Genomic DNA, 277,779 nt, shown 5'->3' with positions numbered 1-277,779 from the left:
TCCAGTTGTGTTTTCAACCACAGTAATGAGATTTATATTGCAAAACTCTAGTGGTTCTTAACAGCACATTTGCCCACTTGTAAGATGGGAGGTTTTCATTATTGACTTTGTTTCCTAAACATTTGAAAGCCTTTGAAAAGCAGAGGGCTTGCTCAGCTGTGTCCATAAACATGCAAATTATGCTTGACTTGTTTTCTACCCTGTATTTATCCTCTGAGTATGCATGTTGCTGTTTAGCAAGTGCAGCAGTCCTGTGAGACCAACGATGGAAGGAGCCTCCTACCTGCAGCTCAGCCTGGGGAGCTAAACCTCCTGGCTGTCATGCCTAAATTTTTGATGAACCAAAGAGCGAGACTTTTAAATTCCTTCTTTAAACTCTGTTCCACCCCAAAAATGAGGACAGCAACCACCACAGAGCCAGGAAGGGCACCGCCAAGTAGCACCTTTGGTTGCACTAACTGCTGGAGAGCTGGGCAGCCCTCGTCCTGCGATTGCACCTCCCAGCCCATTTACCCGCACCAGGGTTTGGGCTGCAAGTGGGTGGCTGCAGGGGGAGCAGCCCTGTTCCCCCACTGGGCAGCTCGAGAGACCTTGGGAGATGGCACGGTTCAACAGGAGCGGTCTGTTTTACAGGCGTTAGGATTTTACCAGGAATTTTAAAAGACGGCTCTCTGCCTCGGGAGCAGGCGCCGCAGTAAGCACTGCTGCTGGTGCTCTCCCCTGCAAGGCACTGCACAGCTGCGGGAGGTATCTGTTTCACTGCTCCGGATCACAGCTGCCCATAGCATTTCAACTTTTTCTCTGACCAGTAATAGTTCCAACTCTTCCACTTCGTTTGGGACAAAAATGCAATAACAGACACTACAATTTGCATGAAATTTTTCAACAGCCCAGGCTAAAATCAGTCTTTATGTGCTTGGAATTTATTTAAAATAATTGCTATTTATGCTTTTTATTTTTGGCTTTTTACCAATCTAATTAGCATAATTTGACTGTGCTGGAACAAATCTACAAGGTTCCAGAACTGCTTTTGCAGATCATGCAGATTAAACATGAACTAATTAGTAAATTTCTAGTAAAAGCAGACAATGCCCACCAGTCTTCCCACAAGAAGAGAGACAAAACCCAGATGCACCAGTAAAATAGCTACAGATAGAGATATGTGTGAGAACTCTTTGCAAAAGAGAAAAAAACAACCAACAAAGACTTTGGGATATTAAGCAACAGCAGTTAATTTATTATTCTTTTCTTCTAAATATTTCAAGACCTTTTTCTGACTTCAGTTCACTCTTTTGTGGAAATTAAACATGATTCTGTAAGAACTAGTAGCCATAAGCCACTGTGGGGTAAAAAGGAAAACGCAGCAGAAGCTAGGAAGACAAATACTGAATTCACGCACGAGTTAGTCCGAGCACGTCCAAAAAACATGACGTCAGTAAAAAGGAAGAAACTCTGACTATCGCCCTGGGAGTGAAACCAAAAAATTGCTTCTCCAATATGCGAAGGCTTCTTGATTCTGAAAGTCGTCTAAAAGTTTCCTCGGGAAGCAACAATAACTCGATCAGAAATGTTCCAGCAGATGATGAAGAACAATAACAGCTGCTCCGAAACTCATGGCAAACAATGGAAAGTCCCCAGCTGATGTGCTCAGTCTTGAACAGCGTCCAAAATTCACAGAATTTCGGAGAAGAGGTAAAAGCAGCTGTCTGCCTGTAAGAGTGGTGTTCGCGCAAGGAGGGAACTGGAATGACCCCGTAGTTCAAGCCCCATCCAACAACTGCCACTGACAGGCAAAAGCCTAAAAGAATGCGCTGGAAAAGTGGGTTCAGCACTGGTCCCAGAGAAGGATGCTGCCTTCCCAGGCTTGGCGTTTGATGGGATAACATGGACAAACTTGGAAAAGTTTCTCTGGAATCAGACCCGTCATGCATGAGGTGACATTGTTAAATGCCAGGCACGTTAAAGTGTTGTTACGTTCCTGTTTGGTTAGTCACACACAGTCGGGGTGCCCTCCTGATCCCACCGGTACCAGTTTTGTGGGAGGTCTCTCGCTTCCATTCGCTGGCGCTGAACTTGCCAAGCTGCCAGTCGGGGCTGATTGGGCCGGACAGGCTCTGCTCTTTGATCTGATCTGATTAACGTCCCACAGCTTTTCCCGTGGGTGGTTACTCGGGGGATATCCGTACACGAGGCTGCTCTAATGAGTTCCCCTTACCGTCACCACCTAAGGCCCTCCTTGCCACACAAGGGCAGGCGGCTGCCACATCTCTGCCCGGAGCCCGGGTTCTCATACCCACTGCAATTAGAGTTAATGAGGAAATCTAAACCAACGGCATCAGAAACGCATTTGGTTCATTACCTTGGAAATACAGATAAAAGAGGCAAGATGGCTTCAAAACCATCTGAAGCATGTCGTGGTGCTGGAGTCTGAGTTTCACGGTGCGGTGCCGGTGCTGCCCCGGCTGCCCGGGATTTGCCCGCTGCCAGCACTCGGGGAATGCTGGGCAGAGCCCTGCGGCAGCACAGGCTGCAGGTGCTGGCACAGCCTTGCAAGGAATTGCGGCTTGTTTAAGAACTGATAGGGAGCTGTGCTGCCATGGGGGCAACAGTGCAAGCAGTGGGGTTTGCTGGTGGAAGGACAAATTCCTCTTTCACCTGCCCAGGATCTGGAGCAACGCTGTGCAGCGAAGCTGTGTGCCCTCCCCACAGTTCAGAGTGGAGCAGCTTTGCACTGCGGTACAGTAGCTGGGGAAAGTCAGCAGGAACAAACTGAAGCCTGGTAACATCACTTCACTTTCATAGCTCTTCCCCCACCACCCACCCCCAAAAAAAGAAGTATTTGGGGAGTCCAAGAGACTTTCCTCATGATACAGCTTCAAAAAAAGAAGATGTGGTTTTAAAAAACAGACCACACTTCTCTGTGAGTGAAGTTTCAACAGCAGAATTATTTCTTTAACAGGAAAATGAAGATAACATAAAAATTAACGCTTTTCCTGAGCCTTTCACTAAGTATGTGTTTATATTGTCATGTCTTACAAAACTACATAGTCATGTATTTGAAGAGAGCTTGTGTTGCTCATACCCTTTTGGTCAGGTACAATAAATACTCCTAAAATAATCTTAATAAACCTTGTGCAAACAAGCACATTATAAGCACGCTCCCTTCCCCAATTCCTGTCCCTGCCCCATGGAACTGAAATCAGGCTTTCTCCACAACACGGTTAAAGCCTGTGCACAGCCTGAGCAGAGGCTCTGGATCCTCATCCTTGTAGCTAAAATCCCTCTGGAATTTCTGTCAATTTATCCAAAGAGCCACTTGGAAATACTGCACAGGGCTTAAAACCCCCTCCCCCATGCTATTTTCAAGCGCAAGCTCTAGCAGTTCTGAAGCACTTATTCAAATTGCACCCACAACTTTTCATTTTGGACTCTTTTCAATGTGTCAGTTTAAATCTCTTCCCCTTCCTCAGGCAGCTCTCGGGCTGTGCGGTGGCGTTGGGGCTGGTGCCCGAGAGCAGGAACGGTGCAAGGTGCTCTCATGGCAGCGGCGCTGCGGGGATGACTTTCCCATCTCATGGCTTTGCACGTCTTGGTAGGCACGGGGTAGGTCGGTTTCTGCCCCAAAAGGCATGCTGGCACTTTGGCGTGTGTGAAGGCAATGCAGTCAGTAGCCTTTGCTTTATCTCTTTAATCACCTTTATAGCTTTACCTCCCTGTGTCATGTGCTACAAATTCAGACATTAGTTACGGATGGGAGTTTCTTGCATTAAAGGTTTTATTTGGGGATAGCGAAGTGGTTGTACCTTTACCACAAATAATTATGCTCCATCATCAGTATGCACTTGCAAAGCAAAAGCTGGGCAGCAGCAGAAAATTCCCCCCTGAGGTGGATGTCCCCCAGAGGCAACACTGCCATGAGCTGCAAAAGCAGGAGGAGGATGCACATGCTGTGCCTGTATGTCCCTGTCACCTCCTGGGACACGGCAGGGATCTGATGTTATCCTGCTGGAGGAACCATCTTCTCTCCCTGCCTGTCTCACCAAGAGCAAGCAGGGAGGAGGAAGCTTCAGAAATCAAGCCCCAGAGCTGGGAAGGCTTTTTCCATGTTCCTTGCTGAAATTGGTCTTTCCACTTCTCTGGCAGCCCTCCTCCTCCCAGTCGGACTGGTCACCGAGGAAATGTTAAACCCCAGGAACGCTGGTGCCAGTCTGGGGAGGGCGCGGGCAGGGAGGCTGCTCCCCTCTGCGGGATGAATCCCTCCAGCTGTGGCAACGGTTTCTTGCAAATTCAAAACCAAGACATCCAGGAAAATGTGATTACCTGTACGGGAAAGCTTCAGCTGATGGAGAGGCGCCAGTGTCCCTGCTTGCTGCTGCCAGACCCGTCTCTGCGTTTGACCTTGGGGGGTCACTCAGGTCCAGCACAGCACCGCCACGGGCAGGAGCTCTGCACTCTGTCAGCACGAGGCCAGATACTGCTGCTGGCCCTGCCCTTAGCATTCTGCTATCTGTTTATTATTTGTATTAAGCCTTCTAACACACTTGTTTATAACACTAGTTTCTAGTCTACAAAAGCAGCAAGGGCATGTGATCGATTATAGGCAAAAAGCAAAGTGAAGGGTGCTTTATAAAGTCAGCGTATTAGCGGTTTATTCAGTAAATTAATGTCTTTTAGAATGCTTATGTACAATGAAACAAAGATCTGTCATAAATTACGTAGTTCAGGCCTACAATTTATATTTCTGAAAGGCAGGGAATGATCCAATATCATTCAGCCATATCTCTGCACAAAATAAGCAGTCTATACTCTTCATCCAATATGAAAATAAAGTGATTGGAGGTCTCTGGAGCAGAGTTGCAATAGCCAAGCTCAGCTGTAACACACACTACCTGGAAGCCAGATGAGCTTGTGGTAGCACAGATTAAAAAGGGAGCGGTGTGATACAGCCTAGTGCATCCCCTGCCCCTCTCACCTCTCACCTGCATCCTGCTGGCCTGGGTTGCACAGAGGCAATGCTTCAATTTAGGAAAGAAAGTGGTGTTTCATTTTTCTCCGGATCTTCACAAGATATAGCCTGTTCTCAATGTAAATATCAAGAATCTCAAAAATTTCTCCATCACATCTCCATCACACAGTCTCTTCCTTACAAGCTGGCACTGTTTAAGAAGTCTTAAGGAGCTTCTCTTATTCATAAAAATGCTTTGTTTTTAAAAGCTTGCTGTTTCATATTTAAATAACAGCTTTAAATGTGTCTTTTGCATCTCTCCAAATTAGCAACATTTTTCCTCCCACTTTCCTCCAAAGTCCAGGATATGGAGCATACGTGATATGGTCTTGCAGCTACTTCTGCCTGAGGGAAGTCCAACAACTCACCAAATGGCAACTAGGAGGAAATACCAGGAGGGAAAGTTAATTTTAAGAAGAAGAAAGGAAAAGACCCAGAGACAAAAGTCAAAGCCAGCTTACACTACCAGTGCAATCCACTTGGTCCTGTGGGACCCCTGAAAATCATCCCCAGAGGACTCGACTCATACAAGCACCTTTGCTGGGCTTGCTCTCTAGCCACTTCTTTTAAGGTCCAGCCCAGCATCATGTAACATGGACATCTTGCTACACCTGCATGATGTCTGAATTCTGCCTGCCTGCAAAAAGTTGAAGAATTGGCATTATCTGTTAATTTTTTATCCAAGCAAGTATGATTCTTTTAATTACAGGGTTTAATGTGCTATAATGTGACTCTTGTGCCCTCAGGCACCCTGCTGTGTGCTTTTGCAGAGCGACGGTATGATCCTAGCAGTGATAAGATCTTTATAAACCCGTTGTCCTTGTTAAACAAAGAGGACTTTGATTCTATACTAACATTGCATTTGGTGAAAACTTCATTTGCACAGTCCTTTCCCTTCAGTCTACTAGAAAACTCTACCATTGACCTTCAAAGGCTTTTGAATTCATGGCTAGCAAAGGAATTGCAAGGTGAGCACCTGACTCCCAGCCTGTTTGCCAGACCTGCCATTGCTGGCCCCACCTCAGCACGTAACCTTCAGCTGCGGACTCTGAGCTTGCAGTCAGCGCTTTTACCACCTGAGCTCCTTGAAATGCCTTTCAACCCCATTGCAAATGGTGATACCGGTGATAGAGAGAGATTAAAGGCCAATGGGGATGTCACAGGAACTATGGTATCTCTCCAGTTCTCTGACAATATTTTCCAGGAGCCTATTTCCTCTTATATCAGGATATATTAAAAAGAAAAATCGATCTGCCTTATGCAAATACTTCTTATCAGCAGATAAATGTACCTGCATCACCAGGCATATGCAATTAAGGAGCCTGGGCTCGAGGTGACACAGTGGTAGCACATGGTACTGTGCAGAACAGCAGGTGGGTTCTTTCTGTCTAAGTTATTTGCACTAACTATAAGGAATGAACCATTAAACACAAAAGACCCATTTAGCAAAATGCTTTACAAAGCACCATTGAGTGGACCTTCCAATCTAGCCTATATGTGCCAGTGCAGGATTAGGCCGGGGGGGGGGGGGGGGGGAAGCAGGGAAATGTGGCTTTAATCCCTTAAACTCTTGAGAAAAGCAAAATAATACAAATGTGTATAATGCAAAACTGCATGTCTGTGATTCAAGGTGCTTCTGTGGCACCCAGGAGTTCACCAGCACCAGTTCACCAGCTCTTCCTTTCTTCTCAGGACAGGAATTTGGAGACCAGTTTCCAAGGCTGCCACGTATTAAGTGTTTTTCTCAATGAAACCATGCCCAGGATTTAGGGATCAGATCTAAACCCATGGACGTCATTGGAAACCCTTCCGCTGACTCCAGCAACCTTTGAATCAGCCCCTCATTTCTGCAGGTGCTGTGGGAACAGGGGTACACGCTGCTCTGCAGCAGTGTTTTTAAAAACGTATTGGGATCATCCCTCCCTCTGGCAACCTTTATTTTAGCAGCTTAATCATCAGACAGGAACATGAGTAGCTGAAAGATCTTCCACCTTCCTGCAATGTTAATTTTCTCCCCTGCTATATTAGCCATCATATATATATATATATATATTGTCATTTGTTTCTTTCCCTCCTCCAGATCAGAGTGCTGCTTAATCACTGCTTGCCAACTCCTGCCTTGCCATATTTCAGCCTGATCATTTAAAATGTTGTTATTCACTCCCTGAGCAGCCAGTAGTAAACTAGAGAAACAATCAATAAACGTCCTTAGCTGGAGCTCAGGCTGCAAGCGGAAACATTGTCTAAAACAACAGGGGGAGGATAAATCCTTGTTTCCTTCCCCCAGCACTGCCGATCGCACGTATGCGCTGATTCACTTGTCAGCTTGCCATTAGCAGGCACGCTCTCCCTCCCGAAGAAAGAGGCTGTGGAAGAAGAGAGGGGAAGGCCACACATGGCAGCAGCCATTGCCTGCTTGGGCAAGCTGAGTGTCCTGTCCAGGCTGGGTTCACACCTCCAGGACATCCCTCCCTGGGGAGGGTTTAGGTGCCCACAGCCTGTCCCCGTCTCCAGCACCTGGGAGGGTCTGGCACTGGCTGGCCCACCACAGTCCTGCAGGTGGGCCACCACACCAGGAGAGCCTATGGTAGAGCAGTGACACACCAGCATCCCTGCTAACGGCTGAGCCTTGCGATTGCCCTGCTCAGCATGGAGCTCACCACCATCGTTGCTGGCGCATCTCCCCCGCAGACGCCCAGAAGCTGCAGTGCAAGGCGACAGGGTCTTCCCAGCCAGAGCAGGTCCAGCAGGCAGAGGGGCTGGGCAGGGAACATCCTTTGGTGACGCAGCAGGGAAGAGGCACAAGTATCTAAGCAGGGACAAAGGGACAGGGACAAGGCAAGGCACTAACTGCTTTTGCCGCTCCACAAGCTAAGCCATCAGTGAACCAAACCCAGGGTGGTCACAGCCACAGCTGCCAGCCCCGTGGACAGGTGCTGGTGGGAGCTGCTGCCCCTTCAGAAGCAAGAAGGAGCTGGTCTCCTCTCCATCGTGACAGCCTGTGCCAGGTGCCACATCCCTCCCCACCTGTCGCCTGCTGCATAGCTCAACAGCGGGAGCCTGGGATTTCCTCCTGGCCTTCAGCAGTACCTCCGTACCCTAAAGCCTCCAGACCCATAACTCTTGTCAGACTTGCAAAGGCCACACAGATGCAAGTGACATTCTCCTCCTCTTGCTCTCCCAGTCCTCAGGAATCCTCCCAGTTATCAGGATTCTTTGGATGCAAACAAACGTAGTTACACTTCCAGAGCCATCCTTTTGGAAACTAGAGAGATTATTCTTCTTACCAGAACTTTACTCTTGGACAATACAACATTCCAAGAAAACAAAAGCAAAAATCCATCCCGTGTTGCCTGTTGCAGTTAAACTCAAAGGCATTGTCCAGACTGGGAAGGTGACTCCTGTTGTAACTTGTCGATTAAATTCAGGTACCAAATACCCCTTTAAATGGCAACCTAAATAAGGGTTGTTAATTGCACTGGTGGCACAACCAGTAACTGATGTGGAAAAGGGTGAAAAATGGTAGAAAAGAGTTTTATTTTGTTCTACCAGTGACAGAGCTCATGTTGGTGACTGTCCCCAGGTGCTCTCTCTCATGTCCAAAGCTCCCACCAGTCAGCACATGGGTCACCACACTCCCATCTGGCCTGAGCTCATGAGCAGATGTTTCAATGCCATTTAATGCCACTGTGATGCACATCATAAGGCATAAAACTGGCATTAGGTGAACAACAGGGACATGAGCTACCCATTCTGGGGCTGGTGAGGTGCCAGAGCAGCTCCCTGGGGCTGGTGGAGCTGTGTGCTCAGGGACATGCCGCAGGTGGCATTGGAAAGCAGTGGCACAGCCACTTTGTCCCTGGGTGCACAGACTTTAATGCAAAATCAGACTTATTTCCATGCTTGGCGACAAAAGAAGAGAAGCCCCATGCTCTGTGCAACACATGTCTCCAGGTTCATTACAAAGACAAAGAGTTCATCTGTGATCTGTTTGCTGCCAGGGCTCTGCTGCTCTCGCCAGCCTGGGGGCAGAAGTCTGGAGAAAGGAACCTTTGCTACAACACCGCAAGAGAAACAGAACTTGCTACCAGTCATTCATGAAACAAATGAAAAAAAAAATAATCTGCTTGATTGATATGACCGTTTCTTTACTCCCAAACCCCCCACTCTGCGTGTTTGTAGGCGTGAGCCTGCCAGCAGCACCCACAGCCGCGTGCCCTGGGACCAGGCACTGCTGCATATCCTTGGCCTGTTGAGCAAAACTGGCACAGAAAGGTGCTGCCCAACCTCAGCAAAGGGGTAAGAAACGCTGTGTCAGCCGCAAGTGGTTGTAGGCTTGAGTCCTGTGTTCAAGCAGCTCCAAATGCCTAATACCAACATCTTGTTAGAGACAGTAGAAAGGCATCAGCCATGTGGAACAGGCTTGCGTGACAACTCTTCTGCCCCAGAGGCATTTCAATGATCACTACATTAATTGCATCCCAGTTTGTACATTTTAGCCCAGCAAAACTAAAAACAGTATCTGTCTCCTGTGCATATATTTTAAGTCCACTTAAGCATACAAAGCCATGAGAGGTGATTTTCTTTCCTGCTGTCTCTGCGTGGGATTCTGTCTGTGTCTACAAGTGTTTCCATTTGTTCCCCTTATCATAACATTTTCTTGATACAGTAAAATAGTAGAGATACCCATTAGATTTAATGCCAGTCTGTAGGATGGATCTTCTCCAGTTTTAGCCTTATCTTTCTCTGTAAGCCCTCAAAAATGAGTGTTCAAAACTTATTAAGTGTTCCTGTGTTGAACTACAGATTAAAACTAGGCAAAAGAGGATCGTGGAATGATGTTTCCCTTATAGACACACCTTTTGGGAAAGATTCAAATTAGAAATCATCTATTAAACAAGCAGGATACTTCCCTGTGGGTAAATCAGGCCCTCCAAACAGGGAGTTCCAGAATTTAGGAACTGGAAAATACAGCTGATTTTCACACGTGGTCATAATGGAGGTGGTTTAGTGGTGGACTTGACAGTGTTGGGTTTACAGCTGGACTTGATGAGCTTAAAGGTCTTCTTTAACCGAAATAATTCTGTAATTCTATGATTGCACTTCATTGCAATAGCCTGAAATGGTTTGGTGGGATCTGCTTGTTTCAGTAGCCTAACGTGGTCTCTGTTGAACTCTATATGTGCAGATGCCATTATTTATAATTCATTACTTGTACTCTGATCATCACTGTTGACCCAAATCTAGCATGATAATTCTCCTAGAAAGCACAGAGACAGTTCAATGAGAAGTCTCTTCCAAAGGAACTTGACTGTCCCAAGTCAGCAGACGGGTTCCCCAGGGGTGCTAAAGCAGATCCAAAGTAGGCATGTGATACAGCAGCTGCAAGTAATGGAAGGAGGGAATACTGTAGGAAAAGAGTAAGGGAAACAGAAAGTTACACAGATTGCTTAAACTATCCCTTCATTCCTGCCAGATACTATTCAGTCTTGTCTCCAACCACAACACATCTTCCACTAAAGCAGCCCTAAGAAACACCGTTCTCAGTCCTCCTTCTCTAAATCTGCCTTGACACCAGAAGCTGGGAGCAGGGACCCATGCTGTTGCATTTGCAGCTGCCAAGGTGAAGAGAAAAATTCAAGCAATCCCAGCTGACCTGCTCATGTCTCAGTCATCAGCTGTCAGCAGTGAGACACTGGCTGTCCATGTTGTTCTGTCCCATACACACCCTGAAATCAGAGAGCTGCACACACAGATGGACATGGCCCACACTTGGAATGATTTTTTCCCTCTGCCTTCATCTTCTCTTGCAACAAACCAGCTCCCAGACAGCTCATGCTACAGAAATACTCCACGGCAACAGCTCTTTGATACAACTGAAGTTTGAGAGATGCTACCGTGGTGCTGGCTGGAAGACAACAGGTCTTGTCAACTCTGTTCTCAGGTGACAATGTGTCACATGAATCATCACCATCCCAGCCAGAGAGCACTATTAGTGGCAGGGAGAATAACAAAGAAGGTAAGGAGGGCAGAAGACCATGTGCAGCCCACTCTATACTCCCATCACTAACAAGTCAATTCATCAGTGTGCAAAACAGTGTAAAGCTGAAGAAAGCACCCCTTATTCCCTGACAGAGAGGGAGGAAGCCTGTATCAGCAAAACAAAGCTTCAAATGCAGTGTGAAAAGTTGAGTCTGAAGCTGTGCTGGCCACACTGTGCCCTTGGGTTACCTTGGATAAACCTCCTTTTTGCAAAATAGGGATGATGCCTCCTTTCCTGCAGCGTTGCCCACCTGTGTTTGGTGTGTTTTGAAGTTCTCCTGGTACGTGACCACCCTCGGCCCAGCACAGAGGAGCTCCAACCTCTAAGCAGGAATCCCCAAAGCCTAAATAACAATCTGCATAAACTATGCTCCCCTGCATTAAATGTAGAGGCACCGGGGCAAGAGGGTCTGCAGTGGGCTGAAGATTACTAGATGTACTGCCTGGGACCAGGACATCCCTGTGAGGAGATGGAAAGCATCCTGTTTAGTGCCCTTGCTCCAACACAATCACCATTACTGTTCAAGAATATTCCTCTTTCTATTCCTCCCTCCTGTCTCTACTTCAAAGGGGCTGTGACATGTTGCCAAACTGGCAGAGAACCACATTGTTCAAGCAGCTTTTCATGCAATGAGGGTCCTTCGCTCCTCATTCTGCCAGCCAGGGATACCTGCTGTCATCATCTGTTAACGCCCTCTGCTCCAGAGCAAAGGTATCAGCTCAGGTCCTGATTCAGGCCCTCCGCATCTGCAAAGGAACAACTATGTCACAACCTGATTCAGAGCCTCCTGATGCTCAGGAGAAGGGCTCGTTCCAGTCTTGATTCATGCTGTCGTGATCTGATTCAAAGCCTCCTGGCCCAGCAGGGAAGTGGGACCATGACTCAGACGTCTGGGTTGGGAGCAGGGTGACTCAGAACCCCCACAAACGACACCTGGGACAACTTCTCCAAAACCACATCTTCTCTTCTGCTACCTACTGGGGGACACTCTACTGCCTGGGCACTTAGGATGAGCTGCTCCAAGATGCACTTTGGACCCAATCAGTACGAAGAAGCTGCATGTTCGGAGAAGGTGGGCACCAGGATCCTCAGGCTGAAGTTGCCCCATGGGTACATAGATGCCAATCCTTCTCTGGTGATCACTGCACCTTCAACCTGTTGCAAGAACCTGCCTGACACCACCCCTCCTTCTGGCACAGTGCCAGGTCTTGTTCTCCAGATGCTGCTGGATTGATGCCCTTTGTATCCTACCTTGAAGAATTCAGTGCACTTTTTCAGCATCAGCAGCTCAGGGCTGCTGGGTTTTGTACTTTGTGCTTACACTTATGGGACCTGACAGTGGCTCTTTAATTCTTAATCCTTCTGAGAAGCAGACTGTGTGTTCCTTCCAACTCAGATCAGTCTGGACCTCATCAGCTCTTCTCACTTGCCTGTGCCTAGAGGAGGCAGCAGATCTGCAGACCCAGGCAAAGTTGCAGTCCTTTGCTATGGTGCTACTGCAATCAAAACCCGTGATTTTTACACTAAATTGGAACTGAACTCCTAGGTAAAGCCCCTGTGGCTTCCTCAGCATTTCTGATTTCCCTTGTGGAGGTTGGGGTGGGCCACAGGATGCAAACTGCTGATGCAGTCCCTCCAGGGGCCCTTACTCTCAGTAGTGGTGGGTTTGACCAGACCCACATCTTCAGGGACAGGTCTTTGGGTGTCCCAATACCCTCCCCCAGAACAGAGACACATTGCCTATTGGTATGTACTTAGATAGGGTTGGCTCACCTTTCCCTTGGTGTCTCAGATCTGCAAACCATGCTTAATTTCCCCAATTTCTGGATGGGGGATTAACCTGATGTCATCTTAGAATTTGAAAAGAGGAGAGAGGAGAGGAGCGGAGTGGAGAGGAGAGAGGAGAAAGGAGAGGAGAAAAGAAGAGAAGAGAGAACCTTCTCCTGCAGAAAGATTTGTAACTTATAGCTGCTTTGCAGAAAAAATTGTCTGGGATGGGGTAGGCTGTGAACTTCTGCAGCCGATTTGGGACAATTGGGACTACCCTGGCACCAAGCAGCACCATGGCTGCAGTTTGGGCTTGTGGAAGCTGTTAGCCAGACAGGTTCTCTAAGAGGACCAATACTGATCAAAACTATCCACACATAAAAATGTCACTAAACATAGCGGTGTTTGAACCCTCCCCACCAGCCTGGGAGTTAGGAACCGAAGGCAGAGAGCGGGGTGTCTCCAGCATCAACTGCCTCTGGCTGTTGGCAGAGGGCAAGAGCAAGGGACTCAGCTCTTCATCTTGAAGCCTTCACACCCCCCACAAGGAGAACTGGGGCTTCGGAAATCCAGTTCATAGCAGACCCCAAGATGTGGTGAGACCAGTAAGCACTTCTAACGTGGAATTTTATACCGAGAAATGCAGAGTTTCCTTCTGCTCTTTAAGTCTGCTTCTGTAGAGTAGTTTCTAGTTCAGAAAGGGAAAAAAATGCCTGGCACGCCTGAGCGCTGCCAGAGCACTCATCATGGAAAGAGGCAGAGCTTTTCCTGGGCACCGCAGCCCTGCCATTGTTTACCTTACTAAAAAAAGTGATCCTAACTTGGCTTAACCCTGAGATCCCCAGCGCGTTCCCCAGTGCATCAGGGCGTTTGCAGGGAGCCAAGGCTGAGGGCTAGGCGTGGTGATGGCCGGCCAAGCGCAAGCAGCGCGCTCGCTGTTACACAACGTGGATGGCAGTGTCCCCAGCTCAAGAAAAGTAAAATCCCAGCTCTATGGGCAACAGAAAACGAGCAGAGCCATTTGTCAAGGGGAAGCAGGATTTGGGGCAGGCTTTCCAAAGGGGCAGGCGTGGACCAGAGCCAGGCACCAGCATCACTTCTTAAAAAATCCACCTTTTAAGATCTGGGAAATGCTGCTTTTCTCTCAGCCCTGTTATGCTAAGCATGGCAGCGTCAGAAACTGGGGGGGGGGGGGGGGGGGGGGGGGGAAGAAGCCGTGTTGAGGAGTTAAGCATGCTTTCACACTGTATCTCAGGGAAACAGTATTTCCCTCATGTTGTCTATACTGTGGGATTTCAAAACACACCAGAGTCTGGGATACTTAACACCAGCCTCCAAACAGTTAATGCAAACCAAACTGTAGCATGGTTAAGTAATTTCTTTTTTACATGATGCAGCTGCATTTTGTCCTTCATTTTCATTAAAACCAAAGAGGCTGGAAGTAAATTGTTTTAGTGAAATTGGGACAGAGCTAAGTGACCAACAGTCCCACTGCTGTGTCAGCTCTGAATGTATTTTTTTCCCCCTCCAGAGACTGATGCAGGCTGAGATATTTGCATTTGCTCACTTGTTCTCACATGATCAACATTGTTCCGCTCACCCAATTTTCATCACGAGAGGTATATTAGCAGGTAACTCATCTATGCAGTTATATTACCATTTTCCTCCCTGAAGAGCAGCATGCACACTGCAACAAAGTACAGAAACCCACACCTCTGGGCTGCAGCGACAGCAGAGGTAACAGCCTGGCTTTGCAATATTGGCTCTCCTTCCAGTTATGTTCAGCACCCTTGGGCAACCTTGCTAACATTTCAAGTAACACACGCCATTTATCTGAGCAACGTGTAAGCCAAATGTAAGCCTGCATACAATAAACTGAGCCGCACACTGCCTGAGTGAGAGCTACGTATTTCCACGTTTCCCTTTTTCTAGTAAAATATTTCCTGGCACCTTTTCCAATAGGGGCAAAACTGGTAGATTGGGCAGGACCAATACAAGTACAGTCAATCTGAAAACAGTCAAACAAATGACTGGCCATGCAGTTTATGCTGAATTAATAACCTGGGCCTCAGCTGGTTTACGTGAGTGTAGCTCCACTGGTTTCACTGCCCTCTGCCTGTTTCTGTGAACTTTCATTCTGGTTCATGCGCTCCAGAGCAGTTTGTTGAAAGGCTGCAGCACAGCACCTCTCCATCACCACTGCACCTGTACCCTGCCCTGTTCCCAGCCTCATCTCGAGCACAAGCCTGCTGATGCCAAGGGTCTTTGCACACTGCAGAGGTCTGCTGGCATTGAAGTCACTCCCAAGATTATTTATTTTTTTTTTACAATCAAGAAAACAAAAGAAAGTACATTCATCAGAGAAAGTATGTTTTTATATTATCCACTGCCCATCTCTGGAAGATCAAGGTATAAGAAAAATGTTGTTTGTGAAAGAGACGTCACCATAGACTTTAGCTGAAAGACATTCAGACTCTTGTTCCTGAATCAGAGAAATCCCACCTTAGTTATTAAAGTCAGGATCATCTTCCTTTACTTCTGATTTTTTGGCCAAATATATGCACAAGTTTCCAGCCCCTGCTCTTGCCTGACCTTTACCAAATGACCCTTCTTAGACCTGGCTATGCGGTACCATGCTGTCAGGCATCTCTCCTTCACCAGCTGCATGGGAGCTGATTTACTTACCCTTTAAAAAAAAAAAAAAAATCATCTTCCCCCAGACATTCCTTCTTCTAATTACCCAAACCTTTGTTTCCTCTCCACTGCCTGGTAAGTGCTATTTATAACCACAGCTGCTGAAGTATCTTCTTCCCGATAGCAGGTGAAGAAGATTCCAATCACAGCACATGCTTTAAAAATCCTAATCTGTTTTCTGAAGTCATTTGATGCTACCTGTCTTTTGCCTTGTGGAAACTGCCTCTCTGTATTTTGGTAACATGCACAGAATGACAGGAATGTCCCTGGGGCAGAGAGTGGGGGAGCAATGACAATTAAAGGAAAGCACTGGGACAATACAGCTAAGCTGGTTGCAGAGCTGAAAAACATGGTCCTACCTCCCCTCCAATGAAGCACTGAGGCTTCTCCAGCTTTACTGGCACAAGAGGAAAAGTGGAAGCAGCAAGGGGAGAAGATGGTGGAAGAAACACCCCTGCCAGCAACAGCTATGCTTGGGTTTGGCGATCTCTGTCCTGGGGTAGTTAATTTGATGGAGTTATAAATCTGCCCCAAACTCAGAGGAGGCATGTGGAATGGTCATACAGGAGGTCAGTTGCCTCTGGCCTTGTAGCCTGTGCTGCAAACCTCATCCTACGCTGCAAACAAACTGCAGGCCATGCTGCAAACCTCACGTAGACCCATTCTACACAGCTACACCCAGGCAAACATTCCCAAGGTCAGCAACACCTGTGCTGCAAAGCCCAGGGTTAGATTTTCAGCTTCTTCTCTGCAGTATCAAGAGAAACAAACCTTTGTTGCACCTGGGGATTTTGAGTTCTGCCATGTGCTCATCCTACCACAGAGCAGAATTCACACCTGAACTCCTGTGGGCTTGGTTCCCTTTTGTGTAGGTCAGACTTCAAAACAAATGTAGTTAAAATTGAAACTTGTGTTAAAACTGATGTTCGTATTGGCAATTTCACTGCAGTTATGGAGAACCTTCTCCACTTAACCTGGCACAACAGAGCCTGCAGGCGTGACCAGTGATTAAAAATAATAATGCCATCCCAGACAAATGAAGAACACCACCATTGAACCGGCTGAGACAGGACCGTAAGCCCAGCTCTCTGTAGCTGAAGGGATGTTTTTTGCCACATGGAAATTTGCAGACAAAAGGGCAGAGGCTTTGGTAAGAGCGTTGAACTTACCCACTGCAGCTATATGTCAGGCAACACAACTGTTTTGGACTCAGTCCCATAGGTATCTCAGTGAGATGCATCCAAGAGAGCTGTCACAGGATTCAACCTTCAAAATCTCTGCAAACTGCATGAGTATATGGAAGAGTGAACTGATGTGCAGCAATCAGTCCTCGGTCATTAAAAGTTTGCTCCATCCGGAGAGAGGTCAGCAAGCTGCACCCCAGCAAACTGTCGATCTGATGATGATCTCTGCTGGCTTCAGCTTTATCAGGCTCCTTCCAGGCACCGATGTGCTACAGCAATTAGTTTTAATTCAAGTGCAGGCACCTTGTGCTCAAGTTCAATGTACTGGCATCTCATGTGAGACCGACAAGATGTATTGCTGCTCTGGGAGCTCTCTTTGTAACACTCCACTGCCAAGTATTTTAAAGGGGTGTTGATGCTAAGGAGATGCTCTGAGTTATTTGCACCAGAAGCAGCTGGCGGACCCACTATAACATACGTGGGGACAACCCACAAAATAACCATGAAAAGTACAGAAGATGCAATGATGTGTCACATGAAAACAAAAAGCAGACTCTGCTGTGATACCCAAGCTAAGGGCCATAAAAAGGAGCAACAACTCCCTATAAAAACGGTTACAAAGTTATCCACCGAGGGAAAAGGGGAAGAAGTCAAAACAAAACCATGACAAGAGAAGAATGTAAGAAATTAAGAAAAAGTCTTCACGGTGAGATGAGCCATGGGGAGCAGACCGACCTGTGGAAGGCAGCTGAAACAGCACAATGAGAGCATTGAATAGACCTCGATATGACCACGTGCATCTGGCTTCTGAGGGCAAAAGCTCTGCAAACACCTCTGCCATGACACATTTGTCATGGTTTTTACCTACCCTGCCAGGCCAGCACACCAGTCCCCGTGCATCACTGACTGACACCAGTTAGGCAGCCGCTGTAAATCATGGGCACATTGGTGACAAGGAAATACCTAGTGACATCTTACATGTTATGGGAACCTAATAACCTCTACTGACAAAAGTCACTCTGATTTTGGACCTCTCTGCCTTGGAAAACCAAGCCTAGCACACATGAAAATGTTCTGAGAAACTACCTGGTAAAAAAAACCCAGACCTTGCCGCAGCTTTTGCCGAGACCCACCAGCTGCATTCCCCAGTAAGCAGCACATGGGCCAGCAGGAGGGATGGCCTTTCCTCTGCAGAAAGGACACATCAGCAAAAGTCCCTCCGTGCCATGGGCTGACAAGGGCAAGGGTGAGCAAATGCCCTTTGCATTTGCTAGGATCTGTTGCCTCCCTGGGTGCAATGTCAGGGCCATTATTCACAAATATTTTATAAACAAAGGTGTTTGCTGCAGCATGTTCCCAGCTGGGCTGGTCCGAGCTGCCCTGGCCGGGAGCACTTGCCTTTTGTGTGCTGCAAGACGCGTGCTGGTGGCATGGTGCCAGCAGCAGCCACACTGCGGGGTTAGAGGCTCTTCGCGGTTCCTAGGAAGAGGCCTGCACTCCCCAGGTGGGGCTACAAGGGATCCCTGTCCGCCCCCACAGCGCCCGTGCACATCCACATTTATCTGTGGGTGCAGGGGAGCTCCCCCTGCAAGGTGCTCTGAGCTCCCGCGGGCCAGTGCTGGCCCCCAGCAACCGCGTGCCCCCCCTTCCTCCTCAAAGCATCCCTTCAATTTTCACCAAAGTGACCTGGCCTCAGTGGCAGTAGCCTCTCCACAGGTGGCACACACAGACACCTGTGGCTGTGCCCAAGAGCCTCTGACAGTGCCCAGCCAGCGAGGCTTCCCTCCACCCCTGCAACAGCCCAGCACTGGCTATAAGGGATCCCGTCTGCCCCGTCCCTTCCCAGGACAGATTTGCATATTGGGTCAGGCAAGTGTTTCCAGCTGCTTGATTTCCAGGGGGTAATATTATTCATGAAACTATTTGCAGTCCCCAAATTTTTAGTTGCTGTTTGTTTGTTGCTTCTTTCTCACTCCCTCTTCCCTGCTTTTTACTACCCCTTGGCTGTTTGTCTGTTAAAAAAAGAAAGTTTCCCTTGGCTGTACTTTCAGTAGGACATTTCAAAGTCAGGCTGAGATGGGTATTAAATGAGGATAGATGCCAGGCTCCTTTTTGCTACATCCAAACTACTAGAATAGCACTGAAAGCTATAAATTAGGTCAGCTTTCCACAAGAGCTTCCCGAGCCTTTGCTGGGAGCGATGCTGTGCAGCCTTCGGGTGAGTATCGCTTTAAACAGATCTGGTGCAGTTTGTCATGGGGGACTGGTGTGATGCAGTGAGACCTCTCGCAGGGCTGCCCCCTCCCCTATACAGACACAATTTGGGACCCAGACCTGCTTCTCTGGGGGCACACAGTCAGGGGAAGGCACAGGAGCCCCATGGCACCCCAAGACTGATGTCTGATAGACAATGGAGATAGTGAGCATGGATATGGGGCAGAGTCCCAGCCCACCGAGGAGAGAGGCTGCACATGGGCAAGATGGGCAGCAGGAGCAGCAGCTCTTGGATGAACAGCAACAGGCTGAGCAGCAACGATGACAACTGAGATTGCCTGGGGGAGCTTCCCATCAAGTCCCGTGTGGCTTCCAGCACCTCGGTGTAGAGGCTCAAAATGCCTTTTCAGGTACAACTGGTGAACCAGGGGGATTGTTGGTGCCCAGATGATGCATCCTGCACCTGTGAGCAGAAGGATGGGCAACCATCCAAGCATGCTTTCTTGCCAGTTAAGCCATTGCCACCTTAGTACACCATCCACAAGGTGAAGCCAGTTCCTTGCTCCCTGCGGTGGAAGATGAGCTCCCTGATTTTGGAAACCTGGAAGCAAGCAAGTGGGGATATGGCAAGGGATATTTTGAGGGAGATTCCTGTGGAAGGCAGTTCATACGACTTTCCTGACTTTGCAGAGCACTTGCTGGTACAGCATGGAGAAGAGCTAAAGAGTAAAAATATACGCTCCTTCCCCAGAACACTCACCAGCTACCTCTGACCCACAGCTCAGGGGTGTCCTCATTTAGGGCGGATGTCTGTGTGTTTATATTTGCCTTCAGCGAGTTTGCTTCTTGAACCTATGTAATTGTGGGCCAGTGTGTCCCACCCTTCACATTCGTGTTTGGGGAACACGCGTGCTGTCTCCTCGCTGCTCACTAGGATTTTGGAGTTCTGCCCCGTCCCATGCGGCACCCTCAGCACTTACTCTGCCTGGGGCAGGATCATCTCCTGGGCTGCGGACAGGTACGCCAAGAGGAGAGAAGGAAGGAGGAATGAGTCCAAGCCCTCAGCCATTAATGGAAATGCAGGAGCATGAGGAATGTAATTAGTGTCTTGGCATGGTGCTTGGGAAAGCCAGAGAGGCACGTCAGAGAGTGGAGGAGGAAGGGATCAGAGGATAAGCCAGAGAGCAGAGATCACAAAGACAGAAAGCAAAACACGGGGCCAACATTGTGAGGCTCCTAAAAGCTTCAGCAGCTCCACTGGTGGCTTCACGCACCCGTGGGGCCTCTGGGGATGCGGGAGACAAAGCCTATGGTGCAAAAGGCTTCTTCAAGGACCTGCAATCCTCTCTAAACCCTTTTTACCCTGAACACCACTTCTGCAGTTTCCATGGAGATGTCATCAATGGGATGGAGAGCAGGGGTCCACGAGTGAGTCCTGGGTGGGAAGGGAGGGACTGGCAAGAGCAGTCTCACTCTCTTGTGCCTATTACAAGTCTAAGCAAGTAAATAGATACAGATTAGCTAAGGAAATCTTCTCACTGCCCTGATGCTTGCAGGAAGCACAGAAGAGGTTCACACGTGGTGTCCCCTTGAGATCTCTGCATGCTGGAGGCAGGCAAGAGGGGATGGAAAGCTCCTCACCACCTCCAGCTGAGCTCCCCAGTGGCGACATGGTCCAAAACAATGAGACACTTTCTACCCTAAATGGCAACAGCAGACCTTCAGCAAAGCCTTGCATTTGCTGAAACAGCACCAGTGAGCTGCGGCTTGGCTCGCCAAGGCCACCTGTCCCCGCTCCCTCTCAAACGGCACAGACACCTTCCCTGCCGCATGGCCATGGCACTCCGGGATGGGGTGGTCGGTGAACAGGGAGGAGGGAAGGCTCGGACCTCGCCACGGAGTGTTTATTTGCAAGATGCTGCTGTGTTTGGATAGAGCTCCGGGCAGGATGTGCCTGCAGTAAACACAGGAAAAGGACTGACGCTGGAGCTGAGTGGAAGGGCTGGCGATAGTTTCAAGTTTTAATTAAAATGGCCTCTCTTGGGGTAGCATGTGATTCCTGAGATGATGACGGTTGTGAAGGCAGGCAGGTTGCTGAGGGCTCCCTCTTCAGGGTGCTGTGGAGGTGCCTCGGTCATTTGAGTTTCCTTTCTAGAAACAGCCCAAGGAGACACCAGGTACATCTGGGAAAACACAAACACGGATTTAGACACCGGAACATCACCTGATAGTTTTCTTTAACCTCCAAATCAAGCATGTGTCTGAGACAGAAGCAAACCCTACGTTGTGCAGTGTCAGTTGTGCACAAGCCCGCCTCGTTGCAAGTGCTGCCTCTCAGCCAGGGAATTAGAGGGACATTATAGAAACCCCAGGCTGCCATGTCAAGCCCTGTAATTTCACAATTCCCCTGCTCAAGACGCCTGCAGGCCTGTGGGCGGATTTTCCATGGAGCACTGCCCCCTGCTGCGAGCTCGCCATTCCCACACATCTCTCGCCTCACAGACCCTCCTGGTAGGAATAATCTGCAAAATAATGGTGGTCTCATGAAATTTTGGGCCATTTGCTGCCTCTGTGTCTTCTCGATGTCCTGCAGGTCTCTCACAAAGCAGAGGCTTCCTCAGAATGTGACGAGGAAGAAATACCAACGGAACAAAAGGGAGGAACGAGGGGCAAGGAATTCGGTCAACGTATCTCTTTACCTCAAGGAAATCCCTGGCTGAGACCTGAGATCTGGGGGCATCTGGGTCTGCAGCAGCTGCAGCCCAGGCCTTTGACACCAGGGCTTGCCTCGCTGTGAAGGCACGTTGTGTGACTAATGCAGCAGGTGGGGATGGATGGGACCAGTTTAGCACAGTTGCTGGTGCCACTGGGGCAAGCCCATATGTATGTGAAGGGCTCCAGCAATTTTACTGCTCTACAGCGATGGTGGGAATACACATCTCTAAAGCATCGCTTGTCTTCGTGCTAATAAGGTGCATTGGGTCGAACCCCCAGCCATGATGCTCGGGGAGTTACGGTTCTGCACCAGCAGTGGGAGAGGCACCCCAGGAAAGCACAGGCTGCTCACGGGGAGCAGCTTTGTAGGAGCCGTGTCCAACAAAATGCTGCTATCAGCACTCTAACAACATTTTCCCTACCAGTCAGGACACAAAAATGCACCCCGATGACATTATATTTGCAGCAGCCAAACCCTCCCATGAGGCTATCCCACTTGCTGGCGTTCCGCAAGTTTATTTGGCACAGTAACATGACTTTCACAATAGACTGTTTTTTCAGCATTGCCAGGGCTAATGTTTAAAATCTTCTCAACAATTTAGCCATGCTCAGGCTAAGTCTGGTAACTCAAAAGTCTGAGTTCTGGTAACTCAATCTGTTGTTGAGTGAGTGGTCTGCCTGCAGCTGTGCTGCTGCACGGCCCTATTTTTACGGTGGATAATGTATTTCAGAGGTGCCCTCACATCCCGTGGAGGTGATGCTGTTCTTCTCATTTCTGGTAAATGAACACGGTAGCTAAAGACCCAGCCTTTCACCTGCTGAAGTCCATCACAGCTTTGCCCTTGTCTTCAGAGAAGCTGGTAGCGACTTTCAGTTGAAGAAGGAAGAGAAAAGGCAGAAGAATGAAATAAAGTCCTGTTAGCGTCCAAGCTGCAGGAGGAAAAGCTGCAATTTTTGTAGACAGGGGACACAGAGAGGACAGGAAGTTTCGGAAACCTGCATGCATCCTAGATTAAACGAGCGTAGCGTGCTTTTACTCTCAATAAACCATGAAATGTCTTGGCAAAAGTCTACCCTACAGTAGATTGTAAAGTACTATAGTGTAGGTTATAAAATGACTAGTTGGAGAATACCTTGACTGGCAGATAAGAAGAGGTGGCTGCTCTAGTGCGATTCGCAAAACGAAGCCCCAGGGCACTGCTACCTACAGAGCAGCAAATTCACCCACACTGCCAAGACACGGCTGCAAGGGAAGGGAGAGGAGGGTTTCTCACACGATTGCAACAGGGACCCTGGGGAAGCAGGGGTGGAGATGGCTCTGGCACAGGGGGTTTTATCCAGGAAGAAGGCTTTTTTGGTTGACATTCATACTGGGAAAACCTGTTGGTGTTAGTGAATCGCCAAAGACTATGAGAACCATCGTGGCATTCCCTGTTGGTCTGGGAAACACTAGGTTTGATTCTGCAGCCTGGCTTATTATTCCCCACATCAGCAACTCCCACCAGAAGGTATAGAATTGACCTTTATAGTGATGTCTGTGGCTGAGCTAGGAACTGAAGTATCAGGTGCTGAGGAACATCTCTGCTGGCCTGGAAAAGTCACCATGGTGATGCAGTGTAAAGTATATTTCTGCATCCTCCAACCATTTTGCAAAAATCTCTTTGAGAAACTTGAAATAAAAAATTTGGGCCTTTTTTTTTTACCTCTTCTGCCATTTATTTTCTCGATGTGACTTACTGTTGCCATTAAATTAAATGTATCCAGGTTATAGGAGAGTGAATTTATGCAGGGATTAAAATAGGCTAACGTTAGGCCATTGAAAAATTACTTAGCTCGCTACTGAATGAAAGCTCAGTGCTGACCTGCACAAATATTTCTGCCCAGGAATGAAAACAGGTCTGAAAGACAGAAATGAGAAGACAGCTGGCAGGATGAGATGAAGAAAGAGAGAATGTCAGCTGCCTCTCTGGGGACCAGGTGTCTTTGAAATGAGCCCTGCCAGACAAAATAGAAGTTCTGTTGCTGGGCTCTAACAAAATATTAGCAAAGGCCAGATCCTGTATGCCTCAAGGCTGGCATGTATCAATATAAGGTAAAAGTGAAAAACAGGGGTGGAATGTGTGTGCTCCGGCTCAGCATTAATGTTCATGTCCCACCGGCCTCTGCTCCTCAGCACAGCCAAGAGAAAAGGAACAAGTTTGCCATGGCCCTAACACTGGCACCCACCGACGCTGAGGGCAATCCCTGGTGTCTCCCTCATGCTAACCCCCTGCGAAGGACCAGGGACAAGAAACTATGCCCAGTGCATCAGGAAGATGGACAGAGGGATCCAGTATGGGTCTTTTCCTCACACTGCCATGATGATCGGTCTCAGGTTTAAATAGGAGTTCCCACTGACAAGCCACGCTGTTAGCTGATGTAGGTGGACTTCACATGAGCTGAGGAGCTTATTGAAATGTCCCAAAATAAAAGGAAGGTTTTTCCTTTACCATACTTGTATGGTTGAAATCTCAAACGGTTTTGGACTGAAGAGGATCCTAACCCACCTCCAGCCATAATTACTTCAACACAGCTGCTCAGACAGGACGAGGACAGTCTTTGTCCTGCCATAATTATTCTTGGCAAGGTATGTTTTTTTACTGATATATCCAGGAAACAAACTGTTATAGGATGCTTCATACTGCCATACCGTGTCTGCTACATGGGATAGATTAATAACAGACCTGTACTTATTTCAGTACAAATAAGAATAAATATTCATCCTAGTAGCTGGTAAATCCCGTTTCAACCACTGTATATAGTCATATGTCTACCTGCCACTACAGTGCATAAATTGTACTGGTATAACTGGTATATATGTTTTAGATGGGGAGAGTTATTCCGTTACTGTACAGCATTAGGTATCCCGATACAGATGTATTTATACCAGCACATCTGTGCCCAGTCGAAAGGAGTTTTACCACATTAACTGTGTGCACAGCTCAGCATGAGGGCATCTTCCAGTCAGCAGAAGCTATCAAAAAGAATGCAGTCTACTGTAACACATGCTCTTCTGCAAGCCATGATGAGCACCCTTCCTCCAGCAACAAGCGGGTGACCAAGAAGTAGAGCCAGTGCTGAAAAAAAAAGTAAAACAAGCGATGTCTAACATCAGGAGAGCTTCTTCAAAGAAATCCTGTCTTTTCTCCCGTGGGGAAAGTAGAGTTGTTTACTCCTTTTTGGGTCCAACGGTAGTGGGTGTAATTAAAGGCAGACAAAAGCACGGTCCGATTTGTTTGACTCATTGACAGCCTGAATAGCTGCCTCATGTTCGGTTCAGCCACACCAGAAGCCAGCCTGTTTTGCAGGGTGACGCAAGGGCAGGTACAGTGGGTGAATAGCCCTCTTTCTAAGGAGCCCCTCTTTTCCCCCTGAACTACCAGCATCTTTTAGCATTCGACACTTCTGGAGATTTTTTCCCCCCGTGGGTTTTCCATATTGCTATTTTGGGGAGATTTCAGAAGTGCAGCACAACCTTCGCCTGTTCAGCTTCTCTCTGACTGTAAAAAAGCCTCCCTGCACCACTAACCATCTAAGCCTTTGGTATTAAATTATCCATCAGAGCTCCTTTGGTAGCAGAGGGAGCTGATTGCACTGTCTTTACGGAGGATAAAAATAGCAAACATCACAGGCGAGGGCAGCGGGGAGGGCTGAGGCAAGGCTAACGAAGGCAGCGGCGCTTCCAGCGTGGCTGAAGTTTGTATCTTCACCTGCAGAGAGTGGGGACTGGTAAAAAGGCATCTAGTTTCTGAAATCGATTAAAATGTAAACGGCAGTGTCTGGATTTGTGCTGATGACCTTCATCTGTTAGGCAGGGAACGAGACACTGGATACTGCACATTTCCCAACAGCAGCCTGAAAACTCCCAGTTACCAGCCTAAAACCTCCGCCTGCTTCTTCAACTGCCTCCAGACCACCCTGCTTCCCTTGCTTGCGCATCCCAGCATTTCAGCAGGCACGACAAGCTCCCTGGGCTCCAACAGCAGGAAAACCAGCTCCTTGCAATTTCCACAGCTGCTAAATACGTGGGGCACTCTCCTACCCTGTCCCACCAAACCCCTGGCCCCCGCCTGTCCCCCTCCAGCTGCTCTGCTCCTAATCCAGGCTCTGACATCCTCGCTCCACCAAGCCCACCGGCATCGTTGACACAGTGTGGCAGCTCTCCCTCCAGACCTCGCTGAGAACCCACAAACTCACTGTTGCTTGTAGCCCAGGAGCAGGGCTGACACGCAGAGCCGGGCATCATTTGCAGACAGCGTGTCCTGAAGCAGGGAGGAGGTGGGATTTGCCTCCTTGGCCCACGTACCGGCTAGCCTGAGGTCACCAGCATGACTCGTGCCACCTTCCCTGCTCCCTGCAATGGGCTGGCCCAGTGGAGCGCAGCCATCTGGCAGCTCCCTTGTGTGAATGACGCCGCTAACGAAATGAGGATTTCACATTCCTTTTTTTGCCGAAGTGCCAATCAAGCATGTGCTACTTGGGCTGGGAAGATAGTTTAAGAAGTTTGCCAGGATTAATAGAGCTTCATATCAGCTCAGTGGGGAAAAAAAATAATCAATAGGAGCACACTTCCCTGCAAGTCCAGGTACTTTTGGGCCCAGAATTCAGCTTTTCTGGGGCTAAAGCTCTTCATGGGTATAGAAAGGACCCAGTTATCAGCAGCATTTCAGGAGACAGCAGAATACAGTGCAGAAATTTTACTTGAGTACAGGTCAAAGTGCAGCTTTGGGTAGTGAGCTTATATTCTTTATCTAGAGACGGGGATGTGCTCTGGTAGCAGACCAGGATCAGATCTCCTTTTCACTGCTATGAGGGACTGGTGGCACAAATTTCAGGGATCTGAACCTACCTCCTGTGGTACAAGAGCTGAAAAAAATAGGTAGTGAATCCTTTAGTGTTCCCTGGCACCTTCTAGGGCACTGTCAGAAATCCCACACCCCCACGGACACACACCTGTTTAGCAAGGACACACCAGGGACATACCATTTATTTACCTGTGATCACTTTCTTGCAATATTAAGCTTTTATTAATCAATAATTGGGTAGCTGTACCTCAGAAATGTTGATGCTCCGCTCTTTCGGCACTGTATATATAACCAACGGCAATCTTTCCCCAGAAAGGAATGAACTCAGTCCACCCACAACTCACGTGCTTTCTAGGAGTACCTGTGCTCTCCTAGCTCAAGGAGTCTCTGAGAGCATGTTTCATGCTTTCATATGCAAAAAGCTGTGGATAACGTTAGAAATTAGATATAGTACTGAATTCCCAGGGACTTGCTTGGGAAGCACAGAGCCAAACCACCCCAGCAAAGTGTCAGTGCCACGGGCCAGCTCCTGAAGCTGTAACTCATGTGAAAAGAGTTCAGTGATCCTGCGTGGGTGCGAAGGAACAGGATTTGACACAGGCAGACATCTGCACTCTCAGATGGGACTCAAACACAAGATATACTGAGCCCCCCATCCTTCCAACAGCTCAAACATTTCCAGGGTAAGTGCTGAACACAGAAGACCATGGGGCAGGGGAGCGAGTGGCTGCACTTAGGCTGAATTTGGTGCACAGAAACTGTGAGAATCTGCCTTCTCGTTTGTATGACTAATCACAAGTTACGTATTTCAGCCCTAGCAAAATTTTTCAACTGATGGCGACACACTAAAGCACTGAGGAGAAACAGTTCAAGATGATCCTGCTTTGCTAGAAGTTACATCTGCAACTTATAAAGCAAATTGCCATGGTAAATAGCTATCAGTAAGGCTGAATCATCTCCCCATCCTCTGCACAATTTCACTTTGACATTTGCTGTCCTTCTTCTTCTGTTTAATGAGCGAGTGAAATATGTTTGAAACTTGTGTCGGTGCATACTAGCAGTTGAAAAACTATTTTAATGAAACAAATACATTTAAAACTGCTTAAAATTTCTCAGTGTAAAGAAAGTACATAGAATGATTCACCTGTGCTATTGTGCATTTTACTTTGGTCTGCAGCAAATCAGAAATAATAAATCTGAAGATCCAAAGCCATTAATACCTCATTTTCTCCCTGCCTTTCATTGGCATCAGCTCCACTAAGCATTGATACACTAAGCTTTACTTGGGTAAACTAAGCTTTGATACCTCAGCTTTACATATTTTGCATATGAGATATGCATTTATATATATATACACACACATACCCCAATATCTTGAGATATATATCTCAATCATGAGATAGATTATTTAGGAGAAAACTCAAGGTTAACGACACCTGTAAAAAAGCATTTCATACATCTGCATTTCATACAGATGAGTTTTGTGAAGACAGCGATGTGGTGGCTGGTCTCTGGGTTACGAACACTCCATTAGTCCTTTTTCCAGCCCATTACTAAATGAGGAAAAATGTGTCTTTCTGAATAACCTTCATTTGGCTGCAGTGTCACCGAGATCTTCACAAGACAAATATCAAATGCAAAGAGCTCCAGCCTCTTCATAAGGCAAACCAAGCCACTTGACGTTATAACTTTCCTGCAGACAACACTGCTTTCTTTTTCAAATGGGAATAAATTGTTGGAAATTCACGGACAAAGTTATTGCTAGTATAAACTAGCAACTCCTTGCTGACTTGAACAATATAGCAGGACCAAATCAGACCTAAAGCCAACCTGATGGCTTTAGGTGAAACTACAAATTAGGAAAAGCCCTAAATGGAAAAATCAAGCATGGCCAAAACTGATTCTAAAAACAATTTTAATAGAATGTGATAACACAACATAAATCAGCAGGAAAATCCAGTCAACATTTTTTTCTGCAAACAGACAGCCAAAGCAAAACAGTGAAACCTGCATGTTTACCAGTGCAGGAGCTGAACCCAGGAGCTCTGCGTGGAAAGCGTGGAGCAGCCCACACACAGCGTAACTGAAACTGCTGTGGGACCTTAGACGTGGTGATCAGGGGCGACTGGGAGCAATGACTTGTTTTGCAGAGAGGAGCTATGCCATGACGCATAGAGCTGTGGGCTCAGTTATTTATGAATCGTTGGGAGATCAGTGGGGATCCTTGTCAAAAGCCGAGAATGTGTTGGAAACATGAAAAAGGAGCTCATTACACGAATACAGAGCTCTGCTTGTTACCCAGTGACAGCAGGACCTCACCTAGGAAAACCACTAATATGCTTTTCCAGATTCCACAAGGTGATGATCAGAAATGTCATGGAGCATAGCACTGAGGCTGAATCAGGGGATTAATGCCACTTACGGAATTACCTATGCCAGCGGGTAATGCAAATGCATGGACTGAGCTCATAGATGTGCAGCCCCGGTGTGCCTGACCTGCAAGAGTTAGCGAGACATGGAGCCTGAGAGCACAACAGCGGGCAGAGACGCTTGTGGCAGAGAAATATGTTCCTTGTGAACACTGTCTGCCAGCAAGCAAGCCAGCTGGACAGTCGGGTATATCAGCTCAAGGGAAACAAAGGTGCACACAAGCAGGAGGAAAGGAGAGATAGGCAAGGCATGGTCTGAATCAGCTGTCCCTACTATTAAAGTGCAAATTTAAACAACAGGTGGATATTAATATTAATAGACAGAGTGCATAGCTGGTAATTGCTGAGATTTGGCTGGTAACTTTCTGTACAAAAAGCAGAAGATGAGCCCAGCCAGTTATAGCTTGAAGGGAGCCCTACAGATAAGACCTCTAAGTCATTCCCTAGTTAGCTCCAGATACAACCAGCATCCTGTTGCCTGAAATTCCAGAGGGACATCAAACTCCTGACGCATCCTCATCTTGCCCAAAGCTCCCGTGGTTGCCTGTCCCACAATCCCAGTGACACCTGAGGCCCTTCCCTTGCACAGAAACACCCGCTGCCCAGCAAGGCACAGGATTTGCCAACAGCAGTACTTGAAGCAACACATATTCCACGCACAATTTTTTTCCTTATACTCAGACTGCCCTTTTATTTACAAGGGGAAGAAGAAAAAGCATTTTCTCCCCAGCCCAGGGAAATGCTGTAATCAGGTCATACATCACTGAGTAGGAAAGTCTAATAATTATTCCCTTAACAGAGGTACGCCGCTCTTTGCAGATAACACTTAGTTATTTTCTCAGTGCCCCAGGCATCACACTTTTCCAGTGATATCAGCGCTGGCAACATATTTATCCTAGGGCTTGTAGGGCTCTGTGTTATTTTTCATAACTCACAGACATAAAATTTGTCCTTGTGACCTCGTGACATTTCATGCCAACACAAAATCAATAAAGCACACTGAATCACCAGACGGCTTAAAAAAAATAACCCAGCTGCAAGCATCGTTGTAACAGCGACAGAAGACCGCTACTATTAAACAGTCAGAAGTGTCATTTGTCCCCAACCTGGTCCATTGCTCAAGTCTTTGGGGTATTTCAGAGCGGTTCCTTTCCATCGTGTCACTTAAGCAGTAAAGGGGAATCTTTTATAAGCTGAGAAAGGGCCGCAGCAGCAGCTGACATGATTTATGTTTAATAAAGGCCCTTTAACGCCAGGAAAGAGGGGCCCTGCCAAATCTCAGGCGTCTCCCAAGCCGCTGCTATTGTCCCTGGGGCAGGAGCACTTTTTAGGTTCCCTCTCCATCTCTGTAAACAAAAGGACAGCTGTACGCTTGGCTGGCTCTGGACGGGGCTCTTTGTGCGCGATTAGTACCCCGCGCACATCATTCATCGCTCTTGAATAAAGATGACCTCTCGCAGGATGGGCTGGGGGAAAAAAAGCCTCTTTATTCAGCAGGGCTTGAATTAGCATAAAGGCAAGGAAACCGTTCCTTGGATGTCACAGGAAGAGCTAGATAAATAAATAAGCAAACTACAGGTTCCCTGCAAATACTCGGAGCTCAGGGGTTGGGCCTGAGAACTGTAAAATCCAAGGGAAGTTGTCCCCACTCACAGTCACCAACGCGTCACCTTGCTCTCCACTCTGAGCTCCATATGGCCCAGCCATACGTCTGCAGCTGGGAAAACACTTTGTCACAGAGGTTATAGCCCAAAAGGAGGAGAAATGAAGCATGCAACGTGGCCAGTGTGAACTAATTTCCAGCATCTGATCCCTCCACCTCTCTCAGCCAGGCAGGACGATGCCTCGGTCAATGGCTCTTGGAGTGGCAATAATATTTGCTTTTATTTTCCCAGTCCTGTGTGCAGACTGGCGGGTCAGGCAGCGAGCTGTGCAAACAGACAATGACATACTGAATTTTTTCACATGCTGGGTTTCCTGGCCGATGAAAGGCAATTCAGCAGCTTATCACCATGTATGCTGCTGCAATTAAGACCCTGGGAGCAGTGGCAAATGAAGCTCTCCTCCCCCAGCCCCCTCCACCTCCCATCCCTCCCCCATGCCCATAGGAACAGGCTGTCTCTCACCACCCACCACACCAGCACAATCACAACCCTTATTCTCGGTGCTGAGCTCCACCGAATTCACCCTGACCCAGCAGCCAGGGGCACGGCAATAAACACCAGGGTGTCCTCCGGACCCAACCTTCACATCAGATTAGTTTTCAGCTGAAGTCCTGCTGTGTCAACTGAAATGGTCCTTAGAAACATGGATTTCTCTTCTGGAAGGCTTAGCAACAGTAGAGTTAGCTTGGGTTTAAAATTAGCTAAAGGCAGACAAGAAATGAAACAGGGTTTAAAATTAAATTAAATTCCAGAACTGTTTTTAATGCAGCGTTGCTACCTTCTTTGGTTTTATCAGTGCTCACAGTAGTTACTGCGTTTGGTGCAGGTCTCACCTGCTGAAAATTATTCCATCCCTCTTTCTTCCTCTTTAACTGTACCCTTTTTGCTGAAAAAAAAACCCTGAAAATGTGTCCCTGGCTGTAGCCAGAGGCTCCAAATGGGGGAGGCAAACAAATGAAAAAATAGACATTATTATATGACTTGTGATTTTCAAGTCAGTCTCATTACTTCTAGCCCTCTGCAGCTGCCAGCACAATGAACAAGCCAGAGTTTTCACTGTCACTCTTGTGTTCTGTAAGAGTTTCATGAGTCTCCAAAGAAGCTGCAGCAGAAAAATGCATAAAAACACAAAACAAGGTTAATTGCTAAGCCAGCATCAGCCTCCTCCAGCGGTCTGGATTACTTTGGCGAGGAGATAAACACAGGGCAGCCCTAGCTGTAAGTAGTAACGTGATTTGCACAGGTGGGCATTATCCCCCTCATCCTCAAAAGCATGACAGGCCAAGCATCTTGGCCCAATGGTGTGGTTTGTTACTGGAAAACTGAGGAGTAGGACATTACACTGTTGTGTAAACTGTGCACCCACACAGAAGGACACAAAACATTGAAGTCTTCTGACAGTGTGTGGCCAAGGGATATTGCTGGAGTAAAGACATTTCCTGTTGTGCATTAGCCTTTGGCCTTCAAATGACAGAAAATGAGCCGTTTGAAAGTTACTTCCATGAAAACCATTTGCATGTTCCTCCCACTCTTGCCTTCTTCCTGCTCCCTGCCCTGCATCTCACATTTGTCTTTGTTTCTGTTCATCTCTAATGGGGAAAAAAAGAATATTCTGAGCTAATGAAAGGGGCTAAACTCAACATTTACAACAGGTATCTGTGATATATGTGATAACTACATGTCTGCACCATTAACAGCCCTGTTGGAGTTGCAGCAAGTCAATGAATGAGTCTGTAAGGGCTGGAATACAATAAAAGTCTGTGAATGGGGCTGTAAGACAGCTCAAGTGCATCAAAGGGGAAGCAGTAAAACTGAATGAAGGGACTTCTGAGAAGAGTAGCTAGTGAGAAAATATTATCAAAAGTGCATGTTATTTAAGAATGTTATTAATCCTGCCGGCCTTAGAGGTACTCTGCCTCTCTGCTTCATTATGGAAATGCTTCCCTCAGGCACCGTCTGTCTGGTTTTCTGCTGCAGATGAAGTTGACCCAAAGGGAATTCATTACGACACATCTCCTACGGCAAAGGAAGCTTTGCTGCAAATCAGGCAGCACAGCCTGATGAATGCTGCCTGAAGAGGCTCTGACAAACGCATGGCAGACGGGACTCCACCATCAAAAGGATTCTCATGTGACAGTTTCTGCTTCCTCCTCATGCAGCTGGACATCTTGGCAGCAGGCAGGGGGTTTGGGAGGGTGATATGACTCACGTAGGATTTTTGCTGGGAACATGCTCCAGCAGGACAGAAATAATAGCGTATGCTTGGCTCAGGTACTGTCCTGGATGCAGGCAGGACTGAAAGGTATATGCAAAGGAGATGGCTCTACTGGAGAAACCAGGCAAAATGCTGGAGGTCCCAATAAGGGGAGATAGATATAGATTTATCTCTCATCTTCCATCACTTTTCTATAAGCATTCACAGATAAACCACCCAATACAGCTGGGAGTACTAAGGCAGGCTTCACTAGTCAGTGTTAGCAGAAAAAACTGGGGCATGAAACACAAAGTACTTCATTAAAGGCCAACAAGAAGTCACAGACAGACCTCCTGCCTGTTTTCCAATATTCATGACAAAACCCAAACAAAGAGCCAAGTTAGGCTTTGCCAGCTTGAAAGAGAAAGACGAAATATGAAGGGACACACTCGGGAGTAAAAGAAAATCCCCATGTGAGGCAGAGGGGTGAGACCCTCAACTTATGAGTAAAGCCAGGGCACACCTGACCATCAGATTTCAAATACGTGGCACCTTTTAAATATATAAGTGAATTAGACAAAATGAATAATCTCATGGTTTGTATGTGTCATAAATCAGGGAGATGAGAGGTGGGTAGGAGCTTTATGTCAAGCTTTGACTTTAATGAGGAGGATTAGCACAGCACCCAGACTATCTGGCGAACCCCATGCCAGCTACAGTTGAGTTGGGTCAAGCAAGCCGTTGAAGTTGGTTTCCTGCCAAGTGGCTCAGTCACATAAAAACTGTCTGTAACGTTACACACCCATATGACTCAGGCTCCTAGCATCTTCAGCTTTATTCCACAATAAAAAGAAATACAAATGTGAGCCTCTACAACAAAGGCCCTCGCAGCCGTAGCCAACAGTATTTATGAAGGTCTATCACCCTGCAGGTTATAGTGCCAGACCAGATGTCTTTGCTCTGGTCCTCGGTTCTCCAGCTGGGATGGCTGGACCTACAAAAAGGAGATGTTCAATGTTTCTGGGAGACTTTGCTTTGCTAAGCTCTGTGGTTCCTCTGTTGCTGTTTTAAGAGGGCGAGGGCCTGGCAGAGGACACATGGCATGCGCCTGCAAGTTGCCAGGAGTATTCCCAGCAGAGGATGAGCTCAGCAACTTCTCCAGCACGATGTCAGGCAAACATCATCCTGGGAGTGGTTTGGAGAAGGCAATTCCCTCCTCTCTGAGGCATGCCTGCTCCGAGCTCTGGAGTGCCACATCCTGCAAGAGGTCACTCCAAGCAAAAGGGACCATTGCCTCCTCTCCACTCTGCGAACAGTTAGCAACGTGCAGTGGTCAGTTTTTTCACATACCCATGGAGCTGGCTTCCTGGTGTTCCATGTTTTTTCCATCTTTACTAAACCCCAGTGGTGGCTGAGGGATGCGGTCCTGCAGGACACGGATGGGAGCAGGGGGAGCAGGAAGGAGTGCAGCAGCATGGAGGGAGCAGGGCACATGGAAGATATTCTATGGCGCCAGCAGGAGACACAGCCTGGAAATAGGGGATTTCAAGGGTTGTTTTCTGCAGCTTGATTATAAACCTTGAGATTTATAATCTGTTGCAGTGGGAAAGCTGCGTCACTTTGCCCGTCTCCTGCCAGCTTCATGTTGACTTTCTCCATCTCCTTGAGTTTCTAACCTGCTTCTTGCTTAAGAGCCTTCAATTCAGTGTGGAGCCATGAACTCAGTCTGAGTCTGGTCTGTGGCACGAGCCACATGAAGAGCGATCGTAGAAACATATTTTCTAGTAAGATGGCATTTGTGTGTCACCAGGTGGAAAGAGAAGTCCAGGAGGCCATGCATCTCTTGTACTGCCCTTAGCTGTAGCACATCCAGCACGAAAATACAGGCAGACTCACACACCCAAATCATACTCCTTGGCGCATGAGCAGTCCTCAAAGACCTCAACAAAAAAGAGTTGCTTCAAGCCTCAACATAGGCTTTAAAGCAATGAATCCTAGTCTTTGCTGTAGCATGGCAAATTGATGCAGTGTTTACAAACATTTGCAAGCATAGCATGGTAAAACAAATGCCGCCAGTCCTCCAGCAAAATGAATGATTTATTTTCTATTTCACACACAAATATTTGTGCTCTTCTGTCTTGGAGAGCTGCTGAGCGAGGGCAGCGAAGCAGTCTCTCCAGCCGGCTCAGCCCGGGAGCGCTGGCTGTATGGCGCCTCAAGCTCCATGCGAGTGCAGAGATGATGCAAGTGGCCAAACTGGGACCTAGCCTGGCTCCTGCAGTGGCAAATCATCCTGTAAAACTTCATTTTTGTACAGGCTGTTATCTTTCTGAATAGGAGAAAGGTTATTTTTACACTAAATAAAATCCCTTTTTTTTTTTTTTGCTAAGAAGTATTAAGATAGACTTTATAGTTTATCTCTTTGCTGTGATGGACAGAACTTGTGACAAATATATGAGGGAAATTTAATGAAAACCTTGCATGCATCTGCTGTGAGAATATGAGAATACCCCAAAATGGTCCTGTCCCATCCCGTCCTTCTCCCACCTCCTCCCACCTCCGCTGCTGCCCTCAGCGTTGCTGAAGGGCTGTGTGGGCAGCGGGGCTGCGGAGGGGATGCCCAGTCCCTCTGCCCCGTGGCGTGCCAGCTTACAGCGGGGGGGGGACAACAGACGGACACACGACACGACACCAGCAAGGGAGCATTTTATTTCTTCTCCCACCCTCCCAGCACCAAAGCAGCTTATAGAGGATGCGGGGGGAAACAGCTCATGCAGACCATCAAACCACGAGCTGAAAAAAGTGCAGATAAATGCAAACATGGTTTCCTTCTTGTCCATGGAATTTGTAAAGGGTTTTCACCGCAAGCGGATGGGGTAGGAATATAAATACATTTACAGCTCGGGGGAATCTGCTGCATCACCTCCACTGCTGCAAGCCTTTCTGCAGGTTCCTGTTTCAGGGAGATCATTTCCCGTGAGCCCCAGGGAGGGCTGCTGCCCTTGCCAGGGTAGGCTTTATGTGAGGATGTGGCTGTGGAGAGAGTCAGTTTTGGGGAGGCTTGGCATTCTCATCCTCAAAAGGCAGCAGGGGAGACAGGGCAGCAGGATACCAGCACTAAACAGTGGAAGCGCGGCAGGGCTGATGCAGGTGCACATAGCATCTGCAGACACTGGGAGGGCTCAGCTCCCTCAGACTGGGGCAGGTCTCTGAGCTTCTTAGGTTTCGTGCATGTGACAGGGAATCGGCCTTTATTTCTCCCCTAAAGCATGTTTCCACTCAGCACTGCTTCTGTATCCATGCTCCATTTGTTTGGGCCAATGGCACGATCCCTGTCTGAGCTGCTCATCTTTACTGACCAGGGCAGGCTCAGCTGGGGAGGGGATGAGACCCTGCAGATCTCTTCTGCCCACCACACACTTCAGTTCAGCCCTCCCTTCCGCAGACAGATCCAGGCAGCTCATCCCTCCATCTGGGGACTATTGGAAGGATTAGTTAGCGTACATGACATGGTTACCTGAGATAGCCCAGGGCTGGATTCAGTGACTCAGGAGCTCCCTCTGTTTCTAATGTTTGCACAGACTTTCAAGACAGAAGCGCTAAGCACTACCCTTAGCATGTTTGCTGAGGGCCAGATGCTTACAGCAAACTGGGACATGGCTGGGGAACGCTGCCAATGGATATGATGAACAGTTGTGAGGAAGGGGTTGGAGCCTGGCCATTAGCAGGCACAACAGTGCACACATACCTTTCATGTATTTCCCCTTGCAGAAGGTGCCCATGGTGGAGTTTGCATCCCAGGGGCCCCCCACAGCTGTGGGTGCAGCACCCCGGGATGCTGGAGCTGAATGCACCAGGGATTTGACATGGTGTCCCCTCTCCAGGGACCTTCCGAGGCTACCCTCACGCTGCCACCCTCTCCTGCCCTGTGGACAACGAGACACGGACCCACTCCGAGGGCAGGCATGAGGAAAGGGGAGATGACAGCGACAGTGGCAAGAGAAAGGGGGTGCTGTGACAGCCCTGCACCCCAGCACCAACCCTGGACAGGCACTGCTTGCCATAAAAGTTGGGTCACATTTGTCAGACACAGGTGATTTTTATTTCTTTTCCTGCCTGAACTGTGTCTAACTGCCTGCCCATATGTTGGCTCGCTGGCGGCTCTGGGCGCCCGGGGTGCAGTCTGCCTGTGGTCAGATGGCGAGTGGCTTCACCCATGCAGGGAGCTGGCTCTGAGCTGCGTCCTCAGGTGGTGGCTCTGCTTTCCCATCTCCCATGTCACCAGCTTTCAGCACAAGCCAGCCCTAACTATGGCATTATGCCCTGTCACTGGGGGATCCTGCTACAGCTTACAGACCTGGCAGTATTCAAATATTGGCCTCTTTGGGATGCTTAAAATGAACGGAGCAGCCTGCCCCATTTTACAGGGTACTGCTGGCCTGAGTCTGTCCCACTCTTACACTTAACTGGGAGTTTGCCTGGTTTCTGTGATAACTTCATTGCTATTTCCGTGCTACGCTCCCAACCTCCCAACCCGAAGATGCAAATATCTGTAAAAAAGCAAACCCTGTGCAAGCATAATTTCCACAGTGTCTTATAACCCTGAATAATATTGAAATTGCCAAACCCAGGACTGCTTTGTGGCCATTATCCAGCTGTGACTTCAAGGGGGCTGAGAGAGATGCCGTGCTAAAAAGCCTTCCCCGCTTGCTTCTCGGGAAGAAAGGAAAGAGAACAACCAGCCCTGATTAAAAGCTTTTTTTATTTTATTTTTTTTTCTAAAGCGATCTTTGCATGCAAAGATTTGGTTCAAGGAGCATTAAAATCACTGCTGTCAGTTCAGAAAGAAGGGACTGAAGGAAATCTGGGCCATTGGCATTGTGCGAGGGTTGCTATGGCAATCCCCGCAGAAAGGCGGCTTAATAGGCTTTCTTCCCAGGAAACTCAAAACTGCAGCTCGCAGGCTGCGAAGCAGCGCGTGCAAAAATATTTTCATGAATAGCATCTCTGTGGAAAATTTTGTTGGCTGTTTACGGCCTCCCTTCAGAAGCAGGGTGGCAAGGAAGGTGTTTGAAGATCACCTAGCGGTGGCTGGTGACACAAAGGGGTACAGGAGATGTTGCAAAGGGACCCGCGGGCGGCAGCAGGGGTGCAAAGGGAATGGCAAATTTCTCTGCATGAAACAGGCGTTGTGAGCAACTTAAAAACACGTACTGTGATGATCTGGCTTTGCACTCCGAGAGATGCTTGAGTAAAGACAGGACCAATGAGCCGTTGGCCGTGAATTCTGTGACTCCGCACAATGCTATTCCTGAAAGCAGCAAAACGCAAAATTATGCTGTCTCTCAGCTCTTCCCTGTGATATTTATCACATTAAAAAAATAATGACATTGGCTAAAATATTCATGAATGCTCACACTCTGCTTTTCTCAGTGGAAGCTTCAGAGAATACCAGTGATTCAGGGCTTACCTGAAAAAAAACCCCACCCTTAAATATAGTGGATTAGGGAAACATATTTCATCTTAATGGAACGAAAGAAAGACTAGGGATTAAAACATGAGACTGCGAGAGAGGATATCTCTGGCGTCTGGCAGACCTTCATTTCATGACGTCTAGCAAGTCACATAAATCCCTCTGTGCTTCTGTTCCTCTGTATCACCTGTAAGCTGGTAATATTACAAGCCACGATTTACTTTCCCGGGTACTACAAAATTTAATTATTTTGGTGGTTTTGACTGCATGTTAGTAATATAATATATAATTTAACATGAAGAAATGATAGTCAAATATGTACATGTGCATCTTATTGGGAAAAATAAAATTCCTCCCCAGCCTGGCATATGACAAGGAAGATTTTCCTTTTTCTTCAGCAGTAAATACTTTGTGCTTTGGAGCAAAGAGATCTGAGTATCTCTCTGGTAAAGCCAGGAAATTCCACGTTATCGGAATGTGTAGCACAGAGCTAACCCACAAGTCTTAAAATGTCATGAGTTAGGTTTAACCTGCTGTACGTTTTGCTGTGGGTCTATTTTCCATTTCATCTGCAATTCTAGTGCTGCTCTCTCTTGAGGCAGTGATAATTAGTGCATTGGCTGAATAAAACCTGCACTTATTGCAAGACAGCTGTGTGGCCAGGAGAAAAAAATTAAACCAGAATCACACCATATTTAAAAATTAGAAAGAAACATAGAAAAAATGACTTGCAATGACTCAGGATGGGAAAACAATAGGTAAGGTCTGAATGCTTCGCTCTCCACCAAGTTTGCGGGCGTCTGGCAGAATCATGCCATTTCCCCATGTTATGTAAAGAGATTACTGACCTCACAACATTAAGAGGAGAGTCTGAGCTCCTAATTTCTAGATTCAACGTTGGGCTCACATTATGAAACTGGAATCAGAAAAGTGTGAAGATCTTGGCATCTGTGACGTTTCTTTTGTAGGTTCATCTCAGCTATGGGGAAGTTTTAAAGACTCATTACAAAAAAGGGAAAAAACGGTTTGCATGTCTTTTACTTCTCTGTTAACTGGGACAAGTCAGACATAGGAAATCCCAAACAAGCTATAGCAATCCTTCCTCTGTCACCCACGGGCAAGGATGTGACAACAGCATAATTTTTAATGGTTGGGAAAAATGATCCATGGAGGAGCAAAGCAAGTCTCCCAAGGTCCCACAGCAAATTACAAATAAAGCTTTGAAGATTTATTGAACTCCAACACTGAACTTCCTTCTCAAGTTGATTATATAATTGAATTAGATTATTTAACACTAAAAATTCAGAAGTTAGTCTGTTCTTTAACATACAAGTTAATGAAAAGATGGGATGGAAGCTGAGCTACAGCTGCTTCATTTCTACCCAGGTGTGCAGTTGGAAAACTACTGGCTGGTTAATTCTGTTCTTGGTAGTGAATGACTGCAGGACAGTGCCCTCTGTTCATCCTTCAAGCCCTTTCAGGTAGTTAATACACAAAAGGCATCGGTTGCTTGATCTTCAGGAGCCAGGCAGCACGCATCATTTTATCAAAGTTTTGTGCTTTGGAGCTGCAGCTGAAGGAGAGACTATAGACCTTTAGGGACCTCAAGCAGGTCTCTAAATTGAAAGCTATGTTGAATCCAATTTAAAAAATGCAATTTACATGTGATTATAGCTCATCTGCATAAAATGCAGTTGTTTCGCTGCTATTTTTGGCAAGCTTAAGCTTCAAGAAGTCCTTTTCTTCGCACTTTCAAAATTACTCATTTGCATTTCTCATTTTCTCACCTTTGTTTCCCTGAAGCCCTGATTGTCAGAGGATCAAAGGATTATCAGGGTTACCTGGCTGCACGGGTGCCTGAAGACTATGCTGGGACCTGCCTTCCCCGAGCCACTAAGAAGTCTTGTATTTGGAGCTGAAACACAACTGTGTTATCTGAATAACCAGGGCTTCCCTGCATTCAAAAAAACCTATTCTTACATCAGATACGAGGACTTAATCCACTCGGTTTTGTTCCCTGAAGATTCAACCAAAGTTTATCCAGCACTAGCTTGTCTGAAGGCATTCAGAAATTGTCACAAAACCTCCTTTGGAGCAGCAGCTAAAGGGGCCCGGTGATGACAATGGATGAGCTCATGCTTTTCCTTGCAACAAGCAGGGCTTTGTTCAGCTCTGGGGATGGGAGCCGTGAATGGCAGGGAATACACCAAGTGTCAGGGTCAGATGACGCAGGAGCAAGAACTTCAATTGTTTTCAGTGGTGGGTTAGTTAGAAAGGTTAAAAAATATGTTTTACAACGTGCTGGGGAGGAGGGGAGAGTTTTGTGCAAAAGCCATCCAGCCCCGCTTTCTTCTGCGGGTGAGGAGTGTTTGCCCATGCACCACAGAGCCTGGTCTCTCTCCCACTGACGCCTGTGACAAAATTCTGGCTTTAAGCAGCAGAACAGCGATTTGATAGTCTGCAGTGCTGTTCTGCGGCACTAACCATGACTCCTTTAATTTCACCCTTCAATTGCCATAACCACAATTTTTCCTATAGAAACAGTAATGTAGAACCAACACAGTAATAATATCCTACTGCTTGTGTATCAAAGTGGAAGACACTCTACTAAAAAAAAAAAATTAAAAAAAATCCAGGAACTAACCAGGAAGGCATTTTAAGTACCATGGTTTTATCTTTTGTGTATTATTTTTTGTGTAATCCCAAAATAAAAGCTCTCAAGTGAAATTCTTCCCAAGTGAAACCTCATGTAGAACAATAGCAGAGACTGCAAATACTGTTAAACGGCTGAAAAGGTTAAGAAGGGATTTACGTGAAAAACCCGGAGACCATTAATTCAGGTTCCTATTTTGAGATCGGCTTGATGATAAGCGATTAAGACAAAGACAGAAACAAACTCATAACAGATGCCAAGATATGCTGGTTTACTACCGAGAACAAATAGTGGAATTATCTGCTTCAGCAAAAAAACTGAGCCGCATAATAAATATTTAGATAAAGAAACATTAAGAAATCATGGAGTTGCTGTACTTCTTTTCCTTGGACTCCCGTGTTTTAAAACAATGCAATAAATATAGCTGGATGATTAATTTTGCAGAAATAAAGAAAGGGTGTTAACCTGAAATGAATCACAGCTCATGAAGTTTATGTCATATTACTGAATTGAAGGAATTTCCTCCAGCCCAGGAACATTTTGAGTGACATCGCCGCCGAACGGCATGCTCAGAGTGCCACCTGATGGCTGAGCCTTGCTTTCCTCTCACCCAGCTGCCTTCAAAATGTCATAGGGCCGTCCATGATCTCATCGCTGTTCTCTTAAGCTACAAGAAAAAGCTTCTGCTTAAATTAAAAATGCTCATTTGCTCAGGAAGGGGCATCTTTGGTGTTACGTTCCTACCCACTATTGTCAGTTTGATCAAGCAGACTGCTCTACTCCCGACCTTCATTGCAGCGGGTGTATCTGGGGGATGCCCTGTGGCGCTCGGGGGGGCTCAGTGGGTTGGGGATTGGCCTGAGATGGGGGAGCACCACACCACCTGGGGAGGAGAGGCCTGGGAGATCAGCCACAGCTCCAGGTCATTCCCAGACAGGAAGAGTCAGCTCCAACCTTCAGAGAATGAGAGGCCTATGGAATTTCAAAAGACACCTCAAGATTCACATTTTGTGCATTAAATAAAGCCACCCTCAGTTTCCACTCCATTCTGCCTTCTAAAATTCCCACAGATTTGGAAATGGGGATGACTCCTGCCGGGAGTACAGGCTGGATGAAGCAGGTAACACCCACCAAGCGGCAGCCTGGATCGCATTCCTCTGTATTGACACTGCAGAGAAAACACGAGTTTTTTGCCCGATCTCTGCCAAGACAGCAGAACAGCCTCTTCCTTCGGCACTCCGTGTCGGAGTCAGACAAGATCGCGTCCTTGAACGCCTCATCCAGGTGGTGGAAACAGGGCCGTGGTCCCACCTTCCCTTGCACTCATGGGCAGGCTCTGATAGAGGGGAAGGAGAGTGTTTGCTCTTCCCCACGGAGGACAGGCAGCAGGTGTGAACTTGCTTTCTGCGCAGGGGATGTCCAGGTCCCCTTCCAGACAGAGGCACTATTCCAATTGGCTGCTATAAGAAGAAGATCTCATTCTGTTTGATATCCAGTTTTCATGTAGATGGGCTCGGCGTTGCCACTTGCATTGGCCAGTACCTGCTAAGACACACTGCAGTCTGAGGTTTGGCTTTCTAGCTGGAAGAGGTGATCACAGAACAGCTGCAGAGGCTGTTCAAGCTGTCAGAATATAAAATAAGTATGATTGAAATATTGCTTTGTGTTCTTACGTATCTCTGGTTCTTAGGAGAAACTGCAGGCAATGCTTGCATACAGCAAGTTACAGTTTGATCTTTCCCAGAAGGGACCAAGAAAGCAGCTCATCATTATTTTTCAAATAACTATATTTAGTCTTTAAAACAGTGTCTCTCATTCCACTACTAGGGCATGAAGCTGATAAGAATTCAGAAAAGGTATTCATTATGGCACCGTTTGTAGGAAATGAACATCAAGGATGATCTCACTTCATTTAAGGATCCTTGGGGGGTAAAACACAAATCCCTCCAGAATCTCACACTCTCTGCAGAAAAACAGAAGAGGTAGCAGTCTTACAAGCCAGGTGTATAAGCAGAAGATAGATATCCGGGCTGATATATAACAGAACAGTATTTTCCTATGATGGCAATGAGACACTGGAGCAGAGGCCCAGCAACAGGTAGACTTTCCATCCCTGAAGATTCTGAAAACTCAACTGGAAAGTGTCTTGAGCAACTCCACCTAACTTCAGTCAGGCCTGTTTTGAGCAGGAGGCTGGACTAGATGACCTCCAGGGGTCCCTTCCAACCCAGATTATTCCCTGCCTTGGTGATACAGACAAGGGGAACATCCACCCTTCCGCTCAGACCAGCAGTCGATGAATTTAATGTTGCCTTTCTCTCCATGGGAAGGTTGCACCAACCCAGCCAGAGCTAAGAAGCTGCTGAATCACCCCACAGTCATGTCAGGCCAAGTCCTGCAGCATCACCCTTTAGGAAGCTCTTCTAGCTGAGGCTGACCAACACGAGTGTACGTCATCCCTCATTACAGTAAACTCCCAGAGGCCATTACCTTTAAGCAAACACAGTATTTCAAATCCAACTGACAAAGCAAAGTTTGGGGACCATCTAGCACACCCTTTCTTTTTGAAAATCCCCATTAAACACAGGCACATTTCTTACTCATCACACTAGCTTTCCTGCAAAACCTTCTTCCAACCTGTCCATCAGAGCTGAGCCCCTTTTCACCATCCAAAAGCAAAGCTTCTTCATTAATAGCAGCTGTCAGTTTGTCCAGCTGGGCCAAACTGCAGCTCTTGTTGAGCCTGTGTGGACCTTACAAAATGCCCAAACAGCATTTTGTTTCAGTTGCTTCCCTAAAGCCCATCTGAGTTGGACAACGTTGGAAGATGGACAACAAGGAGATGTCTTCCCTCCGTTCTCTTAGAGAAAACACTCCTCAGGTTTTCTTCAGGTCAAGGTTACATTTATTATCAAAGCTATTTCTGCTTTGTCATTGCATCCTGTGGATGCATGGTCCTATGAATACAATCACATTTCCACAGCGGATCTCTGCTGTGTTTTTTGACCAGTTTTGATTGGAAAATTCCTGACCTAACACCTTTTTCTGCTCAATTTTCACTTTATATTTGCCTGATTTTACAGAGTTAACTGCTACGCACTGTAGAACCCTTTGTGGTCTGAAAAGCTTGGAGATGGCCTGTGAAGGGGCACCAGGACATGCCTGAAAGGACACCCAGTGTCCCCTTGCAGACAATGGTTAACCCCACAAATTTCAACATGATGGTGCAAAGGGAGTGAGCAACCCCTCCACAGCACACAGCATGTGGCCAGGCACGAAGGCAGGGCAGGCTGGACCATCCCCTGACTCTGCTGCTGCTGGGGGTCCCCCTCAGTGAGGTCCCCAAGGACCAGAGTAGACCAGGGCTAACAGCATCTGCTGCCTACCCTCCTGACCCTGCTTCAATTACTCTCCTGCTGCCAGACGTGATTCGCAGACTGAAAACCAGAGGGACTGCTGCAGCGCTGTGGTGTGACTCCTGCACAGCACAAGCCAGAGTCTCTGCCGCTAACCCCTGCAGCAGAAGAGAATTATTTTTCCCTTGTTACATGAACATGTATCTTCTGGGACTCAAGCTCATGACATGCTGCATCATGTACTTACCAGCAAGGAAAATAAATGGGCTGTATGTCATTCTCAGAGATTAATTAAATGGCTATTGAGCAGCCCAGGTTCCTCAGCTAGGAAAAATCTTCAGGAGGTACTGGGACACATCAACCTCCAGTAATGTGTAATAGTATCACTCTTGTCACCATCCTCCCTCACCGAGGTCAACAAAACATTTTGCAATGCACTGGTGCTTTCATATCCCCTCTGGGAAGAGCGTGATCAGCTGAGCTACCAGCTGACACCTTGTTCTGCTTCAAAAATCTTGGGGTTTTAATAGGGCCCTGGAAGCAAAAGAAGGGAGGCAATGAGCCCATCACAGTGTGCCCTGCCATTTCTGGAGGCACGTTCACTCAGATGCAGACTCGCTGAAGGCTTGTGTTTGCTGCTCATCAAAGCAACACCAGAAACAAACCTGCCAACTGAAACGCTGTGTTCATGCAAGCCAAAGCAAGTACCAGCCACGCGAGGACTGACTTTGTAACTGACTTCACTTCTTTCCATTAGCTCACGCAAACAGCTGCAAGCCGTCTCTGAAAGTCACAGCCCTGGCTTCAGCAGAGGTGAAATAGAAATGGGGGGAAATGCACGCAGGAGCTGGTGGTGGCAGAGGTAGCCTGCAAATGCAGTCGCTGGCTGCAGGGGTGTTAATGTACCCGCAGAACAAGTTCATAAATTATTTCAGCAATCTTCGTGCTAAGTCTCAACTCTGAAAAACCTGTGAATGAGCTGATAACTTGTACAAAGTGTACAAGAGCAGGAGGCATGGACAGAGTTTGCTCCTTCTTCAAGCATCCCAAGGTCCCCATGGAGCCCCCCAGCCATCACACCAGCAGCGCAGGGCTGAGCTCGCCCGGTGCCTGGGGTGCAGCCCCTCCATTTGGGGCTGCCAGGGCACGTGCAACTCCCAGAGCAGCAATTCTTGTCCAGCCCCAGGCTGGCCAAAAAGCCTAGTAGGAAGAGGTAGAAATATTGCAGGGGACAAAGGCAGGTGGCTGAGGGGACTAGGGCTCCAGTGGTGGCTTGCTGGGGTGTGAGCCTTATGGACCTCAATACCTTGACCAGATGCTACTGAAAAGCATCCTTCATGTCTGCCACTGATTTTGCTGCTCCAGTCAAGACTCAGCAGTTCCAGGGAACTGTCTCAAAACCAGAGGGGATGTTACTTTGGTTGCATGCAGTACTGAGGAACTGCTGCGAACATTCATCTTAGGGGCTTAGAAGACAGAAAGCTCTTACAGTGGAAAACACAGAAGATAAAAGGTGGACTTAACCTGAAGGACATGTCTGGACTGCCCCACGCGAAGCACAGTGCAGAAAATGCCAGCAGCGGGATTCAGGGAAACATCAATATATTGGTGCAGCTCAAGGCATGGGGGTAAACTTATACTTTGTGCAGAGCTGGTGTTTCTGAGTTCCCTTTTCATTGCAGGGAACAGAAAAGGCTGTCTGGTGGGACCGCTTGTGTGGATAGTGCTATGGCTGTCATCACTGCTGTCCTTGGGAAGGGAGGCACGGCTGCGAGACATACCCTGCTGATTTGTTAGTTGAATTTGCAAAGAATAATTAAATACATATAAAGCAGAGGACAGGCACGAATTTCCTTTTGTTTATTCCTCAAAATAAGTACATTAAAAAAATGTAAATGCTTTCAGGTGTCAGCCATGGGGAAAAATCCAGGAAGTCTGTTTTTCCTTGCCAACCTCACCTGGCTGCGCACCAGAGGGAGAAGGCGAAGATGAGCCGCCCTCCCATGACATTTACGAGGTCTCATCTGCTTCATCACCATCCCAACCACACAAATGATGCTCTGTTCTCTCTCTGTTCACCCAGTCTCCCTTACCTGGCACTCAAAGGCACAAATACACAGCGTGGTTACAGCTGGAGCCACAGCTTGCACAATCAATACTCCCATCGCTCAGAGAAAGAAAAACCCAGAGCAGAAAGACTGTGACATTGCAGAGGGCATTCATGGAAACAAGTGAACCGGCAGTTATCTGCCAGACCATGACTGCCCACTTCCAGGCTGCTTTGGGCATCTAACACCAGAGCTCTGTGGCTAAGCAGGGAATTTGGATTTCCCTCTTGAGCCCTGAGCCACAAGCACACTGATGCCCGCAGCAGGAGTGTGACTGCCCCCATCTCTCTTTGCAGGTGGAGCAAATGCGCTAAAAGACCTTCTAGCATCTCATGTTGTTTTGCAGACAGAGGGCTGTCAGGCCTGGCTGTCACTTGTCCTCATCCCAGAGGCAGATCCGCGTTGGCAGAGAGGTGGAAAAACTGCTGCTTCCCCTCTTTGCTTTTATTCAGGGAGGCTCAAAAAAAAAAAAAAAAGAAAAAAAAAAGAAAAAAGAAAAAAGATGCTTACTGGCAAAATTTGTGGAGTTAGCTATAAGAGATCAATAGCTGCGGGATTTTCATACCATTTGAGACTGCTCAGCACAAGGATAACAGCTGCTTTTGGCTTCTGAGAAAGGTCTGGAAAGAAACTGTCACTCAGCTATTCAGCCAGATGCTGTTTATCAAACAAAAAGTTATTTGCTTCACAAATAAACGCTCCTGAATTTGATTTCACCTCATCAAGAGGGTACCAAGTACCTGCACTATATGCTGCAAAGAAGCTCAGAATTAAAATCCAGCCCTCACATGCGTTAAATAATGGTCTAGAGAGGGTGGGCACCGGTGGGGTAAAAAATGAGCAAGTGCAATATCAACAAGGGGGAATGAACATTAAACAGTGCTGTGTGCAGGTACATGTGTGATGGCAGTACATCTTCTGCAGTAAGCCCTGTACAACCCTATTTTTATCACTCTTCTGTGACCCAAATACTGCAAACACAACACTCTGGAACTGTCTCCACACAGCAGGGCTGGTTCGTGAAACAAAGTCCCTGTTAAACCATCTGCACCCCTCACACCTACCAGCTTATATTCAGCATTTCTGGAGCAAGTGGGCAGTTTTCCAGCCTCCTGTGCAGGAGAAAGAGGATTTTTTTTCTCAGTACCCTTGGAAACAGTAGCTGTGTGCAGCAGGTTGGTGTCTCAGAGGGCTGAACAGCAGGCAAGTCTCAGGCTCTCCACGGGGCAGTGGGGATGCAGGGAAGAGCGGCAACATCTCCCTGTGCCCTTAACTGATGCTCCTCGGTTGGCCTGAACTCACAGAGGTAGACTGGAGATGATGGTAGGCAAAGCAGCCAGGAATTAATTAATGTATAGACAAAACTCTTTCAGAGGAAACATGAGCGACCTTTGCAGAAACAGTGAGGAAATTATTTATTGAGGAACAATTCTGGCACACCCAGGCTGGCAAAATGTGCCCACGTGCCTGAAGACAGAGACCCTGAGGAAATCCTGCACAAACCGTGCTGCGGAGGGCTGCCACGTAAACCCAAACCCACCCAGGGGAGGATGTGCTTTTGAAGCTAAAAGGCAAAACCAAAGCACAAGGACAAATGGTTATAAACTGATCATCAGCAATCTTAGGCAGGACACTGCGAGACTGCGACTAGCTGGGATGTTTGAGAGCAGGGTGGCAGGAGCAAAAATAATCCCTTTCAGGAAGAGGTTTGATGAGTTTATGGAGGGGATTTGTACAAAGAGGTGTTTGCAATAGCCAGGGTCATCAGGCAGTGACCCCCAAAGCGCCAGCCAGCGTGGCACTGCTGCGTGTTGGCTCTTGACCCTGCAAGGGCACAGGACGGTGCCTACCCTGTGGCTAAGCTGTGTGCCTGGACACGAGCCTCTGCTCCGTGCTAGGTGATTCTATGTGAAGGGGCTGTGCTCACAACTGGCAGCTGTGGAGCTGTTTGCTAGAGATAGAGCAGCTGAGGACCTGGAAGTGTGCCCTGGGTGTTGGCCCATTGCCTATCACAGGGACTGAGGGCCTGAAATTGCCTTTATTTGCTTAACCTCTTATAAAAAACAAGACGGAAAGCATTTCTTGGAAGTGCTGCCCGTCTCCTTATGCTAAACCAAGAGGAGCAGAACAAATCCCTTGGGTCAGCATGTTGAACTTCACAAGTGCACATCAAGCAGAAACTCAGGACCACATTTTTCACCAAGACTTCCTACGGTCCACTGCTGTTTGGCCATGGTTATATTTATTTTTTGTTGTTATTGAAAGGTAAACCTTCTGTTGTTTTACCATTGGTATGAGGTGTTCTCAGCCAGTAAAAGTTGGCTTAGGCTGGGTCTTTAGGTCGTATCAACACTAAAGTAAAAGCTTACAGTCCCAGGCAGTGTTTGATCTTCTAACCAAGTTGTAATGCAGTTAGCATCTTGCCTTTCGTGATGTCTCCTGTGCATAGGTTTGCACATACAAATTACTTTGCTGGCTGAAGTCACAGATTTTGCATTTCTGCAGCCAGAAACAACCAAGAGACAAAACAAAAAAAAAGCTGGCTAAGCATTAGCCTCATGAAATTTTTTGAAAAGACCTCTATTAACCTAAACCTCTTGCTCACTGAGCTTCTTAGTGTTTCTCCTACCATTTACATTTGTGAAGGGCTTTTAAAAAACACTTTACATGCCAGCATTTATGTCGATGAGTTGTAGTTAAGAAATCTACTCAGTCTAAAAAATGCAGACACATTCCTCTGCTTCCATTTTGTGGTTTCATTTTTGCAAAATCACAACCTTTTTCTCTTCACCTGGCACTCAATGAGAACAGCGGCAGTGTCCTGTCTGAGTAGTTTATTAGACACCTCACAGCCTCACATCTTTAGGAACTTAACACCAGTGGCTAAAGACGTATCAGCACCCTATAAACATCTGCCAGTGCATTCTTGGCACTGTGAGCAGACAGGCTGTCCTCTCCCTCCACACAGGCCAGGCCACTGAAAGTGAGGAGGGGCTGAAGATTTTGCAAGACTGGATGCAGACTCCCTGATAGCTTTGGAGAATCATGTGTTGCGAGACAGAAGTCAGAGCCGGGTTCTCCAGCTAAATGACAGAGCTGAATCCTTCTCCCTACAAATCACAGAATCATAGAATGGGTTGGGTTGGAAAAGACCTTAAAGATCATCTAGTTCCAACCCCCTGCCATGGGCAGGGACACCTTCCACTAGCCCAAGTTGCTCAAAGCCCCATCCAATCTGTCCTTGAGCACTTCCAGGGATGGGGCATCCACAAGCAATAATAAATCCACAGGCAATAATCCCTCTGACTTCTTGCACTGCCAAAATGCCATTAGACAATATTTATTTTCTTTGTACAACTAGCTGTTTTGTAAAATTGTGAAGCCAACAAAGAAGTCTAAGCCCTGCTGTTTTCAGTTAGAAAAGTGACAAGTCAGGTCAGCAATAAATGCCCTCATGAAAGCTGAGGAACTGCATTTCTGCACACCGTGACAATACAGCAGCCACTAACTACTGCATCTTATTTTGGGAAGTGTGTCATGCACTCCAGTTATATATAGAAAACAGTAGATTAGGTGATGCCCTGTTCTTTCAAGACTCCCATGAGATTTAGGGGACAAAGCACGCATCTGGTGCCCAAGCACAGGAGCATGTCAGGCAAAACGGGTAAGCAGAGAAGAGAAGAAATGGAATTGTTAACAACCTGTAAGGCAGCGGCTGTGCATGGTGGAGAGCAAGGATCTAGAGCAGTGTACAGAAATAGAAAGCTGGTACCGTCCCTCCTGCTTCCTTCCCAAATGAAACCTACTTCCATCAAACTGTAGTAACACTGCAACCAAGGGAGCCTGTGGCTTCGTGCTTCACAGCAGAACCATTCTGGTGAGATTTAAGAGTTACAGCAAGTATTGAATCACAAAGAAAATCAAGGAGCAGCACAAGACACTGCTAGGTGTTGCCAAAGGTGGGTTTTCCACCCACAGGGAGGAGGGGTGAGACAACCTACAGCAGAGGCTGACCTTCTGCCTTGAAGGGAAGAACAATGGTCAGTGCATGTAGAGGAATGAAGCTGGGTTAATTAGCATTGATAATATACAGCTGTGGGCTGGCTTCAGGGGCGGTGGGTTGGCTGATGTAGATAAGGTGCAGCTGTGGCTGGTGCTGTTAAGTGGTTGAGAGCCAATGAAGAGGGAGCAGCTGAGGAAGAAGGAAAGAGAGGAAGAAGCAAGAGAAGAGCGAGCGAGCTTGGCATGAGGAGAAGGCAGCAGAGGGATTGTATGAAGCGTATGCTGGTATGAGGTGGTGAAAGGCCTTGTTGCAGCTTGATAGTTTGGAGAGTGCTGCAACAAGTGCAGGCAATAGACACTCCCAACACACCCAGCAGCTCGTACCATGGCTGGAAGTATCCAGGTGCCTGTTGCAAAGAAATGAAGTGTTTAACTCTTTGACATGAGGAACGGGGTAGCTTTCATCCATATGAGTTGCACAAATGGCCAGAGTTGCCTTGCATTCATATGTTAGCTGGCTTCTCCAGGTGGGCTGGTGGTCTTGCATCCCTGTGGGAGGTAGGACCCACCAGGGGACAAGCTGCTTCTTAAAAGGCGACTTCATCTGAGGGAGAGGCTGAGCTTAAGCTCAGGTTGGCAATCGCAAGTAGGGATTGTAGTGCAGATGTTTGTGCAGGAGGGCATGCATCTCACGGAAAGGCCTTGGAGAGAGCAAAGCTAACTGCATAACTGCTGGGGAAGGCTGCTCTGCTGTTGGTTGCGGTGGCTTATCTCAGCAGCGCCTCCATCCAGATGCAGCTGGTGTCGGAGCTGAGGTGGGCCACTGAGGTCAGGCTGGGAACGCCAGTTCAGCTCATGGGTTCAGACTGAAGCAGGTATGCGAGGCAGCACAGCCATCTCCCCTGCTCCCCGGTGTCACTGGTCTAACTCCTCATCGTGCTGGGTATTGAACCAATACATAGAAAGATCTAACCGCTAACCCAGGAACCGGCAACTCAAAGGCCAGATAGCAAAACAAGATTTTTCTGGGCCTGCGGTAATGACTGCCACCCACAAACACTACTCCCTTGCAAGCTAGAACACAGACCAGAAATACAGAGAACAAAGAAAAAGCTTCACCTTAAACACACAGCCTGGCAATCACTAATGTAAGTGATGCAATGCACTGTCTACCTTAATCCAGCTTATGTGGAAGAGAATGTATTCATTGTCAATGTGCTACACAAGCCTATAAAACCCCCGCGAAGGAGTGCTCTTTGTTGCATGAGAACTCCAGCATGCCATAAAGCAGGAGGCACTCCTATTTTTGGCAGCTGAACATGTAAAACCACGGAAGGGTGTGGGAATCAGGAGAATAGTCAGCAACATGAAAAGAAGCAAGATTTTAATGTGCTTCTAGTGAGTATCGAGATTTTTTTACGTGCCCTGTCAAAGCTCTGTGAGCAGTACTTTGTCTTCAGAAAACATTTGGGAGCTGTCTCTGAATGAGGCCTTCTCTGGAGGTTTCAGATGGAGCAGCTGAAACATGCCTCCCCCTCCAGCTAAGGACCTTTCCTCCCTCCAGCTGTCAGCCTTAATAATTCAGGGAAGTTTCCACGCGAGTCCTTTCTGCCTGTTGAACTTCCAGAAGATCACAGGATCAGAAGATGAACAGGAAAGGGTCTGGGAGGTTGCAGGTTTTCCAAGCATGCCCAGAAGTTAACGGCACATCAGGATCCCCAGCTGGGTAGGAGCCACCCAGCACCTCCATTCACGTGATGGGGCAGCAAGCGCAGCTCCAGGGTGCCACAGGAGCGGTCATCTCCTCTGGGGGGTGGCTAGCAGCTGGTACAGCCTTGGCCAGTGAGTCACTGGTGGTGGCAACCAGCCGTGGCTGGCGTGCGGAGCCAGGGAGGCTCTGCCTGGCACAGCAGACAGCTCTCACCCTAGCTGCTGGCAGGCCAGGGGCAGAAGCCGGTGGCATCAATCCTGCACGTGATGTGTGAGATCAGGCAGGTCCAGGCTCATGTAGGAGCATACGCTGAATGTGAGTCAACCGTGTGATGCTCTTGCAAGGAGGGTGTTCTTGGCTGTGTTTATAGAACTAATAGCTAAAATGTGAGAAGCAATTATGCCACGCTGCTAATTACTAATGGCTCCTCAGCTTTAGTTCTGTGTCCATTTTTGGGAACAGTGCTTCAAGAAACAGGCCCGTGGTGAGCATCTATGGGAAAGCCACCTCAGCACCAGAAATTTAAATAAGGTGTGATGTTATTCTGTGATGGAATACTGAAGCTGTTTGGGTGCTTTATGGAAGCAAACGCTAAAAGGGGAGCTGGAGAAACAGCTGTTTACTGTGAATAATAGGAGATTAGTTATTTATTACTAATGATTACTTAATTACTTTCTAGATTTATGGGGATAGAGTAAGAAGGGGAAAAAAATCAGTATTATTTAAATCTTTAGATGAAGAGTGAACCTGTTAGGAAAAACTTGCTAGCTATAGAAGTAGTAAAAACCTAGAAAAGGCTACCTGCAGAGGATGTGGATTCTCTGAGAAGGTTACACAAATATTGGTCTCTCATGATCTGTTGATATTAATCCTCTTTTAACACAAAGGTATTCATGAGATGATCCCCTTAGGTCCCTCCCAAGCTGATTCTGTGACTTAGTGACTGCCAGGTGTCTGTTTTCTGTGTTTCCTATTAAAAAGCATCTTCATTTGGCGGCTGTGGGCTCCTGAAGTGTGCTCCCACACAGCCAGTGAAGGCATGTTAGAGGGGCCCGTCGAAATTTTAACGTCCTGTGTAGTAAGTATAGTGCAGCCTCTCACACCAACTGGTGTCCAAAGCCAGTTAGGAACAAGGAACAACAATACAATCCGAGCTCTCACGGGTGCTCTGAAATCAAACTCATCAATGTCAGTGAAATCTGCTGAGGCTGTGATGAAACTAGTAATGGTATAGTCGGAGTAGGATTTATATTATTTGTGGGAAACTATATAAATGTGAAGCCAGATATTGAATAAGGAGTTTCAAGAGAAATATTTAATAACTTTTCATGCACTGTTAAAAAAGGGTAATTACAACCTGTGTGCATTGGGCAGCTGAATTAAAGTGCATTTCCTAAGTTAAAGTACACTTCCTAAGTTTTGAGGGCACCTTGAGGGCTTTACTTAGCCACATTACCATCACAGCACGGCTTCCTGTCTGTAAGAATTTAACAGAACCTTATAGCTACTCTAAAGTGGATGATGCATTAATTTCCAAAGAAGAGTAAGCTAAATAGAAATATTACTTCTAATAATAATAATAATAATAAAAATGACCTGTACTAGAAGACTTAGAAGTGAAGATACTCAAGGAATCAAAGGTATCTTTGGGGTAATCAAGTCAAGGCAACATCTCATATAGTTTCCTTCAGAAATTCTCTCTTCTCATTCCCAGACTGGCTCACTTCTATCTATTGGTATTTCTGCCCACAGCATCCATTAACTTAAGTAATTGCTTTTTCATCTTTGATACTTACCCTACTATTTAGAGAGAGCAATCATACATTTTTTCCTCAGCTTTCATTTCTCTGGGCTACAAAACCCAGCTCCTTTAAGGCCTTCCATTAAAGCAGGTCCTTCACTGTCCTGGTCTGTTTTGCACCTCTTGTAGTCATTAAGCTTCCCTGAGTGGGAATGACCAAAAGTGCATATTGTTGGGGCTCTTGCTGTATTGAATGATTATACTGAACTCTGAAGCAAGTGGAAAAATACTGAAGAAATAAGACGAGGTTACGGCCAGAACAGTGGGATGAAGAAAAAGGAGCAAATTGCAGATGTTTGCACAAAACCAAGGCCAACGGGACGTGATAAGAGGAGCTGGGAAACCGCAGAAAGGAGCCTACATGCCAGATCAAGCAGAAACAGAAATCTTCCCAGTAAACAATTGTTAACCAATCATATTATTATACGCTTGTAAAATAGCCAACCACATTATTGCACGCTTATAGAATGCCTTATAAAAGTCTACCTGGTTTGTACAATAAACGGATCAGATCTTGAACTCTGTGAGTATTTGAATCTGACTCCCGCTCGCCCGAAATGCCCGCAGCAGCATATGATATTTCATATTGCATATGATATTTCAAAGGGGGTTTCCCTACTGCCCTGTGCAATGACAGTCATGCTTCCCTTTCTGTACTGGAGATATTGTCTCTGGTGCATTGTAGGAACATCTTCACATTTATGGCCACACTGTAGGGACAGCTGTGTAGAAATACATGAGAAAGCTCTCCGTGAGGTAGTGCCAAAACTGAAAGTGATACTGTAGTGACCACTCAAATTTCCATATCAGGTTCTGTGCAGCTTCTGTGAGTCAAGATCAATTGGCCTTGCATTACGTATAAATATTGCATCTGCCGGTCTCCAGTCATATGGCATCATCCCATAGGAAGCAAGTGGGAATGCAATTGCATCATGAACTGGTGGATGTGCTGGTATGTGGCTGTTTTTGTATCATATGATCAGAAATTGCACAGTTACTGAAAGTCCAGACCTTTTCCATGCTCAGGTCCTTGAGATATTCAGCTGATTTTGCTGAACAGCTCTCTGAATTTATAGGAATACAGCCTTATGAGCTGAGATCAAACCCAAATCTCCCAGGGTTTATCCTTGTGCTGACTCAATCACTGATTATTTTCTATTACCACCTCTTCAGTGACCCCCTAACTGCTTAGGAAAACCTGCCTAAAACATTGTCATATGACTGTTACCATCCTTGATTATTTGGACTCACTGACTGGGGCCCTGACCCCAACCTGCGGGTTTAACCTCAGACCTGCCTTATCATCAGACCTGTCTGACGATCCGGACTCCTGGGACAGCCTGGATATTGTCACTGCCCTGCCCTGCCGTCATGCTGGCTCCTGACACCCCACTCCACACCCCGTCCCCCGACTCCTTCCATCAGCTGAGTATATCAGCAATATTACTATTTTTTAGTCACCTGGTTCACAGTTCTTCTACCCTCTCATGCTTTCTTATTTGTTGTTACAATCTCCTAATGTCCTCTTTTTCTGCTCATAAAGTCCTCCCAGCTGTCTTGCATTTTAGTTTAAATGGTTTCTTCACAACTACCAGAGCCTTGGTCCCAGAGATCCACGACTCGTCCACTCGTGTAGACTGCATGTATTTTTTCAGGGTCTCCAGTTTGACCAAATGAGTAAAATTTATCTTTTCCAGAGAACTCAACTAAAAAATGCACCCTGAATGTAAACTGTAAGGTTTCCACCAGGACAGAGAAATAATTCAGCCATTGGTGAAGTGGTGGAAACAGCATACACAAAAGAATTAGTAACTTGGGAAGCAACTCATGCTTGGGAAGAACAAGATAAACCAGAAACAGAAATTAAGAAACCTGCCACAAAACTGAATTAAGGGTTATAACAAAAGACAGAGACAAAATACACCAGAAAGTCAAAGCTCTGTAGAAACAAGAGACAATAAATTGGATTCTTTCCTGAAAACAGGGGTGCTGAGAAGCTGTGCAGAGGTTTCACTGGCTGTACTGCATTTCTGTAATTTATTATTTATTTTAGATTACTTGCCCTCATTGCTGTAAATTTATGTAAACCTTGCAGGGAGCCACCTCACAACTAGTCTTCTGCAGACTCCCAGTGATCCCTGGCATCCTTTTAGAAGCTCCCAAAAGGCAACTCTTGTCAGTAGATTTTAATTTGCCATATGTATTTCTTTTGAGTTTGTAATTTGGGGAAGGTTGGAAAACACAGCACACACACCATATGAATGTTCATGTGTATGTATGTTCAGCAAGATATTCTATAAGTTATTAGATATTTTTTCTTAAGACTTTTGTACTCATAATAATTCAAATTTGAAAGCACATCTATACATCATAGCAATGCAAATCATCCTTCTACACTAAGGCCACACTTCATGAACAGTGTCCTCTTTTAACTGATGATTTCAAAGATCTTTGTGATGAATTGGGGTGGACTCTCCCTGCGGAAGCTTTTGATCTAGTTTGGATTCTATTGTACTTGCCTAAAACCCCTCATACTTATAGCCAAGTGAAACCATCAGTGACAGCTGCTGATCTAAAAACCACTCACACATGGTTCCTCAAGCAACACACCTACTGTTGCTAAAAAAACACCCAGTAGAGGTTGAAAATGTTTCCACTCCTTTTCTGCAGGTCACTCAAAATTATTGATTGCTAGAATATCCAAACAGCAAAACAGGCTGGGCACGAAGACAATGCCATGAAGAAAGTACTAAAAATACATAGTTCAGTTTTTCACATTTGCAGTGCTACAGATGTGATACTACTTTTTTTTTTAGACTTCTTTTAAATAATGCATCAGACAATGTACCTGTACAGACTCCTACCTCAGGGACAGGAAAAACTCTTGAAAAAAATTGAAAAAGACTATTAAGAATTTGCTTTGGATTCAGAGAGGAGAGATTTTCAAAGGAGCTCAGCCTGTTTGGGTGTATTTGCTTGGTAGCCAAGCAAAACAGGAGCCGAGAGGCAACTCAGCTCTGCCCTATAAATGTATTCTAGACTACACACTAAGGGAGAAGAAAAGCTTCTCATGAATATGTTTATGCTGGAAATTAGGTTACTCAATCCTCACAGCAATGATGCTTTGGAACAATCTTTCACTGGAGGAGTAAGGCAAAGCCATTCTAAGCTGCAGCTTGATTAGCTGCAAGGATGATCCTGTGGTTGTCTGTGACAAGAAATGACAGGGTGTGTGGGTCTATGGATGGACTCTTTCCAAAGCATGGCTTTACTTGTCACAGTGGGAACTTTGGGCTGCTAAGTATTCTGGAAAATCTGGCTTTTACTAGCTGTCTGAAAGCGAGCAGAGGCCATTCATTAATATCCATAGACGGCGGAGCTCTTCAAACCTCCTTTTCATGTGGTAATAGCATGACACACCTGGAAGGTAAGAAACAGGCATTCGATTATAGGCTACAGGTTGATTTGAATAAAACAATGTTATGAAGAGTTTTCTTTAAAAAACTAAAGAAATTCAGCAAATGATAATTTACTCGGACTTGCTACCAGTTATTATACCATCCTTTCCATTTACCAGTTCATTATAGGATATAACCTTCGTGTTGCACTCTGTCTTCTGCAAGCCACGCTGATATTCTGAGCGCATGCTAAGGAATTGCCATGACCAGACATTTCAGAAAGAACGAAGGTAGTTACGGCATCCCTAGAGATGGGTGGCACCGTGTTGCCCAAGGGTGCACCAAGGCTAACCCTCATCAGCTAGAGGTCAGACCATGCCCAGGAGGAGCACTTAGGGTGGAAAACAATGTTGAACTGCAGGGTGTGGGCTAGGTGTAACTGCAACAGGGCAACAGGGAGCTTTGCTTTGCTTGCTTTTCTTACACTATAAAACTAAAAGGAGTTGGTCAAACCATAGCTGGACAACTTTAGTAGGTTTTTGTTTTGTTTTCCTCCAGCCTTTCTTGTCTCTTTGCTTCTTCGGGTTTTTTATTTGGCTTATAGACCTCTTGGTGGTCATGACCACAGATTTGGTTTTGGGTATCTCTGCCGGAGTTGATACAGTCGGGGAGGGAGGTAAGACAGGACCTTACTAAGAACATTGCACTGCATCGTTGTGTTTCTTCCCTCATGAGATGCTTTTGATTAGCTGCCTGAAATACAGGTTTCACAAGGAACTCCTGTGGCACAGAAGTTTGTCTAGCAAAACTAATTGAGGAGAAATAGCCCAATTAAGAAACTCATTGCACTTTTCCATTTTTAATGGCAAACTCCGCTACAATTTATGTCCTGTAGAAAGAGTTTGCCGACTTAGGGGCCTCATTATTTTTGAACTGACAAGCGTGCAATTCATGCATTCACCTGTGTTTGGCAGTCCCCAGAACCAAGTGCTGCAGAGAGAAAGGGGAAGTGTTGTGCAAAGCCTTCAACAAAAACACACCTCATCCTCAGCTTCTTCAGTTAATGACCAGCTCTCGAGCTGACATGCACATGCCTACTAATATAACTGAAAGCACCATCTACACAATTGTTCCATGCAGCAAAACAGAACGATACCCAGACCAGCCAACAACAAGTACATGCCCTGCTGTGGCTCAGCAAAAGCCTTGAACACAATGTCTCTGCCTTGTCTAAAACAGAAAGCCTGACAGTATTTCAAGGAATACTCCCCCACAAATCCACTTTTTCAATGAAAGCTCATAAGCAACAGGGGAACAGACACAGAGCTCACTCAAAATATCAGCTCTGAACATTTGGTCGTGTCTCTGCTAGCAGTTTCCTCTAGCAGGAATGTTTTCCTGGATCCTGCCACTTAAATGTCTCCTGCTGGCAACCAGCTTAAACCCCCAGGTCTTCAATCCATAAGTTCAGTACTGAAGTCCTACTCCTTCAAGTTCTCAGCTGAGAATTCTCCGGAGAGGAGGATACACCTATATGGAAATAAAATACAGTTCTTCCAGTTAAACCATTGCAGGCACCAAAATCTGCCTGGCCCAAACACAGGCAAAAAAAATTCTTAGCAAAGCAAGTTCTCTCCTTTGACAAATAAACATTTGATCAAGACAAACTGGTCAGCAGCCAGCTTAGCAACATACAGGGCCATTGCCCAGCTGACGTGCTTGTCTTTGAAGAACCCATTTCCTTCAAATAAGCTACGTTGCTACAAGGGAGAAAAAGAAGACACAGTGAAATTGTTACCTGTAAGAACATTCAACCTTTATAAACCTTATTCTTATCAAATGTCTTCTGGGTAAAACTTTCCCAGATTGCGTACAGCACTTCAACAGGATCACTTGTGTATTTTTTACTGCATGAATTTACTATGTAACACAAAAGACAAATGAAAGCAACGGGTTTATTTTCCACACGATTCACTTGCATTGCCTTCATCATATCCCATTACAAAGGCAGCAAATTCCTACTTGTGTGTAGGAGTTGATAGCGCCACCTTCTTTCTTTCCTTCTCCTCCAGACATTTAACTACGCAGAAGGTTGATCCAATGACTTAACTGCTATTGAAAAATCTTAAAATTGCTGCATGACCCACCCATTCATTTTGCAGTAGTTCTGGCCCTCATGCCTTTCTACAAGCAAATTTGACCCACTAAACCCACAGAAAACTCCCTCCTCCATTCTCGTTAAGTCTGTTTTCTCCTGTTTTATTGGATTAAATCAGCTCATAGGAGATGGCCAAGCAGCAGAAACTGCACAAAGCCAGCAGCTTTCTGGGCAGAAACAGAATTTCTGATTTCCATCGGCAGTGAACTGCTAACTTGGCTTACTGCATCTTGAGCAAACATACTGAGCCATCAGGACGATCATGTGAATATGCCTCATCTACACCATTTAAACTCAGATTGCCTTAACTCCTACCCAAGGTTCCTTAATCCACATTGATTTTGCACATGAAGAGACTTCATACCATCGGTTTTGCAAGCTCATCTGTTAAGGCAGCATCCTTCAACAGAAAAGTGGCGGAATCTTAGAACAGCCACAAGCATTTTTGCAGTGATCATCCAGCTGAAGCCCAGGAGCATGCAAAGCCATTTCTCGAGAAAGAATGCGAGCAATGATGTTTCTATGATACAGAGCACCTATTTATATGATCCAATGTAATGATTCTAATGCAAGGTTCAATGCAGAGAAAACCAAAAGGCATCAGATTTAGCAAGTAGAGGTAGAAGTGGTTTCCACACAAAGAACTTTATTTTTATAAATACAGCTGTGAAAACCCAAACTTTTAAAGGAGAAAAAAACCCAAAACAAACCCAACAAAACAAAAAAGGGAGCTTTATGTCTACGTTTAATAAAAACACTTTCTCTAAGATGAAAATAATTTACATTCTGATAACTCACATTCAAAAATAAACAGAGAAAGGCAGCAGGGCACAACATTCAAATGAATACCTAATAAAAGGTAGTAATGTATTTTTATTAATAATCAAGAATATAACACTGCAATATTTAATCTTGAGTTTGCATATACAAATGCCATATCCTACACAGCAATAAATCAAGACATATACACCATAAGGAGCACATAATATAATTTCTGTTAAATTGAGAAAGTAGGAATCATATTTAACAAAAATCTCCAAACTGATAAAATAGAAAAACCACTTAGAGTGGTAAACAACAAAAATAAACACTGAAATAACTAAAGAAAACTAATTTTAAAAGGAATACAATTAACAAATAGGAATCACGAAGTAGGACTGTCTCTCCCCCAAATATCCAATTATTTATTTTGCTCTAAGTTAAGTAACACAGCACATAGAAAAGTTATCATATTTCAGTATAGTATTAAAATGCAGGCTTCTGCAATCTGATCTATTTACATTTTGCTGATTATTTCAGCCTGCTGTATAGGAAAGAAAAGTTGTGTGTCCCTCAATCTTTGGATATAAAAACCAGAAATTACATTCTTCAGGACAAGATCTCGAGAAATCTGTGCATTAATTTTTTGGTTACGCATATTTAGTTTACTACTTTCATTCATGCAAAAACTGAATTAATCCCATTCCAGATGAGGATTTTACCATAGAATTGAAATAGCTGATTTATTAGATTACAGAACAATGGAAAAAAACTTAATTCACATAACTTGCTAATGAACTCTACTCAGTCAAAATTACACTAACCTTACACATTGGCCTTCTTAGAGACACAGGCGTAATAATTCATTCAGAAACGCTAAAAGACATAGAAATTTAAAATAGAACAGATCTGAAAACTATACTTACTCATTTTATGTAAGTGCATCAAACATTTATAAAGCCACACATAACCTCCAATGAACACAGACACTAAATTGTGAAACGTTTAAACAAGTAACCACTGCAGACCTGACAGTAATACTAAAGAAAAAAGAACACCACCATTACACTACCAAATTCTTTCATTTCCTAAAAACGTAAGTGCAAATCAGAAGTTGCAGTTTGAACAAGAAGAAAGCTTGAAATGAGTAAAATCATTCAGGTGTATAACATTGTTAATATTCTAATAAAATAGCCACATAATATATAAATAGATTGGAATTTTAACTAGGGGATATGATTTTTTTGAGGTAAAAAGAGATAAATTCAATGGGGTTATCCCTCTGAAGGAGCAGAGAATCCTCCAACAAACATTATGTCATTGCCAAACTGTGCCTCAGGCACTGTACTCAGTTGAAAAAATAGATCATTTTTGGCAAGTAAATTTGCAAAGCTATCACCTGTACAATCACAAACAAAATATATTCACACTCTGAAGTTACACAGCCTTTCATCCACATCTCAAAGCATGTTGTGGAGCAAACATATCCTCTCCTTCCTGTAGCAATAGGCACAAAAGACCTGCCCCAAGTCCCCCATCCCCATGTCAATGCATTCGTTTATAAGCAGAACACTTACTTCCCAAATTCGATATTCATTCTCAGGATTCTAGAGAACAATTTTCAACTATTACATTAATTTGACAGATATTATAGTAGAATTATATATATATATGTGAGAAATCCAGTTTGCAAAGATTACAAATATATCAAGCTGCCAGTAAACAGTTCCTATATCTACATATGACGGTGCAAGTTAGTGGTGTCATAAAGGCACTTGTCTCTCACAGACAGTACTGTCATCTCTAATCAGTCAAAAATAGATCTAAAAATATTTATTTTAACATCCGAAATGGTTTTTACTCCTTAAAGTGGTGCAAATCATCATCTATAGAACAATAATTCATTAATTCAACATGAAGGAGCTAAGTGCAAAAATATCCATAATTCAATATATCTTTATAATTAATTCATTTCAATGCCATGCTCTCAAAAAAATGCCAAAAAACATGCTCCAGTAGAAATGTGATTGGCACTAGCAGCCACAAATAAAAAGGTAGGTACATACAATAGTACAAGCAAGCTTATTTATGAAGTTATTAAAACAATTAAGTGATGAGTTGCAAAGAGAGACATTTGCCACAAGTCCTTTCCAAGACATGTTTGAAACCACACCTGACCAGTATAAAATATGTAACACACATTTACATCGAGGACATCTTTATAGCTCGCTACCTAATTTTACAAAAATAATTCCAAAATGCTCATTCACTTCAAAGTGAATTTCTGTTCCTGTTTTCTTGTGAAAAGACAAGTCGAAACCAGATCTAACAACCGAGTTTAAAAAGACACCTAAGCAGCCCCTAAATAAAGTTCAGTGCAGTTTTCAGGGGTTTATGGATGGCAGCTGAAATCCTCAACATCCCGTTTATCTGATCAGTATGTATGTACAGATCTTCCTCTCCAAGCCTCAGTACCTTAAAGGAGTAATTGGAAAGACTTTTCCCTAACAAAAGACCTGGTTTTGCAAATCAAAGGGCTCTGGTATTAAAAAAAAAAAAAAAAAAAAAAAGACCTAATTGGCTTTGCCTATGTAAATGTTAATTTGCAGTTGGCATTCCAGCTCCATTAATTTAGAAATCTAAACACCCAGAAAGGTGTGATGGATGGAATAAATCAAGTACAACCCAAAAGCCAGCAGGTTTTTTGCCCTTAATACTTTGTCGTAACACCACATTAAGAGTATATCCAGACTGCTGTGAAGTTGCTGGATGGAGCCTCATGCTTGGAAACTAATTTTCATATCCAGTCTTTTTAAAATAGTTTTGCCAGCACTGTACCATAAGGAAGATTCCCCACATTTAATAAATCTGCACTTGCTGAACATTGCACAAGGTTATTAAAACAAAAACGGGGGGGTGGGGGGGTGGGGGGGGGAAGCCACCATTTGATCAAGTATTAAACTATTCCTTCAGAGAATTGCACTTCTTTGCTTGTAGCAATGACCAGAATTGCTGATGGTGTACTGACAGTTGCCATGGCAAGTGGGTGACTGCGTGGGATAGCAGACATATAGCCAAGTCAACTGCTTATGCAATCTCCGTGATTTAAGCAAGCACAGAACACTCCACTTTTATTATGCGCTGCCAGTGATCTGCATAAAGTGCCAAAGGAAAAAATGTTCTGTGTTAGGCCATGGCTGTTTCAGTATTCCCATTCATCTGTTTTCATGTCCAGATAGTAAAGAATATTCTGCGCAAGCTTTACTGCTTGCTTTCTGGCAGCCTTACACCGCTCGTCACCTTGTGGATCAACAGCATCAAGTGCTAGAAGTTGTTTCGTAAGAAGTTCTTCCAATCTCATGTAATTTTTATCCGTTCTGTTTCCATCAAATGAAATCACCTCCTGCTGAATTTGAGACAAGTTTCCAAGAACAGTCCAAACTGCTTTATGAGACTGATGTTCGGCAGCAGTTTGCTCAGAATACATTTGCCTTTTTTCAAGTGCTTCCTTCAAATCAATGTATGTTATAAGAGTTTGAACTTCTATTACTGCTCTTCTCCTGGCTTCTCTAATACAAGGGTTTTTTCCTGGACTCACCTCATCTAAGTGGGCAATTAACCCCTGCAATTCTGCTTTGGATCCTAAATACAAATCAGAAGCATTTTCTGTTTTTAAAAGTAATGAATTAACTTCCTTCATTTTCTTACGGATCTCTTCTATTTTTAGAATGGACTGGTTTTGTGCCAAATCATAAGCGTGAGTAGAATTTGCTTCTTCTTCCAAGTCCAGGTACTTCTGCAATTTATTGATCTCTTCTACGACTTCCTTTCTGTAATTTCTTATTTCCGTGTGACCACAGACATCTAAAGCATCCAAATCAGCAATGAGGCCTGTAAGCACACAGGACAGATGCTTGCAGGTATCATTACTACTCACTCCCATGAGAAGCGCAATAAGAGTTCCTCTTGCTTTGTTCACATCACACATTACAGAGTTAATTTTGGAGACCGAAGGATGCGCATCATTAGAGAGTGGCAGGGACAGCTGTTGCTTTACACCGCTTTCTATAATCTCCTGAACAGCACATACTTTTGTCAGAGTGCGATATCTTGCTTTGCGTAAAGAAACTTTCCCTCCGGTTTTCACCTGGGTAAGCCTCAACACAATGTCCTGAATACCTTCTTCAAATTCGTCGCTTATACAGTTACCTCCTTCGTAAAAAGGTGTGATCTCACGTTCCACAAGTGACTGTGCCTCCTTGAATATAGCCTCTATTTCCAGTCTGCGCGGATGGTTTGCATTTTGTTCCAGTTCCTTAAGCAGCCTCTCTGTTTCCTGAGCAGCTCTCTTCCTGGCTTGCTGAATATCCCCCTTTCCTTCGGTGTCTACAGAATCAATCTCAAAGAGCTGTTTAGTAAGACTCCTTTCTAATTTCTTGTAATCTCGATCAGTAGAGAGACCACTGAAGACAACCACTTGCTGTTCAATCTCTTTGACTTCCTTCTGTATTTCATGCAACCGTTTTATGGATGGGTGTTGGTTACCCATATCCATTCTTTTCTTTTGTCCAGTTTCAGATGAACTACAAGGAAAGTGAGGAGAAGACCGGTCATTAATAAAGTGCTAAGCAAGCACATACCGCAACTTAAACGACATTCTGAAGCACTTCAGCATTACAGCTATTTTAAATATGTGTAGCGACAGGAATAAACCGCTCGGCTGGTATTTCATAGCCATTCCTCTACCGCCGCACACCTCCTCCTCCCGCTGGGGCTGCAGGGGTGATGCTTTAGTTACCACACGCCAGCTCCTCGCCTTTACCCGCCGCCTGCAGCCCTCCCCGCCCGCTCGGCCTCTGCAGGCGCCGCCGCACGGACCGGCCGCCCGCAGCCCGCGGGAACAGCGGCAAAGGCCGCCCGCCCCCGGGGCGCACGGCCCCCGGCAGGACCCCCCCCGCCCCCGGGGCGCACAGCTCCACACACCCCCGCCCCCGGGGCGCACAAACCCCGGCAGGCCCCCGCCCCCGGGGCGCACGGCCCCCCCGCCCCCGGACGCACGGCCCCGGCAGGGCCCTTCCCCGCCCCCGGGGCACACGGCCACCGGCAGGGCCCTTCCCGGCCCGCGCCCCGCAGCACCCGCCGGCCCGGCCCCTCCATGGCAGCCACCTCCCGCCCGCGCCCCCCCGGCGATGGGGCCCCAGGAAGCGGTGAGTGGCGATGACACCGGGCCACCCCGGGGGAGCCCAGGGCACGCTGAGAAGAGGCTCGGCCGCCGCCGCCTCCCCCCCACCCCCGCCGCAAATCCCCTCACCGCCGCCGCCCGGTACACTCTCCCTCCCTCCCGGCCCGCCTCACCCGCCGGTCGCCCGGCCGAGGGATCCGCTGCCCGGCCCGGCGCTGCGCCACGGGCCGAGCGGAATGCACACCGGCAGCCCCGCCCCGCCGGGCGGGCGGCCGCGGGGGCAGGAACGGCGCGGCCGAGCGACGCGGCCCCTTCCCAGCACCGCCCCCGGCCGCCGTCCCGCGCCCGCCCGCCCCTGCCTTTGCGACACCGCCGTAAAGCGCCAGGCGCCGGCAGGCGATGGCGGCTGCCAGGGTGCTGCGGTGGGGTGGCTGCCGCCGCCGCCTCCTCCTCTCTTCCGCCCCCTTCTCCTCCTCTGCCGGCGGCCCCGCCGCTGGACGCGGAGAGCGGCAGGAGAACGCGGTAAATCTGGGCGGGGAGCAGCTCCTGCGCCCTGGAGCCGGCCTGCCGCGGGGAGGCCTCGGGATCTCCCGCCCCCGCGGAGCTCTGAGGGGGGAGCGGGGGAGGCCGCCCCCGCGGCAGCGCGTCCCGGTAAAAGCCTGCCTTTCCCGCGGCCTCGCGTTGTTTACGTGTTTTCCAGCGCCCCCGGTGTTTGTAAATCCCAGGCGGGCCTCCGCGGGTGGGGTGCGGGGGCACACGGGAGGTAAAACGCGCTCACAAACGGAGCGGTAAGTCACGAGCTGTTGGAGCCAGATCTCACTAAGCCCGGCCTGAAAAGCTGCGCGCTTCTGCGTGTTTGCAGGGATGCACGAAGAAAGTAGCATTATGAAGACTTACATACTTGCTAGTTCGTGCCATCAAATATTTTAAGGAAGTAGAACATCAGTGATAGAAAAATTTTAGAAAAAAAGTTGCTTTTTGGAAATAACAAAGATTTGCGTCTGTTGGAAGAGTTGAAGGTATCTTCTCTGTAGCGTACTTCTAAATAAACATAAATTTTAAACGTATCACATTGCTTTCAGTCGGGGTAAATGAATGCGCACAATTCTGAACTTGTTAAACTGTTATGTTTGAAGGTTGTGTGGAGTTTTGGAGTCTGTCTCAAATTGGTTGTAATGAATTCTGCCTGTATTTTCAAGGGCCTGGGTTTCAGCCCCCCTGCACACTCGCGTAATGACTGGATTGGCCCCCCTGACACGCGTTCCAACCTGCGCCCGGTCATCTTCTACGTGCCCCCTGAGGAGTCACCCCTGGAGCGGCGGCTGCGGGAGGCACGGCAGGAGTCCCAGGCCTGTGACCAGCGCTTCTGGGCACTGCACAACTGTGCCTTCCGCCAGGTGAGCCCACTGCAACACCCTGTGATGCTCAGCTCCGGCACACCCACCTGAAATCAGGCAGTTTGGTCTCTGTGAAGTAATATTTAGTTCTCCTGCTGTTACTGGGTGGTAATTGATACTGTTTCTTTTAGTAAGCACGGAGCCTTTGTGGAAATTTTTTGTCATTCATTTCTTTAAAATGACATACAAAACTAAACTTATTGCTGTTTAGTGGCATATAATGATATTAGCCGTTTTCCTGTCTTGCACTGAAAATAAAAAGTAGCCACCCTACATGCAAGACCTGTCTGTGACTAGAGTGGCTGTTGAAAATGTTCTGCAGCTCTTTCTCTGTCATGAGAGAAACTGGGTATAATCACCAAGGGTAAATCGGGGACGTGCCCTGTTTCACTGGCAGTAAACCCCAACAAAGCTAAAAGCACAGACTTTTCAGTCATGGTCTGTCTTCTTTCCTGATCGCAGCATTGGTTAAAGACACTGAATTTTGTTGGAAGAACTGTAACAGTTCAGGAATTCACCATAGTTTGTGATGATCTTTGATCATCATACCCTCCCCAACTTGCAAAGATCTCAGAGGACAAAACAAAGCTTGTTTTTTAATTCCATAGAACTGCTTTTTAAGTTTGAAAAGCTTATGTACAAATAACTATTCTGTTTCGATCTAAGAAGTTTCAGTTTTTAAAGGCTGCATGTTTTTCTCTATTCAAATTAACTTGAGAATACAGTACATGGAATCATGGAATGGTTTGGGTTGGAAGGGACCTCAAAGATCATCTAGTTCCAATGCTCTGCCATGGGCAGGGACACCTTCCACTAGGCCAGGTTGCTCAAAGCCCCATCCAGCCTGGCCCTGAGCAGTCCCAGGGATGGGGCATCCACAGCTTCGCTGGGCAGCTGTTCCAGTGCCTCACCACCCTCACAGTAAAGAATTTCTTCCTTATATCCAATCTAAGCCTACCCTTTTTCAGTTTAAAGCCATCTTAATAGTTTCTTACAAACTGAATGTTCAGATCCTGTCAAGCAATACTGAGGCTCGGCTGTAACTTTACTCCACAAATAAGTGGTTTATGTTTCAGTAGAACGCTTACTTGAATGCATGCACGTAGCAGGATCTAAGTGACAAAGTTACCAGTTTAACTAACTCGCTGGATTCAGGGAAATGTTTTGGTGATGTTTCCAAGTACAGTGAATATTGCTGGTTATTTCAGAAGGTGTTAAGCACTACACTGCTATGTGATTAAAAACAATGGTTAATTTCAAGGACTGAGCACATCAGATTCTAATGTGGAAAACCTTGTTTCAGGAAAAAGAAGAATTTATTTATTCAAGACTCAAAGCCAAGGGTCTGGAAATGAGAGATGAAACAGGTTAGTGAGATGTTTATTTATAGTTTAGGATGCATTCTGTTTAACTTGGAATTCTGTTTGTGCTCTTTGTGATCTGTCACAAGTAAATCTTGAGGGCAGAATTAAGAACTGTTTTCAGGAGAATGATAAAAAGAGGGGAGGAGCTCTTCAGAGATGTGCATGTGGGCATCAGATCATCTGTTGCACTGTTCATCCCTAATTCCTTCCCTGCAGCTGATGTGCTGAAATTGTAGCCAAGTAATACAATAATTCTCTAGTCTAGTCTAAGGGGGAAGGAACTTTTTCCTTTCATAACTCCTAAGCCAATAGAGCATTTTTTGGCTTCAGGTCCATAGTGTATGCAATTAATACAATATTTTTCCTTGAGGAAGAATAAGACAGCTTCTGAGGAGACAGCAGCTGCTATTTGCCTGAGCACAGTTGCTGTGAAATAGTTGCTTCTCTAATTCATCATGTGAAACTGAAAACGAGATGCCTTCATAGTGACAGTGAATTGGCCATTGTAGTATGAGGTTGAACATTTTGTTCACAGAATAATGATCTGTTTGAGTTTAGTAAAGTATCTGTTCTGACATTGTGTATATCACAGACTATTATTTTCCGCTTCTGTTTGTATCCTGGTGATCACTGTATTGTTGAGAAATAATTTTAATTAAGTTCTGTGTTGTTTCGAAAATGCTTCTTTTGTATTGCCGTTTTGGTTTGGCTTGTTTTTATAGCCTAGAAATAAAAGTAAAAATAGTAAGCATGTACATCTCTTAGAAATATGTTGATTAACTCTGTTCTATAATACAGCTGCATGTGTGTATATAAAAATAAAGAGAAATAACAATACATGTGAAGTGTTGGAATAAAACTTACTTTCTTTATATGTAAGTGAATCTACAATCAGTTCTGCTGATACCAGTATGAGGAAACAAATTAACTACAGGTGTTAAGTAGGCAGTCTTCAAATAGTTGTAGAATAAACTTATCCCATAGTTTATTAATCCATTGTAATATACTAGCTCTGTAAATAATGACAAATAGAACTGATCAATAATTTAAATTTCTGTGATCAGTCTCAGGAGCCCTAAAGAGCATTTTGGAACAGCAACAAGTTGAATATCACAGTTCCATCTCCTTCATTGTATTCGTGTCCCCTGGAACATTTAAATTTCATCCTGACTTTAGAAACACTGGAAGTGCCAGGAAGTTTGTATAGTAATTACCTGGTAGGCTGAGAATATGTGCTGGTTCTCAGGATTCTACATGTGTGCTGTAGCCACAGGTTTTCTTTTCTTAGTCTGTGGAGAGAATCCATCTCCTCTTATATTCTGCTTATGAGAGTGGCATATTCAAAGTCATCTGTTGTACTTGCTTCTTCACAAAATAATTGTCTACTGTTAATAAATCTGACATCTCAGAACATACACTAAGTTACTTGAAATTTATCAGTAGCAACAGAAGAAAATGTACGTCTGAAAATACCATGTCAGTCATGGATAGTGACTATATTGACTTGCTTTACAGGGGGAAATTTAAGTTACTAAGTGCTCTTGCTGGTGCTTTTTAGACTTCAGCCACACAAGAGATTAATTTTACTCAAAGGATAGATACTTTTCCATCAGAGTCCACTAGTTCCCTAAATAATCTAAGATCTGATAAACATGGTGACTTGCAGAAGTAATAAGGGCTTAAGAGTTATGCTATCTTCAAGATGATGGTATTTTTAATCTGCTGTGTTCCCTATATAAGTTTTAAAAAGCCGGAGGATAAAAGCATATGCATTTGTTCAGGGTTACAAAGGAAACTTGTAGGAGCAAGGAGTCAGACCTAACTCTCCTGCATCTGAACCCAGTGCTTTAATGCAAATAATTAGCTTGACACTGTTATGCCAAAACTTATTTTCAGGTCAAAAAACAACACTGAATGCGGAAGAAATGGCTGACTTCTACAAGGACTTTCTAAGTAAAAATTTTAGAAAGCATATGCAGTATAACAGGTATGTAGAAGGTATTTGTTGGTTATTACACATTACAGTCTAAAGGCATAAGATTGAATTTAAAATTTGAACTTTTTTTTCCCTGTAATTGGTAAAACAGCACCTAAAACTGTCACTTTAGAAAATTTGACAGAAATTTGTATTATCATTTGAGTTTTTCCACTGCTTATTGTTGATTTAGTAGCAAGATGAATCTCGTGTCTAAGATTCAGAGAGACAAGATCAGGCACTCAGTTGTTTCTCTTATGGCGTGGGTCTTTTCATGCTGCGAACTGACACTGATAAATATGTGAACAAAACTTGAAATTTCAATATAACAGATTCTAGTTGACTTAAGGCCTAGTAAATACGATTAATCTCAAAGGAAAATTGTTTAATGAAAATAATATTTAACATTCTTAGTTTTGTCATTTTGCAAGCACACAGTAAAAGCGAAAGTGATTAGCCTTGAGTTTCAGGGGGTTTTATGTGGCAAAGCTAGTGCTAAAGCTAGTAAAATGATTGCATAAACTCATCCTGTGTAGAACCTCAGCTACAGCTGGGTAAGCCTAGTTCCACTGTGCTTCTTCACAACATCTACTGCATTGTTTCGGTCTTACTGTTTATACAACAGCTTGATAAACTGGGTTTGGAATCCAAAATGACTGAGAAATGACTTGCAAACACACGTTACCCTGCAAGTAGCTGTGCACACTTGGTAGAGGGCTAGAAATGAGGAAGGAATGGGAAGCTGGGGGAGGATAGCACTTAATCCAGTTACAGTAGCACTGCCCACTGAATATGAAACCGCAACTTCAGTTCTTTCTCTGTATTGGATTGAAAGATTATTGGGCTCAAAGGTGTCAAGTGTAACTGCATTCCTAGTGGTGTAATGCTAGTGAGAATTCTACCATCATTATAACTGATCTATAACAAATTGTGGTTTAGGGTTCTCTGTATGTATTGTGTGTATACCATAACATACTACACCGTAACAACAATTTTACTGTAACAAATATTTAAATCTGCACATCTTGTCTTGTCCATGGGGCTGGGAGGAATCTCACCATAAACCTAAGCAACGGCATGAAAAGATGGAAAGTAAAAAATTATTTTTAATAAGAGGATTATCTTTCAAATTGCCTATAGCTGATGAGTGAGAAAGCAAATTGTTTATCTTAGAACTGGTCACCAGTTGCCATTGTTGCAGCAACCTCAGGACAGTGTCCTGTCTTCATGGTAAGACAGTTCAGGCTTTGTGTCTAAACATGACCTTCCTTGTTGCTGCCTTGTAAAATCAGGTAGTGTCAGCTGCATTGTAGTTTCAAAGTGGAACTGCACAGCCCTGGAAGCGGCAGAGCTTTTTCCAGGCACTAGGATTTTTGAGGGGTCATATTTATAAAAATCTGTTTATGCATCCAGCTGTACATTCTTTTGCGGTGTTGCGAGCTGGCCTGAAAACTGGCCGCTGAAGTGTGTAACTTCTAAAATTGTATTAAAATTGAAGCAATGACTGTGCATAGATGCCATGAATATTTAGTTCAGGGTACACAGACTAGAACTACAGTCTAGTTTAGGGGAAAAAAATTTGAGAAGGGTATAGGAAATGAGGCATGAAAGGGGAAAAGAAAGAGTTGTGATATTAGCATGATGTTTTGATTCAACATGACATCTGAGGGGGTAGCTCAGTGCTGCTTGTCAGCATGATCTTGGCTACTATCCTTACTGAGAGGTTAGTATCTCAGGTTTATGTTAGATCTCTACATGCAAGGTTTCCCACAGAGATCTCAAGAGAAGACCTAAATCCCAGTGTTTAATATTCCCTGCTAGTTCTACAATATTTTGCTGCTTCTGTGACATTTTACAAAATGGGGGTGGGGTACTTGTTAGAAACCAGAAAAAAATTGTGATGTTAGTTTGTAACAGGGGCAAGAATTTGAAGCAAGTTCTGAGAGGTTAGAAAGGGCTGATACAGACTCTCCTATCTATATCTTGAGTTGGTTTCAGAAGCTATGCATGCTTCATAAAAACTATTTAAAGATACAAAGGCTAACTTTGGCAATATTAAAGGCATCATCTTTAAAAGGTACTGCATTATATTTCTAATATATTTCTTTTTTTCTTTCTAGATTTTTTTTCTCTCTAGAAAAAAAAATCCTGTTTTGAGTTATACAATTAGTCTTTGAGGTGTGACTTATTTTATTTTTTCCCATAGTTATAGGTGACCAACTATGCCCTTCCCAACACATGCATCTTCATGCATGCACAAACAAGTCTTACCCATAGCACAGCACTGGCAGGAAATTCTTCTAGATAGCTTGATGATCGGCTTTACTTCTGAAACATGAGATATGGTTACAGTTATTTTATCTTACCTGACTTCAGATACAGTTGGTCATAAAACTATCCATCCCTTAACTTTTTTACAGTTAAGCTCTCAATGATTGTAGCCCTACAGTCCCCATGTTATCTGTTTGTGGATGTGGATAGTCACATAGACCTTTTCATAGGTTATTTAACTGTCATTAAGCAGGAAAAGTGTTCCCACAAAGAATGGAAAATGCAGGTCATCACTGAATTGTCATTTGTCGATGCCAAAGGGTATTTTATTATAATTGTGTACCTTTTCCTGTTCTTGTTCTGTGTGCTGATAATTTTCCTGGCTTTGGAATCCTAGAGACTGGTATAAACGTAACTTTACTATCACATTCCTCATGGGACAAGTAGCACTGGCAAGAGCTCTGAGGTGCCTTCGTTGGAAAAAGAAAAATGTTGGAAATTAATCACAGCTCCAGGAAGAATGTGACACTAGTTAGGCCTGCTATAAACTAATGATGTTCAGAGTCTGAATGGTTAACGTAACAATTGCTTGAATCTGTTCGTTAAACTCTGTAAATAAAAGTTGTCATTGGTCTTAATTTATAATCACTATGTAAATTTCCTTTACCTTTTATTTCAAGAATATCTAAAATATTTCCCAATCAAAACACATCTGAGAAAGCTATTAAAAGCTGTTCCTCATTTACATTAAACGGAGTGGATCACAGCTGTCACATTTTTACCAGAGTCAAAACTTCAAAATAACATGTGATTCAGTGTGCTGCACCCGAACTCCAGTCAGATAATGTTGTCTCCACTAGCCATATTAGTATAGAAGACAAAAATGCCTCATTTTGCAGCAGTTGTCTGTCTGGGGCAGTAGCTATCCGTAAGTAATAAAACATGGCTGAAGGAAAAAGTATGATTTATGAGTGTATATATATATATAAAATCAGTTTGGAATAATCCTCTTTCAGTGTGATTATTTACTATTTTTAATAAGGATTTAAGATGTTTTCACATAAATTACTAATTCAGTAGGATCTTCTTAGATAATTTTGTTTTAATCAAAAGGAATTTGGCCCCCTTGGACCTCTAACATTGCTGAGCAATGAAACTGATGCATTGCTAGTAGGAAAGGAAACCGATACTTGGCTGTATGGAGGAGAACAACATTAATACTAATATGCACTGCTTTATACTGGTTCATTTCTTTCAAAAAATGTGCTATTCTCGCCAGTTTCTCTGAGGCACTCCAGCTCGCCTGAGGGTGATTTTTCTGGCCTCCAGGTATGTAACATCAATGGGAAGGTGTAAGTAAAGACTCAAAATACTATGCCATGTATCTGTAATTTAAAATAATTTCTCTTCCTCGGAATGTTCTCCCTGTCCCATTTATACAGTGCAATTGTTTTGGTACAGTACCTGCTAAGAGGATTCTGTTATAAAGAATGTATGTTATCTAATGAAATGTGTTTTCCTAAAGCTACGCAGTAGGGAAGGTTCTGCTTTTGGAAATGTCAGCTCAGTAGTCATTGATCTGTTTTTCCTATCTAAACATGACATGATTTATTCACAGGCTTTTTCAGCTGGAGCAATAAGAGCTTTGTCAATATCAACAGTAGTAATTTCTTTGCAAGATGAAATAAATATTGATGATATAGTAGAGGATCACACTGTTTCTTACAATGGTGATATCATTGGGGCTAAAACAGTCACTGGATTGTGGTTTTTAACTGTTGTGTTATTAGTAAATGAATAATGTTTGCTGAGGTGATAACCAACACTTGTAGGAAAATATTTGTGAATGTTATTTACTGCACTGGTACTGTAAAAGTTATATATTTATTAGAAAGTTAGAAAATGCCATGTTTCTTCAGGAAAATAAGTTTTTGAAGTACACCGCTGTGGGTATGTAATGTAATTCTTCAGAGCTTTACAGTAGATTGTATCTTACAGTATATAAGCTTTGACCACAATGCAAATGCACACTTATTAAATAGTTACAATGTAAAAGAATGATTGGATAACACAAGAAAATATCCCTGAAAGGCAGAAGCCAGAACCCCAGTGGACTGGTAGCTGATAGCCGTATGTTCTTACACGCTATGCATAAGATCCCTAAGGTAGTTTCACATATGCTTTAAGTGGGTAGAAATTAGTCAAAAGAAGCATTTTCATCTTCTGAGCTGCTCACTTTTTTTAACAGATGTTTTTGTGTCTGCTGTACCAGATCAGGAAATTGATTTACTACTAGAAGTAGTCCAAGGAAAAAGGTGTTACATGTCAGTTGAATGATCATGCGGATCTAAGTGTTCTGCTGTTGGCATGGGGAGATGTGGGAATTCAGACGGAAGGTTTGGATTGAGCTTCAGTCAATTCACAGTTAAAACTGTTTTCTTAACATGGAATTTTAGAGTTGGTCACCCAAAAGTAGTATAATCAGCATATGATGGATCACACTAGGATTCTGCTCTGAGCTGCTTGTAGGTAAAGTTAATGCCTTTATGGCATCTTAGTAGAATAGAATCATTTAGGTTGGAAAAGACCTTTAAGATCATGGAGTCCAACCATTACCCTAGCACTGCCAAGCCCACCACTAAAGCATGTCCCTAAGTGTCACATCTACGCATCTTTTAAATACCTCCAGGGATGGTGACTCCACCATTGCCCTGGGCAGCCTGTTCCAACACTTGACAGCCCTTTTCAGTGAAGAACTTTTTCTTAATATCCAATTTAAACCTTCCCTGGACAACTTGAGGCCATTTCCTCTTGTTCTCTCATTATCTGGGAGAAGAGACGAACACCCCCTCACTACAACCTCATTTCAGGTGGTTGTAGAGAGCAATATGGTCCCCCCTGAGCCTCCTCGTCTCCATGCTGAACAACCCCGGTTCCCTCAGCCACTCCTATGTTCTCTAGACCAGCTTTGCTGCCCTTCTTTGGACACGCTCCAGCACCTCAATGTCTGTCTTGTGGTGAGTGGCCCAAACCTGAACCCAGTGCGAGTACAGGGGGCATCACTTCCCTAGTCCTGCTGGCCAGCTATTTCAGATACAAGCCAGGATGCTATTGGTTGTCTTGGCCACCTGGGCACACTGCTGGCCCGTATTCAGCCAATACCCCCAGGTCCTTTTCCGCGGGGCAGCTTTCCAGGCACTCTGGCCCCAGGCTGTAGCGTTACATTGGGTTGTTGTGACCCGAGTGCAGGACCCAGCACTGAGCCCTGTGGAACCTCACAGTCAACTGGGACCTCCCGGGTTAGCCAGGACTGCTGATAAATGATGGAAAGCAGCTCGGTGAGCACTCCCACCCGCTCCCTCAGCACCCTTGGGTGGATCCCATCTGGCCCCATAGGCTTATGTGTGTCTAAGTGGTGTAGCAGGTCACTAACCACTTCCCCTGGGATTATGGGGGCTTCATTCTGCTCCCTGTCCCCGTCTTCCAGCTCAGGGGGCTGGGTACCAGGAGAACAACTGGTCTTGCTATTAAAGCAAAAGGTGGCACTCAGCCTTTTCCTCCTCTGTGTCATGGTTTAACCCCAGCCAGCTACGTGGCACCATGTAGCCACCAGCCACCCTGATGGGATGGAGGAGACAATTGGAAAAGTGAAAGTGAGAAAGCTTGTGGGTTGAGATAAAGACAGTTTAGTAAGTAAAGCAAAAGCCACATGCACAAGCAAAGCCAAACAAGGAGTTCATTCACCGCTTCCCATCAGCAGGCAGGGGTTCAGCCATCTCCGAGGGAAGGTGGGCTCCATCATGCACAACAGGTACTTGGGAAGACAAAACTCCAGAAGTCCAAACATTCCTCTTTCATTCTTTTTCCCCCAGCTTTTTATGCTGAACGCAGTGTTGTATGGTATGGGATATCCCTTGCATCAGCTGGTGTCAGCTGTCCTGGCTGTGTCCCCTCCCAACTTCTTGTGCACCCCCAGCCTGCTTGCTGCTGGGGTGGGGTGGGAGGCAGAAGAGACCTGACCCCGTGTAAGCACTGCACAGCAGTAACGAAAACATCCCTGCGCTACCAGCGCTCTTCCCAGCACAAAGCCAACACAGCCCATGCTAACTGCTATGAAGAAAATTAACCTTACCCCAGCCAAAATCAGCACATTCTGCACTGTGTTTTTCCCCTCACATCCAAGAAAGGCTGGAGATTCTCCTTAGTCCTCCTTTTGTTACTAATGTATTTATAGAAACATTTTTTTATTGTCTTTTAAGGCAATAGTCAGATTAATTTCTGGTTGGGTTTTGGCCCTTCTAATTTTCTCTTTGGATAACCTCACAACATCCTTGTAGTCCTCCTGAGTTGCCCCTTCTTCCAAAGGTCATAAACTCTTCTTTTTTTCCTGAGTTCCAGCCAAAGCTCTCTGTTCAGCCAGGCTGATGTGGCACATGGGAACAGCCTGCTCCTGCACATGTAAGATTTCCTTCTTGAAGAATGTTCAGTCTTCCTGGACTTTTTTGCACTTCAGAACTGCCTCCCAAGGGGATCTGTCAACCAGGCTCCTAAACAGGCCAAGATCTGCCCTTTGGATATTTAAGGTTCTGCTGATCCCCTTCTTACTTCTCCGAGACTCTAAAACTCTGTCATTTTGTGATCGCTGTGCCCGAGATGGCCTCCAACCATCACATCACCCACCAGTCCTTCTCTGGTCACAAGCAACAGGTCCAGCTGGCACCTTCCCTCGCTGGCTCCCTCACCAGCTGTGCCAGGCAGTTGTCGTCCACACACTCCAGGAACCTCCTGGACTTTTTCCTCTCTGTGATATTGTATTTCCAGGAGGCACCTGGTAAGTTGAAGCCCCCCACAAGAACAAGGGTAGCAATTGTGAGACTTCTCCCAGCTGCTTGTAGAATATTTCATCTGCCTCTTCATCCTGGTTGGGTGGTCTGTAACAGACTCCCACCATGGTGTCTTGTTGGTCTTCCCCCTGATTCTTACCCATAAACACGCAACTCCATTGGCACCATCATTAAACTCTAGACAACCAGAACACTCCCTAACATACAGAGCTACCCCACCTCCTCTCCTTCCTTGCCTATCCCTTCTGAAGGGTTTATAGCTACCCACTGCAGCACTCCAGTTGCACGAGCAATCCCACCATGTTTCCGTGATGGCAGCTCTATCATAGTTTTCCTGCTGCTCTCTGGCTTCCAGCTCCTCCTGCCTGTTGCCCATGCTGCTTGCACTGGTGTGGATGCACTTCAGTTGGGCTGTTGATCCTGCCATCCTTTTGCGGGGAGAAGCCCTAATTCCTACGGGATCATTCTCAAGCGCTTCTGTGGTTTCTAATGCATCAGTAACCCTTGTGTCTTTGATGCCGCTTGGATCTCCATCCTCTACTTCCACTGAGATGGCAGACCAAAGGACCTCGCTAGCACGCCATCCCTCAAACACTGCCGTGCTGCCCCCAGGCTTATCTCTGGCAAGCCTGGTTCTGCCCCTGTTCATTAAGATTCTGTGTGCAGTGCTGGGTCCCTTCATCTAAAGCCTATTGAAGGAGTGAGGTATTTATTAGGTAAGTGTTGAGCTCTGATTTAGAGTACCTAATAAAGCCTCTGTGAAAAGATGTTGTTAATAATACTAATCCATCTGAAATGTTGAGACTCATTACCAAACCCACATACATTTACTGAGATAATTACATTTTCTGAGCAGCCAAAAGCTGTATCATTTTTGCCAGAGTTGCATTACTTTTGGTAGTTTTTTTCTTGACTCAGAGCAGCTGTACTAATGCCAGCTGCTTTCAGATACTATTGATCATAAATCCTTTTACATCAAAGGAAGACTAAGGAGCTGCCACAGACTACTAAAAATATTTTTTTTATGTATACAAAGGCCTGCTACAGTAAGTGAAGCTAGTGAAATAGATCAAAGAGTGACTTTTCTGTGCACATTTTCTGAGTATAGGAAAAATACAGGGGAGTGTTCTTATCATTTAGGTATTTAGCTAATCCTGTCAGAAGGAACAGCAGTATTTCATATTTAGTAATGTCACCATGTGCCTTTTTAATCTGTCTCATGCACTCAGTAAGTGCATAACAAAGCAACATTATTTTGGCAATATTCACATAATTTTAGATAGTTTGTATTGACTTGCAGTGGTTATGTTCTGATAATCTCTGTGGGGGTTTCTTATTCACTGAATTTCTCTACTGGAGCTTTAATTTTGATATAATACCAGAGGAGTAAGAGGAAGTATCAAATGGGGATTGAGAGGCAGACCGACTAATGGTTAGGTTGAAGTGATTGTAGTACCTTTGGAAATTATTAATAAAGAACTGTACATCTTAAGGAAAAATAAATGCATTTTTCAATTTCATTATGAGTTTGAGAAGTGATGGTAGCAACTACTGAGAAGATAGCTTCTACACTGAACATTCTTAGGGATAAAATTAAAATTTAGTTCAAAACTCAGATTTCTAATTCAGAAGCTGACCCTTCCTGGCCCCATTTTAAGGGAACTGTTCTGCTTGCAATTTTTAGCTTCCACTATTACTGACTAAGACTGGTATCCTACAGGGTAATCAGATTTAGCCAAACAAGAATTTAATTTACATCCTGCGCAGAGCCCATAGGCCAGTCTTATGCATAAAGAATGGGAGACTGAAATGTTTTCAGGAAAGGATAATATATGCCAGGAACTGTAATATGCATGAATAACATTTTCATACTAAAAATTATATTCACTGATTCCTGTAAACTGATTCACAGAGTAATAACCCCATAACTGAATATTCAGGTTCATTTCTCAGAAAAAAAATAGTAAGGGAAATACAAGATCATTTATTTCTTATGAGTTTATTTGTTAAAAAGAGTTTATAAGTCCATGGAATGTAATCATCTTGAATACATACTCATTAATATTTATTATTATATAAATCACTTCTTTGTGCCTTGACTTTGCATTCATTAACAGATTAAGATTTACCCACATATTGTGAGATTTAATTGACTGATATATTCAAATAGCAGATGCTGTGGAAGTGCAAAAGCAATACTTCTGGCTAGAAAAGGCAAAAAGTTAGATGATCGCTTTTTAAGTGTGATCTTACTCAGAAGAAATATTATTTTATAGTACTGCCCACAGTCAAAATCAGTCTTAGAAGCCATGTAAATGCTTTGAAGACATAGTCCCTGTTTCATACAGCTGCTTGTGTTTTACTAGTTCAAACCAGATACCCGTTTAAATGAGTTCCTTGTATTTTGCACAGTGGTTCTGCTTTCTGGTGCATGCAGATTCTCACCCTTAGGGGTGGTCCCAGGTGTGTTGTAACCAGGGCCTGAGACAGCAGGAGGCAGCAAGAGCGACTGTATGCATCTCCTGAGACTGCCAGGATGCAGTTGGCCTTCAGCCTAAGCTGGAGTAGCCCTGAAGCTACTTTGCTGGACCATGAGTGGCATGAGTTTCCAGCAGCCCCCATGCCAGTCAAGAACTGCTGGCATTCAGCAATACTCTGTTCACACCACTGCCTCCAAAGAACCCACTGATATGATTCAGCTGCAGAATTGGCTGTGTTAACTTTCATCATTTGAGCCAAAACACATTAACAGGCAAAATGCAAGTTTCAGAATCATAAGAAATTCAGGTCACTATTCATACCTTATTGCTAAAGAACTTCCTGGTGACAAATTTTGGCTCTATCTTTGTAACAAATCCCTGCCGTGGAAAATTTTTTTATCTAATGATCAGTGTGTAGTATACATTGGCTGTTTTTAAAGGGTTCCAGAAAAGTTACAGATTTTCATTTCTAGAATGATTTGAATGATTAGAAATCTAGATTATTTGGGGGAGGAGGGGATGTTTTACAAAACAGATATTGTGGTCAAGGCTATATTAGAAGACAAAACCCATTAATTGCAAATTTCAAAAGAGATTAATTGACTGCCTCGATTGCTCTCCAAGTGATTTTATTATTCAGGAATGTCATATAGAAAACAGATGGTATGACACAGCATAAGTATTATGTAACAAACCAAGTCAAGACAGTTCTGACCTTAATAGCCATCAAAACTATAAATAGGTAGAAAACTCTTTACTTGTCCAGAATTGTATGAGATTGAAAGACAAAATGGAAACTAAATTCCAATGAGTATGTAATAAAATGTCTTCTGGATTTACCAATATTCTGCTCACATTTACCAAAATACTACTTTCAATGTCATGTCTGGAAAGCCTCCCATTTCCCCAGGCCTCCTGAAAAATTCCACTATGAAAACCAGAACAAAATACTAAACTGGCATATGAGTAAATAGCCACAGGTGCTAGTTTGTATCAAAGGAGAACTGAAGCCAGCTTCAAAGGAAAAATCAGCTCTGCTGTAGGATTACTGAGCAATTTTAATTTACAAGAGATGCTCAAAATTAATTCATTTGCTATGCTCCTCTGCTGCGGCTTCTCTGGTGCTGCTTTTGCTGCTGGGGAAAGAGAGGTTTATTCAGTGTGACACCTGGAGGCTTGCTGGGAATGCTTAACAGTTACCACTGCATCGCAGCCATAAATCCGGCTGCCATGAGACTAAGCAAAATAGGCTGATGCTGGGAGAACGTGCCTGAAGAGTTGCCACTGGACAGAGCATGCTTCCTTCTTAGAAAGATTTTTCTCAGGCTTTTGAATCATCAGGTTCATGCTTTCTCTAAAAGCAGCAAAGAAGTTTAGTACTTACTGTCTTGAGTCTATAATTTATAGATATTCTCTAACAGCCACTTAGCACTCAATGTTCAATTTCATTTGTACTTAATGTCTTTTCAACTAACTTTTAGTTCTATTATATGTTTGCACGTAAATTAGAAAAACAACCTCACTTATTTACAATATGAACTTTGGTTTTGGGCACTACTCAATAGAGTTTACAACCAAAAATTCAAAGGGAAAGAAGATAATTCAAATTAATGAGAATGCCGGTAACGCAGCATTCCAGCCTCCTTTGGTTGCAAAATGAGTGGGATGGGAAATGACAAATGTATGAATCTTCCTTTAAATATATTTAGAGTGCTTTCTGCATTGGTGCACAATAAACCTGGCAGTAACATTTTACGGTTATGTAGTTAGTTATAAGGATATGGGGCATGTTAAATTGCTGCCCACAACAGAACCATTTACTGGGTAGATTTCTGGTCAGTGTTAGACACTGATGAGGGAAGATACTATTATTCATCAGCCTATTCCATGTGAGTCATGACAGTTTTCTAACATATGGTGATAGTGTACTTTGTGACCCGTCAGCACGTAATAACAAGTGTAACACTGTGTAGGCAGTACATTTCACTTTCATGGCTAATTTATATGTATCAACTGTTCCCAGCTTTCTCCTAGTGTTTATTGAGGCATGTTTCAGTTCCTGTTTACAGTCGCTTTATTTTCAATACCTACGGTTTGATAAACTATGTAAAACTGTACTATATATGTCTTTGAAACAATTTCAATGTATTTCAGCTTTCATTAAAGCATAATTTTTATTTTAAATATTAAAAAATAATTTTACGTTAGAATACACAGATTCAAAATGTAAAGTACGGCATATGGAAGTTCCCCAGAACCTCCCCAGGAGACTGTTGTTAACTGATGTGATGGAGTGAACTGCTTTGTGTAATCTCCTCGAACGGTCCAGGTGTTTTAGGTGACACTGGTGGTGTAGAGAACCATGGTGGCATGGATATTTTCCTTGAAAGAAATTACTACAAGCTCTACTTTCTGCGAATCGTACTATGCCCAGCTGGCCACCAAAGACAAAAGTCAGGGAGTCCTGCTCTAAATTCCTATATTCAGTTATTTGTCCTCTGAAGCAAAATTGCAGCCTTAGAATGTCTGTGATGATCTACACACTGATGAGGTAACTGCTGCCTTAGCCAGTTTCTGCATAAATTACAATGCACCTAAACTGAGTCTAGCCTTTTTGGCACAAGGAAAACCTTCAGAACATGATGTGATGCAGCAGAATCTGCCAAATTTAACAAATAGATAGCATCCCCTCACTGTTTTTTTTATAGACGGGTCTCCAAAACACCTGTGCACAGATGTATGAGGAATTAATTTCTTCAGAAACTGACACCTACAAGGCTAGGTCTCCTTTCACATCCCCTAATATAGGGGGTATACCAAGTGTGTGTGGGCTGGGTTACAGATGGACCCCCGTGGAGGTCCTGGGCAGAACTATCACATGGAAGCTAGGTCCTTGTGGTTGTGTAAGTCACTCAAGGAGCAGGGAATAGCCTAGGATTGGGAGGGCACAGAGATGATTTCAAACCCTTCTCTCAAACCCTTTTCATCTGGGTTTGATGAGACTGTTCATCAGACTCTGATCTAGACCTTTGGGAGACTGCCCAAAGATTGAGTTCTTCAAGAATATTTGCTCTCAGGTAACTGACAGACAAGCCTGTTGAGATCAAACACACCATCCATCCTGTAGGAGTGAATTACACAATCACCTCACCAATGTTTTAAGTCTAAGAGTTGATAGCAGCGATATACTTATCAATTTTTTTCTGTACCATTGTGAAGACACCGGAGAAGTGAAGAGTGAGTCCTTGGCATGTCCTTGGCATGTCTTTGAACTTAAGACTTTGCAATGGATTTCTCTTTGAAGTGGAAAAAAAATGTTTCGTTAAAGCAGATAAAAAAAGACTGAATTAGAACAGGAAAGACGGGAATTACAACATCTGAAACTGAAGCAAAAACTTCACAGTACATTCATATCCAAACCCCTGGGAATAAGATCATCTCTCTTTATCCTGCATCTGCTCTATTTCCCAAGTAGACAGGATGAGGCACAAAATATCTGGCACAGGCAGTTCTGTTTGCTATTGATTTCTAGAGTGACTCTGCCCTTCTCAGCCCCACGTACTGTATACCGTCCATCTAGCCACAGGCATATTCACAGAAGCCATTTTCTGTAGAGACAAAATTGGTCATTGGCACAGAAACTACAGAAACAACTGTCACCCAGCAGAAACATTTCCATTTCCCTTTCCCTTCAGGCAAAACGTATTACCACGAATTTGTCAGCCCACTGCAGCTGAGTCCTGCCTTGGTTTGAGTACCCGCTTAACCAAAGTAAACTCTGGCAATGAAAGGCAGATGTAAAATGGCTTCCCATAAAAAATAAGAAGTTCCTTAGATTTTAAAAAAACTACATGGATGCCACATGAATTTGGTGTAATTTCATATAGAGTATTAGTTGAGGCATTTGGCAATTACTGCGGCATGTGTAGGAAAGCAATACATGAAGTGAAAGGGAGGTTAACTGATAAATCAGACTTGGGAACAATCATTTTCAATAGTGACCATGGCACAAATACTTGCAGCACATTAGGCTCAAGAAAGAGGAAGCAAATGGGAGCAGAAAAGGGCAAGTTGAACGGTCAGGGAGATGTAGAATCTCTCGTAGCGAGATTAAGAGTTTGGTTTGTTTAGCCAAGCAAATTGACCATCAGGAGGGGAAAAAGGAGTCTCATACACAGGCGCGTGGAGGAAGGACCAGCTAAGAGGATTACCCAGGGAAGAATCTTCTTTCTCTACATAATTTAATCAAGCATGTAAAAGAGAAGTGTTACATTTGAGGACTTCCTTAGAAATGCAAACATGTAGAGAAATGAGGCTGATCACTAGCAAGGGAAAAAAGCTAGAAAGAAATGACACCATTTGGCACTGTATCTGTATGTATATATTACCTTTGAGACTGAACACTGGACGAGTGGGGTTCTTAGAAGGGCAAAGTGCCTGCTTGGTTTTCAATAGAGTTTGATAATTACCTTTTGATAACTACATTTAGAAAAAGACCAGATAGGATGGTTATCTGTAATGCCTTTTAGATTTTTGAGACTTCGTTCTCTTTTCATTGGTAGGTGCAAATTTCTACTTGGAAAAGGTCACATACAGGCATACACTGGCATTACCATTTCTTGTGATCAGCATATGCATGAGCTTTAATAAAAGGCATCATCTAAAAAATCACAGCTTCCTTCTTTTATAAGTGTATGTAGGAATCTTACTGAGAATAAAGAGACTACATCTTCTATATCTCTATGAGGAAGCACCAGTTCCCCTGGTGCCAAGACAAGTTTATGTCCCAGTCTGTGCCTCTGCCTAAAATTGGTTGGAAAAATGAATGCCTTTCTTATGCTTTCAAAGGTTCACTTGCCAAAACCCCCAAAATTTTATACTGGTTAATGACATTTTCCCAGATTTACACTGATGTGTGACTGAAATTAAAATCACAGCCCTCACAAGGCTTTTTTATAGGGAAAAACACTTTTCATAATGAAACTCTGGAGAATTTAATGAGAAAAAGGTACCTAAAGGTCTCCTTTGCCATAGAAAACCCCCTCCAATAACTACCAAGATTATCAAGGTAAGGGTCTCACCTAATCTAATTGCAAGTAATCTGGCAGCAAAGCCTGATGAGTTAGCAAATCTCCTTGCAGGTATGCTGACAAACCATACAGGTATCAAACAGCTAGTGTTCAAAGAAAAGGAAGGGGATAACGTAAGCAGTAATAAAGCAGGCACTTAGAAATCAGCAGAGGTGATCCTTCCATTTTCTGCTTTTAGCTAAGTGTTGCTGGGTTTGAATACAGACTATCAAAGATCTTGTGTTTGGAAGTGTCTGTTTGTTGCGTTTGTGGAATAAACTTTTTCCCTATCAATACTAGGCCTTATCCCAAAAGCAAGGTAAAGAAAGAGAGCACAGTCATAGTCGGGAAGTGAAGGTATGGGAGGGTGAGGTATCACACACTGAATGTTCTTACTGTAGTTATGGCCAAAATTGTGATATTCCACCGACGGAGTGGTTTTTATTTCCTCTGAAGGATTTAATACACTTCTGCAATCATTCAGTGACTGAGGTAGGTGAATACAGAAATAAATGTAACTTCCTGTGACTCATATGCAGTGATTAGTAATTCTCATAACACTGAATGAGCAACTGAAACCCCAAGAGAGAATAAACTCACTGAAAAGTGAGAGCATAGAGGAAGGAAAGGAGGAGCATGAATGGAATGCTATCTTTCTTCATGTATAAGCGCTAAAAGTCATGCAGAGTGAATATGGAGGAGTCTTTCCAATCCAGAAAGATGCTGGTAGTCAACCATCAGCTGACTACAGAACACGGAAGCAAGTAAGGAAGTTGCTTCATCTTTCAATGAAATGACAGGTACGGCAGAAGTAAAGAAGGAACAGAAATTGCTGGTTGAACGCAGTAAGTATGTATTGACTTAAGCATTCCCTTGTAGAACCTATTCCTTGTTTGCAGGGAGTAAAGATACAAGACTAATTCTTGTCATAAGCTCTTGGGAATTTTGATGCTTAAAAGTATCTTGAAAAATACTGAGTGTCTGTAAATTTGTATAGCATAGAGTATTATAGTTTGTCAAAGGGTGCAATTCTTAGCTCCTTGATCACTTATTACTTTGAAGATGACAGTGCAAATTGGGATATATAAATATAGCTGTGTTGCTGAAATCGTCTAATATTTTTCTTTCACGTTAATATTGACATGCAAATTCTCTAATAGTTCTAGCTTTCAAGTGGTTACTTTAACTGTATTACCTGAGGTGTTTAAGTCTGTTTTTCATAATACAACTGTTATAAAGCTAATTGAATGGGCTTCTTAAATCTTTCAGTTAATATCTTTTGGATTTAACAGTAGCATAGCGCTGTAATAGCTGGGAGACGAAAAGAATTCTGGTTAGCAAAATGTTAATGTCCAGTGCAAGCATCCTGCTCTGATCAAAAAAAGTAACAGAAATTAACTAATGAAATGGCCTGTAAAGAGCTGAATTAACACTGCATGCTTTATTTCTTTGTTACTCCTCTGTGGGTAGAAAAAGGCAGGGAAAAGCACACTGGCTTTCATTTATTACAGTTTTCTAGAAATCCTTGTGACTATGAAAAAGGAGAATTCACTTGCATGTAAATAAAGCTTATTGACGTGGGAAGCAGGATGATGGCCAGTGTTTATTTTACTTAGAACCTTAATGCCATTCCCAACAGTGGGTTCCTGACAGCATGTTCAGGCATCTTGACTATAACAATGAGTTAAGGCAAGCAAAATACAGTCCTTTTACTCCAAAGTGCCTGAACGCCCTGATAAAAAGGTAGTTGTGCATGCAGTAATTGCGCATACACACAACGGAGTTAGGCTAAAATTGTGTCTGGGACTGCATACGTGACACTTTTGACTCCTGAGCACTGATTTTTATGTTTCCTCTTTTCTGTAAAGGACACTCTTGTAAGAAATACAAACTAAAAGCATATGCAACTGTCAAGTGATTATGATGAAAAGCCAGACAGGTTGCTGAATCTGGCCTTTCAATATTTATTATTGCTAGGATGCTTTTAAACAGCACTTTAGCAGAAGCTGAAATTATTCCAATGTAGTGCTTTAATGTAGCCCATATTTATAAAACTAAGTCATAGAGTTTGTAGACTTTAGGATTAGATTTTTAAAACTTTTGTTTCTTTTGGAGGAGAGATTCTCTAAGCCAGGATATATTTTTGTTAATAACAATGGTAAAGTAAATTGACCCACACTTCTTAAACTAAGTGAACCTGCATTTCTTTATAGAGGCTTGCTCAATTTGTGGATGTCAGTTAAACAAAATCTTGGTTTGCTGCATGTATTTCTCACACTGTTGCACCTCAAAAACCTAAGAGTTTTGTGCTGCATTAGCTGAACTGTTTGCTTTTTTCTCTCCTACTGTGAATTACAAATCTCCCTCTCTTTCTGGGAGAGGAGGGAAATGGCTATATTGAGAATAAAGAATCCAGCATTATAAATCATATGTTTTCAGGTTCTGTTTTAATATCCACTCAGACATCTGCAGAAAGCCAGGGTGACCTTGTTGGTGGCAGACAAATACTCTGGAGACAGTATGTCTAGATATTGCATCCTAAAAGCAGGACATATAGCATAACTGGTTCCTTAAAAGAAAATGGAAATGTGGGCAATAAATAGTTTTTGCTGCTAGATGAACTTGGGTAATTCTTATGTAGATGAGACAGGAAAAACAAGATTCCAATGCAGAGGAACTCTTAATCGTATTTCAGGTCAGGCAGAAGCACACTCACCACTTCTCTCCTGTGTGTATCTTCTGCTGTGTGCCATAAACAGAGGGGAGTAATACTGCACTTCAGTTCCATTGAGCTAATCAACCTTTCTGCGGGAGGGAGCTTATAGTGTGTGCTGCTTATGTGGGAAATTGCCAGCATGCATATACTTGATTAGCCAGTGTATTATGAATCAGGGTCATAGCTGGAGTAGTTGCTTTGTTCGGAAATGCTCAGATTCCCTCGGGTAAGCAGCTAATTGCAGGAAATCTTTTAAAGCAAATGTGTGATAGGAAGAAAGCAATGAATATTGTTTATTCAAAAGACAGGAATGGTTCCTTTGAATCAGTTCTCTTGCATAATTATGTAATTAGGGCATGTTCTATTTTTAATTAAATCTCTTTCATATTTGTGAAAATACTCTGAACCTGTGGACCAACTGACATGACTCTTACTTTTAAAATGCAGTCTGTATAAAGGAATGCCCTTCAATCTTCTTTTTTCCCCTTCCATATTACTGTGCAAACACATTTTTCACATTATACATAGTTAGCCTGTATTGCCTGTCAAAACTAAAGTATTTTGGTAAACAATTAATACAAAATTGCCAGAGAAATGTTTTAAATGAAGAACACAAGAAGCTGCTGCTCTGAAATACTACTAGTACCACAACTGTTTTTTGTTGGACTGTTTGACCTGTGTAAGATATAGTGAGTGGTATTCAGAAAGTATGCTTCTTTTCCCTCATGTTTTCAAATCCCGCAGTGACTCTGTATTTTCAGTCTCCTGGCAATCCATGCTCCCCTAACTTTGTTTTGTTTCTTGCGGACTTCTGTGACGACTCTTGTTCTTCTGCCTCTTTGACAACAGCATTAGCTTTGACTCTTTTTCCACCTTCCTGCTTCTTAGGAGTCTTGCTTTCTCACCCGACTCATTCTCACATCTGACATTTTGCAGACTTGCTCAATATTGTTGTATGTGAGGGTAGATGTACGCTCTGCTTTCCTTGTGTACTTTAGGTATTACTGTTTAGGTGAGGCTGCACATTTTGATGTACACTGTACCGCCATATGTTTCCATTAGCTTCTGACTCATACCCCGTTTATACTGCAGGAGTTGCACAGGCAGCTGGACTGGATGATCATCGTTGGTCCCTTCCACCTGTACCATTCTATCCTATTTGGAGCTCGGATGATAACACACCATTAAAATATTCTACCTAGACAGTAGTAACTCTTACATGAAGTTAAGCTGTCACTGTTCCCTGATGATTTTCAATGTAGATTTTATTGCTTGGCTGTATTTGACTTTTTTTTTTTTCCATCTCAGACTTCCAATTCCTTCAAGTCTTTCATTTCTGGGCTTAAATTCTACCTAGCGGAACATGAAAGCAACATGAAGAAAATACCATGACCATTCCTTCTCTTCTGGTAAAGAGTGGGAATGAAATTGAAAGCCGCAGAGAAATAGCTGCTGTGACAAGTCACTGCGTTCTTATGCAGGTCTTCCATGTTATGTGTAAACCTGTGGAAGAGTAGGGATCTTTCACTTAGTTCAATGTGGAACTAAGACAAGGGCGTTAAAATATATTAGCGGTACAGTTAGCCCTGGCGAGGGACCCAGCCTCCACCACAGAATTCCCCCTCCAGCCTCGGTTCTCCCTGCCCCCACGGCGCTGCGGGTGCTTACAGAGGCGGGAGCGTCACCTCTGCCCTCCGCCTACTCTGCCGAAGCAAAACCATCACCTTCTTCCCGGGACACTGAGAGCAACCAACGGGAAAAGCACCTGCGGCCGTGCCCCCTCCACAGCAAAACCACCCCAGCGTCCCCGAGGGCGCCTGCGGGCAACGCCGGGTGTTGCTCCCCCCGCCCCAAGACACACGCTTCAGGCAGGCCAGGCCTCAGCAAGGTCGGCGCGGCCCCCGCCCGCCCCGGGGATGGCGGCGTGGGGCCTGGCACCTGAGCCCCTAGCAGCCTTCATCAGCATCCCTCCGCTCCCTCCCGGGCGGGCCCCGCGCCACCGGCGGCCATTCCACTGGCGCTGCCCCCTGCTCGCGCGGCCCGATCCCCTCCGCGGGGGCGGGGTGGCGTCATGGGGGCGCTGGGAAAGAAGGGCGCGCGGGGGCTTGTGGGAGGAGAAGGGGGAGCCGCCATGGCGGGCGGGGTGGCGGGAGGGGAAGGCGGGGCGGGCGCAGGGGCGGTGGCAGCGGCAGCCGCAGCCGGGGCGGTGGCGGTGGCTAGCTGCAGCTGTCAGCGCCCGCTCCTCCGGGGCCAGGCCGTGCGCTGACCACCGTGGCTGCCGGGCCGGGCCGGGCCGGGCCGGGCCTGTCAGCGCCTCGGGGGAGGCACTGAGGGCGCCGTGGTGCTGACCCGCTCCCTCCTTCCTTCCCTCCCTTCCTTCCTTCCTTCCCTCCCTCCCTCCTTCCTTCCCTCTCTTCAGTCCTCTCTCCCCCCCAAAAAAACCCTTTTCCTTCCTCCCTTCCGCCCGCCCATCGCTGACATCCTCCTCCGGTCGCCTCCCCCCCGCCCCCCCGCCCGGGCTGCGCGGCCCCCGCCGCCTCAGCGAGCGCTGCGCACATCGCCCGAGCCTGCAGCACCGAGCGGTGAGCCAGGGGAGCTGCCCGCGCCCGGGGGGGCCCTGCCGGGGGGCAGCTTAGGGGGTGGTAAATTTTTTGTGTTTTTATCTGCGGCTACGCAAACAACAAAAGGCTGCGCGGGCCGGCCGGTCCTTCCGCAGCGCCGCTGACAGCCAGCGCCGAGGGGTGGGGGTTGGTGGTTTTTTTGGGGGGGAGGTGGTTTTTCGGTGTTTTGTGTCAAGCTCTGTCACAGTCACCGCGGCTGCGGGAAGAAGGAACCCCCCGGAGGCGCCGGGGATCGGCCTGGCTTTGTCCCCTTTTGCTGCCCTGGCTCCCTCGGTGCTGCGGCTGGGGCCGGGCGCCGCCCTGGGAGGGACCCTGGGCCGAGCCGGGGTGCGGGAGGCGCCGCCTCGCCCCTCCTGCCCGGCCGGCTCGTCGCCCCGGGGCCAGCCGCGCTTTGTTTTGGCTTCACTGCTTGGCTTAGGGGGCTTACTCCGGGGCTGATTCGGAAATGGTGAAAGATGAGGCGAGGACCGCGCTTCCTTGGGTTTTGTAATTAGTGACCGGATTTATATATTGCAGGTCACCTACCGTGCTGTAGTTGGAGGCGATTTGTAGACTTGGGCCTTGGCCAGATCTCCAGACTTAGAAGAAAAGCATTGATTAGGGACGCATTATTCTAGTAAAATGACACAAATGCATGACTGAGTTAATTGACAACTGTATCTTTAGGGCAGAGATTAACTGGAAAGGCACTTCAAGATCTTACTCATTCTGGTTTTATGTTCCTAGTATTTTTAGGTAACAAGGTGCCCGATTTGTAGATCTGCATAGCAGTTATCTATAATCACAAGCAGGAACTTCTTGACGTCTTACTGAATTCTGTGTTCTAGGCATATTGAAGCATATTTTGATGACCAAAATAGCATCATCTAGTGCTATTGCCTGCCTTTTTGAAGGCTGCTAAATCGATGATGGTGCTCTTTCTTTTTTTGTTTTGTTCCTGTTAGTGATTTTCATTAGTGTATGTGATTTAAACGTGAATCATGGAATCATAATACAGAACCAGAAAATAAAAAGGGCTAGAAAAAAGTGAAAGTTTGTTTTTACCATTTGCTTTGGACAGCAAAAATGGTGAGCAAATGTCATTTGTGATATAAAATACTTTCACAGTTACAGATTAAAATAGATGAAATGAAGACTTTTAAAATTTAATTCTTGCATTCTTGTAATTGGCAGAAGGTTTAGTAACAATTACTCTGGGAAGTAATTGTCTCTTTCACTTCCACTTTTGTGTTTGTACATCACTTAAAATGGAAACTTATGCCCGAAGGGTGTGCTTTGGAAGCTAAAAAGGAACATTCGAGATTTAGATGGTTTAGCATTTTAATTAAAAGAAGCCCAAAAAACCCCAACCCAAGCAAACCCCCCACCCCTCGTAACAAAACTGAAAATCTCAGATTTTTTGAATGCACAATTGATTTCAAAGTCTTTTGGAAAATAGCTTTAATTGATTATGAATTCTGAAGCTTCAGCAAAACACGATAGAGGATATTATAACCCTAGGATTATAGATACAATTGAAAGTAACACATTCAGCATTTTATGGCAGCAGAGAGAAAGCTGATCCATCTGGTGATTCTGAGCAGAAGACCTTGTATTTTGTAAGGTCTTGCACAATTATTTTTGTAAACACATTAAGAGGACCTTTTTGTGAAATTCCAATAGATATGGAGTACTCTAGCGGTTCCGTTTAGATAAGGACTTTCTAGAACCAAGGTTAAATGCAGGGAATTTAAATTGTCGGTTCCTGAAACTTGCACAACAATGCAGTATCACTTCTGCATCATGTTGCAGTTAAAGTTTGGCAACCTTATGTTTCTGAAGGATGATGATGGAACTGATTAATTCCTGTAATCAGAAATTCTAACAGCAATTAAAGCTTTGGTTCCCTTTGCTTTCTAATAAAAGAAAACATGCTATCATATATAATAAAGAAAGAGAATAAAATTACCCTCCAAACGTCTCGTGAAATAGCCTCATTTACTGTTTGTCAAATTACTATGATATGCTAACAGTGCCTTATTAATGGAAATTGATTTTTGAAAAGGTCTGTGTTTGACAGAAGAGAAATTGCATACACAGTTGTTAATTAAATTTGCAGGAGTCCAGAATACAATATTCTGAATGGTTTTGACATACAAGAATCAAAATAATGCTGTATAGATGCTTAAGGTCTATATGAACAATTGCTGTTTCCTCTGTTTATGAAGAGCTTGCTATGATGATGTCAGAAAACCCTCACATGTGTGCTTTTATACAGTATATATCTCTCTCTGTATAGCTAAGTATGTGTATCTACTTCTCTATACACACGTATCTACATATGTCTCCATCAGGAGTTCAGGGAAATATTACAGCCTCATAGTCAGTTCTGAGTCCATTTAATGCAGCTTCTGTTTCTCTTGAGACATGGGCTTATATAGTTGCTCTTTCACCTCTTCCTCTGGTTTTCCTGGCAGATGTGTAATTGGATTTATTCTGGGATTAATAGCATCTCCTCAGATGCATAGGTCATGATTATTTTGAAACTTAATTCAGTGTACAAATACTTGTTAAAGTAATGTTTTTATAGGAGGAGCGGGGGACGGACGAGTACAAGGAAATTAAAGTCAATTCATAAATAAGCAAAATACACTTCTGTATTTAATGTTGAAGTGCATAGTAGCAGATAGTGATGGGGACGAGCATGCTAAGTCTATTTAAATAAACATTTCTTGTAGTCTGTCCAGGGTGGTGTTCAGTATGGTACAAGTATAGTAGAAATGGACCAGTTCCATCATCATTGCAATAAAGTGGCTAGTCACAGGCTTTTCTCTTAATTCAGCCTGTATAATACTTTGTGTTTCCAAAGTATTTTTAAATTGTTTTATAAGACCATAGCATTGACCTTGACCAAAGTTTAGAAAAACACGTTAGTATTAACTCTCAATTTTCCTTAAAACAAAAGCATGACACATGGAATGTCTAATACTTTGTGGTAATCAAGTACCAGTCAAAGACAGATTGTGCATTCAAAAAATAAATTTTTTGACTTCAAACTAGAACTGATTATAATAGTTACATCCTGAGTCACAGTTGGCTTTGGGCATTTTTGAGGTATTAAGGCTTTCCCAGTAATTTCTTTAGTGAAATGTTTTCCCTTTTGAAAGCAGGCTGTAGAAATAAGTGTGGTTCCTTTGAAAAATTACTTAATCAATAAATGCCTAACCAGAAAAAGGTGCACTTAATGCTGGCTTAGATTTGCTGAGATGCTTTTTTTGCCTTCATCTTATGGATTTAAATTGGGCACTTTGTTAGAGGGTCAGAGCCAGAATTACAGATGCTTTCAGTGATGGAGGAATTACTTCCATAGGGTTTTGTTTGAGGTGCTTTGCAGGTGTCAGACATAAGATGACACTATACATGGTGGGTTTTGTGCTAGATAATTAATATATTTAAGGACAGGCCATAGTGAATAGGCAGGCATGAGGACTGAGGATGTATACTTCCAGTACCAATAATATATTTGGGAATGTGAACAAAGGAGTTGATCTCAGAGGGTGAACACTAACGCAGAGTTAACACTGGATATGCTAATTTCTTACAATGTATAAAGAAAATTAATCTCTGATGGTTGGCAGTTTCTTCAGATTCAGTCAGCAAAGAAAACAGATGCCAGTAATAGTATCTGTGTGTTGATTTAATCACTGCTTGTTGCTTTGAATCCAGCTTATCTCCCATGGACTCTGCTACTTAGGTCTTTTTAGTGCAATCAGAAACAATCTTTACTCTAGGAGCTGTGTTTTGACATGTACGTAGAATTAAATTGAATTTGTTTTGTCAAATAATTATTGTTGGTTATCTTTCTTGCTTAAAATTAGGAAGCATGGAATCATATCATCTTCTATTCCAAATTTTTGCATACTTAGATGTAGTATTTTTTACATGGTTTCTCAGTATCTTAGTCTTGCTTGCAGGTAAAAGCAGCAAAATATCTTGCAGGTAAGTTTAAAAGTGAGCAGTTTCCTATTTTGGTTCTTTTGTAAATATCTGCCATAAACCCCATTCATTGTATTAAGATTGTGTTTTTCTGGGATTATGTTAGAACTGTAGCTGACTATTAAATTTTAAAGTGGATAGAGCAAGGGATGTAACCAGTCTAGTCGGTAGTACTGGCTTCCTTACATACCAGTAGGGTTGAGGAGGTGGCTAATTACAGTCGTCTTACTATGTTATGTACACCAGCAAACCATTTACAAAGTTGATGTTGTGCTAATTAACATTCAGAAGGTCAAGAAATGTCTGGCATAAAGTTGAAATTTTTGGTACTACTTAAAAAAAATTGTATATAAAAATCAGTCTTTTTAAAGGACAGCACTTTTTTGGGAATTATCAGATAATGCTATATCTTAATTCTTAGTAATTTGCAATTCATACAAACATTGATGTTATATTCATAAACTTTCTTAAATTCTGTGCTGCTACCCCTTTTGGCAGCGTGTTACTACTAATATTTTATAGTGTTCTAATATTGTGCTTTGTCAGGAGATGGCACAAGTAGTTAAACGTTAACACAAAATTAAGATTACTTGCAATGTGCTATTAGTTGTGTGTGTGTGCTGTTCCACAAACTTTTTAAGAGGTTGCAGTAACTGCATTCCTGCAATATATCTTGAGTTTGCTCCTTCCAGCTGATGGTAGTTGAATGATTTGCAAAGCATGTTTTACAGATTACAGACTAGCAGGGGAGGTTTTGTGTTGGGGGGAAGTTCTGCTTTTTTTGGTTTTTTTTTGCTTCCCCGCCCCCCAAATAAAATATTGTGTTTAAGACTGAGTGCTTTTATGGGTGTTCCTTTATGAAACAATGTCATGTTGAATAGTGTAGGAAAGTCACAGCCGTATCTTTCTCTTCCAGTTTGAGCAGCTTCCATTTCAGAGACTGCTGGTACACCTTCATCCCTCTTGTCTTTGCCAGGAGTGGATTTTACTACACCCTCACCTTTAACATTTCATTTATTCACATACTTAAACTGGATGTTCCTCCCTGCCTCTTCCCCCCACCACTCCCACCCCCCAACCCCCCCATACTGAGGGGGAGTTTAGAGGGAGAAGGGTTGATTAAAAAAAGTGGGATTTCTACCCCCACCCCTGCCTCAGTGTAGAGGGTGGCTGCAGTTAATCGGATCAGTGCAGCTAGTGGGATGGTAATCAGTGAGGATATAGGGGAGGTTGCAGATTTGAGATAGGAGGAGGAGAACAACTTCCTAAAATGTTTCTGCTGACATTTCTGCTGACAGAATAGATGATCAATCTCTAAGGCTATAATTGAACTTTTCTTCAGCCTCAGTGCTGGTTTATGTAGTTTCACACTCCTGCTGCTTGTTCCGTGTCCTCATTCTGTCAGCACAGCTCTCTGCATGACAGCCAGGGGAAATAGGTGTATTTTGGCTGTGTTTGTGTCCTGGACCTTTTCCTTTTCTGTCCCCTCACCTCTGACTGAAAAACAATCCAGTAAAAGGAGCGTATCTTTGGTATGATTTATTATGGACAGGAGTGCTTGTGCTGGAGTGGTGGAGGATGTGAATGAAGTGTATGGCTGGAGGTGCGTTACCAGGTTATTATTTCTAACTATACATAGCCTTGGTGAGTGAATGCTCGTGGTCTTGGTTTAGAGGAAGCCAGACTAGGTGAGTCAGTGGCCGTGTCTGTCTTTAAATTCCTCTGTACATAGAAGGCAGTAGTGTGTGGAAGATATAAGAATGCACAATTGTTTATATTCACCATTTCCCTGGATGTAACCTGCTTGCATTCAGTACAATGAATATTACTGTATTGAAATACAGAGGGGTGCAGGAGTCATGATGGTCTTTGGCAGTATGCTAGCACACACGATAGTAACCTAGGGGTCTTAGCAGAGGTATGAATGAATGAGTCTTTGGGAAGGTAACGCTCATTTTGAGAAATGACCACTATGCCTGCTGTAAGGCAGAATGGATGTTAACAGAGAGGATGTTGTAAAACCACTCTGTAGGGTTCTGAACAGAGTGCTGGTGCTTGGTGGGCATTCCTGAGGGCTTAAGAAACTGTGCAGAGATGACTGCTAATGTTTTGGTATGGTACTGATAGGTGTCTTAGCCAGATGTCCTCACTTTTCAAGGACTTGTTATCCATCCTATACTTTTTGGAAAGACAAGAGGCACCACAGGGTGACTTTGACTGTGTCCCAGTAATTTGCTGTTACTTAATTGCATCTCTTTTCCCTAGTTCAGAAAAGAGATAAAGGCAGATAAATGATTCAGTTACTCCGCTATTAAGTCTTTCTCATACAGCTAGTATCCATTTGTTTCTCACAGTACTTTAAAGCTAAAATATGCTGCATGTTGATTTTAGAGCACACTTAAAATATTACTGATATAATATATGAACTTTGTAAAAATTTCTAGGTTTGGAGTTCATGCAGAATGCAAATAGAGAGCAAAGATGCACAGTATATTTTTTGACAGCTAGTCAGTGGCATTTGAATTACAGTGCCTGCTTGTAGTTTGTGGGTTTGTGTGGCCATTGAATCTTGATCCCCCACCCAGTTGTTCTGTTAACAAATGGTCTGAAAATATACTTGCTGACTCTTTTTTTTTTTTTTTTTTTTACCTCTTTCTTTCTCCCCTCCCCCCCAGCCTTCTTTCCCTTTTTTTCTCTTGGCCAGTAGTCTGGCTGCACACAGAGCAATAGTTGCAAGTGTGTGGTATGTTGCTTTTGATGGCATGGTTGTGCATGTCATGTTATGCTCTACCAGCCTCAGTAGGGGGATGCTTTCAAAACAGATTTATCCAAGTGAGGTGGTTTAAAAAGTTATATTAAAAACATAACTTTTTACTACTGATGTGTCTGTTTTACAGTTAATGTGTGCTCTCGTTCTGTGTCAGTCCTCCAGAAGAGTGATGTACCACAGCAGGACGGTGAGAACTGTCATACTAGTGTTACCACAGCCAGTATTTCAGGAGTCCCAAACAAGCACCCAGTGCCCCAGCAGTAACTAAGATAAATCATGAATGTGGAAGTTCATGGAGAGAGGGCTAAAACTATTGTTTGATCCTCAGGTGTGAGTGCACAGAACATTAAGATGCCTTTGTCAAATGCTGGGATAGTGCCTGCTGTACTGCTTTGTACCTCCTGGCCTAGTAGAGTTCAGAGCATCTGAGTAAGCCCTACAGATTATAGGGAACTTAACAAGGAAATTATTTCCAACGTTAGAGAAAAATCGGCTCTCTGCTGTAGTAAGTAAGAAACAGTGACTGATACAAGGTTATTTTTCTAGATGATTGCATCATTTGGTATGCTTTCTGTGAAATGAAATTTGTAAGGTGTAAAAAACTGTTAGTCTGATAATTGCCATTGAAAGTATCGATTTTGATGTAATATTTAATGGGGTAGAATTAATTCCTTGTCAATATTAAGGACAGTGCCTGAACAATTTAATTGTGCAACTCTCTTTTTCTGTAGTCATTCTGTTTCACTTTTTAATGGAAGAATAAGCAGGGGGAGGCTATTTTCCCCAAGACTTGAAGGGAGACTGCGTACAGTTTGTGCATTTTAATGTAAACTGTTAGGTAGTTTCAGAATCAGATTTAAGGACTTGTTAAACCTAAGGCTAGTGTGTGCTGAAGCAGTGCTAATGGATGTTCCTTTTATGTCTGCAGAAGAAATTGCTAGTTTTCTTGTTTTGGTTCAAATAACCCTTCTCTTCAATGTCCTCAAGCATGTAAGAGCAACATAATCTGTACTTGCAGTAGTCAGCAAAGCTTCCCACGTAGATCCAATAATATGAGGCAAGCAAGATGTGGCCTTCTCTGCCCTTCCTGCATGCATTTTTTTAAATGGTTATAGATAGGCCATGAAAAGTAGATTTGGTTAAGATTATAGGTCTGATGTTAGTAAGTGGGGGCTGATGGTGTTTTTAATGTATTCTAGAAGTCTGATTTGATGGGAACATTCCTGTGCTTTTGCCTAAGTGCTATTTAGAGTTAAGATAAATAGATAACTTAAATGGATGTTTACTTTGATTAGTCAATAAAGCAGTTCTTGTCCAAAAATAACAATACAAAATGAAAGCACTAGAGTCAAGCTCAAAAAATGTTTTGTCTACATTATTGACAGCTTAAAATTGCAAGACAAGTATCTTTGAAAACAACTTTGATGTTACTGTACCTTCCTATTCCAGTCTGAGAGACTCTCAACAGCTAGAATTAGTCTGTTAAAAATGTCTTACCGAGACTCAAGATTCACTGAAGGCATGGCTACTCAAGTTGGCAAATCCATGAAGAGCTAAGTGCCATTTCCACGAGGAAATAAATGTAGATTCTTGGAATATTGAGGGTAAAAACTGTGGAGTTTGATAATGATGATGGATTTGTAACTCAAACTGTTGACAGTATTTCTTTAAAAACACAGTCAAAATTTCCTTTCAATCCACTTAAAGTAGGTAATTTATGAAGCACATCTTCATAACTACAAAATACTAAACTACAATACAGTTCTTTTGAATAAAATTACCCTTTGTTTTTCCTGATATATCTTTGTTTTTTGTGGCAAGCATTCTTGGTAACTGAGGGTAAATACAATGATTTTTTAAATACTTCAACTTCTGCCTTCTGATGCATTTAAATATGTTTAATCTGTCTTTATGTAACTACTCTTAATACAGTCATGATTATTTTGTTAAAATGATCCAGTGAAGTGTGCTTTGTGGTCATAAGCACTAGGCAAATCCTGTGCAGCCCAGACTGGTATGTTGTGTCAGGGTTCTAGTGAACAGGCAAAATGCTCTGATTTCTTGGGGTCCGTTGGCGGCTGCTTGGAAGTGTTTATTAGTGCTGACAGGAAATGAAGGAAGTGCTGGCTTTGAAGATCAACAGACACTGTTTGCTGTTGACACAGCAGTAGTACAGAAGAGACAACTCCCTTGCTCCAAGGGGCAGGAGACTTTGCGATTTGCAGTCTGTCCGTCTGCAGAAATTGCATCGACATAACTAAAATGAACAGATTGGCATTAGAGCTCTTTGCCCAAGACTACCAAACAGCAGCAGAGGTTTGTATTCAGTTTTATTATTCTGGAAAAGAACACAGTTTTGATCTTGCCACAGGTCTGAGGATATTTGCTAAGTATACTGGTTTAGATTTAGAGTAAGGAAGTATGTATGTACTACCAATCTGTAATAATGATAGTAACCTCGATTAACAAAGATTTAATAAACAGATATCTTTGTGAAAGTACAGCTTTTAGTGTAGTTCCTTTAAAATCTTGACTGGGTCTACTAAACTGCCTTAGACACACGCCTGTCAGATTTCTTTTGCACTTGCTTCAGCTTTGACAAAGAGTAATCTTTGATGTGATAACAAATGCATAGAAGGATCTTATTTCCATCCAGCTTCATTTGAAACCCAAGATGCTAGAAGAGCTTGGGAATGTATACAGAGAATAAATTTTTCTCTTAACACGCTTATGATACGTGCAGACTGATTGTAGGATCTAAACAGATGCCACTTTTCAGAGGAGGAATAATCCACAGTGATCTTAGCATATGTTGCTATTCTGTGTTTTAATCACTATCTATTCTTAGGACTTCAGAAAGGTAAAATGTAGTGGGTGAAGTATGCCAGAAAGAGGATAATTTCCCTTGATTCCTTTTACATAAATAATGGGAGCAGGCATAATAATGTGTCTGGGGGGTAGCCATATCATCTGAGGGTCTCTGTGTCTACTGCACTATGTGAGCAGGAAGAGGAAGGTGGAATTTGGCCGTGGTCTGCAGCAGCGTTATGGAATTCCAGATATGATTGAATCAAAAAGAGATTTGTTAGATTGGCAGGTCATCTGGATTGTCTGCAGTTAAAAGGATACAGATTTGACTGTATCATGATAATTGAAATGCTAGCTGGTAGCTTGTGTTTATTCAGTCGAGTACTGTCAAGGGATTGACACCATAATAGCCTTTTATTTAAGAGGAAAAATAATCTGTGTAGTTACAGGACGTTTTTAAGCCACTGAATATTTCTATACTGTAGAGTTTTTTTACTGAATTGACTGTTTCATCAGGAAGTCATAATTTTAATGAAAATAGTTCACTTGCTACAAAAGAAGGAGGGTTGAAAATACTCTTAACACTTGTCAGTTATCCTTGAAATGTGCAAAACTTTCTGTTTCACAGTAGTGTATAAGATTGTTCCTTAGAAGCATGCAGATATGATTGCTGAGAAACAGTATGCGCTTCATTAGTGGTTATGCTGTGTGCTATAGAAATCTAAAAAAAGGACCCCACAGCAGTGCATATCTTCATAGCCTGTGCTTTCTCAGCAGTGCAGATCTTAGCTTGTGCTTTCTCAAAGCGAATTGTTAGCCTCACCCTTGCTACAGGTTTTATAGGGGTTATTTTTGCTGTAATATCTTTTATTAGCAAACAATAGTTTGTTAGCCCGCTTTTCTCCTTAACTTTTTAGTTTTCCAAAGAATCTAAAGCTTTCCCCTGAAAGGTGTGCTTTTTTTTTTTTTAATAGCAGGCTGTGACATTAAAAGATTCCAACGTTTATCAAGGCAAATGTACAGTGGCTGTGTTCTTCAGCTAAAAAAGTACATAATCCTCTTCACTTAAACATAATTTAATGCAGTGGGTGGGGTTACTGATAGCCACTGGAGTTTTCTGGAGTCTGATGCAGTTGTTTTCAGAGGTGGATGCTGTTGTAATGTCGGGGTAGAACACGTGGTTGTGCAGCCTCTTCCCGCTGATGCGGTGTGGAGAGTAGGCTGCACCTACTCTCAACAGAAAAGCAACAGCCACGTTAGTCCAGTGGAAATCTCTGCCAGTATTCAAGTTTTTTGGCATTTAGACATTTTAGTCAAGCTGTTCTATGCTTGTTGTGCATTTCTTCAGAAATTAGTGCATTTACCTTTATAAATGCTAAACTTCTACAGCTTCCAGTATGTGCTGCTAATTGTCCTCACTGAGTTATTTTTAAGGTAGATTGTGTCCATGGGCACTGAATTGTAAAGAGTCTTTCTGACATCATGTATTTGGAAACCTGAGGCAGTACAGAAGTGCAGCCGTATTCTGTTTATAGAACTGGGTCAGCGAGCGTACCTTGAGTCTGACCTCCAGCAGGACACTGTTTGCAGGTGGAGTCCAAGATTTTTTTATTCCGTAGAGGCTCGTGTGTGGATTCAAATATAGATTGATGAAAAGAGTGATAGATAGCATTGGCAGTTCAGCTATAGTCCTGAATATGTCAAGAAGGAAAAGCTACTCTGTTTCTTTTGTGGAGCTAGACATACTCAGTGGAATGAAATTCCTGAGTGTAAGGGATCCTTTTAATTACTTAAAAGGAGGGCAAGTCAAACAAAAAGAGAAAGATTATAAATTTTCATATGTATGGCAATATGAATTGTGATAGCAGAAATAGCCTCACAGAGAAAGAGAAATTAACATTTTAGATTTTTAAAAACATGTAAGTAACCATTGTTCTTTCAGGTTTGGAGACTTCTGACTGTAAACCATAACAGCAATACATTCAGACTGGAGTGTTTCTTGTGTGAGTCCGTTTACAAATACCTAAGTATATGAAAGACATCAGTGGGTGATTCATCCTTGCCATTTCTGACTCGTGTGTTGCCGAGCTGCCTTGTTAGGAAGGGGTGCGGTTAAGGTAGTGTCTGACATACTACTGGTGTCCCTCGCAGACAGTTTTTCATCTCTTGCCTTTGTTGGTGGCTTTCTTTTTGTGCTTGGATGGCCTGTGACTTGTGCGGATTGTTTGAGAAGGTAGTTTTCCACATCACGAAGATTAGCAGTTAAAGCTGCTCGTAGTATTTCAAGATGGTGTGTTCCGTGTGTAATGAGATGTGTTGTTGGTCTGAGCCCGGAATTAATGACTTGTAATTTGCAGCTAATACAAAATGAAACGGGTGCATGCCAGATGTAGGATGCTGAGTCTTGCCATTTCATTAAGGAGGAACTAAGAGTGAAATTAGGGTTAAAAGGTCTGAATAGACTGATTATTGTTACAGAACAGTGAACTGATAGGTACATATTGGAGATACAAACCCCTCAAATGAGTACATGCTATATCTTTGTGGAATTGGTATTGTACTTGTAGATGACAGGACCCATAGGTACGGCTTGGGCCAGTCTTGTAGTAGCTTTTATGTTAGGAAGATGATTTACTCTCTCTTGTATGCAGACACTTTATTCTGCAATTTTCAGCTATCCTACCTGCTAACTAATATTCAGAGGAAAGAGTTTAGGAAGAATTTGGCTTGTCACAGCAGTTTACGGACTTTGGGATTTATTTTTGTAACTTTTATTTTATTGTATTTCAGATTGTATTTTAAAACTATAATGATCAGACACTAGAGATGCTAAAAGATTATCTTCCAAGGTTTTAGTACTTGAAAGCTGACAAGTAATGAAAACGTCAATACTGAGAAAGGGAATTCTTAGAGGTACATAGCAAGAAAATCAAAATAAAAACTAGAACCATTTTATTTTTTTGTTTTTATATTTGTGTTTAGGACCTGGGCTAATCTTTAGTAAAGAGGAAAAAAAAGTATCTTCTGGGTTTCTTAGAAAAATGTTCTTTCTTTATTAGTGTTCCTATGCAAAGGATTCATACGGTTTTGTGTTCTGGTTGAAGAATTCTTTGAGGTGATCTGCAGGGAAATGACACTTTTTTTTTAAGCAGCTGAGTAGGAAAAGCTATTTATGTTTGAGAGATCCTTAAATATATGAGTTGAGGATCTTAAGTAGCTAGCTGTGATGTGTGTTATGCCCGTATGAGAATTTATGCACAAACTGTGCTTGTCAGCATTACTAGTGCAATTGGTTTGAAAGTTTTATGAATAACAAAATACCTAAAGATACAGCCACGTAAGTTGTTTGTATATGAGATTATACCAGAGGTTACTTGACTTGGCTTTATGTTCCTTATGCTTTCTTTAGTTCAGATTCCTGCTATTCCCAATCCATTTCTTTGATTGGAGTGCACGTTACAAAATTTTGCAAAACTCAAAACTCTCTTTAGCTGTTGTCATTGTAGGGCTTTTTTATGTTGATCTGTCCAAGTTCATTAATTTTTTTTTATGTTTGAAGAAAATTGCTTGATTTTTTTTTTTTAGTGTTGGAAAGTACTTTAGCATAGTCTGTGTTGTGGTAAGTAAACCAGGAAGGTAAATACTCAAGATCTACACAGGCACATATTTAATACGATATGTAAATTGCTTAAGCCAGATGGCTAGTCTGTAACTCTGGCTGCATTGCATTTTGGTTTTTTTCTTCTCATCCAGAATTCTGTTTTCCAACTAAGCCTTTGTACATTTAATTTTTTTTTTTGTTTTCAATTGTACACTGAATTAGAAATTAATATTTGAGTCTAGAATTCCTGCTCTATAACAGGTAAAATTTGAAGTGCAGTGGAGGCTTAAGAAGCCTTTGACTATGCCCCTTTTTTTTTTTTCTGTGGGGAAAAAATAGAGGAAGAAAGAATTAACTTTTTTGAAAAGCTACAATAGAAAGGCATGGTAGATTTTGTCTCTTTTCCTCTGTATACATGCATGCCTACTTCCTGCATACAAATTTAACTTTTTTGCTTCCTGTATGGGATTTGCTGCCTCAGGGTATGGAAAACTAGTTGTATGATTATGTATTCAAATATGGTCTTGTTTGATGAGTAGGTAATACCCTTTTGTAAAACATTTGTAAAAAAAATGATGGAAACAGCACCACACCTCCATACTACTCTTAAAAAGACATTAGACATTTATTTATTAATCTTACTCCTTCAAAGAATCAGATCTGATAACAAACACGTAATTTATCATGCTGTCCTCCCGCTTTCTAAATTATTCTCCCAAGCACAACCTATAAAACTCCAAACAACATTGTCCAATTTTTTGGTAGCGTTTTGCACAGAGATCATTTAAACAGACAAAACCTATGCAGAAACATTCATTCCTTTCCTGTTGGTGGGAGAGATTAGGATGCTAAACAATTTTCACAGGAGGACACTTGAGAATCCCTCTCCCAGGCTGCGTGGACCTTCAGATCAGTCTGTCTTGTAGCCTTTTCACTGGACACCAGCTCTGGTACAGTTGCTTGTACTGGTAGCTCTGAGGCAGTGAAAGCTTATGGCTACTTTTGGTTTAGAATGAGGTGGCTAAAAATCTGGGCCACCAGATTGAGACAAGAAGCGTGTATTTGTAAAGCAGGTTTACTGCTCTGGTGGGCTTTAAGTATATTTTTGCCCCATTGGGTTTAAACCTGCTTTTCCTTTCTTCCAGAGCTTCTGTGCCAGCTTTCCCTTCCTTAAGTGCACGCTTAGTGTGTTCAACCAGAGCTATGTGCCTGATTCTGTCTATGATCTGACAACCATTTTTCCTTAAAGTAATAAATCAGTGTCAGTATCACACCGTAGATGTAACTGTGCACACAGATGTGTCTTTTGGCTGGATTTCATGTTGGATAGGTACTTTCCAGGCTCCTTTATTCTTTTTGCATGAAAGCTTGACCATTGCAATGCCTAATGTAGATTTTAGTAGTTACTTTCTTGGTTTTGTGTATTATTTTTGTAACAGTGAATGGCTGCTAATTTGTCTGTATTCACCTAGAATTCATTTACTTTCTACTAAATAAGGGGTTAAAATGTGCCGTTTTTTTTAAACTGCATCTATACATGTGCTACATACATACGTGCACACACCTGCCTTCAATCTTCGGTGTAGAATGACAATAAAAGACTGAAGCACGCAGAAGGAATTGATACTACTGTTCATGTAAGACAGACAAATGATCATGTACTTAACCTAGAATGTTGGAGAAAAACTCTAGGTATTTAAAAATCGTATTTCTCAGAACTTCTCTAATACAAAATGGAAGTCCCTATTCATTAGATGTCTTCTGCTGGTTTTATTTCCTTATGATCAAAGGTTCAGTTCTTTGCATTCAGGATGGAAATTGCTAGTTGAAGGCATGAAAGCATGCTGACGGTAATTAGGGTTGAGTTGTATGCTGAATTTAGCATAATCCGTAACAATTTCTTATATGACTGTACGTGTTATAAGCATTTATTTACAAATTTGACTCACACAGTTTTAGAGAGTATGTGCTTTAAAATGTTATTTTAAATTGTGGGTAATAGTTCTCAGGTCATAAATGGGAAATATGTAAATATCATTCTGCTCATCAGGTTTTGGTGAGTGATTTCTTATGCATTATAGGTTAGATGTTTTATACAGATGCATATGCTCTGTGTACATGTATTTGTGAATATACAGTTCTTGTATTAAACAGTGGTAAAGCCAAATCCACTGTTTCCCCAAATATCTGTGTTTTCAGACAATAGATTATTAAAAAATAAACCAATATAGTGTACAGCACTTTTGTGACAGATAGGTATGCCTTTTAGGTGATGTGTTGCAGGAGATCATAAAAGAGAGGGTAATTTGAGTGTATATAAACAGAAAGTGCAACTTTTTTTTTTAATGTAATACAAAAGTGTAAGAGCACATTCTTTGGCTCTTCTCATGAAGTGTTGCATATATGCATGTTCCTTATAGCACTCTTACTCAAGATGTAAGTGATGGTAATTTTTTTTTTGCTTTCTGCTAAAACTAGACTTGTTTCTGTACAAAGTTTTAATACAGTTTAGCTAATTCATTTTAAATGTTAATCAGACCTTTCCCCAAGTGGCTTCATATAGATGTGCTAATTTATTGCTTTTGAGAAACCTTTCCTACTTTATTCTAATTTATACTTCCTGGTTCGCTCAAGATATAAACTCTTTTAAATATAAGGAGCAATTCCTCAATTGTTTTGCTATAGAACATTTTCTGGTGAAGTTTAAAAAAGGGTCAGTGATTTCTGTGTCTTCTATTTGTATTTTTACATTGTTATACTTGTTTGTCAGTTCAGTTATAGGCAGTTGTGATAGTACAGATACCTGAATTGCTAAATTCTTTTTTGATCTTCATTTGCGTTTGGTAAGTGTTTAGAAACATTCTGAAATTTGCTAGCCTTAATGTAGTGCATGAGGTATGGACAAATAGCACAGTAGAGTGTTTCTTGCAAGAATTGTGCTATACAGCCATTTTTCCCAGCATGAGACAGCTGTTGCAACTTCTTCAGAACAGCTGCATCTAGGCCTGTAGGCAATTGAATGTCTATATGTAACTGTAGAGTTACAATAACGAATGTAACGTAATCTTAGGGGGTAGTTGTTATTTTCAAAATACGTAGTGATAATAGCTTTTCTAGCCCTTGGAAAAGGATGAAGGTGGTGTTCCCTTCTTACTGGAAAAGGGTAATTTTTCTTACGATGAACGCTTTTAAAGTGTTGGATGGTATTTCTTCAAATTCTTCAAGCTCTGTTTTGTGGATATTTATGAAGATAGGTGTATATCAGTGGCATCTACACGTAGCTGTATTTATTCCAGTATGTCTTTTTACACCAGCTACTTTGCTTTTGCACAAACTAGAATCTTGGAGATGCAGCCCTGTTTTCAATGTTCATCAGAAATTCTTCTGCTGTGTTGTAGTATATTTTTTTTTCTGTTCCTGTTTGGCTTATGAATTATTGTTAATATTAAATCTGGAAATAGAAACTGGAAAACTTGAAGCACTGTTCAAACCTAGGACTTAAAACGCTGTAAAATTTTTGCAAAAATACAATTACATTCTGCAAATACATTTCAGATTCATATGTTGTAATGACTTCTTAAAGGAAAACTTTATTCAGCTTATTTTATTTTTACTTTTGGATTAACTAGTGTACTCTTCCATTTCAGAATGTATGAAAACATGTCCACAATGGTGTATTTAAAGGAAGAGAAGTTGGAGAAGCTTACTCAAGATGAAATCATTGCCAAAACTAAGCAAGTGATTAATGGACTAGAGGCACTGAAGAATGAACACAATTCAATTTTACAGAGCTTACTTGAAACACTGAAATGTTTGAAGAAAGATGATGAGACTAATCTGGTTGAAGAAAAATCAAACATGATTCGAAAGTCACTGGAAATGCTGGAGCTTGGCCTTAGTGAAGCACAGGTAAAATTGCAGTAGAAATAAAGCGTTTCAGACTCTGAGGTCTTCCATTTACCTTACTAAATATTAGAAATGTGCTGGGACATTTATGTTGCTATTGTATATTAAGGAAAAAGACTGCTGTGACTAAGAGGTAGATACTGTCTTGCTGTGTTGCAGAACTAATTACACATTCAGTGTTAAAGCACTGAAGCTCATAACTGAGCTCCTCGCTGCTTCAGTGAGACAGTTGCTATTTTGTATTTAGCCTTTCCCATGGCATTAGATAGGCAGTTTTTGAGCAGCTCAAGAGCTGAGCGTTTGCATTTTAACTCTAAATTATTGCATGGGGAGGTCTCACACACAGACAAATAACTTGCCCCAACCTTTGAGCTGTGCCTAACCTTAAATTCATGTTTATATTCCATTATGAGATTCTTTATAGTAGCTCATGCTGCTTCTGGAGATTGAGCATCTCTACTGTTTACTGAACGTTTTACTAAGTCAAAGTTGAATCTAAAAGCATTTTAGAGGTTACGAATTGAGTACAGAATCTGAACAACTTTCACAGTTGTGTTAAAGAAAGGACTCTGAGCTGATTTCTGTGAACTATCTTAGTTGATGAAGATATTGTCTGCAGAAGTAGAGTGTTAAGATGCATTTAGTCAGGATGTCAGGATTATATTTACAGTCCAACTTTAGGGTATTTTGTACTAGGTCAAAAACCTGAAACAATGTGATGTGACACAGTTGTTAAGTGTAAAATGGCAGAGTGTTTGCAAATGAGTTGAAAACGCCAGTGAGTTAGCTTTACATTAGTAGGCTTTATATTGATGTGTAACTGTGATCAGTCATCTTATCTGGATCGAGCTATTATTGTTTGGTGATCTGGAAGTTGTGTTGTGTGCATTGGTTCATGGTGAACTGAGGCCTGAGAGAATGATGAACAAATACAGGTTACCAGACATGGGAATGTAGAAGCCCTGGACACTGTGGTACAGACTGTCAGGCCTTAGTATATTATATGAACTTCAGTTCCTTGTATTGGAAGAAAATACCAGAAGATATATGGGATGCAATTGCAATAGTCGAGTTACTCTTTATGGGTGCCTGAAGAAGAGTGAATGAGTAACTTCTCTCTCAGAACTTTGAGATGGTATTGGCACTCTGAAAAGCTAGTTCTTTTTCTTCACTCTTACCTGATTTCATCAGCCGCAGTTGTGGATGTTGGTGCCTTGTTTGCCCCACATGGTGTTTTGTGAACGGTGGCACTGAGAAGCCAAGAAATTTGCAACTGCTGCTTTTGTTAGGAAAGCAATTATGCTTCAAACTATTACTCTCAGACCTGATAAGCCTGGTCTTCCTGCGCATTTTGGGTTGCAACAATGTAATTTTTTTTTTATTTGCAGTATTTAAATTAAGATATGGAAATATTTTATGGATGTTTTTGTGACGTGAATGTAGGTCTGATGACATAAGTGTTATTTCCATGAAAATGAAACTGACTTTGCTGAAGGAACTAATCAAACTTTTATTTCAGTTAATTCTAGAGGGTAAGATTACAAAGGAGTTTAGTTTGCCATTGTTGCTTGTACAGTGTTTGAATACTGACCCTATTATCACTGATTTCTTTTGTGCATACTTTCTTATGTTACAAATGCCACTGTTTGACTAGTCCAAGTAATTTAAATTATTGACAATTTTGAATATGTAAATAGGTAGATGCCGAAGTATGGAGATTTGGACTGGTATTAGGAATTTATACCTGGAGGTTTTCATGCCTTTATAGGAAAAAGTGGTTTCTAAAGGCTTGATGTATTTTTTGAAAGCTGAAATTTCAGTTAAGGACACTAGTTTAACATGAAATACTTAGTTTAAAAACACTTCAAGGTAACTTTGTTTTAAAGAAACATGAAATTGAGGTGGTAAAATGCTAATAACTTGAGGATATTGAACTCATCTAAAAGATTTGTATTATCACCAGTGGCCCATTCTTACAAGGTGTGCTTCCTGTAAAGGGACTGCTGTCAGCTGTTCTACGTGTATCAGTGGGAGGTTATATAAACAGAGAAGGGAGAATATCTTCTGTATGTACTGTTCGGCTTTCACTTAACAAGCTCCTTTTTCATTTAACTTTGTTTAGCAAAAAACCCAATCCAAGTAGGCTGCTTTTATGGCTGTTCTACTTTTTGTCTGTAACGTGACTGTTCAAATACAGTGAATGTCTACACACTCAAGCTTATGATATGTATGTATAAAGTGCTTACATAAACTGTGTGTTCAGTTGCATATTTAGATCTCAGCAGTATAATTGTCCCTTTGAAGTATTATCATTATGCTGAGGTGTTCATCCTTATGAATTGTAAGCATGTATATGAATCCTTTTTTGTCTGAAAGCTGCTAAATTAGAGCTCTGTGTTCTTCAGTTATTTTTGTGTTCCTTCAAGTTAAAAGTATCACTGCTCCATTTCATGGAGTGGAACAAAGATTTCAGTTTCAGTAATCTAGTTCAAAATTTTCATATATTTTAAGATTATATGTAATCTTCAGGGAATTCTAAAACAATTTGATTTCTGATAGCATCATGGAAAACAACCATTAGTAAAGAGTTCCTCTAGGTTAATTCTGGCTGAAAAAATGGTAAAAAATGTTAGAGGAAAAGTGAGAACCAGATGTATAAAAAACAGAAGTGTGAATGTTTACCAGATTTCACAGCTGACATAGGTTTTAAATAATAAAAAGCTTATGTTAAATACAGAACTGCATTGTACAGAAAGTATGTCATGTGACACCTTCTCCTTTTTAGGTGATGATGGCCTTGTCAAATCACTTAAATGCAGTGGAATCAGAGAAGCAGAAATTGCGTGCTCAGGTTCGCCGGCTATGCCAGGAAAATCAGTGGCTACGGGATGAACTAGCCAATACACAACAGAAACTACAGAAAAGTGAGCAATCTGTGGCCCAACTGGAGGAAGAAAAGAAACATCTAGAATTCATGAATCAATTAAAAAAATATGATGATGATATTTCACCATCAGTAAGTAGCTGTATAGTGAAAAGCACCTTACATTTACATATGTGTTGTAACCTGCCCGCTTACCAAGAAATGACAGTTAGAATAGTTTTATTTGTCTGTCACATAAACTTGTCATTAAAATGCTTACCTTCTACCAGTGTCACATAGTTTGCAGGAAGATTCTGAGAGTTCGGCTCATTTTTATTTTAAGAGAGTACATGTTTTGTTGTGTGTAGATAGTAAAATACATATGAGAATCAAAATCCATAAATATTTAGTATCATATTAGCTGAAAAAAAAGAAACCTGAACCAAACAAAAAAATTCCTTTTGTAAATTCAACAGTTTATATAAGTGAGGAATGTAAAATATTAGAGGTCCTAAGTACATAAGGGACTTGGCTTATTTTGACAGCAAGAAAAATAGTTAAGTTTTGTCTAGTTATATCTGTTGAGAATTCATACTAAGATAGGATGTTACTGAACCCCCTTTCAGGACCTTCTGCCAGACTTTGTGATCATCTGCATGTTTTCAGTTGTGTTTAGCTAGCCCATTGTGTTACACGTTCTTAGATTCAGAGAGAAAATGGATACGATTTTAATTTTCAGAAGTAATTTATCACTTAAAAAGACTTCTGAATTATTTGCCCTTCTTGGTATCCTTTTATTTTGTTTCCTTAAGTTAGGTAGCACTATAGGGAAAGATCTCATTTTGTGCGTTCAGACCTGCTCAGCTGTGTCTTGGAAAGAACTGTTTTCATAACCAGTTATTTTAGCAACATAATGGTTGTAAATGCGTGTGTGTTAGTCATGCTTAACTAAATCCTTTCTAACGTATTATGAGTAGTGAGAGTTGTTTTGGTCAATTGCATGCGGAACTTTTCAGTGCTATTTCATGAATTGGTGTTTATTTGTAGCTGAATACTTCCAGTGAAGCCAGTTTAGGAAAGGGGTAGGAGGAGGGAATATTAGGATTTTGATGTGCTAACTGTTGAACTGTAATCTGCAGATGGCCCAAATAGCACCGTTATTTGAAGTTTAATTAGCAAATAGGGTCAAAGTAAGCAAAGCATTTTATGGACATATGGACAATCTCTGTTGTTAGCCGTTGAAAACAGTCAATTGTATATACTCAGTATGGGGGTGGAATCAGCACATTTAAAATTACAAACTTCCCATCTGAGATCTAGTCCAACCAATCTGCTGTTTTTGCAGAACACCCACTTTGCCACCACTGAACTTGAATGCCAGCAGCAGCAGTTGTCTGCTCATTTGTGGAAAAGGTGTTGGATGAAGAGCCAGAAAAATAGGATTGTGTTCTGCTCCTGGGTCTTCTCCTTACTGAGATTAATGTTTCTGAGAACTTCAACTGTTTATACTGTGTAGATTTCACATTTAAGAAACAGGATTGAGGGATGATCTGTTACTTTATTTTACATAATTGTGGGATTTGGAATGATCTTTGGATGTTTAAGAACAGTATACACTAATGGATTGTGCAGAAGTTAATATGATTCTGGATGGAGACTATTGGAGATGACTCCCAAGCAGGTTTTTTTTCCTTTCTGAACCTTAGAGATCACAGCTGCAAAACCTATTATTTGTATAGAAGTTGAGTACTCAGAAATGGAAGTCTCTTTATTCCTCCTCCTTGCCCATCTATAACTTTGTTTAGAACTGAAAAAGTACAGTGGACAAATCTGTGTTCAGTAGCGCTCACTCTTCACTGGGTACTTTCATAAGGTATAATGCCTCTGTGAGAATAGCAGATGCGTTCTTGTGTGCTTAAATTGAGACTGAAATCTAGGAGACCTGATTTCTATTCCTGGCTCTTCTGAAGGTGTCCTGTATTGTTTTGGGACAGAGTATGTAAATACATTTGAACATAAGACCTTCATAAAACTTACATGAGAAATGTTATTCTTGTCAATTACCAAGTTCTGGATGTAGAGTTTTCCTTTTGGTGATTAAATGGACTGTCCCTTTATGCCTTAGATTTAAGCGTAACAATTTGTTTGGGTTTGGGGCTGTTCTATAGGAGGATAAAGATACGGATTCCACCAAAGAGCCTTTGGATGACTTATTTCCCAATGATGAAGATGACCAAGGACAAGGAAGTAAGTACACTTCAGATTACAATGTTAGTGTATTTCTGCAATGCAGAGTATAAAGATGCTCTTTACAAAAATGAATCCATGCTTAGTGTCCTCTGGGACACAGCAGCAGTGGTGAATGCTTCTGCTAAAATAAGGAAACCAGTCATTGATACACATTCTGTACATTGATGTGTATAGAACTGGGGCTTAGGTTTTTAAAGAGTGTTTACTAGCTGTTACAAAGTTCTTGGGACTGGCTTCTGTTCAGATTTGCCCCGCAGTCTCTTTCCTGTGGGCCTCAGAATGGAAAAGGTTTGTTCCAAGTGACTGAGGCGGATTCTGAAACATTGAAGTTCTTCGATGGTCTGACCAGATGGTGAATTCTGTTACTGACCTTTTTAATGATCTGACTTAACATTTTGGGGCAGGTTTCAGTATGAAGCCTTTCTCATACAATCTTTTGTCCTTCGCTAAGGTTGTCTTCCTTAGTTTTACTACTCATTCTAGAAGTACTGTCATCAGGTCAGAAGGACTGATGAATATGCAGTGAAGTTTAAGGTAGAGATTTGGTGGTGTGATTGAAAGAAGCCATTAATAGATAAGCCTCGCTTAGTGAAATGTTCTGTCATATGGGTGTAAAGCTGATGCTATATAATGTATTGATATTGTAGTGTATATGGAGCGTGCTAGTAGTACAATGGTTCTTAATAGACAAATGACTTCTCAAAAAATGTCTGAAGTGTCCCACGTTTGTAATCAGCATTTTCAAATTTCCTTTATGGGCACATACACAAGATGCACTACATTCTTGATAGCATGGTAATGCTATCCATAGCCAGCAATGGAAGGAGGACTTGAAGAATTTAGAATAGGTTAATGTTGACCGTGAATTCTCTCCTGAGTTTTATCCTTGCTTTCCTAGAATTTTGCAGCAGGAAAGTTGAATGGCAAAGCTGCATATATACCTGCATAGTCCCTTTACCTTATTTCACTTTATAATGTCAGTAATTTCCTTGACCTTCAGGAAAAATACTGAAATGCTTCAGTGCTGTGGTAGGCAGTGATTGTGGGTGTAGGCTTGGAATTGTGTAGTTCCACTGACATAGAAAGGCTCCCAGCTGCTGTGAGAGCATTTTGTGCTTAACAGAAAGCAGAGAAGAAAGTCGGGCTCACAGCTGGAGGGAGCCCTTACCCTCTGTTGTCTAGAATTTAATGCAAATGAGTAAGAGGGAATTTTCTCACTCTTCCCAGACATCTCCCAAATGAAGAGAAAAGGGGTAGCAGATTTTTGGGAGGAATGGGAAGGTGGGTGTTGCAACAGCCAAAGGTTAGGAGCTACTGGAAAATGAGTGGCCAAGCCCTGAGGGTTATTAAGTAAGACCTGACTGTTGACACTGACTTTGACTCAGTGTCTTTTCTCTTGAAATTGTTATTTGTGGCATCCAGGGTGTTTTAATCCTTTATGTGCCAACCTGAAGTACTCCTTGGTATAGCAGACAAAGGGAAACAAAAAGAATTTGTATGCTTAGAGAAGGAGAGTAAAGGAGGAAGGACAAATCATTTGAGCTTTTCTGCAGGTATTTGGCTTGTCTATGATAATGTTCCTTTCCATAGGGAAATGTCAATATTTCTAAGTGCAAAGTTATGATATGATCTTGAGAGTTGTTAATGATTTGCTGGCTGAAATAGTGTCCTGCTTTCTTCATTGGTTTATTACATTTGGCCCTTTGAGCTAATAGGAGTGTAAAATAATATTAATACAATACTGGACAGAATACGAAGAGTAAATGGTCATATTTTCACTGTTGCTTTTCATGACAGCATGACTGCTGTGAAGTATTTTGTCTAAAAATACTGCTTTGTATTGAAGAAATAAAAGCGAGTCTCATTTTGTGTCATTGAGGAGTAACTTTAGATGTTTTAGTTACAGTCATCTTTTAAACAACTTGAGATCTTGTGAATTTCTTTCAGTTCAACAGCAGCATAGCAGTGCAGCAGCTGCTGCCCAACAAGGTGGCTATGAAATTCCAGCAAGATTAAGGACCCTTCATAATCTTGTTATCCAGTATGCTTCCCAAGGTAGATATGAGGTTGCTGTACCTCTCTGTAAACAAGCTCTTGAAGATCTGGAGAAGACTTCAGGTCATGATCATCCTGATGTTGCCACGATGTTGAACATACTTGCTTTGGTGTACAGGTTTGTATACTGACATAGATATCTATCAGTTAAATAATATTTGGCTACAACCTGTTAAATGTTCAGACTAACATTTTTTGACTGTTTTTATTTTCCATTCCATTTATTGTCCATTCCCTGATTTTTATTAAAACTCTCAAGAGGGTCCTGCAATATTTGTATGTCTCCCTGTACTTAAAAGTCAAACACATTACTGCATTGTTGCCTGCGCCTTTGCTTTGGCAATGAAGTTGGGATTGATACTTTTTCCTTTTTTTGGTGTCTATTGAGGGGACTTGTCTTGATTACTCACTTACAGGTAGTCTAGAGGTATAAATTGTACGGTGTAAAGTAGTAGTAGATGCTAGTCCTCAGCCAGCAAACAACTTTACAGTTACAGGCTTCATGTTTTTACTTCTTGATTTCTGAATATATTATCAATTATTTTTATTTTGTACTAGCAACTTTAGGCCATTATTTAAGTCAGCTTCATTTTTATGACTTTTTCTGAATCGCCAGTATTAATTATGACTCTCTAAAATTTAGAGACCAGAACAAATACAAAGATGCAGCAAATCTCCTGAATGATGCCTTGGCTATCCGTGAAAAGACTTTGGGCAAAGATCATCCAGCGGTTTGTACATATGCAATATTATATGTTTAGTTGTGTTTTTCTCTGAATTTTTTTCAACTCATTCTAATATTAAACTCAACAGGAAAGTTTTTAAGACCTGGCATATCTCTAAACAGTACAGGTAGGAGGCCAAAATGTAACACTCTTCGCTTTCTCGTAAATACTTAACATATCTTTTGAGCATTCTATTCAATGCAGTTTCACCATAAATGATATAGTTGATTTGGGATTGCATGGATTTTCTGTGGGAAATTAATTTGTGGGGAAAGATTTTAAATTTCTTACTGAAATCACACTATTAATCTCAGATTGAAGGGGTACTTCTGATTTGTTCTACTGCTGCTTTTAAATGAAATGTGTAAATCAAACTTTTGTACTTGGTGCTTAAAATTAATGTGGTATCTCACTTCATGTAGCCTGTGTGAAGCAGGGCATCTCTGATTATATATGTGAGAGGTAGCTTTGTAAGAGAAGAAAATACGAAGAAACTATATGCACTAAATGACATTTCCACAAATGAAGCAAAAGTAATCTCTTGATTTTTTTTTTTCTTTCCTCATTTGTGTATGTATGCATTCAATAATAATTATTCTTTCATTTGCAAATTTTAAGAGGTCTATCCTGTGCATGGAAAATTTGAAAACATCGATGCATTGCAGATGTGTTCATTTATCAGATATTTGTATCAGCAAATTCCAGTGTAATTAATATATCTCTACTGTTGACAGGTGGCAGCAACTCTAAACAATCTTGCAGTACTTTATGGTAAACGAGGAAAGTACAAAGAAGCTGAACCATTGTGTAAGCGAGCTCTGGAAATCAGAGAAAAGGTATGAGTAAGAGAATACAGCACCTTTTAGTGGATTTTTTTGAGGGAGAGGGCAAAGTTTGAACACTACTTTTTTTTTTTTTTTTTTTTTTTTTTTAATGTTTGGTTGGGTAGATCTGCCGGATAAACCACAGCGTCAGCAATGCCCAAGTGGTCAGCAGTGTCTGAAATTTAAAACACTCATAAATTCCAGTAGTCCTGTGGAGCTGCTGGAACACTCTGGGTGTATTCTAAATTCTGTATCTTGTAATTAACCTTCTTTACCTTTTTCTGTCCATTTTGATAGTTAATCATTGATTTGACAAAGCATTGGAATTTATAATGAAACAACATTAACATTTTTAAGTTGATTGTTCTGTGACCACATGGATATTTATTCCAGTCTGTGAGACTGAATGCCTGCATCTTCAGGCTTTGTATAATGTGCTGCATATGATGTTATTATACTACTTGCATTATTCTTATGAGCAGTTCTGCAGCATTCTCGGTTTGTTACAGAACTGAGTAACTTTCATATCTTGCAAATGCAGATTTTACTTTTGTCATCCTTGCGTTGAATTGATGAGCAATAAAAATTAACAGGTTATTTCTAAATTATGCATTTCTAAACCCTGATATGATGACTAGATAATATTTTAATATAAGGTATTTAATTTTCAGGTCCTGGGGAAAGATCACCCTGATGTTGCCAAACAATTAAATAACTTGGCTTTACTATGCCAGAACCAGGGTAAATATGAGGAGGTTGAATACTACTATCAGAGGGCACTGGAAATTTACCAAACCAAGCTGGGACCAGATGATCCAAATGTTGCAAAAACAAAGAATAACCTGGTAAGCCCGTTATAAAGTAAATCTAAGAAAGTAAAATTTTCTGATTAATTAAAATGCACTTTTATTCAACATGTACTGTATTTATTGTTTATCAAGCTAAATAAAACAGTGTGCTGATATCTTCTTGGGGTGTGTGTGTATTTTGTTTTTAGGCATCCTGCTATCTAAAACAGGGCAAATTTAAGCAAGCGGAAACTTTATACAAAGAGATTCTTACTCGTGCTCATGAACGGGAATTTGGCTCTGTAGATGGTAAGAAACCGAGTCCCTAGATTTGAATGTATGTTTCATGTTTTTAGTTGTTGAGAAAGAGAAATAAAATCTGTGGGAAGTTAATTGTATCCTGATGAAAATTGTCTGCTTGAGGAAGACTTAAAAAGTAAGATTATAGATGCGTTGAAATACATTCATCATAAGAAAGTATTTAGATACAGCAGTAATGTTTGATGGAAAGGGAGAGCTTTTCTTACAAGAGGTAGACTTGGTAGGTTTGTGTTTTATGGTTTGTGTTTCTGGCATAATTTATCTTATGCCAAACCAAAAACAATTTTTGTATTTTTACAGTGGCAGAAAAATGTATGTCACTTTCCAGTCACAGGAGAAAGTCAGTGCAGGGTATTTAATGATAAATATATTGTTAATGTGAGTCCTCCATTAATACTTTTAAAGAATGGGGAAGATACCTTTCAGTTAAGAATTGCACCGTATATTGAAGTTGAATGCCTTATATTAATTAGAAGTCACAGTGAAGAATTTTCATTGCATTCCATGATGGTAGCATATGCACCACTTAGTAGATGTCAAAACAGTTGTTATGATGAAAGAAAGAAATACGTGTTTTCTAGCATAGAACTGGGCACATGACAAATCGATGGCAGCAAATGCTGACTTCAAAGGTTCTCAGAGGTAAGGGTTTCTAAGTTCAGATATGAATAGAAGACAGACTGTAGAACTAGAAAAGAAGAGGTGCAGGTGCATGTTTATTTGTCTCCTTGTAGTATGGACGGTAAGGTTTTTTGTGGTGGTAATAGTTTAATTCCCTGATTCACAACATCGTTTCAGAAGGATGAAAATCAATAAACACTTTGTAGCTTTGTAATTCTATTAACCGTTTTCTTCTGTTTCATCAGATGAAAATAAGCCTATTTGGATGCATGCAGAAGAGAGGGAAGAATGCAAAGTAAGGACATTGTCATAAGTGGGTTTTTTTTTAGCTTTTACTTGTTTAAGTTACAAATTGGTTAGTTTTCTTCAATGTTACTTTTGTTTTAGGGAAAGCAAAAAGATGGCACATCTTTTGGAGAATATGGTGGCTGGTACAAAGCTTGCAAAGTTGACAGGTGGGTAACTTCTTTAAGGACAAACACCACAGCAATTCCCAGTATCCAGAAATGTCAGATTAAAGTGTATTTAAAAATGAAACAACCAGCTGCTTGCTTAGGACTATAAAAACTATAGTACTAAAAATTCAGGCCCCAGGACTGGGTTTCAGGAGTACAGTAGCAGTTTTCAAGTCCTGAGGCATCTCTTAACATAGGCTGGCTAGACCTAGTAAGTGACATAAAAAATTCACCAGTTGTGTTCTTGGCAATCCTTCACATGGAAGCATAGGTCATCTTTCTTTCTTTTTATACCGTTGGTTGGCATACATGCTCTCCCTGCCCCCAGCAAGATCTGTAGATAAGAGTGCCAGAAGCAAAAAGGAGACTGCAAATAACTGAGGCTTGTTTTCTAGTTGGCACAAGAAAACAAGGTTAAACTGCCACAATTCAGCATTATGTCAGTTTCTATAGTTTGAAGAATATCACAGAATCATGAAATCACTTAGGTTGGAAGAGACCTTTGAGGTCATCAAGTCCAGCCCTTGACCCAGCACTGCCAAGTCCATCGCTAAGTGCCTCATCTGCACATTTTTTAAACACCTCCAGGGATGGTGATTCCACCACCTCCCTGGGCAGCCAGTGCCAGTGCTTGGCCACCCTTTCGGTGAAGAAATTTTCCCAGTATGCAATCTAAACCTCCCCTGATGCAACTTGAGGCCATTTCCTCTTGTCCTAGCACTTGTTACTTGGGAGAAGACATGGACCCCGACCTCACTACAACCTCCTGTCAGGCAGTTGCAGAGAGCAGTAAGCTCCTCCTGAGCCTCCTTTTCTCCAGGCTAAACAACACCAGTTCCCTCAGTGGCTCCTCATAAGTCTTGTGCTCCAGACCCTTCACCAGCTTCGTTGCCCTTCCCTGGACACGCTCCAGCACCTCTATGTAGTGAGGGGCCCAAAACCAAACACAGTATTTGAGGTGCATGTATATAGTTTTGTGTGAAAGAAAAAACTTTAAAATGAAAGAAGAGAAAAAAGGACTTCAGCTTGGATTACACTTGGTGAAATTTTTTTTTTTTGCTTTAATTTTATTCCCTAACTGCCTTTTTTGAAATGTGCAGGTGTAAGAAAAAAACTTCACCTAGTACTGAAAATGCTTGGTGAGGGTTTCTTGTTTCTTTAGTGTTTGAGTTCTTGTATTTAACAAGCAACAGAACCTTTGTACTGCTGAAATCTGCTCTTTTTTTCTCCATCCTGAACTCTGGGTGCAATATGTTTTGTTGGTTTGTTTTTCATGTACTAGTTCATTCTAATGCATGAGGAAATCTTTTCTCTGCTGTTACTGGAGCAAAACTTGACGCAACAATACTGTGACTGAGCTAATTCTCATTGTGTCAGTGAAACAAAAATGTCTTCTTTGAGAGTGAGGCTTGTTAATGGAATGTAAGATTTTTATTTTTTTCCCTTTGTTCTAGTGTAGTTTGAATGCATAGAACCTGCAAATAAGTATTAAGTAAAAGCTGATGAAAGGAACTGTTAGTTTGTTTTGTGACTAACTAATGGTCACTGTATGCATGAGTTAGGCCTATTTTTCTGGAAGCTTTGCAATTATTCAGTTGAGCACACTCAGATTGGGATAAATTTTCACCTCCAGGTGCATCTGAGAAACACAAGGATATAGTACTCCAGTTTTCTCTTGAGTAGACCTAGAGGCTAGTTACTAACTTCTAGTTCCAGGGCTATTGACTAATCATAGTGTCAGCTGTTAATGCACCTTGAAAGGGGTTAACAGTTTTTTCCAGGTACATGGAGTACAGTATAGTATATTTCAAGAGAAACTTACTAAATAATTACAAAAATATAATAAATACTATATTAATTTAAGTTTTCATTATTTTGTGAATTGAGAAGGGTTTAGCGTGTGGTGTATATACTTTTTTTTTTTTTTTTTAAATAGTCCAACAGTAACAACTACCTTAAAGAACCTTGGGGCACTTTACAGACGACAGGGCAAATTCGAAGCTGCTGAAACATTAGAAGAGGCGGCAATGAGATCTCGTAAACAGGCAAGTATGAAAATTCACCTTAATGATACTGCTGCATTGTGGTCATGCAGATTTTCAACTTCAGTACCTTATAGGAGCAGAATATATAAAATTCTCACTGTTCAGAGTCTGGTGCCTGACCAGTCTGAACTGGTGATAAATTGGATACCATCTTAACCACTTGCAAACTGGTTAATTGCTAGGGCAGTGGCACCAGGTAGCCAGGGTAATGATTCAAATTAGGAGTGAAATTATGTGGAAAATGGAAGAGAAGAGAACACTGTGTTGGCCAGCAGTCCTCAATCGGTTACGTCTCCTGGGAGAGAGACCATACTAGGGTTAAATGGAGCGTTTCTGTTGATAATCTTTTTTTGCCAGTAATGCTCCTCTGTTTTTAATAAGGAGCTGTCAAACTTAAAAATGTTCTGTTCTGCATACAACTGACTGGTGCAGACCTTTAGAAGACCCTTATAACTTTATCAGTCACTGTTCCTGTTACTTTTGCAAAACAATGGGATGGATATTACAGTTTAAGGGGGGACTTCTAATGTGGAGAAGTTCAGTGCTGTCTCTGTGCTCTCAGATGTGCTGTTCAGATAACCCTTTCTCAGTCTTAGAAGGTGGGAGAGAGTTTGTTTTTGTTAGGGTGTTGTTGGCTTTTTGTTTTTCCTTTCCCCTTTGGATATTTGATACAATGTCTTTCATAAAAAAAGCACGTAAGACTGGACAAGCAAACATGGCTTGTCAGTCAGCGTTAAAATTGAAAGCAAGATAAGAAAATGTAAGTGAATAAAAAAGCTTGTAAAGGTCAGTTTTGTTTTTATGCAATAGTAAATAAGACTTGTATTTTTTTCAGAAGTGTTTGGGTTTTTATTTTATTTTTCTTATATGTCCATGTAAAATTCTAAACTCAAATTCTAAATTCAAGTAAGCTGACTTAGGTGATGGACCATATCTTTATTGATAATGTACTGTTTCTTATTGGTTATACTGATTTGAAGTTGTATTTTCAATAATGATAGTGTAGTGTTTGATGTGTATAGAAGATTATTTCAGGAAAAGGGAGAGAGCAAAAAAGTTCCTGGCAAACCTCATGCTCTTCTAGTGAATTCTGCAACAGTTCCCTTTGATATAAGGTGGCTAAGTTCTTTCTTCCACAAAAAATGATGGAAAACTTGTGTTTGCCAAATAAATGGAATGAAACTGGTAAGAGGAAAGTATAAACCTGGGACAAAAGTTCTTCAGCAAGAAAAATTCAAGGGTGGGGGCAAAATAGTTGATACGGGTACTTTCACTGAGGATGATTTTTCACATGGTTTTACTGAAGTTTCATTTTTGGTGTGTGTCATTCAAATGTGATTTGAAAATAAGACATGAACATGTGATGCATCTTTAACATACTTGCTTTGGTTCTTAGTTTTACTGTTGCCATTAGACATGATAATTTTTCACTGTGGACAGATGCAACCAGGGTAAATTGGCATAAAATAATAGTAATAAGAAGACTGGAAGAAAACAGCTTGTACTTATGTTTGTTTCCTTTTTATATAAACACCAAAACAGCGCACCAGCTTTTCAACTTCCAATTTTTACTGTGAAGCTTGGAATTGTTTATTTGGGACTTAAGGATGGGGGCATCTGGTTATTGAAGGAGTGTCTTCTAGAGTCCATGTTTAATTAGCCCATTTCTGGCTTGCCACTCCCACTGCAAAAACTGTTCCTTGTCTCCATTTTCCATAGAGCCTGTTGGAAGCTTGTTGCTGCTACTCCATTAAGCATGCTTCAGATTTTTATTGGTGCATCATATACCACCTATACCATAATGCATCACATTACACACAGTACTAGATTTGGGTACGTAGGAAAGAGTGCTGTCTTACTAGCAGTGTTTAACACTGCCTTTCTATTCTAGGTCATTAAAGGAGGACAGGGTTAATACATTTCCCATTTTGAGCAAAATCAAGGAGGTATTTTCATTCCCAGGTGTGGAAAAGCATCAGTCCTCCACAGCTCAGTTCTCCTTCATGCATGTTTTGTTTGCTTTAGCTGCTGGGGTAAATATGCTAGATTTTTGAAGGCTAGTGAAGTTCTTTGTCCTTCGTGTTTCATGACAGAATCAAACTGGCAAAGTGCACTTCCCTTGTCCCTTTATTGTTTTTATTTATTTTTTTTTAACATATGAGGTAAATAAGAGATGATAGCTTTGGAACAGCCTAGTCTGTATGGGATACGTCATCTTCTTAGTGGTGAATTTAGATAGTTTTATGCTTTTTGTGTTCTGTGCTGCTAAAGGGATTGGTGGAAAAGCCATTTTGAGGCTGTGTTTCTCTACTGTCTGAGAGGTGTAGCTGCTTTTCTGCACCGTACAGCCATGTGGAAGTGAAAATATATAATCATTGTATGTTGGTTTCATGCTTCCCTGTGTGTAGAGTTCCATCAGGGAGGGCTGTTCTGCTTTTCTGTTGATGGAAGGCAGCTATATGGGAACCAAGAACATGATTTCTCAATGTCACTGAAACAACTTTCTTACTCGTGCAATTGACTTTTAAGAATAATTTAGGCATGATTTTCACTTCCTGTATTGTGATAAACTTTATGGATTTATTGTACAGATTCCCTGCTGCAGTTGCTACTAGTGCTGCACAGTGAAAGATGGAAAATATTTTCTTACATGTAAGGCATTCATTTGGGATCTCTTCCTGTCAGCAGATACCATTTATGATGTGGAGTAGGTTTGTTATAAAGAAAACAAAACTGAATAAGTACAATTTGAGCTGTGTTACTTTCTAGGTTCTGTGTTAAAGGTTTTGCCTTACAGAAGGTATTTTCGTGCTTTTAAGGTATATAAAGGATTATTTGGTAATTGATGGGCATTCCTTAACACAGAGTAAATGTATTTTATTGACGACATACGTAGTCTGCTCTATTATAAACTTTTCATTTGATTTCTTTCTGAAGGATAAATTATACTACTGTGTCAAGTGTCATATATCAGTATTTTAAAATAACACAGCCTGTGTCTTAGGTATTAGATACTCAGACACCTGCGATGTTCTTCCCAAAGATGGGTGAATACTGCACCATTTGGTAGGTGGAAAACTGAAATTGCATTGACTGTTCCTGATCTATAAATTGCTTAAATATTAAACTGGCTTCAGGTGAGTGACATGAACACCATGAGGCTTTGACAAGTGATAGGGAAGGAGGAAAAGAATGACAAGTCACCAAATTCTTAGACCACAAACTGTCTGCCCACTTCATGCTGTGTTGATTCCTGCCATGTAAAAAGGACAACTTAACCGTCCTTCGAAAGCAGAATCAGGGTGATGGAGTTGGTTGGACTTCTTTCTTGGTATGGTTATTGTGTGTAGGTTGTAGATTAATACAGCTTGTAATAAAATAAAACCTTTTTACATTTCATCTAATTCTCAGGGTCTTGACAACGTTCATAAACAGAGGGTTGCTGAAGTGCTGAATGACCCTGAGAGTATAGAAAAAAGGCGAAGCCGGGAAAGCCTCAATGTTGATGTGGTAAAGTACGAGAGTGGTCCTGATGGAGGCGAGGAAGTGAGTATGAGCGTAGAATGGAATGGGGTAAGTACAGTACACAGTTTAAGAAAATAGCTTAGATAAATTATCACCGTAACAAATATGGTTGTCCATTCACCAGCCTATCGTGTTTTCAGTAGTTACTTGGTTGATCTACCTCGTCTTTTGTAATTTTGCAGAATCAATTAAGAAATAACATTTTGTTTATCATAACATAATGTAAAAAAATGTAATATTTTAAAATTTAAAACATTCTATCTTTTGTCCTGAATGGTGAAATTTCTTCAAGAATCCCAAGCAGTTGTATTTAACCAATGCTGATTGAGTGTCCTGGTTATGGTCTGGTGTACAATTGCTTGTCAGTGGTTTCTTTTTGCTGTTAGAAATACTCTGGCAATTAACTTACTTTTGCTGTTGTCTTTTTTATGTCATATTTGCCTATGTTTTAAATATTTTTTTAAAAAATACCGAAGTTGTTGGAATCACAAAGAACATTTGCTATGGAGATATATTAAGTATTAGCAGTTTTATTAATGTGATCAGTCTAACACTAAAATAATTCCAATCTTCCTCCTTACTCAGCTTGTTAGAGGAAAGAACGTAACTTTTCAGGCTGCTGTGCAATCCATTCTAAGAAGCAGTGCCATTACATAACAACGTGATAGTAACTTCATATTTCTTAAGTGAAATTAATATCCCTTTTCCCATATTAGAATTTGACTGGAGTCAGACCTTGTTCTATTTGTTTCCCATATATTGGCTTCACTGTGTAACACTGATTGTCATGAAGTAAAAACATATTTGTGATGTAATTACATATGCATTTTTCTAACTTGTTTTCCTTTAATTTGAAAGACGGTGCAAGCTTTCGGTTATTGATCTGGCTTATGGTCTTTGCTTCTGTCACCAGCTTACCCATGCTTTATCCCATTGTTGGCAATGGGATATATATTGCACTGTTAGAACTAACTCCCATCCGCAGTTCTGCTGAAAATATTCTGTTAGATGATGAAAGTGGTGTTGCCTGCTTTTGCTGTATGGGAGGGGAAGTAGCCTACTTTGCAATATTGAGCATTCTGAAGTTTCATTTCTTTTACAATAGCAATCTTTTTTCTTCTTCTTTTTGTTAGGCACATGAGACAAAGTTTAGCATTCCAAAGAAACCTTGAGAAAACACATACTGCTTTAGTTTTAAAGGAGAACGTTCTTTCCATCTTTGCTTTTGTCTCTTTATTATTGTTTTCTTGGCATTGGTGTTCTCAGTGCCAAGACAGTCAATCAGCATCTATTGTGAATAATACTGCATCATTAATAAAGCCAAAGTAAGGTTGGATAACACTTTTTTTTTTTAATTCTCATTTTGCCCATTCAGCATTAGAACTGTGTACTGTACTCTTCCCTTAATTTCGCTGTACTTTGCATGACTATATGTTCTAAATGGATTAAACATTTTTTCTGTTATTGACATTAAACAAGCATGCAGGTTTTGGATTGAAAGGGCCTTCTGTGGAAAAGCAATAGACAGTATTTCTAGGTCAGTATTTGAATCAAACTCAGTGATAAAATTTCTGAAAAATTTAATTTTGACTTCTTAGGGCAGACTTTTCATTTTTGGTGTGCTGAAGTGGCATTGCTTCATTCTCATCTTTGCTCTTTTTTTCTCCTTTTAAGAGAAGGTATTTTGTGTTACATGTTTTACATAAAGTGGGCAACTCTCTCTCCCTTTACCCTGCTAGTGTTTCTATCTCAGTGCTGTTCTTCCATCTAATTTATATTGTGTAGTTGGGGGTTTGTGGGGTTTTTTTGTGGTGGTTTTTTTTTACCCTCATGTGTTCCTCCAGACAAAATATTCTGGCTCATAAAGTATAGTAGAATTCTTTACTTCTGTGTGCAGAGCCTGAAGAGAGGCCTGCCTTTTCCATTTAAATTCTTCTGAAGTGGTCAAGCTGACTCATGTTCTTGGCTGTCAGAGAGAATATGTAGTGTATAAAGTAGCAAACTTAAATGGACAATTTTTGTTGGAAGGTTTATTGTGATTAAGTGAATTTCATATGTAATGTAATCCATATTAAGCATTATATGCTTTGATGTAGTGTGTTACACTCTTATAAAAAAAAAACCTGAAGTACCTTTTGAAGTAAATCTTCTGTTGACTATTAAAACAGACATGTTAAGTGAGGTTGTATAGTGCATATGTCTTCTAAAGTTCATCCCTTGAAGTTAACAAAAGATACTTGAAAATGTATAGAAATTGTCTTAAAAATTCAACACAGAGACACCAAGATTTGTATCCCTTATTATATTCGTATACAAAAAATGTCAGCAGGTATCTGTAATCGGCATTTTTGTAAATTGATCTTGCAGCCAGTTGCAGGACAGACAAAACCTTTGTGGTATGATAGTGCTTAATTTAAGATAACGTTCTTAGTGTGAGGAAGTACCTTTTCTTACTCTAACCCATATACTTCAGGAAGACAAGTTTCTGGGCACAGAAATCCGCTTTCAGGTGTGAAATGAAATTGTATTTTACTACCATAGACTAGTTGGTCAGAGTTGCTCTTGTTTTAATAAGAAGTGTCTGACAGTCAGGTGGGCATTGTGGCAGACAGCTACAAGTACAGAAGATGATAATGGTGGGCAGGTGTAAGCTAAAGTAATAAGGTGATTCTTATTCTGAATGATGTAAAAATAGGCAATTAAACTTTGCCATAGAAAGTGATAGCTCTTGTGATTTTCTTGTTTGTTCATAGTGCATTTAGGATATTTTTTTTAAATCCTAAACTCATGTTTTAAAGGCATCTTGATAATCATGCGGTCAGTGTTTAAGTTCAGGGTTTGATGTTTTTATTTCGGATTTCAAGTACCCAAAAGCTTGTCTGATTATTCCTAGTGTGCTGGTTAGCATAATAGAAGTTACGCTCCATACCTATCGAATTTGTCTTGCCTTTGTTCTTTGGATCACTTTCACTACTACAGTGTTGTTGGTTTAAGACCGTAAGAATAATTCGCCTTTTCACTGATCTAATATTTCTAATTGGAATTTATAGATTTCAATTTATTCAATCCTGAAAAGCCGAAGTCTGTTTTTAAAAGTGTGAACAATATATGCAATTTAATTTGCTAGATAACTAACTCAGGTTTTGATCTTCTAGTTACTTGGTAGCAAGGCATTTTGCCGTTTCCAGGAATAACTTTAATTACTGTTCATTCCAGTTGCTATAGATAAAGGCTTTCAAAGCAGTTATCTTAAGACTATCAGTAATAGTCTCTGTACTTACAGCAAGAATAGAAAATGTGTAAATTGAACCACAGCTTATTTTTAAAGGTGGATTCTTTCAGCTGCCTTGCTGCATTAGGGCAAGTAGAGAAGTTTCCACTTGAATTCTATTTAAATATATATATATATATATATATGCACACACACACAGAAGTACGTTCTAAAAAATATTTGTGAAACTGAATTGACTCAGGTCAGTTGGATTCAGGTTCCTTAAAGTAATAAACAGAATTTTGTCTGGAGGTTAGGGGAGAACCTCTTTCTTCTTGCTGTTTTGTTTTGAGGAAAATTCTGACAGAAGTTAAAGCTGAAATGAATGCACCTTGCTCTGTTCCTTTCTTCTGTTTGGTTTTTTTCTTTATTTTTATTTTTGTGTTAATGTCAGCTGAAAAAAAAAATCCTTTCTCTGTTTACAAAATGTAATGCTAAAGCTATCACTTCATAAAGGTGTTTAGTATTTTATACAAATTCTAACTTAAAGAATGCACAGCATTGCTCATGTAAGTCATGCTCATTTGTAAGTCATGTATTAGTGATATAGGCGAAACTATAGAAAGATATGTATCCTGGTAATTGCAAGGGCCTGCACTTTGTACTTAAGGGCGGTCCAGATACTTACTCAGGAAAAAATTGTTTTGAATGTGACCTAGAAATACTGTAAAAAATAACTGTTCAAAATTGAAAACTGTTGAATTTTTCCCAACAGTTTCATTCGGTTTTTCTCTCTCCATTTCTGACAGGCCTAGATGCCTTTTGTGATTCTTATACTGTCTCCTGCATGACGGGCGTGCACCACCTTCAGGCTTTAACTTCTCTCTTCAGTACTGACTGCTGTGTTTTAGCAACCCCCTTAAGATTCTTGTCAGAGCTACACCTCCCTGTAAACTGGCCATTCCTTCAGTGCTGGTGTCCTTTTTTGGTTTTCTATTTCTGTACATGTGTAGCTTTGCCAGATATGTATCTAGTCATACAAAATGTTATACAACCATTTGCTGTGTAATACATTAGTAAAAAAAAAAAAAAGTAACAATGAACTTTATAAGTAGCTGTTCACTATGGAAAAAAGGTAGTTAAAAGTATCACACAAGGTGTTATTGAAATGGCATGATGGTGATCTTTACAGGAGAAAAACAAAACAAAACCCGTAAAAGTAAGGCATGTTCTCCAAGTGCTTTAAAATGTATTTAGAGACCTATTACGTGGTTAACATCAATATGGAACTCTGAATGTCTTCACTTATGATTATTCTAAAGTAGCATTGCTGTTTAGTCTTTGTGTGAGATTTTGGCAATTATGCTTTTCTCTACTAATCTTGGTGTTCAGTGATTTGTGTATTTGTCTTTCTAACTTCTAATAAACTCACTCCAACTCAGGTGTCTGTCTTTGTCTGCTTAGTAGTACTTTACTTCCTTCTTTCACAATTATTCTTTCATAATCACATAGGATTTCTGTGAAGTAGGAAGCAGTCACTTCTAATCTTACTAAACTGTTGGGTGTTTTTAAGAGTAAAACATTTAAAAATAGACTCGTGGTCAGTTGGAAGTTTCTTTGGATCAGCACGGCAGTGTAAAACATGAATGCAATGTATGAAAAATTCATTGCATCATGTTTTACATTTTCTTTGGTGAAAGTGAAAATGGAAGCACAGGAATTTAACCATACATGTTTCTGATCAGAAATATTTTTGTTTAAGGATTTTAGAAGTAATTAAACATGTTTGCGGGTAACGGGGATGTTTAGACAGAATGCAACAGGTGTTTTTCTTAGACTGCTGGAATGTTTTTGCTTGGGGCTTATACTCTGTTAACCACAGTGTGCTCATGTGAAATGGTAACATGGTGATGGTGAATTGCTCAGCTGCTGTGGTGGGTTTTTGTTATTATGAATCATGGCTTGAGCATGTCTTCACATTTTAGAGGTCTTTGGAAGGAACCCTTTTGTTCTGGTGAAGTTGTAGCTATACGGTATTAATGTGGTTAGGTAATTACCAAGTATATATTAACAGCAATAAAAAAAATAATTCATCGACGAAATGCTTTTGAGCCAGCGTTGGGGGAGGGCAACGAACTCGTGCAGTTTCACATTTCTTCAATTTTTTTCAGGATGGCACTGGATCTTTAAAACGCAGTGGTTCCTTTAGCAAACTTCGTGCTTCCATTAGACGCAGCAGTGAGAAGCTGGTTAGAAAGCTGAAGGGAGGAAGTTCACGGGACAGTGAACCAAAGAATCCAGGGTAATTATCTGTTCATAGCTGTGCTGGTGTGCCCTCGTTCTGTGCCCCCGCTGTAGCCTAGTGTAGTGCCTAGGACAGTGTTTTCTTTGCTCAGCTAACTGCGTATAATGTAGATTTATGTCTAAAAGAAAAATAAAACAGGAAATAATTCCTTACAAATATATATGAAAGTCCTGTAACATCTGAGGAGTATTTGCTTTTAAGAGTCAACTCATTTTTAAAAGTGTTTTTTTTCCCTATTTACTGTTAGCCACTTGAATAGTCTCATAGAATTACTGATAAATTTAGTTACCTGCAAAATTCTCCTTTTCATGCAGCAGGGAAGAATAATAAATGTTACCGACTTCTATTGTCAAAGCCTGAATACAGTAAACCCAACCCACAGCTAATGTTCTTGATAGAGCTTAATATCTTGAAATATTCTTGATACAGCTTTATATATTGTGGGTATAGAGAGAAGTACTGACTTGAGCCCTTCTCAGTTTCTAATTTTGGAAACCCCAGATTTCAGAGAGCAGAGGAAAATGCTGGAAAAACTTTAACCTAGTTGTATATCTCAATAACGTTTTGGCCTCAGCGAAGTCAAAATTCAAATGTTAATGAATTGGACTTCTCACTCTTTCCTATTTACCACATGATATGGATTTGCATGTACGTAATATTTCTAATAAATGTATAAAAGCATTCGTCATGTATTGGTTGCTGCAGAGAAGTTTAAATGTTAAAATGTACTACTGATTTTCATGGTAGCCCTCGTGGGTGTTCCACCTCACCCCCAACATAATGGCAGTCAGTTTTGCAGGGTTTCTTTCTTCCCCTTTCTGCGGAAAACTGAAACTCATTTAGTTGGCAGGGAACTATATGACAATGTGAATTTGAACTTAGGTTTTAAAACAGTTAAATTGGAGAACCTGGACTAACTTTCGATGGAGCAACTGGACCTATATTAGTAACATAGTAGATGACGATGATGGTAATACCCGAGACAGTGATCTGGAGGCAGGGGCTCAGTGTGTTTTTGTAAGTGCTCCAGTGAAGCATTGCCTTACTGTTTTTATGCGGCTGTAAACATTGTGTACAGCTGTAATACATCTAGAATTTGCTTCCTCACGTATCTGTTTCAAATTCAGCCTGATGTGATTATTAGAATTGTTAATTAAAGCTGCCAGAGACTTGATGTTGAAGGCACTGAATTAATATCAAGGTCAAAAATCCCTTTGCATTTATTGATAACATCTTTAAGAACTGCCTCTGAGGTGACAGATTGGGAAAAGCTGTGAGAGGCATGTGATTAGAAGAGGGAAATATGTAAATGTAAAATGCTTTAGGGAAAACAAGCAAATATAAGCCAAAATAGGACAAAAGAGATTTCCCTCTTTGTCTTCAGTATTAGAATTCTTATGCGCTCTTTTTCTGTTTCTATTCAGTTCTGTCTAGAGTTCATACATCATAGTTCAGGGACATTCCTGTATAAATAGATGCATATATTTATAGCTAATTTTGCATTTTTCTCCTAATTTTTGAGACATGACAAATTTTTTTCGGTTTCTTAAAAGTCAGAGTTTTATTCCCTGTTCTCTGTAGTAAATTGAGCTAACTTCTGCAGGTAGAGAGTAACTCTGTGATTATAGATGTAGAAAACTATGCTTACATATAACTGAAGACATTTGGCTTTACAGTGTCTCTGTAAGAGTTTTATGTTATTTATTTTAATCTTGCTTTTTATGGTCTGCACTTCAGTAGTGTTATTTGACCAAAGCAGAAGTAATCTACCGACATTAACGTTAATTACACTGTGGGGTCTGTATCACCAGATAAGATTTCCTCAAATAAAGACATTAATGTGAAACAAATTTTAAAACAAAGCAATATCTTTCTTGCTTTCCTTTTTTTGACGAAGTGTTCTTGGTTTTTAGATGTCACCATAGTTCTCAAAGAATAATTTATTCTTAAAACTTGGAATAAGTGTATTGCATTGACAGGCTTTTTGTAGATACGCACGTTTAGTCTATAAGACAACAAATATTGCAATTTCTTTTCTTGTAAAATATAGACTTTTTAAAATCTAATTTATATTAGCTGGTTTTACTAAAAAATGCAAAGATTCGTGGTATTAAACACCAGCTTTGTAGATCGTGAAGCATAGCTGTATATATTGATATTCCAAGAAGTCAGTTTGATTTCATTTTCTAAAGAAACTTTAGTAAACTAGAGTTGTGGGGATTTTGGTTTGGTGGGGGTTTTGGTTTTTTTTGTTTGTTTGTTTTTTTCTGCTTCTGAATTTAATAGAAGGGATATTCAGTTTTTATTATGCAGACCTTTGGTTTTTAGTGGGTTCTGATCGCTGAATACTACAGTGCTAATACAGCATACATATACATCATTTTTGCTGTGAAGTCAGCCACTCTAGGTAAAAGATGTATGTGCCTCCCTCCTTACTAGTACACCTCTGCATTCCCTGCCGATGTCTCTATGAAGGCTTTATTCTGAAATTTATTTCCGCCTGTTGCTTATAATGTGCTGCTGTAAATAGTAATTGACGGTGCTGGTATGATTCTGAATGAGAAATATTCAAATAGAAGTACATTAGTATCACAGCATGAAAGAAATGCTTAGTTTTCATGTTGTTTGATATGTTTGATACATGAGTGGAAAACTCATCAGGGAAACTCTTGAAGTCATGCAAAAGCCTTTTTGACAACGAACAAGTCTCTTAACTGTTCTTTGAAACATACAGTACTTGAAGTATGGTATCAGTTCTTTATTATATTTCAGAATTCAGTTATGTAATAGTTCAACTTTGCTTAATTAGTGTTAAGTTTGATTGTTTCACTTCAGAAAATTTTGATCATACAATGGAACAATTAAGATTTATAATTTCAAAGAAAGAGGAAAAAAAGAGACCAAACTATCATTATTGCTGTTGCTTATGTACCAGAAAAACAATTTCATGCTATTTGTGCAATCGTGTTCCTAACATGGAGGGAATTAAAAGTGCATTTGCCAGGCTAAAGTTCCTAAGTATGTTGATGTAAAAACATACAAAAACCCAACCCACAAACAAACCAGTATCACATGTGTCATAAAAAAAAAAAAAATTTTTTTAATTGGCACTAAAAATACATGTGTAAATTTTTACTAGTGGATTTTGCATTTCCCTGGAATGTTTTCCATAAACCTTTGTGCTCTTTTGGAGATTTTATGTAATGTTTTGTGTTTTACAGATTAACTTACTTTGACTTCCGTATATAACCTCTGTTGTACATGTTTCCCTGAATAAATGAGAGGTGTATACCATGCATGAGTCCTTGCTTTGTTGTTGCTAACACTCATGTCAAGTATCTTAAATTGCGTGCAATCTAGCTTTTGAAACATTCTGATTTAATGCTAGGAAGAAACAGTAAGCCTATGTTATGTGGCAGCTGCTGCCTGTGTGCGTTAGTGTTCTGGCTTATTATTCTGCTAAGCCTTTGCTTTATGAAAGCATTTAAAACTCGTGCTTGACTTTGACTGTTAGTAGTCTTGCTTTAGTAGAAAGAAAAACTGGTTAATATCTAATGTGATCTGTATGGATAAACCTTTCCATGTTACTGGAAGGCATTGGAAACTTTGCATCAGCCAGCTGTTTCGCTGCAGGATTAGGCCCTCATTGTCTTGTGCATAGTTCATCAAATGTCTATTCAGAGCCCTCGTTTAGTAGTTCCAAATAGTTGAAGAGCTAGTGAAAACCCAAAGCAAACATAGAACATTCTGAGTAATGTACACCGTAAAATATTTTTGTTAGATTTTGTATATGTTTGAGATGTAGGTAAATTAATAAATACTCATCTCAAACAGCACTAGATATTACAATTAATGCAGTGATGTTTTGACTGTCAGTAGGTCCTGTGTAAGTGATTCATTTTTTTTTCCTCATCTGTTGCTTTCAATACAGTATTGCAGGGTTGTTGTTACCACTGCTCAGAGCATTGTAAAGCCAAAAGCATAATCAAAGTTAATAGCAGCAACCATCTTGCTTCCCTTCGCTTTGAAATGTTTAAAGGATTTTTAAAATGCTTTTTGAAATTGATGCTGAGGACTTACCTAGATGAGGCAGAAAATACTCATGTTGTAGCTTTTCCAAGTTAAATGCTGCCTGTGTGACAAACTTACTCGTGTTTCACATTTTCTTTCCTAAACTGTCTGTTTTGATGCTTTTGTAAGAAGCTGCATAAAATCGAAACTGAGAATTAGTTAATTAAAAGTCAGTGCTAAGTCAGTGTATTGATTTGATATGCTTTAAAAATTGAGATTTTGAGTTGAAATTAAATCACTTGCCTGAAATGTTTAAGCTTAGAGGAGCTAGCAATTTTTTTTTGGTTTTACATGTCAGTTAGAACCAGATACAAACATATGCTAAGCTATGTAGTTACCTTAAAGGGTGTCCCTCAGATCAGTTTGGGGGGCATTGTTCAGACTCCCTTAACTGTGCATTGCTCGTTGTTAATTGTGTTTTTAGAGCTGTTAGTTTTCAGCTTTTCTGATCGGTTTATCCTTGCATGTTCACTGTCCTGGTTGCAGCATGAAGCGTGCCAGTTCTCTGAATGTTCTTAACATGGGTGGCAAGGCTACTGAAGATCATTTTCAAGTAAGAAGCCCTACAATACTCTTACAAAAATAGATAGCAGTAGTAGGGTTTGGGATAAAAATAGCGTGATAAATAATATAAGAACAAACTCCCAGTGACTGGCAAGATCCTACTTCGGCAAGATGTTTAAAGCGTATGCTTGAGGAATCATTCTGTAACGCTTTTGAGTATTACACTTAATTTTAAGCAAGTGCTTAAGTTGACCAGTAAAGATCATTGGCTTTTATGATAGCAAGCAGCCTCTGGCTTGGACTCTTAAGTTCTTGTAAACGCTACTTTAAAAATACAAGAACTTTCAAAGTCCAGTTAAGTATTTCTTTACTTCAGCCCCTTTATTGTAAAGGGCCCAGTCGTCTTAATTGCTGTATTTTCAGATTCCCTTAAATGTGACTTCAGTTGTTTCTGAGGTCGTACAGGAGCAGTGTCTAAAAGTTTGTCTGATCTATGTTACGCTTCTGCTAATATAAACCCGTATTTTGCTTAGCTGTATATGGTGTGCCCGATAGCTACTTCCCATTTCCTGTTTTTACCTAATAAATCACTGCTTCTTATATTGTCAAATAAGCTAGCAATGTTCTGCGCTCTAAACACGTGTGCATTTTACTGACACAGTAACTGCAACTAATTTTAGGAAGATAAAACTGCTTCTGTACTAACAAAACTGTACGTGAGGATCTTCATTGCTGTTTGTCCTAAAGTATCAGGAAAGCCCAAACTGTATGGCTCTCATTTTACCATTGAGTGGCATAAAGGAGTCTTAAGTATATTATCTCTAATGAATGTACTGCAGAGTTTTCTGTGGTGTGAAATGTATGCAAAACTTAATTTAGGCTGAACTTCAGGGGGGAAAAAAACCCGCAAACCAGAGTAAAGCATAATTCTTTGCAGAAACCATGCCAAGGTTTCAAAATGCCATGCCTTAAGTGCCCCTAAAGTGGATCCTTAGTATATAATTGATGTGACTTCCAGAAGAGTAATTTCTGTGCACATTGTGATACCAAAGTTAGTTCTCACTTTTTGTGAACTTCGGTGGTTTCCCAACTGTATACACTCATGGCAATTCCCATAGATGGGCTCTTGCATTTCTGGGAAGACTTGGGTCAGGATTGTGAAGGGTGTGTATACATATCAACAGATCTTTTCAGTATTGCTGGCTGGGGAAAAAGAGGTTTATTCGAGTATGGAAAAGTACTCCCCTACTCACCATGAACAAGGCCAGTTCTCTGTAGTTCCCGGTACCCGTTTGTTCCTGTTTTTTAAAACTAGTAATTTTGTTTATTTGCTGAACTACCTGGACATCTGCTTAATTTATTTGTTTGTTTTTTTTTTCCCCTTCACACAGGAACGAAATAATTGTCTGACAGACTCAAGAGCTCTGAGTGTCAGTCATACTGATTTGGCGCATTGAGATTCTTGGACAGAAGCTAGCTAATATTCCTTTGTGAATAAAGAAGCACTGAGACCTTCAAAGCTTTGGTTCCTCATCATTATGTATAGGAACACCTAGTCTGTAGATTTTTGTTGGTTTTTTTTTCCAATGGACTGCTGGTTTTACTTTTCGAAATAGGGACAATTTCAAACACGGCATTAGTGGATATTTTCTTCTAAAGGAAAACTATATAGATATATATTGCTCGTTGCACTGCTCCCATTCATGGTTACATTGATTTCTTCAATAGATCCAAGTATTACAGCAGCCAAAAAAATGTAAAAATATAAACATATTTAAAGCATACCAAAATGCAATGATGTTTGAAAATGCAGGCAAAATTAAATGTGTTGCAGTAAATACACACAGTGCTGGAATGAGAAAAGGATAAAATTCATGTGCATTACTGTATAAATTGAAATTGAGCATACTGTATTGGTGGGGCTTTCCTTTGCACCACGTACTATTGTATTGTTAGAAACCTTAGCTGGCGAAACAGCACTTGGGACACGGCTTACTTAACCACTAGATTGAGCTATTAAATTTTACGGAAGAGAGGGTTGGGGTTACATTACATATAGATAGCACGAATAGCAATACCTGTGACCGTAACTTTGATACTTGTTGATGTAAGTCTTAGGGCACAGTAATCAGTGGAGGTAGGACAGTTCAGGAGAAATGGGAAACGTTTTGACCTTGACTTTGTATGGTTGAAGAACACTGACGTGTTGGACTGCAGCTGTCCCAGAGCAGCTGCTGTTGCTCTTAGGGAAACATCAAGCCTCAGGTTGACTTTCTTGCTTGTCCGCTGGAATTCACAATCCCATTCGCTGTTTTCTGAGAGTGCCCCAGCATTTCCTTATGCTGATTCCAAATCCTGCCTTTCTCCATAATAGCTGATGACAGCAGAAGCGGGCAGCTACACACTAGGCTGTTACGCTGGGGAGTAGCTGCTGTGCAGAGGACCACTCAAATCCAAAGGGCCCCAACGGAAGCGCTAGATGGCCGTAAGCGGCAAGCAACTTGTTTGACTACACATCCATGTTAAATCTACTTATGGTTAATATATATGCTGTCAGTATACGGGACTGCTGCTGGAACTAAGTGTGTATTATTAAGTTTTTTATAGACACTAGTGTTTCCTCTTGCTTTTCTGTAAAGCTTGTAATTTTGTTCATCTTTTGTAAAAATTTTTCTTCATGTGAAGCTGGATGAGAAAGTAAAAAAAAAAAAGCAACCAGTGTGTATACAAATGTATTTGTGGTCATAGTTGCGAGTTGGAAAATGCCGAACAAAATTAACTTTGGGAAAAGCTGGAATATTCATTCAAGGTTAGCGCCAACTGGAGGTAACTCACAGGAATGTAAGCGAGTTTTAGTATTTGAACAGGCGGCGAAGAGTCATTAGTATCAGTAGTTGGTAGAAGTATTTGACTGGTTTTGCATCTGGTTTTACGTTGGTTACAGTAACTGATGCAAAAAGTTGTATGTGTATTGCACTTAACTTATGTTTACCAGGAGGTACCTTATTAGCATCTTTTTAAAGAAAGCTGCATATATGGTATACCTGCTATGAAGACAGTTTAGAAACGGTGAGATACAATGCTGCTAATGTGTAGAAGTTTTAGCACAGAGTAGTGCAATTCATTAATGAACTTGAGCAAGAACAGATTGTTGCTCAGTTATCTTAACAATATATACTCATATAATGTAGACTCTTAGAGTTTTAATCTTTTTATTAAGAGCTTTTTATATTACAAAAATCCATAATATATATACTTCCCCCCTGCCCCCAAAGCAAAACATGTTATGTGCACCCATTGGTGAATTCAATTCTCTGCGCAAAGCCAGAGCGAGCTGGCTCTGCACCCGGGCTGCGCACCCAGGGTGGGTGCCGGTGCCGGGCAGGCTGGGGGAAGGGCAGGAGAACCCTGCCTGAGGAGCTCTTGCTGCAGACACCCCTTGCCGTCACCCTGTTTCACACCAGCATGCTGCCGGGGTGGCTCAGCGGACCTTGCAGCACGCAGTTCTGCAGAGCTCAGTGTTTCACTGAAGAGACTGTTGTAAAAGTCTGGCTTCCAAAAAAATCCACAAAACTATTTAGACCCAGAACTGATCTTGTTAATAAGGACTTACTTAAAAGACATTGAAGAATGTGGTTTCTACATTTCATCTTTCAACTTCAAAGGAAAATTATTTTTGCAGCCTTTCTCTCTCTCTCTCAAAAAAAAAAGGGGGGGGGAAGAGAGAGAACTTGTGTAAATAGCAATACAATATTTAACCATGCCAAATTACAATGTACATTAAGTTTTAAAATGCAAGACCATGGTATGTTGATGGTGACAGTGAGGGAGCTTTCTCGTTCAGTATCTTACGGTTGGTGGCATTACTAGTACTGTGCTTTTAAATGTGTTAAACTTTTATATATTTTAAAGTGTGTTGGAAGATTAAGTTGTTGAGCTACTGCTTATTAAACAATTCTTACATTTACAAGGTTCATTTTTTTCAGAGAAGAAACTTCGAGACTTCTCTAATCCATAAATCCCCGAGAATGAGCCAATGGGCTGGTTTGCAGTTTGTGAAGCACTTGTATAAAAACCAAGTTAAGGTCAACATTACTTGTGTGTGAATCATGAATGAATTACTGTCAGGACATGTCTGTATACATTTCAGTTTTGGGTGGGCTTCTCAGTTTGCTTTTACGTAAGATTTTCTTTCTAGATTTCCTCAGTTCCGGTTGTAGCTAACAGTCTGCATGATGTATAAAACCAGAACACCCAATTGCGTAATTCTTGGATGTCTTCAACACCAAACTAGATCAACGGCTCTGACAAAACAGAAAATGAGAAAAGACCTTCAAAACTGACAGACATCTTGTTAGAAAAACTGCAACCTTGGTAGTGCTGTTTTGTTTTTAATCTACCATTGTTGTCCTTGCCCAGAACTGTAAGGGTGAACTTCATTAAAAACATAACGAGGACTCCAGTTTAGGCCAGTTCCTCTAGATTCTCCTGTGAACAGTGGCTAGTTCTGGGGTACGCAGTAGGATGTGGGACGAATCAGACATGGAATCATTACTGCTAGAAAGGTGCCTGTTGCCCTTCCGTCTTGTCTGGTTGTGTGCTAATCTTTAGGAATATTGGCAATATTTGGTCTTGAGTTTAGATCTTGTTAAATATGATTGTAAGATGGAACTGTTTCACCATTTGTTCCTCTCTTAGAGGAATAACTGAACTATTGCTGTGATGTTTGTGCTTGCAGTACTGCAGTGATGGGACATAGCACTTAAACAATGGAAAAACAACTGGATGTGTTACCTAGTTTGTACCCTTTTTTAAAACAGCTCCCCCCATCCCCCCAAGCCCTCCTGAATGGTAGTAAATTAAAGTAGTTTTGAGAAGTATGTGTGCTGAAATTGTACCATTTGAATCCAGTAATTTTGAAAACGGTGTGGTTCTGTTGTAAATACATAGAAAAAGGGGTGTGCGGTGCTTTGTTGAAAGTGTGTTTACAATACTTGATGAGTTCAAGTTACTTTAGTTTTTGTTATGCAGGTCATGTATTTTGTCTGAAAGCTGCTAAAAGAATTGCGTTTTTGGTAATGTTAGCCTGTGCTGAGAGAATAAATGTTAAAAGATGTGATGCTGTGAAGTTTACAGTTTTATTATAGCAACTTTACATTGTCACAGAGTTATTGAAGTATTGGTGTAAACGATGGCTTTTGGTTTTGTGTTCTGTTTTGGTTTTGTTTGTTTGTTTTTTAGAATAGTTTAGAATTGAGGGAAATCTTGAATATCTAAATTTGATTGTTTTTTTTTCTCCCAAACCATTTGCAGTCGTCTCAGTACACTGAACAGCCAAGGTCAGTAGCTTTTTAAAAAAAGCCTGAAATGACAAAACAAGAAGCAAAACACAGTGCCACCATCTGACAGAGGTCAGGTTGGGAAGATGCTTATGCTCATGGTGAAATTGTGAAACTGTTCTTTAGCTATGGCTACTTTTAAATACGAAAGATTACAGAGAACCCTAGTTGGAAGTTCATTTAATGCTCCAGCTACATCAGGAAGCTCAAAGCTGCTGTAGCGGTTGTGCTGGCACACAAGAGAGACTAGAAATTGTATACAGCTTGGAACAAGCATAGCCAAGTAGTTCTAAAAAGCAGATCTATCGGTAGGCTCCCTGTATTTAGTCTCAATTCAAGCATGGAAGGTTTTTGAGTCTTTAGTTTTAAATTCTGTAGTAGAAGCATTACACAGTAGTGGTGGGAGGCTACAGTATATAATTAAGCCAGATGAGTTCCTTCCAATCGGGAATGGTATTTTCTCCTTTCTAGGACCTGGTTTAACAAAACAAGCCCCAAACCCAGTAACAGCAAAACAGAAAACCACTGCCCCCCTCTGATCTGTGGATTTCATGTTTGATTTTAAAAAACTAATAAACCTTCCAAGATTGGATTTAAAATGCTGCATTTTGCTCTCCATGTGTAGTTACTGCTGGTCACAGCTATGGACAAAACCCCATTCAGAGTTTGCCTGGTTTTCTTGCCCCATAAAACTTTGTTGAAAATAAACTTCCACAAATGTTGTTTGTAACAAATAGTGGTAATTCACTTGTTTTCATCAAGAAACTTGTAATGAGAATTTTTTAACGTGTTTTGCTACATCTGTTTTGTTAATAGGTCAGTCATGTAAATTTTTATCTTTACCAAGCACAAATTAATTTGGTAATTTGGTTCAACTTTTCCATAGCAGCGTTTCCAGAACCCTACACGATCCTTCTTCTGAAAAAGGCCTCTCTAAATACATCATGGATCTGTAGATTAATTTGAAACTGTTTAAAAGTTTCTCAAGTGTCATTTAATGTTTTTTTTCAAAGTGTAGAAAAATATTTAAACATAATCTTACAAGATAAAGGTGATACACTTAATACATTCTAGAATGTAAATTTTCTTTGTAAAAATTACTTCCATTTTTTTCCTGTATAGAAGCAACTCTCAGTTGTGAAATCCAAAGATGAATAAAGCTGTATAAAGGGAAGGTTCTTAAATTGCATTTATTGAAACTTAAGCATGTTTCAACGCTTTTGACACAAGGCTTTGCAGATGGCAGATGCTTTGTTCAGTCTTTGTGAGGGTTTGCAGCCCCAGAGCTGCCCTACAGATTTCTGACTGGGGGTGTAAGTAACTGGAGAAAGTGGTAGACACTGCAGAGGGACGTTCAGCTGCTGCGAGCGACTGACGTAAGCCTGGGCTCAGTTGTATTTTGGAGGTTAAAGGTGTGCGCATGTGATGATGCGCCAGGAAGCACACTGTAATGTGTTCTCACTCAGCTTTAAACCTCCAGCTGGAAAGCTAAGTAAGTTACCAGCGTGAGTGATGACAGGACTTACTTAGATGTTACTTAAATTTGGTGGTAAAAGTGTTCTTTACCAGGTAACCTGGGGCTTTGGTTACAGACCCATCTGTGACGTTTAACATGTCTGTCTCATTCCTGCAGGCGGTCAGGTTGCAAGAAGAGATGTTCATCAAAATACTACGCAACTGAGCCTTGAGCCGCGTATCCATGAACGTGGTGCACAGAGAGGCCAGTTCCTGGGGCTGGAGCCTGGGCTTCCGTGAGGCTCCTCAGTAAATGCATGTCCAGGTAGAGGTTGACTGATGCCTGTTAATCAGTTACATCTGTCTGTGGCTTTTTTTTTTTCTAAATCAAATTCACGCAATAGGATGAGCAATACACTGGCTAAAGTTCTTGTCCCAGATACACAGGCCAAGAATGGAAGAGAGTAACTTGAATGTTACTTGTGCTGTATTAATCTATGGCCAGTAAAATAGTTAGGAAAGAGGCATGGAACAGAAGGATTTGAGGACTGAGGTAGCCATGCCTCTGAGCTGTAGCACTCACTTTTTCCTTGGCCAGAGTACACAAAGATTTCTAAGCTTCATGGTTGGATTTTACTAAATACCAGAGAACAGTCATTTTCAAATACAGGGAATTAAGACAATTTAGGAAAGAGATTTAGAGACAATTTATGCTATTTGCACAAGTCCCTGTAGATGACTGAAGGGATTGCAGAACGCACTGAAATAAACTCATCCTTCTTTCTGCTTGCTTAGCGTTTCCTTCCTTCAGCTTCAAGCCACGACTGTGCCTGTTCTCATCCAGAACTTCCCGGTGGCAGTCACGGAGTCCCTGTCTTCCTGGGTCTCTTCCTTGTGTCATATGCTCTGTTGTGCTCAGAGAACTCTTCCTGCTGCCAGAGAGTTCCACCTGACCCCATGTCTGCTACACACTTTTCCTTTCTGCTACCCAGCTGCACGCTTCCACATGGAGATGGCTGCTGCACCCTTAAACAGGTATGACTGGGGAAAGGCAGAGGTGGCTATTTCCCTTACATAGTGTACCTGAAGAACACAAAAGGAATGTCTCTGGACTTGCCTTTGGCCAAGTGACAGTCATTCCTCTGAACTTGTATTTATGGAAGAGACCGTATTGTTTTAAACTACAGAGAACAAAAGGTTCTCATTTGCCAAAAGACAGAACTGAGCGATGTAACTGCACAGACAAATGTGAGACCCGGTAGGCTGCTGCTTTGGGCAACCTGGGGAGGCAGGCGGAAGGGGGAAATCTGAAAGCGTAACAAGTACGTGATACAAGTGAGCAGCGTACACTGGTATGAGCAGCATCTACATAGCCTAGGCCCAATAAGGTCTAAGTCCTTTAGAAAATGCACCTAAATAACTTCCTCTAGCTTGCTTTCACATTGAGTTCAGCAATGACTAGAAAAAGCAGAAGTCATAGCAGTAGCCTGAGGACAACAGAAAAACATGAGAAATAGTGTAAAGATGGGAAGAAAAAAGCGTCGTCAACAAAAACCTGAGGAGAGTAATAGCTCTATGGCTGGATGAAAACAGCTCGAGGTGCCCTTCAGAAGCCTAATTCCGTTAAAAGCCCAGCAGCAAGGACAAGGTACTAGAGGCAGCGATCCAGAAGCTGATGGAGAATGCTGTCCAGGTCCAGTAAAAACAGAGCAGGGCCGAGTACCAGGAAGAACAAGAACGGGGCCCTTGTTCTGAAAGGACCTGGTTACACCGCTTCAGCAATTAGCAAACAAGGGGATGGAGGTATGTGGTTTGTTATTTTTTAAGTGGAAGATGCTGAAGAGGCTTCTGCTATAAGGGGAGGGGACTGGAAAGCAGAAAAAGAGTGGAAAAGACCAAAAAAAAATCTTGAAAAAATCTGTAGAAGTTCTATGAAGCTAGATGTGCCTGTGTAGTACAGAAAGCAGTACAATTTTAACTCTTTACAGTAAGATGTTAAAATCAAGTATCTTTCTGGAGTTTTTTTTAATCCCAATAATAAGTAGTTTAAAAAAATGGGATAGCTGCTTTGTGTTATTTCTGAGGCCCTACAGATAGAAGAAGGGCTATACTTAATGGCAGCATGAGGCCCAGAAACACCAGCAAGCAAAGTTAACTGGTCGAGTTTAGGTCCCTTTGTGTCTGGAAACAGAGTGGGTACACAGCTGCCGTCTCCTCCTTCAGAATACTTTTCTCACAAGGAAAAGCTGATAAACATATATCCAAGTATTAAAAAAAAAAAATCATCTTTCACAGCGTAAGCAAGGCTTACTGTAGTTGTATCACTGTCTGTGCATTTCAGGATCCGTTTCTCTCCTCTAGGAAGAATTTCATTTTACTAGTAATTCTTCCTGAAACAAAAGTAGTGTTAATTTTTTTTTGGAGCAGGATACTTTACTATGCAAAGGATTTATTTTATTCCTTTTACACCTTCCAATTTTACTGTATAGTAGCGAAAGGATGGAGGGAGATGAGGAGCAAAAACTACTCTGAGAGTCCTCACACTTCCACTGTGGTGTGATGCCGCTCCAGGTGATCGCTCAGGCTGCGGTACTCGGCTGACCATCAGTCTCATTAGCAGCTGATTTGCCCAGGTTATTCCAAGTGCTGGATAGGCTTTGTTATCCGCTACACTATAAAGAAAACATTACAAATTTCTGCATGTGTGAGTTTAATATGAAATATCTTCACTTCTGTTGTAACAAGATTACACTGAAAGAAATTATCTGCTCTTTCTCTATATTTAATGTTGTTTGCTGTATTTAAAACTGTGTCTTTCAAGACAGAGATTACAGGGTGTACGCACAAAACTATACTCCAGGTTCTCTCTATAGCAAAGTGCTTCTACACAGAACAATTCATTCATTTTTCCAACTACAACCATGGTGAATACCTGCCTCTGCCTTGGTGGGCCCACTCTTGTGACAGGACAGTAACAACAGAAAGATGGTTGAGCTTCAAGTATTTGAAATGTGTAACTGCTGGCCCTGGATTCCACTCAAAGGTATATTTAGAAACGTTGGCTAGATATAATACTGCATAAGTATTACTTTAAACACTAAATTTAAACCCATTTTTCTTCCTGGAAAAAGTGCCATCTCTCCAGTAAGAGAATTACAAGATAACAAGGGGGGAATAAAAATCGAACCTTATCCTTGTTCCATGTCAGTTTCTGTATCTGGAAGATGTAACTAACTTCTCACAAAAACACAATTTATGTAGCACCTAGCTTATCTAGTAAACCGAGATTCAAACAACAAGTAAGTATGTTTCGATCCTGTTAATACCTTGGTGTCAGAAGGTATTTTTCTTAAGCAACTAACAAAACCAACTGATAAGGTTTGGTTACTGTATTTTTTTAATCGGGCAGAAAATGCACTCAGTTATATCAAGAGGCAAGAAGAGATGCAAAAATACTCTTGTGTAAGTAAGCAAGTGCCAGCCATTAACTCCAGGTAATCTTCCCCCTAACTTGCTGATTAGGGATTATCGTGTAAGTGTATATGACAGTTTCTTCCACTTCACGCACATCAGTTATTGCCAATATCAGCAAATACAACATTGCTGGCTAAATGCGCTAGTGCTCCTAACACACTCTGGTAGTTTATACTGGAGTTAAAAAGAGAAAAAAAAAACGGTTAAATGCTGCTGTGTATGACATCGTGACAGTTCTGTTGTGGATGACTTACCTGCAACTGCCCTGAGCAGCTTCCAACTCGCTCACTGCATCGGTCACCTAAAGCAGAACAACAATGTTTGAAGTTGATCTGTAGCCCTGCATTTGTTTTTAGCAAGCAGAAGGGCAGGGAAGGGAACAAAGCCTATAGAAAATCCAATTTATTGGATCACATACTAAGCCAAGTTAGAAAACATGTACTCTTTCAAGGCAAGTGAGAAGGGAGTTGTGAATTATAACCTTATTCCACAGCGCTACACCTATTTAGCTAGCTACAGCTTATATGAATTTAACTACTAGTAGATACTTAATTTGTTTAAAAAAACCAAACAAAAAAGCCAGAACCACACAAAACTCTTCCAGTGCTGTAGCTATACATAAAAGGTACTGACATCCAAATCTCCAAAAGGTGTCCTCAATGATTTCACCCCCTTCGAAGGCCTGCTTAATGGAGCAGTTTGACTACAGCCCAGAAAAATCCACACCTCTCCACTCCCTCTGTTGTCTTTTAATGTCATAATTCTTCCACACAAGTTCTTCACAAAGTACAACCAATTAAGTTCTAGGTACTTCTCTACATAGAATGTACATAATGGATTAATTTACAGCCATAAGCTTTCTTAGTGTTATTATATCCACAGTTTATTTCTGTAGCTACAGACCTGATGTAATGAGTCTCCTTCCATTAGGATACAGTCTTGAAGGACCCTCTGTCAGCACATGGTCAGACTGTTGTCATTCCATGTCCGGCACTGACTGCATCTGTGAGCCAGCACCAATGTAAGACCCTCATCATGGGAAGGCAGATTTAAGAAGCTCCCTTAAATTACTTTTTTCCCTCTGGTGCTGAACCATTCCAAGGCAGAGGCTGGGTACGTCTAGACATGTCTTACCCTTAAATCTGATCTTTTGCTAGCTAGATGGGTCCTCAGAACCCCTAGGAAAAAGGCAGATAACCTTTTCCAAATGCCCGTACTTGGAGTATCCCAGAAACTTGAATCCAAGGAACTTGAATCCAGTGGTTGGCTTGACAGTGTAAATGCTGAAACACACAAACCTTGGCTCAAAGAGTAAAATCCAAACCATGCTTCCCAGGGAGAACGAATTGTCTCTAATACCAAAATTCAGAAAGCAGTTAAAGGAACTGTCAGTTTTCCTTAAAAGCTAGCTGACCCTATGAAAGACTACGTAAGAAAAAGTTGGTTAAGAAATCAGGAGTAATTCAAGGCTGAAGCTTAAATTCTACTGAATCTTAATGGGAATCTTAGTGCAAGTAAAACACTGAACGCCTGAAAGCTGTTCATATTACTGCTACGTGTGAATTCCAATACACTCCCTTCCAGTGCTGGTAGTAAGTGTAAGGCTTTACACACTGCCCATTCTGTAGTCCCAGAACTCCTCCCAGGGAACAGAAATCAAACAAGTAACAGCTGACTTGATGTTCTAGAAACATCTTTCTTCCCGACATAAACCCCTTCTTGTTTGTGACTCAAATTCAACTTTTCTCCCTACTCCTTTTCTTCTGCTTTGAGAAGGAAACCTCCAGGCTGAGTACTTACTTAGTTGATTGAAGTGCCTTCTGGAAAGGAAGTTTTCTGACAGTGGCCTGCCTGTGCATTTACTCACCCCTTTTGTGATTAGACCAAGAGCAGTGGCATGCCACTTCTACAGGATGGAAGTAGGGTCTTGTTTAGTTTTCTCAAAAGAATATTCTTTTTGACTAGTATCATTTCTGGCCTTTTTTTGGTTGAGCTCAAGTCAGCCTGCATGCATTCTAATGCTTTAGTAATTTCAGCAGTAAGGCAAAGATGCTGAGCTTCACAAAAATGCAAAGTCCCGGGTCATTCATGGCCTCCTGTATATGTGGAATATCAGTGTGCATGCAGAGTTCCCAGCGCAATTGGGCTGGCAATGGCATTTGAAGCTAGTGTTAAGAAAGAACTCTATTATTTTAGTTTGATGCTTTGTGCAGTTGCTGTAGGTACCTATTTTCATTAGCTTTAATGGACAACCTTTGAGAATATTAACAGTCTATAAAAGCCTAAATGATATTCGCAAAGTTTAGAGAAGTTAAATTTACTAAAGTACATCAGTTTAAGGAAGCTTCAGTTTCCATCAGTCATTGATACTCAGTTAACAGTGTTAAATGCAACACTAAGAAATCTGCATACACAGATTTCCCTCCCCCACTCCAGCCATTTCTTAAATGGTCCCTATAAAATGAGGGGCAATTTGGATGTCCTACCTGATTAATGCACAGTATTGGAGTCCTGAATCTAGTGCTTAAACTGTGAAGCTGTGCTCCAAATGTCTGCAAATACCGAGCCTTCGTAACAGAATCTGAAGCTCCAAATTCACATCGAAACAAAGCAGCAAGAGAGTCTATGATCACCAGCCGCACCATGCCTCTTGTGAGCAGGAGGGAAATCCTTTTAGTAATGCAGTTGTGAAAGGTATCCTACCGCAAAATACAAACAGCCAGCATTAAAACAGTTCAGAGTGATCTGTAAAAATCAAGATAGTAACTACAGATATCACTGCTGAAACAAGCTGAGAGTTTCTAATCGTAAAGTGAGTTTGTGTCTTTAAGTCTCACTAGTAAGCATTTTTTGCAAATCTCTTGTGGTTTTACCTGAAATAAAAATAAAGAGACCGAACTGCAGTGTACAGTTATCTGCAACTCTGACTTAAATCAGTTATTTACCAACATTTTGAAAGCTCAAGAATGCAATACTGTGATCCTAAACGGCTCCCACATTGCAGGAATGGTTCTCACTGAAACACTGAGAGGTCGACACCAGCACTGAATATTCAAGCCAGAAGTCTATGCTGCTGTTCCATTAATGACATATTAACAGCAAAATACATACCTGCTACATCAAGTCCATATTGATCAAGAGTCTTTAACAACTTTGGTGTTGCAAGTTAGTCAGGATACACACCAGCTTCTGCGTATATATTTATAACCTGTCTCCAAATTCAATGAAGATCTCCCTAGAAGCTGCAGTAAAACTAGTAGCAATAACTCTACTACATTTTAATAAATATAATGACCTACAAAAATCCACCACAATTCATTCTAAAAAAAATTCATATTTATCTTTTAATATATTTCATAATAAACCCCTACAATCGACAGTTCTTTAACAGCAAATTGCAGAGGTTAACTAGTATTTGTAACAGATCTTAGTTGACTCTTAGCTTTTTGAAAGGTCTCTTGTATCAGAAAAAGCCTGCGGTTACTGGATTATAGTGTAACGACTATGCATTTTTAATTTGTGCTAATACTTACTAGGTCTGCTGCATGCTCAACAAAAATACTGTTTCCAAATTTGATCTTTTGTATGATTTCAGCTGGAACATCCGTACGCATCTTACGTTGTTGTTCTATAAGTTGTTGCAAACGCTTACTTGGGAATATATCTTCTGTACAAATGTAGACAGCTCCTATAGTCAAGGAAACCAATTCCGTTATTACAATAGGGCTATCACATGCAAAATCTTCCTATCAGCACAAAAATAAAACAACACATTATGCACTCAAAAGCTAGACATATGCACCTGGAAATTCATGCTACTTTTTTGCAGCCATATTGAATCAATGATGAGAAACAAAAAGCCACTCCTATGACTTTCCTGTAGTGGCCCGGTCCTTTTTTTGATGCCTGTTGACACAATTGGATTTTTGTACTCTCTATTAGCTGACACATTTTGCACAGCTGCAGAGCCACCTGACCACCTAACCTGGATGACTGTGAGTATTGTAATTTATCCAACCCACTAACAGTGATACTGCACAGTTTGCTTGTTTTGGTTGGAAATCCAAACCAAAGCACTATACTGTGAAGAAAATGAACTATCCCAGCCCAAACCATACAATTAGTATTTTGATTAATTTCACTCACTGTTTTCAAATTTCTTGGGTTTAAATTTACATATGGAGGGTACTCATTGCCACAATTTTGTAAGCCAGTTTAAAGAGGATCACTCATCCAATCTCAGTCCAATTAACTCTTCCTGAAAATAGTAGATTAGATAGAAAGTATTATACTTCAATCACATTACTGTGAGTGATGTCTATATATTTTTACTGCGGTTTCTGGTTAGTAAGTATGCATTATTGCAGACAAAATTAACCATACACATCAAAGATGCTGGGAAAGAAAATATGCACAGTATTTTCTTTAATAAAAATTGTTAGTTATTGCAGAACTAGACAGAATTAGCAGCTAATACTTATAGGGTTACATCTAAGGATTAAGTCCACTCACTAAAGTGGCTGAAGCTGCTAACGCAGCTTGGCAGCCAATGTGCTTGGCAATATGAGACATCCTGAACGTTTCCACCCCACTGGTCTACCCCTATGCCAGCTGCCCAGGGAGCGGGAAGTCCCATTTCCAGATGCAACTTCCAAATCCAATCCAAGTATATTCCACGGGAAAAAAAAAATGAAACTATATCCAATAGCATAAACTGAAAGATCTCAGGAGTGGATCAAGTACAATTCATGGTTAGTTTATCAATAAAAATATTCTGCTGATGGACACTTGTAGAACACGGGGTTCTGAATTCTGATAATCTTCTATACAAGGCAAAGGTGAGCCTGAGCCTAGGCCTGATTTTCTTTAGGCCTAGGCTTGCATCTTTAGTTTAATTCTCCCCAGCCTGACTATAAATTCTTATATAAATCACCCTACTTAATTTAACAAAAAAATATTTATCCGATATACAGTCTTATTTTTGAATACCAAAAAGCTATCAGGCAAAGCAAAACAATTTACCTATGCCCACTAATTAAAATAATTGTCTTTGACAGGTGGGAATTAAAGACCTTCCTCAATTATTAACACCTGGAAAAATACTTCAGCATCATCTATGCCTTCCATAGGAGATACTGAAATGTTCCTGCAATTTCTATTTCCATTCTACCTAATAACAGGTTCAAATTATACTTTGGCTTCTTTTAACTCCCCTTGGCCCTGGCAGCCAATAGCATTTATTACGAGAAGATTCATTCTCCATTCTTAATTCCCCAGTTCCATTACGTATATATTTATGTCAGACGGAATGAGGGTTGTTAGCAGTTTACAATATTTGACAGTAAATAAGGGCTACAATAAAGCATCAGTGATCAGAGCAGTCATGATCTGATCATGATCCCTGAACTACAACACACAAAAAACCTAAGAAGCTGAACCACGAATATTTTCTGTACTTCCACTTTTTTCCTAGCATTTGAGTAGATAGAATTCTGAAATTTAAACTGTGGGTATAAATGCTGTCTTCGGTAATTACAATTACTGAAGTCATACGCAATACCAGTAGACACAAATGAACACATACACAAATGTTCATCAGCAAAGAAGGAAAATAAAAGAAGAAAAAACAGAGTCCACAGTTACTTGTATCCATTAAGTTTACAGTGACACCAGTAGCCTGTTGAATACTATCTGAATTTGTATGAAGCTCAAGTGAGGAAAACAGTAAACTATTAATTATATCACTTAACTGCTGAAGACTTTTTAAATAGCTAATTATGAAACAGTTAATTAGGTGAACCTTAACTTTCTTGACTATTTCCCCAGGTTAATTTCTCCTAATTGCACTAATTTTCACCTCACTCTCCAACTTGACAATGACTGAGTATCAAATAGGCAGGTGAGTATTTTTACTAAGGGCAGTTCATGCATTCCTAATCAGATTTTCAGTTTCATGATTTCTACAGAGACAGTAAGTCAAGAAAAATTTCTAACCACAGATTTGACATTACGTATAACTAATACCAGTACTCACTCAGACAAACCAATTATGCCTTGCAGCACTTATACCACAACACTGAAAGTCATAATGATGCAAATTCAAAACCAAGTAAACAAACAAAGAAATAAAGAAAACCCACCAAGATATACAGCTTCCTTAAGCCCGCGTGGTTTTTGAATTTCATAGTAACAAAAGCTATGCCAACTTGTGATAATAGTTCCTGAAGCAAAACATTCTGGACTTCTCACCTACCATTCTTATTCACAGCCGATTGTCTTCCACACAATATTGCCTAATTCTGAAAGACAAAGTTTTCTTTACCATGAATGCTGGCTTGCAGACGAATCATCTGCTTTCCAAAAATCCAACCTGCCTTAAGGAGTATGTCCCTTGTCTTCTCCTTGGTTTACTTAAAAAGGATGGAATGTCCATTACTTTAGATTTCATGGTTGGTGGGTTTGTTTTTTTTCTCTGAATGCAGATTTACATTAGATAGATCGAGAAATGTATTTTGATCCTGAGATATTGTAACATTCAAGACATTTCAAAACAGAAAACCTACTGAAAAAAATGCTTTTTTCCAAAATTAACTTATCTGGAGAAAAAGAACTGCAGAATTTTAAAGATATTTTTTTTGCAGGTTATTTCATTACAGTAATAAGAACAGTGAAACACTGAAAAAAAGTAATAAAAAATTGAAGATTAATTCCTTCTTAAGCACAGTTCTGCTTCACAGACTGGCTATTTCTGCCCCAGTTTAGTTTTGTAAATATCAGCAGTCACCTGCCTATTTTCTGCTCTGCTGTAATGCTTTTTCGACACCAGATAAATTGACTACAGCAGATATTGTACTCCGAGTACCTAACTGGTCCATTTGTGATTTCTCAAAAATACAAAGTGGCACAAGTTTGTGGATTTTTTTCCCCTTTGAGTTCTGCTCATTTCACAAAACAATTGCGTAATTTTAATCTTGAACTTTAAGAGAGTTAAGCCATATAAAATTTATCAGAGTAACTTTGCCCCGGCTTAAAATTTGAGTTTCATGGTACAATGAGACCAGCACTCTCTCCCACCAGACCTTCATCAAGCCTCTTCAGCTTTTGTTTGTGCTCTTCAGTTTGAACCACAGTAAAACTTTTGATTAGGGAGAATACGCACCCATGCACTAAAAACACAGGAGCTGCTTCATAGCCAAGTGACAAGGGCTAGAAGAGACTGACAAACAACTAAACCCAGTATTAAAGACCAATACCTAATTATGAGGCAAATACACTTAATATTCACATATCTGTAAAGATAAATGAATTGTCATAACCTAAATAAAAAGAGGAGACTAGTACAAGCATCATGCTATTTGTAGTTTATTAGGAAGCTGTTAACAAGTCAAGAGTCAGGGTAGTTACCACTTTTGGGAAAACAGTGGAGAGACACTCTTTTAAGAAGTCAGTTGTCCTCAGTGATCATATAAGCGTCTTTCCTCACAGGTCCACAAAAAACAAACAGAAATCAGCTATTTCATCAAATCCCAGTGCTTCACTTTTATTTAGGCTGATAAAAGTGCTATGCTGGTTGTTGACCAAAAACCACCCCAAAGCCAAACAAATAAAATTAAAAACCAAACCAAAACACTAAAAAACCCCACCCTCAAAGGACAAATCTTGATTCCTACAAACTGTCATGCATCATACCAGCCTGTTACTAAGATTCAGTAGAAAACCTTTTTTTTTTCTAGTTCAGAATTCTAATATGGTTATGAATGCATTCACACTATATGCATGTATTACTTTTGAGTATCTGCATATAAAATAAATTCAGCCAACTTGTGGTTGGCCATAACTGACACTCTTAGAATGGTAGACAGATAACCTGCAGGCAAAGGATGTCCTAATTTCTTTGTTTGCTGCCAACCTCCCAGCACTGAGAATTGTAAACAAGATTAGCACTAAGTCAAATGAAGTAAATACACAATAAATCTATACTGTCTAAAGAAATGTATTTCAACATCACCATCAAAAGAACAGGAAGTTTCCAGCACTAAAACAACCACACAAAAAAATCCGCCAATCCACCATAACTTTAAATCAGTAGCAAAGTTTTAGCACCGAGATTGATCTTCTATTGGTAGTGCTAGACTTCTGTGATAGTTACTAAGCATTGTTGTTCTCATCAAGTTGCCTAAAGACTAAAACTCCTCATACTTAACATAAGCTTTTAATTCCTGTATTTCTCGTAACTCAACACAACCTTTACTATTCTTTAGGCAACCCTTAATTATTGACTGCAGAGAAACCAAGTTTCATTTTCTAAATGCTATGCAAACAGAATCTGCTGCTATGACTGTATGCAGTCTAACATATGGCAAAATACCACCCTGAGAGTAAAGAACTGCAAGAATTAGGATTCCACTACTCCCTTTGCTCTCCAATTCCAGCAGCAGGATAATTCTCCCTTCTCTACCTTCTAGATTGTCAGAACTTCTGTCCTCTCACCCCTTCCAAAACACTCTGATCCTCTCACAGGATCATCGATATGATTGGCATTCTATCCCACCTTTCATGAAACTCTTAGGAGCAGGTAGATGGAGAACACTGACACGACACAGCAATCGCAATAGCACCAAGTGCTAGGTGCATAGGAAACAAGAATCGTATTCAAACAGAAATAATGAAAACACTTTGCCATTTTGTAGCCCTACAAGGAAGACTGTAGTCTGGTATAAATAGGGAGAAGTGTTGGGGCATGAATAAAAATGTATTTGCAAACTATCTGCAGTAGCTAGCAGCAACACACAAAGGAATTGAACAAAATCTATTTGCTTCTGCCCTGACTAATGATGTAACTTAAAACAAAGTGATATAAGCCACAGGCTAATTAAGGCCCTTTAAGCAAGATCTTCATTTGGACATTCCATGACTTTTCGACATGGGTGGATATAGTACAAGAAATAATTGAGTTCCCCCACAACAAACCACTGAGCTGCCAAATTAAACCCAGGGCTGCACAGAAGGAAGAGCAAGATCACAGCCAACACACACCTAAGGCAGACTACCAGGACACCAAATCCTGAGAAGTGACACAAGTTTCCTCCCTTGCTTAGGCTGCATAAAATACTAAAAATAAAATTAAAAAAATCAGGAGTTAGAGAAATGTGATAGGTTAAAAACCCCATATTCAAATAAAAGAACAAATCTGTATACTGTGGCAAGGCCAGGAAAATTGCAGGTACAAAAAAATGTTAACTTTGTTCAATTATATTTCCATCAATTTTACTCTGCGAATCACTATAATTCTTGTCATCAAACATTCTCTGAAATTTGAAACCTCCAACTAAGAATATATACCATATATCCCAAGATGTTTATGGAAAATTATCTGACAAGCTGCTGTGCTGTGGTTGTTACCTGAGGAGTCAGTAGCTACTTAGGACAGCAATGTTTTTCATATATGGTTTGCATATGTCTAGTTTAACCCACAGTGGCAGGCAGGTAAACAACAGCATAATTTAACACAAATTTTGTATTGCATTATGCTGTGATGCAAGGCATGTGCACAGCATGCTTTTGTCTGTTTCAAGGCGTACTAAAGTATCATTACTAAACGAGCTTACTACTAAAGCTATTGCAGAAGGGCAAGACATGCACTGAACATGTGCATCTACAAAGACAATATATTCCTCCAAGTGGCAAATTAATCAGTATTTATTTTTCAGTACTTACCAGACTCTAATCCTCCATACTTGTAAGGATACTGCACACAAAGGCACAGTTGTAAGCTAATCTGAGTCTTCCCAGCAGAACTTTCCCCGGCAAGTTCTGTGATTCCCTCTAAAGGAATGCCACCTTTTAGCAAGTTATCTAGTACTGAACATCCAAGGCTTAGCTTCTGGTGTTGGGAGGTGAGATGATCTTGGTAGAGCTGAAGAGCTGCAGGGTTTAGGATTTTTTTAACATGAGGGGGGGGGGGGGTTGGAAAAAAAAAAAAGTTTTATTCAGTATCTTTCTGACACACAAGGATACAAAATAGAGGCTGTATACCAGGTTTATATCTACAAGGGATGCTTTCTTTGCTGATGGGAAATTTTTCTGATTCAGCCTGGTCTTCCCCACATCTTTTCCTCACCCTCACAGGGCCTACTAACTAAATGCCTGTTCAATACTTGATAGTTTACCCTGAGCCCTTTCTTCCTCTCAAACTTTTTTCCTTTCTCTGCCTCTAAGGAGTCTCTATGGAAAGCTATGCTCTGGGAAAATACTGCCAGCAAGGTTCAAGCACAGCAATTGCAGAAATGTAAAGCTATAGCAGACTATGAAACAGCATAGCAGGCATCTCGCTAAGGCCTGATGAAATAGGCAAATCACAAGAAAATAACTTTGAAGTACAGAGCTGCCACGAAGCATTTGTACAGGAGGATCTATTAGTTTCTGCTTATTTTGGAATAAGGTGTTTATAGTGAATCAGTTTATATAGTTTTTTAAGTTTTTCAACAAGTCTTAGTCCAAAAGGAAAATAGTGAGAGAGAGAGAAAGAAAAAGGAAAGATTCTGTTCCTCTAATCAAGTTTTTCAGACTGGAGAATCATTTTGTCCCATTTCAAGCAGGCTTGATCCTGAAGAAGGACACCCACCCACTTCCATCTCTTTTCAAGGTCTCAGAGGAACCGTCCTTAGGATAGTTTAATAAAAACACTTGCCTTTTCATTTTCAAAAGCCATGTTACTGTGTCAACGAGGAGCCAAAAACATATTTTCTCCCAGTGACATTATTTTAAGACTTAAATAAAACTTTTTTTTTGTATTGACCAGATTACCTGTAAGCATACTGTTTCTCCTCAGCGCATGAGAGACTGTTTTCAGTAAGCACTGTATATCTGCACTAGATAGTTTCATCAATCTTTGCAAGTCCGCTCCAGAAAGATTTAAAATCTCTTTTATTGATTTTATGTCAGCTGAAATTAGAAGAACTTTTACAAATACTTTTGGCTGGATTACAGTGTTATACACAACAGTAAAACTTTTTCCACTTTCTACTGTTCATTTACTTGAAGTTTATCTACCCTGCATTATTGTAAGCTGAGCAGGCAACTATTACTTTGTACCAACAAACGCTATAAAATTGTTCGGAAAATGATTATTGCAGCATGGGCAAAAGCTATCCATTCTAATTACTCAAAAAACTTGCTTATCAAATAATTAGTTCTAAAATGTTAGTATACATCTATATACTTATATGCATAAACACACAATTACATAAAGGAAGACACTATGGCGACAGATCTATTAGTAAGACACTGGCAAACTAAGTTACCTTTCTTAAGGGCAGCAACTACTTTAGGGTTCAAGTCAAACTGCTCCCAATTCATTTCCTGATTACAGCGCCGGGCTGAACAGCACATCAGGTAATTTTAAAGCGGCTTTTTGACATAAATGCAACAACAACAAAAAAGCATCATTCAGTGTCAAAAGTTTGTAGGATTTTCTTCATGTATTAACAATGTATTTATCAATTGTCTTAGAAAAGTAACAGCGATTCGGCACACTGGTAAAAGTCTTCTCAGATGGCTGTTTAAATATATTGTTAAGAGTTCAGCTAATAATACTGCAGTTAAGAACTACTAGTAATTTTAATTGCTTGTGATCCTGCATAGTACTTTTGCTCTGGGTTGAAGCTTGTGATGTTGGATAGTCATTTCTACCCTGCCACACTTTACACTAGCTTTTCATTTCCCAACAGAAAATAAGATCCCATGCATGTACAATTTGGGATGATCCAGCTCTATTCATACGCTGGACAGTCAAATACATTTTGATCAGCTAAAAGCAAAATTTAGTATTCAAACCAGTTTCTTGTAACAACATTAAACATTCTTTTTGATACAAAAGGCAACAGTTCACAGTTCAGCACTACAGCTGCCTAGAAGAGTACCTGGGCTCTGTCACTGTTACCAGCTCCCAGTCAGGCAGGGCTGCGGCGGGTGCGTTGAGGGTTACACAAGAACACAGGAATCACGGAGGGTCCCTCTGTTAACACGGGGGAGGAGAGGCTGACGACAGAGGGGAGGATGCTGACGACAGAACAAATGCAGAAGAAGGTTCTTTTCGAGCAGCATTTATTTAAAGCAACACTCTGACAAGAGTTTTAAGTCGAACTTACTGAAATGAACCATGACTATAAGGACCTTTGACTGGAGGGACCTCAGACCATTCCGTATACTCCCCTCCCACGAAGCCACTCCACCGCAGCCACTGTGCGAGGCACTGGGAAAACAGGGAAATCACCGGCGGGGAGCCAGCGGGAAGCCAGGCGTGTCCCACGGGCAGGGCGCCGCCAGGGCCTACCGCGGCCTGCCCTGGGCACGGGGCGCCGAGCGGCAGCACCGCCGTGAGAAACGGTTGAGGGGGAGCGGGACAGCCGGGCCCGCCCCGCCCGCGGCCTAGCAGCCCCCCAGCGCTGCCGGGAGCGGCCACGCCACAGCCAGCGCCCCCGCGGGGGCCTTGGCGGCGGCCGGCAGGACCTCGCCTCAGAGCACCCACAGACAGGGCCGCGACACCGCCCTCGCCCTCGCTACGAGCCCCCCGCCAAAGGCCGTAGCCAATCGGCGAGCAACCTGCCTGCGACGTCACCGGCCACAGGCCAATCAAAATTCCTCAAAGCGATCTCCGCGGCAGGACAACCAATGGCAGGGCGCTGCTCAACGAGCGGGCGGGACGCTCTGCGCTCTGGTATGGGCTCTTCCGCGGGGCTGGACGGGGAGCGGCAGCGGAGAGGAGCGTTCGCTACTGCCAGCGGTGACGCGAGGGCCTTGGGGCGGGCGCTGCCCACTACCAATGGCGGGGCCACCACCGAACCGCTCCTCAAGGCCGCGGCCGGCGGAGCCCGCCCGAGGGCGGCCCTGCTCGCTAATTGGCTATCGCGCTTCCCCGAACGCGGAAAGCGGGGGCGGGGGTGAGGCTCGCGCTCCCTTCGTTTCCGGGTTGCGGGGCAGGCAATTCCCAATGCGCATGCGCCTCGAGCGGCCAAAGGGGGTGGGGTGGGAATGATATACCGGCCTGAAAGCCCACGCGGTACAGGATTGGCTGAGAAGTCTGGAGCCAGTGTTCTATTGGGCGTCTGGAGTATGTGGGCGGGGACGGGCGGCTCGCCGCTTTGCATTGGCCTTGCGCCGTGCCCGTTGCGAAGGGCCCGGGCGGCCATTGGGTGGTGGCAGTGCCACTCCCGAGGGGGAGAGTAGCGGTGGCGGAGTTTGAGGGGGGAAGATGTCGGGCTGCGAGGCCCGCGACGCCAAGAAGCTGGTGCGCTCGCCCAGCGGGCTGCGCATGGTGCCCGAGCACCGCTCTGCCCGCAGCCCCTTCGGCCTGGACGAGCCGCCCTGGGTGCCTGACAAGGAGGTATCGGCGGGCGGGCGCTGCCGCTCTTCCCTTCCCAGGCGGGGCGGGGGGGCTCCCTGCGCGAGGACAGCGCCCGCTCGCGCCGCCTCAGGGGCCAATGCCCGCGGGCAGCCGCGGCGGAACGCCCGGGCGGGAACCGCGGGTCGAGGTCGCGCTGCTTCCCCTTCCCTCCGCCGCCGCGGTTCCCGGCGCCTCCTTCCCCCCCGCTGCCGTCGCTGCCTGCCGCGGCACGGCGCTGGTCGGAGCGCCGGGGAGTGGGTTTCCCGGCCCCGGGGCGGCGGGGGGGAGGTTGCCGGCCCCGGGGGTGCCGCGCTGGCCCGCGGGGGTCGCCCGGGTGCTGAGGGGCGAGTGCCAGGCGGGCTGGGCTCGCCTCCCCTCGCCAGCCCCACCCGGGTGCGGTTGTTGATTTCCCAACCCCGGGATTTTGTTCCCCTGGGTTAACGCACAGGAGGGAGGGGGCTGCCACTCGTTCCTCAGGGGTGGGCGGCCCTGTCACAAACGTTAGTGAAGAACTTAACGAGGTAACAGCATTAATGTTTAGGGAAGCAGCCTCTTTAAATGCTTATAAAGGTAATTCTGAAGACCGTGTTGATTTAAAAAAAAAAAAAAAAAAGCAAAGTATTAAGGCACTAAGGCTAAGTTAGAACAGCTCTTCTGGCTCCCGATTTAAATGTTCATAGTGTCAAACAAGTATTGAATAACTTAAACTGCTTCAGTCAGCTTTGTTTTTACATTCTTTTCAAATAACCTACGTGATCATTATATTAAATTTAATGTAACATGCATTATTTGTTACCTCTCCCTACAGCTAGATGCTAAAATAACTTGACAATCAGTTGTTTGTTTACTTATTGCCAGCGTTCTGTGGTGTGGATGCATGCCAGTGTCTTTAAATGTGGCTGGAATGAAGATTTATTTTAGATGAGCCAATATGAATTTAAGCAGGGAGTCTGTAAACAGAGCTGTTCTTTGCCACATACTGACGTGGTTGGTCTGTTTTGTATGGGAACACTATGTCCTCCTTGGTGAGGAATGAGGAAGAAAATTTTGTCCCTACCTTGTATCTCTTGAGGCAAAGAGCTCTGTGTAAGAGTAGTAATTCTGGAGATTCTCTGCCAGCACAGCTTCTGCAGCTCAGACTAACTTTTACTGTCATAAGGTCTGTGATGTTGGTTTTGTCCAAAATAACCACCGTTTTTTGAAAACTAACTTTTCCAACGTATTTTAAACAAGGGGTCTGCTAAAACATGTTGTGGGAGTTTTCTCAATTTATTCTCTTCCATACTTAGTCAATAAAAAAATCAATAATTCTCCTTGTTATCTGTAGAAACTAGTTTATCGGCCTTACAGGGGCTGTAGGTAAGACAGAATTTTCACTGACCACGTCTGAGTGTCATTTGAAGGTCTGGGTGCTCAGCTTTCCGGGTTGCCACCCAGCTGGCGCCATAGTGGTGTGGTGTACTGGGTGTGTTGCAGACCGAGTGTGCATTTATCAGTGAGCTTGTGGCAAAGTCTCAGCAGTTATTGTGCAAGCGGTTTCCCTTTGCGTTGCATGGAGTCTGCTTTTGCTGCGTAGATAACTTGGTGTGCCCTGTGTGCGCTCACTTAGGCCACCTGGGAACCCGATTCCTGACATCCTCATCACCATCAGTGGATATGATTTGTGTAACGGTTAAATTGAAATTAGTTTTCTCCCTGACCTTCTGAAATGTATTTTATATTTCAGTAGTCATTGATTATAGCAGGCTACTCTCATTTAAAAAAAAAACAAAACTCCAAGGTACTTGAACTCATATATATATATATATGAGTACTCTAATAGATAGTACCATCTTAATTCAACTAAAGGCTGTTTGAGGATTGCGGTAGGATTTATTTAAACTAGTTAGATAGATTTTAGAATTAAGTCTGTATATTTTAGATACATCCATCTGATGTGTATGGTTAGTTTGAATTTTATGTTGCAGTTGTACTGCAAGTATTCATGTTCCTTAAAATTCAGTTTTTCCCCTGTAGCCTGTTGGTCCGTAGGCTGATAGTGTTGGTTTATGACTGAATGTTGCCTTTGCATCAGTCTCTGATATTTGCTATTGAGGGGAAGTGTATTATAGGCAAATGTTTTAAGTGTATTTGTTAATGCATATTCTTAATCTTGCATTATTGTTATTTTGTAGAAAGTTGTTTTACTAGATTTCTTAAAGTGTATTGAAGTTCTGGCATCCCTTTGGTTAATGATTACCAAATTTGTTACAGAGTTTTTCCTTAAATAAAGCAGGTACATGATATACTGGAAAGCTTATAAAAACATGTTTTTATTAATAAAACAGAATTTAAAGAAAATGTTATCTAATTAGTTAATTCAGCAAGAACACTTGCTCTTGTTACCTTGTCAGATGTAATTAAAAAAAAAAAAAAAGTGTTCTTTATCCAAGACAAGAGAGTGGTATTAGCAAATGTTGATCTGTCTTTTCAAATACACTGGCTTCTGCTGTGCACCCAGTAACACAACTTCAGTAGCTTTATTTTTCTTATGCAGGAAGAGGCTACTGGCTTATTTTAAAAAAGTAAAGGCACCTAAAAATTATGGCAGTTAGTAGTTTTGCAAAACTTACATAACACTGAAATATATTGCAATTCTTAAATTTTATGTCACAAGATTATACAGTCTTAAAATACCAGTTGCTTTGAAGAGTTTGAAGTGTAAGGCTGAAGCAGAACTACAGAAAACTTTCTTTTTGGTAGTCTTCTAATAATGTGTCAAGGTGGATAGTATTAAGAAAATTCATGCTGAACATCATTGAACTTGAAACATAGCTTAAAATGCTTGTCACTGCATGTGCCTTGTCTAACCTGGAATTTCTTTGTTAATCGCCAGCAGGGCTCAACTGATTATGTTCCTATTAAGGAAATCTTGGACTAGAAATTGAGCAAAATTTGTGTGTTTGAATGCAGAGGTGGCCAAACCTTGTGACATCCAGCTGTGTACCAGATCTTTGTGGCTGAGGAACACTATGTGCCTCAGAGCTGGGATGTGTGAGGGGAGCTTACAGATGTGGTGAAATTGATTCCCTAGAGCGCCTCAATCACTGCAGGAGGGAGCTGGGCTTTGCATGGCTGGGTCCTCGGTTGGTTCAGATGCTTGGAGTTGGCACTAGCAGTGTGACAGCTGTGCTTGGACTGCTGCAAACTTGTATAGCTCAGGCAATGATTTGGCCCTGTCCAGCTGTAATATCAGAAAGCATTGTAAGCCAGATCTGCCACATGTTTGCATTGTATCATTTTCCACTCTGGCATCAGCTGTTTTTTTGGTCAGGTGTGTTGCAAGGTGTCATTTGATGAGCTTGTGAACTTCTGCATTTGCAGAAGTTCACTCTGTTAGGAGCTCAGCCGGGTGTTATCTTGTGTGACTTTCTGAATCTCTTTGTTATTGTATATGCAAATAAAGCATATGAAGCGTAACTATAGCTTCCTGTGCATCTACAGTATTCTCACCTCTGGCTGAATCCAAAGTATTATGCAAATTTGTTATCACACTTCAGCAAATCTATGAGAAGTTCTACTGTATTTGTAATAAACTAGCTCTCAGTATTTTTAAATTAATACCAGGATCCAGCAGCTGTTGGATGTTCTTCCATTTTCCTCTTGCTGTATGAAGTAATCTGATACCAGTATTAGTGTTATATTGATTGTATGTGACATGAATATACTGGTGACATGTGTTTTTATTTCTTACTTCATATTTTTTTGTTTCTACTTGACAAAAAATTTAATTTGCACTAGTTTTAAAAAGCCTGTATCTTGAAGACCTGGAAATAACTCAAACATCATGCTTCCTCCTCTGTAAATGTGATAAAAAAAACCCTTCAAGCAATAAAGCTTAATTCAATACTCATGTACTCTCTAATTATGTCAGCATATGGATGAATAGGAAGAATTCACCTTTCAAGGTGTTCCTTGATAGAGATCTCTTCCCAGGCAAAGTAGAAGTTGCTCTTATACAAATGGGTTCACTTGGTTCTGGTTACTTAAAGCAAAGTGCCTTGAAGGAACAGTGTATCAAGCCTGCTTGTGTTGGAATATTTTTGTAGGAGAATCCCGTTCTGTGATGCCTGCTACCAAATGTCATTTGACTTGTGGTTTATTTATGACTGTTCTGTATATCAGGCAGTACTATCATGATAGGTCTGGAATTCAGAAATGCTTTTCTGTAGAGTTTGTGTTAAGTAAGAGGATGGATAACTTTGTTCCTTCCTGAAAAGCAACTTGTATGTTTAACATAACATTGTATATGAAATCTATTTAGGATAGTATTTAGAAAAGTGTTTTTTCCCCCCTCCTTTGTGGCTTGCACTTTCTAATTTCTGACCAAAAAACCCCCCAAACAATATGTTGTCATTAAGAAAATGAGTTAGGCTTCTGGTAAATTTCAAAATGTACCAGAATTCTTGCCAGGTTCAGCTCCCAGAGAAGCTCTTAAGCTACACATGTCAAAATTTAAAACACTAAATCAAGATCAACATAGAGTAAAATGTGGTATTAGCAGTAGAGTATTACTTGTTTCAGAGCTGAAGCCTGGGGTATGCTGAAGTTGCTTTATGCTGAAGGTTATTCATCAGTGAATGTTAGAATAAGCTTTTCTGCAGCTATTGTGAAAAGAGGTGGTTGGCTGCCTTAATTCAGTACAGTATTTGAAACAATACAGGAACATTTCTGGTTCTCTTTTGTGTGGCATTTAGAAACAGATAGCCTACTGTAACAAATACTGCAAGTAGTATTTATGTTCCATTACGGTGACTGCAGTTACGCTCTAATGTGTTAAACTTCTGTTTAGACATCAGAACACTTCATATAAACTATTGTGAATTATCAACAAACTTCTACTTAAAAAGAATGTGAAAAGTTTCTTGGGAATTTTTAATTTAGCTGCTGTAAAATTTTTCTTGGCTATAGTTACTGAGCTTGTCTCAGTGATTGGGTATCTGCTGAAGCAAAAGTCCCTGAAATGGACAACAAAAGCTGTTGTAACCTGAAGGAATTTATAGAAGATAAAGGATTAAGTATTGAAATACATTAATTAAAGGCAAATGGTGATTAATGTATGCTTAGCAAATAGCACCTGCTCAGCTTACGGCATGTTTTTGAGATGACATTTTGCTGTAGTCTGAGACAGTTTGGTTTGAGGAGTTACGGTTTCTAGAGTTATAAAACTTACTACAGGATCTAACCATGTTCTCCTGATTCAGATGTCAGCCTAATTTTGCATTAATATTTGCAAATAAATCTAGCGATATTTGCATTATAAGCCTTGGAGAGTGGTTTTTGGTATGGTAGAAAAAAATACGTAAAATCTTCATGAAAATCCAGTGATCTAATGGCAGAGTATCAGCCTTTTGGTAGGTGACTTTCTATACAGAAAACTTTACTTGTATAACAATCACTAATCACTTCTGGTAGTTTAGAAAATTAAAACTGTCATCCCCTAAACTCTACTTAGTTGTGAGAGAAAAAAAAAGTCTTCAGTTTTTTTTTCTGGCTTTTCTTTTGGGAGGAGTGTGGGTGTATGCTGCTTTTAGGAAAGAGATATTTCAGGAAGTGACATTTGTAGCTGGAATAAAAATTCTTAGTGGCTTGGAAGAAAACCAAGTATCTCCTAGCATTTTTCAGAAATGTGTAACTATTGAGAGCGTTAAAATATAAACAATGTTTTAGAGAGTCAACAGAGCATCACAGTATAATGCAGTGAGGATGACAACTTAACACAAATCAGTCGACTCTGGAATATATGACTGACTGGATAGCCAAACATAATTAAGCATAATACTTCTGAAATGTGGTTTTGACTGCTGGCAAGATGCAGTATTCCTTAGGGCAAATGGGTTTGGCAGCATTTTTAGTCTTAGAAATGGGGATGATGTTATTTTGCTACATCAATATGAAATGAAAGCCATCCATAGTGAAAAGATGAAGGATGGAAATTTGTTGGAGGGGTTTCTTTTTAGGGCATAATATAAAGCTCAGTCCTTGTATGTGGTAATAGGTTTAAAGGTTTAGAAATCTTGTAGGTTAATCTTAATTTGTACTGTTTTCTAGTGCCCAAGATGTATGCAGTGTGATGCAAAGTTTGACTTCATAACTAGAAAGGTAAGAGAAACCAGTGAAGTGTAAAGCATTAACTGTTGCAAAATACTATTATGGACTTACTTGGATGTAAAATGTAGACGATTTCAGTAGAATAGCATGCAAAATCAGATGTAACTTGGAAGTAGTTTTTCTTTCTGTTCTGCCTTTTCTGACTACACATCCTTTTTGTTTTAATTCTGCTTTGAAATTCTTCTTGTTGCTGAATGTGTACTACACAGTTAGGGTTCTTCCAAATTACTGGGTACCCACGGGATTTATATTCAAAGGAAGGGTTAGAGCAGCTCGTGTGGAAGTGGCCTGCTAACACCAGTACTGACACAGAAACCAAATCAACTAATTGCGTTCTGTTTTGGGAGATAAAATTAGTTGTGGAAATGTAAGCAAACATGTTTTCAGGAGTAATGAATTATAGTCTTACACTTAAGAACTGTATTGTTAAAAAGCAGATAACCAAAACTCAGATTCTTCTGTTCTAAAAGTAAAACAAGATTTATCTCAGGTTGGGAAAAGGGAATTCCTGATTAAAATAGAAAGTGTAAACCACCTTGATTGCTGTGAGCCATAATTAGGCTCACTGTATGAAGAGAAAACACTAACATTAGAGTTAAGTTATGTTCATTGCATAAGAGTAAGCAGGTCACTGTGGACTGCACGCTGGTGTGCGGAATACTACTATCAGAAAACATTCTGCTGATATTGGGGTTTCTGCATGGAGAAGGAAAGCAGCCTGGCTCCCCACCCCATCACCCTCCCAAATAAAAAAGTCCAACAATGATTTTTAGCAGGGAATATAATTCCTTTGTATAACTACATTGACACTGTCAGCACGTGCTTGTGGAAGTGTGACTTACAGCGTACTGACATAATTGATGTTTTTTAATTTATTGTTTGGAGGGAGAGGGAAGGAAATATTGTAAACCAGACATACCAATATGTTAACCAGGTAGGTGTAAGTTTTCAGGAGGCCTGAAAAGCATTAGGATGTCAGTTAGTAATCCTAGTAATAGACTAGACTAGACCATTTCAGTTGGAAGGGACCTACAACAACTATTTCAGTCCAACTGCCTGACCAGTGCAGGGCTGACCAAGTTAAACCATGTTGTTAATGGCATTGGCCAAATGCCTCTTAAACACTGACAGGCTTGGGGCATCGACCACCTCTCTAGGGAGCCTGTTCCAGTGTCTGACCACCCTCTCGATAAAGAAATGCTTCCTGATGTCCAGTCTGAACCTTCCCTGGCACAGCTTTGAACTGTTCCTACATGTCCCATCACTGGATCCCAGGGAGAAGAGATCAGCACCTCCCTCTCCACTTCCCCTCAATCATGGGAGTGCACTTTCTCCTAGTTCCTGTTTTACCTTTTAGCTGGATGAGTTACGAGCATAGTGTTTGGTTGGAGTGTTCGGGCTGAGAAGTACTAATTCATTAGGCTGCTGCATTTTACTTGTGTTAGCTTTGGGAAGTAAATGCAGGTAGCCCTGGCAAACAGGTACTCCAGAGAATTTTGCCTAGTATTTGGAAGGAAAGCCTAAAACTGACCAAAACTGCAGTGTATCAGTTCCTCATATCAAACTGTTCAAACTTGCTTTGAGCCACAAATGAGTTCCTGCTTGCCTGGGAATACTGGTTCTCACATGAGAACTTGCATCAGGAAGACCTGCTGGGACTGTCACACCCCAACAGTGATGTGGAGCACAAGCCACTGGTTGCAGATTTAGTAGCTGAGAAACACAGTGCAGTACTACTTCTGGTTTTGCAACTTCATTGGATTTGTACTGTTCCACCTCGTATTTCTGATGGAGGAATAGCTTTAGGTTTTAAGTATGAAGACACTATCTTTTTTCCATGGGAAAATCTTGAGAGTAGGTTTTAAAGGAGAAGCATAGGATCTGCAGTTGAAGTTCCCTAATGCTTTTGCTTGCAACTGGGAAGGGACCTAGAAACCACTCTTCTCTTGTGTATTTATTGACAGTAAGGTGAAGGATTTACTGTACGCTGGAGAAGCCCTTTCAGTGTCTTGTCTGGTCTGCTTTGGAAGCATGTTTACAGAGTGCCAACAGGCTTATAGTGCTGCTGTTCATACTGTATTCAGTCATCAGAGATTTCTTTCTACCACCCTAGCAGTTACATTTCCCTTACCTATCCCTCAGCTTGCATGTTTCACATCTGAGAAACTGTTCTGTTTCTTGGGGGATGAGTGTATTTAATGTAGTAACTTTCTCAAATTATTCCCTAATAGTTTCCTTTGTAAATAAATAAAATACTCTGTGCCAACAGGCCGTGGCTGTAGCAAGATACAGCTGCTGGGAAAGCAGGTGCAGGGCCAAGAAAGATAGGGAGCGGTATGGGAAAGTAGGGAGTAACAAACTACAAGGCTGAAGTACAGCAACACAATTAGCTACATGGATAGAATGCTTATTTTAGTCATGATAATTAGGGGTGTGAGAACCACGCGCGTTTAGAGACTACTAACCAATTGTATTTCTGCTTTACGAATATGCATGTTATCGGTTCTATATAAGAAGTGTTAGAAACTAATAAAGTTGAGCAAGATGCATAACTCATATTGAGCGTCTTCTTGACTCCGGTGAACCCTTCTTCCAACAATATTCTTTCATGCTTAGCATCACTGTCGAAGATGTGGAAAATGTTTCTGTGACAAGTGCTGCAGTAAAAAAGTGCCTCTGCCTCGCATGTGCTTTGTGGACCCTGTGCGCCAGTGTGCTGAATGTGCCCTCATCTCTCAGAAAGAAACAGAGTTCTATGACAAACAGCTTAAAGTACTCATGAATGGTAAGGACTGAACGCGTATTTATGCTGTTTTGATCTCATCTGTATTTATTCAAATTGTGTTAAACAAATCTGATAAACAGTAAGAGTAATGCCCCTTGTCAAACAAGCTGCATTTTTGCCTCCTTTAAAGACTGTTTTGTTGTTACGCTTGTTTGTCAGTTAATAATTCTGTGTAATTGACTTAGAGAGAAGTTTACACTTTTTAGTCAATGTTTACAAAGAGTGATTTAATTAAAAAGACAGGAATTTTTAATGCCTCTGAGAACAGATGTGTGTGCAGTTGACGTTTTTCTTAAAATGCATCTTTTAGCCATATTCCTGTTACATTAAATAAGGATGAAAAATACTTGACAATAGAGAATATTTTAATACTTTTTTAACAAGATACAGTGCTTGTTTCAGGCTTAATTTGTGAGCTTTGATCTTGTCCATGGCTTACAGCTATGGTTGATGGCAAATCATCCTGAGTAGTCCATTTTGTATAGTATTAAAACTACATGTGATACAGTAATTCATGTTCCAGTTACATTAAGAAAGCTGAGTCTTCAGTTTTTAAATGTTCTGTGATTGTTCAGTGCCTGTGGATGGTCTCTCAGCCCGATGCCAGGGTGTATGATCGGTAAGCTAAGCCACATGTCTGATTAGCACGAATGTTCCTAGGGAGATTCTGTGTTCAGGAAGGAGTATGTTCATCCCTGTAACACACAATGATTCGTAATTCTGCTTTGCAGATGAGGGTGTAGGTGAGTGTTTGAATAATGCATTTTAACCTCAAGACCTGTTTTAAACCTTGTCCTGCTTGCATTTGTGTTAGACAATGAAAGTCTGAAGTTGTGCCTGACTTACTGTAGAGCCAGTGGTCTGAGAGAGGTGGTGGTTGTGATGTCCTTTGCCGTTTTGCTGCTGTTGTCTCTGTCTTGCTTCAGCAGCAGCCTGGGGTCCATGACGAGGGGTCAGTGAGACTGTGTGAAATAGCTGAAATACAGCGAGGTGAAGCCCGTTGAGGCTGCATGGTTCACGTTATGGAGATGGACTGCAGGCCATGTGGCAGGGCTGTATGTTGGGTTTTTTTTCATCTCCCAGACCAGCAGTATTGGGATGAGGTAATACAGGGAGCATAAGGCATGGAGGAAATAAAGTGGTTAGGCGTGTAGTCTGTTTTATTTTAAGTTATGCATCACTTCACCAGTGTAGCCAAGATGACTTTTCCGATGTCAAAGAAGCTGTTTTGAGCAGGAGGAAACATAACGTGAAGGCTGAGGTTTATTGACCTCAAAGTAAGGCTTAGCTAGCCTTCAATGGTGAAAGAGAGGTTGTCTTTACTATTTAAGTGTAGAGCTGAAGGTCCCATCCTGCTGTTAGATTTTTTTATTTTTTTTTTAATACCAAAACAATAGTTTGTATTATGGTGACAAGGTGGGGTCTTTAATTCTTGCCATTTCCAAATCTGTTCTCATTTTTAAAAGATTCATCTTGGATATCATCTGTATTTCCACTACATGTGGGAGAAATTACAGAGCAATTGTGAAAGGTCCTGTGAGTCAAAACATGATAATTAAAGATCAGCTTTTTATACTTCAGTGTTCTGCTGATGTTAATCAGTTTAACATTTCAATTGGTCTGTTTACCCAATTCAGTGTATTAGGTGCAGTAATTAAAAATTAATTATTCTTTTTGATACTTGAATCTTCCTTCCAAACCAGCATTAGAATACTAAAACATTTCTTTCCAGGTGCTACATTCTTTGTAACTCTGGGAACATCAGATAAATCTGAGCTCATGGTTTGTCGACTTTCCAACAATCAGAGGTGAGAAAGATTGATAGAAATTACACTTGTAAACTACATTATTGTTGCACTTACAGCTACGTTATTATCTTATAACCTGAACAAAATATAACAACAACAGGCTGTGAGGATATCAGAGAGAGTATAGACACAACTTTATTGGAGTAAGTTGGTTTGAATTTACTAGCAGTGTGGATCAGAATGCCTTGGAATGGTGGAGCTCCACTCGCTGATAATGCCTCTCAGTGCCACTGGAGTACAGTGGTGTTTGCCAGCTAACAGGGGGTCACAGAAGTGGGGGCAGGAAAAAATCTGTAGCCCCTGATAAAAGCTGGTTTCAGAGTGATTCTAACACTGCACTACATTGTTCATCGTTGCATCCCAAAGCATTGCTTTGGTCATCCCTATAATTTGGTTGGCTAGAAAACTTTAGATTCTGTGTTCTCTTTTTCTGCTAGAACTTTGGTAGAATGCTTTTAAAATTTTGAAAGGGTCTTCTGGCAAACTGAACTATAGGTTTTGTGGTTTGTTTGTTTTTGTTTTTCTTTAAGTGAAGAACTTCAATTAAAAGTAATTTTTCTTGCTTGATTTTTCTCCCTGTCCACCCCAAAGAACACAAAAATAGCTAGTCACTGAGAGATTATCTTTTTCCTTTGATTTGGACTTGATATTGTAGGGGAAATTACGCTTTTTTTAAAAAGGTTTTCTTCTGTTACATAGGTATCTGGTTTTGGATGGAGACAGCCACTATGAAATTGAAATTATACAGATTTCAACTGTTCAGATACTTACAGAGGGATTCACTCCTGGAGGTAATTTTTTCATTGAGTACAAATTAACTGTTAAGGAAAAAATTACGTGAAGTAATTATTGTTTAAGCTAGAGAGTGCATTTCTAGGTTATTGGTAACCTAGGTGTAACTATGTTAGTTACAGCTGCTTTCAGAATAGAGCGCAGTGTGTGAAAGCCTGTCCATGTGGCTGCTGGGATTTTTGGGAAAACCTAAAAATTGAGAAATTGCCTTCCAGCTATACTATGGGAGAGCTTCTTGACAAACCTGAGTAAAGGTGATCATCATCTGTTTTGGTCCTTTCTCTTGGCTAAATATAAACCCCTATTGATTCAAAAGCTCGTAGGAGGGAACTGTTAAGTCTTTTGTAGCTTCCATCTCGGAATCCAGCTGGGATTTCTCTTCTATGGGTACAGTTGTGAGGAGAGAGAGAAAGAGAGAGAGAAACTGGGGGGGGGGGGGGGGGGGGAAGTAATTAAACTATGTTTTCATAACTTCATTCAACATGAAGGGGTGGCCAAATGAAACTGGTAACATCTGAATCAGAGGGCAGCTACTTACTGCCTCATCTCTTATCAGATTTTAGAGTATTTCAGGATGAACTTGAATATGATTTCACTGAAATGAGAGCAAACAAGGTCAGGAATTTTAATAATTGTTCTTTAGCAACACCTCTGCCACTGCTGGATTTTTCTAATTGGACAGCCTATCTGTGCAATATTCAGTCAGTACAGCATGTTAACTTTAACAAACTTATCTTGGTATTCAAATCAACCAGACATGTTGCTGAGTTACTTAATGCTCCTATAATTCCTTGTTCACTACTCTTCTGACTGCTTTGTCTTTTTGCCTGCCTGCCTGCCTACCTGATGGTAGAAAAAGATATTCACACTTACACCAGCCTTCTGGAGAGCCAGCATATTACTGAAGGTATCACCGGTACCTTTGAGCATGACTCACCTAAGCATGCTGTCATGACCCCCCTCCCATCTTTCTTTGCGGTGCTGGTTTTTCGCTTGATCTGTAGCTGTTCAACTTAAAGATGAGTTATGTTCAAATCTGACATGTATCTGTTCCTTCCTGTCTGTTTAATAAACTGAGAATGAATGTTGTGTAACTTTTCAGAGAACTAAAACACTCAAGGCCTTCTTTAGACCAAGTGTGCTATTATTATCTGTGCTAGAAGAGAGAAGGGAAGATGAGAAATAGTATCTTTGGTGGTACACAGTATTACACATCACCTACTTCAGCAGAGGTATATGCCAGAAATGAACAATGTACTTTTTGTGTACTGTCCAGTAAGGCTTTGCACTGAATAAATGAACTGTTAATTAACGTCTTGCTTTTCCACATCTTTAAAAGAAGTAAGACCTCTTGTTACGTAAGGTTACTGCCCAACTCGGTAATGTCCTGGAATGCCAGACTTGGGCAAACTGGTTAAATCTGGTGTTTGATTTCCACTGATTTAAATAGTGCCTTAATCTGTTATCCTGACCAGGTAGATGCAGGGGTGGGAGTGATGAAGTTGGATTGCAGTTTATCCTAGAATGGGGGGCACACAGTGACTTGTACAGACACTGCCTGCCAGCTTTTGATCAGGTTGCTTAGATTGAGATTGTCTTTGGTTTCTTGGCTATTACAGTCGTGGCCTCCAGGAGCCCTCTTGTGCAGACATTTTTAAAAAGAACTCCACAAAAAGCATCCTTCTGTTTATTGTGGTGCTGTTCCTGGGGCTTAGTTTGTGCTTTACTACACCAGGAAATAATGCCAATCAGATGCGGTATTTTAAACAAAGCTTTTGTTTCACATCTGTATTTTTGCTTTGGTTTATCTCTTTTACTCTAGCTGCATAGAGATTAAGATACAAAAATCTTGCTATCACACTGTTGTCAGAGCAATGACTTTCGTAGCGGATTTCCTTCAGGAAGTAAATGATGTTGCCAGTTGTTTTCTAGTCTTGCGTAAGCATCTCTCCCAACTCTTGTCAGGTTTGAAGGGACTTTTGACTGCTACGCCAGGCTTCTCACCAAGCAGGGGTCCCTCTTTGGTATCAGTCTAACTGGACACTAGTAAATCAGTTTACAACCTGCAGGCTACAGTATGAAACTATGGTGTCTACTCCAGAGAAGATGTGGTAACAGTAAAACGTGAGGGTATTCTTAGTGTGGGTAGCTAGTAACTTTACCTGACGGCTTACACAAGTGCTGCCTCGGCCGTTGCCAGAGAGAATTACACAACATTGAGTCTGCACGTTCTGTTGCCTGGCACAAGCTCCTGCAGTCACCACCTCCTCTGATGTGGCAGTTGGTAGTGCACTGGCAGTTAGTAGTGCTTTGAATTAAGTGATAAGCTAGTTTTCTTCAAACGTGCCTGTTAGCTAAGAAGAAGTTGTGTTACTTGGTTGGTAAAACCTGTTGCTGTTCAAGACTTTACTTCTTTTTTCAGGAGGTAATACTCGTGCCATAGGTATGATTCTGCAGTATAAGGTACCAGGATCAGAGGAGGTAACACAGATGAAATTTACAGCCAGTGAAGACTTCAGCTGTAACAAGAAGTTGTCAGCAAGCTGGCTGGCAGCTATGCATAAGGTAAGCAAAGGAGGGAAAGCTCAGAGAAGGCTGAAGAAAATCTTCATGTGGGGCTGCTCAGTAGCACTGAAGAGAGTCTGTAGCCTTAGGAGTCTTTTTTACCATTATTTTTTATTTAAGGACTTTAGGGCCTTGTCACTAAGAAAACAGAAGCTATGGATTGTTGTTACAAACATGACTTTAGCTTTATGCTCAGGTACCTGACGAAAATGGGCACTACAAACGGTTTCCTAACATCTTATGTATGTCATTAGGTGAAAAGAAGTAGGAATTAAGACTTTCAAGTTCCTTAGGTTTTTGTTACTCACTGAAGAATGTGCATTATGAAATACTCTTCTGAACCTAAACTCAGCTAATTGTTTTCACTACTTCATGAAGGTTCAAAGAAGTTGATTTTCGAAAATGGGGGCAGGACCCTGTGGAAGACTGTTCCACCTTTTGTTGCTAGGCTCTCTGTGGCTAATGAAACTGACAGTTATGGGAAGGAAAAACCAAACGCACCCCTAGTTCTGGAACTTTGTTCATTTGACCAACTGATAATCCAAACTGTAATTTATAAGCTGTCTGCAAATGCAGGTGCGTGGCTGTTTGCTTCTTTATCCCTGTTGTTAGGTTCCCCAGCCACCCCCAACCCTCGTATTGAACTCTGCATTCAGCAGAGAACTTTGCATTGCCACGCGAGTGCAGTGTAGCACTTCCTGAATACCTGTTTTAATTCACCTTTCACAAGCGATGCAACTCCTGCAGATGCAGTGAGAACCGGTATTTTATGGATAAACTGAACACCCTTCCCACACTGATTTGTCTCCTTTAAACTCTTCACAGGAGTTAAGTTCGGTTTTGAGCAACAGTCAGTGCTGTGAGACTTCCAGAGGGCCTAGCTAACAGTACGTAAAAGGACTTGCAGCTAGAGAACGCACATCTCTTCCCATGGCAGGGGGCAGGTCGAAACTGTTGTTTGAGGCACATGAACACCTTGCCAGAACTGTGCAGGGAAGAGGCAGAAGGGGTGTGGGGAATATAGACCGGAATAACATTGTTTACTGCCTATGTTTAGAGAGATTACCAAGATCTCTGAAACACTACTACTAGTCTCTTCATTTCTGACCAAGAAGAAACAAATTAAGTTGGTCTAAAATCTTCAGTGACCTAGGTTCTGCACTTAAGTAACCCTGAATAGTCTTGAAAGTTTACTCTAGTGCCTATCGCATTGGCGTTAAAGGCCTTAGACTAAGGAAAGTAGAAGAAGAATTTAAAGCCTTGGGTTGAAAGGAAGTTTTTGGAGGGGTAGGAAGGAGATGAGGGGGCTGCAAGTGAAACTTCAGTTAACACAGTGACCTTTTGCCTTCACATCAGGCAACAAAACTTCTTTATGAGTCCCGGGACCAGTAAGGGCAGCGAACTGGTGGCCGCTTGAAGGAAGACACTAGCCTCCACGGACCCGCCCTCTCACTTTTTGCTAATTCGACAGCTGGTAACACTTGCTGTTCTTGACCCTTTCCCATTCCAGTGTGGTTCATGATGTAAGAATTGGCAAACACGAGAAATTTTTTTGAACCATAAGTATTCACTATAGTGTGCAATATGTATACAATTAATGCTTTAAACAGCCTCACCTTTTAAGACTCTGTATATTTTGTTAAGCCTTTATTGGCACTTAATATGTAAGTGACCTGCACTACAGCTAATGTACAGCACAACTTTTATAGTAACACTTATATATACTGTTTGCTACAGAAAGCAAACAAATGTGTATGTCTCTTCTGCAGAGAATAGCTTTTGGGTATAGATCTCAGGTTTTTCCCTCTATCCAAATGTTTAAAATCAAATGTACAATAAAATCTGCCTTAGATATGATTTTATAGAACTCACTTGGGGTTTGTTTGGTTTTTTTAAGCATTTCATTTTAAATATCTAAGTATTTCACCAAATACCACCAAATGGACTTACATGAACGTGACCTTGGAACTTAATTTCTGTAATAAGTAAATCTCCAGAATAATTCTTAGTTTTGTATTTTCTTTTGGTAACTAGCTTTTGTTAATCTAACTGTAATTGTATACAATTTAATGTACAAATATGAATAAATTAATTCACTTATTTAAAAAAAGGTGATACTTAATTTTACAATATATAGCTTCTTTAACGACGGGTACCATGGTCTCTGCTCTGAAACTTCTGACTTGTTATAAACAGCACCCTGCTTTTAGTTTGGAGTGCTGCTAATTGGTTCAGCTATTGGGATGAATCCTCGGCTACATGTGCTGTGCCAGGTTCTGCCCTCAGTCATCCTACCCTGGTAAAAATTGTGTATGTGAACACAGCTTGTGTCTAAAGGACCCTTGAAGGCTGTTCTAGACAAGCATTAATTTGGCAGAGCTGGAATGCTGGAGAACTAGTGTGAGGAGGTTCCAAAGCTGCTGGGCAAGTCATTTTTTGTGCAGCTGGTAAAGCCGTGAGGAAGCATGAGTTAGCAGGTAGAACACCGCAAGCTAGAACTAACCTTTTTGTGTCGGCTGTGACCAAAGGCCTGTCTATCCTTGCTCCCTGTATAAAGATACTGGAGAATGCAGCCATGCCTTAGCAGTACTTTATTGTGCACATTTACATGTTCTCTGAATTAGTGTATCATAGGCTCTTGAAATCATCACATTCATGTAGCAAATTCTTCAACAATAATACCCTTTCACTTTTCACCACAATATATACAGTTAATGCTAACCTGTGGTAAAAGCAAGTTACAGCACTGCAGAAATGGATATATAAATTATACACAGAACTTGTACATGAAGAATTAATCAAATTGCATACTGTTAAATGGGAGAAAATTACAAGAAATATGGCTAAAACTTATAATGGGAAATTCAAAATATAGTTTTGGTATATAAAATCATGTACAATTAAAATTCCAGTGAAGTGCTTTTTTTTTTTTTGCCTTTTTTTTTCCTTTTTTGTTGCGTGAAACTACAACGTAGTGGAATAGGTTATTGCATAACTTGCCTTGGCAACAGATTTAGGCTGCCAAGAACCACAGAAACTGTCCTCAAGTAAGCTATTGCCTTTCTTAAATCCTTCCCTAAACTTTGTTTCTTTCTTCTCCTTGACTTAACATCTACACTACCCTCTTTCTACTTCTATCCCATCCTTCATATTTTCTTCTAGACTGACTCAGGCAGACTTCAAATGACACAGTATAACCCTTACCCGGACTCTTACCCTTTTCAACTATTGCACTTTCATCCATGCAGACATACAAATCCCTTAAGCTGCTGCAAGTTCGGTACTAACTGTTGTGTCCAGGACGGACAAGCTCGGGTGGTTAGTAGGGGATCCTTTACATTAGCAGAGGTAACACTGGTGCTGTAGGCTGAATAGTCAGAAAAGAAAACACCAAGTGAAATACTGTGTAGGGATTTTGAGATGTGTACAAATACTAGCTTGATTCTAAATGCAAATACTAGATGCCAGATTATGTAAAAGCTTTTGTCAGGGTTGTCTAGACCAGGATTGAAGTGTAGAGCATGTAAACACTTAAAATCCTAGCCTTCATCAAGCTTTGGTGACTACTTAAGTTACACATGTAATAGGTGAAGATCTTGTGTCCTAGAACCCAAAAAGTTGATCAGTAATAAGAACTCAACATTCACTGGTATCGAACAAAATGTCCAAAGTCCTGACGTGGGACAGTTACTGTGGGGTTGGAGCAAACTGGACAGCGTATCTGCACTCCGCAAATGACACCTCTGAACATTGAACACAAGAAAGCTCCTACCATGGAACTTTAACTTAAAACACTGCTTTAGATGATAGTTGGCGCAACACTGTAGGTAGTGGAGGTATCACTGTCCTCATCAGTGGTGGGTCACATAAAAACGATCCTCATTTACAAACTGCAGATCTTGAAAATCGTGGATGCTGTCCATTTAACAAGAGAAAGCACCATTAAAACTAAATGTCATAGTTTTATTTCTCTGTGTGAAATGATCAAAAATGATGGCTCCAGTGTATGTTTTAAGTTTCCAGTTACCAGCACGGTATTGCACTGTTGTACAACCGATTTCAAGCAAGGGTTCGCTGTCTAGGTTTTATTCGTGGATATAACTGTAAAAACAGAATAAAAGTATTAGGCTTTGCGTGCTTGATACCAAGTTAAATATAAATCAGTTCAGTTATAACCAAGGGGTACTTGCTAACAAGAACTGGGAGATGAAGTGTTTGGGGGGTGGGGGGAGGAAGTTTTGGTAAGCTACAGCATGTTCTTAGGTAACCTCTGAAAAATCACACAGAAACAGCAGGATGCCAAGGGCTGACTTACTCCTGGCAGCAGCAGCAAAATTGCTGCTGTGAGGGTGACTTCATTCATTTAGCTCCAAGATCCCAGACAAGACCAAAGGACGGACGCTTTGACGTAAGTACAAGAATTCCCTGTTGAGCCCCAGAGGGCTTCCTTCCTGCTCCGTACGGTTCCCTTACATGTTTTGTCCCCTGTATCTCTCTACTTAGTAGCCATATGTTCCCCATCTCCCATGGTAGCAGTGTTCCCAACTTGCCTACAGTTGTCATCTTCAAGACTCCTTCCTGAAAGTTCTAAATTTCTACATATCTATATATTGCTTAGCTCGTGCCAGGTATTAAAACCCTTCCTACAGAACTTCCTGGGCCAAAGCTTCAAGCTGCCTAAATAGAGCCACTGCACTTTACGTAGGGGCCCTATATTTTAGCCAAGGGGGGAAAAAAAAAGCTCGTTAAAGATTAAAGCATAAACTACATTAAATGTATTAACTTGCCAAATGAAAAACAGCACTAATCTCCTAAACATAGCCTCTCCTTTTTGTTTGTAATGACACAGAGGCCAGAAAGAATAAAGATAATCTGCTTTGTGCCACTTCATACACAGAGGGATTCTGACCAAAGATCCATCTGGCGTTCCTGCTTCAGGAGGAAGTAAAAAATAAGAAGAACATACCCCAAGAAGGTTTTTAGGCACATAGCCTTCTTTGTCATTGAGGCGGGCCCACCACCACTCTGTTTCATTGTCGTCCTTACGTCTTAGAATAGTAATGGCATCACCCTCGTGAAATGACAACTCATCATTATTCTGGGCTTCGTAATCCCACAGAGCGTACACCACTCCTTTATTCATCACTCCCAACTTCTCCTGCACTCCTGTTAACAACAGATTGGAGAACGCACTAGACAGTAAAATACCTTGGGTTTCTCCCCGAGTTTTTTAGTATGGACACTGTGGCCCAAATATTAGTCTGTTATTTATAAAAGTTTCATGAACGATATTCTGCACTTCCATGACGAAATACTTTCAGAAGTTTAACTGTGATAAAACCAAATTTTACAGAATGTTTTAAACCAATTTAGAGCATAACGTTTTCCTCTTATTATATACACAATAGAAACTTTACAATCTTACATTCAAATGAGAATAAAAGTAGTTTTACAAATGTTTGAGCAAAGCAGCTTTCTATAACTGCTGTTATGTTTCTCACAGGGCTGCCTTACACAGTAGCACTTGGAACCTTTTGAAAACCAGCAACGTCAAGTGTATAGAGCCTTAATGAAACTTACAGCTTCTGATGGAAATTAAAAACTTGTCTGTTACATCCAGGTACTTTTCTTGCAAAATACACATTTTATTTATATATACACACACTCTCTCTCTCTCTCCAAATACATCCCTTCATTAATTATTCATAAAGTATATGTATGTATTCATGTGATCTAGAAATTTGTGCACCTGGAGGTTGGGAATATCTCTGTCAAGATAACTGATGACTCACTGTTGCTGTCAAAACCTCCCCATGGAAGCATTTCCTTGAAATTAAGCCAAATTAAACTTTAGAAATCTAACATTAGAAGGACCCTGCGAAGTAACTCAAAGAACAGAAGGGCTATGAGCAATGCAATAATGAAAATACTACTCTGCTTTTACTATTTTGAAAGAACAGGTGGTTGATGGGCAGTATTGTCAAATCTGGGGCCTAGGCAGATGTTTCATGCATATCAGAGAGAGGGAAAAAAAAAAAAAAAAAAGCTAAAAGTTTCTGAAGTACTATCACAGCTTACCATACAAGAACTGGGAACACTGAATATAGCCTTCTTCCATCTCTTCACACTTGTCTGCAGCAGTTTCTATATCACTTATAGTTGAAGCGAAAATAGCTGCCCCAGATTCAACCAGCAGTTTACAGAGATGAACACTATTGCAAGAAGCAGCACAATGCAAGGGTGTCCTGAAATAAAGCAAAAGTGTATACATGAAAAAAAACAACTTCCATGAATCCTAGCTTTTGCAATAGAGTTTAGCCTGTCAGTTTTAAAGAAAATTGTTCTTTATGATTATAGCCTATGTATGCATTGTTCAAAACCTGCTAAGCAACTGGAGTGCACTCCAGGATTTACCTGACTCCAAGTACAGCCACACATTATAAAACAGATGTTAGCAAAAATGTCTGTTCTCATAGCTTAGAAAGCTGCTGGGTATAAAAAGGTATTTTCCAATATGAGGAAATTTGAAAGGCAGAACAAAGGTGAGTGAAACAGATCAGCACAGCAAGGCTTCACATCCCCTCCAAACACCTCTAAAGTGCTACACCTACCTGTAAGGCTAGATTCTTCAAGGACACCAAAATCTGTGGCGAGTTATATGAAGGTGAAACTTAACCAAATTAACTTTTGTCATGTTTTATTTACAGTTTAATTATTTCAGCATCTGAGCAAGAAAGGCAACTATACCCCTAAGGAAAACCAAAAAGTAATGTACTTTATGATTTAAGTGTGCTTGCACAGGAGTTGAACACAGATCAGAATGTGCTCACTTCCTAGGTGTAAAAGGGAAGGAAATGGTTCCCAAAACAGGTCTCGACTAAATCTTGAGTGTGCATCAAAATGGCATTTCTCCCAGATGCCAAGTTAAAAATCTTGACACTTACCACCCGTCACTATCTGCTGCATTTACATTTACACCAAAATCAAGCAGGAACTTCACAATGTGGTGATGACCAGCACACACTGCGTTATGCAAAGGTGTAATTCCTTCATCATTTGGTTTACTGGGATCATCAACCTATTGAAAACGTAAAATAGTTCAGCAACTTTTTTTCTTCTTCTAAATATCTAAAGAGGTTGCCATTGTCTAGAATCTCACCTCATATATGATTCGTTGTACAAGATCAAATTCTCCCTCCAAAGAAGCATCTAGGAGAAGGGCCAACGGATTGAACTTCACTCTCAAACCGTGGCCTGTTCTTTCAGAGTTAGGTTTCTTCAAGTTGGTACGTTTTGTCTGAGTAGAGATGAAGGTTGGAAGGCATCATTTCAGCTCCCGTAAGTAGTACAAATTGATTCAGTTACTTTTTAACTCAATGAAGAATCCCATCCTTCTTGAATGGTAATTAGCTAACTATGCAAACATTTCTGTCAAAGTCTCTAAATAAAAGGCTCAATATCTCACTACGTCTTATCCAGTCAAAAAATGAAAAAAACACACCAATATCATTTAGAAGCTTCTAATTAATGGTAGCGAGTACAAGAAATGAAGTACTTAAGTCAATGATTTTTGAGCACGACTATCTTAATTGTATCTAATACAAGCTGAATGTGTTTCTGGTGGATTGTCTCAGGCACTGTCAAAACTTTTGCTTAGACTAGAAAGCATGACACAATTAAGCCCGAGTATCATTCTCTACTCGGAGTAATCTTTGCCTTGAAATAGCGAAAGTACCTGCTGTAGGTCAGTACCTACAAAGAGTTTTGCTGTGGGAAAGAAAAGTACAGAACATGAAGCTGTTTTATGTGACGTTCTAGCTGGTGTTATCGGAGGAAGCATTCTCAAGATCTGAAACACGGAAATGCACTTTGAGAATATTTTGAATCATTCACATGCGTTCTTGCCACCTTCCAGAAAAAAACATTATTTTTTCCAGAAAATATATTCCAGAAAAAAACTACAGCTTTTATAGAATGCTTTTAGTGTCTAACACTGTATAAGATCCATTTTCATTCATGCTCCTATTTAGTATGGCTATTTCAGTTTGGAAAATAAGCCTCTCACAGTACGAATAGTATCTGTTGCCAGCATGTTCCATTCTCCCAGAAGTATCCTGGCCCGCTTGTGCTCATGGAAAATGCATTCAGGGCTCTGTGCACACTGCAGTCCAGTTGTCAGAGGAATGCAAGTTCCCCAGATGAACCAGAAAGTGGAGATGTTCTTTGAAACTAATGTTAAATGCGTCATACATCAACAACTACAAATAAAATTCAGTTTTCTCCCTATTTCCAATTCTCCATATGCTGTAGATTTTGGTAATGACAAGTATTTAAAAGATTTTGGTGCAGCTGGAGGAGGGCCTTTGAAAGCGATTCAAATTATGTGACAAGCCCATTAGAAAAAACATTTCTGCTAAAACAAGTCAGCTGTGTTGCTGTTAGTGTTGGCCATGGTCTCACAACTCTGCTGAGAGGGGAAAAGGAGCACACTTCTCCCAGAACAGTTATTTTGGCTTGCCTGCAAATTAAAAAGCTTCCCACTGATACAGCTTACCCTTAGTTGCAAACAAATTGTTTTGTAGGCCCAGGGAAATGAGTATTTTTAATGGAATCTCAGATTCCAGAATTAGTTCTACAAGAGTATATCCCTAAAAAAGTTCTACAACCTAAAGTACATACACAATCTCCTGTTACCTCCATTAACAGCTTTATTATTAAACAGCTACAGCAGTATAACTAATCCACCAGAATACTCCTTGGAGCTCCCCTGGTTTTTCTTTTCTTTTAATATGAAACGTGAAGTGCAAACATACTGCTTAGCATCCTACCATCTTCCAGTTGCACTTAAACACACAGCTAATTCTATAGTTCAAAAAACTGTCTTTTTGCTTTGTTACTTACTGGAGGAAGTGGAGGAGGAACAGCAGGTGGCAAAGGAGCTTCATCTTCTACTGGTGAACTGACCTCAGGTGTGGGACTGGATGACTCTTCAGTAGAAGGAACTATAGCAGGATTATTGTTGTTATCTTCAGTTGTCTCAGAGGTTTGATTTGTGGTTTCAGTGCTTATCAGTTCCTCGGTAGCAGGGGAAGGTAATTCATTATCGTTGGCATCTGACGAAGGGGGTGGCTCATCAGGGAGGGGAACTGTAGGCTGTATGGAAATCGGTTCTTCAATATTGCCATTGGTACTAGTGTTACCATTATCAACATCAGCTAAGATGCCTATGAAGTCCTGTGGATTGCTTGGCTGATAAAAAGGAGCACTTTCTATTCCTCCAGCCAGAGTATTAAAGCGCTGATACAACAATTTTTGTATATTTGGTCCACTTGGGCCTTCTGGTTCAGTGATAGAACTACGCTTCTTTAATGGCCTAGGGGCATTGGCCAATTTTCTTCTTAGAGCTTCAAGGTCAGCATCGCTTTGATAGCGTAGGGGTGAGTGCACAATAGGTGTCAGCTTAGTAGGACTGAGAGGACGAGGAATGTTTTCCACATTGCTGTTTTCACTGGATGGCGGAGCATTTTCCAGCTCTTGATCTTTTTCAGATACCTCAGTCTGAGGCTGTGACTGTGGCTGTGAGGAAGTCTGCGCAGGCAAAGAACCATGAAGGAATGGCAAGGGTGAGGGAGAAGTTGAACCAGATTGTAATACAGGTTTTCCGTAGACTGAAGAAAAGAAAGAGAGAAAACAGTGAAGAACTGTTCTCAAATTAAGTAATAAAATATTTGCAAATAAATTGCATGTCTCTGTTGCTACTCGTTTGACACTAATGCAGAAAGAAAAAACATCAAATTAATTGTATCAGAGCCTGTCAAGACAGAAATAAATACTCACCTGTTGGTGATGGTGATGCTTCTTACCATTACAAGCTACAAGTAACACCTGGAATGTTTTTCCTCTTTCCTGAGGAAACAGTAAAAGAAGAAAAACTCTCCTCTCTAGACACTGTTTTTTCAACTTGTTTATGAAAGTATTGGTAGAGTAACCAGACTATATTGTTCTAATTGCATCCTGTTCTAAGGAAAAGTTAGCTGAGTGTATACTTATCACCCCCAAAATACATGGGATCATTTTTCTGCCACACTGTGCACATAAAAATACCTTTCCTCTTCTCACAGATTTAGACAAGTTTTTCAAACTAATATGGAAAGTAAACTAAGCCCAGTAAGTAGATCTCAACAGTCTACTTCAAAGCAAAAAAAAAAAAAAAAAAAAATATTCTACCTGCTTTTACTGACTTGTTTAAAGTATTGTATACAGCTTGTTGATAATTCTTTGGTGGTGTTGCTTGCTGGAGATACATTGAGTAGATGGAACTGGAGTTCACTGTCTGTGGCCCTTTTCGAGGAGACTGAGGTCTTGATCCTTTATCAGCTAGAAAAGGTCTGATTGCCACAGTTAAAGGGAGTTCTGGCCTGCCATCTCCTCCTGGAAACAAGGGGGGACCGGAAGGTTGATACGTAGGGCTGGGAGGTACAGAAATTCTCTGTTGAATCTGCTGTGAAGAGCTGGGCTGATGTGCATTGCTTGGTGGCGGAAGCGGAACAGGTCTTTGCCGATTTGTTATACTAGTGCCAGGTCTGGGCAGGCTGCCATCCTTCCTTCTTTCTAGAGAATTTGTAGAACCTGTTCCTAAGGGAACTGGACTTGGATAGGTCCCATAGTTTTGAGGCAACTGCTTGCTTACGCCAGGAACTGTCGGTGGCACCTTCCCCAGGTCAAGACCCTATGTAAGAACAGTATATACCGTTTAATTAAATAAAGTATTTGTGAGCGAGAATATTCCTCAGTCAACAAAACATACTAATAATGTCGTGTGACAGCAAAGCAGTAAATATAACAATTTGTGTTCTTTAATCACTAGGTAAGATTCTACCTGAATTTATCACAAGACCTCACTGTACATCACGCAGAGGCTGCTGTTTAAAGGCATCTTCAGCTGTAGTACATTTATATGAATCCAAAACCACCTGCATACTTTCAAAGCCTGAATAACCTGTTCTAGGTTCTGGGTCTCAGTATCTAGTTGATAATGTATTTGATAATATACAGTGTGGTAGCACTTTACCAAAACTATTTAAAGACGACGTCCTTATTCTTTAAAGATCAGAGTCTTAAAGAATTCATAAGGTACTAGAACAACACTGCAAAAAACCACCACCAGTGGACTCACTCAAGGATGGATTTAATGACTTCTTTTGCGAGACAAAAAAAAGAAGACTGCATTTAAAAAAAATCATAATTACACCAAGAAAAAAGACTAACAAAGATTTGAATTAGAAAAACAGAAAGGTGGGGGAGATGATTAGGAGAAGCAAAGGGAGAGAAAAGGGGGGACCAGGTATGTAGAAGAACAGAAAGGAATACAAACTACTGAAGTTGGAAAAAATAAATACTGTCATGTGATAAGAACAGAAAGGAATAGAAGGAATACAAAGGTAATTTTCTTTGTGACTATTTAAGAACAGCAGCAGGGAAACTAGTTCTGTATGCAACTGAAGTGAGTTCAGGTATGGAAGCCAAAAGTTCATGTCAGCAAAACAGATCTATAAATATATCACAGATGAAACCCACCAGCTTATCAGTACTTCCTAATACTGAAGTTGGCAAAGGCTGGCTGGATATAGTTCCTTGTTTTAAAGCAGTATCCATGCTTGATTCTTTCCAGTCTGTGTTGGAGATCTGAGGGGGTTTGACCACAGGCGTTGAGCTCTGTTTAAGTATTGGCCAGTTGCCATCATTAGCTTGAAAACAGACAAAAATACTGTATTTAAGATAATCCACACCACCACTGTAAATAAGCAAAACGTGAAACACAATAGCTTGGATTACAACAGGATTAATTTGATTCCAGAAATGAGATAAGTCACTATTAATGTTTGATTCAGAAACTGATACTCATTGCCCAATCACTTCTCATTACCCTTTGACATTCAAATTGTATTGAAAATTTCTATAGAAAAAAAGATATGGTTGAAATTTTGGTTTGAGCATTGCATATTCTGCTATTTGACAGCAAACAAATTCAGAACAAAAATCCTTCTTACAGAAACACTTCACCAACATATTTGATACTATCCAGAGACACTACATGTTAAAGCTACGTAAGCTCTGAGTGGACTTACTCCATATTTAAACTATGGTTACTAGATTCATTCACTCATAACAGGATGTAAAAAACTCCATTCAACAATGGGGTGGAACAAAAGCATACATTCCTTTGCTGGAAATGGAAGTTAACTTACCTTTTGTTTTTCTTCAACATACTCACCTGATAAGAACAGCCCCAGAGATTTACTTTTAAAGAATTTTTATAAAGTCAGCTGACAGCTTCAACTCACAGCATCAAGATACAAGTCATGGGCTTTTATTTTCATAATATGCAAGAAATCATGCATAGCTGCACATAAACTGAGGCAACAAATCCTTAATGAAGTCCTAGATGCATTGATATGTTACTTTATTAACTGCGTGAGACTATTTAGTTTGTTATCTAAGTAAGCAACAGATTTTAAATAGCCTGATAATTAGATCTGTTTTATAGTAACTAAATAGATCCCTGGTTAGATCCTAAGCTTTGATTTGCCTTTAAAAGATTAAACTATAGGTTTCTCTTACTCTAAGGAGACCAGAGATCACTTCTCCTTCCTTACTGCCTGTAATTATCTTTGGGGAGCAGTACATATCAGTAAAGGTGACATGTAACATGTAACCAACTTTACTAGAGAGTAACAACTAAAATGGAGGGGAATTTGTGTGTGTGTAGATTTACTGAGATTTCTGAATATAGAGAGACAACATCAAATGAAAATCAGGTATATAACAACAAAGTTTCCCATTTCAGTTTAAGTTCCTAGAAAACAGAACCAGCAATACTATTTATGGAATTCTTTGCCATCTTCTGTCTGGTATAGTAGATAGTCTAAGAATAAGCTGCATGGTAACATTCTAATTACAGTAAATTTAACATCACCACTTGTACTTTCTATTCATGAGACTTACCCCTCTATTGAGTATTCCTTTTCTCCCCTCTGCCTGCCCCCCCAAATGACAACCTGAAAATTTCTTAATAATTGCCACCCAATGTTTTCACTATGACGGCAAATTCACTCTGTTAGCTCATAAACCTATTTATAAGTTTGTTAAAATCATACCATTTTTTAAGCGAGCAGAAGATAGTTATACTTCTTGCATTTAAGCTACCATACTAATTATTTTGTAATTATACATGTAGATTATTCCTTAATATTACATACACTATATTGTATTAAACTTTCAAATCAAGATCAACTGTGTTTGAATTTGGAGAGTTAATTACTCTGGAGCAAGAGTATTTTTGTGTTTGGTCATTAAAATAGGTTTAACACTTGCATGTTTTTTTTACACTGAGCATATTGTATATAGTCCAGAAATCACTTTTCACACTTGCAGACTGCCAGGATGTAAAGTAACGATGCTAAGCTTTAGTAGTGGCAACATCCAAGAACTGGACATGTTGGGTTTTTTGTTTGTTATTGGTTTTAATCATCTGGTATCAAGAGCAAGACCCAAAAAGATGGCCATCTAAACACTTTGACCCTAAATGGCAAATTTTACAACTATGCACTGAATTAATATTTGTTGTACAATACACATAGGACATTCCATAACTCCAGTAAGGTTATGGTTAAACATAAAAGCATCTTTAGCTGTAAGTTTAGCTATTCAGAAAGCACTTACAGTGACAACAGCAAAAGTCCAAAAGAATTTAATTAATTCTCTTACCTGCAAATACAAGCCCACACTCTTCTATTAGAAAGAGAGTGATACAAGAACCTTTTGTAATCCTTGGAATTTCAAATATTAGCATGTTCATCCCCAGATTCTGAGGTAACAGACTGGAAGTAAATTTAGACTCCCTCCTCTCTCTAACTTCTCTGTTTTGTTGTACTTATATAAACATCAGAAGGCAACTGTTCCCACTTTCACGTCCTTCACATTACAATCTGGCAGACTTGTCAACTGCCATGTACTTTTTATGAGCGCCTCTCTCACATACTCCCAACAACCCAAGCTGAATCTCAGGCACTTAACTAAGCTGTTGCAATCTGCAACCGCAGCGTATGACGCCAGACGCTGCATGACAGGAGCTAAATGGAGGCAACCAAACAAAATCTTGCCTGCTGCTATCTTTGGTTAGACTGAACAGGTCCCTGACACTTACCCATTTGATGGCAACGCCCTTCTGACGTGCCCTCACTAGCTCCTGCTCTCAGCCATCCCATAGGCATTTTAGCCAACTGGCTTCCTTTTCCCCTCCAAACGTACCTTCTTGTCTACTGCTTGTAAGACTCTCACTGGTCTATTTTACATTTACATAGATAAGACAGTGACATGCAGACACATTTTGTGCACTTGCTCTGACTGCACCTAAAATTTTTTGTAGGTCTGGACCCAGTATGCTTACTATAGCAACTGAAGTGCAAAGTATAACGTTTTTGTCCAATGGAAGTTAACAAGATTCTTGCTATTGACTTGGACAGAGCGAGCTTTCATCCCAACTCTGGGGCCAGTGCAACATGGAAACTGAAAGCTTCCCACAAAATAAATCAAGCAAAACCCGTATGTAACACATCCATCTAATCTGAGATATACTAAAACATGCTTTGGTGATTGCCACAAATTTTCTAACAACAATTAGAAAATTTCAAGGTTTTCCAGTGAAGAAAACTCAACCCTAGTACACTACTCCAGGACTCTAGGAATGGATTTGCTGCAAATCTGTTTCCTTCAAAGACGAAAAGCAACTTCTCAACAATTTTACATCTCAGCAGCATCTTCCGCATGCTAGACTACAACACAAGTTCTAAAGATGCTGTTTAATATGCATCTGTATGCAAGAGCTCAGATGACCATATTAAAACCTGAGTTCTTAGCTACCCAGAGATCTTCTATGGACTCACAGTGCTGGGTGTCAAAGAGAGTAGGTGCCAGGCGGATGACATTGTGAACAGCAGACTGAAGAGAAGTGGGAGGTGACAGAATAGGATCCACTATTATGTCTAAATCAGAAACCTTCCAGGTGTCTGGAGATTTTTTCACACACCCACAGTCTGTCTCTACCGGACACACCAAGGCAGATCCAGTTACACAGAAAAAGAAAGAAAAAAAAGTGGTGGGAAAATTATAACAATGACAATGGAGAAATCAGAACAGGAACACTCAGATAATGAGAAAAGCATGACAGTTGAAAAAAATTCTCAATTTCTCTCCTTCCTGGAAGCATATAAGCTTCTTACATAAATCTATCTTAATGCAATTTATTCAAGTACCTTCAGAGTAATAAACACAAAGTCAGTCCTAAGGCAGAATAATTACTTTTATAAAAAAAAAAGTTATCATTCAGAGATCTTGTAACCTCCTGAGGCAGGTCTAGAAGTGGGTATGTGTCTCTTCTGAGGTTGATATTTACAAAACAGTGAATCATTTTTCATTGGTGAACATTAAAGTTAAGAACTGGCCTTTCCCATATATGGAAGAGAAATCCACATGTCTGAAAACAAAACTTGCAAAATATGTCACTTCAGCAAATAAGTCATTCCATATTCTTAAGACCTCTCCATAAATCCACAGTGATGTGGTTTGTACAGCCTTCGAATTAAACTAAAGGTACTGTTAAATCACTAGTATCAATGGAAAAGAATGGGGTTTGTTTGTTAGGATAGTTTCACTTCCTGAGTTTGGGAATTTTGGGAGGGCGTTTCTGTCATTCTTTCCCTACACAGAAGTTCAGATTGTCTTCCCTCCATCTCTTCCTCCCACCTGGAAGCATGCTGCAAGCTTTGTTTGAGTATTCGGCTTTAAGTACTGGAACGTATGTGAATATTGCAGCAGCTTTGCTCTAGTGGTCACTTCTTATCTCATTTTTAGATATCTCCTAGGAGAGACCAGGCACACTAAGTCCTGTGGTTAGACCAATAGGATTGTGCATTTCAATTTGTATTTTGTATGTTTTCTGTGCTAACCATTTCTTACGAATTCTGATTTTGCTAAGATGTGAGCCCAGAGGTGTGCTTTGCCAGAATGAGAACTTAAGGTACAAATGTCATGACCTGCTTCCTTCAGTCATCAACAAATTAAAAAAAAAAAAAGAAGAAATTCTATTTTATAATGTAGACTGAATTATTAATTATGGGAGATGTGGGACAGTTTTGGACTTCAGGTTCAGGGGAGTACTCTGGAGGGGCAGATCCTTCACTAATGAAGGCAGAAACAAGTGAACAGCATCAATGTTAAGGTTACTCCTTTTCAGAAAGGCTTCAAGCACCTCAAATTCTTCCATCTCAGAGCAAAAACCTCCCACAGTTTTATTCTATTTTCCTATTTAATCTGCTTCTCAGAAGCGATACTATTTTTACTTGTTCACAAGCTTTCTTTTACTTGACAAAAAGCAACATACTGTAAATAGTTGTTTATAATATTGTTTGCCACAAAGTTGATTTAATTATTATATTCAAACACACAAACGAATTTAAAAGCTATTAAAGACAGAACATAGAATCTGTGAAGGAACATGTGCCCCTTTTAGCGGTATACCAGCTAGTAAAATTTTGAAGAAAACACTCAGTCTCCTAAGAAAAATTCATGGAAAGAGGTAAAAATGGCTCACATCAAATGACTAATGTCCATCTCACAGAACAGTACCAAGACATCTAAAACTTGCCTCTTCCACTCAGAGATTATGCCAACAGCAGGTCTCCTAAGATTACTCCTTTTCTTTATTACTCCTTTCCAAACAATGTGTACTAATAAACACCACACTTAAGTACTTACCAGATTTTGATCTTCCATGTGTTGAGCTAGAAGCAATGGTGAGAGACTGTGGTTTAACTGGATCTACTGGTACAGCATAAGTGCCAGCACTTGGAACTTGGATGTAAGGTCCTACTGCCGCCACCCTTCCTGAAGCACTCAAGGATGACTGGGGTGATGAAGTTCCATTAATACGATTCAACTAAAAAAATCAGACAAATTGAAACGTGAACTTCCATTTAATCTAGGCATTTGTGCATGAACAGGAGGTCTACATTTAATTATCTAGAACCATGCACTGTAGCTAAAACAGGTTAATTATTAAGTTATCATACTCCATGCTTCTACCAAAAAAAAAAAAAGGTAGAAGGTACAAATTTTATTACCTACAATCAACGCCTCAAAAATTGAATTTCTCAGCCACAGCACATACGTTTATTGTAGAGACCTGTGTAATGTCTCTTTCATTGTGCCTTTCTTAGGAACTTATTTTAGTCCAATTGCCTAAGTGATCAAATATGTATGGGATTTTTTAAAAGCAATACCTCCAGCTAGGAATACATATGGAAATCGAGAATTGATGTCTCTAGTCCTTAGATAAATGGCCTACTGAGCATCTGATTTCTTTTCAAAGTTCCAAACAACTATTAAGACTAACATTATCAGACCACTTATATTTTTATTAACTGTCCATACCAGAAGGTCAATTTTATAAAAAACAATTTTTATGCTTTCATGCTTTGAAACACAGCCCATAATCACACTTTCCTTCTTAGAAATATAAGCTACCATAGTTTTTAATATAGTATGGTCTGTGCCATAAAGAAAAATAAAAAAACACATTCTGTCTAACAGTTTTTCTGATATCTACGAAAAACCTTAAAATAGTTTTAAGAAGCTTGCTACTTTTAAAAGAGGTTCTTTAGATGTAATTGTATTACTCTACTGGGAAAAAGTGAGATTCACTTTTGCAGGTTTTTTATGTTCTTGATAAACTAAAGCGTGGCCCTTTTAACAGTTTATCTTACAGGGATGTTTTCTTTTTGACGTGCCTCAACTTTTTTCTTGTATAGTCGTTCACGCAGCTCATTGATTCGCTTGTCCATCATAGCCACCTCCATATTGCGTTTGTTTAAGAGTTCTTTCTGCTGCTGAAGCTTGGAGTTCTGCTCCTGGTTAAGCCTGTTACGAATCTTAAAAAAAGAAAAAAAAAAGAGAAAAAAGAATAAAGAAAAAAAGAAAAAAAACCCCATGTTAACCCAAAGCAACTTGGATCAGCAACTTGTTCTGACGTCTCTAATGTATGTTTCCATACAGGCTGTCAAATTAGCATTTGTAACCACGAAAAACTCTTCAAATAGTGAAAGAATGTCCTAATACACTAGTGAATACCTATTAAATACATGTAGACTGCATTCCATTTATAGCAAATGGATTGAAGAATTAGGCATAACAACATTTCAAAACTGAATTCCACGATGAAAAATTAAGTCAGAAATAGTTTGTTAAAAGTTATGTTTAACCAAGATGGTTTGTCTATCATGAAAACTAAATGATATAAAACTTGTAACGAAATCATGCTATTGATTCTGTTTCCATTTCCACATGAAACTTCTTTATATCTGGATGGGAGGTTAACTGAACTACTAGTACAGGGACTAGGCACAGATTTTCCTTTCTATATGGGGATTAAACTGAAACCTTCACAGCAGGTTTGCAGTAGATTAGGGGATGGATTACCTTTAAGGTTTAAATCAACCATGACAGTCTGTATAATTATTTCTCTTGCTTTCCCATTGGCATGTTTTCATACCTTCAATAAGCCTGACAGTATTGTCTCAGTGTTCCAATTTTCATGGTAATGTTACATGCGAAAAAAAACCTGCATGGGATCATTATGAAGCACAAGAGAAATTTTTATCTTCTGAGCATCTTTGCACTTAGAAATACTCAAAAGGCAGATATGCCTTGTAAAAATGAGGAAAGGGGAAAAAGGTTCTTTATTCCCAATTAATGAAAACGTGATGGATTAATTTGTATGTTGTATTTGCTCATCTAAAGAAATGAGCAGAACTAATTTAAAATATATATTAGAGTTGTTTTCTTGATCACAATAAAGTACATGAGTAAATAAAAATGTCTTCAGATCCCAATACCTTGGCACACAATTAAGTATTCCTTAACTTTCAAACATAAAAACTGGAGAAAATTTCAATGTCAATTGAGTATTTAATTGCTCATGTGAGAGCTACACTTCAGATGTAATTATCTTCTTGGAGGAAGACCTATGATAGTGATACAGGGAATACTGTGTGAATATACTGCAGCTACAGTGCACTATATGGTGCAGTGAATACAGTGCAGCATATATTTTTGATGATTCTGTTACAATGTGTTATTTAATTCTTATGGAATTTATATATTGTTTATTAAAATTGTTAAATATTGTTTATTTACTGCAAACATTATAGCTGTATTTTCACAACATACTTTAAATTTGGTTTTATTTACTGGACAGTCACGTCTCCAAGTTAAGATGACATTTAACTGAGCCTGCTACATGTAGTTCTCCGAAAAATAGAAAGGACCAAAATGAAAAAAAATAAAATTGAGAGATTGAAACAAATACTAGATGTCAACATTCAATATTGCAGTATTAGAGGCTGAGAAATGCCCTTCAGAACACTTGCATACTTTGTATAGTTATGTGTATGAGCAACAACAAAAATAGTTTTCAAAGCTAATGATTCTGTTTAAAAGAGGTTATATGCTAACTACAAACTCACACATCAACGTCATTCCAATACATTACTTTTATGAGATATCACAGAACCAAATGGCCACCTGTAACAGCAGTAATTCAGCTTTTATAAAATCTACAGCTATCATCCAAATAGCATCTCTCCATTACTTACCTGTAGCTCTTGATACAACTTTTTTAGTTCTACTGCTGCAGGTCCTGTCATTTGTCCATTGTAGGACTGAAACCCATTCAGTTTCCCTTTCCTTAAATCCTCCAGTTGCTGAGTAAGCTGATCCACCTTTAACACTGCAGCCTGTAGCTCCTGCTGCTTTTCCTGGAACATGGCACTTATATGCTCAATTTCTGTTGCTAAAATTAACAAGATAAAAAATAACAAAACAGAGTTTAGTAAAGCTGAAGTTGTTAACTTTTTAATTCTACAGGTATTGATAAATACAACACAATTGTTTTAAATCTAGTACATGTATGCACATATAAAATATTTATGTATTGGGAATTTGCTAAGTAATAATATTTCCTAATAGAGCACAGACTTATTCTGACCCTATGCCTGACTAAATAAAACAAAAAGTGACATCATATACGAATATCATAGAAACACGGCACCCTCTGTAAAACAAAAAACATTCTGAAATCCTGCTTCAATGCTATATTGACTAGTAGCATAGTATTATTTGCTAGTCATGCAGTGAATAGTAAATTAAATTAAATTATATAAAAATTCCACATACACAGGTTGCCATTCATGATCTTGCTGTAATCCACTTGCCCCCTCATGGCACGGATTTTTTTCAGCTTTGTCTCTTGGGTTTCAACACGTTCTTTAAGTTTTTGAAGCTTTTCACTCTCAGAAACAGACTGCTGCTGACGACGTTCTTGCTGCTTCAGATAACGCAAACGTTGTTCCTGACAAAATGAGGTTTTAGACAAGAGGTACTTTTTTAGACAAAAAGTTAACTTAGAATAGCCCGTCATGGATCAGTGGGGTTTTTTATTTCCAGAAACTAGAAAAGTTTGTCTTTAGTTAAAAAAATAAAAATGTATCAGTCTTCCTAGAAAGATTCTTAACATTAACAAATCTGGTTTAGAGCAGAGATTCAAAAAAATTTTTAGACCAAATATCAGATTTACATATGTGTGCAAACACAACCCTAGCCTGAAATTCAAACACATCCATGAATCTTCCTCTGGCATTTGTTTTCTGACACTATTAACACTTTTCCTGATGTTGCAAAATGAACTTCCGATGCTGTTACCCAGCTTCCCAAAAAAGACAAAAAAATACATCCAACAGACCATTTTAAACAAGTTGACCTACTGTAAGGTAATGTTGCATTTCTAAATAACAGTCCCTCTGCTGGGCACACAAGGAAAATGTTTGTTTTTCTACATTATTTCCATCAAGAAAGAACAACAGAACTGGTAAGTTGATTCCTAGCTACTCCAAGCATTCAATGCATAATGTATATCGTAACACCTACAACAACGTCAAAAAACATTAAACCCACTCCCCACACTGAAAACATACTTAAGATTCTTGCATTTCGGAGACTTTGGAAATGCAATACACGAATATATATGAAGTGGGCATATTATCATTTCACACCACTATTACTATACCGAAGATGAGCACAGAGTCACGCCTGGTCTATCACAGATCATAAAGTGGGCCTCACAAAAGAGACAAATAAAATGTAGCCATGTTTTTATAAAGACAGATGACTTCGCTTGACATAGGTTGTTAAGAGTATCATTTACATTGAAACGTTTTATATCGCCTAGGCCAAGATGAAACTGGTAAAGCAATGGATTTCTCAAGCTCTTTCTTGAGCTTATCTAGAACAAATTAGTGTGTTTTTCTGTATCCATGGAATTTATGCTTGTGTGTGTTTGAAGAGAATTTGTATTTATTATGATCTGTATATAATTATTACCTTAGCAACCAACATTTGCTGTTGATTTTCAATCTGCTGCTGCTGTCGGGCAGCCATATCTTGAAGTTCAGAAAGAGTGAGCTCAACCCGTGGATTTCCAACCTGCATAACACAAAATGCTACATTAGTGTGTTGATCTGTATTAGGTGTTGTGAGTATAGAAGCTAAATCCCCACTGCTCAGAGGAAGGCTAAAGCCTCCTCCCCAGGCCTCAGAGGAAGAATAATGATGGACACCTCTGAAAAAGCAAGGAACCTCTGAGCAGAAAGAAAAGACACAGACCATGCACATACCAGGGGCAGAAAAAGCAAAAAGTGGAGAAGCAGATGAAAGAGAAGACACTAAAAGACAACACAACAGAAAAAAGCCTCTATACTCCATTTAACACTGCACTGTACATACACAGTACTGGTATGGCACATGTGATAACACACATACAAACAGCTATTTTAAACAGCAGAGAAACCTGAAGCTTCTCTCCTAACATTTTCAGTGTAACTGCCTTGGCAGCTTTAACTGGTGGTTAGCATTGTTTACCTAGCGCAAGACAAGACCACAGGAGAACCCTTAGCTAAAGGCTGTCACTAAGCTCACATCCCAAGATGATGAAATTTCCTGGCTGCTTGGAGCATTTAAGGTAAGAATCTGTGAAAAACAAGTCTGTACAAAGTGAAGCAAAGTAAAGTTAATGCCCTTTGTATAAGGAAGTGGCTATTATTGAGCAAACCGTCAAAGAGGAGACATTGGTGGGGCTTTATTAGCCCTTTTGCATTTCAAAACTAACAACTGTTTTAAAAAATTGGGGTAGAGAGGCAATTACTGAAAATTATTTTAAATTAAGATAATGCTATGACAACGTGTGAGGCCAAATATTAAGTGATTTTACAAATTAATGCACTGTTTCAGTATATTCATAGTCCTATCAACAATTATAATTTAAATTTATACATCACATTACTTCAATTCAACCACATTTTTTACCATGCAATCACAAGAGAGAGAGTGCAGTGTAACAAGACAAATTCCAGAAGCTGACACTTGCCAAATACATGCTTTGCTATGCGGAAAACCCAAACCCACAACTTTAGAGTTGCAGTTTAACCACAATTTTTTAATTTGCACAGAAAGAAAATACCAGCCTTTGAAAAATTATGCTGAAAAGCTGTAAAGTTCAGAATAGCCCAACATCTGCTTCTAGGTATTTACGTGTAACTCAGTCAATTTATTGGATCAGTGTAAAAGCTGGACTACTGCATTGTAATAATTCAATGAACAATGCAGTGTTTTCACCAAACTACAACTACACTATTAGTAAAACAAATTAAAATTACATTAATTCCTATGCCCAATATAGTCAATACTGCTGAAAAAGCAAAGAGAATAAATGTTGTAGATAGATTGATAACTAAAACTCTTTCAACTGAATGTTTACAAAATGGAATGGAGTCTAAATGTTTTATAGACATACAAAAATAAAGGGGTGGGTGTGTGTGAAGAAAACACTGGAACACCTCCCCACCCCAATCAATCACGCAGCAGATTCCAGAGAAAAGCTGGTTTAGCTGCTCTGCTTTTCTGGGCCCACCCTACCGACATCTAATGCAGTCCTGCAGTGATCCTTGTCCAACGCGTCCTCTGCAATACTCGTACTTCAAGAAAAATAAATTTCTCCTCTAACAACTTGTTGATACCAAAGTATCTCAGCCACTTTGAATAGCTTGTTTCATATTCCTACATCACATTCCTTCTTAAGTAATTTACCAGTTCTCCAACAAATGCATAACATAAATCTGTTTCTTTAAGCTTCAGAGAAGAAAGAAAAACACTATTTGTTTTAAAATAACAGATTACTCTCTCTTCTTTTTTCCCCCTTTTTTAAACTATCTGAACTCAAATTAATATTTTATGTTTCTGCATACAATTATTTAGGTAAGACATGCACCCCAAGGTCAGTCACTAAAATAAGCCAGATTTGGAACACTAACTCTTAAAGCTGCTGCATCTTAGATGCATGACAAACATGTCAGACTACAATTTTTAGACAAAGTTATTGTCCCTCTTTGAGCATTTCCTACTGGATAAATTATGGAGTGAAATTATAATTTTTAATGGATACTACATCTGAAACGCCTCTTACTAGTCAACAACAATGAAAACTATAGTAGAGAAGTCATTAAAAGATCATCCATGTATTTATTTACAGTTACAGCTATACAGAATAGTGGAACCAGAACAGAAGGTAAAATCCACACAAAATGCTGATTTTCTATTTCAACACTTTATTAGTGAACACAGTAATTAAATTTTTTTTAAAAAAAATTTAACTTAGTAGTAACTGTTTTTATTAACATGACTTATGACTGACAAAAGTCCTTCCCAATATTCTTTAAGGCCAAATAACTTGTGCACACTCATGGCCATCAAAGAGACATTATTAATTACACACTGAAAGGCACTAATTGGGTAAGAAAGTAAGAAAGCTTTTCCAAGTGCCATCCACAAACCAAAACGTCCTCTCTTGAGACAAAAAAATAATAACATAGAAAAATAGATGCTGTGCCCAGAACATGTTCAGGTTCTGCTGATTTCCTTTGGCACAACCTTCCTGCCAGAACAACCTAAACCTTTACATCCACTTCTGCTGGACTCTAAGTAATTCTTGAAAGGGGCTCAGAGTGGTTTGAAGGCTTCCATCTGAATCACCGATTTTAGAAGTAAAAAAAAAAAAAAAGGGGGGGGGGGCGGTGTGCATGTGTCAATTGATAGTATTTTCTCACTACACAAATGCTCTGTTTCAAAAACATCCATCTTGCATCAGGCTACGAAAGTCTTCCCAATGCTGCCCCCTCCTTTCTGCTTTGATCATCCGGTTAACAACATTGATAGCTCATTCTCTTTCCAGTAGTAATTTCCAGTATAACACTGTCCAAAACACAGAGATCTTTCATTCTGCTAAGAAGTCTTGTTAAAATATATCCAGACTCAAAAAGCAGTATCTGTATAGGGGTTGTGCATGTTTCAAAGTAAAAAGGCCATTTCACCAAGTGAAAATTATGGATTTTCTAAATAAAAAATGTAACCTGGAATGCACAATGACAATAAGAAATTGGTTTGTAAAAGCACCAGAAACAAAAAAAATCATTTTGTTCCAAAAGCTCAGAATTTTTACTGCTTTAAATAAGCATATTTGAAAGTATATCTTATAACGCCTGAAAATTATGGCATTTGTATTATGTAAAATACAGAAGATTAATTATAAGATGAATGCAAATATTAGCTTCTCCTTGAACAAGCTATTAACTACTGTAAAACGTCCCATTTCGAAAGTGTAATGTCTTAAAACCTGTATACATGGCATAGCACAAGAACACAGGAAACAGTGCTAATTAAGCATTTAAATACAAACACCCTATAAGAAATCTTTTCATGTTTACCTCACTGAATACAAGTAAGCATCCCTTCCACTTAAAATAACCACACTGTACTTAGGAAAGAAAAGAGACAGCTGAGGAAACAAAGTTTTAAACCTGTAACTTCACTCGCAGTTTGTTCTTTTTCATCCACATGGCAAACCAAGTGAACAGACCAAGCAGAATTCCTTTTTGACATCAAATCAATTATTTTCAGGTCTCCAAAACAGGACAGCATTGTTTTCCAAACAGCATGAAAAACACTGAATCTTGCTCTTGCCGAGATCTAGTTGAATCAATTTGTGCAGAGCGTTTCATATTAGTTGAGTCTGCTTTTAACCATTTGCATGCAAACACCACCACTGAAAAAAAAGTCAGTCTTGGTCCTTCTTCAGAACCTCAGGTTATGCAAGGCAAAGAGAGCACTGCATTTTCTCAGTTCTTTAATGAGGTTGTTGGTTTCCTGGATTCTTAAGTTTGTGCTGTTCATACTAGTTATTAACAATTTCATCCATGAAGTCACTCACCTCTCAAAACAAACACAAGCCTATCACATTTAAGGTCCAGACCTCCTCCTCTCTCCTGCAGCAAGAGAAACCTACATCCTACAGAACTGCCTTCTGAAGGAGGTACTAAAAAGCCACTACAAATATCTACTCCTGCAAATTCCACAGATTCATTTGCTACATGGTGATACATCAAAGCAGACAGTTTTGCTGAATTGTAAATTTCTTTCCATTGATTCACAGAAGCATTTACACGTAGAGATGAATTAAATGAAATGCTATAGAGCAAACACTGCATCATTAGGCGTTAAGAAAGTATTATGTATGTCTTGGAAACACAAGAATACACCTGTATTCCCTATTGTCTTAATATTGGCAAAAATCTAAAAAAAAAAATATTTTGTTTAGCATGCACTTTAAAAGGTCATGATGAGAGACAGAATTTGTAATGAACTGGAGTTTCAGCTTCTGACATTACCCTCCTACTACAAGCTAATATTTTACCATTTGATGATTAATATTTTTAAGACAGGTGAGATGAATAGTACAGTAGTAATTAAATAGTTTGGGAACCAGTTTACAAGCAGCCTCAAAACAAGTCATACCGTAGGCATTTAATTAAGAAAAGGAACCTCCTTTAATATTTAGCTCTCCACATTAGTCTTGTCACTTTGAAAATTCATTTTCTCATTCCTTCTTCATTTCTTTCTACTGTCACACTATGCTGTTCTGTCTATCATCACAAACTCCTCAGCCTACATGCTGCTGAGCTATTATGAAACATCTTATTCATTGGCAACCCACAATACTAAATGAAAAATGGCACCTGAACTCAAGAACATTTGACAAGCAGAGTGTACTGTAGTCAATACATGTAAGCAGTAAGGGCAAATTCCAGTGGGTTTTTGCTTTTACTCCCATCAGAACTATCTTTTAAGAGGAATCTAATTATGTCAATATTAAAATAAAAAAACATGAGACCAATGTTTTTGAATAGAATATTTTTTAAAATATGAGAATTAGGATGTGATTTGATTGTATGTATTTCTTTGCCTCCATGTCTAAGTCATGAAGATACTTATTTTTGATCATTTTCTAAGTTTTCACTAGTAAGAACAGAAATTTACTTTGAAAATAATGGTGAAACGTACACCAAATCCACACCTGAGACACTTATGATTTCAGAAATAAGAGCTTTAAAGGAAAACAACAAATATTCAAAAGCTATACAGGCCACCATAATGACTGGCAATTTCACATTTAGGTTCAGCAGCACCTAGCCACTCAAAATCGCTAGTGTAAAGCATAATGTAACCAATTAATTGAAAAAGAAAACCAAAGCGTACAAGAATTTACCAGTCATTTCCTGCACACTGTCTCTTCATATCTTTTTCTAGGTTTGCAAAAGCCACCATGTCATTAACTTCCCTTATCTAATTCTTCCTTCTTTTTAAGATAGGTGTTCACACCCATCTCCCATGCAATTCTTCTTCAGTTCCCTTCCCAACACCCTGCACTAGAAAGCGTAGGTTCAAGTACCTCAAGCCTCCTGAAATGGGCCAATCTCCACCTTCTCCTATGTGTATTCTCACAGGTTTTCTAGTCTTTTTCCTACCATTCACCATCACCTCTATCCTTACTCCCTCATTTACGGCTTCTCTTTTGGTACTTTGGCCCACCCTTCCCTTACAGTCAGATGATTCTGAGGTTAAACCACCAATTTACCAACATAATCTAGATAAAATGTAATTAACAGTGTGCAGAGAGGTGAGAAAGTCTGCGTCTTAGCTTTTGCCTTGGAGCCCAGAATAGCTGGTTTTGACCTTGGCCATCAAAAACGCTACCCATAAAGTTTTTTCTGCCTGTATCCCAATACTTTCAACTGCCTATTAATTTATTGACAAGGCAATACAGAACAGCTACTAAAGACAATGTGGCATATATCCCACCTGCAACCCAGCTATGCTTATTTATTCTTTACATAGGTTGTCACTCCAAAATTGTAGTACAGATAAGGAACGTTTTGGGCTAAATGGCCTTTTTGGCTAAAACCCAAAAAAAGCAATCCTCTGAAGTCCTCCCATACACATACTCCCCAAAACATTTGCGATGGTAAAGGTAACCACATCCTCAGCCAGAAAAAAACCCCATGTTTTCTTTCACATTTAATCCAGGTTGGGACAACACCAGCAAACCAAAGGCTGGTGAGGCAGACACACCTACTGACTCCACAAAACCAAAATCCCATGCACCCAAAAAGCCCAAACACAGACCAAGGACAAGACCAGTACTGAATTAGAGGCAGAAACTGCAACAGAGAGAAATCCAAGAAGCAACTCCTTCAGGCTCATGATTTAAAGAATTTACTCCCCCATGTGGGATTCATTAACGAGCCAAGCAGTTTTGCCATGGTAAAAAGAAAACATCATCTTCACCAGCCTAATAGGAGAGGACAGCAAAGGCCAGAAAGGTACTGCAAATTGTTCCAAAACAGGCTTGAAATGCCAACATAGAAATTCAAAGTAAATACTCTGTTTTTACTGCACTGCAAGACTCCATTGTCCATGATCTAGAGCAGTTTTAAGTTGCTGGTTCCTTCCTAGGGCAAATGAGGGAATACAAAACTTACCTCCAGACTAGGAATTTACCTTTGTAGAGCTGTCAAACCCCAGAAATCTATATAGCACACGACAAACACAGAGCTGACAGGTCTGGGACTATGTATATAAGCATGTGGACAAAAGAAATGAAGTGTATTACATAAATGAGCATATTCCCAGAATGAAGCAGACTCACAACCGTAAAATGAACACGGGTAGGTTGGAGTGCTCCCTAGCCAGTGATTTCCAGACTGGGATCAGAGCTCTGCCTCCCCAGACCGGGGCATTTTCCTCCTCTGTGCCACATTTACAGCAAAGAAAGACCTACAGCTCTGGCTGCAAACTACCAAATTGCCAAAGCAAGAAAGAAAGGAACAGCTTGCTTTGCCTGCTGAATCTAGCAAAAGATTTCCTAGTTCTCCCATGCTAACTTGGACACAAGCAGCAGAAGCCCATCAGTCACATGTACTTCTCTTCCTTAAGGCTCATTCAAAGGAACGTAGTTTCAGGGATGCTTTAATTAGCTTAGTTGGCAACAAAGCTTTAAAGGTTGCTGGTAAGAAAAGGCAGGACACACTTTAGGTACATGTCCTCAGCACAACAGTAGTGATGGGGAAAACAGATGGAAGATATGGGAGTTTATTATACCAGTTCTGTATCAAATAGGTCTTATACAAAATATGCCTCCTTGTGCTATCTGAGGAGTATGAGAGGAGAACGCAGGATGGAGCATATGCTGAAGATGATTGATTCTGACCTCCTTACATTTCTGAAACACACTAACCTTATATATCACCAAATTGAAGAATTCTAATAGATTTTGATCACATTTTCCATGAAACCTGATCTTAGTGCCATGTACAACGAAGACAATTAGAAAATCTCGTGTGAAAACACATATATAACACTATAAAAACACAAATATAACACTATAAAAACACAAAAGAAAATATCTGGTTTTATTTAAGCTAAAATAGAATTTTTGCTGATCTCAACATGGATGACATTATTTCCAGTTTAATGGCTTTATCCACAGCTCTGCCTTGCATTTTTTTAATTGGGTCAGAAATATGCCGATAGCAGAAATCCATTTTAAAGAATCCAATGATAACAGCACGTGCCTTTTTTAGCTTAATGGAAAAGAACAAGCTAATTATACCCAGAAAAGGCAACCAGAATATTGGGAATTAAAGAAAAACATGTCTAGCACGTGCTATCTCCTGATAATCAAATACTCTAGAAATTAACGTTACAAATCTGGTAACTTTACTCAGAAGTTTATATAATAAAAGTGTTGTTTTATTTGTGCAAATACATACAGTAACAGTTTCTTAGGATAAACACACTTAAGCCGCATCCCAATTTGCTGAAAAATCTCACACTAGCTATGTTTGATAAAATCTTAACATCTCTCAAACTATACTACCTTGTTAGCAATTCCTCCAACTTGCTGATGCTAGTAAGTCACTCTATTTAATAAAATGTTTGAAGTCTACTCAGCATAAGCCACAGACTCCAGATTTCCTGTTTTCCCATATTATTTTCTTAGAAGTCTCACAACTGAGGCTGTCCTCTCTTTTGCACAGAATTGCTAAGAAAAGGAAGAACTTAACACAAATCAAAACAAAGTCAAAATAGATTTTCAAAATTAAACATGGATTTAAGCATATATTGAACATCTGCTACATATGAAATAAACTCCTTATAATCACATCTACAATATAGGAAAGTTGTAACTGGAACTCAATTATTTAAAATACTACTTTCCTCCTTGGCCTTGCAGACACTTTTAAAGAGCCACAGAAATCTTAAGCATGTTTATATTAACTTTAGTATCAGCTAAAATAGCCAGTAGCTGACTTGAAGGATCAACCTCATACACATATAAAAGTAAATTATCTTAAAAGAAATTATGCATTCTTATAGAAATAACAGATCAGTTGTGCACAAAACTTTATATCTGTTTACAATACCAATCCTTTCACACAAGAGTGATTTTACATAACAGGCCTGTTAGAATATATGTTGAAAACACTATCCAAGTGCCTTTAAAAATAGTCTTGGAAGTATAGTTTACTGGGTCTGTGAGAAGAACAACATCTTAATCTGATAGGATAGCCAAGTATGGTTAAGATGCACTTATTAGTCTGAGTGACATCTTTAGCATCAAATGTGTGTTCATTCTTCCCTTAATTGTTTCAATATTAAGTTTTTCTGTGGTAATATAATATTGTTTATATGAGAACAGTACAATAAAACATTTCCAAACCACACAAGTACTGAAAATAAGCATCCTGTAACTGAAAGATACATTGTGAAACACAGTGTTCAACTTGCGCTTCCCATAAAACCTAAGTGGTTAAAAGCAAAAATTGACCATGACATTACAAAGTAATGAGCTTTTGGTAAAGGTCTTAAAATGACAGCAAATGCATCTCACAAAATCTGATTAAACTATGAATTTCAATTCAAAGATAAGGCATTACAAACCCCAAACTAGTCTGCATTCCAGGCACATGACAATGAAACCCACAATCATTTAAAGTGCAAAAGCTACAGAGTATTTAAATAACATGTCCACTAAAGTGTAAACATAACATTTTGAAAACTAATGAATTACCTGTTCACTATTTTCCCATGTAATTTTTAAAAGAGCACATCTTTATTTGACGGCAGTGCCCATCAGCTGTAAACATTTGTGTTGCGTTAACATGCTTCAGCTCCATGTTTCTGTTATTTTCTGTGTACACTAATTATTTAACTGCTGTGAACAAGTCATATCAACTATTGTACGCATCTCATGAGTTCCTGCATGGCCTTTTTGGCTTAATGCAGTCAACAGGAGGTAGGGTATTTTTCAGTCTTATTCCACATGAAATTAAGGTTTCCCCAAATTCTTTATCAATATGAAAAGCTGTCTCTCTCCATTCATCAACAATCAGCTAACGGAAAAGGCTAGTGGATTTTGCCAGAAGTAAAAGACCTAATTATGGCAAGATCAAGCCAGCTGTCAACTACAATCAGCTTGATTCATTGCACTTTTCATATTCAATAGAAAATGTTGAGCAACAGAGTTCTTTTGCAGTTATCAGGCTAAACTGGAAATATAAGAATACAGACAATTTAGCTTTAAAAACACATGAATTACTTGTTCCATTTGTATTTTGTAGTCTTACCAACTCACTGCAAAAACTGAATACCCCAAAACCAGAGGAAAATCATCATTATTTGTATTTAATGTTACTGTTTAAAGTGACAAAAAACCATACCACCTGAAATTTAACAAATAGTTTAACAGAGACTGCCTAAGATAAAAGGCAAACAGTACAGTCAGAATAGATACCCCAATCTCATGCAAATAACCTTTCCAGTGTTTGCTGTATGCTTTTCCCTACATATTTCAGGTCTTTCTTAAATCTTGCATGCCGGAAGATGAATACATGACCCAGCAATAAAAGCTGAAGCATATAATAGCATAAATCAAGAAGCTGCAAGTCAGAGAAGACTGCAGCAAGCCAAAACCTAGACCTAAGGATTTTTAAATATTAAATAAAATACTAAACCCCATTAACAATTTCTTTTGTATCTAAAAATTATTATATTGTTGAAGCTTACAAACATAAAAAGCTATAGTTTACCTTGTCAAACTCAAGAATGACATGCAAGTTCACCCTCTCTTCGTTCTTTCAAGAAAGTCATTCAAGCATGATTCAGTGCACTTAGACAAGAGATCCAGCCAAATGGGTCTCCATAAGGACACTGAAGAACTGTATGTCCAAGCACAATACAGTGAATATTCCAGCTGCATAAAGAACAGGCTTATTTTTAGCAAGCGAGAAAAGGTATGAGCTGTAGAGTATGATCATCCAGTAGGAATAAGAGAAGAAAAACAAGTTCAACTCCCTTGCTCCTAAATTAGCTGGAGGGACTTTCATTTCCTTCGCTTTGATCCGAGGAAGACTGCAGGGGGAACAAACCTAACAACAATTGGATCTGGAAGCAGCTGCAGAGACAATAGAGAAATGGAAAGGTTCACTCGCCTGGGAAAAACATGTGGCTGGGAAATAGTTATGCTAGGTGTCCGAAGGCGAAATGGACAGGAAACTAAATGAACAAGTCTGTGAACATGGAAAGGTGTGTCAGAGAAAGGAGGCCACAGTAGCACTGCACAAGAAAAAACACAGAGACTGTGGAAAAGATGAGAGAAAACACTAATTTGCAGATGACATGGCTACATAAAAGACAGAATTCTAAAGGTGGCCTGAAAAGGAACAGTTGGCCTTATAGGTACCAGAAGAGTCTCCTGCTCAGAAATGAAAGCTGCTCGGAGAGGCAGAGGGACTGTCTAAACTTTCAAGCTTTCACAATTAAGCTCTTGGAGCTCTGTACTGACACAGTCAATGTAATCATCTATGTCCTGTAAGGAACTACAGAAATAAAGGAAAAGGCAAGTCCCATCTTCCTTACAATACCTTAATATTAAAATATTTGGCTTAATTAAAACTGATATGTGACTGCGAAAGGATACAACTGTGACAAAAGGCACTGAAGTTTACAGTGCCAGTGTAAAGACTGTGAAAGCACAGCAATGCTCCATGAAAAATAACAAGTGAACTCTTTAAGTAACGTTTACTTTATGAGCTAATGTGTATTATGTTATGTGGCAGCTGAAGCACTCATTTATTCTAAACTATTCTACCTTTATATAAGGGCCAAGCAACTCAGGATCTCTATGTGCAGCGACAACTGGAGGCAATTCTCCAGGTTCCATTTAGTTAGAAATCTAGGAAAAAAAAAGAGTAAATTGCATTGCTCCATGTTCACAGTACAAATATATGAAAATAAATACCATAGAGGTTAAACAAACAGACAGGACTTCTCATCGTCCCCCTTCCATGGAGATCTGCAACTAAGTATTGGTGTAAAATTAAAAAGCCGTGCCTCAGGAAAAGCAGTAAGATCTGTAAAAGTGGGAATTAAAGGTGTAGCTTGAGTAAATGGTGCAGTTTAAGGCTTTCCGTCTCTGCAAAATGGGAAGTCACTTGTTGGCTGTTACAGACGAGAAAACTGCATCTTCGTTCCCTGTAACTTCTTGAGCAGAGCTACTTTTGATGCCCAGAAGGGCAGCAGAACTACAAAGTCTGTGTGTTACGAGTGTGTACAAGTGTCTGTTTACTGTGTGTCTCATACCCATTGCTATCTAGATAGGTATTTGGTATCTAGAGTGACAGATTAAAAATTACGTAAAGACATAGCGAAGATACGGAGGAAAACAGTTCTCCTGCAGTGTTCCAAGGGTATTTCCTGTTGCCAATTAGTCAATATTTAAATTTCTCACAAATTAATTCAGATATCAAGAGCTAACATTAGTTATAAACTAATGCTATCATAACTAAAATTGTAACAGGAAAATTACCACAGAATAAGCCTGATGAAACTTATAAAATTATTTTCATCAAATGTAAGCATCTAGTGTTTGTCCATATGGATTGAAATCTATTTGAGATTGCACAGGACATGTCAAAACACTGTTGATGACATTCCAAGTCCAAAACGGATGCGATTCTGCCTAAAAAGTTTAGAAGAGGCCTCAGAGTAAGGTACAAGGTCAGGACTATCTGAATTCGCTACAGTTTCATAGAAGTTCTTTCTATGAGATCATATAGTTAGTCTTGTAGAGACGTTACCCTACATAGCTGTCCTTTACTGAGGTGTGAAGAGACTGGGATTTCTAGTCCAGCAAGAATTCAAAAGGTATTTGTATGCATGAAAATTAGCTTTAGACTGTAATTTTATTTTTTTTTTTTTACTTCCAAATTTAATTTTTTTTCCCTTAAGTCCTTTAGTTGGATTAGCTTTTCTATTTTTTGAAGAGCAGGATACTGCCAGCTGTCTGGAAAACGCTTCAGACAGACTTAAAGAACTGTATCAGTCTGAGGGGAATCCAAACTCTTATTAAGCTGACCCAGGGCTTGAACTAGATATCTGACAGTGCAGAAGGCTGCTCTAGGGGCAGCAAGGCTCCCCTCTCTGTTAGTGAAAAATAATTTTAGGAATGTATGTCTTAGATGAGGGAACTCCTTTGACTGTAAAAGTAGTAGATACAATCATTTTTGTCTTCTTAACAAAAGCAACAGAGAAAGTTGCAGCAGAAAATGAGGAAAACTTGGATCTGATTTAATTACCAGTTTTTTTACATGGTCAAAATATACCAGGAAGCCTACAAGAAAATTTCTTGGGGGGGGGAATTCTCTGCAAACTGTTTGAATTCCTTGCGCCTAAATTTCTTTTTATCATCTTTTAATGGAATTTGCTCAGACTTTGCTATGAGCCCCCTGAAAGAACCTAGATTTCCAAGACTGACATAGTTATTTGTTAATTTTAAACAAGTTTGATTAAGACCTGTCTTATGTGAATGGCAGCCTCTTCCAAGTACATTGTTAAATGTTACAAACAGAAAGTACTTAATGCTTACAAGCTTATATTAAATTGAATTTGCAGCTGAGGTTTGAAGAACAACTATTCCAGACTAAGCTCTTTATCCTTCAACATTTCAAATGAGAAACTTCAACCAAGCCCATATAATGTATTTCTCATCTCTTGAGGTTAAAACTTCTTTTAAAAAAATGGTTTGCTTTTTTCCTTACAATTAGATTGTCATATGTTTGCCTGACAGGCTAAGGAAACCATGAAGTATTTTTACCTGTGCAAGTATACTTGTAAAAACCCTCAATCAGCCATCTCTGAAACTTCTTTATCAGATGCTTTTTAGAACACATTTTAAAATATTTAACTGTCATAAGTGTAATAAATGACAAAATGTATAATAGATGTTTAATGCTTTTTTATCTGGTCACACTTGTATGGATCAAATCATTAGAACTAATGAACATACAATTCCACTCAAGGATTTTGGCATCACATGTAAATCTATCTAAACTCTTAAGTCTAGAATTTGATAAGCCATACCACAGGAACTTGAAAGCACTGTAGCTGTACTACTGTCACGATGGAATAGGATAGAGAGACTGACTGCATCACGTGGCTTCTGCTCTCTGTCAGCAACCATAGGCTCTTGTAAGTTAAATTAGTACTATTAAAAACTGCTTTCCATCTATTTCTAGACATTTTAACCTACTTGTTAATGGAATTTCCCTGAGCAATTCCCCCAGCATGAAAGAGTCTCTTGATGCTAAAACAGTTAGACTACCAGTATAAAAATCTTGCTAAAAGCCTGATTTGAGCCACTTAAACTGAAATAGTGAACTTCAGTTCTGTTATCTAATTGGCATAAAATTTTAATTCGCAATTTTATGTACTGGTCACAGCTTCAAGACTAATAAGATTTACAGCAGTGTGATTCTCCAGTTTGGGATGACGGGGAAGTTTTCTTCCTCTGGATAAGTTTCTTTTAATAAAGCTAACACAGATTTCACAGCGAGAGATAAAAATCAGGTTCCACTTTGTATTTCTTGACAACAGCTTCAGTCACTACCCATCAAGAAAAAAGCTTATTGATATCAGTCTCTCTGATTTTACTACTAGAAATAACAAGAAGAGAAAATGGTATAGGCGACCACAACCTCATTTTATTCTCTCCAAGTAAATTCCCAATTAGAAAAATAATTCAAACAAAGCAACTACAGCAAACGACTATCATCTTTGTATACAGACTTTTCATTACACTAATTACTTCTACTCAGCCCAACACACTTTAATTCCATCATGTTCCAGCACCCCATCCTTTTTCCCTCCAGAACTGCATCTGCTTTCTTGTTTTCTCATCTCCAAGAAACTTCTCGGTTATCCGATTACCTTCTCATACGGACAACTGTCATCATTCGGTCAGTCCTCTTTCTGGGACTTCCTTTAAGCACACCTCGGATCCACTTTTCCTGTTGATGACTGGTTGCTGCACCACGACGGGTGGCTCCCCAGTCCCTCCCTGTCCTGGCTACCACTGACCCCCAGTGGTTACAACTATAGTTGCTCTAACTCACTGTTCCCAGACCACTGCAGCCGCTATGGAATGACGGTTGGATCATGCTAGGACATACGGGAGCAAACAAGACCCAGCATCGTATGACCACTGTTTCACGGCCACCGATCACAGAATCGAAGAAATTATTCTTCGATTATTAGGTACAAAGGAGCTTCTGGAAGTCAGCCGGTTCAATAACCCTTGCTCAGAGCAGTTTAGACTGCTCAGGACTTGATTCAGCTAGACAGACATTGTACACGCTCCGGACAGTCTGTTCCGATGTCTATTACTCTCACCGAGAAAACATTTTCCCCGATATTTAATTAGAATTTCTCTTGTTACAACTTGTGTTCAAGTCCAGCTGGCTCAGTAACACATGCAAAAGAAAGGAGGAGGAGGAAAAGGCAGCTATTATCAGAGAAGAGAATCCCTCTTGACACGCTGTCCAATCTCCTTGGCAAAAGGAAATCTTCAGTTATGTAAGTCTTATCTCCACATATCTATACCTTTGGGTACCGGCGGAAACAGATGAGGCCCTGATTACAGCATAATTCCACTTCTAAGAAGGAAAGTTGTAAACAACAGCAAACCCCAAAAGGTTACCTCAGCAGTGAGACAAGTTGTCAATTTACAAAACCTCACATAGTTTTTTCCTTTAGACTTTGTTATGCAGAATGCAAAGTTCTCAGATGAGCACTTGCAGGTAAGTATTCTTTTTACAACAATGCATGTTTCACTGTTTGAAGACACCCAGCCTATTCTATTTTTAACATTAAATCTTTATTTGGAAAATAATCCAATGAAGTTTAAGCATTTATATACTGTGATTTCAAGCTAACAATTATTTAATAATTGCTAATCAAGCACATATAGTTTCAAAGAGCAAAAAATCCTACTGCATATGACAAAATGCCAATTAATAGAATTAACCAAATTGAATTCCAGACAGATTGCCCATCATTTTTTCCAAGACTATTGATTCAAACATTAAAGCAAACACTCAAAATTTTATATGCACATCACACTTTCAACTCTATCCCGGTATTAAGTAAAAAGCAATTATTTCATCATTAAAGCAATACACATAATAAAGATATACCTGAATGCAGAGTATTTGGTAAGATTTGAGCAGTCTTCAGTGTTCCATTGGTTTGTATTGACTTTAGGGCTAGTCTAACATTCAGCATGCCAGTAACAATGAATAAGCCTAATGCATTACGTAAGTGTAAGCTGATTAAATCCTTGATCCTGAAGCCACCTCTTTTTCCCCCTCCCCCATTGATTTGAAACTTGGCACAATTAAAAAAAATCTTAGTTTTATACACATTCAAAACCTAATTTGTACCATTTTTCGCATAAACCCCACCACAATTTACATTAATATAACCCCTTCAGGTTTTAGTCTTTCTTGTATTTTACCAGGTTTAGGAAATTATTGAACGTCCATTTAAAAGTGATCAGTTCCCTAACAAATTTTAATTTTGTGGCTAAATTTTTTTTTTTTTCATATATACTGAACGGCACAAAGGTAGCAGTGTTATTCAAGTTATCAGGTCTGAGTTCACCTGTAAAAATTAACAGCAAATTTAAAGTACAATGCCACACTATCATAAACTTCAGTGCTGCTAAGTGAGATTGTAAGGCATACTGCACATGCCAGTCCTAATTTCCAAAGATATTAGTTTCTCAAATGAAGTATACGTGCTACGACCTACATGGAAGAATAGATCAGGAGCAGTCATGAAAGAGTTACGTTCCCCTAGCACATTATAGCACTATGATCTCACTACATTGTCAGTATGACAATGGAAGCAGGATAAATGGATCCTGCAGCAGAGGATATGTTAGTGTTCTCTACAGAAAAGGAACTTAGAAAGCAATACATGATTAACTGTTTTGAATAGGGCAAAAAAATTCCTTCCACTAGGCCCACATGCCATACACAAAACAAGCTGCTAAGAGCTGCAAACTGATTGAACGACTTTGTTGCTCTGTATGTGTGAATTTTAGATGCCAATTATCAGGCAATATACAAGCACAGCGCTGTTTAATCTCCACAATTATTTTTAACATTTTAGTTCCATTTTTCTTCAAGACATCTCAGCTTGAAAAACCTGATTTGTTTGCTTTTGAACCTTTTCTTAAGCACTACTTTACCCTGAGAAAGAGCCCTATGCACATTTGGAAATTGACAGTGCTTCACAGAGACAATACAACTATGAGTTGGTGAGCTCAGATCTTTTTCCTGAAATTTAAAAATGTTTAAAAATAGTCAGCTATAGCTACAGTGCCCCAGTCAAGGCAGCAGAATGACCCTGAGCAAAGGAGAACAGCATATGCTCTGTAGACTCTTCATTAGTATTGAGGATGAGAAGACAGAGAAGAAAGTAAAGTGAGTTCCAGCTCAGTAGAAGGTTTTTAAGCCATGGTAATTTTTAAAGTAATGCACTACATTTTACTTGTAAAAGAGAGAATGTTCAAGCCAGGACTCACTGAATGCCACCAAACAGGTTGCCTATGCTATGTAATATGCATTTTAAATTAGAAACCTAGTAATATTTTAGTCAAAGAAAAAAAAAAAAAGGCATAGAAATTAACTAAGTGTGTAAAAACCAGTATAAATATGTGGCTCTGAGGGGGTATGCAACCCCTTCTACCATCTGAAAACATCCCAATCCATGGATATATTCTCATATTTTAACACATGAGGCTATGTTGTGAATCAATACCAGTGAGATAAATCAAACAAGGAAAGATGTCTGGAGGCAATACTAGTATGAAACAATAATGTAGCTGGTTTTTGCTCCACACAGGATGAGTAAGACAGAGGAAGACAGATTAAAAAATGCAGCAATTAATAAGACTCCAGCGGCTTCCCACATCACGTAAGTGTATTTCTAGACAGAAAATTTAGTTTCATTAATGAAAAAGCCACATTCTCCCATTCACTTTATAATAAAACAATCTAAACAGAACAAGGTCTATACATTTTCCACCAGTTCCCACCATACCAGAGCCTGAACAAAAAGAATTTCAAAAACATCAAATATTTGAGTGGAATTGATCCAAAACCTTTAGGATTTATTACATACCCCATTCTCTGTACGTTTCTCCACAGGTATATTTATGCCATTTCTTTGATTTTGGGCTTGACGTCCACCTAAAAGTAAAGCAAGTGTAAAGTTCAGTTTTCAACACAAATTGTTTTCACTCTTGAATCTGTCCTTTCCAGAATTTTTTGTATAAAGTTTTTGCCTATAAATCTTTATTCTGCTAGTCCCAACCCCTTCTTACTAGGTTATTCTTTGTAGGCAGTGGAGTCAGCAGAAATAAAGCATTTACTTCACAGACATCATCTGTTCAAAGTACAGCCATGCAGCTGTCATGACAAAGATGTCATGAAAGGGAATGTAGCGAGTGTGACTACTAACGTTTCATACTTCTATGTCTACAACAAGCAGTACCTTCAGTTGAATTAATTATAAATTAATACAGTAGAGGAACCTTTTCTAATACCTTACAAACAACTTTAATTTACGAATTGATCCATAGGTCAACGATTAATTAAAAAGCCTTGCACACATGGTTCAGATGCATGTATGTGAAACTCTGTGGCTTCAGGTGTATCTTAAATTTCTTCGCATACTTTAAGTTTGTATTGCCCAAAGGATGACCAAGTATTTTACAAAGTACCTAATTAGTACAAAAATAACATGACATAGGATTTGATACTTCTGGCATGCAAAGCACCCAGGAGTTACTTAGAAATACTAAAGGAAACTCCAGCTCTAAGCAATAAGGACTCAGCCAAGACTTGAAATCCGGTTGTTGGAAGTAGTCAGATTAGTTGAATGAGTAAGGATAACCTGAGCATGCAATTACACATCTCACTGATAGAACTTTCATATATACTTCATAGCTGTCAGACTGTGTAAAGGATAACACACAGCCTCAAAAACCTTCTCATAAATTAAGTATAGCCTATACTAGTTAGATCAGAAAACTGAAGTGCTCCTTGTTTTTCATTCCAGTCTTAAGAAAACCCCACTTCATACAGAACTGTTTTACATAAATACTTTTGTTGTAGATCCAAGCAGACCAGCAATTTTTCAAAGTGCAAATTATCACCACCATCAAATATATCTACGTGAAGTACTGAGAAAGTAAAGACACGGAAACCTCTACCATTGATGTCGGTAAAATAGATTTTAGTCTAAAGGAGGTAAAGAAGTTTACTGATTTTTTTCTATGGGGCAACTGAAAGAACAGGAAGTCAAAAAGCATATTCCCACCCACTCAAAATGTACGGACTTTCTCTCAACAAGAAAAAACAATGCATTAAGCCTCTAATACCCACCAACATGTTTGGATCAGTATTAAGCAGAACAGAAACTGATCTTACTACAAAAATATTACTCTGACTGGTAGAAATTGTTTTAGAGAAGGAAATTTGAGAATATGAATAAATGTGCCCCTGAGGAAGGTTCAAAATCGCTTTGGTATAAGGAAGTTGTACTACACATATCGGCTGAAATGCACTGAAAGAACTGATGATCGAACTCACTTCAGAAAATACTCTAAATATGTTTAGGTAACAAGGCTACAGGGTAAGTGTACTTACTCTGTTCATTACTTTCAGCTGGTGACTCCTCATGACGAAGGAAGAATTTCACCTCTTCCCTGCGGGGACCCCATTTCTGTAGGTGGTCATACATCATGTGATCAAAGGGTATGGGCCGCTCTGAAAGTACAAGATCAAAAAACTTATCACAACTATTTCAAATTAAGCTAAGTTTTATAGAATTCTCACTAAGAACCAGAATGTCCTTTTTGGTAGCAATTCCATCTATCTGGTATATTTTGTCTTAGGCAATGTCAAAGAAATGGGCTCCAACAGACAATAGTTGCACTGTATTAAAAGCTAGCCTGTTAGTGTAACATAGCTCACTGCTTAACAGCAGTACCTAACCAGTTTGCAAAACTATACAAAAAATATCAGCGCTTAGAAACCCTAACTTAGGAATTCTTCATCACAACCTTTTTCACCATGCTGATCTTTGCACTTTTGCTCCCCATCACCACCGGATGGGTATTTCGTTCATTATTCAAATGACCGTTCAACATGAACCTCCAGTTTTCCACTCAGACTAAAAGCCTTATCACTACACTGACATTACGTCTCCTAAGAACTTGAGCAGGTGCTCCCACTCCAGTACACTACGCCAGACAACATCCAGTGTATGTGGAATTTCTGTCAAATCTTTGAACAAATAAAGGCTAAGTTCTATGCAGCAGTCAGTCTCTGTTTTTCCCCAAAGAAATGTAAAACATTCTCATAGTGTAGCTATTTCTTCCAAATTTATCAAATATATTACTAAGAGGGTGCCCACTATATATTTAGTATTTTAAAATGAAAATACATTTCAAAAGAAAAGTTTTCAGTTTCCCTAATTATACTTTTATTTTTTATTTGTAATTTGTTTTCATTAAGGTAAGAAAATCTTCCTTTTAAGATCTAATACTAAGCATGTTATTAGAAGATGTCTTCAAATCAGAATAAAATTATACTAGAAGAGATTTAATTAGCTTTCCTACATGCAGCACCATGTCAAACCAATATTACTACAGAATATCAGGCTTAGATGGAAACCAGAAAGCATAGTTTGTGTTCTTCATTGTTAGAAGCAAAACGCTCTCTTCCCCTAAAAACCCAAACCACAGTATCTCCTACCAGGCAAAGCACTGCTAACAATTTGTTATCCATTTCATACTTTACCCATTTGACATAAGAATACAAAATGATTCAAAGATATAACACATATCTTGGGGAAAGCCTGGGAAAAACACAAATACACATTTTTATACTGCAATTTAACTGAATTTATATTTATTATGAACTATATAAATGTATACATCTCTTGATAATCTTGGGATACTCATTTGTGTTATTTAAAGAACAATACATTTTCATACTTGATTCACAATTGATTTAATACAATGAAGTGTCTTGTCAAAATCTGACATGTCAAATATGTATAGTGATTAACACAGTTTAGCCACAGTTAGATCTCGCTGCTTTCAACAGGGAAGGGTCGTTTCAAGCACAAGCTCATTACATTCATCAACTGACTGGTTACCTGTCTTCCTAAGCCCCTCAACAAAACAAAAAAAAAAAATCACAACACCTGGATTTTAAAATATAGATGCTTTTATTTTCTTTTTATTGTTCCTCACACAAGTAGACTCCAAGAAACAATGTCAACAGTGTTTATGCACACAAGAATAAGGTCAGTGGCTTATTACAATTTAGTTCTTGAAAGGGAATTTGAAAAACATGATTTTCAGGTTTTTCAACTCCTAAAGTAAAGTAGGATTTCAGATGCTTTGAAGAATATCTACTAAAATTGCAGCATGAGTCTTCTAAAGATCACAAAGTGTAAAAATATTTAAATGGTTTAGTTCAGAGAATTTAGGACACAGAAGGATCTTTAGGAATTCTCCCAAACAGGAAAACTACTACGTAAACCTAGCAAGAACTGAAGCATGATAAGAAGGTACCAAGAAACTGGATGTCTGAACAGGGTTGTGATAATTTTGGAATGGTGAGGAGTGGCTGCAGCATCACTCTTGGTTAAGCTGGTGTCCCATTAAAAGTAAGGCCATGATCCTAACAGCTATTCAAAATGAATGTTTCATTTACATAACGTAACTTGAAGAATCAAAGCTAGTATTTTTCAGACATGACCAAGAGAAATGGGAAAGACATTTTGTACTACTTTTGCAATTCTTCCACAAAAAGAATTCAGGATACATTGCCTTAAATTAAACAGAAAACAGGTTAAAGTAATAACAGCAATATCATCATCACTGAAATGAATTTAAAAAAATAATGAAAAAGCACTAATTGTTCTGTGCAACTTGGCTACATGAAACAGATTCAGATAAGAAAGGGGAAGAAGAAATGGACATTAACACTTGACACAAGACATGATGAGAATTAAAGTTGCCATTCCTCCCTTCAGTTTAAATCCTTTAAATATAGAAAAAATGCAGGAATAAAGCATGTTCTTATATTTGTTGTAACTTAGGACAGCACAAAGAGTTATTTTTCTGGAAATACCTGTTCTCTAACAATCAAAATCAAACAAAAAACCTGCAGTTAAACTTTACCAGTTGTTACAGCTTCAGACATAGTCAGTCATTGTTTTCACAATACTATTTCAAACTTTAATTTTTTAAACTTTAAATAGAAGAGAATGAAGAAAAAGTGAAATAGGAGAATGGGTGTAGAGTAATAATATACAGGTTGGATCCCTGTAACAACACAGTAAAAAAAATATCTAGAGAACGTTTGTTTTCATTAATAACTAAGTTATAAACCATGATATATGCATATCTCATAATTATTTGCAAAAACTGATTTAGATTTTAAGTTGGATGAAAATTCTGAAGACATTTAAGGTAGACTCCTTTCCTTTTAAGTAAAAGTTTTGAGGATGGCTTTTTAAATACTTTGAAGTGACTGAAACACCCTCAAAGACCAAAACACAGATAGTGCATCAATAAAGAGAATTGCAAAAATCTTTCTGCTGGAACTATATATTCACTATTTAAAACAAATTAACTGTCAGACTTCAGAATTTGGTTTTATCCTGATTACAAATATCCTGCTGTTTGTAACAAACACATTTAAGCCTGTATTCTCGTTTCATGTATAGCAAAGTAATGATTATCTCCATAGTGGGGGAGTTCACTGCAACGTTTTCCCCCCCCCTCACGGTTGCAGAAGTACACTTGTAGTAAACAACTGTTTCTTCCATAGTCACTTGCCCCTGTTACCACTAAATTCAGGAAGACCAACATTAATTGCTGAAGGGCGTTCCAGATGTAAATGAAGTGAATAATTGAGTACTGGGGACATTTAAAGGTTTAAATCCATCCTCTCTTGAAACAAAACTACATGTTCCTGGCATCATACCTGTCTTTCGATCTCCTTGCCAATTGCTATTTGCAATAGCTGAGGAATAAGGAAGAATATTCTGTAGGGTTTTTTTTCCTGTTATAGCATGAGAAATCCATGCAAAAAAAGGAAGCTTCAAACTGACAAAGCAATAGGTAGTACAAAATGTACTGATGTATCAGGCACTAATGTTTTTCAACTTTTTCAACTATTACTCATTTCAAGAAACTGGAAAGAAGGAAAAGGAACGAAACACAAAAATCAAATGTGAATAAAACAAATGCTTATGCCACGCAGCTCTGAAGAATCAGTTTATTAACTCTTAATACAAACAATACTTTAAACTATTTTACAAGTCTTGTGAAGCTCCTCAACCATTTCTTTGCCACACAAAAGCAAAGAGAGAAAAGCTAACATACTAAACAAGTAAGTTTTCCAGCAGCTAAGCAATTGTAATCCTACTCTGAACTCTAGAAATCTTACATAATTTTTTGAGCCAAACTTGCATGGATTTTAATAACTTTTTCTGAAAGACAAATGGTCTCTGTCACCCTCTAAAATATAAAATTAAGTATTTCTCATTTATTTGTACATGCACATTCAAAAGAGGAAGACTATTAGAGGAGACAACATTTTCTTAGATTGATACAATTCAGAAAATAGACAAGCTTTGGGGCACATAAACTGGGTTTTTGTACCTGATAATAAAACTACAATCTACAAGCCCCATTGCTTAGAATTTGAGTAGACATGTATTACTCAGTTGGGCTACCTAAGAGAGGCTGGGGCTACCTGCAGAACACAGGAGTTAAGCACATTCACAAGAGGAGAGGTATGACAGCTCTCTTAGGGAGAGAGCTGTGATTTGTCATCTGTGCAACATGAAGAGACTTCCAAGAAAACAGACCACGTACAGTGTGTGACAAAACCTAATGTGTTTATTCAACCCATGATTTTCTGTATCAAATTTTGTTTTGAATTTCAATTTCCAAAATGTTCTCTGAAAGAGCTTCTCTTGAAGAGAAAGGCTAAGGGGTCAGAGACAGTGCAATAGAAGAGAAAAAATGCTCTTCCACTGGCACAATATGCAATGAAACTACAACAAATTGCTTCACACTTCCCACTCAGAACCAGGGCTTTAAGTTTTTTGGTTTTCTAACTGTTGCACTTAACTGTTTAGACTCCTGTTTTCGACATCAGATCTCTGCTTCAGGCAAAATTATTTTTCAAAACTTCAGATGAAAGAGTTCAATTTGGCTCGCGAGAGCAGCTGAAGGAAAAAATATTTATGCCCTCTTTAAAAAAAAAAAAATATCACTGTGTTTCGCTGATAAATTTATGTACCCCAGACTTCAGAGCATGAAGGTGAGACCACCAACACATATTTCGTAACAGTATCCTACATTTAAGAACAACAAAGTGCTTGTGCTGAAATTCCTGTCCCAGACACTTAAAACCGGTGCACAGGACATCTTTTTCGCTGACAGTACAGGCCTGTTTGGGAGATCCAGAAACATGTGACTGTCCATCCATCGTGTGCCCCCCCCCTTCTCTCTAGTCTTTTCTGTCCCACACTTTCAATGGAACAGATTTATACTGTTGCCACTTTGGGTATTTAGCAAGTGAATCTAGATTTGTGAAAGCACCTTCACATGATTTTTAAAAGAAACGTGGAGCCACAAGCACATTCTAAGGTTGCACAGACCCATTCAACATGTAGAAGCTTTGGGCAGGATTCTGCTCCTAAACTTAGGTGTCTGTATGTAGGCGTACACTTTCAAAAACTGGGTGAGCTCCAATGCTCAAAATCTAAATCTAACAGATAACAACTAGCTGAAATCAGCAATGTCCGTGTTCCACTCACAGTAATATCTAGATCTCCATTGGCTATAATGGGACAAAAACCACATCAATCACAGGGTAGACACACGAAATGTAGTCTTAGTCTCTCCATCACAACTTCCTGGACAAGTTTTATTTCCCACTTTACAGAAACTTTGAGCTTTAGATATCTAGCACTTTGAGAAATAAGTATTACATCCACAGGCAAAATATTTTCTCAATCTTAGAAGTTATTATAGAAAACATGTGCTTGCACTTGGCAGGGTTGCAAGCTGTGAGTGTGCTAGAAAGATACTGTGGATCACTTTTTCAGTTTCCAGTCACCCTTTGAAGCTAGCTGACAACACTGTCTGCATTTTTTAAGTAGTACACCCTCAAAGTATTGTGAAAGCAAAAGAACAAGTAATACCATATATGTTTCACAGACAAGTGTTTGGAAAATATTGGGAATATTCGAGTGCTGTTAAACACAGTTGCAGACCCATTTTAGAAATTTATGCAATGCACTTGGCATCATAGACTCTCCATAATCTCAGCTACCAATGTGAAAGTTTTAACCCTCTTGTAAGTTTTATCCTTAAAGACAGTTATCTAACTAAGCATAAACAGGATTTGTATTCCTTGGACCGCAGACATGCTTAACCTCTCCCTTCCTCACTCTTGCCTAAACTCTTATGAGTTCCCATTCAGCTAGGAAATGTTTTGAGACACCTTTTCCCTTTACAAAGTCTCAGAACAGTTTAGAAAAGAGGAGGAACAGTTCCCCCAAGAGGAAAATGTTATAGATTGCTAATATTTGTAAGCTCCAAAGGCATCTGAATAACGTCAGATATAATGTAATGCTTTACATTACACCTGTTTGACAAAAAGCCCCGACCAACATAAAACACCTCTATGCAAAACTTAAGAATTCAATATCAAAGCACAACCTCATCAGTCTATACAAAACAGAAGACAAACAGCTTGAACACGGGTGACCTTAGTAACTGAGGGATAAGAACTTGCCTAACCGTTATCCTCACCCATCCACTGATTCTACTCACACCCACACTTTGATATACTATGACCTGGAGGCTTGTACTACACACAATTGCAAGAACTCATCTAGAAACAAAATCTGTAACAGGCTGTTTTGACACACTTCTGAAAAGAACTGCCCGCCTCATTCTGTGAAATAACAATTGCAACACACACTCAATACGGGCACTACTATGTGCCCCAAGGGAGGCTGTCAAATCTTTGAGAGGAAATGTTCATGAAGAAGCTGGAGATATTAAGTCTGGCACAAATCTGTCTGCAGAACATCTGCTATTCATGATAGAGAAGAAAATAAAATCTATACTAATTTTTAAATGTCATGTTCTGTTCACATGTCTAACAGTGAAGAAATAGGATGGGAAAGAACACAGGTGGTGATCTACACCCACTGACCATAACAGAAGATCACAGAGATTCCATATTGTCATTTAAATACCCTCCATCCTATATATGCAGCATAACTATTTGAAATAAATGGTTTCTAAAATAACTAATACCCATCCCATTATTTTTTTCTTCTAAGATGGTGATACAGAATACTTTTCTAATGTAATTTGAAAAACTGAAATACAGAATACTAACATATCTTACACATGCATTTTATCAAATACTCCGTGCTGAGGAAGAAAACAGAGGGGTGAAAAAAAAAAAGTCAAGAATCGTATTAATCTCTACAGATATTGAATTACCATGCTTTGCATCAAAGTTTGCTAGAAAAAATAAAGAAGTACAAATTGAAATCATTAATATTGAAAAGTCAGTCTTATCTTTTTTATAATTAGCACATACATTTAAAATCAAATTTCCACTGAACATTTTACTTACCATTTCCACGCCATACTTCAGCCAGATGGCAGCTTCCTTCTCCAGGCTCTTTGCAGAACTCTACTACATCACGACAGGTTGTTTCTGGTGTAATTGGAACTTCTGTCAGAATCTGTTCATTGTTGCTCAGAAACACAGTTAATATCATCTGAAAGAAAAAAAGAAAAGTAGCAGAATATTTAAAAAATTTTACAAGAATAAGGTTGTGAGTAAGATTTATAATCCCCCTGTAAATGGAAATGTATTCTTATGGTTGGTTACCACTATCCATCAAAGCAGTTTGCAGTTTCTTGTAATTTTGCCAAAGCTTAGTCCTTCGTGTTGAATTTTTCTTGACAGTGCACTGAATTGACAATTTTTTAAAAAGCTTCATTTAGTTCTGTCTGAAAATAAGGCTAGGAGGGAAAGAACAAGTTGTGGCTATGTTGAATGCTTGAAATCATAGCATTTAAATGTTGCAAATAAATACATACTTTGGCAAAGTAACCTGAAGCTTCGCAGCTGAGCGACCCTTGGCATGATCGACATAATTTTTGCACTTTGTCTGAAGACACAATTACACTTGGTTGAACTGTAAGCCTTTGGTTAAATGGCAAGCCTCAGAGTTTAAACATGCTCCCTTCACTCAAAGTTACAACACTGAAAGACTACTTTTTCTCTAGTAAACTGATCCCAGCTATTCCAGTTGGAAAGTAGCTACAAACCAGAAAATAGCTTTTCTTCCCACCCCTACACCTTCTTAGTAACATTCAAGATGACTTGACATCAAGGAAAACAGAAAGAAGAAAGTGGGATGAAATGTATAAAGAAAAAGCCTAGCACTAAGAGCTATTACTAATATGGGTCGATGTAAACTTCTGTTGAAATTGCTTGCTCCACCTTGAATAAATGTGTGCGCAAATACCTGTACCCAGAGATACTCTCATCCTTCTTCATGCTAGCAGATGTAACTTGCTGCAAAGTTAAAACACTCAAAAACTCTGCACATTAATCAGCCTCACCCCCTTGGTGCTTATGTATTATGATATGTTCATTAATAACATGTTCATTTGCTACCTTCACCCCCCATGAAGGGCCTCAGCCTCATGGAGCAGTTTCAATGGATTTGTTCTGTAGGTCCTCATGTAATTTACTGCAAAAGCTGGAAGCACATAGTAAACAGCTGAGGGGCTTGTAAGAAGGAAAAGACAACATTCCACCAAGAAACAAAGTCCTAATGCAACAATGTTGAAGTGATTCTTTTTTTTCCTGAGTGAGACTGGTTCAGGACCAATAAAGGTTGTATTCAAAGACAAGTATTCCTACGCTACACTAAATCCTCTGAAAGATACCTGACCCTAAGCTCCCGCTTAAAATTAAACAGATACTTTTAACCATTCTACTCTGCATATTAATTTCCCATCTGTCATCAAAACACTGTTCTGTAAACCCATAGGGATGGCACAGAGATAACCTGATGTTCAAAAGACAAAGATACCACAATAATAATGTCACTATTATTAATTTGACAAAAACAGTAATTTTATCTGCAAGGAAAGTTCTTTCAGATCTCTCCAGTAAATAAAATGTGGGATCACATACTGAACCACAAAGATTAAATCTAATTATTTAAAAGCTCTTCCTTAAATGAGCACGCTCCACTTACAGTTGGACTTCAGTTTGCATAGGCAATTCATAAAAACATTCATAATATTTGTAGGACATATATGTGGAGATTTGCATTGGTAACAGCTAGATAATGAGCAAGAGCAGTCTATCTCCTTTAGAATTATGCAAAGGACAAAATTCCAGGAAAGCCCAGGCTTTGAGCTCTCAGTCTCCTTGTCAGTCCTCCAGCTATTTTAGTCCATGTTTCTACTCTCCCTCAGCCTGCCAAGTTTGTACACTGTATCCTGAAGTTTTCAAGTGACTACAACACAAGAACAGTCATCCAGGGCTGTGAATATACCAGAATTCACTCCGAGTTTCTCCAACAGCAGCATTAAAGCATGCTATACTAAAAGCTATAGTACAAGCTAGGAGGAAGCTATAAGGATGCAGCCACAGATAGTAACGTGCCTGTAGCCACCTACTGTAAATAGCTCACAACGTTATTTTTTCCCTGTAGAAGATTCAGACACAGCCTCAATATTCATGACTGTGGAATCTTTTACAGAATAAATACCTGGTGTGGAATCTGGCAGTGGAATTTGATCTCTTAAAGATGAGGAGTCATACATGAACATAAACCAACAGGCTTAGAAGAAACCTTAAGAGGTCATATAATGCAGTCTCTTGGCCTCAGGCAGGATCAACCTTCAAATGAGTCTGATGTCCTTTGTTCTATATGAGCTTGTTCAGGCTGTCCTAGAAACCACCCTGACTTCCCTACGAGTTTTGCAACTTCAGGTGCGCTCCCCTAGTACAATGCAATGACTTACAATTGCAATAAAACTAGACCGCCACCACAGGAACAGAAGATGGCAGCTGATGTAGCACATTGCTTCCCTGTTAAGGAATAGCCTAGGAATCACCTAGAAAGCTAAAATTCCAACTGCTGAATAAAGTCTTTTCCTCACAATTTTTCTACAGTCTTGCTGGAAAAAAATGAAACTTTTCCCATCTTCAGCTGATATCCTGAATTAAAAACCAACAGGTATACCTTTAATTAGACCCTCCTCAACAACAATTTTTGTGGATACACGAAATACATTTTACTCAACTATTCTCTTATGGTAACAAGACCTGAAACACTGGTGCTTGAGAAGAAATAAACTGTACACCCACACCTCTACTGCCTTATGCCCAAGTTAATTTACTAACTCAGACATCTAATACAATAAATATTGTAAATACAATTAACGCAGCCCATGTAAGCATATTCTATCCTGATTGCAGAAAACTGAATTTAAGCTATCAGAAAGCAATCAGACAAGCATTATTTCAGGACATGCTGAAACATTAGAATTTAAAACAAGTCTGAGAATATTTTCTTATAGTAATAGTCATATATTCAATTAGAAAAACAGAAATAGCAAGTTCTTGGGATGAAGATGGGAACTTAACTCAGCTGGCTTTTTACTTTACATGTAACTGTTTTTTAACTAAACCCCACGTTTCCACTCAAAACCAGTGTTCCTGTCAAAAATGGATCAGATTATTATTACTCTTCCTGCATATAACCTATTTTATGTCCACAACAATGAAGTAATCTAGAAAAATCACACCTATGAAAGATTAGAAGTGAGACCAATTAAAGCAGTGAACAAAAGTTTAAAAAAATCAACACATTCCAAGAAAATGAAAACCATTAATTTTTCCCTTTGTGCTATCCGCTGCCCTCATTACACAAATCTAGATATAGGAATGCCTACCTGATATTAAAGATATAGTGGATAGAGATCTTTTTGTGTTAACGACTTCTGCCAATTTAAGAATTATCAAGCATAGGACTGTGAGTTACAAATATACTGGATATTTAATATGGCTAAATTCACACACTGCTCTTTAGTCTTACTAGATTTTCCCTTTGCCTTTTTTTTTTTTTAAACCAACCTAGAAATTTCATTATGTAAAAGTAAGAAACAACAAAGCAACAAGAAAACCCCCAACTCCTCTTCCAGCAAGAGTGATCAGACATTTCAAAAACAGATTTCTCCATTCCTTCTGTTTCACAAGAACTGGAAGGCATTATCTTCTCACCATGCATTTTCCCCTAATAAGAGAGTTCCAAAGCACTCATTCGTGATTTTGTGCTTTGCCATTTCAGAGCACTTGGTAGTGTCTACAACTCCAACACAACAACAATCAGCAAAGAAAAAGCCTTCTTCAAAGTTAATCTCCCTTGCACCATAGAGACCTCAACATCTCCCAGAAAGTTTTAATAACTTTCATCCTTTATTTTACTGACTAGGGAGTCCCAGGAGCTTGCTATATTTAAGGTGTTTCTAAAATGATGTTTTAACCAGAATGTCCAAAACCTTATCTTACTGAAATGTCAAAGCTCCATCAATCAAATATGAACTTGGATTAAGACTGTTTTCACTTAATAAAAAAACTGCAGAAAGAAACACAAGTAATATGTGAAGACGTGAAAAATCATCCCTTTGATGAGTCATACTAATATGCACAACTCTGCATGTAGAATGGACACAAAAAAAGTTAGAAGTTATCAATTATCTCATGCAAGTTTGCTTGCCTGGAATTCATGCCATTACATAAAACTTGCATCAGCTACAGCTGTAGAAATTCTAGCTGCATATTTCAAGTAGTAAAACAGAACTTTAACTTTATTTTGAATATGAACGCTGTCCCTTTTTAAGGCTGTACTTAATTAGATGAAGCTTTAAGCAATTACATTTTAAAGAAAACAGACTATGAAAGTACAACCACAAAACTGTTTTAATTAAAGCCACCTAAAGATACATTCTTGACTCAAGTAATCAGTATTTCTTTAAACTGTTGAGATTTCAGAACAAATCCCAAATAAATCTGATGTTGATTATTATATGTAAACCGCAGAAAAACAGTAATAAGATTAAGCAGTTTCACATCCCTATATTAAAAAAAAACATTTAAAGCCCATCCAATATAGTTATTCACCAGCATGCTTTTCTCCAATAATTATTCACCTTCAGAATTAAACTGTTATTTTCAAAATAGATCTGTTGAAGAATTTCTTGCAATATATTTACAGGTCTTATTTTAAATAAAAGCACCAAGACATACAGCAGATTTATTATAAATTACTCTGTTTTTCATCAGGACATTTCTTTCCTTTAACATCTTTCCCTGAGAAATGACTGTGTTCAATTTCCATGTTTCTGAACACATTTCTTCACACCTTCCTCGCATCCAAGCTGTACAAACTTCAAGTTCAGGCCAAAATTTAAAGCTCAGTAATGCCTTTTGACTGTATTAGCAAAATTCACAAAAGGTAGCACAACGAACAGAGTTCAGTTTGCAAAAAATACAGAAATGAGTTTTCTGCCAAAATGCAGACTTGTGAAACCAATAGCATGTTTCCTACTACACTTCCAAATCTGAAGCCAACTGTCTCCATATGGCCTGCAAAAGAATTCACAAAGTTGGGAGCAACTTTGAGACACTAAAAACATATAGCTATGGGCTACTAACAAACATTAAAACCACAAAATTCACTATTCATAAACTTAAGCATTTATAAGGTTACTTAAACCAAATAAGCTAGTATTATTCTTGGATAACATTTGAGATTTTGATCAAATCTGCAAATTTAATGTTGCTTAAATGTACTCTATATTTATATATAAGCTCATATGCTAGTTGCATTAACTTGCCATTTTGCAATCACTGAAGGAAGATTTGATCCACTTTCATCAGGCTCTGCACAAGAAAACCTGGGTACAGAAAGCATAACCAGGAGGAACAGTCTAGTCTGACAATAGTTGTACCAAGACCTAGTGATGGGGTATAAAACTACTTCTCTTGCTAGGGCACAGAAATCAGTTTAATTGGGGAGGGGGGGGGGGGGGGGGGAGTATTTAACACCTCTTATAGAAATTTGGAATTACAGCATTAAAAGAAATCCTTAAACAAGATTTCCTTACATTTTTATAAGGCCTACATGTATGCAATGGCTTAAAGAACTGACAAAAACCACAGACACTTCTTGTCAGGACTTTCAGGACTGCTGCCTTTGCCCTCTTCAGTAAACGAGCTTCATACATGACAGCAGGTATTCAACAGGATTCAGCCTATTTCAAAACCCTACACCTACTTGATACTTATTTGCTGAAGGGATACTTATGACACTTTTCTTGCTCTTTTGTTACTGAAAGATAAAAAGATACAGCATCAATTGCAGATCTGAAATTTGAAGACTCTTACTTTCGCAGTGGCAGGCTTTTTTTGTAGGGCAGAGAAATAAGCCAACATCTTTGCTACAGGAAGGAAACAGCAACTATCATCACATATTTAAATACATTCAACTAACAAAGATAGAGCCACAGATTAGTAAAGGTATTGTAGTGATTAACTCAAAGACTTCCAGAGCTCTAGGAGAACAATACCTAATGAAAACAATAGCAACTAAAAGTTCACGTTCGCTTGTGTAAATCCAAGCAACCCACAGACTCGCATGGGTGATCTACAGGCTGTGAGGAGCAAGACAGGAAGAGCACTAAAAACTGACGTAATAAATGTTAAAGTTTCCAGAATCTGCTTGAGACAGAAGAGTGACACAATCATTTAGACATTATAATCCTACATCAGATTTTAGACTATACTTTGTGATACTGTACTTCGTTGTATTAGAAGTCAGTCAATCCACAGTACTAAACTACTGCCAGCTCTCCAGACGTTATCTTTATAGAAGCTGTTTGTTGTTTGTCACAACACTGGAAGGTCTTCTTTTTGATTCAGATGGTTCTGTTAAAAGCAAGCAGGAGCTGAGATTTGGCTAATTAATTTAAAAGATGGGCAGCAAACTTGTGGCTACAGAAGGGAAAATGGGCGTAGCTGAAAAGGGACGAGTTAAAAGCATTTAAGAGGTTGCATTACAAATAAAACTATTTAAAAGGAAAACCATCCAAGTGCAATATTTAACATCATTAGCTAAAGCAACTCAGCCTGAAGTTAGAAAAATCTATAAAACATGCCTCTTGCGATGTTTACTAGTGGAAAATGTAATTTGGCGCTTGCTACAGAATGAGTTCAACATCCCTGCATGTATTATCTGTTGGCTTGGTTCCTAAATTGCTACATCTGGAGAAACAGCAAGAGATCTTGTTGTTGCTCCTTGACACAAATAATTCTACCAAAGGACTGTCAAGACACTAGTTACCATGTAAGAGTCTTTAGAAAGCAGAGATAATTCTAGGCATGCTGACGAGTTCATGCTGAGCACATTTCTCCATTAGGCAACACACATTACAAATTGAGAGATTTTTATTTTTTCTGGAACAAGGCTTTGAAATTTTGTTTTGCTCCACTGTTTAAAAGACTGTGGACCATATGCTATCTTTCACAATATACACAACTATTATTAGAAGGCGGACACTGGAGACTCTCTTGAAAGACTCTCCTCTAATCAGTTGATGCTGGTTTTCCTAAACCCCTTACAAGGTTCATGACAACTCAATATATAAAAGTAAGTACTCGCACCTTGCAAATTAGTATTCTGTGATTTGCTATCTATCAACCATGAACAGAAGACTGATCTTCAAATCAAGAAGCTCTGAAGAAGGCCCAGAGTTTTTCTGGCACTTGCTGGCTTCATTAAGGATACTCTGTTTTATCTTTTAGAATATTTGCAGTCTGTGAATCTTAGGTTGACAAACCTCATCCAGTACTGCCTGCCTAACTTCAATGCGATTTATCTAAAGCACCTTGAAAAAAAAATTTACAATCAGCAAGCACATCAATTTCATGTTGATTATTAAATAAAAAAGTAAAAGAAATTGCTAATCTATTCTCAAAACTAACAAATGTCCCTGCTATAACTACATATTTTAGTAGTTGTTTAGGCCTATTAATATAAGCATTCCTTAAACAAAGGATTCTTGCCAAAGTCCTTTTAGAAAACTGCAGCAGACACCGCATTTGCAAATGCATGGAACACTAGTTATACACAGGAAAAGTCAGAAGTTCAGGGGACAGCAAGACTCCAGATCAAAACAATAGCTACACTGGTACAGTCATCTTTCCTGAAGTCCGTTTGTCCATAAACTCTGTCAGCTCTACTTTGATAAAATATAAACATAATGTCCAGATTTCTACTATTCTTCACATCTCCAACCCAGAGTCTTCCAAACCAAATGATTCAGAGAGTTAAGTGGGGATCCCCAGTACAGGGTCAGGTGTGGGTCCGTAGCCACCAGGGAGGAATCACTGTGGCACGACAACCGTATCTCACTCTACAGGATCACAAAACCGACTTAGTGCTAATGTTCAGAGGTCTAAATCTTTCATATTTGTCAAGGTAACAGCATGTCATACATGAAATGCATGACAAGCCTGAAACAACAGTCCTAAAATATTAACTGCCCATTTTATTAGCTGATGAGATATAAATATGTTTAAGAGTACTGTTAAATATGTTATTTTCCAAATCATTACAGAAGACATGTTGCTGAAGAACAACACAACTGTAGTGCTGTAAAATTTGCAGTATACTCAGGTGAACTGGCAATAAATTAAAAATGAAATTAAATGAATCCAAGATGACTCAGCTACAGAGATAATTTCATTACATAAGAATCTCAGCTTTCTAGTCAGGAAAAAAAGTCATATTCACCAAAAGGAAAAGTTAAAAAAAAAAATACAACCAAACTAAAAACCACAACCAAACCAAAAAACTCGTACACAAACCCAAACCAAAAAAATACACACCACACACACAAAACCCCTTAAGACCCCAAATCCTACAAAATAGGACATTACACCACAGACTCAAGAAGAACCAGACGACAGATAAGACAGACAAAACATTGAATATTTTAGTTTTATTAGGTGGGGGATGTGAGGAGAAGTCCTATTCAAGATTTTTGCATATTGGCATTAGCAATACTGTAATTCACTTTGAAAGAAAGTTCACTTTGACAGCACAAGACAAAGCTGAAAAGCAGAGTTAAGCATAAGGTTGTGGGTTAATTTTCCTGAAAGACAATCCTCAAAATCCACATGCAACAGAAGTGTTCCACAGAATTTGTATCACAGAACTGAGTGTGCTCAAATTTTTCAACTACTTTGACCAAGGCTAAGGAAAGGGAGGTGCTGATGTTTCTACAGTCTTGTGTTCGACCTTGTCAACAGCTAAAGCAAAGTCATCCAAAATCCACTGAATTCCAGAAAAGCCCGACCTACCTACTGCACTGAAAATAATCTCATCAAAAAAGTACAGTATACCAAGACAGACATTTGTGTTTTTTCACTTAAAACTTTTCAACAAAACACCACACACGCCAACAAAAAAGCAAAACTACAAAAACAACCAACAGTATTTTTACTAAAGATAACGTGCTTTTTGTCAATTAATAAAGGTGATTTGCAGCACTGAACATCACTTTTTCATTTTGAAAACAAGTAACAGCTTTTATGAAATCTACAGACACACACTCCTATGTAATGTTGCAATTGGAATCAGCGCTACTCCCTCCTTTTATTTTCAATAGAGGGAAAGAAGAAGGAACTGCCACAGCTTTCTCTCATTGAGCAGAAAGTATTAACAAAATACTGATTGTTTAGTGTATTGCTTTCAGGGAATACCAACCATTCAGTCTTAGATGTAATGTCATCTGGCTTGGCAAAAGTATAAAAACTGGAAAGTGAATACATCCTTTGGGATTCAACAGGCAATCTGCAGTTTTCCTTCCAGAGTGGAAATTGCACATAATAGAAAATAACTCTTTCCAGTGCATTTATTTAGTTTTTAAATGATAGATTTAAAAACTAAAAGCTGCTCTGTTTTACTTTCAGAACTCCACTTTGGCTGAATCAAACCCCATAAATAAAAATCAAATTATATAAGGTAAAATTAAAAATTTTAGACATTTCACATACAGAAGAAACCCATATAAGGCAATAATCCCTGATCTTCAAGTAAAAATCCCACATATGCACACTCTAACCCATTATAAGGATACACTCTTTGGTTTTACAAAAAGAAACCCCACAATGTTTAATTTTATAGCAAACGAAAAAAAAGCAATGTAATCCTACCTTCTTTCTTATCATTCTGTCCTTTGTCCATTTTCTAGAGTTATGTCCAGTCTTTTCTGGTAGCCAAGATTTCTCTTTTGATGTTTTTATAATATTCTGCAGAACCATCCTTAAAAAATTCTTCATGTGGACAGTTGTAAATAGCAGTAAATATAAAAATATTGTGTAGAGCTAAAACCTAAGAACAGTTCCTGTGCAACAACTACAGTGAAAAACTACTTAAATGGAGTATTTTTGGTCTACTGGCATATGAATTCAAGCAGTAATGACGAGCAGTGATAAGATGTTCTAAAGAAACAAGACAGGCCACAGTTGTGACAGGAACAAGATAGGCTGGATCAAGTTTCACCTAATTAGGCAAGGTTGCAGTAGGGGAGTTCTGCTACCCTCTCGTGCAATAGTAATCTTTGCTGTTATAATAATGACAAACAGTAAGTATCCATCTTAAATTTACATATAAGGCTCTGACTGTCTCAAAAGAGACAGAAGCGATTTTCCTGTTGAAGGGGACAATGATATGAGCAGGAGTTACAAACGCAAATAATCCTAACAACTATCATAAGACATCTCCGTGACACATTTTCTTAAGTCAGAAAAATATTTTTAAAAGACCAACCATCTTAAAAAGAAAAACAACAACAAATCCACCATGTATTTATGCCTAAAAATACTATAGTTCAAGCACCACTCCATTCTTGGCAAAGTCTGTCTTCTTGCTGGACGTAATTCAAGCAGCAGAGAATATAAAATGGCAAACTATGTTTCTGATTGCCTCTTCATGTCAAGGGACAACCAATGTTTATCATCATTCCTGTCAACACTATACAGGATCCAGAGTGGGGAACAGACAGAGAGATGGCACCAACAGTGCATTTAGTTCTTACTCTACAACTGCAGGAGCAAAGCATGTTCTCCAGCCCGATCTGTTCTCGTAATAGAGAAAATGGAGAGAAAGAGTGAGCAAGTGACCCAAGAGGGCAGGAGGGGGGCAAAGAAAAAGAAAACCAAAAAATCCAACCCATACTATGAAAGATCAACAGAACCTGAACAACCTAGAGCTATGAGCTACCTTTTCTGTGTAGCATATTAACTGCATTACACACTAACTGCAGGAAGGGAAAAGTCAGGGGTCCTCCGCTTCATTTGTAACAATTCTGTGGCTCACATTACCCTTCCCTAAAAGCAGCACCAGAGAAAAAAAAAGCTAGTAAGATACTGTATTTAGCCTGCTTCAACATTCAGAAATAGCACTGTCCTCCCTTAATGCATTTTGTCGGTAAAAAACCCATTCTGATTGCATGCAGCATTCCTTTCTCCTCAGCAAACCTATTACGTTGAGAGTTTTATTGAGAACATAATTGGTAGAATCGTTTCAGACTTATAAAATGCGGCAACTTAAAAAATTTAACCTGTTAGCAGCTGAGAACATTTTAAATAAATGAGAAACTGGAGGATACTTCTTAAAAGGGAAGGTTGTTTTGCTTTTGGAAGGATGGAAAAATCTAATCTGGTTGTTCTCCAAAACCGGATTGTATCTTTATCTGCCAGAAAAACAAACTGTATGACAGGAATAAATATTTGAGAGGAAAAGCTGGGCCCATATTAATACATATTGTGCCACTTGTCCAGCTATGGCTACTGACTTGGTTCTTCTAAACAAATCCCCAAAACTTATAAAAGCCTTACTTGCAATAGAAACACCTGATACACATATGAAGACCAGAAATAAATGGGAGGCTTCAAAACTAAAGCCTGTCATCCCTATTGGATAAGTGGGTTCTTTCAAAAGGAGTATATGAACCAAAAAAAACACGTGTGTCACTGAACTTCCCTTTTATCCTGTCATCCTCCCTCCCGAAATAAAACACCTGTGTGTAGTTTGTTATATCAGATAAATAATGAAAACAAGCACAGTGTAGCCTTTTACTTTCTCTAATGTAGTCCATAGACGTATTGTCTCCACATGAAGTATCTGATCCAGCACAGTTATTTGGCTGACTGATTTATAACCATTACTGTTAGGCAGGTAAATATAAATCTATGATGTATGTAGAAATAAGGATACCACAACCTCTGATTGCTTAATATACTATGAGCCTCAAAATCCTAAATTAAAGAAACAAGGGGATCTTCCTCCCAAAACATGTAAAGAGGTCCTCTAAATGAAGGAGGTGAGGTACATGCAGTATTTCATAGACATAAGTTACGATCCTGTATTAAATGTGAAAACCATGTAAGATACAAGAGGACTTGCCCTGTGTGATAAAGCTCATATTTAGCAAACCTATATATCCACAGATGATGTAAAGCACTCAGTGGGAAAGTAAATGCAGTCTATGATCCTATTAAAGCATTTTAACATGAAGACTCTCATGATCTCTGAAAGAGATTCCACATGGAATGATGTAGGAAAAAATAGAAAGTAAAACTGAAAGTATAATTCTGTAAAATGTACACAACTTCACATGAAATATCTACACACAATGAAAAATTACTTAACATAAAGCTATAGATTAAAATTGGTGGATGTGAGCAACTAAGAATACACAGAGAAGTAATGGACAAGTATAAAGAAAAGCAAGAATTCGGAAGGAATAAAATATGACACTGCATGCTGGGTATCACTAACTTTAAACTAAGGCTTATTTGTTCTAATAACTTCTGTTCCACTCTGCCACCCTGTTTTACCCTTTCACTATTTCCACTTCTTTCCTCCTGATACATAAGCTATACTGTAAATGCTTGATATGCAAATGTAATCATTTATTTTGAACATGCCTAACTACAAAGGTGCACGATTGCACAGAGGCCCTCTAAGCTAAGCTTTTCCACATTTGTGGAAAATTAATTTAAACAGACACCTTAAGATTACTTCCAGATTAAAACTAACTTATACTTTGCATATAAGATAAAGATTTTTCTAAAACAGCTCATTTGCTTTCCATACATTCTCTTTCAGTTTCTCCAGTAGGATCAATCATCCATAGGTTATATAGGGAAAAGTAAAAAAAAAAAAAACACAAAACAACCACACACCAAAACCCAAACAATCCAATACAATTCCATCAAATTTTTCAAAGGTCCTTGTAAATTAATAATACTTAATGAGGCAGGTTTACTTATCACTTCCACTTAGGTAAACTGACAACTAAGTTTATGTATTTCATAAAGTTGTTTCACTGGGGTAAAGAAGTGATGTTCAATTACACTGTAACAACTGTATACTCAACAACCTAAGCAGAGTACAATTGGTGGTGAGTGTGTTTCCTTTTTCCAATCAAAGGGTAAAGAAAAAAGTGAAAAATAATTCTATTTAAACATGTCAAATATATACATTCAAATATATATATATCTCCAAAACAGAAATTGTGCTTAGCATGCTTTTTTCTGGGGGTGGGGGTACGGGGCGGGTGTGTGTGAGTGGGATTTTACCAACTGCTCTCCAAATGATGTTAGAAACACAGTAGCATCCCTAAGTCCCCAGCATATCAGACTGACTACAGACACAAATATATAAAAACATGCATAGCTACATGACAACACTCACATTTTTGTGTTCTTTCACATATTTGAAGATACTTCTCACAAGAAAAGGAGAATTTTCCACAAGAAAATTTTCACAAGAAAAGGAGAATCACTGATTGACTTTGGTCCCCACTTCAGGTGGAAGAAAGGAAGACAAAAGGTTTATAAAGAAATCCAGACACAATCAGAACACTCTCACCTCTGAGCACTGGAAGGAAAGAGGTTGTTGAGACCTCACTGCTTGAAAATTTCTGTATCATTTGTGAGATAAGAAAAAGTTGACCAAAAGCTTTTTTCTGCTTCTGAAAAGATACAGGCAAGTACATGCACACTGCACACCAAGCTTACTTGTAATTTTGTGCCAAGGCTTCTCAGTTCTGTAGAACTCAGAGTGAGCTGAGCAGTAGTAGTTCATAGCTTCAGATGGCCGGGGGAAGGGAACAGCAGTAAATGGGGGTAATCCAGTAATGCATTGAAGACTCAAATCACAAAGATTTGTTAGGCTGAATGTTACAAAATACCCAGAAACACAAAAATACTGTATTAGAAATGCTGTATAGCAAATCCTCTATTTAGTCTATCTTTTATGTCCCTTAAAGTGATTTTCACACTATAATTTTGTACTGTAAATACAAAAAATCCACTATAAAAAGGATAACAAAGTAGTCTAAAGGTTGGTAAACATGAAAGTGAATCAAATTAAAAAGTTCTTTATGTTTAGCTAAAAATGAGCGAAAGCACAGTAGTTGATACAGCAATCAAATTATTCCAATCTAAGTATTTGAGTTGGACTCCAAAATCACACTGAGGTAAACACAGCAGTTTATAATTCAGAGTGTAAATTGATTTAAACCACCTTCGCCACTTCACCTCCTATCAGTGCTACAAAAACAACTACTACTGCTCTCCACCATCCAAAAAAAAAAAAAGTAAAAATAAAGTGCTGCTGTCAGTAATTTGGTGGGGCATTGCAAGCAACAGACTTGAAACTGATTTGTTTCAAAGTAAAGCTTGGATTTTTATAGCATATTCCCATATCCAACATGCTCTTGCTGAAGTGGTGATAAATGACAATAAAATAATAAATACACTATGCTAGTAGTACACCAAGCAGCTCTTCAGAAAACAGATGGAAAAGATTTCCAAGTGACATCGGCTAGAATAGACACCAATCCACGTGATACGGTTTTAAAATAATGGCATTGATCCTGACATGATTTAGAAGTGTAGAAGAGGTCAACCGTTACACATCTTTTTTCCACTACCATAAGTACATGATTCAGACTTGCAGCTAAAATTTTCTGAAATTTAGATAACTTGGGACAATAAAGCAGTATGTAAAGAAATTAAGCACCAGGCATGCCAAGATACTCAGAGCTGAATGCAGAGATTAAGCTGCATACAGAGATGAGTTTCATGGTTTATAAGACACTGTTTCAAGAATTCAGTAATCTCCCAAAGTGTACATACAGTCCAACTGTTTGGAGCCTGAATAATAATTAACCAATTTGTTAGCCTGCAGAATCATCCAAAACTTCAATTTCAAGAATTTGCTGGTTTTAAGTACACAGCAGGAAGACCTAAAAACTTCTCTGTTGATGTATCCAAATAGCAACTTGTAACACTAAGGAACCCTGTTTGACTAAGTATGTATTTGACTAAGCTAAGTTTCAAACATACCCATGTACTATAAATTTTATCTTACAGGATTTGTAAGAAATGGCTGTCCATTCACAGATGCTAGTACTTTCTCAGATGCCCAAATAAGTTGGCTAAGCTGTCAGTGGGGGTAACTTACAGTTTCAGGCAAGTAATGACTAGCTGAACTGTTTAAACTTACTAGATACTAGTTACCTATGCTGCCCGCATCATTACATGGTATATGCTCCAGCTATCACATTCTTCTATGAAACACTAACAATCTATCAAACAGTTTACAGACATGAATTATACCATAACAATGTACAAATAGCCTCTCCTTATTCGGTATCTTTTCAAAGGAATTGATTGAGATATTAATAACATTTATTAAAGACATACTATGACAATGTTTTGAATTTAAATAATTCGAAAACCCCTTTTTTTGGCTAGATGGGATAGGTTGAGATCAGGTTTTGACCAACACACTGGTTAAGATTTTACAAGATAGTCAGATATGCTTTCTGAATCCTGTTTTTTTCTAAAGTAGTAAGGATAGGGGGAGGAGGAAGTAGAAAAAAAGAGGTTGAACTATGTTGAAAATACCACCTTCAGAAGAGGAGTAAGGATGCCAACAGGTGCAGCACTGTCTTGATTCATAAATTAAACAAATTGCATTAGGAAACAGGATTAGAAAAGGATTTTCTCATGGAGACATACATTCAAAATATGTCTCCTCAACTTAAACTGCACCTGTTATTCTAAACTAAGACTTAGCTTCTTTGAGACATTAAAAAAAATACGTATCTGCAGGTAAGCCTGTACTTAAGGGCTATGGCAAACTTTGCTAGTCTCAAATTGCCCTATTTATTTCCCTTTAAACATCAGAAAGCAATGCAGGCAATACTTCTCTCCACGTATTAATAACGCAGCCCTGTCCACTGCTTTTTAAATCTAATACTATAAACTCTTGACAATTCTCAGCTATTCACCTTAGCAGCTCTGGACAGATACATTCTGGTTTTTAGGAGAGTGAGGTTTGCTGGTCTTGAAGTGTCAAAAATCGGCTCCCAGGAGAGCAGAACACAGAATTAATTCAGATGTTAATCCATGCACTGTGCTTTTTTGCATGATGTCAACACCCAGGATTTGGGATTGAGAAATTGTCCTAGATGAGCCTGTCCGAGACCTTGGGCACTGTTTTTTTGTTTTGATTTCAGAGAGCAGGCAAGTTACTCTTCTTTGCCACTTGGGACATGGATTACATCGCAAAATCATCTAGATATATCTCACCATATTTATTCACCACCATGGAGCTGTTTCAGGTTGAAAAATCCAAACAACCTAAACTGTAGGAAGGATGTAATCAATTTTACCAATCTACACATTTCTGCCTTTTCTTGTGCTGGTTCCAGTGCTTATCTGACCCTGCAATGAGTTGGTTTCAGTGTGCTCAGCTGGCAGAAAAGTATCCTGGGGTTAAAAAAAAACCAAACAACTTCCTGCTGAGTTTGCATGCTGGAACAGCTCAGCACAGAATCAGATAAATACCAGAGCCGATAGAAAAGAGGGGGCAAGCAGGGAGGCAGGACTACGGCAGCCCCTGCAGTGACATCAAAACTGAAGCCTCAGTTTCCCCTGTTCTCAATTTATAAACAGTACTTTAGTCATGTGCAAGCTGAAATCCTTTCGTCAACTTAAAGTAGACATAAGGATACACAGGTTAAATACAGTGTCTGCAACATATGCAAGTTTAGATTAGATTGCTTCCCGATTAAGTTGGAATTCCTTAAATAAAATGGTATTATAGCTAGTCTCCTCACACATAATTAGAACTCTGCTTCTATGCAAAGCAATGAATTTGAAACCACCACCAAAAAAAATATCCTAATTTTACTTCCACTACTGAAGAACTATACTAAATTACACTATGAATCTTAGAGGATAAGCAAATAATGGGCAGAAATCAGAAGGAATGTAATACTGCAAAGTGGGGGGAAAAAAAGATGGCAGACTAGCAACTGCTATCTAAGTTTTACTGGTTTTCCTTTTTTTTTTGGTCCCAACTTTATATTTGTTTCTCAAGATTTCCCAAAAGACCACATATTCTACTCAGAAACCAATATTCCTTACTTTCTCCTGTTTCATGGAAAATGTAAAGTGTTACTGGATACGCAATAAAGATGTGAAGTCTGGTGAAACCATAACTTATCTCTGGAGTAACACTGTTACTGCACTGCAGAGATCTTGGTTTCATTTCACTGTTCTACTCACCTGCTAAGTAGCCAGAGAACAAAATTCAAAATACTGTTGCCTGGGGCACAGCTCCACAATAAACTAAACTGAAGAAACAAAAATACTGAAAGGGAGGGATTCCACTTCCCTATCACCTTCTCTGTTACCAATCTCAGCCAAGTGGTCTGCTCCCTCCTGCATGAACACGGACATGACAATGTAAGCTGATTTAATGCACTAACCTGGCAGGAAAACAACAACAAAAAAGAAAGGAAAAAAGAAAAAAAAAAAGGCAAAACAAAGGCATACCATGTACAGATATCTCTTCAGCATTCTTTGGATACAACTATTTTTCACATTTTTAGTGACCTGGTTCAGTCTACTGAGGCAAGCAGTGCAGTCCATTCAAAGCAAATGGTGGGAATGAGCAGCAAGGAAGAGGAAACAGCCTCTTCCACTGGCCACAGGAAATTGTTAACCCAGCTCATCCCTATTGTGAAACCTCAGCCCTGAAAGGAATTCAGTTGCTCCAACATCCTACTGCACCACAATGATAAACCTGCACTCTGTGACACAAGCAAGATTATATGTACTTGCTTCTAACCAAGATTTAAGAAAAAGCATAGACTGACCTCAAATCTAGGTGAAGTGACTGAAAATTGATGTTCAAAACAATTCTTTTCCTCCACTAAGCATTTCATATTCTTGCTTGTCCTTTGAGTTAATATAGAATTTATGCTTTGTCCTCCTGGTAGCATTGTTGCTTTTGACACAGAAATCTGATTCCAAAAGATGGTGTCTCTTATTGCAACACATAATTCTATTATTGTCTGTCATAAAAAAAACTGCTTTCAGAACCTCAAAACACTGAGTACATTCCACAGATAAACTGCCTAATACATTAGAGATTATTACATGCTTCCAAGTTTAACTGATTTTAATGACAGATTTCAAAACTACCAGAAAAATGCACCAACCCGAGATGTTAAAACTAATACTTCATAATATTTATTTACTTTAAAATCTTATCATTTAAGAATCTGCAAGACACAGGATTCAAGAGCAATGGAAAAAGCTGTTTGTAAGTGAAGAACGATTTAGATAATATCTGAAATTACCTAACAACATAGTTTTCCAATTTAAGAGGGAAAAAAAAAAAATCTCAAAAATAATCTCATTTTGCTGGGGTCTGACACGAGCCCAAGACTGAATCTCCTATATCTCAGGCCAGCATATTCAGTTAGAGTTGAAGTATTCTGAGCTATCCTGTGCTAGTAATTAATGTACGGTAATACTAAGCTTTTAATTTAGACAAACTCATAAGACTTGTAAATTCCACCAGTGACTCATGATGGAAAGCAAGCAAGACACACCACCACCACCACCCTACACCCCCCCAGTTAGGTAGTAACTTGTTTGCTTCTTCAAACCTCCATTCTCAACAATTATTTTTTATTTTTGAAGATGGCACTGGCTTATAAGGAGAAAAAATTAGACCTAAAACCCCCTGTACATTTGAAAAGGTAACAACTGTGAGCTGTGACTTTAATAATGGTAAATTCTTCAAAAAAGGCACTATCTTTATCCCATGTATGAACAACTCTTAGCATAGTGGGGGTAGTTTCACAGCTGAATGCAATCTTAATATAAATAAAAGAATAAATTAGAATGTTTTTAAATAATATATTTCACATCAAACCTGGATTTGTTAGATTAACATAACTCAATCTGGTGGAATGGAATTTTGTTGTTAAATAAATACCTATTCTCTCTAAACTCTACAACAGGTCAAAATCTCATTTATGTTAATATGTTAAAAGAAATTTATGAGAAAATTTTGAGAGAAAGGATACTATATATGTTTCATGAGAATACACACATATCTATTAAAGATATATAAATACTCTATTATCAGAGTAGCCTATGAATAGTACTTTTCACTGACATGGTGAAGCTGATGAACTTTATTTTTAACACTGACCACGCTATATTTGGTCATCCTAAAAAACCAGTGACGTGATCCAAAAACCCATGAAATAGCCTTTAAGCTTTGTTGCAATAAATAACTCCATTAATAATGGCTGATAAACTTGCAAATTATTCTCTACAGTCAGTTCATACTTACTCAGCAAACAAGGATGGTATCAGTATTGCTGGTAACTTTACCACTCTGAATTAATTGCAATATAATTTATCTCAACATCACTGAAAATTCCTAATATTATTTAAACATATTGAAGTGACATATCTTCCTTTAGACTTTTACAACATAGAATTGTGTTAGTAGTGACCCTGCTAAGGGAACAGTGCACACATATGAAAGTATTTTTGCTTTAAGTTCGGAGTAAGCAATGCCCACTTTGGACTTTTGGGGAAAGGTTTTAGACTGAATACATCACAAATGTGTACCCATTTGGGAAAAAAACCACCAACCAACCAACCACCACCAAAAAACAAAAACCCTTATTCTTAATTCACCTGGAAGATAGCTTAATTCAAAAATAACTACTGCAAATGCCCATCTTTGGTTTGTGTTTTATCAGTCATGTAATCTGTCCTCATAGGTCAGGAACGTATATAGCAATTAAGATATTAATGCACACTGTAATACTTGAGATCCATTTGTATATTGTCTAGTCTAACATAAAATATGCATGTCATGATCCTCTTTGAAGACCTGCAGTCACACAAAATTAACTAAAAAAAAAAAATTATTACTGAACAGTCTCCAAACTTTTCACTCTCACCTCTATTAAAACAACAAACACAACCACATGACCCTACACAAAAACAGACAGGCCCAAAAGGTCTTTGACTCTAAGCCTCATACAAAGTCCCACAAGGTTCCTCGTAGATGAGTTCAAAAACGTGAATGCTGGCTGCAATCTCACTGATATTAATTTCTCCCAATTAAGTTAAAGGGAAAACCAGAAAAGCTCTGCAGCAATAGGTGTTAGGGGAATATGCAATACTAGCTATTCCGCCTAAGGAACTGTGATGGACTGAATCTCTTACACAGCATCCACCATCACCTCTCTTACCACTTTACTGATGGTGTACAGACTCTATGTAGTTCTCTGCCTTTGACACGATATGTTACCGTGCACATGCTGTAAAAGAAGGATACCCAAAATTTTGGTAAGAAATAGGAAGCATTATATGCTTCTCAACTGTAGCAGTTCCTTCTTCTACTGCATCTCTTCTTAATTAGGAAAAACAGTGTTTCTCATACTTGACTTTTTCTTGTCTGTACCCTAGTGTCCAAGAAATATGGCTAATACTTGTCAGCAGAAACAATTTTGGAACTACCATCCAAGAAGAAAAAACATCAATTGCATTTTAAAGGAAAAATTTCCAACACTCTTACAAAGATAAAATCCAAAGTCATCGCCCCCCCCAAAAAAAAGATAATTAGGCTCCTACAAACAAGGTACATTATGTGTACTGGCTGAAAGAGGAGCTATATCCATAATATTTTTGCAAACAAACAAAATACAACCATGGCTGTTTTAATGCAAAACATTTCCTGTTTGGAAGGCTATCACAGAGTTCTGGGTTTGCACATTTTATTCTAAGAATGCAACAAATATTAATTCTTTTTTCAGTAAAAAAAGCATCACTATATTCAAGGCATACTTATAGCAACTCTTTTAGCAGGTTCCTTAGTAGAGGTGATATTCAGTGTTGCATCATAAGCTCCTCATACACATAGCCCTTATGTCCTGAAGGCAGTGAAAGGGTTTATGATAGATGTGCCTTGTCAGCAAAGCAAAAAACAACAAGTGCGTAAAGTGCAGTCCTCATCATTATTACTTCTTGAAGCCCAACTGTGTTCAGGACCAAGAATATAGTTATTTTTATATTCTTCAAAAGCAAAGTAGAATAAGAACTATGAACTTATATGGAAAGGATGCTAAAGAATAAAGAGGGAGGTATCCTGGTTACAAAAGAAATCATAATTGATAAAAACCTCTTAGAAGTAATCCTGTTTCCTGGGAAGGTGAGGGGGTGGGAATCACTACTAACAAAACACAAGAAAAGAGGAAAACAGTAATTCTATTTTCTACACTTCAGATATGTCTTCATTCTCAAAAATGGTTGTACAGCATGTAAAAAAATTACCAATCAAAAAATGGCCTCAATCAATTACTTCAAATCTGATAAATGCAAGTCTTAAGAACCTAGAAAGTTTGATAACTTCTCATTTTAATTTGTGGACACAAAACTGGAGGGATACCCACTTGTTACAACAGTTCAAGTCTACCAGTATTAAAGTCACTCCTCTTGCTATTATACACTTCTGCTAATTAAAAAACCACCAAACAAAACCAAAACAGAATCAGGGAAGAAAAAAGCTTCTATGATGATTAATTCAAGGAATTCCATCACTAACAAATTAGATCCCTAGCTTTTCCCTTTTCAGAACACAAAATCTCAAGGAAAAAACCCAAAACATTTGGTCAAGTTCTACAGCCATATGTTCACATTACTTTGATATTATATGTTTGTTATTCCAATAAATGGAGTCGTTTTATTCGTCCTTACAGTCCAAAAATAAAATAGCTGGGATGAGAAACCAGAAGACTAAAGGCACTGTCACAGCGTCCATTTAAATATACATATTCTCAACTACATTATGATAGACTGTCCATAACAGCATCTAAAAGCTCTTTGGAAAAGTAAAATATTTATTATTTTAGGATCTATACTAAGTAAGCTGTAATCTGCAACATTACTACCACTGCAGCAAGGTAATTTGTTTTCATTAAAATTCAGCTGTCAGTATTAAAAATGCTTTGAAGTGTGTTTCAAAAACATAATAAAAAGCCTGAATCTTACACCACCTTCCAATAAGCAGAAACAACTGCTACATTTAAACAACCACAATGGTAACAGAAGACACTCGCAGAAACAACCAAATAGGTAAAAAAACCCTTCTTACAGGAAGCCCATCACTGCTCTGCGAAAGTTATCCCATTAGCCTGAAACCTACACATGTGTTAGTAATGGGAAGCAAATACATTTCCTCTGGCTCAGCCTGTGATTGGCATGTTATGCTTTCAGTAAGAATTTTATGAATGTAAAGCATAACCCAAGTTGCGATGGAACCTGGAAAATCTGACAGTCACCTTTTTGTTTGTACAAGCTGACATCGGTATGTTTATGTAACAAGTCTGAAACTCAGTGAACTTTGTTGCTGGTTTCTAGGGTGCCTAGCAAACTGAAATTCTCATAAAGTATCAACAGAGTATTCTGGTACCCAGCAGCTGGAAGAGTACATCAGGTTAAAAAGCTTGTTGTAACAGCTGGTTTTTAAACACTAGATGTACAATTTCAGACTGAAGAGTACAGGTAGTTTGAGCTATTTATTTCCTCCTCTCAGTCACGAAACAAAGTTAAAGCAATAAAATTTTGTAAAAGACGTCTTGATATTCTCACCGAGCAGCACTCTGCTGCAGTGCTTCGGTTGCAAACACTGCAGAGGAACTGTAAATAAAAACCTCATTTCTACTGGAATTGGAGAAAACATGGGAGACAGTCCATACAAGGGACTATCTCACAAACCCACACTGAGATCAAACAGCGTTTGAAAGAAATCAACAAAAAGAACGTAATTGCTCGTTACTCGGTCTCTGAGGATCCTGTCATAAAACGAACAGTCATCGAGAACTCCCGACCGCCGCACCAGCCCGCCGCGAAAGGGGGCGGGAAGAAGAGGGGCAGGAAACCGAGGGAGATTCTGTCACAGAAGACAATCAAGGTTGTTTGCGGGAAAATGAAAGGCTTTATCCTCGATAAATATGCGACGGTTTCACAGAAGAGCTGGCACAAACCGAGGAGGGAGCCCGCCTTTCCCTCGGAGGTGGCGAGGCTGAAATGAAGCCGCCGCCTGCACTCGCCTGACAAGCGGCCGAAGGGCCGGAGCCGCCTGCCCCGGGACCGGTGAACCCTCCGCACGCCCGGGCGGCCGAGAATCGGCGTTTGGAAGGGAAAACCCAAAACAAACAAACATCCCCCCCCGCCACACACCCACTCACGCAAACACAGGGAACCCACCCACGCGTCGCACCGGGCCCGGGCAGCCAGCAGCCGGTCCGCCCGCCGGCCGATACCCCGCCGCCGAAACCTGCGCCTCCCGCTGCCCCCCGCCGAAACTGCCGCGGGCGCAAGACGGCGCCGGGGGGCGGGGAAGGAGCCCTGTCAGGCAGAGGGCGAGAGCGAAGCCCGGGGGACGCGGCCCTCGACCTGTCACGGCCGGTGCAACGTCGAGAGCGGCTCGGCCGGCGGGGGGGGGGGGAAGCAGCCCCTCGCGGAGGGGAGGGGCGGGAGCAGGTCGCGTCTCCCCACAAGACGAAGCCGGCGGGGGCCCGCGGCCCCACCCCCAGCGGGGAGACTGACGGCGCCTCCGCAGCACCGTCGCCCTCTGCCCCGGCTGGCCGGGGCACAGGCAGGGATGACGGCGGCGCCGCGCAGTCCATCCGCCGCCGCCGGCCCCGCAGGAAAAGGCAAGGCGTCCCACCGCCCGGCAGAGCGGCGCCAGGCCGGGAAGGCGACGGCGCGAACTCAGCCCCTTCCCACTCACCGGCATCATCTCCGCAGCCGTGCCCCTGCCAGCCCCACCGAGGCTGCCGCCGTGCCGTGCCGGGCCTCTCCTGCCACCGCCGCCGCCTCTGACCGCGGAGGACGCCGCGCTCGCCCTGGCGGCTGTGACAGGTGCCTCCCGTGCGCCTCGCTCCCCACAGTGGGCGGAAGGAAGAGGCGAAGTCGGCGGCGGCCGGGCTCCCAACCCCCCTCCTCCTTCTCAGCGCGGCGGCGGCGGCGGCCTGCCTGCCTGCCTGCTTCCCTCAGCGCTTCCTGCTGCCGCTCCGCCCGCGCCGCGCCGCCCAGCCAGGGGTTAACCGCCGCCGCGCCCTCATTGGCCGAGGCGGGAAGAGCCGGGGGCGGAGTGGCGGGACGCGCGCGCACGGCCAAGGGGGGGGCGGGGGCGGGAGCTGCGTAGGACGCGCGCGTCGGTGTCGCACGTGACCGCGGTGCGCCGCGCGGTGCTGGGGCGCGCGGGTCCTCCCGTCGGCGCCGCGCTGGCGGTGCGTACCCCTCGCGCACCCGCCGTGACGCCCCCACCGCTCCCCCAGCTCCGTGTTTCGCGTGGGCCTCGCCTCGCCGGTTCTTCCCGCGGCCCCGCTCCCAGCCCGGTCTCTTCCCGCCGGTGCTGTGCTGCCCTGCCCCCGGGCCGGGCCCCCGGCGGGCGCCGCCTCCTCTGGGCCCCGGGGCTGGAGGAAGGGGCAGCGGCCCTGGGCGCTCTCTGCCCCCGGAATGCGGGGAATGCGGGGCGGCTCCGCCCGGCCCGGCCTCGCCGCTAAGGGGGTGAGCGGCTGGGGCGCGGAGGAGCGGGGCGCCGGCGTGCGGGGCCTGGCGGCGGTAACGCGGGGGCGGTGGTGTCTCCCGTGGGAGGGGGCGCGCCGGGGAGGCCGCTTCCACAGCTAGTCGAGGGCTACGGAAACACACCTTGGTGCCTCGCTGTTCCTGGTGGCTAAATAACGTCGTGTCTGGCGTCGCCTGTGTTTTACCGTCCCTTCGCCCCCGCGTTACTGTGAGACCGGTGCGATGCCCTGAACTGCCCTTCAGAGCCGGCGCGAAGGTGGTGGTGTCCAGCACCCTGGTGCTGGGCTCCCCTGAGACGTGCTCTCCTGCTGGAAAGCTCATTCTGTAGAGCTACAACACCAAGATGAAAGTTAACAGCTTGGAAGGAGTCAAGCTCGACTGTAAGTCAAAACATCGCCATATGTTAGTACTGCAGCACACGCAATGTAGACAAATTTCATATTGCCGAGACTTAAATCCTCATCTACAAAATAGTTGGAGCATTGGGTAGGTCCATGTGTTTCTGTAAATGGCTGGTTTCCAGTCTTTTGTTACTTCGTTTGTAGAACATTGTGACACATCTCAGCTAGGAGGGAAAAAATGGTAACTTGCAAAGTTGTGAGAGCTTAGATAGTATTTGTGTAAGACTTTGAGGGTAAGTGATAATAGCATATTAGTCTCACATATGAGCTTGTGTGTTAAATGTAACCCATTAATGTAAGATTCTATAACAGATAACTGTGTAGATTCTTAAAAAATATGTATGTGCCTAAGATTTCATTGTGTATCCTTGTCAGTGTATTGGCAGGCTCTGGTGTCAGTTTTGTGATAGCTCAAAGCTTCTGCTTCTTTTAATAGATTGGTCCTATGGGAAAAAAACTATAAGCATCACAAGATAATACTTTGTCAGTTTAAAATTATTTTGCTAGTACTATTCAGAGTGCTACTCGCTGACAGTAACACTATTGTCATACTTAGTTTCTTGTGAACTGTGATTCTACCTGGCACACACAGCTTAGGAAACAGGTAAGGCTATATACTTCAGACCCAACAGAGAACTCCCAAGGTCTACTTAAAATGGTAGCATTAACCCTGCAACTAGGCTGACCAGCAATGAAACAGGCTATAACGTGCTCATAGATCTTAAGGAAAAAAAAAATATCTTCATCAAACTAATACTGAATTTACTGAACAAAAGGACAGCAGTGAACAGAAATTTACTTGTCCTCTTACTATTTGTGGTGAAATTCTAATTTTAACAAGAAAAATGTGCACCATTTGTCACTCATGTTCCTTAAAAATTTGTCTTTCTCATTAACCAGTTCAGATTTTTCCCAGCGATTGTTACATGAGGGTCTATAATATCTTTGCAGGTATACTTTATAGCTGACATCCCTGTTTTCAGTGACTAATAATAAAAACTAACATACTATAAATATTACTCCACTATTATTTCTCCATGGCAATAGCAGGAATGCTGACAAGATGAGGAGTGGGAGATTATGGTGCAGACAATCGGTGCTGCGAAGGCAGGCACTCCTCCACATAAAGCCTCTGTTGGAATAATGGTCTCTAGTAAAAAAGTCTGTCGACCTTGTGTTGCTTTTGGCATATGCAGCTTCAGCCAATGCAGCAACCAGACTGACTGGATACTGTGGACTAAAGAGGAAATGTCTTCAAAAGGTACAGTACATACTTTATATGCAAGTCTGTTCCTAATCCTATTTTTGCTTTCCTTGAAAAAAACCCCACTTGTCTTATCCCAACCCATCTTCCTTTTCCGATAGAAATAGGAAAGAAAAAAAAAAAACCACAACTAACCAATATTTACCAAGTGTAAGACAAACCTCTACCTGCAGTGTGGCAAGTTAACCAACATCTCCTCTCCCACAGAAGAATCTTTTCGGGAACCGCTCTTTCAGCTGTCAAGGAACAGAGCAGCCATTCAAAATCTTCTGATTCCAATTCCACCTTAAAACTACAAGTGTTTTTTCTTCTGTGAGCAGGACAAAGGTCACTTGTAGTAATGTAGAATTCCCCCCACCCCCCAATTGCCTATGCGTTTCCATACCAAATGACTAGTCCAACTTTGTAGAAAAGTTGCTTAGCCAAAGCGGCCAGTGATATCTACAAGTTAGTTGCCTGTCTTAGTTAAGTGAAGTTGTATGGTAGCAGTCATGATCTGAGGAATGCCTAAGAAGATAAGGTAAGAGAATTTGGTTATGGAAGCAGATAAAGCCAGAGATACAGAACCTAAATTATTTGTTTCCAAATACACTGCTGTTGTGAGAGGTGCTGTAATGTTATCAGCCTTTTTTGAAAGGAAAGGATTTGTGCTTATTTGTTGGTATAAGTATTAAAACATGTTAAGCGAATATTTTTTACGATCCTCTTGGTTCTTAAAAAGACCAGCAATACTACGTACCTTTAGAAATTGAAGCCACTGTAGCTTAACAGGTATTTATTCAATTCACAACATCAAAAAATGATGTTTCTTATTTATGGTATGGTTAGTTTTTGAGATTTGTGCTGAGCTTGTGTTTAGCTAGAAATTGAAATTCGATTGAAATGTATAAACTATGTGTTTTGATAAAATACTTGAAATTTATGGGTACATGGAGAAAAATTATCAAAATGTTTTGTATTTTATATAATTTCTTATATGTATTTTGTTATAATTTTATACAAAAATTATAATAAACATGTATTTTGTTATAATTTGTATTAGCCTAGATTTATTGAAAAAGGGAGATATTAACTGCAATTAATAATTTGGCAGGCATCATATTTGATCATGCACATCATTATCCTTGATGGAAGTCCCAGTTCCTACTTGTGCTTTATAAGTATCTTCTAGCAAGACTTTCAAATGTAGATGTTTAAAGTTTTTAAAACTAGCAGGTCTGGATCTCTCCTACTCCTTTTTTGTGAATAGACAGAAGGAGGAAAATGAGCTTTCCTACCTTCTGAGATCCAAGTTTTCTCCAGTTTTACAGTAACTTGCTAAGATGCTTTTTGGAGCATAGGAAATTTTTTTTCAGGCTTTGGAAGTGTCACAGGAAAATAAGTATTTTTAATTAATTTTTTTTCTTTTCATGTGGTTTTATTTTAAATAACAGGTACTTCTATTTATAGCCAGAAAGTCTCAAGAGGTCGGACATTTAGGGTGGGATCCATCTTACCCAGCTATAGTAATGTAGAAATTAGGCGCCTAGTCTCACTCGCTCATCTAGGCTCCTTCTATAGATACATAGGCATGGGGAGGGAAGGGGGAGAGGCAGTTCTGCAGGCAACTCATTCCACGCTGAGATACCCATCCCACTATCTAAATCTCTTGGTCTTTGAAGGTGCCTATCTCTCTATTGATTTAAAATGGAGCCTGGATGACTGGCTCAGATTAGAGAGCAAACTTTTGGATGGCTACAGTTAGGATGGGTTTCCTCACATCTGGCAGAACAAAATCTCTACAAAGCGAGTATGGGTAGGAGTGTCGGGGATTTTTGTGTATGTGTATTACCAAAAAAACCCAACCTGTCCCTTCTAAATAGATGAGTGGATTACTTTATTACAGAATACAACTCTCCTTTCAAAAATTACATTTTGCATTTGCTGTAATGCAGGAGGAACTGGCCGTGAGCAGGTAAGCAATTTTATAAGTTGAGTCACAGAAGTATTTCTAACTTGCCAGGCAGTTAACATGCAGGTAGGTGCAGAGCTATGTTAACAGGTGATACAAACAAAACAACTCAGTATTTCAACGAGAGTTTCATAGCAAGTAGCCTAAAATCTTGAGTGAAGTACTCTGTGAAGTAAGTGTGTACATGTAAAGGAAAAGTATTTTGACTTTTTACTGTGGCCTTAAGTAACCTTTCATTCCAGAATCAGCTGACTTCCTAAGGCTGCAACAATAAGGAATTCATACTGAACAACAGTCATATGCTGCCATGTCTGAATTCATATATAGCCAGTGCATTTTAAACACCACCAAACCTGTTCAGAGATAAACTATAAGTAATAATCTAAAGGAAACACTTTGATGCCTGTTTTGTATACAGTATTTGAGACACGTGAACAGGAGAAAGATACTTTTTCATCGCTACCTTGTAATATTCTAAAGTGATGTTATGCTGGACAAGATGACTAATGTTCTAAAGTTTCCATGGTGCAATCCACTCAATGCATCATTCTGAAAAGGAGTACAAGTAAAGCAGGACTGAAGCCGTATGATCTGTACGTAGCATAGCTGTGTGCACTTCCTAGGGATTTGAGTGTCGATACATCATGTGTTTCAGCCCTGCAGTCGGTGGATTAGAGATATAATTTCTTTAAACAGTAATGTAAATTGTACACTTAATCCAATACACATGATGCAAAAGAGCGTACTTAGTGGAGAATGCTGTGGCCTCATTGGGAATGTGTTGCTATAAACTCATATAATTCTTACACTAATAGGTACTGTTAATTTTTTATGTTGTACGGAAGATACGGCTCTGTAAGACATTACATACCATTGCTTGTACAGATGGAAAATCTTGTTCTGCTCCCCTGTAATTTATAATGATGAAACTATTAACTATGTTCGAAGGGGTGGAGAAAACAAAAACTTAAAATGTGCTGAGAGAGATTCTGTCTGCATGTAATTTTAGGCTTATAATAATTTGGGCTCTGAAGGTGTTTCTTTACAGAAATATTTTTTCTTAAATTTTCAATCAGTTTTCTACATGATGAGTGGAAGTATATGTGACTAGCTAGATGATGGGTTATTAGATGAAACATTAATTAGTGAGGGGATAGAGTAACAAGTCAATCCTTCACTCTTTTCTATGTGCCACTTTATCTTGGGTGTGCCAATTTGCTAAAGTATGAAGGGAAAAAGGATGGGGTCATGTTTTAAGTCCAGCCATTTAGTTTGTTACTCTTAAGTCTAAAATTGTTCTCAGGTATCTCAGCCATGATTCAGTGAGTCAAGTACTCAAGTGTTTTTAACAATTTCTGTATGATTTAAAGTATTTCATCTCTTGGCTAAAAGCCTAATGCAGCTAATTTCAACTTTTATATTAACCATCATTTCTTTGATTAAGATGGGCAACTATTTTATTTACTATAATTGAAAACAGTCTGTTTCCTTATGTTTACTGCTGGATCAGATGCAGGTTTGTTTTCATGTTAAAATTGTATTTCCGTATTCAAACCCAGTAATTTAAAATACCTATCTTCTTCTAGGGTATGTCTTTTCTTGGTTAGCTTACTTGAAGTAAGTAGATCTAGTAAGAAAAAACATGTAGCAGGTACAATGTTATGGAGCTCATGCTTCCTGCTGCTGTACCTGGTAATGGGTGGAAGGACTGCAGCTTGGAACGGAAGACTAGGAAAGTCCTCTACTTGATCCTGAAGTCTGGGATATACTGGAAGATGTTTTTCAGCAATTACTGAGAGAAGGTGATGTGCAAAGGAGGCTTGGAGAGAAAAACACATCTCTGAGTGGAAGAATACTCACACGTACTAGGAGTATAAACCAAATTAAATGTGTACTTAAAAAAATAGTAATCTCTTCATACTTGGTATTTAAACTACTACATTATTAAGGAATGTTACTTCCAGGAATGTAATCTTATCTGCTTTTGTGTGTATAATCATCACAGATCTTACAGATCAAAATACACAAGGTAGGTTTCCTTCAAAAATACAATATGGAGTATTGATGAATCTGTTTAAACTAAACACCATTACCATTGTGAAATAGGATATGGTTATGATTTAAAATATACCTCTACAGAAAACATTTCTGTGCTGTATGTATCTTTTATACATATATATGTTAAAAACCGCAACACCTTAAGTGATCATTTTTTAATTACCAAAATTGTCAGAGAATGGCTGTCTTTATGCAGGTGTACACAATTTATTGTCAATCTGAGTTTTTCTATCACAGACACTTTTTAAATAGTGCATTTTTATAGAAGAGCAGATGCACATAGATAGTCTGACCAGATGATGTAATCTAAGCCATTTGCAGTGATGTTTTTTCCATGCTATAAACAAAAATACTGGGTTTGTGCCTTGCTGACTCTTAAGGTTCACCCTTCCTAACTGTTCTAGGTGGAGTAATCATGTTCTAGTCCTGGGAACATTGACACAAGATGATTTTGTCTCTTGAGTGCCTTCGTTTGTAATCCTCCAGAAACATATTTCTGAATGTTTATTTTTACTGTTGTGATCCTATGACAAGGTTTACAGCAGTTCTCAGCTGCATAAACAGAATGTCAACAGTAAAGGGAGATGAACTGTATAGGACACTGATGGGACCCTATTGAAAATGATTTTGTGAAAAACCCTAGAAATAGTGACAGTAGAAAATGTATCACTGGTATGTGTTTAGAATCTATTTTAAGTTGATTTATTCAAATAACGTATCGTAAGATGCAGCTGAACCTCAGATTTGAAAGACTGAAAAGGAACGTGTTCAGCTTGAAAGGAGTACACACAGTAATAACCTACTTGCTTGGGTATGATTAGATGCTACTTTAAAGGTTTGCTTATTACTTATGTCTCAAGTTCAAAACAAGTATTTCTATTCTATAAATGGACAAGCTACAGCACAAAGTAACTTGAATCTTTTCTCTCTTTCTTCCAATTGCTATGTAAAAGTTCTACACAATTTTTTCTTGCCTTCTGTTTCTGTCCTAGACAGGCCCAAGTACGTGTTTAAATTAGTAGCCTTAATTTAAAAAGAGGTGTGTAATAGTTAGCATTAATAAGAATATATAATTTGAAAGCAAAGTAAAAAATATTTTTTGCAAGATTCCTTTTCTAGTTGCATTATTCCAAAAGAATTAACTAAATCAAAGTATGCTGAAAAGTATTTGTCTTGGTGTTTACTAAAACAAGAGTCAAATCCTTTGTTAAAACTGGTATAGCTTACTCAAAGAAACGCATCATGTAAATTTTTGCTAATTATTTTAAATAAGTGTCCTGAGGTCCTAATTGGGACCAAAACAATTTTCTTTTCAAGCTGTGTGTGATATTTGTGGAACACAACAGAAGGAGTATAAGGAGAGAACTGTAATGTCAAGTATAAGAGAATTTGAATAAGGATATTTTTCTGTACAAGTAGACTAAATTAAAAGGTATACCTGAAGCATCAAGAGTAGAGAGTTAATCATAGTGCTGCAAAAAAGTATAGCTTGACACTGCTATATATATCCTCAAGATAAGTAATGAAGTTAATTATAGTAAGTGGAAATGGTTTTGTTTGGATTCCCCCCTTCCCCCCAAAAAAGGGTATCCTTGCCCTGTATGTTTGGTCCTGCACCAAATGCCTGTTCACGTTCTGTTTTATTAATGCCTCCTTTCTCCTCCCATAATACTCTACTTGTATTCAGTTTCGGTTTTGCCATTTTGCCTGTTTATATAGCATTCCATATGAAATACCTCACAACAGTTTCTACTTCGTACCTAAAGAATTCCCCCTTAATTGCAGCAATTCTTAACATTATCAAAAGCATGCTAAACACAACAGGTTAAAACAAGAAATGAAGACTACAACTGATACTGCAGGAAAAATCTGTGTAGGCAGTAGTCATCACAGATGGGATTCATTCAGTATACTGCTGCTAGTTCTACCACCCACATAATCCCTATTAACATTTCCTCGCAAACACACTTCATTAGCTCTGAAGAAATCTGTATTGTCTGTTCCAGTAGCTAGCTGAAGTTACTGTGATGATATGGATATAAAATAGGTAAAGGTCACATCAGTTTAAAAAAATTACATTGTTTTTGAAGATCATAATTAAAAGTGCATTTTCATTTAATGACAAACAATAATATATTTTAAAGAACCACTACTGAATTTATCCTTTATTACTAAAAGCATTCTTCCTGCAAGTATTGAGCATTAGGATAGTGTGGTACAATTTTTCTCCCTGTTCCCTATTTGCTTGTTCATTTGTCCCCATTAAGTGATACTATAAACCTGAGAAAACAGTGCACTGTCACACAGGAAGGAAGCAAGGTTCTGCCTCTGCTGAAGCCCAAGCTGACATTTGTGATTTGTATACAGGGTGGAGTTCTGCATTCTTTTTATTCCTCTGAGTGTTGACAGGGATGACAGTTCTTATGGGAGAGACAGCACTTTGATCATGTGTGCAGCTGGGTATGAGGAAGAAAGTTGCCTTAAATTATTTTAAGGGACACAGTGACTTAGGAAAGCTGGGTGAGTGAATGGGAAGCTAGAAATTCTCATCTGCTGCTGCTTTTCTGCCAAAAAACTAGTGGTGGTGTGCTGTAATGCAAATTATAGAGCACCTTTGCTGTACACAGGATCAGGAGATTGATCCAAATAAAAGCATAACCTGCACCACCCCACCCCCGCCCCATACTTGTTTCATTACTTTAGAGGGGAAAAATTACCTGATCCAATTCACAAATAGTTGTATCAGCAAAACCACGAAAGGCACTGTGGGTTAAGGGTAGAAACTCCACAAGCTGGTGTAGGTACCAGAGAACTCACACTGTTAAACCACAACTAAAGACATTATAGTACCCTTAGCAGAATTTAATTGAAAGTTCCAAATAATCCATTCTTATGGTGGGCAGTTAATTCTGAGTTAGGGGAGAGTAACTGTTTCCAAGTAGTTTGCCTGCAGCAGAATAGATTACAGGAATTTCTTGTTTACAAGTTCTTCTTAAATTACCAAATCAGAGTCACATGCCTTTATATTCTTAAAGAGAATATTAGCTGCTAAATGTTAGTTGCTAAAGGTCATGAAATTATAGTATGAAGAGCTTGCTGTTCAAGCACTATCTTGTCACTTCTCGTTTCTCTATTACCAAATTGTTAACCAACATATTTAATGCCTCAGGGAATCTCCATCTTGCTATTCTTTCCTTCCTAGTAGCTTTACAGATTTCCGTGAATGCAACAATGCATTTCACATGTTGATTTCCTCAGTTTCATTTCAGCCATCTGGTGGTGATGTCACATATAGTCACCTGTGTCTAACAAGCACCTGATCTTTTTCCTTCCTTGGGGACTGAAAGTACAATACGCATACCAGCTCTGTATCAGGCTGTATTTGTACTACAAACAGTTGTTTGCTGTCATGATTCAGATAAACAGGAGACTAGTTCAGCTGTTTTAGTTCCTTTAGATCATTTCCGGCAACTTTACTCATCCAATTACCATGAATACACATTTGGTTTTTTTTCCCCAAGTTAGCCATTAAAGAGGTTAAGTAGGTTGGGCCCTGTGACTAATGCTTCCTTGGCTCTGACTGTATTTTGCTGCTCCCTGGAGTATTCCATAGTACTTTATTAGCATGCAGGGGATACTCTGAGATTCCTAATTGTAGGGCAACACTTGAAAATGTTCTAGAAATCGCAGAGTTCCACAATGAAAAATCCTGGCTGTAAGAGCCAGCATGGAGAGGCAAATACAGAAGGGCTTGTACTGTAAAAAGACCACATCTTGCATTAGCATTGCTATTATTAATACAGCTTCCTACTGCTAAGCTTTAATGTTCTGGGTGATTTAAAAAAAATAAATTACCACCACCACAGCAAAACTTGGTCAGGATGGTGGTGCAATAATTAGATGAGGCTTTTCAACCTCTACAGGAGTTTGCTCTTCCACCAATGCTAGAAATGTAGAAAACAGTCCGTTTTTGTCAGTGCTGATGCCTTATTACAGGTAGCAAATGAAAAATACAGTTGCTGAACTATTTTACTACATAAAGTTTACATGTAATCCTCTTGATTTTGAAGTGTCAGCAACATAAAGAGGCACCAGCTAAATGGAAACAGCATGATCCATCAACATGCAGTAAGCATTTTCCCCATCAGTGTTTAATTGTGGATCATGATATTACCTCCATGGATTAAAGATGATCTTAAACAGTCATTTCCATAGAAAATGGGTTTGTTCAGGAGCTGAGACTTGTCTATATAGACACTTAGATAGAACAAGAAACCTTTTTGTTTTAAGCTAGCTTTAGAAGTCACCTTAGCCGAATTAGAAAAAAAAAGGCACATACTCTAAGAGTACTCGCTTCAAGGGTATTCCTTTGCAATGCTTCTCTACTTAGGGCTACACTCTAGACACTAGTGCTGCAAAAAAACCCCAATTACTCCTTCCACACCTCACTGTAAATAAAAAAGTCACTTATAATGCCTTAGCTAACTTTCCTCTGTTGTCTTTTATACCGGTATGCTTCACCATAGAGGAGCAGAAAATATACAGGCAGTACTATAGGCGCTACGTATCATGGGTGTGTTCATTTCTGCTTTTGAGTCAAGGCATTGACTGAAAGTTTATTTCCTCATTCTGTATCCTACTCAAGTAAAAAAACCAAAGAATTATTTACACACCAGTTTTACTTCCCTTACCTTTTGCAGGTATTTGTGTGCTAAGAATTACAAACAGGAAATAATATTCTGCAACCTTCATAAAAATTTCCAACAGAAATGCACTTATGGAAGAACAAGTTGCAGATGGCATTATTTCAGTAAAAATAGTAGTTCTCATAACCCTTGCTGCCCATATGTCCTTTCTTTCCCTACTAGAAAATCAAGCAAATTGGGTATCAAGAAGCATCAGTTGTTGAAGTAGGTTAAGTTTACCTAGAAGTGCAGTTAACTGTGCTCCAAGGGCAGGTTAGCAGAAGCTCCTGTTGCTTTTCAATTAAGCCAGCATGTTGATGTAGCTCAGTCCACGTACTAGGTTCTAGCTAAGGTGAAGAAATCATGCAGTGATTAATGTTGTTTCCCTAACTTGCTTACCTCAGCTCTGTAATTGAAAATTGCTAAAGCAGGTCATTTGAAGCATGTGTATTATCTTAGGAACTATAACTTAGCGATCATAAATTTGCATTACAAATGCACATATAGCTCTTTACCTGGCATAAATTTTCAATCCGAACCACTTATTAACTATACCACAACTCTGATCCACCCTGTAATCACCATTGGCCTAATATCTGTTCATTTGAAGCTCCATTTTCTTCTGGTTTTTATTCTCTGTTCCCTTCTTCTGGATGCTTTTGGCTTTAAGTAAAGAAACAACTAGTGAGTTCTTTGCACTTCTCATTCACTCTTCTCAGTGAGGAAACACTGAAAAAGCCCATATAGAAATTATGAAAGTGATGAAAGAATCAGCTAAAGCCTATCAAGTGAAGATGCAAAACCAAGGAAAACTGGAAGGTGGAAGAAAAGTCAAGAATGCATGAGAGAGAGATCTCACCTATTCCTAGCAAACTGAGTAATGCTACACCTGCCATTTAAAAAAACAACTTTCAAAGAAATTATGACTGGTAATTTTACTCTACTCGTAGGTATAGCTATCAAGCTTAAGCAGAAGTATACATTTGAAGAAATTCACGCCAATACAGTGTTTGGAATGCTTACCATCAGCAGGTAAGGTTATCAAGCTCCTGAGTATTCAGATAAAAAATACTGAAGTGATGGCCAGATACTGCAGACAGGAAGATTGAAAAGCAAAACTTTAATCACGCTTGAGGATTTAAGATGTTTCAGTGAAGTAGTTAAAAAGATGTACGTAAGCATTAAGTCATGAAAATTACTTGAGCCTCTTAAATCTCCCCAAAAGCAGATTAGGCTAAATTTAAACAAAACATGACACGAAGTCCAGTTTTTGTTTTCTACACTACGTATACTTGGTACAGAATTCAGTTCTAAAATAATTTTCTTAAGACAATACAGGTTCCTAGAGTCTCCAAAATATACTACTAGCTATAGAGTTACTTTAACAGCTATCTTCAAAAACCACTGATGACCCATCCTAGTAATACATACATTACTTCTAAATTTTCAGGAAAAAGGAAAACTCTTTGAAGTCAGTTAAATGTTTGCTTGTGTTCATATTAACTGCTGCTACAGTGAGTGATTTCATTATTCCCTTTAAATTCTGAGATTTTCATAAGCTAAAATAGCAGATGAGGGCCCATGTAATACCAATTTTCTCACACAATAAGGGCATGTTTTTAGTTACTCCTTTGCAAAGTTTGTGACAGAAGGAAGAGCCTTTCAGAATTCCCTAGCTCTACTGAATATGAAAGACAAAAAAAGATAGTAACCAATACTGTACTTTTTAAAAGATTTCTGTAAACATTTTGCATGGTGTTTTAATAACAGTACAGCTTTTGCTTTTAAACCTTGCAGAACTAAGAACTCTGTACAAAAAAAAAGTTTTAATAGTAACTTTTTGTACTTTTAATTATTGCACCACAAGTTGAAAAAAAGTTGAGAATTAAGTCCTCACACTTGGCATACTATTAAGTGACATTTTAAAAGTAAATGGAGTATTTCAAAAGTTTTAGCCAAAATGGTATCATTAGGGGGAAAAAGGGGGAAAAAAGGCTTTATGCTATTTTAAGAAACATTGGCTAATTCTATGAAGAATTTTAGTTATAGAAATACGGTCTTTTTCAAAGCACTAATGGAAAAGTTTAACATGGAACTTGGAAGAGCTGTAGAAAAAAAGTGCTTATTCTATAAATTAGGTTAGCAATACACTCCAGCATACTTTGTCCAACATCTTTAATTCCTTGTTGCTCAGTGGATTTATGCTTTGTCTAATTACAGCAGATGAATCAGGTACAGTTTTAGAATCAACTTCCCTATGGTTGTAACTTGCTTCATTTAAGTAAAGATGATGAACCACCAAATTCATACTCCAAGAAGAGAAGAGGTCTTTAATGATGGCCAGCACCAGAGGACTCTGAAACAAAGACATGATTTAGACTGTTCAAACAGTAGAACAGATCAATTCAGGAATGTAGTTTAGAACCTAGAACAGACAACTGTATCTACATCACAGCACAGGAACTGGCAATTTCAACTGCCCTGTCAAATAAAACAAAACCTTCAAACTACTTACATAAACTCAGCCAACACTAAAAATCCTCTTTTGCAAGTTTTAAAGCACTATTATAGGCAAACATCCATTCTTCCTCAGTTTTGGTATGTTTTTTCCTAAATCAAAGTTTATTTATGCTATTATCCTTAAGTCTTCTGGGCAGTATTTTCACTAATTACACATTTAAGCATGTAAATAATGTTTGCATATATAAATTCAAGTGGGAGCAAATGGGCTACCTATCATTGTGCAGAAAGTTAAGTGAGATGTAGCAGCTCATGAAAAATTAAATTCCAGTGTGATGTTAGAAGAAACTGTCCATAAGTATCTAAATACTATTTCATAGAAGATATAAAAACACAGGTACAAGTTTAAACTTCTTAGTTTCTTGACAGCTAAAATAGCAGCTACTCTTAAGACTGAGATTGAAATTTAAGTAATTCCATTAAATGGTTGTTATTTAGAAGAATTCCTCCCCATGCCCCCCTAGTCAAGGCATACAACTTCCATTCTACTCCTAACACCTATGCAAAGGACAATTAAAGACAGAGATAGTATCTGTGCAGATTCAGATGTTTCTAGGTTATAAAACCATCAATACAACCAAACCTACATATTTTGAAGTAGTTTTAAAACATTTTCTAAATCCCTAACTTAAACCCCAAACTTACATAAAATACGATGAACTAGTTTTTACTGCACTCAAAAAAATACAACAGGGTACTGGATATTTAATACTTACTATCTGCCACTGCTTTTTTGCCTGGAGAAAAAAAAGCAAAAAAAAAGTTGAACAATGACAATTAAAAAACATATGTCCTATTTATTTTTTGCAGATAATTTTCTATTAATTATACTACTTATGATTTGCTTATTTAGCTTGAACAAGATTTAACAAGTGTGCAACATGTACTTTTCCATGGTGTCAGTAAACATTATGTTGATTTTTTAAGTCATTTGTTTTTAGTTAACCACGACTCCATGCATTTAGAGACTGTAGGATCAAGATTCCTACTGTAATCCAAAAGAAACATACACAGAACGATACTTTTACATAATATATGGGTTTATATACACACAACATACTGATGTTAAACTGAAGTGAAAGAATACAGTTTGCTTTAAAATAAGTAAAATAGCTTATTTTACATTCCTGTTGTAATTGTTCTACTAAAATACTGATTCACAGTGATCACACAAAAATATATGGAAAAAAATTCTTCAGAAGCAAGACAGTAATAAGAGGTTGTACAAGCTCCACGCTTGGTAATATTATGAATAAGGCCATGAGCAACCTGATCTAACTTTGATCTAACTAATTAAAGCAGTGGTTTTGGACCAGGTGAGTTCAAGAAATCCCTTCCCATCTAAGTTATTCTAAAATATACTTTTCTATAAATGTATGTATTATTTGCAAAACTGTTCCCCAAACTACGGAAAGGGCTACAACTATTAAAAGCTATTTTCGCTTTAAAATAATGCTTAGCGTACAGTTGCTCCATATCAAGGTTTTGGCCCTTAAAACCCTACACCACCACATCTATTATCTAAATTATAAATAAAAATAAAAGCAGCATGACATGAACACAAACTTTTAAGTCTGTCAATTTTGAATTCTTGAAGTTAAAGCAAAAGTGAAACTACTTTTTTCTTCCTCTGGCTGTTCAACTGCTTATATTTATTTAAGCTTGTAAGTGTAGTGCAACAGTTTTGGATATGCTACGAGTTATTTGGACAAAGCTCAAGTAACGTTGAGGTAACATCATTCAGCTGTTCCCACAGCAAGGGGTTTCCTTCCCTGTCAAGTTTATCTACAGGTTATAAGATTTCATTGTTCATAACAGCTAATAAAGGATTTGACTTGCAACTTTTTCAGCATAGTCCAAATTGAAGAACAGGGCCTTTAAGACACTGTAATCTCTTGTACCCTTCTGTTTTGGGGGACGTGGTCCACTCAAATTTATTATTTTTACATTAGACTTTCTGTTTCTTCCTGTGAGAAAGTGATCCAATGTCATGCAGTAACACACACTTTAATGTTCAATGATGCACCCCCCATTTTGAGGTGCATCAGCCCAAAATAAACCAAGTGCTTTAATTTTCACAAGTTCACATGGGAAAACCTTTTAAAAACTGTATTTTTTTTGCATATTTTGAGAAAAACCTCAAAACCATAGGGATTCTAAAAAAATTTCTAATCAAAGTTAGTTCTAGTTCAGAACAGTCTTACATTCCCCTTTTGTGACAAATCTACAGAAGTCTCTGGCTACATTGCAAGTTAGATGTGTGTTTTTAAGAACAATTCCTACATTACCTGTCTTCATAATGTAGGCACAGTTACACTGGTATTTGAATATTTTGTTAGTGTAACCTTCTACAGTGAGCATATTAAAACTTGTAATTTTTTATAGCAAAGACCTGGCCTTAAGTAACAGTGTTAATTTATTATTTGCTGAATATTTTCAATGAGTGATTTCTAACTGTTAAGGATATTCTCATCTATAAACCATATCTACAAAGTAACACCCGATGAAGACTATAATATATAACTTACCACCATATGAAATCTTGTAATAGACATAAGCAGTTAATGCTACACCAACCCATATTTCTTGGTACACAGTGGTGAAGTACAATTTCATGGCTCTCAATGACTTTGGAAGCATTGCCTGCACCATCTGAAAAGTACAAGAAGTTTTGTCATGGTGAGTTTTGCAACTGTATTCCTACCTGCTATATTTTTAGTATATATATACATATAAATACTTATGTATATACACACTCCTGATACAGATCAGCAGCAGTTTACAGATTAAAAAAAATAATCCCAAACTCGCAAAAATACTTATTCCAAAGCAAAGCGATGAACATTCAGAGTTAAGGTTACAATTTAGGGGCTATAACAGTAAAATATAATAAATTACAGCTGATTAAAGGGTTCCAAGATGACTCAATGGAGCATTTACAGAGTAGCAATATCTAGGCTTCTCTCTCCCTATCAGTGACAGTTTTTAATGTTTCCAGATTCTCTCAGGAAGAAGGCCTCATTCCAGACAAGGCAGAGTGGCTCCTTCCTTGCACTACCAGTTAAGTTTCCCTTTCTCCTCCACAGCTGTCTCTCCCAACATGGTAATTTCTACTCAAAATAGCAAAATGAATGATGTTAAGCTACTGAATTAATGATTTATCATGAATATTTTACTTTCAAAATATGACCCAAGAGAAGAAGCCTATCATTTTTTTCTTTCTGTGCAGCTTTGTTAAACAGAAAACTGCAAGATGTTTTAAAATAAAGCTTACCCTAACTCTCATGCAACATGTTAGTACACATTTGTACCACACTGTGCTGAAATACTACAAGTTCTACTGTCTTTCATACAGCACTTCAATAAAGTCACTATTTATGCTTATTACAAGCCAATGAAGCCAGCTATATATACCTATAGACTATATATATTATAAACCAGAGTCTCAGGAAAGAAAAGCAGATTTAAACCTCTATGAGGTAATGCTTACTTACTGATCTGCCATTAATAAATGCAAAGCATCCTTTGGCAAGCATCAAAGAGAAAAGGATGCAAGGGCAGCCAATGTCAAAACAACTGCAAAAATCTAGATGCTTCTTAAAAGAATGAAAGCATGTCCATAGTAATTATGTATAATTATAGACAAACCCACAATTATCTTTATTTATTCATGGACAGACATTTTAATCCAATTTATTACTGTGGACAGATTTCCTGAAACAGTGTTGTGTTTCCACCAATACTATTAAGACCACTGCACCTCCCCTAAAGTTCCCAGTATTTGTAGTTTCAGGTAAGTAGTGCCATACTAGCAGTTGTTCTACTACAGCAGAGTATGAGAACACACTGACAAACAAGGAGACTGAATACAAAGGATGGAAAGGATTTTCCCACCACTACAAAACACAGAGCATAAGCAAATGCTATTTCCAACTAACGCCCTACTAAAACCCCGCGCAGATCTTTCCCCAAGGCCTCGGAGGGCCCGACGTCGTTCAGGCCTTCGTTCTGATATCACGAACAAGGGTGAGTTTGCTTCCTCGTTAACCTCCGCGCTACGACCCCACGGCAGCGCCAGGAACCTGCGCCCGCCCGCGGCCTGACCCGCGGCCCCCTCCGCACGGGGAGCGGGCGGGTAACGGCCGAGCTCGAGCGCCGCCGCCCCTCCCCCTTTCCCAGGCCGAACCACAACCATCTCCCCGAGACGCCCCTAAGCGACGCCCGCCTCGCTCGGGCCGAAACTCACCGTTAACGCCGGGAGCGCGGGGGATGCCTCCGAAGGTCACCGAGCACGGACAGCCTCCGTTACCGCCGCGGGGGATGCTGGGAAAGGACGCGCCAAAGAGCGGCGACAGCCGGCCGAGAGAGCCCCCGCCGCCGCCGCGCAGCGCCCCCTACGGCCGGGGAGGACGAGAGCGCCCCCACACCCCGGCTTCGAGGGCCGGCCCCAGGGGCGCGCCGCCGCACCTCACGACCCGGTGTGCGGGGGGAGCGGCCTCGCTCTACACGGAGGTCCCGCCAGGCCCCTGCGCCCCCTCAGCCGCCCCAAGGCTTTGACCGGCTCCCGCAGAGCTCACGTCTCTGCGGAAACCCACACCCGGGCCCAGGGCCCCGCTTCCCACGGTCTTTTGCCCAATCCACACCTCGCTTCTGTTTCCTGAGAAGCAACATAGCGAGTGTCCCGTGTAAGGACAATGCCGGGAAGGGCCTGTTGTGAGTCTTTTTCTAGCGTGTTGCTTAAGAAATCGCTTGTCCCGGAAAAGCAGGAGGCACCCGCTGGGTGAGGGTCAGGAGGGCTGAGGCATCTTCATGCCTGGGGGCCCCTTCCTCCAGGCGACAGGAGGGACAGGGTGGCCGGGGTTCCAGAGGAGCTCTCGGCCATCGTTCCGCGGGCCACGAGGAGGAAACTGACTGCTCCCTGCCTGCCGTGGCCGGGAACGGGGAGAGCGGTGCCCTGCACGGAGCGCAGAGCCAGGCCGAGCTGTGGTGCCGGCAGAGAGCAGCGCTCTGCCCTTGGGTCACGTGCCAGGGGCGGGGCCGAGCCGTCGCGTTCGGGAACTTTCTGAGCACCGAGGGCGCCGACAGCAGTGCGCGTGTGCCAGTGGTGGGGCCGAGCCGCGTCGTGCGGCGGGCGGGAAAAGGGGGGCTGCCGCGGCGGGGGTGCGCGGTGTGTTGTGCCGTGCCTCGCTACATGCCGCTGTCATCTGCGTCATGCTGCAGCAGCTCACTGCGGAGCAGAACAATGTCAAGTTGTTGGGTGAGGAGGCACAGGCTGGCGCTCTCTGCGTTCCCCCCCCCACCGTCCCCCTGGCCCCTTTGCTGCACAGGAGCCGTTAATGGCTGTGGGGTGGGTATGGGGCGCCTGGTCTCTGTTCTTGGTGGCCAGGAGATGCTCCTCACGCCTGAGGTAAAGGGTTGTCTGTGAAGGCGCCTGTGGCCTCCATTCTCGTGTGCGTGCGTGCCTGTGGCCCTGGCTGTGCAGGGCCTTTCCCCAGGGTCTGAGCTGCCTACTCGGGCTCCCCCGAGCTCTGCGTGGGCTTGGGGCGATGCAGCTGTAGGGTTTCAGCCCCTCTCCCTTGGTAATTGAGACTGTAGTCCAGGTGTGGATAGATGTGGCTATGTGGGTTTCATACACCAGTTATTTTCTGAATTGCTACTTATATTTATTGTCTTGTTTGTTACTAGATATGCAACATGTTGGATTTGCTTTCTCTAAGGTGCATTAGTGCTGGTTTGCAATTGTGGCAGCTGCTGTTGAAAAATTGTGGAACAGCATTAGAAAAGACCTGGTTTATTCTGATACAGGTGTATAACTTAGGATTTCTGGTAGTGGTAAGTGATAAATAAAATTATATTCAGGAGTAAACTTGTTTGTTCATTAGGGAATATTCTTATTCATATTCTCATTTAGTATGTTTTTATGCATTTAACTATTAGATCAATGAGCAATACTGATGATTTGGGCTGATAATTTTTTCCCCTCATAGTCCATTACTAGTACTACTGGGTTTTGTTGTGTTTTCAGTGGCTGATTCTTGAATGTCAAATTATTTCACAGTGCATACATTATTTGACCAGTAGTTTTATATGCTATTTGTAACTAAGGACTTCTCATTTATACCAGAGCTTGTCAGGAAATAAACTGCAGAAGTGGGTGTTACCTACCCTATACATTTGTTGGTAAGTTTGTTAGTTATGCTACACGTTGGTGAGAAACTGGTTTACTTACTTGTTCTTTTTTTCCTTCTTCTAAAGTTCCTCTCTAGCCAGCAGTTTTCCAGCAATTACATGTTTTGTTTACAGCAGATGTTCTGTTATTTTCAAACTGAATCTTTCTGTTGCTTCCCTACAGCAACCTCTGTTTTTTCTGAGCAGCAGTTAAGTGGTGTTTTCCTGAATCTACTGCTATGTGTTTTCTAAACTGTGTATGTGCATTGCTCTTGTGACCCATCTGAAGAATTTAAGTTACAGAGTAAAGCTAGTTCAAGGTATATTAGCATGTTGCTCCTTCATTGTGCTTTATTCTCAGATGGCAGAGTCTACAGCCAGGGAGGAGAACTGTATGTATATTTGCATAGCAGCCAGGTACATTTGGTTTTACTAGTGTCTGGATTTTGAAAATGTAAAAATACTTCCCCCAGATGCTGCTTAAACTAGAAGATGGCGTAGCAGTGCATAATAATCAGTATTTAGATCAGGTTTGGTTAGTGTGCCCATGATTGCTATAGAAAAGTGGTTTGTATGCACTTTGATGTACTGAAGTTTTTTTCAAAATTAGTGTGAGGTAGAGTCTACAGTGAGGTGGTTTTTTTCCTGTATGATGTTTAGCAGTGCTGATGTATTTCAGGAACTCACTTAAAAGGGGGTGCGCTGGCTTCTGAGAAAGAATGAACCTTTTGTCTAACAACATCAGATACTCTTGACAGTTCAGCAGAGACTGTTCAGGCGATCAGTTTGGTTTTGCTTCAAGGAAAGGACAAAACTGGCGCATCAAAATATCTGTTCCTCTCATCGTTTAATTAAAAGTACTGCCATTAGCAAGTTCTGAATCTCTGAGAGCTACTGGGTTTTATGCAAATACTTGAAGCTTTCCAGAAGTAACCAGAAATAACGTTATAGGGTTTTTTACAGCTATTTACTGTGAATGTAATGCCTAAACAGAGAATGTACGAGATGTCTGGGACATCTCAGTCTTTATTTAAGTGCCAGTAACATTTCTGTGGTATCTTGAATCCATCTGAGCACCAAGTAATCTAATTAATCTATTAAGTAACACAGGAGAAATTAGCAAGATTCATCAAGCCTAGTGTGCCAAGGCAGAGGTAGATCTTTTATCTTTCATTAGACAGATACGTCTTTCCACTCGGAAGCCTTAGCAGGTAACTGAATTGTTGGGCTCGACAGCAGTGTTAACAGAAGTTATTTTTACAGGTTGGGGTTTTCTCTTTCTCATCTGAGGAAGATAGAGGGAGGGGATATATATCCTAAATAGCCATTTATATAAGCATGGACAGGATTTCTCATCTGTAGACAATTTTTAAGCATAGATGATATGTGCATGTGTGTGCTGCTACAAAATACAAAGAAACTCTGTAAGAAGGTCTGTTTCCTTAATTGTGTTCTGTTTCCACCTGTGCTTCTGTTTCACAGTTCTGGGAGTGTGCTTATGTGTCGAGAGTTTTTGCAAAACTTGAAGAATCTTGAGAAGGTTTAGATTTGGGTAGGAGGTGCTTAAACTTTATTCACTGGCTGCTTACGAAAGTTTGGAGAAAAAATAATTTCTCTTCTTTTGCAGAGGCTGCATGTAACATAATAGTCTATTTTAATAATTCCTTCAAAACTGTTGGTTTGTTTCTTGCGAAAATAAAAATAATTTCTAATTCTTCAAATGCTTATTTATATTTATTTCAAGCTGGATATATGATTATTGATAGAGACTGTATTTCTACTTAGTCTAAAATGATATATAAGAATGTGTTGGATTAATACCAAATTGGTAATGAGGTGTGTTATTGCACATAAATGTGTGTAATAACTATTATTTTACAAAAATGTTACTGAGACTGTCTAATGGAGTGTAAAAGCCTCATGTGTTCCTTGAAAAGAGATTTAGAACAACTTCTAGTCCTTTACCAATGGTGACTCACTTTCCAAGGATTTTAAAATTTCCTTCTTACCTGAACTACCTCTAGAATTCCTCTGCTTAACTGAATGAAAAGAAATTTGGAACCTTGCATCCTTCCTTGTTATCAAAACACTTGTGATGCACATTTAAAAACTTAAAGGCCTAAGTGTGGAAAAGATGGTTGTTCTCTCTTTGATTTTTTGCATTTCATAGGTGTCGCTTTCACAGAGCTGCCCTTTTTTTTTTAATAGCTAGCTTAGCTGTCTAAAAACATTGTGCTCTCTTTGTTCTACCTGACACCTGTGAAGGTGGGAGACATTGCTGCCCTTTGAAATTACTATCACCTTTCTGTCACTGGAGTGGTTTGTGTCAGCTGCCTGCCTATGTCGGAAGTATCAGTCAGGTTAGTGTAAGGAACAGTTCAGTTTCAGATCAACTCATGCAAATCATGTAGGCCGTAAATAAAAAGTTCTTAAAGAAACAGTTGAATTCTCAGATAGTCATGTTCGGCTGGGACATGATGACTGGCCTACAGCCATGTTATTGCTATATGATATAATTGAAATCTAAGTGTAAGCTAGATTTCCAGAAAATTCCAGAAAACAGCTCATATTACCTGGCAGGCTGAGGTACAGATTCTTAGTAGCATGCTGCAGTAAACCTAGCAGACTTGTCTAAAATACATTTAACTCCTTTAGTTTGTGATCTTGCTCTTACAGCTCTTCTTTTTCTGCGCTTTTCTCTGCTTTTTAAGTAGTGAAAGTACATAATCCTTTAATCAGATGAAAGTGCTCAGATTCTGTAAAGTTACCTCTCATTTGTGTATTTGAAAAAAAGGACAAAGTGAGGTCTTAGTGGATGGCATTTTTTCGGTCTTTGGTTATTTATTTTTCCTGTACCTTGACTAGTTCCCAGTTTAGTTTCTCCACCTTCTTTCCCCAAGTGTGGACCCTAGAACTAGATGCAATAGCCTAGTTTGTTTCATCAATAAAAAATGCATATAAAAGTAGGTAAGCCTTTTTTTTTGGTGCATTTCCTTAGCATTGCATTGGGATTTAACATTGAATTGGCTCTGATGCCTATATATATATATTTTTAGACTGTTATTCACTTCCTGCCTTTTAGCATATGTTGTAGTTGATGGTCCTTGTTTCTGGACTTAGAAGACAGCATTTTCTTATATTAAAAATGGAATTGACGAGACATTTATGAAGAATGGGTGCTTTGTGTCTGTGGTCATCTTGGGTTGGTTTTTGGGTTTGGTTGTTGATTTGTTTGTGGGTTTTTTTCTTTGTCCTACCTGTTTTCAGTGATCGTAAAAGTAAGTGGACCTTGCATTTTTACTGGCCTACTAATGTCCGTAAACTAAAATTTGGAAGCTAAGTTCTTGGGGCTTTTTTTACCTATTTTCTGATAGAAAGCTGTGAGGGTTTTACGAGTACTGTTTAAGAAACTAATTTATACGAATTGGTGCTGCAGGAATTTTGCACATTTGACCAGATAAAAAATACTTTCTGAAACCAGCATTGTGGATGTTAATTCTCAATGTAATAGTAATTCTGCTAATGCCTTCCATACACTCAGTACCTGTTACCCACTTTCCTATGGAAAGGGTACTTGAAGTTTAGCTCTTTGGGGAACTTCATCACTGAGGGAAAAACCTTTTTTTCAAACCATTCCCACTCTCATGCAGAGATCCATGTTTTAATTGTTTAGAGCTGCATGAAAAGAATCTGGTACTCTGCCCCACTGATGCACGATAAGTTGAGATCAACACTTAGGGTATTTATCCATGAACCAACAACTGCACAGAAGGAGGGCAGAGTTAATACCAGTTCTGAGTGCAGATATGAGTTTGCACATGTGTGTGAAGTTTTGTGTATTTAGTTTATGGAAGGCGGAGGGACCAGTTACTTCTGGTATTAAGCTGCAATTTTTTATTGTTCTAAACCTGTAAGAACCAATTACTGTAGTCCTCTAGTGCTTTGTCAGGCCTGATTGTTTCACCTTCTGTGTATATTGTATTCTACTTTTCTGCATGAAATGTTCTCTAAATTATAAGCTCTCCAAAGTTGTTGGTTTTGTAAATAATGTTTTTATCTTTTCTGAAAGTATTGTCCCATTTGTTTCACCCAGTATATGTTGCATTATTAGTAAATTCTTTCTTGGGTGTGGGATACAACTGTGGAGCATGAGGAAATATCTTTCAGTTGTATGTTACCAGCCTGAGGAAATCTGAATGTTATCTTCAGTGTGTTTGAAGAAAATTATCAGAGGAAGCAGTTTTCTTCTGTGTCTGCAAAATAGTGCATTTTGTAAATGGAGCCATGTAAGTCTTGCCCATTTTTTTACGATGTGACAGACAGTTTAAAAGGAAATCTGGAGATGAAGAGGTTACATAAAAGATATGTAAAAATTTATTACATACAGTGAAGGGAGCTTAATTGGAAATGTAGCAAACTGAGTTCTGGCATATGTTTTCATCGATTTTCTGCTCTAATTGTCTACTGTGACTAACTGCTACGTATCCAATCAGTCTTGTAAAACTTTATTATGAGCCCATGGTAATAGGTGATGGCAGCTGAAAACCATGAAATTTTGTTCTACTTAAATTTAAAATTATCACCTCTTGCTTTGGAGATGTGTTGACTCTTTTGCCATTCTAGAAAAGTACTGTCTGGTTTGATCAAAACATTTAAGTTTAATGCAGAGTCCTGCTTTCAGGATAGCTTCCAATAAGCCAAATGAAGAAGTACAACTTTTTGAAATAAAATAAATTCATTAATTTCTTGAATGGAGAGCTAGTTGTTAAATGCCATTAAACACCTGATATTTTCATTTAGTTGTCTACCATTACAGTACTTCAGCACATGCAGAGTACAGTTTGGAAAAAGTACAGAAACAGTACATGCAGTGTGTTATAACTTCAGACATTGTTTTCATTTTAGAATTTTAACTCTTGAAGTTAAGAAATAAGTATTTGGCTCAAAAAAGTATTTACCAGTATATTTAGTATAATTGATACTATATTAAACCATTTATCTTGCACACGATAAAGTTCCCATAGAGTCTAAAAGCTGTGTGACAAATACAGAACGTTTTGCCTAACACTTTGTGGATTGATACTACTTCAAAATATGGAAAGCATTCTTTTCTTGTTTAAATACATCTAGCTGTATATGGCTAAAAAATAAAATGCTCCAGAGTTTTTTTCAGAAACAGCTAAATTTTTGGTTAAAAGGTGCCTTCCAAGACAACATACTTAAGGAACTATAAGATAGAAGGAGACTTCATATGTAAAGTTTGTTTGCTGCATACTAGCTATAATCAAGGATTTTAATTTCTGAACTTGGAAAAAAGGGGAGAATGTCACACTACTTATTCCGATGTTTGTGATCACAAGAAAGGAATGCAGACAGCTACATAGCTTTTTGAAAGAAACACAAACCAGCTTAACTTGATGGGTAGTAATAGGGTAGATTCCAGATTCTATGAGAGAAGGTGGGAAACATGCTTTGTGTGTTTTTGTCCACATAACTTGAAACCGTGGGGATTTCATCTTTGTCAGATTTGTTAGAACTGCCTCCGCGCAGGCTGAAATGTTCAGAGCAATTTGTATTCCATGCGTCTGCCAGTTGGTCTTGCTGGTTTTCTCTCTCAGTGGTGGTAAGAAAATCTTTTAAAACTTGCTTGAATATGTAGACTATTTCCCAGGGTAAAACATCATTTTCTGCCAAAACTTCACGAAATCTAGAAACAAAGAAAAATTGAAATCTAATAATCAGCATTGAAAACTCTTCTGTTTCCCCTCGTCTTCTGAGGGGAGGGGAAGGAGAAGGAAATGACTGCGTTCTGGTGTAATTTATTCCTTGCTGCCACATTTCCCCACACGCCTCCCCCAAAAGATTACAAGAGGAAGAGAGATCTAACAATGCATTGGATATGGTCCAGCTATTAGAAAGACTGAAAGCTGTTGTTACTGGGTATGCTTTTCTTTTTTTTTTGCCCTAGCTGGGTAACTTGATTTAAACTGACTTTGCCCTTAGCTATATTCTGGGCCTTAAAAGGCACATAGGCTTGTTCTGTCATTTCTGCGTGTCCCTAGAAAATGTATTTCATGTACAGGCATAGAAGATTTTTTCTTTGTAAAATGGAGGGACAGGGGTGTTTGGTTTGTTTGTTCTTTTTAAAAAATGGAATTTTATATATTTTTTTTACACTGAATTGCTGGTTTTAGAAGCTTTCAAGTATTTTGGACAGTGAAGCTGGATTTCTATGTAACTGTGCGTTGCATTAGTCCTTTAATTTGATCTTCAGTTATTGAGTTGCTATTTAATAAATATTGGGGATAAAAAAGAAAAAAATGAAAGTATTGAGAGGTCACATGTTTAAGCATATGAGACTTCCCTTGTTTTGAATTAGACCAGGAAAATCCTGATTTGAAATCTCCTTAAAGTACAATATATTAAAGTAAATAGGTGATTTCTAAAACACCTGTAAAAGTGTTCCAGTTGCTGGTTGTTGTTACTTTGGAAGAAAGATCAGAGGCAAATACAAGCTTGGATCAGGTTGAAGAAACATCTTACTTATGACAGAGTACTCAAAGTTAGAGAAATACGAAAAAATTACCTGCTGAGTACAGTTCCTGTTTGGCAAGGCTGAATTTGTGAACACAGAACTTCAAGCTGCCGTTGCTCAGTAGCTGGAATTGTGGCTTGAGGGTTTTGGTAGTTCTTGATCCAGTTGTAATCCGTGCCAGTCTTCTGGACTTTCTGTTCATTTTCAATCTCTTGCACTAATCTTTCACGCTCTTTCAGGTGCCATTTCAGTTCCCTCAGTAGGGTTTTTGTAACTACTTCTGATCCAGGATATCTTGTGGGTTTGTAGGAGTCATTTTTTGACCATTTAATCCAGCCAAAAAGTGGCATTTTTAAGCTGTGAGGAGGGGGGGAGAAGGGGAAATAAATTCTTATTTGTGTCCAGGTGATAGGTATAAATAATGATCAGCTGGACAGAAAAACCAAAATTTTTTCCTCTCCCCACTCACAGCTTAAAAATTACTTCCTTCTTAGCAACCAAACATTTAATGGAAACTTTGTTAATGATCCTAAAATATTTTGTAGTACAGTAGAAGCCGTTGTAATAATGATGGCCAAGCTATAATTAAATCTGACAAGCCTTGCATTTTATAATGTTTTCTGTCTGTTTTCTGGAACTATGGAAGTTAGAACATTTCAGAGTATATATCTGTCATCTTGAAAATATTTAAATTTTTGTATATGATTTAAAAAAAATCCCACCAAACGAAAAACAAACAAACCCCAAACAAAAAATCCCAAACCAAGCAAGAAACACCCCCCCCCAAAAAAAAAACCCCAATCACCAGCAACAAAACAAAAAACCCCAACAAAACAAACTCCCAAACCTCCAAAATTTGAAGTTACCTATACATTTAAAAAGTGATTAAAGTCAAGTGCTGGAACGTTGGGTGATTTGTTTTTAAAACTTCTGTATTGATTTTTATTTTAAATGAATTCATGTTTATATAACCTGGAAACAGAAATATGCTGGAACAGACTCTTAAATTGTAGTTTGTTACAAATCGTGCAGACACAAGCATACTAATTGGAGTAAAATAACGCAAGTTACCTTTGCAGTTGTCTGTGAACAATGTTGTTTCAGGTGGGTTTGCTTGAAGATCTCTTATTCTAGCATATCCCGTTTCCAGGCTGTTACTACTGCTGGAAGAAAACAAGGTTGGTTTTTTCCTTTTTTTTTCTTTTTTCTTTTTTTTTTTCATTCACTGAAACTGTGCTTAGAAAAATGACTTTCTGTACTGAATACGACAGTTTAAGTTTTTCTGCTGTTAAGGTACTTTTTCATCCTCTGTACCAGAGAGAAGTAGTAATGCATTTAACCTAACATGGTCTCTCAAATACTTTCTACAAAGTCCATTAAGATTGCCTACCTTTGAATTGAGTTTTGCCGATGGCAGCAATTTAAAAAAAGATGGCAACGGTTTCAAATGCTTGTTGCTAAATCCATCCAAAGGTATTGTTGGAAGTGAGATGAATAATGATAGTCTGAAGCAACTACAGACGTGCTTCTAGCTAAAGTTAAGGCTGTCGTATGATGTGATGCTTGGCTGTGCATAGCTGTAGGTCACAGTTTAGAGCTGTATTTTTATGCCTGTAGAGTGCTAAAAATAACTGTGTTGCTTTTATCAAACTAAACTTTCAGGCCATCGAGATACTGGAAGACTTTTCTCCCATTACAGGGGGATCAAGCTGTTCTACCTTCACTTCTAACCAGCTAAGGATAGTCTTTCTCTAGTAAAGATCATCTAAAGCCTTTGTTAAGTGAGTGTTGACAGAAGAGCTGTTTGACAGTTGCTCAGGATTTTGCTGCTATATTAAATTCTTCTTCCAGATGAATTTCATCAGTCTCGTGGTAGACTTTTTCATTACTATGCGTAGCTGTTAGCATTTTCAGTTAACATTTTAAATGTGTTTAAAGAAGCCAGTCTGTAACACCTACAGTGTGCCATGAAAGACACATTAATCTAATTAAAGTAATAGAATGATAAGGAGATGCAAATTGAGGTCAAACTGATCTAAAAAGCCCAGAATTGTAAGTCTTACCATACACATTGCTTCTCTCTCAACTGGCTGTCAGTTGCCTGCTCCCTCTTTCCTTGATGAGTATTTTGAGCATATCCATTTTTAAGATTCAATTTTCAGGGACGGCATTGTGCACACTAAAGGTCGCTGAAGCAGCCATTTTCCGTTCCAGTTATCTGGTCTCTTCCTATTAATCTAAACAGTAGGCAGAGTATACGAAATGCCCTCTCTTCTGCTCTTTCTTGTTCTAATGACTGTCTTTGCTCCTGATAGTATTTTTCATTCCTACTTTTTTTGCCTCCACTGGGTGTGTTGAACTGCTGGGAGATCAAGGGTTCTGTAAATTTGTTCTAGGTGTCATACAGCATAAAGGATGACGTGTATGGTTGTTATTAAAGCTGATATTACTTATACATTGGAAAAATTCAAATGTCAGTATTAATCCTCTTCAACTGGAAGGTTTTCACATTGCATTGTATGTGGTACTATGAAAATGGAAGGGAGTTAGGTTTATGATGACAGAACTGTCCTGTCAGATTTTCAGATGAAAATAAAATGTTCCTTGCCACCTCCTTTACAGCACAGTTAACATGTCATTACTTTTTTTTCCACTATATCAAATCTGAAAGTAAACTGTTGTACAGTATAAAACCATTGTAGTGTCTTTGCAAATTAAATAATGCATACTGGAAGGTGCGCAAATTACATGAGAAACCTATAACAGAGTGTTTTGGTGGTGGTTTTTTTCTGCTTTGGTGGGTTTTTACCTAATCTTTGATTACATCATTAAATGTTGTGAAGCAGGATAGTGAGAATTATACTTCTTTCCACTGTAGAACGTAAAAGCTGAAAATTTCTATTGCTTCTACTTTTGTATGCATTTCAGATCTCTATTTAGGAAGAGATGACAGCGCATGGGAGGCTGGCATTGGGAAGGAACTTAAAACTAGAGCAGTATTTTATGCAGTTGCTAGCCGGTGGTTGTTCGTGGAAACTCTGTGGAGAATTACAGTTCCATCCAAGTATCCCTAAATGTACTCATGATTCTGCAGTGTTGTGCCAAGATGTAAGTTTTGGCAGGGCTTTGGCTGATAGTGGGTGTGTTCCCTTTAGTAACTAGAGTTATTCTTAGGATTTAACTGGAGGGGGAAGAGGGGAAATGCTATATTTTGATTCTTCTATTTAATTTTTAGGCAGTTCCTAAAATTACAACAATAAATGTAGAAATTATGTGGTCTTCTCTACTTACCTTTAGGTTTCTTCCTTTCTCTCTCTCTCTCTTTTTTTTATTTTTTTTTAATGTTCTTCAAATCTCGTAATTGAGGGAAATGTTTCAGTTTCCTTGACATTCATCTAGCCATCTTGTGCTTTCATTCAGTCTTTTAAATTTAGATAAGTCGGAGATGCTGTGTTTTTAAAAATAATTCCTGGTTTTAAGATGCTGAATCTCTTATCTTTGGCATTTCAACTCATTACTCAGTTTACAAATTTTCCAAAAATTTCAGTCCTGGCACTTTTGCTTTCTTAATATAGTATACCGAAACAATATTTTTAGTTTCAATTTCCCTTCTCTGAGTTTTTCTTTGCTGATACTAATGACTAAAATGCATTATAATACCAAAGTGAGGCTATAACATCAGTTATATGATGAGTATTTTTTTCTTTTGTAATAAGCCATGATGTACTCTGCTACTGCAGCAGAGCAGTTGTTCACTAATTGATTTTTTCCTGTAAATTGACTCTAATTCTCTGTGTGTGTAATCTAAAAAGTAAATTGAAGAATCCTTGAAGTCTTTCTAAGCTTTCCTTCAACCTTTCTTTTACTTTTTTTTCCTAATTTTTGCGTCAAGGAATGTAATGAATTCCTAAAGCATCTGTTTTTTCTGTAACTTAGTAACTGTCTTTGAATTGCAGTGGATGATACCGCCTCTTATGTAGGTGAACCAGAAAAGGTATCTTTCTGTATAAAGATTTCTTATGCTTCCTTTTAAGATAACCGTTCATTTTTCTGTAGCATATTTTAGGCTTGTTTTCTGATGCTGTTCTTCCCAAGGCAGTGATGCATCCATGGTGGCAGTTATAGTCTGTCTATGTTTTATGCTGAAGAGGTGCATCTAAACCCAGTACTTGCAGTGCAAACCCTCAGTTTCCAAGTGGTTTTGTTCAGCCATGTGTGGCTTGGTGTGAAGGTGTGTCGGTCCAGCCCTAATATTTAACCTGGCTCTAATATTAAACCTGAGAATGTCTGGTACTCAAAATGTCTCATCTGTTCTAGGAATTCTTCTTTTGTCTCTTCCTCTTGGACATCACAATTGTGAGGAAGAACTTGATGGTTAAAATGATCTGGAATCAAAAAGCTGGTGTGAAGCTGCAAAGATACTTAAGTAGAGGTATTGCTAGCTTTTAAAGTTCTTCAGGGTTAAAACTTCTGAATCCTTGTCAATACTCTTACAGCTTTGTATGTTACCAAGTAGGAGCCCTCAGCTCCATGTTGAAGACATAGCACAGCTACAGATTAAGAATATTTGCGTACACTACTCATGAGTACAACAGGCAACATACTGATTCAGGTAGCTGAAAGTTACCATAGGGAAACAGAATGAGTCAGCATGGGATGCATGTTCTGAATGTGCTGGATATACCTGGATTTTAGCTTTGTTGGTACAACAGCAGAGCATAACTCTAAAGGAGTACTTGGAGAATAACAATGAGGTGGTTTTGTGGATGTTGACAGGAAACTTACTCTAGTATAAGCAGTAGCATTAGAGAAAAGTGGATTCTTACTTGAAAATCATCATAATTAACCTTATTACCAGCTACTTCAGAAGATGGGACTGGTAATATTTCTTAGCTAAAAAGAGGTGACAGAAGATATTTATTTTATCCTGTCTGAAGCTTTCTGTAATCTCTTGAAAGCTTGCTTTATGTTACTTCGTTTTTCTAAAAAAAAATAATCTCTAGCACAGGAAACGTAGATATTTGCATGATGTGTGGTTAAATAAGTTTTACAATCTGACTGAAATTTCAATGCTACCGTAATAAATAATTTGCTGTAATGCAGAAGTTATAGTCTTGAAATGTTTACCATTCTTTCAAAATCTGAAATTCTCAAGAAGAATAAAAATTCTCTTAACGATCAGCTGTTTTTCCAGTGTAGTTTTATTGCGAACCAGTGCTGTTCTGTAAATGTATTCTGGGACAAGAAAGCTGCAAATTCAAGTCAGCTCTGCGTACAGCAAGAAAGAAGTCTTTAGTCTTAATATATGTGTCTTAACATCACAATATGCAAAGGAACTTCCTAAACTGACAGCCAGGTCCTCTAATAAAAAAAGTCTAGTTAAACTTGGGTCTGCTACTATGCCTGTCTGTAAGAATGACAAATTCAGTACTTGTGCTGATTTGAGTGTGCTGCTAGACAACATACCGTGCTTTTTTTTTTTTTTTTTTTTTTTTTGACAGAAAGCCAGTTTGAGAACTTGTTGGTGCCGCACTGCCATTGGCTCTCCTGTCATCTTATGCCATGGGGCTGTGCTTTTGAACTGCCTCACTGCAGTGATTCTAGGTGAAAAACACTTCTGTTTAACCAAATATTGCACTGATGTGAGCAACAAGGTGTGACAAAGGGTGAGAACAGGTGGAGAAGACATGGCATCTGTACCATCTGAGATGCTGCTGACTCTTGCAATTGAAAGAGACAAGAACTATAGCTCTCTTTATGAATGACATAATGTTACACCAAGAAATTATCACCAAAATTATTATTTGACCAAAATTCTTGATAGCAGGTCATAACCATTGCTAGCTAGCTAACATTTCAACACATTGGTATAGTGATGTATGTTATTTCTTTGTTAGTGTCTGCAGGTAATACAGTCACTGTATGTGACTGTAGACAATTACAATTTGCTGCCTTGGATTTTGTGTGAAGGGCTGATGTTTTATTGTTGTGAGTTATGGCCAGTAGGCAGCTAAGTACCACACAGCCCCTCACTTACTCCCTCTTCACCCCTAGTGGGATGGAAGCTGAGGAATGGAAGAATGAAAGCAAGAAAACCTGGGGTCAAGGTAAAAAATTGTTTAAGAAGTGGAAGAAGAGAAAATGAAAACAAAGCAAGTGATGCAAAGGCAGTCATGCATCACCTTCCACGGGCAGACTAATGTCCAGTCAGTTCCTGAGCAATATATGATAATCCTGACTGAAAAGGCCCTCTTTTCCCATTTTATTGCTGAGTATGGCAGTATGTGACATGAAATGTTTCTTTGGTTAGGGTTATCTGCCTGCTTGTACACCCACTCAACATCTTGCACACCTCCTATTCTGTTTGTGGGGGAGTGGGGGCCACTGTGGCAAACAGAAGGCCTTGATGCTGTGTAAACACTGCTCAGCAATAAATAAAACATTGCATGTTTTAAGAGTATTGTTTTGGTCACAAATCTAAAACATAGTATAATGAAACTGCTATGAAGAAAACTGACTATCCCAGCCAGCCCCAGAAGAGTTACATAGGAAGGTTACTGATGCTACCAGTCGTCTGAGAAATGCAAGATTTCCTTTTTGTAGCTGTCCATAGCTAGCAGGTCAGATCATTTGCTTCCATTTATAAATGCAACTTTACTCTTCGAATTTACTGATCAACTTTGCGATGCATTTTTCTTTTGATTTTCCGGAACAACTTGCTGTAGCTGTTTCGGGCTGCAGACAGATGGTGAGTCTACCTCCTCTGATCACTTCAGACAGTGTTTGACTACTGCTTTTGCTTTTTAACAACGATGAACTTGCCAGGAGCTTACATGAGAGGCCTCTTAGTAAGACTCCTTCTTTGGTCCTTTGCTGTGACAGCTAACAACAGTAGTAATTCTCTTTTAACAGTGTTAGCTGACAGAAAGTTGTGTAAGCTATCACTGTACTTCTGTTGCTGTGATGAATAAAATCAGGGTGTGTTTGAAGCTGATTTCTTCCAGTTGGACTGTCTGTAGCATTAACGTTGGTGACACTTCACTAATAGGCAGGGGAGTAACAATGTCAGTTTGAAATTGAGGGGATCTTGCATTTGTTACTAGTCTTCACTGGCATTTTTAAGATTGGCACAGTCTCTTACTTGCATTATATTTTATTCAGACATTTATTTAAGCTGGATTTTACCAAATTGATAACTAAATGCTTTTGGTTTAAATTTCTTGTTTGGTGGATTTTTGTGGGTGTTTTTAGGTTTGGCGCTTTTTTTTGGTCGTTTTTTTTCTTTTTGGCCAAGTTCCTTGCCTTTGTGGCTAGAGGGAAGGGACAGATAAGTTTTAGGGAGTGTAGATGCTTTGTGAACGTTGCTCAAGGATCAGAAACTGTGCTAGATAGAGGAACTGTGCTTTTGATTTAAGCTAATAAATATGAACACCCATCTAATTCATAAACAATTATAGCAGCATTATTTTACAAAATTAGATGTTTCATGTGTGGTAGGTAGAGACATAGCTGGTGTGTGGCTTGTCACAGTCTGCCATGGGTAATAGCTGCCCTCTTCCAAATATCCCCATTTGAGCTATGGCTGCAGAAAGAGGAGCTCATCAACAGCTCATCTGCAAGAAGAGTCCAGTTCTTTGAAGCCCTGGAGTTCATCCCGGTTTCGCCTACTGGCATAAAATCCCAGAGTAATATACAGTAGACTTGAGGATTTGAGCTCGTTCATCCTGGCATATTTGGTTGTTATTTTTCTTGAATTTTAACTGTGGGTAAGATGGCAGGTCTTACAGAGCTATTAGTTTCACATAGAAGAAATATTTCTGAGATGTTGTGTTTCCATAGTCTATCCAAATAAAAAAGATTTGCATTTGAGTTTTTCAGGATTTTGCAAAGCAATTCTAGTGCGTTCCCCATCTCTCTCCCTCTCCCTGACTAGTTAAGGTTTTAAAACAGCTCTGAAAAACGGCTGTAAGGAGAAGCAGTGCAAACCTTGGAGGTGCCTATATATGAAGACTTTATCGCTAAATCTGGCTAATTACATTTTAGAACAGCTTTCTGGAGTGGAAAGAATCATGCATCTCATTGATTCTTAGATTCTTAAATTCTGTAAATCACCTTCTAAAATCTCTATATTAGTATTTATTAGGTTTCACTTATTCTGGATTCTATTAATAATTTTCTTTTTTTGTGACTGAAACATTATGGGTTTTGAATGACTGCATTATTTCCTTAAAGTTAGTGTATTTCTGCAGGTAAGACCAGTCTTCTAAAAGCATGGAATATCAACTAACTGCCAGTTAAAAGGAAAATAATTTTTAGTATGTCCTTCAGTAAACCCAGTGGAAGGTTATTTACTGTCATGGCAAATGTTCAGTTATGTAAAGTGTCACATTATTTTAGTTTCAGAAAACAGGCTTTGAAACAGTCTACTGTATATATCGTACAAAAATTGTACAGCAAAATATTGCTCTGTATGCAGTAAGGCTAAGTGTTTTTTCAAGTGATTCCTCCTCCCAAAGATCTTGAAGTAGGTGAACAGCTTGCGTGTGTGATAGAAGGCATGACTTAGGGCAGTCCCTCTCTCATGAAATGAGTGATGCTAGTTTTATGTTCAACTCCCA

At 40.2% G+C, this 277,779-nt stretch overlaps 8 protein-coding genes and 1 long non-coding RNA gene across 32 annotated transcripts; 4 read left to right on the top strand and 5 right to left on the bottom strand.

Moving 5' to 3' along the window:
- Positions 1-60,249: 60,249 nt before the first annotated feature.
- BAG5 (BAG cochaperone 5) lies at positions 60,250-65,655 on the bottom strand. The gene is made up of 2 exons (XM_037394987.1): positions 65,528-65,655; positions 60,250-64,755 (listed from the first exon to the last, which is right to left on the bottom strand). The coding sequence occupies exon 2, from the start codon at positions 64,725-64,727 to the stop codon at positions 63,375-63,377; it is 1,353 nt and encodes a 450-aa protein (XP_037250884.1). The 5' UTR covers positions 64,728-64,755; positions 65,528-65,655; the 3' UTR covers positions 60,250-63,374.
- Positions 65,656-65,705: 50 nt separating this feature from the next.
- LOC119151250 (cytochrome c oxidase assembly factor 8) lies at positions 65,706-74,066 on the top strand. Of its 3 annotated transcripts, none has more exons than XM_037394998.1 (5): positions 65,706-65,876; positions 66,554-66,751; positions 68,055-68,118; positions 70,012-70,102; positions 73,641-74,066. In XM_037394998.1, exons 1-5 carry the CDS (start codon positions 65,754-65,756, stop codon positions 73,666-73,668), a joined length of 504 nt encoding a protein of 167 aa, XP_037250895.1. In that variant the 5' UTR covers positions 65,706-65,753; the 3' UTR covers positions 73,669-74,066. The 3 variants fall into 3 exon arrangements, with proteins under 3 accessions (XP_037250895.1, XP_037250894.1, XP_037250893.1); XM_037394997.1 differs by lacking the exon at positions 73,641-74,066 and adding an exon at positions 72,211-72,839; XM_037394996.1 differs by lacking the exon at positions 73,641-74,066 and adding an exon at positions 72,759-73,012 and having other exon boundaries at positions 65,707-65,876.
- A 15,677-nt stretch (positions 74,067-89,743) lies between these two features.
- Positions 89,744-138,830, top strand: KLC1 (kinesin light chain 1). Of its 6 annotated transcripts, none has more exons than XM_037394983.1 (16): positions 89,744-90,052; positions 106,893-107,154; positions 109,937-110,167; positions 112,183-112,261; positions 114,212-114,437; positions 114,963-115,050; positions 115,779-115,880; positions 116,540-116,713; positions 116,866-116,965; positions 117,844-117,893; positions 117,986-118,053; positions 119,990-120,098; positions 123,510-123,671; positions 129,006-129,136; positions 133,697-133,763; positions 135,106-138,830. In XM_037394983.1, exons 2-16 carry the CDS (start codon positions 106,894-106,896, stop codon positions 135,169-135,171), a joined length of 1,914 nt encoding a protein of 637 aa, XP_037250880.1. In that variant the 5' UTR covers positions 89,744-90,052; position 106,893; the 3' UTR covers positions 135,172-138,830. The 6 variants fall into 6 exon arrangements, with proteins under 6 accessions (XP_037250880.1, XP_037250883.1, XP_037250882.1 ...); XM_037394986.1 differs by having other exon boundaries at positions 90,028-90,052; positions 123,510-123,644; XM_037394985.1 differs by lacking the exon at positions 89,744-90,052 and adding an exon at positions 98,909-99,152.
- On the bottom strand, positions 136,944-156,544 carry XRCC3 (X-ray repair cross complementing 3). 5 transcript variants are annotated; one of them, XM_037394988.1, is made up of 10 exons: positions 156,132-156,535; positions 155,904-156,042; positions 155,286-155,391; positions 154,789-154,926; positions 153,700-153,906; positions 147,516-147,670; positions 146,469-146,681; positions 144,237-144,283; positions 143,051-143,180; positions 136,944-141,591 (listed from the first exon to the last, which is right to left on the bottom strand). In XM_037394988.1, the coding sequence occupies exons 3-10, from the start codon at positions 155,371-155,373 to the stop codon at positions 141,493-141,495; spliced, it is 1,077 nt and encodes a 358-aa protein (XP_037250885.1). In that variant the 5' UTR covers positions 155,374-155,391; positions 155,904-156,042; positions 156,132-156,535; the 3' UTR covers positions 136,944-141,492. The 5 variants fall into 5 exon arrangements, 4 of the variants coding, with proteins under 4 accessions (XP_037250885.1, XP_037250888.1, XP_037250887.1 ...); XR_005105347.1 differs by lacking the exon at positions 136,944-141,591 and adding an exon at positions 145,117-145,265 and having other exon boundaries at positions 143,148-143,180; positions 156,132-156,544; XM_037394991.1 differs by lacking the exon at positions 155,286-155,391 and having other exon boundaries at positions 156,132-156,534.
- Positions 156,545-156,646: 102 nt separating this feature from the next.
- Positions 156,647-173,576, top strand: ZFYVE21 (zinc finger FYVE-type containing 21). Of its 5 annotated transcripts, XM_037394993.1 has the most exons (8): positions 157,145-157,366; positions 163,457-163,507; positions 166,133-166,301; positions 168,034-168,109; positions 168,809-168,900; positions 169,755-169,808; positions 171,324-171,466; positions 172,823-173,576. In XM_037394993.1, the coding sequence occupies exons 1-8, from the start codon at positions 157,235-157,237 to the stop codon at positions 172,856-172,858; spliced, it is 753 nt and encodes a 250-aa protein (XP_037250890.1). In that variant the 5' UTR covers positions 157,145-157,234; the 3' UTR covers positions 172,859-173,576. The 5 variants fall into 5 exon arrangements, 4 of the variants coding, with proteins under 4 accessions (XP_037250892.1, XP_037250889.1, XP_037250890.1 ...); XR_005105349.1 differs by lacking the exon at positions 172,823-173,576 and having other exon boundaries at positions 157,142-157,366; positions 169,458-169,808; positions 171,324-171,394; XM_037394994.1 differs by lacking the exon at positions 169,755-169,808 and having other exon boundaries at positions 157,147-157,366.
- Positions 173,577-174,042: 466 nt separating this feature from the next.
- Positions 174,043-243,033, bottom strand: PPP1R13B (protein phosphatase 1 regulatory subunit 13B). Of its 6 annotated transcripts, none has more exons than XM_037394975.1 (18): positions 242,780-243,033; positions 219,121-219,268; positions 212,077-212,196; positions 210,548-210,615; positions 192,959-193,060; positions 191,756-191,930; positions 191,176-191,372; positions 189,289-189,453; positions 188,282-188,462; positions 186,412-186,567; positions 183,044-183,213; positions 181,694-182,195; positions 180,368-181,134; positions 178,626-178,763; positions 178,411-178,544; positions 177,545-177,711; positions 176,433-176,632; positions 174,043-175,567 (listed from the first exon to the last, which is right to left on the bottom strand). In XM_037394975.1, the coding sequence occupies exons 1-18, from the start codon at positions 242,786-242,788 to the stop codon at positions 175,526-175,528; spliced, it is 3,441 nt and encodes a 1,146-aa protein (XP_037250872.1). In that variant the 5' UTR covers positions 242,789-243,033; the 3' UTR covers positions 174,043-175,525. The 6 variants fall into 6 exon arrangements, with proteins under 6 accessions (XP_037250872.1, XP_037250871.1, XP_037250870.1 ...); XM_037394974.1 differs by lacking the exon at positions 242,780-243,033 and adding an exon at positions 228,799-229,014 and having other exon boundaries at positions 189,313-189,453; XM_037394973.1 differs by lacking the exon at positions 242,780-243,033 and adding an exon at positions 228,799-229,013.
- Positions 175,574-177,492, top strand: LOC119151253. Its single transcript, XR_005105350.1, has 2 exons — positions 175,574-175,874; positions 176,970-177,492. It is a non-coding gene; the product is annotated as an uncharacterized LOC119151253 (long non-coding RNA).
- Positions 243,034-256,096: 13,063 nt separating the features above from the next.
- On the bottom strand, positions 256,097-260,838 carry ATP5MPL (ATP synthase membrane subunit 6.8PL). Its single transcript, XM_037394999.1, has 4 exons — positions 260,705-260,838; positions 258,987-259,110; positions 257,175-257,195; positions 256,097-256,294 (listed from the first exon to the last, which is right to left on the bottom strand). The coding sequence occupies exons 2-4, from the start codon at positions 259,108-259,110 to the stop codon at positions 256,269-256,271; spliced, it is 171 nt and encodes a 56-aa protein (XP_037250896.1). The 5' UTR covers positions 260,705-260,838; the 3' UTR covers positions 256,097-256,268.
- A 6,149-nt stretch (positions 260,839-266,987) lies between these two features.
- RD3L (retinal degeneration 3 like) lies at positions 266,988-271,508 on the bottom strand. 4 transcript variants are annotated; one of them, XM_037393268.1, is made up of 4 exons: positions 271,225-271,508; positions 270,233-270,324; positions 269,213-269,518; positions 266,988-268,333 (listed from the first exon to the last, which is right to left on the bottom strand). In XM_037393268.1, exons 3-4 carry the CDS (start codon positions 269,509-269,511, stop codon positions 268,036-268,038), a joined length of 597 nt encoding a protein of 198 aa, XP_037249165.1. In that variant the 5' UTR covers positions 269,512-269,518; positions 270,233-270,324; positions 271,225-271,508; the 3' UTR covers positions 266,988-268,035. The 4 variants fall into 4 exon arrangements, with proteins under 4 accessions (XP_037249165.1, XP_037249167.1, XP_037249163.1 ...); XM_037393270.1 differs by having other exon boundaries at positions 270,233-270,321; XM_037393266.1 differs by lacking the exon at positions 271,225-271,508 and adding an exon at positions 270,552-271,149.
- Positions 271,509-277,779: the final 6,271 nt, after the last annotated feature.

The sequence above is a fragment of the Falco rusticolus genome, chromosome 7 (assembly GCF_015220075.1).
Source record: "Falco rusticolus isolate bFalRus1 chromosome 7, bFalRus1.pri, whole genome shotgun sequence".
Classification (NCBI taxonomy): domain Eukaryota; kingdom Metazoa; phylum Chordata; class Aves; order Falconiformes; family Falconidae; genus Falco; species Falco rusticolus.
The sequence above is the reverse complement of the archived record's forward strand: the minus strand, read 5'-3'. Positions and strand labels throughout refer to the sequence as shown.

Coding starts and splice junctions, on each gene's coding strand:
- BAG5 (XM_037394987.1), bottom strand. CDS start 64,727: ATGGATATGGGTAACCAACACCCATCCATAAAACGGTTGCATGAAATA.
- LOC119151250 (XM_037394996.1), top strand. CDS start 65,754: ATGGCGGCTGCCAGGGTGCTGCGGTGGGGTGGCTGCCGCCGCCGCCTC. Junction 65,877..66,553: donor GAGAGCGGCAGGAGAACGCG/GTAAATCTGGGC, acceptor TGTATTTTCAAG/GGCCTGGGTTTCAGCCCCCC. Junction 68,119..70,011: donor GGAAATGAGAGATGAAACAG/GTTAGTGAGATG, acceptor ACTTATTTTCAG/GTCAAAAAACAACACTGAAT.
- KLC1 (XM_037394983.1), top strand. CDS start 106,894: ATGTATGAAAACATGTCCACAATGGTGTATTTAAAGGAAGAGAAGTTG. Junction 114,438..114,962: donor ATACTTGCTTTGGTGTACAG/GTTTGTATACTG, acceptor TCTAAAATTTAG/AGACCAGAACAAATACAAAG. Junction 117,894..117,985: donor AAGAGAGGGAAGAATGCAAA/GTAAGGACATTG, acceptor CTTTTGTTTTAG/GGAAAGCAAAAAGATGGCAC.
- XRCC3 (XM_037394988.1), bottom strand. CDS start 155,373: ATGTGCTGTTCAGCCCGGCGCTGTAATCAGGAAATGAATTGGGAGCAG. Junction 154,927..155,285: donor AGTTGCTGCCCTTAAGAAAG/GTAACTTAGTTT, acceptor TTCTAATTTCAG/CTGACATAAAATCAATAAAA. Junction 153,907..154,788: donor GAGAAACAGTATGCTTACAG/GTAATCTGGTCA, acceptor TAAACCCTGCAG/CTCTTCAGCTCTACCAAGAT.
- ZFYVE21 (XM_037394992.1), top strand. CDS start 157,235: ATGTCGGGCTGCGAGGCCCGCGACGCCAAGAAGCTGGTGCGCTCGCCC. Junction 163,508..166,132: donor TTGACTTCATAACTAGAAAG/GTAAGAGAAACC, acceptor TTTCATGCTTAG/CATCACTGTCGAAGATGTGG. Junction 168,901..169,457: donor AGAGGGATTCACTCCTGGAG/GTAATTTTTTCA, acceptor ATCTCTTATCAG/ATTTTAGAGTATTTCAGGAT.
- PPP1R13B (XM_037394973.1), bottom strand. CDS start 228,924: ATGAAGAATTTTTTAAGGATGGTTCTGCAGAATATTATAAAAACATCA. Junction 189,454..191,175: donor AGTTGTATCAAGAGCTACAG/GTAAGTAATGGA, acceptor TCTTTTTTTAAG/ATTCGTAACAGGCTTAACCA. Junction 177,712..178,410: donor GCAGCAGATAGTGACGGGTG/GTAAGTGTCAAG, acceptor GCTTTATTTCAG/GACACCCTTGCATTGTGCTG.
- ATP5MPL (XM_037394999.1), bottom strand. CDS start 259,110: ATGGTGCAGGCAATGCTTCCAAAGTCATTGAGAGCCATGAAATTGTAC. Junction 257,196..258,986: donor TTACAAGATTTCATATGGTG/GTAAGTTATATA, acceptor TTTTTTCTCCAG/GCAAAAAAGCAGTGGCAGAT. Junction 256,295..257,174: donor CAAAAAAGCAGTGGCAGATA/GTAAGTATTAAA, acceptor TCTTTGTTTCAG/AGTCCTCTGGTGCTGGCCAT.
- RD3L (XM_037393268.1), bottom strand. CDS start 269,511: ATGCCACTTTTTGGCTGGATTAAATGGTCAAAAAATGACTCCTACAAA. Junction 268,334..269,212: donor ACAGGAACTGTACTCAGCAG/GTAATTTTTTCG, acceptor CTTTGTTTCTAG/ATTTCGTGAAGTTTTGGCAG.